Source organism: Motacilla alba, chromosome 1 (assembly GCF_015832195.1).
Source record: "Motacilla alba alba isolate MOTALB_02 chromosome 1, Motacilla_alba_V1.0_pri, whole genome shotgun sequence".
Lineage (NCBI taxonomy): Eukaryota > Metazoa > Chordata > Aves > Passeriformes > Motacillidae > Motacilla > Motacilla alba.
In genome coordinates, this window is record NC_052016.1 from 54,344,265 (window position 1) to 54,581,357 (window position 237,093).

A 237,093-nucleotide genomic window follows, 5' to 3' on the forward strand; every position below is an offset into this window, starting at 1 on the left:
ACACACACACACACACACACACACACACACACACACACACACACACACGTCTCTTCTTTGAAATCAGAGCCTAAATACCTAATAGTGGCAGTAGGTGAGTTCTCAGCTCCAACCACTGGATAAGTTCTGACTGCAGTGAACTAAACAGACTTAGAATTAACAAAAAAAGTGTGCTAACATTTTATACAGTTTCACCATATTCTCACAATTACGTATCCTCTAGATAGAGTAACTAGATTTTGTAAAGCATTTAGAAACACATTTGTTTGTATAAGGAGTATTTGCGTGTTTTCCTTACAAACTACATGGTGTGCTGTTTCTCACTGCTGAGTTTTTAATTTCTCGTTTGATTCTGGAACATGAAAAGGCCCGAGTCCTTGCCTCTGTTACCAAGCACAGACCATTATGCAGCCTTTGGAAAAAATCCTAAACAACAACAACAAAAAAAATATCTAAGACAAGCAGTGCTATTTCTGTGCAAACTAAAAGGTCCATCTGATAGATCAGCTCTCAAGGAACTTAAAAGCTGAAAGTACAGAATGATCTACAGGATTTACCCTGACTGCCCAAGCATGAAATAAAAGGCACAAATGAGCTCACCCTGGCCAGATGAATCACAGGGTCCTCAGAGAGCCTATTGATTGCTACATCCTACTCCAACATTTGCTTAGGGTATGTTTTTATCTCATCCAGTCTATCTCACTAAGTGCTCAAACTGTGCTTTTCACTTTAATGTTGGAGCACTCAGCACACATCCCACCACAGCAGCCACTGCCTTGGGAGGCAGGAACTCCCAGCTGTGAGATGAACCAAGAAATGTAAGGATGTTGAAAAGAGGGGTAAAGAATTAACAAACCAACTATTGTGCCAGCAGTTGAACTTGTCAAAATATTTCTGATTAAAAGATTTCAGCAAAGTATGTTACTTTGTTAAAGCTGGTGTGTCACAGCAAAAAACAATCTTTGACACAGCCCGGAGCAGGAAGGACACAGGCACACCTTTCAGATGTGGCCCTCTGCCCTGTCAGAGTAATGAGACACAAAAAACTTCCCTGAATCTGAGAAGTTGAATCCCCAGCTTGTTGCCCATTGCTCTGTCAAGCAGACAGGTAAGCCTGTTCACACATATGTGCAGAACGTGCCTTTTGGGTGAACCCATTTAAATGGATTTGCTTTCATTCCAAAGAAAACAAAACTAAATCCTCCTTCTCTGCACTGCAGTACTTAAGTCACCATCCTCTGTTGGCAGGAGCTTTATTAGCACAGAAGCTGCACCTGCATGTATTGCAAGGGATACTGTGTGAACCCTCTGCCAGGACAAGGTAAAGCACAGTAATCACAGGCTGAGACAGCAACAAGGACGGGCTTTGCCTGAACAATGCAGAGTTCAACACCAGAACCAGGCTTAGGCGTTGTTAAAATGAACTTGTGCTGGGAAGTACTGAAGCTGTTACTGGGAAAACAATCTTTTTCTTTAAAATACTAGAAGAAATATGACAGTTGATACATTTTTGCATCATGAAGGAAATTTTGTAGACAACAAAAAAACCCACATAATTTTAAAACTGCAGACAAAGTTTTATAAGACACAGATGAGGAACTTCAGCTTTGTATATTATTTAATTCAACCATGTACAATAAGAGAAAAATAATAGGAATGTAAGTTTGTACTTATTTCCAGAAAATAGATTCATTTGACAAACAACATTCAAAGAGTAAATAAACCTTGCAATGCAGTTACTCCAGAAGAAATGCACATCAAGCTACTGCTGTCCTATACATTGTACTTTAGCTGTCAACAGCCAATTTCTCTGCTCTGCAGCCAGACACTTCATTTAAAACCCGTGTAACAGCACACACACAGGGTGAGATGCACAAAGCAATGTATGGAAGATATAATGTTACAAAACAATTACCAAAATAAAAAATATATGCAAGTTATCCCTAGTATTTACAACAAAGAGTTTTAAATTAGAGATCGTTTAGAAGGCATCTGCTGCATACAAATGCCACACATATAGAAAAAAAGGCAGTCAGAGAAAGGTACTGTGTTAGTTATGGCTAAAGACCTTTGGCTCCAAAATTGTGATATAATTATTTCCAAAAGACAACTAAAATGTGGAACATTTGAGAAGTCTGTCTTTGAACTCAGTTCTTACGCTGACCACTAAAATTCAATGTGAAATTTAGCATGGCAAGAGCCACTTGTAAAACAATCTTATTATTTTATACATCAAATGCTCTGAGTTGGATGCAATTATGGTTTGGCATTTCCTAACTCAGTGGGAACACATTTGAGGACAATTATATTTACTGCATCTCATGCAAAAAGTCTGAGGTTATCTGCTCAGCAGGCCATCAGGAAGGCTCCGGCTGGGCTTTATCAAAATGAGGCACAAATGTTCTTAGTTGTTGCCCTAGAATTTTTTATAGTACCTTAAAGCATGCAAGTGGAAAAGAACAGATGTTGCCATCACAGCTTTCTGATGATCTATATATAAGTTTGGTCACTAGAAGGAGAATCAGGGCAAGAGTTGCTAGAGTTCAAACTTCTACATTTAAGTTGCAACTCCTTCCCACAGACTCTGAAGTGAGGCTAACTCCCAAGTAAATATTTGTCTTAATTGTTGAATAATATAATTGTGTGTTTTCATTTCACTATAATTTGTTTAAAAGACTATGGCATAGTATAAATTTGGCCTGTCTTACTGTATTCCATCTTAAATCTGTTGCAAGGTCATATTGCAAAGAAAGAGAGAGCATTACAAAACAACCATGTCTACGTGAAGGGTACTACATGTAAAACTGTCCTGAGTAATCTGCACCATGAAATACTTTCTTTTTATATCTTTAAAATTCACTTCTTGAGAAAAAAACCTATTGCATCCAAAACCATATGCAAACATTTCTGTTCATTTTTAGGGCTAAGGCACCAGCGCTAATACATGGGAAGAGCCTTCATGGGCACTGACATGTCAGAAGAAAAATCCCCAAACCTTTTTTTCCAGTACCCCACAGAACCGAGCGCTGGAAGGAAGCAGGTTTCAGCCAAGACACATATGTAATTGTGGATCTCATAATGTCTTCAGGTCCAGCTAGCAAAGTTTCTGGGTGAGCACTGCAATCCAACTTCAGCCTTTTTTTTGCACTTAGAACAAGTCTTTCAAAATGTGATTATGAAAAACATCATCTTCACTCGCACTGTACATGCATCTCATTGGTTTACAGGCCTGAAAGAGGCAAGTACCCAAAAAAATGGGTATGTAAGAAATGCAAAAGGCTTAACTCATTTGAGGGGAAGGGTGTGCATCCATGCCTGCATTTGGAAGTCTGCTCCTTGTGTTTAAATCGAGCATTTAGAATTACCTATTTTTAAAAATCTGAGCAGCAATGGCTGGCTTAAGCATCAAGAGAAATATACCATCAGCTTTTTCCACTGACTTCCCTGTGCATTTTCTTTCAGCTGGATCACTACAAATGTCAGTGTGTACTTCCAGTTCTTAACTAGTTTACATCATCTCCCATTGCTATGGGAAAGCACAAGCAATGAAATTTACTATGCAGGGCACAATTTGGCTGAGCATACCAGACTTTGCCTTATTGCTGAGCTATATACACAAGGCATTTGAAATGTACAGTTGTCAAAAAGAAGTAATTTAAAATCAAAACCACAAACCCGGGCTTTGCAGAAGTGGCCACAAAGTTAGGAAATCACAAAACCTAGTTAATAGTGGGCTTCACAACACTGATGATAAATAAAAATATGGAGGTAACAATAGTAGCAGGAACAAATGCATCTTTAAAATAAGGCTTTTTTACATTGTTGTTAAAATGCCTGGTGTTTAGCCCCTTGTTTGTTTTTCATATATTACAGATCCATGACAAAGCTGATTGTGCCCACTGTCAAAGAATACCCTTGGATCTATCCTAATCATCAGGTAATGCCCCTAATCAGCAGCATAGGATAAAGTGTTGTAAAGACATTCATAGCAAATCACTTCTGAGTCATACTGAGTCTTTACTTCCTTTCATATTCCCAGCAGTCTTGTCATCCTTGATAAGAGCAAGCAAGCAGAAACTATCAGTGCTACAAATATCAGGATCCTCTTTCTTCCTGGTGGCTTTTTAAAAGTTGTTCTCCCAGATCAACTTCGCGCCACAGAGGAATTGAAGCAATGCAAATCATGGATTGCATATGCTGGCCAGAACTGACCTTATCAAGTCAGGTTCTTCCTCTTCCAATGGGGACTGATGACACCGTGACAAAAGTCCATCTCTGGTCCACACGATTTCTCTGTCCCTTCCAGTAAGGATTTCTCTTTCTTCTTGAAGAAGTTATTGGTCAAAACCCATTGTCAATTGAATGTGTACAAGAAGCATGGATCCGCTTCAATATATTTTTATATTTACATTACAATTTATTCATTTTCTAAGTCCAGCTATATGAATAAAAAGCATGAGATATATGCAACATAGCCAGCAGTCACCATGTAATGTCTCAACTCTGATTTTGTACATTCACATTATCTCTGTGAGAAAATAAAAATGTATTTTTTACACAGAGAAATAAACATATTGGAAATACAAAAAAGAGTCTCCCAGGTGAAGAAATGAGTGAAAAAGCGATGTGAATGCTCTGCACTGAAGAGCATACATGCATGCATCTGCTCTGACTGAAATGAATCAATCTGAGATGCCCTGGGCTCCTTGTGTTTCCACTTGTGTGCAATAAATGCACACATTTTTACAGTCCATTTCATACTCTGTTCGTGTTTCTATAAGACAGAATAAAATTTCCCTGTTCCAATCTGGAATATGGTAAGGCCTTGCGGGATGTTCTCCTGCTATTTGGCAATGTAATAGAAAAATACAGGAAGGATTAGGGTCCACTAAATTCTGCAATAGCTGGTTAATCACATGGGATATTTCCACCTGATTTTAATGGGTGACCTATGCTCAGTGCTCCAGAAGAAAGGAGAAAATTCTCCTAAGACTCCTTGCTGATACATCCCAATAGAAAAATTCCTCCCTATCCAAAATTTGGCCATGAATATAAGGTTAAGAAAAATGAAATGTTACAATGACCTGCACGGTTCCATCACTACTTCAACATAACTAAGAAACAGAGATCAAATACTGCTGTTTCTGAGTAACAGCAAGTTGTCTTTGTCAGAAGAGAGACTGCTCTTCATCAGCAATGCTGACACTTGGCAACATGGACCTCAGAGCAGCCCTGACAAACTTCTTTCTTAACAAAGGCTGCATTCCTGGCTCAAGGGAACCCATGGTTCTGCCTCTGAAACGGGAGATTCGCTGAGCTCAAGTAAGCTTGACCGTGTCTCCAAGGTCCTCCTCTGGAGTGAGTCTCCCCCTCTGTGCTGACGTCCTTCCAGGTCCTTGGCCTCTCACTTTTTAAAGGGAGTGAGTTTGTTGAAGGTATGCCAGAAGAGGGATGGCTTCCGCTTGGGTTCTGCCAGGGCAAAGACCTGCTGCTGTGGGACGCTGGTAGGCACGGTGATGTGTCGCTGGTGAAGGGGATGAAGGGTTTGGTGTGGAGGAGGCACAGGACACCCATTATAGCTCACACCTGCAGAAGAACAGTTGGAGAAAACACCTGAGTCAGCCAGGGAAATTTAAGCACAGAGCCAGGGGACAAGATGAATTTTGCCATGATCTTCAATGGCACAACTACTAAGAGTCACCTTTTCTGATGTTTGACTTTTTAATTGCTGCATTGATTTGGCTTAAGAAGACAACAGTACCAGTAAAATAATATAACAGAATGACCAAAAACAAGCAGCAGTTTCACACAGCTGGACTATATTGTTTGCACAAATAAATCTTGGTATTTCAAAGGAATGACTTCAAACAGCAGATACTAGTACTTCAGTCCGCTCTCAGAGTAAGGCTGGGTAAAATACTGCTACCAACAAGAATGTTGTTTCTTCCATCTGAAATATATTTTTCTGGGTTAATGTTCTTAAGACTTTGAGCTTTGTGCATTCTGAACAGAATCTCCTAATCACAAACTTTATCCGCTCCCCTGAAAACCCAGACAGGTTCCAGAGATGTCTATTGACTGATTAAGAGAAAATGCTTTAAGAACATTAATCCCAGTGAACAGAAGACAACCTAATATGAACTCCTTCATTCCTAAACTCAGACTTAAATCTTATTCCACTTTCAGCACACTAAAGATTTAGCTGAGTTTGACTTTAAGATGGAAAAGGACAAAATCCTTTGTGATTTGTTTCTGTTGTGATTATTTTCTGAGAGAGGAAATGAATAAAAAAGCCATTTCTTGACCAACAAGCTTCTGGTCCATCCTTCCTTCTAGAGGAATGCCAGAAGAAGGCATTTTGACTGTTATTGTAAATAATACAACAATGTGGCTTGCAAAAAGAACTTTAGGACATTTTAAACAAGACAAGAATTGGTAAAGAAGAACAAGCTCTTTAAGTAAAAGCAAAGGAAGGAATTGTAACACTAATTTTTAATTTAGCCTGTGCATCCAATTCCTCACAACATTAAAAATAAACAGCTTGCCTTATCTCTTGAGTTTCTTCTCTAATATACAGAATACTGACTTGTCTGTTTGAAGAAGCTTGGGGAGCTGATTTAGTAGACAGTTTACAGAGATATTGGAATTTAATATTAAAATACAGGTTAATGGCAATTATTTGGCTCCATGTAAGCCACAAAAAATGTTTTTAAAAGTAGAAAATAGCCAGACTGTGCTATTTCCTAATGAAAAGATCAGTGGAACACAGTAAGAAGGTAACACAATTCTGAGCACCCACCTTTAATTTTTCCTTGCCTTGACTTACGGGCATTCTGCATGGCTTGTTTCTTCTGGTTTTCTGAGATTTCCATACCTACACATTAAAGTGTAAATTAGGGCACTAGTACATAATTACTGTATCTAATTCTTTATTGCATGAAATTAAAACAAATAAGTAAACTGTATCTTAAACAATTCTTAGTAAATCTCAGTAGCAATACACCTGAAGTTTTTAGAAGTATGCTTTATATTGTCATATGAACTTAAAGAGGGTTTTCCACTGGGATAACAACAGATAAGTCCAGATAACAAGAGATTTAAAAAGAAAAAAAAAAAGGGACATTAAAATTTCTGAGATCTACAAGTCACCAAGTAATAGATCACAAATCCAGAATCCTTTTGTTTTTCACTCACTCTGAGCTAACCTTGGTAACAGATTGGAGTCACTGCTAGTACAAATTTGGGTATCTTTCCCTTCACTCAAAGGAGAGTACCACAAAATCTGGCAGATGCTGAAGCAGGCTGTGATGTGCTTTTGGCTGCATCATTCTGGGGCTGGATCCCTCACTTGGGTTTCTCATACATACTTGTGTAACTTACATGAACCCTATGCTATTTACTATCATGTGACAGGTGGATGGCTGAGCTGTGGTGAGTACAGAGATGACAGACATCTGCTAGAAGGTGGCATCAGAGACCAGTGCTGTCTGGAGCCCAGGTAGAGGCACTCCAGTTTCCTCTCCCTGTGCAAAACACAGCTGAGATACATGGAAATGTCACATTTGCACAAGGTGACAACAGGGTGCACATGCTGTTTCATTTCATACTGTGCATAAGGCTGCACTCATTTCACACATATGAACAGAAAGAGCACAGAAGCTGTGGTTCAAAGCCAGAATGAAGTGTCTGCTTCAGTTCCATTTTGCATCTTCCCTCATTTCTCTACACTTTTGAAACTCCCTTTACTTTTTATCCTGAACTTTTGAAGAAGTTATTACAAATCAGCCTATGAACTTAAAACATCCATAATTTTTGGGTAGCAGTAGTTTACTTTATTTTATTCTGCAGGGTTTTTGGCTTTTTTTTTTCCTTTACAGAAACAAGGAAACAGATTTTTAAAAATGAAAGCAATTTCATCAAGAGAGATCAGACCATCTTCTTAGGGCTACTATTAGTGGTTTGGAGAAGGATTTTCTGGCTGTGGTCTTTTCTCTCATATATTCACAAAAGCTAAGAAAAGCTAGATATGGTTAGGGAGACAATGACTCACACCAAAGTATCTTTGAAAATAGAAGTAAAATGCCATTTGCAGTTCTGAATTGAAAGACTATTATTTGTTCTCTGAGTGGTCAGATTAGAGGCTTTGTGTTTAGTCCAGCAAGATAGCTTACCAAATCAACACGACAAATTTAAACCTGAGGTTGAGAATAGTGGCATTTTTCCATTGGTTTTGGCTGAAGGAAATGTTTAATTATGCCAAAAAAAGAAGAAATTTTAGAAAAGAAAGAGTCTTCTGGTTAATGGAGAAACCATCCAAGCCACTGTGGCTCACAAGACAAGATGGACATTACAACTCAACTATCTTCCCTCTGGTTCATCATACCTGTCCCAAAACAGGAACATCAGAAAATAGTGAGTTGCAACACTTGAAAAGCAACTTTATGGAAAACTGGATGTTATATGGGCCGAGAAGACTGCATGTACCTATGTGCCATTATCAAACATACAGTTTCTCTTCTAACTGTTGTTTTTCTTTCCCCACTATACTGCACTGTGCCTGAAGAGCATCAAGCACAATGGACCCTCCTTGTGCAGTTCTCACATTCAGCAACCACAGGAATTTGTGACCCAGCCCCAAACAAGGGTTAGTGCTTTTATGACAAATCTCACTGCCAGTGCCACCACCACTGTTGGATGGTTACTCTTCTGAATATCATATGTTGATTTTCATCAGGTCCCAGCAGAATAAATAGTTTAGAGCTGTAGCTGCGACACTTTTGCAGTTTTCTCACGCTCGGGGATTTCTGCAGCAGTGTCACTTAGAAGGAATGGTAACACCAAGACAGACCTGTGGCTGCCCAGGGCAGAGCCTCAGGAGCTTCCTGACAGACAGCATCTAACTTGCTCAACAAACTCTCCCAGCGCTCCTTAAAGTAACCACCCAGGAAGCACTGCAGAGCTCTAGAATGCTTCTTCTTAGAAAGGATGGAAAGAGAAGTGTTCACTTTTTATCTTCTTTACCTCAGTCTTGCTCACAAAAGTGCAGCAGCTGTGTTTTACTCAGTAGCATCCTTCCATGTGACTGTATTATGGTTCTCACTGTATAGTGGAGTGGAGTCGTTCTGTAACTTTGTTGTAAGAGGGACTGTGAGGACAATTATGATCAGATCCTCAGCATTGCTCTATTACCCTCTGATCACCTTCAGCCTTTGCAATGTTCACTGTTTTGGAGTTCTGTTTAGGTGAATTAGGGAAGGCAGCTACCTCCCATCCCCATGAGTACAAGGTGACAGAGCAAGTTCCACATAGAGAAGGCACAAAAGTCATCAGCATTGTGCCCACCAACACTGACTGTAATGTCACTCTGTGACATTCAGCACTGGAAAAGACTCAGGTTTGCAAAGTCTGAGGTGAGTTTGGCTGTGGCTCCTTCACTGTTTACTCTAGACTCAAGATGACTGGGATTAATTGCAACAGTTGGTGCAATGTGGAAGGGTTAAAACTGATTTTAAATCAAGAAAGAATTGGCAAACTTTTAAGTATTTTTTTCTGTTTATGGACTATCTAAAATACATATGGAAGAGGCCTTATTTTCATCATACAACAGTATCAAACAAGAGAAAGCAACTAAGATCAAAAGGGTTACATTTGTAATGTAAGGGTTATTCCAATCTTCCTATTATTCTGACCACGTGTTTTACATAATCATGGAATATAAGATTTGGCATCTTGTCTGTTTTAATAATTTCTGAATTGTATCATCCACTTCACTTCACTTCCAATGTTAACCTGATGTCAATCCAAAGTGTTAGCCTCAAGAATGTTACTGAAAAGGGTAGTTCCCATGCAGCTGACATTCACAGATGCTCTAACATGACTTTTTAGAAACACTAAAAAGAGTTGTTTTTTTTTTTTAATTAGTGTTGCTGCTTTCTTTGTATATGTTTTGCCAATGAAATTTTGCTGGAGCTTTTGTCATTGATCTTAAAGGACGCATGAAATGATGCAAAACTGGAAAAGCAATCCTAACTGTACATTGACACAGAAGACACACTGTCCTTGGAGTGTCCTACAGGCTGCAGGTCTAAAACTGGTCCTAGGATTTACTATCTTTTTTCCTGCTCACTCATTTCTCTGTGCCAGTACCAGAGCACTCACTGCCCCGTGGTGCTATTGCTGGGTCTGTAGTTAATGACACCACACATAAGCATGGGCCTCCTGGACACAGGAGGTACCACTATATGACAAAGACAGTATAAATCTACAGTTATTGCCACTTGGCTTTGTAAAAAAGCATCCTTTATGGACAGATATTTTTGACCAATCGTTCATACAGAAGTGCTAGGATATTAGATGGATTTTTATTATTGATGGTTTTTGTGACTTGCATCTTGTCATTTCTCATCTCTCATTCTGCTCTACCAAGCACCAAAATCATATGGATGACGCTACCTGCCCTGGACCTTTGGCCCACAGTGACAGGGCTAACACACCTGAACAGGCTTCACTTACACAGCTAAACATCATGACAGGTAAGAAACAGACACCAGCTCAAGAAGACAGAGTGCACATCTGTACAAAACAAAAGAACTGCAAAAGCAAGTTTGTTTTCACCACTGTTTAGAAATTGTTTCACTCACCCATTTCCTTGTCTTCTTGAACTCTTCTCCTTTCATTTTCACACGCCTCCATCCATCTCTTTTTATCCTCCTGTTTTTTTGCACAGAACAAATGAACCTCTTCTGTTGTTCTGTTTATTATCTTAAAAGCATTCTTGACATTGATGTTAAAATCTTTGTCTCTGCCATCTTCAGCGTCCACAATTTCTGTCTCGTCCATGTCAATACGATCCTTGTAATACAAGATGTCCCTTCTCAGCAAGTCCTTCTTACAGAACACAAGCTGATGGTCAAAAAGGAAGAAAGTCCTCTGCTGGCTTTTGCCTTGTTTTGATATTTTGGTCAGTTCTCCTGAGTGGATCAGTTCTGAGCTTCTGGCTAACACATCTGGTCCCTAGGAAGACAGGTATATAGAGATACAGAGACTTGTAGTAAGTAAATAATATTTTAAGATCTCATGGTGTGTCTAACCAGTCTGACTATATAATCAACTCTTAAGTTCACTCACTTTTCTTGTATTTTTATTATTAGATTTGAAAATGTCACACAATGGAAATAATATCATAGGGGTAAGTAAATTCAATCAATATTGTTCTGCTCTACTTTATTGCTGCATAAACAGAGGGAAACATTTAAGTCAGTGAAAGAGGTTCCGGTTCTGACAGAACTACCAAATGAGATTCAACATTTTTAAAAGCTCCATTTTGTCATCTCATCTCAAAGGCAAGCGTCCATGTTACATACTGCTCTTCCTGAACTATAAACAAGGTTAATCAGTAACAGAAACATTGTAAATGAAGCAACTGGACTTTTAACGGAGCAATGACCACTTGAAAAGTAGACACCATAAACAACCACCTACGCAGAAAGACTCCTGCAGGGGACATCAAGTATTGTACACAGTACCTTTGCTCAGGAAAAGCACAGGCTGACACTCACCTCCCAGTCTACGATAGAGACTTGCCAATGGGCAATCTTGTCTATGCTTTCTAGTCTCCGTTTTCGCTCATTGATCAGGCATGCCACGTTCTTCATGGCCTCATATGCAGCTTTTATGTTGCTATAATCACTGGGAAATGTAAGCACATTTCAAGGATCACTTATACAATGGACATGATGCAATCACAAACCATGGAAATGATGCAACCACAGTGCCTGCAGTATTAGCCCACATTATCCACTTATTCCTCTACTCAGGTACTTAAAAAAGAGGAACCTGATTCCCACTATCCCAAACCCCACACAGCAGCCTGTACAATTCAGTGCTGATCACTGAGCTTGTCTAGGAGTAAATTATTAGATTGGTGGAAGGAGGCAGAAGAGATTGATTAATGAACTGCAACACTGTCTCTACTGCAAACAATGGCAGAACTCCCACTGAGCTCAGTGATGGCTGTATTTCACCAAAGGACTGTGTTTTTAAGCAAGACTTTAGTCAGATTTTTTTGGGAAGGGCATTCTTTTAATCATGTTTAACAACTGTATTTTCTGCTTCTTGTTCCCAATGACTGGGTCAATGAACACAAATGGGGAATGCTAGGTGGACAGGAAAAAACCAAAAAACAATCCCACACAGGGTGAGAGGAGCCCAAGAACAGGGGTACCAGAGAGAGGAATTAAAGGAGACAATACGAAGAAAGCATCCCGTTTCTACAGCACAAATGTGTGAGAGCCATAATGGTCACCTGCCTCTTCCTGCTACAGGACTAATGCAATTAACTCAGGCCAATCCTCCTGTCCTTCTTGCAATGCTCTGCTCCCCTCCATCTCTCCTAAGCTCCTAACATGCCTATGAATCTCCCCAAGCTCGCAGGCAGGCTTTTTTTCTCCTCTGAATAGCATCCTTCTCTCCTTCACCTTCATCAAATGGAGTCTCTCAGAAGAGAGAAGGGAAGAGACTTATTTCTTGCTTAAGGAGTCCCAGCAGAGCAGCTGCTTTTCCTCTTTTATCAGAATGCCTCTTGCAGAAAAGGGAGCCAGAGGCAGAAAACAGCACGAACCAGAAATAAATCCTGCCAAGGCGTTAGCCTTGCTGTCCTTTTTATCTGCTTCTGTCTCAGTTCCAGTTTTCATTGGCTGCTGCTGATGGATCTGCTTCCCTTCTGAATGTGTGCATTCTCTCCTCTCTTTATTTACATCTGTGGGAACTCTATTCTGCCACACTGAATACAGAAAGTGAGATTGACAACACCAGGATCCTACTAACATCAGGGAGATGTCCCACAGGGTGACCACATGATATCCATACTGCTACACTGCCCATCCTTATCTCAGTTCCTTTTTTCTTTTGTTGGTATTTATTCCACACATGCTACACAACTTGTGGCCTTCACAGCAGGCTGTGCATATTGGAACTTCAATTTTTTTTTTATGAAAACAAAATTTTTTATGAAAACAAACAAAAAAATTATGAAAACAAAACCAAATTTTTTATGAAAACAAAATTTTTATGCTCCCAAAACCCCTAGCTGGCTGGAGCTTTCCCAAGGCTCCATGTGGGTGTAGATCTGCCTGTTTGTGAGCATCTCTGCCATCTCTGCACAGTGAGTGCCTCTGCTTGAAGGCATCTCTGGATGCTATGCCACACAAAAGGAAAATAGGTACTATGGGAGGAAGGTGGTGAGACCTCACTGTCACTTTATCTGCAGGTCTAATAGCTTACAGAATAACCTTTCTAAAATTAGTAGCAGTGAAAGAGAAACTCTAGTTAGTAATTCTTATTGCAGCACTTCCCAGGTGGTCACAGAACTGAATAGAAGCATTTCACATCTAAATGTCAGTGCTTCACAGACCCCCTATTTTGCCCCTGGCAAAAATCCAGCGTTCTCCAAGAGGAGTTTTCTCAAGGTTAAAGTACTGACTTTGGTCAGGAAGCATTGCCTCAGGCTTCATTTGGACTTTGAGCACAGGGGTCACAATGGAATACTTTCTTGCAATTATACAAGATAAAAAGACACTTACAGATAAAATCTTAATTTAGTCTAAGATTGAATCAGTGGAGGGGTATACCAGAAAGGCTATCTGCAACTTCAATTTTTATTTATGCCAGCTGAAAATCTAGTATCTGGACTTTACTGCAAACTAAGGTAATGTTTATTACTACTAAGTTTCTAAAACAAATTACCTCCAAACTTATTCAGGTTGTGGTTATTTTCTAGGCACTCTTCACTATTCCTTACATCCACAACTTTTATGAGTCTTCCCCTCTTCCTCTTTGGATTTCTTTCTCCTTGATTTCTTTTGACACACTGGCCTTTTTTTTTCACTCTGAATTACACATCCCTCCCTGCATCCTGTTTACACACCATCTTCTTCTCCTTCTCCCTCTTTGACTTATTCCTCATTGTATCATGCATCCTCTCAGTCCCTGATGCTGCACTTTCAGATACTGCTTTGGTGACTGACTGTGATGGTTCCAAGAAGCCCTGTTTATCACAGTCCATGGCAGTTTTGTTCCAGATCTCAAAACCTTCAGTATTGTGTCACCCAGAAAACTTAAGTAATTAGGTGTTACTACTATTACAGAATTTGTAATATTAGTTCTCTCACCTGTGCTCCTGAGAGGTGTATTTGAGCAATTCTGCAAGCTGCAGAGGGTATTTGCAGATTTTCTGAACAGGCGTGAGAAGAAAACCATCAATGGCAATGTCAATCATCTGCTGGAGCAAGCGACAGGCCTCAAAGAAGTGGCGGTATTTGCCCTGCTTCATCAGTCTGGAGAGTTCAATGCAGGCACTGGGATGGTTGTTACAATACTCTGAATAAATAGCAAAGCCTTCTTGCTATTAAAAAAAAAAGGTAAAACTTTACTAAAGTATTTGTCTATCTATTTTTGTAATATCTATTATATATAATTACATTAAGTAATCCATTTTCTATATTGCTTCCAGGCTGATCAGCCTTAAAAGTATGCAGAAATCTACTTTGTAGCTGTCAAAACCATGTACCCTTCTTTGTCAGAACACAGAAATACAAGCGTCTTCTTGAGTCAGGATAATCAAACTCACTTTAAGAAGTATTTTTCTTTGGGGAAGACAGCTATATGTTTAGCAAGTCTCTATCAAGAACTCACAGCCTATCTCCCCACTACCTACCTTCCTTAATGTCTGCATGAAGTTTCTGCATGCTGAATATGAGATCACTGCAAACAATCCAGCTCATCTGTGTTCATTAGAGTTTCGACAAAGAAACTTAAAACTGTTTACAAAATTACATGATTACTAAAGATGAGGAGAAATCTAAAACAAATATTTAATTAATTGCAAGTTACTTTACATTCTAAAATGCTGCCAGTTTATTATTTAAGTAGCACTTGTAAGTAAAATCCCCTCCTAATATGGCAACTTGGCTTTTCATTATCATATTTTGTTAATTTTATAAATAAAATCAACTTTTTCAACCTACATGTTGAAGAAAACATGACCCTATTTCACTTAGATGAGGTTCCTCTTTGTTGTACTGTTTCTCAAGATCCTTCAGAAACTTCCTTTGGAACTTGTAAATATCTTCAATATTTCCAAAAATGGTGCTTAACTGAGCTGTGGTGAACATTCCTGTATGTTTGCGACACTGCCGAATGTAACCCTGAAATGAAATAAAAAACACTCCTTAGTCTGAGGATGTGAGACAGGTCCTACCCTGAACAAAATCATTAGAGCTGCCAAGACCCCCGTGGTCTCCAGGCAAGGGAGTGGTTTTCTAGACACACACACACACAGAAGCAGAAGTTCAGATTTGCATCTGAGATGTTCACATGTGGATTCTTGGGGTCCAGCCCCTGTCTCAGGGTACCCCAAGTGAACCGGGGAACCTCCTGAGTGTAAAGCCCACCCGCATCTCCCTGTTGCGAATGCACTGCAGGGGACTGAACCTCCAGGAACAGCTGCTGTGCTCACAGTGTCACAGCAGTTACAGCACCAGGGCTCAGGGAGTGCAAAGGTTAACTGATGTGATAGGGGCTATCCGCCAGGCTCCTCCATTTGGCTGCTGGCAGGCAGGCCTCCCGCAAACAGCTCTGGGAGCAGACAGCTGAAATTGCCTCACAGTTGCCCTGCTGAGGTTTACCAGGAAGTAAAACTGACTGTTGCTGGCACTGCTAGGAATATTCCTGTCTCCTCCACAGCCATCTGCTCTGAGAGCTGTGCAGTGGCTACGCTGCAAGCCAGCTACCGCATTTCCTGCTGCACCAACAAGGAAAGCTAATTCCTGTGCGGCTCCTGTAATGTGGACTGCAGGCACTTCTTGAATGTAAAACATGTTTTATGGGTATACTCAAGCTTCATGATCCTGGCTACAACTAGCCTGAGTGATTCATTTGAGGGCTGAGCTTGCAAATTTGGGTTACTATCTGTGTAGCTTTTCTGGCTTAGGTCTTACTTGAGTGTATTTTCAGCCTTATGTCCTACTTGCACCACCCTACGGATTCACGCTGAGGACAGCAGACTATCTCTAGCCCACATGTTGAGAATGGCCCATTGCTTCTCTTCTTGTAAAATGTGTGCTTGCTGTCTTGTACTAAACTCGGAGGCTTGCCAGATACTAAAAACCCTGTATAGGATATACATATTAGAAAAAATTAATTAATTAATTAATATAAGCCTAAGTCTTAACAGGTCAGTAAAATATGAGAGTCATGTCCTAGAACTCAACTAGTTATGGCAGCAGCCCAGCAGAGCGTACAAATTCTTCCCTAATCTTTCATGCACACAATCAATCTTACTAACTTAAGTAATGAATATAAATTACAAAATTTACATTTAATGTTTTAAAATTAGCCAGTTAGTAACCGATTTTTGCCCTTTCTCTCCCTTTTTTCTCTCTTCAAGAAAAAGGCCTGATCTAAAAATGGGAAAAAAAAAACCAACCCCAAAAAAACCAAAACAAATAAAAACCTACTGCTGCCTTGTCTACTTTGCTGTGAATTCAATAATCTAATGGTAAGTGGTGGACTAAAGAATGACAGTATGACAAATACAAGGACAGACCTAGCAAACTAAGGCTGTAAAGAATATTTTTGTAGGTTGCTTAGCACCATTCCAGATGCAAACCACAAAGACAAGTCAAATACAGGTCAAATGAATCGTAACTCATGTCAGAATAGGCAAACTTCAGTGAAAAGTATTAAAAAGCTTCTTGTCCAAGTGTGAGCCTCCAACAAATATTGAGAAAAAAAGCAGAAAACCACCCCCATTTTATGGTTCAAACAAGCAAGGTAGATCTAAAACACACTTCATTTCTTCATAACTCCTAAGCATTCAGTAAAAATCTCCTCACTTGAGAAAACAGGGAGAAAAATCATTTAGCAAATACTCTTTCCAAGTTATTTCCAAGAAGTTTTGTAACTGAACTGCAAATTATTTTACTGCAGTTACCCAAAGTTTTCTATACAGTGGCAAAAACCTCTAAATAGACTGGACTTCCTTCTCTCATTTATTATGTAAATAGCAGTCAGAGAGGCACTTTTTCACTGTCAAAAATGGAAGTTTTTTTAAAAGAAAGGAAGCAATGGCTCATGGCAGTCATCAGAGAGGAAAGCCATAAGAGGAAACGAAGAATCTGATCAACAGCGTCAGAAGCACAACTGGGAGTATTTTGATATAAGAAACCACTGTGGTTTCAACTGATATGGAACTGATTTGTTCTCATTAGGTCAGCAGAACATCCTCAGGTTAAAGCATGTACCTCACAGATGTCCTTGAGATGCTTGATATAAACTCGTTCTGTTTTCATAATTTCCTGTATAACGTTGGTTCTCATCTGATCCCTGTTTTCAGCTATTTTCTGGCGATGCTTGCTAATATCTGAATCTTGTTCTTCGTCCTGGATATTACAACAATTTTCTGGCACTTCTTCCTGATTAACTCGCAGCTGCAGCCAGAACAAACAAAGCAATTAGAGTGAAGCAGAAAGTTTTACAATATGTGGTAAAACTGTTATAAACTTCTTACACCTAAGAGGAGAGTGGATACAGACATGTTCTCATGCTTATCTTACAGATGGGGCTTCACAACAGGATTTATCTCATTGTACTTGCTGCATATTCAAATAAAGTGTTGAGATTTCTGTCTGGTTAAATACATGACTTCCACTCACAGTATTTGAGAGAGACCATGTTGTGCTGTCCATGTACTTTTCAGAGTTAAGCTTATTTCTGACCCTTACTAATAGTTAATGTGTTTGGCCAAGTTAGCACAGGGGTAAAAATTACAAAAGCAGACACTCAACCACTTTTAAATAGTTTCCCTGTGCCCCATCTGTATGATGTAGACAGCAGCACCTCCTTTTCTGACTTCTGTCTGATTGCCCAGGTTGCCCAGAGATCTAGGAAGGGGAAAGGGAGGAACCACCTGCTGCACTTTGTGTATGTAGTACTTCATGCAGTGTGGTCCAAGTTTCACTGCAGGTTCTCAAAAGGCAGTTCAGATTATTTTCTAAAACATATTTCAATTTTCTACCATCTGAGAGTTATACTGTCATTAATCTGGGTGAGTTCTGACTGCGGAGTTCAGACTGTGAACCAGATTTCTACACAATGTCCTTGATAACAAACTAAGCCCTATTTTACCAAGAAATCCCTGCAGCATACCTCTCCCCTGCCCTTATGAGAACTGTTGTGTCATCTCTGTATACATTGATGACTTTCTGGTTGAGCTTCCTGCTCTTGTTCTCTCTGTTCGAGAAACTCCTTGGGTTACAAAGGGACCAAATAAAGAAGACAGAGTAAAAGCTGTCAGAGGAGCAAAGGGTGTGATTCTCTACTGCTTTTTTCCTTGTGAACTACTTAGGAGTTACCACTGAGGTTCAGCTATAAACATGCTGAGGATCAGGTATGAAATGTAATGCTAGAACAACTGTTGCACTCTGCTAGGAATCTTGCAATAGTGCATAAGCAAGAAGCAAAAGAGTTACTCACCCTGACAAAGCTAGCTGGAAACCAGGCCTCCTTGTCCTCATTTCTTCCCCACCACCAGTCTTTGTTGGAAGCTTCTAGAACTCTAATGACATCTCCAGCTTTGAAGCCCAGCTCTTGATCATCCATAGTGACATGGTCCCAGAGAGCCTCTGCATAGACGACGGTGCCATCGCTTATCAGCTAAGATAGGAAGAAAATGAGATTGGAAAGGACGGGAGATAAACTATGAAGTTATAAACTACTAAGATATCAATATAGGTCACTAGATTGCCTACTATTACTCCTGTTACTATTACTCCTGTTTATCCTGTTTAGGATAAAACTAAAATTTCAAATTTTCAGAAATCTATGCATATTCTCATTAGTGAAAACAATTAGAATCCTGCTCCAGAGCAGTTCCATAGGTTAACAGTTACAGTCTGTGATGGTTTAAAACCCAGAGGGAAAATTAAACCCACTCAAACTATCCCCTTTCCCCCACTCCCTTCCTGGAAACACTAGGAGGGGTTATAGAAGGAATCACAATTTACTGAAAAACTGCAATAATCACAATAATGCTAGTAAAAGAGTGTACAAAACAAAGTTTTACCCACAAAAAGTATTCACCACTGAGAAACAAAAATCCCTCACAAAGAAACTAGCTATTGCCATTGAATTTTTTATGACTATGAAATCTCAGACTGTGGAAAACATCCCTCCACATCCCCCACCCCTGTCGCTGCCCTCCCTGTGCCATCATTCCAGCAATGCAAAGCCGTGGACATTACCTCATTAATTGCTAGCTGTTCCCCTCCGGGCTGCAGGTACCTGGGAGCAGCTTGGCAGAGCTCCTCGTAGCTGTAATCTTCCTCACTGCCATTGTCATCCACTAAGGCTGAAGATTCAGTCCCACCATCTGCAGCAACTAAAACAAAAGTGCAACAGCTGTTTGCTTCATCATTTTTATGATTCAAAGAAAGACAACAATGCAAGAGGAATTGCTGAGAAACTGCCTTTGTTGTCACGAATAAAACAGTCACAGCAGGAGTGGAGGGTAGCAGAGCTCTCAGGAAAACCACCTTTCCGTCATTAAATGCATTTTACTCATTTTTAGAATTTCTCATTTAGCAGCTGATAAAACTTTCGTACACAAAAAACCCAGAACTACAACGATTCCTTACTTATTTGTTATCAGAGGAAACCTTAAATGACCTGCATCAGAAGGAAAGCCCCAATGTCATTTCCCAGACAGCAGATGTGAGAGCCCTAGCAGTCCCCAGCAGTCAGTGGGGACACAGTCAGCCCCAGGCCAGGTGCTCCCACACCGTCACATCCCCTGCAAGGACATAAGGACCCAATGGTTCTGTGCCCACCCACTCGTGAGAGGGGAGGGCAGCCCGTGTGCAGCCCCAGCTCTGCGCTGGCTGCTGCCGCCTCTCCCATGAACTGGGGAGGTTCTGCCAGCAGCAAGGCTCAAGGGGACATGGAGCCCAGATTGGGCATGGTGGAATGGCCCTACAAAAACCTGTTCTAATTTTCCCAAATCACAACAGTTTCTTGGTTTGACAGTTGTACATTTTCTGGCCAAGGAGGCAGCTTTGTATAAAGAGAGAGGTCAGGGCTAAATTGGGTTTCATCTTATTACACAAGCACATAAGAAACACTGTTACTCTATAACACTATAAAACCCCTTTGGGGTACACCACTGGGTGACAGATCCTTTTGGCGATCACCACTGGCAGAGGAAGACAACTGGAGGCTGACCTCAGGAACCAGTCTGACTGTCTGACACCCACACTGCTCAGTGCTGGACTCTGTCCAAGTGGGTCTGCCTCTGAAAGCCGCCTGTAATGTTCAAAGCACTCAGGATCAAGAAGCATTCATGACTAGCGGCTCCGTGCTTGAGTGCACTCTCTGGTCCTTGTTAATTTATTCTTAAAGATTTATTCTTATGGCAAGCCCAAGCTGTGAACTAGATTCTGAAGATCATACAATGCTCAAAAATGCATTAAAAAGTAAAAAGTGAAATTCAGAATAGGTTGCTAGCCCTGAACTTCTTTGCTAAAGGTTAGTGAGTCCCAGGTAAGGTGCCACAGAGTCAACAGAGCAACTCGTACTCCTGAGTGGCTGAAAAGGGACATTTAAGCAGAATTATTGAACCTGCCAATTCCAACAAGCAGCAAGGCCGAGCAGCAGGATCCTGACACTGCCTTTTCTCTACTCTGCTTCAGTCCTGGGCAGTGCCTGTCTGCTGAGCTTTGGGCTCTGGATGGGTAAGAGTCGCAAGCAGACAACTCCTGGCTTTACTCCACACACCTACTACCACCAGGCACTCTGCTGCCATCTGCTATTTACCTTATAGGGAGAAATACTGCAACCCCCTCCTTAGGGCACACATACCATCACCAGCATCTTCACTCATCTGAGCATTAATTTGCCAGAGAGATCAAAGCAGATCACCATGCAGATTCAATAAAAAACTTGCAAAATTTTTCTTTCCATTAAAAATGGAAAAATATGGCATAGTCTTGATACAACAGAACATGGCTATTCTGTTCTACTCCCCAGCATTTTAAATAGACATTCACATTAACAGTATAATCTGCTTAAGCAAGAAGGATGCAGAACACCTATTTAAAAAATCAAGACTTTTTTTCCCCGCAAACTCATTAATCTGAGCACTGATAAACTTTTAAAATACATCTTGTGAAACTTACTGAAAATGCTTTATTAAAAAATGTGCAAATAAATATTTCATTGAATCATTTTTTATCTTATAAAACAACATCCAAAAAATTAATCCCAGCAGTGATCCTTTATACATTTCCACTGCACTATCCGTACTGCCTGTGGGGCTGTTCCAGTAATAATGGCATATCAAAATAACCTAATTCATTTGACTCCAGACAAAAAAGAACTACAATTTTGGGACAGAAAGCTGATTGTTACTCTGTACCAAATCAACAAGCTTACATTGACTTTGTTGGGTAGAATCAAGTGAAATCTTGCATTCTGCATCTTTTCCTGTACTGTATACAGACAGAAATACCAGAGGGAGGGGTGTGTTTTTCCAGTTGCACCAACGGGATGCGAAAAACTTAAGACAGCCTGGAATTGATGCTGATCTTCTAACAGCTTTTCACCAGTACTGTAGGTTTCCATTGATGATACAGAGTAAGTGTCATCAGAATCAGGTCCCCTGACTGCCACTATTTACCAGTTCAATCAAAAAACATCATGAAAAAAGCAAGAGCGAGCATGTTCTACTCACACGTACCCATCTGAAGGCTTTCCAGACTCCAAAAACGTGCCATTGCCCCCCTGGCAACCATGCTGCCGTCAGACCTCTAACAGGTGATGATGCTCAGTCCTACAGGGCTGGTGGAGGATCACAAGAGGCTCTGAGCTACGCGCAGCTCAGAGGAACAGGCTGTCAGCTGCCTTCAGCTCCCGGCGGTGCCTCTGAGGCCGAGCCTGGCTGGGAACTGCCAGCAGCGCACTCAGCCGCTCAGCCTGCCTGCCGCGAGCTCCCGGCTCTCTGACATCATGGGGTGCCCTTAGGGAGGAAGTTCCAGAAAAGAAACAAAAACCTGGCTGCCTGGCCCTGGCCGCGCTGCGCCTGCAGCCGCCCAGACCGCTCCCACAGAGCCTGAACATCACAAACACAGCAAGCCAGGGAGTGCATTTGTTTTCCATTAAAGCAGCTACGCGATTTCAATCTATATTCAAATGACTGCAATCCAGAGGGAGAGACTATTTGGATGGGAGTTGGGAGTTCCTTGAGTTACAACACTGTTCAGAGTATCGGTCTATCTTTGTCATAATATGCCAGTTAAAATTCCAGAAGAAGTATACAATTAAGGTATTTTTTGCACAATTTCTCTGGCTTCACAGGCACATGCTGTATCATTTCTTAGGGCACAAGCAGCACAAGTGTTAAGGCTGCGGCAGACTGCTCCCAGGAAAATAGAGAGGAGGGAGACATTTTCTCACTGAAACTACAAACATAATTCAGCTGCTCTATGAAATAGGGAATGAAGCAGGAAAGGACTCAAGCCATCCATCTTTCTCTGGGTCTGACCCAGCCAGAGAACAACCTCATTCATTCACCCAACACAACCAGCATTCACCCTTGCATCTGTGTCCTCCCGCCGTGAAGCTGGATCAGGCCATGCACTCGAAGCAAAGGCAGGAGCTGTTCCCGTCAGGAGAGTGCAAAGCCTGCTGCAACCTATGTCTGCACACAGTGCTACACCTACAGTTTGGAAAGCCCCAAAAACTTACTGGCTTCTTTTTTAGCTGAAAACTGTTGCTCAGCTGAGCCTGTCCTGTAACTGGGGACTGCCTCCTGCAGGGATGTGCTCACAAAACCCTGGAGGCATTTCTGCATACAGCAACTTCTCAACACCCACTAAAATCACATGGTTTTCCCCAGCACTGCCTCAGACATAGAAGGCCAAACATCACCCTGAAATATTAATGTTGTCTTTCTGCAAAAATCCTACTTGTGCTGCACTCCACGGGAGACTGACAGAAATCATCTTCTGAATATCTCAAACTTCCCTATTATTTCTTGCTGCAAGGACTCTAGTTGGATAGCACAATAAAAAAAAAGCTACTACATAAGATCTTCACACACAGCATTTTTCTTGGCATAAACCATTAAAAAAAGCAAGCTGGTAAACAAAAGCAACAGTGGTGACACTGAAATGCTGATGATTCTAGGACTTGCAAATGAAAATTTCACACTTTTTTAATCAGCCAGATCACAAGATCTTTGCCATGTCAAACCCCTACCCATCGGGGAAAAACAGTTCAACTGCCAAAGGAAAACCAGATCAAACCCCACACAGCTCTTTTACAAGACACTTTAAAAAAACAACCTCTGAAAAACAACTCGAAACCCTTTTGGTCTGATTTTTGCAGAAAGGACCAGACTGTGTGCTTTTGCCCAATGACTAACCTATTGCCACCGTGGGATGCTGCTCGGATGGAGGGGGGTTTGCGCTGCCTCCTTTGACGGGCACATCTGGCAAACTGAACCACCGCAAAAGTGCTCATTGGGGGTGAGGTGGTGGTGGTTTCATTTCCTTGTAGATCAGCCAGGGACAGGAGGAGTCACAGGCTGTCCTTTGTAGTGGCAGTCCACAGTGACCTTGTCCAAATGCATGCTGAGCTGGCTTAGCCATTGTGCAGGGCACTCTAAAAAGGCTGTGGGTAGCACTTACTAAAATACTAAAAGCTAGTTTATCCACCTCAAGAAAATTCAGTTCTAGAAACACCCTGGTATCATAGAACCCTCCATCCTGAGGCAGACCACAGGTCACCCCCAACCACTTCTCTGACAGCAGCCAGGAAAGAACATAAAAATAGATGAGGCGTGTGATGGCATTTTTCTGATGTACTTTTCTAAATTCCAGTTATCTTCCAGATCAGTCAGATCCCTCCTGGGGCAGAAATTATATCTTTGTGTTTAATGAACTGGATTTTTCAAACCACTTTCTGAGTTTTTTAAACTGTTGGGATGTGAAATACCATGTGTAGCAATTAGTTTTATAGTTTAATTTTACAGACTGTGAAAACTATCTTTTATTTTGAGCTTGCTCTCTGGTGATTTCATTTGGTGCCCTTTAGTTCTTAAATTATTGGAAACAATAACTATTATCTGTTCATTTTTCCTATGCCAAACAGACTTTTATTCTCCTATTGTCCTTTTTTTCCATGTTCCAGAGCCCAAGCCACATTAATCACTCCTCCCAGAGACACACACTGAGTCGATTTTCTTGTCCTTCTACTTTTCTCTATATTGTCCCCTGTAAAAAATGCCTTTTGGGATGGAAAGGAATGGGGAGATGGCCCCCACACACACGAGTGGCACAATTGGGCCTTCTGTTTTGTTCTCTATTCATTTCCTACAAACTCCTGCCCTTTTATTTACTGTTTTGACTGTTACTATGCACTGCACTGACTCTGTAAATGTCTGTTAAGATTGCAAGATCTTTTCCTGAATGGCAATATCCAGCTCAAAGTCCGTCCTTCTGTAAGCACATCAGGCTCTTTTCCTCCTCCACATGCATTACCTTGGCTTTACCAACACCTGACGCCAGTGCAGTGCCTCATGTCTCACTTTTACTACCGTGAATAATTCAGCACACCAGCAAGAATTACCATTTCATTTTATACCTCCCTTCCCACATCATTCGTGCAGACACTGAACATCTGATTCCACTCTCTTTAAGAAAACCAACCACTCTCCTGAGTCATTCCTAAGCTGTGCTCCACACAGGCCAAATTCTAGTCCCACACAGAAATATGCAAAAAAAGATGGGTTAGTTTTTCAGATGCTTACAAAAATTGCACTGCAGTGACAAATAGACAGCCTGTTTAATGCAATTTAAAACTTGTAACCCTTCAAGCATAAGAGTGGCAATGTAAGTCTCAAGGGCAGTTTCTTGTGTGCTGTGTGATTCTTACTCTCTTTCCTACAGATGATGATTTGTTGTCTCGTAACACCCGTTTTTCTAAAAATTTGCATCTCCACTTTTATCTGCCATTGCTAGAAGAAGAAAGCATATAATATATTAGGCTTTAGCAAGTAACTAAAATAAGATATCATTGGTTTTCAGTGCTTGGGTTTAGAATTACTTTCTATAATAAAGGGCTTTTGTGCTATCAAATTTCACTGTGCATGAGCAAACAAAAAACTCTCACATGTTCAAAGACAAGGAAGTGCCTTGTGATTTAAGAGAAAAAAGAAAAGAGATCAGAATTTGTGACACTAGCCACTTTAGTATTTTTTTTTTTTTTGGAGCTACCAAACAGATCTTTGCAACTGCTTTCAAACTGTGAAGTCTATGATCTTCCTCACTTGCCTTCAGAGTTTTGACTTCAGAAACTTTTCTTGCTCCACTTCTGTGTTTATTGTAAGGTCTCATAAAAGTCACATCTAACATAATCAAGGTTGCTTTGGCTTCACTGTCCTGAAAAGTGTCAGAAATCTTGGTTTGTGTATTTGTCATCCTGATGTTTAAGTTTAGGAGATCAGTAATTCAAAACCTAAATACCTGCAGAGATACTGCTCTCAGGCAGTTGTCTAGGTAACTAATACTATTTCATGTGGTTTCCAAACATCAACTGGAAAGGATAACCAAAAATAATCCCTACCCTGTGATAACAAAAGAGCCTCTTTTTTTCACGAATTACATCATGGAAGACCTGTGAGTGATCCCTCTGGAATCAGGGACTGAGACACCACATAATCTCAAGCAAGACTCACCGCATTCAATATCTAATTTACCTCAGTGCCTGATCTGGATCATTAAGTGTACTAAGAAGCATACAGCAGAACACACTCCAGATATAGGTTTTAAAGTAGTTCCCAATATTCTACTACAATATAAATTAAAAGAAAAATACAAATAAAGTATATATAATTGCCCTGGTTAAAGAGAAGAGGGGATAGAGCTTTTAGCACTGTTTATTCCATACCACCCACATTCATCGCTGGGGGCGTAGTTTTGGCAGGAGTAGGCAGGCAATGGAAACCAAAGTTTGCCATCTTGCTGGATCTCTCCAGGGAGAAGGTATTGGGATTGGCCAAGCAGATCCAGCCCCTCTCCGCCACTGTCAGTCCCTTTCCCATCCCTTCAGGTCTCAGCTTTAAGACACGGTGCTGAAGGACAACAACGATGAGTCTGAGATGCCACTCCAAGGGAACAAAAAGCAACAGAGAGAGGCAGCGGCACAGAGCTGAGCCCAGCTGAGCTACACAGAGCCCAAGCTCCAGAAGAGCCCAAGTGGAGCAGCACCGGTGCTGGAGGCAGCCATGTGGGACTGAGCCAAGCTGGGTAGAGCAGCATCAGTGCCAGAGGCAGCTGTGCAGAATCAAACCAGCAAAGCGGAGTGGTCTGAGGCAGCGCTGTGGCACAACACGATGATTGCTTCCAAGGGGTTTGCTTGCCCTACTCCTTTGTTGTTGTCTGACTGAGGTGAGGGAGAACACTCTCCTTGACATATTGCCTTTGTGTCTCAAATACCACGTGGCCCAGATACAGGAACAGTAATTATATTGCTTTTGTGTGGAGACCACAGCAGGCACTGTCTTCAGGAAGACCTGGATTTTTTTTTCACAGTGGTAAATGCTGTTTTTTGTGGGTAGGGCACCTTCTTTTTGCATAATTTTTGTTATTAACACTGCTGATGTCATTGCAATTTTAGTAAATTGTTATCTTGTAATTTCTCCTTAATGTCCCTCCATGACTGAAAGGAGCAGGGGGAAAGAGAGTGGCTTATTTGGAGTTTAGTTCCCTAAACCAGCTGTCTAAACCAGCACAATAATGTATCTCAGAATCACAGACTATTCTGAGTTGGAAGGGACCCCCCAAGATCATCAAGTCCAACCCTTAAGTGAATGGCCCATATGGGGATCAAACCCACATCCTAGGCATTATCAATACCATGCTCCAACCAACTGAGCTCATCTCAGTGGATAAGTCCCTCTTACAGCCATAGTTAGAAATTCTCAAGTCAGCTTCTTGAAGAGCACCTCCTGAAAAAAACTGACACATTCTATTCAAAACAGAAGAATTCAGTTTTAACACGTTCTTACATAAACTAATTTGCAGCTGAAGTATTTTTGGCAGATTTTGGATATCACTGTAGCTAAAACTTAGCTAAGAACCATAGAAGCCAAGTATTGACTTGTAAACATACACGTAATTTTAATAAACATCGAAAATGCTATTTGTTAAGTTTCCTACTTCAGCCATGGGAAGCCTTGATTCCATGATTCGGGGTGAAGGTTCCCAACAGTGCTTTGCTCACTATTAACAGTGAAAGATACAAAGTGAGAATTTTGCTTTTATTTCCAAATCTTGCCACCATCTGAAGGAACACAAATGATGTTAACCCAGGTTCTCCTGGACCCACCTGTGGAGAAATGTTCCACTACATCTAGACGAGTTAATAGACTACTTCTATTAACTCCAGAGAGCATTGCATGCTAAGAGTAAGCAATTACAACAAAATTACACAGGACGCATCAGTGAGCCTGTTAGAGCGCAGTGCTTCCAAAAAAGGCAATTTTTACCAAGAACCTGTCCCTCATGTACCAGAGTTCTGGCTGGACTACACTCACCAGCAAGCCACTTAATTATTTAAGGCTTGCCTATCTATGTAAAGCTGAATGCACTGCAAACAGAAAATTAAAAATACAGGTGTGGTGTGGGTAGCGTTCAGGTACGAACTCAAGCATATCAGAACTTACTTCCTTCATAATCTATTGACTTTAGGCAAGTATATGACTAAGAGAGTGAAGAATACAGGCATGTAAGTGGTACAGAACAATAAACCATAGTAATGTCAAAGAGTAGACGCGAAAAAAAGGTTTTACATGAGAACAGCAGCTACTAGTAAGAAACTCACAAAACAAAGCAACTTATCTGGGAATTACTTTGTCACTGAGTTGGTTTGCACTCTTTTCTCCTCCATATTATATTCTAACTCTTGCTTAGTCTGGAGTGTGGCTTTCTGATCTACAAAGTTAAAAATACTCATCTTACCATTAGATGTTCTCATCTGCCGCCTCCGTCCCACCCGGTCCAGGCCGATGGGGGTGCTTTGTGAGAAGGTGAGTGGCCGGAACCGGGCTGAAACAGCCTTGTACGGGGGCACCTTGTGTGCTGGAACAGGTGGCCGTGCCACAGGCTACCGAGGAAACAGGAAAATCCAGTATTAGAAAAGCTACAGGCAAGTCCAACTGAGAAATGCTCAGGTATGAAGTAAGGTTTCTCCAGATAGTCCAGGTAATTACCTGGGCAGTAATATCTCCTGTGTTGAAGTGACATTGCTTAAACACTGCATACCATGTCCACCAGCATCACAGAACAAGTTTTATTACATTACAGTTCTTTGTTACATTGAAAACTCCTTAGCCTTCTGTTGTGGTCAGACATGCTCTGTAATTTTCATCTTGTAATACTCTTTTTGAAGACAATCAGAAGGCGGGAGCACCTCTCCTATGAAGACTGGGCTGAGAGAGCTGGGGTTGTTCAGCCTGGAGAAGACAAGGCTCCAGGGAGACCTCGCTATGGCCTTTCAGTACCCAAGGAGGTCTACAAGAAAGATGAAGGGTGACTTTTTACAGTGGCATGTAGTGAGAGGACAAGGGAGAATAGCTTTCAACTGAAGGAAGGTCAATTTAGATTCATTAAAAGGCTTTCTAGGATGAGGATTGTAAAACACTAGAACAGGTTTTCTGCAGAGGTGGTAAATTTCTGCTTTCATTAGTTAAATGTATTGCTTGCCAGTAAAATAAACAAGACAATAATAATTGTCTAAATGATGCTCTGTTTTGAGTTCCCAGGAGTCTTGTAAGAAAGATGTAATACTAAGTTTATTATTAACATTATCTCAAAGCCATTTTCTTTGGATAAATCATTCATTTCTTAAATTATGATTAGAAAACCTACCCCTTTTTATTTGCAAATTGAGTCTGATTTTACGTTGTCCATGAACAACGCCACAATAGCCAGGCTGAATGATCTTGCATAAGCATTCAACATTAAATAGCCAGGCTTCAGCACATGAACTTCAGAGAAACTCATCTTTACAGCTTCTCTTATTGTTCAGCTGTTACTGTTCTTCTATCAAGTAATCTGAAACATCAGGGATGGTTTTTAATGAACGATCTCTTGACACTCTGTTACGAAACCCATGACAGTATTGTTTGAAAATGTTTTCTCACACCTAAGCTGTCAGACCAAAACAAAACACAATGTAGAGGAATTAGCTTTGTACTTTTCAAATATTCCCAAGGGTTTTCAAAGCTTAAAAAAAAAAAATCACCAGTGTGAGGAGCAGTCTTTGAGAGCCCCACATAAAATACTCTTAGTGCATATATGCCTGCTTGATGAGCCCTTTTTCACATTCCAGCTAAAAGTTTACTTTTATTATGACTGCCAAAAACCTCAATGTGTACAGAATATGATTCATCTACAAACTCATCTTTAAACCTCATTTCCTAAGTGCCTTATCAGTATACCAGGATCCTTCACCACAAAAAGTCTGATTTGTTGTATCAAATAGCTAATAAAAGTGATGGCAACTACTGTATGCAAATAACTGGCTGTGTAAGCAAAAAAAGCTATTTGTTTCTGTGCAACTAAAATTTTCTTATAAGGCTTCAGTTCAAATCCTTCCCCCAGACAGACATGGATGTGTGACTATCCTGGGAAATTGGCCTGGGAAGGCCATAATTTAGTTTAATAACATTAGGAATGCTCCATCGTTTTGGTCTTGACCACAGTGATCCAGCAACGTGCTCCAAGCAAGCTCTTATGGCAGCACCAGAGCATGGAAAGAGTCAATTCAAATAGCTGCCTTGATGCATGTTCCTTCACTATTAAACTGATGTGAACAAGGTTAGAAAAGAGATCAATATGTGTCAGCACTAAATGAAGGCCCTGGAGAGTGTTTAATCCCTTACACATTACAGTAAGTTGCCCATACTTACTATCTCTTGAAATCCATCTATTATTCTTGAGTAAGATGGCCTGGAATTTACAACAATAATTTTCCTTCTTTTTTTTTTTTTTGTTTTCCCCTTCCAAGGTAAGAGATAGAATTAATTTTAATATATATTAATTATATATGATTTAAAACAAAGGTGTTTGCCTGGGTAAAAGGTTCATTGGCTTCAGCTGGAGTTTTGCATTAAGATGTATTTTTTCATCAGGGACTAATAAAGAAAAAATATGTAATACACAATAACAGCGTTCATGTTACAAAATGTTTTTCACAGGAAACTGGAAGTCCTGACATTGTTTCAGCACTATCAGTAAACTTCCCAGCAGGAGATGAAGTGGCTTGAGAAAGACTAACAGGACTCAAATTTCATTAATGACCACCAGAATCAAATTTTTTGAGGATGCAAATACCAATTCTTTTTTCTGTTGCTTTATCAGCTTGACAATTGCTTTAGGCAGAAGTCCTCCAGCTTCCAGAGAAAGTAGAAAACACCTGATGAGTGCAGTCTTACAAAAGCTGAAGCTCTGCAATCAAGTGCAAGGTGGGGCCATGACCACTAACAGAACAGTAAGTTCCTCTACTCATTGTAGTTGCTCAGCACTATCTCCAGGGAGAAAGGAGCAATTTCACCTTTCATAAGTTTTTAATTTCTCACTCTTTTACTTAAGCCAACAGAGACGGCAAATATAGGTACTACTCAAATACACACTGCTTGCTTATAGGTTTCCTACCTTTGTTTCATCTGATCAATTTAGTAGTACATGGACAGACATTGTATTCATGTTGTCAGTTTTCTTAAATTCTTAATTTCATTAATTTTTCAATTGATCACAAATTTTCTCAAGCACTGTCTTAATTAGTTTTAAGTATCTTTGCTATGCCAAAACCAAGATTCTGAACACCACTTTTAATGCCACAGTTTTTGAACAGGCTTGCTTTTGGAAAATTTGAAATGACCAATAAATAATGTGTTATTATTCTGTTTGATTGTACTATTCTGTTCCTCAGGCCCTCTATAAGGAGACTAAACACACATCTGTCTTACACACAAATAAGCCCTTATAGACCAACATAAAACATAATGACCATGCCAAGAAATCAGATTAATTTGCAATACAGAAAAGATTATCCCAAAGTCAGTATCAGGTTTGTTCCATGCTGTATTTTTAGCAAGAAGACAAAGTAATTAGTGACCAGGAAAGCAGTAGTCTAAGTACATGATGTCAGCTTGACAAAAGGGAAGGAAGAGAAGGAAGCATCCATTCTATTTTCTAGGCTGAAGATAGAGACAAGGAAGTGAAAGGGTCTTTGGCAGTTTGCAGAGCACATCTGTTTATCTTACTTGTGTCAGCAGATTTTCTGTCTCTTCTACTTGATCATCTCCATAGAAATTGACCCCACCTATAACAGAGATGGGTCTTCTTTTCCTCCCTCTGTGGTAGCCTACAGTATTGCTTTGGACCACAGACCCAACGGATGCCAGTCCCAGCTGATTTTCTCCATCTGTGCAGTCTGTGTTCTGAGACTCCACTGCAACTGCATCTTCTGGTATAGAGAAACTTCGGATCGACATTTGGCCATAGTCTGAGAGAGGTCTGGGCCGGGATCTTTTTCCAGAGCCCCATTTCCTGGGTGTGACCTTTTGTGAGTCTGCCTTTTCTTCCTCCTGGGATGTGGACCTCTTCCAGTGGTCATCAGAAACAACCTTTTCAAATGTGAACAAGTCAAATAAGCCACAGAATTTTCTGACAGTTAATCATTTGTGAGTTTGTCGTGTGTCAGATCAACTTAATGTGTCTAAAACAGAAGGAGTTACCATAAATACAATGAATGCAATCAACAATTCAGGAAGAGATAACTTTGCAAAGCAGAGACATCATGATGCTTGTGCTGAGTAAGGTAAACACCCAACAATCAGTACCTCTTTGTCAAACCAGACTAATAACACTAAAAACTCACCTATTACCTCAGCAGTACAGGTAGGTCCTATCCTAACACTGAACTCATGGAATAGTATCTTAGAAAGATAGCTCTGTGCTCACAGGACTTGTTTCTATGCACAAGTTGGATATTACAGGTAACACCAGTAAAAAGAGCTCAACTGTGTTTTTGGACTTTTTACCAAGGCTTGTAGAAACAGAACAAGGGGCAACAATTTTAAATTAAAAGAAGGTGGGTTTAGATTACATATTGTGAAGACTTTCTTGACCATGAGGTGGTGAGGCACCAGAAGAGGTTGCCCAGGGAAGCTGCGCCTGCTCCAACCCTGGTATTGTCCAAGGCCAGGCTGGATGGGGCTCTGGGCAACATGGTCTAGTGAAAGGTGTCCCTGTCCATGGCTGGTGAGCTCGAACTGGATGATCTTTAAGGTCCCTTCCAAGCCAACCCATTCTATAATATTTCTCTGTTTCACCTCTGTTGAAAACAGATGAAAACAAAGAGCAAGGCTGCATTTTGACTGCTTGCAGATCCATGTAACTGTAAGCTGATGCCAGACTGGGCAGTCACACTCCCTCCTACCACTCATCACTCCCACAATGCCACTTGGTCAGATGAGAGATTCTGCAGCCAGGAGTGAATTAGGTGAGCAAGCTTGTCCAGTTTGGAAGGGAGAAGCTTGCTTCCCATAGCTCTGGGAGGTTCAAGTCATGCAGATTATATTGGAGATATATTATAGCACAAACACAGGAAAAAATGATGGGCTGAGATAGGAAGCTCAGAAAATGAGCATATTTTTCCTATTTAACACCACATCTGGCTCACAGAGGTTAATGCCTTCAAGTATCACAACTGCAGTGGTATTACAAGTTTGGAAATAAAATAACCTCCGCTGAAATACTTGGAAGAGGGAACATTTTTAAGCACTTCAATGCATTTGAAGTAATACTGTTGTAATTTTTTTCTAGCAAAATCCTTGCAAATTTTCAGAAAAAAAATCTGCACACAAAAATTTATGCTCACTTTTCCCTCAAATTTCTGATTTCTTGGTGTTTCTTGGCTTTTCCCAGTTCTTTCATAAAAACAGAAAAGAGAGAAAGCTAGTAAGTATTCCAAAAAAGAAAAGCATCATTTTGTCTCTCTCTAACTATATTTTGTTCATTTCTTCCAGACTAGATGAAGGCATTCCAGATATTGCATAACCAAAGCAAACATGCAGCCCAGAAGCAGCCTTTTGCAATGATGTCGGTGCCAGAGGATTTCTCTCCTGTCACCTTCTTGTCCACCTGTCATTTTCAGCCAGGCCACTAGAAATTCAATGATTCTTTTTTAAGCCTCACGAAACAGCTTTTTGTTTGAAAGACAGTTTAAGATTAATTCCATGGTATGAAAGCACTTCAGCCAGTAAGCAGTTACTAAACAGTCAATATTTTAACATGATTACTGCAATTATGAAAATTGTACTTTTCAAATATTCCTAAGTATATTGCTCTACATTCAATTATTTCACTTACAGCATGAAATTTATTCTAAATAGAGTACTTTAAAAAAAATTGTTTCTATACCTGTCATTCCAGCAAGAACTTCAGGTTCTCTACAGATTTGTGTTCAGGATCAGTTCTAACAGTACATTTAATGAAGCAGAGAGTCACTGCCCAGCTGGTGCATTAACACAGCTTCAGCAAAGCTGCCCCTTAAGCACAGCCCCTCCAAGACTGAGCAGCAAAGTCACAGGTTAAATAAGGTTCTTACCTCAGAATCAGACACAGGTAAAGGGTCTCCACATATGCAGTGACTGAGAAAGGAGCTCATGAGAGTCATTTTATGTTTTTGTTTCGCAAAGTCTCGTCCATAAGAGCTACAAATGTGAGCACACTCTCTGCATAACCAGTCAGGCAAAGTTCATACCATGATCCTGTACTTTTAGACTGAGGAAGGACACGTCACACGTCATCTCATAATCTGCTGCTTACACCCTTATCTTGAGCAATAACATTTGCAGAGGACTGCTTGCATTCTGCAGGACTCCACCTTAAGTAGTGATCCAAATGACAGCCAGATTAATCTCTGCTTACAACAAATAATGCTGAAGGATGTGTGGTTTTAGTCTTAGATGTATAAACTGCACTGAAAAATACTAAAAGAGAAAACATAATCCTGTCACTGCAAAAACCAGGGGAAACCAGGCTGATAATCTCACGTTCCTCTAAGTGGCCTGCTCAAGCAGGACCTGATCAAGTGACCACTTAGTAGCAGGAATAAAAATACCCAGTACACAACTCATAGGCTCCAGTATTGCAGTCACTTAAGCGTAAGTGTGATTCTTGACATCAAGGAAAAAATTCTGAGGAAACAATTGTACTCCACCTATGACTGGCTTTATACTGGTGCACCACTGCTGACCTCAAATTACCTTCTCCTAATGAATCTTTTATAAGTGAAAGCAGGTTGATGTTGTGCAATTATTACTGGGAACATCTACACATGTCTAGAGATACACATGGCACTCCATATAGGATGAAAATCAAAACCTCATGCACTGGCTCATGCATTTTAAGTGCTGGTCAAAAATTTCGAGGCTGGTCAAAAATCTCAAATTTTGAGATTTCTGAGAAGTTAAGGTCTAAGATTAATCCACACTGTATTTTCTGAAAGTCATACCTGCTAGTCTAGCAACAGCACAGGCTCACCAATACTAGCAATCAAGATTATTAATCTTGCCTTTTAGGCTGTATCCTCAGTAAGGTATCTTCTGAGACTCTAAATGCAAACAGCTCTGCTTGTTTGTGCTGATGCAAATGAATTCATTTTATCTGGATAACTAAATTCCTAAAACAGCAAACTAGTTAAATCATTGTATTTCAATTGCTTTCCTTATTCCTGACAGCACTGTATCTACAAATACATCCATTTAAAATGAACATTTACTTCAATCCAGGTTACACTTATATTTGCTATTGCTCCCTTTCAATATGTCACTCTTAGCTGCAGATTCCTGCATTTAAATTTCAATTCTGCAAAGGAGCTGTCTGTTCATTAACTAGATAATAAAGCTGTCACCATAGCCAGGAGAAATCTAGAATGAAATTTTGTTGCCTGAACATAAGCACCCAGTGGCATTTCAAATGCCCAAAGGAATCTCCACATGCCACGCATCATGCAAGTATGGCATAGGACCTATGGGAGGCTTGGGCCATCCAGAAGCAGCCCCTGGGGTGAAAGGGAAGCCTGTCATGACATCTCCAGCAGTGCAGGATCTTTTATATTCCAGGAATCAAGTTGAGCCCCTAAACAAGAGTATCAGCCAAGCCTACTGCGTGACCAGCCAGGCAGCACTACAGGCAGGAACCAGGTGTCAAACTGGATTGCAGGTGGGTTTAGATGGAGCTACAACTATGTTCCCCAGTGCTGTGGACAACCCTGCTTGGTCCCTAGCTCCTGCTCCAGAAATGTGCAGCTTCACCATGAGGTTTTTCCACCGGTGTGCAGCTGTCTTTGATAGCTGCCCCTCACTTCATTTGACAGCTATTTTTAGTTGGGCTCAACTCCAGGTGCCACGTTCAGGTGTGCTGTTAATGCTGTGTTCTCCAGGACCCCCTGACCACACCCAACAGGCTACAGTGGGAGCTCTCCCAGGCTGCTCCCACATAAACAATGACACCACAGAGTCTGTGCCCAGCCAGACCAAACCCCTCCCATGCCTGGGCCCAGACTGATTTCCCAATCCAGCGACAACAACTTCAAGGACTCGATCATGATCTCACTCAGCTCAGCTTGGCACTGGTACAACTCCGTTCCATTTAATGGCACATGACTGCTATTGGCCTTCCCTGTACTCATTAATAACCAAGGTAAGCAACATCAGCATCAGGTGTTTAATCACTGAAATCTTAGTTTAGTCTCCAGAGCCCGGTTCTCCAGCTATTACTCAGACCACAGTGTACTTTTGATAAATTCAGCACTCAGAACTGATTTCAGAGGAAGTGCTACTCAAGGAGCACAAGATCTGAATTGCACAGCACTGATAAAATGTTGCTTATGTGGATGCAACTTTCATCAGTGATATGGCAAAGAAATTGCCAGTACCTGAAATTGCATGGCAGGACTTTTGCTGGTGCAGTTACACCAACCATGAAAAATCCTTCATCCTCTATACCCCATTCTCTGACCTCTGCACCCCCTCTGACCCCATTCTCTGCTGCAGAGAAAGCCCAAACTACAAGTCTGACCCAAAAGAAACTGCTGCTGGTCATCCTCCTGCTGTTGGGACACTTTTGAGGGCCATGATAGCAAAGGAAAAACAAGCTCTGAGTGATTTTTTTTGTCAATGTTTTTAGCCAATAAACTCCCTAATTAAAATCCCCACTTTATAAAGGTCTTGATGACTGTGTACATTGCTGAGGTTCCCTGACCACTAATCTGCATTTCAACCCCTACTGTTACCTATTTGGATGTTCGAAATTTAACCTTTAAGTTCCAAATGCAATGATGTTCCATAACATGCACATACAGACAAGTACCAAAGTATAAGGGGACACTTCTCTCCTGAAAAGTTTTCCCTACATGGCAATCTTCTGGGAAGTCACAAGTAGGTGCCTCTTAGACAAAGATCCCCAGCATTCCTCTTCCCCAGGGAAAAGAGCATCCTGACTATGCTTCTGCTTTTTTTCTTTTTTTTTCCTCTTTTTTTTGGGAAGGGGGGGCGGAGATTTGTTTGTTTTCCTTAGCTACACAGTTAAGTTGCAATACTTCTTCTGTTACCTCTTTATGCTTGCGCTGCTTGGCTGAAATATAATTTTGCTAACTACTACTGCCTTTTTCTAACCCAGAGAAAACAGATAATCAAAATCTAATAATGTCTTTACAAAAATGCACATTAATTTCCAAATGCAACTTATTGAAAGGTGTGATAAATTAAACAGATGATGATTCTGACTGAGAATAAGTTACAAGGAAAACCTGAGTAGGCTGAGAAGTTTCAGAACACAATTTCTACATCTTCTCAGTGAAAAGTTTTGATGGGTAATCAGTCGTGCTCTTCTGCAAATGACAAGGCTTGAAACTATCACAATACTTGTGCTAGGTCATGTAGGTATCTTTTTGTTTCAATCAAGAATATACATTTCTGCATACATTTAGGGGTCTATATAAAAATGTACAAATTTCTTTCACTAGCAATGACAGCTACATAACATATTATAATTGGTGACTATTAAACAGCTATTATTTCTGTATAAGACAGTAACTGCCAAATCTTAGGAACTCAGCAGTAATATTAGAAGTGGCTTTTCAGTTTATACAAGCCACCAAACATAAAAAGGGCCAAGGGATTGTGACCTAGTCGCTATAAATTATTTTACTACCTTGACCTAACAGAGTAAAAGCCTGGACATGTCTCCACCTAGGTACATGATAAAAAGTAACCACTGCACTTTTTCTTGTTGATAAATAGCAGCTGGGAGAGCATTAATAAAGTTCATTTATCACCAATACTAAATAAGGTTAAAAGCTTGTTTTATGTTTCATGGACATGATCAATACTTCAGGGTTTTTTGCAAACTGTTGCAACAGGCACAAAGATTATGAAACACTGGATAAATAAAGTATCCCAGAGAAAATTTATTTATTGCTTTCTTTCTAGGTTTTATAAAAAGATTCTGAAGTTTCAAGAGAGCCCAGTGATCCCCTATTGATCCAACAGTGACAATTTCTAACAGTGATACCACAGCAATAGCTACCATGGAAATGACTGCTTTTACTGAAGAAGAAAGCACACTTTCAGTAATTGCACCTTCAATCACAAACAAACAGGAATTATTAAACCAGTCCAATTCAAGATAATTTCCATCTATTCCTTTGTAATTAAATGCAAATTGCACTATATTATTTTTCTTTACATCCCTCTGCCTCCTCTGCCACTAACATCTTTTCTTTTTAATTAGCCTTTGAGAAAACCCCACATAAATGCATTGATTATCTATCCCTAGAATACCAAGGGCAATTCGACCAGGGGCCAGCAAGTGAGCAAAGTACAATCTATGAAACAACTGCAAAAAAAACCTGCTTAAATTACACTTATATACACAAGCAAAGCAGAAGCAATCAGTGCAATACAACCATGGCCAACATTTACATAAGTTTTAGCTGCTTGGAGGATAACCTCCCTTTTCTTTTCCCCTTCTTTCCCTCCAAAAAAAAGTGTGTGGAGCCACAGTTGAAAAATTTGCAAAGCACTGCTTCTGAGGGGGACTACCTAAAGGAATACCACTGCACTACACCAGTATAAGCTCACAAAATAGATGCAGGAAACACTGTGCATTTTAGTAAAGAAAAATGATATTACTGTGCCCTGTGACATAGCAAAAGCAACCCCCATTAGCAACACAAACTGCTGTGGCAAAACACTAATTTTAGAAGTTTTAAAAATTGGGAAAAAGATTTATATAATTTCCCCCTTGGGATCTGTGGACACCAAAGCAATTGTGGTGTTCTAACTACCAAATACACCTATAAAAGCACATTAAGAGATCAGGCTGTATAGATACAAAGAAAATTTAGCCATCTATTTTCTAAGGCCTTTATTGCAGGTTTGCTTCATTTAACCTGATCCTTGAAAGCCTGCTTATCACAATCAATGATAAAGCATAAAGCTTTCCCTCTCAGCAATATGCCTCACCAAGATTAGCGAGTTCACCTTGGTAATATCCACATTTCACAGATAAGGAACAGACACAAAGCACTTAAGTCATGTAGAAGCATAGGGCAGGACTGGAAATGACAAGCGGATGTCACGATTCTCAAATCTGTTCCTCAGCCTCAAGGATTTCCTTCGTTCTCTCCTCTAATTCATTTCCACGTCCAAATCAGCTAACATATTTCTGAATGGCAGAGGGGAGGAGTTTGCAGGGAAATGTACTTCCTTTGCAGAAATAATCTTATCACTCATATAAAAATGCAAACATGCTAAAACCAGAAAATTGCTAGTTTTTTGGTGACTTGATACTTGGGGATGGCTGGATGATGCTCTTACACTGTCCCTTCTTTCCTTCACTATCTGAACTGGAACTGCAAACATGTAGTGTATAGTGAAGGAGTATTCATATTCTCTGCTTCTTTTAGATGTATAGATATTAATAAGTCCTAAATAAATCCCTACGTATTTTCTGAATTAACTCAGAACACCCCAGAACAAGTAACAGGTCTAAAAAAAAAAAATTTAAATTTCCCTTTATTTGGCAAAATGAGGGACTTTTTTCTACTTTCAGGATATCTTTGTAATACCCACTGGCAGATCACAAAAGCCAGATAATAACCACAGGTCGGAAGTGGAACTTCATGTTAACAAAGCAAAACATAAAAAGCCATAAGCCTCTGCCTCTCTTCAGAGTCTCTCCAAAATGAGGTCCTCTGGTTCCTCACTCTCTCCACCCTTGCAGAGCAAATCCTCATCATCCCTGCCCAAGCCCAAGCCCTCAGCAAGTCCCAGTAGCAGTCACAAACCCTAGCCTGGGAGGGGTGGAGCTGCCTTGGGCAACTCTGCCAAATACTACTTCCTAAAGAACGGGGTGGGGGCAAGGCTGCTGGGCTCGCTTTCCCCCAGCACTCAGCTGGTCTCCCAGCCTGCCACAGCTTCCTGCCACCACAAGCAACATGGCAGCCTCCAGATGTCCCAAAGGGAAAATGCAGGTGGCTCAGGGGAAACTGCAGCTGCCTCTGCTCGCTTTGGAAATCTCAGCCACCTAGCACTGAGATGGATTCTCAGTGCCAACAACTCAATGCTGCACTTGGTGTAAGAAACCAAACCACATGGGTACAGTGCTGCTCCACTTTCTGGGGCACTATTTACTACTCCTGATCCCAGGGTGAGCAACACCTGGGTATTACTGAGGTGCCACTGCTACAGCTACAGCAGAGTGAAATATGAGATGCTCTGGAAAAGCAGAGTGCACATAATGCAATGAAAAAAGGGCGCAGCTTGCCCCATGCTAACCGCAGTGAAGCCCATCTGAGCTCTCCCTGTCACCATCCAAAATATTTCTGAGGGGATGACAGTAACTCCTATGTTATCCTACAGTTTTCAGGAATGGCCAATTTTATCAAGAACTGCAGTTACTTGGTCTAAAATTCAACTCAATCCAGAATTCAGATTACTGTCACGACTGCCTTGTTTTTCTTCTTCCTAGTAGCGGATATAGCAACAATGATTATGGGCCACACCAAATGGATGACAGCTCTGCTGCTGAGAGTTGAAGGAGGTTTTGTTACAATAACAAGATACTCCTGTCATTTGAAGGCTCCCTGCTGCATTATTGCAGCAATGGATTCTGCAATCTAGGTTTGTAGCAATGAGCAGTGGTTTCTAGTCCAGCTCTGGGCAAATGTGTCTGGAAGTCACTCACTGAGTGACTGTGGGAACATTGTGTGAATGCATCCTGACTTGTGCAGAGCAGCTCAGAGTTCAGTGCAAATCCAGTGTTGTGTGGTCTAACTGAAACCTCAGTTTTCTGTCAGATGCTGTTCAGAGCCTGTGATGGGTTCTGCTGCTCTGTCCCCAGGCCCTGTAGTCAGCAAGACCAGAGTGCCACTGGAGTGGTGAGCCCTCACTCCAAATTACAAGTCCCTTAGGAGTAAACCCAGTTTAAGAAATTTCCCCCACTACTTCACCTAATTATCCTTCACAGTTTATCACATTTACAGTTATATACATTAGAATGATTAAGCTACATTCTAAATTGCATGTGGATGAACCAGAGGTGAATAAATCGAAAAGGAAGAGTTCAGAGAGCTGAAAGCAGCTAGGTCCCAGCAAGTGTTCTCATGCCCAGCCCCACAGCACTCAGGAACTTAAAGCATGTACTACAGATGGTCATCCTCAGATCCTGGCTGCTGCTTGCTCCTTGCAGGCATTGAACATGACCACATCCAGCTACCACCCATTGGTCCTTCACTGTGAGGACACTTTTTGAAGCTAGAAATAGTGAGGACAAACAGTGAGGACATATCTAAGTCCTCTGTATCCCACCCCTAAAGGTCTTCTTTATAAGCTGTCTTTATAAGCTTCATCTTTATAAGCTGTCCTCCAAGTTAAACCCTGTGTGCTCAATATTCAGAGCCCAGAGACCTGTCCATGACAAAGCAGCTCAACTCTGCCAACAGCTGAGCACTGGGCACTTTATGATGTGGACTAGCTGGGACCACTGACTTCTATATGGCATGGGCATAAATGAGTTGACAGACAGGTCTTAGAACATTTAAAATATTGTCTGCAAATAAACTGTGACTCAATCATAATTACAGCAGAGTTACCTCTTCACTGTAATTTATCATGCACTTATGGTCATGCAGATAAGGTACTCAAGTAATAAAAAGTCTGGTGTACTGTGAAGCCAGATGCCAGCAAGGCAACCTAAATACCAGATGATCTAAAGAGTTTGTGAAGGAGTAGGTGAAATGTCAAGTGACTTGACTTTTACTTTTTTATAAAAAATTCGGAACAGTGTTTTGTTCAGGCAGCCTTAGTGGCTGACACACGCCAATGCGAAATAGACTAAGTTTTCATTATTCCAGTGACATGGGGCTCTTCCTTCATGAGTGCAAAGACTATGTGAAACACTCCAAACAAGTACAAGCTTGTACTTAATCATCTCTTCATGCTATTTAAAAGCAAAATATTCAATATAAATGACAGTAGCATGAAGTAGACAGTGGCAAAGCATGGGATGTCACAGGTGAGCTTTGGTGACTCACACCTCTATAGCTTCAGAAGTGCTGAGGCACAGATCCAGGCTGCACTTAATTAGCTTTTCCCTGGGAAACAACCTCAGTCAGGACCAAAAACCAAGAAATCTCCCCTGCTTCATTCCAAACTTTGCGTTTTAGTGAAACCAACAAAGTGAAGTGACAGGATCTCAAGACTCAGTCACATAAGAAAAAAAAAAAACAAAACAAACAAACCCAAAACATCAGCTCTGATGAACAAATAGATGTCCTTGTAAGAATACTGCAAAACCAGCTTTACACTGGTGGGGAAACACAAGGTAGAAATATTTCGTTTCCATATTTGGGAAAATATGGCCCAAATTCCACAGATTTCATTTGCTGACTAATCTATTAGATGAGTGAGTAAGGAAATCAACTACACTTTCTTCCAGCTACAGCAGCCAGTCCTGAAAAGAGAACTTATTTGAGCCTGACTGGTTAGGACCTTCTAAGCTCAGTACTGAAACATGTCTTCAAGCTTTAGCAGCTGTACTGGAATATATACTGGCTTATATATGAAATCTGGACAGAAAGGCAGGTCCATGAAACATGGAAACAGTGCAGAGTTGTCCATCAATACAGTGTATTTAAGGTTCAGACAAAATTTTTCAAAGGGGTGATGTCCATGGCTCCACACTCATTGTTGAGAGCAAACCAAGCACTCAGCCATCACAGAACAACTTGCTGGGCAGGTACAGTTCTGCGGAGGTGTAAGGTAAAAATGAATTGTAGTCAAAAGTTCAAACCCCAGTGACCTCATTGTGCAAGTACGTGGCATTCATAAAAGTGCCTACAGGCTGAATAAACTCCAATTAAAAAATAACCTGGCATAAGTATCTCTGGTGCCAAGCTAGCTCCACGCTGAGGGAAGCATGCTGTAAAGCAGGAAATTAAATCCTCCAAAGAAACAGTAGGAAGAAATCATACCACTCTACCTGTTTTGCAGTCACTCTGAGTGCCACAGCTTTAGGGTTGTGTATGAGATGAGAAACAGGCATGGAAAAAAGAAATAACAGACTTTATACCCCCTGTATAATAAGATAAAAGCAGACCCTCTCCTGCACAGCTCCTGCTTCCAACCCACACCTACCACCTCCAAAAATTTTGTTTTTTTCCATCAGAAGAGAGGTCTGTCTGGATGCAGCTATGCCACAGCTGTTTTTACGAAGCACAGGGGCTCCAGGCAGTGCTCACAGCAGAGTGAGGGCTTACAGCCAAGGAGCCTGTTCCCTGGCCACCATTCCTCCATCTTTTGCTGGGATCCATCCCATATTGTCTGCCTGCCCATTACACAACCCCAGAGCTGCCACCAGTGCACACTCTGTATTTTAGACAACTGAAGCAAGCACTAAAGGACACTCACAATTACCCTAAAAAATGTTATAATATAAAGAGAAAACTTAAATTGCATGTTAGATAATAACAGAATGTGGTGTTAAAACTAAAAACTGCAGTAACTTTTATCCAACCAATGTACACACATTCATGTAAAAACTGTACTGGTTTGTTGGGAGCTAAGGAGAAGGACCTGATTAATTTCTTCTGGGTCATGATGGCAGCTCACCACTAGATGGTAGATGAGTAGCATTAATTCCACCTCTCCTTTTACTCCTGAGAAATACAACTGGCATCTCTCCACACTAGGACTCTCGCCTCTTCTGGCAGTGTGAAAGCTTCTCCTTGCACATAAGTGAGAGTTTTGGAAAATATGGATGGTTGGAGCAATTCTATGGCTCCAGAAGAGGAATAACCTCTGAGCCCAGACATTTATACACACTGAGTTTACTTTTTCAATCTTACCATTGCTGCAAACACAACAGCAAACAAAATTGCTTTTCTCCAGCAGAAGGACAATACTGATAAGCTCTGTAACCATTTACAGTTAGTTTGCAAAAACTGTGCCAAGCCTTTAAAGTAGGACAGCTTCGCAGACATTTTAAAACTTCACAGCAGGAAAGGCTGAAGCTTGTGCAGCTGCACCATTGCCTTGCCTATCTCCTACCTAAGGTCTAAGATACTTTAGTCAAACTGAGGTGGCTTAAAAGATATGTAAGCTTTATTCTGTGAATGACTTGCATATTTATACAGATCCAGATGGATATTTGCCACAGTGAGCTGGGGCTGAGCTAAGCCTCACTGCTTCAGACAGGAGCAGGATATGTCTGACAGCTCTTCACCAAGGCTGCCAAATCATTGCAACTTCTCTGGTGCCAACTCACACCATTTTTTAGGTGGGGGCACAGCGCTATCATGTGAATTTACCTCACAGGTGCTGCAATATATCCATCTACCCATTCACTGAGAGTATGAAATCATTCATCAGGTGCAGCGAGAACAGTAGCAAAGCACTCAGTCCAGTGTCTAAAGTACTGCTGCCTGCAGTTGGCAAGCAAAAGAATAAGCAAGCAGTTTACCCTCGGTATGGTCATCACTGCACAGGGAAAACATTGGATACAACTGAATGCTTAAACCTCTGTACTGTGTCTTTCACGCCACACTGCTCTACAAATATTACCATGTTCTGCAAGGTTTCCACAGGCAAAGTGCTTTACAGTAAGTCAACACTACTTCAGAATACACGGACTCTTTAAAATTAAAAAGACCTTTCAGTTGTGAAGAAAATACAGCCAGACCCTGCTCAGGCTGGTAAAGTCTGACAAGGCCACATGACAAGGTGGTGATTCTTCAGGGTGCAACGAGCTGCCCTTGAAAACATACACAAATACCTTTGCTGCCAAAACTTCCTTTGATATTAATGTGCAAAGAAAAAATAATTGTACATTAGCATCCAAAGAGAATATTTAAAGGAAATAATTGCTGTCAGCATATTTTAGCAATAACAAGCTGCAGCAGCCATTACTTTGCATTGTTTTGCATTAATAGACAAAACCCAATAGGGCAAATACATCACTTCTGAAGAGTTTTGCTTTCTTTCTTACCTCTTCCTTTTTCTCTTCAGTACCACAGGCTAAATTGAGGCTCAGCTGAGAGTGGCTGCTTATGCCACTGTCTTCATTTCCATCATCATAATACACAGTTTGCACTGAGTCCTGGAAGCAAACAGGATTCTTGCCCAGCTTCAGCCCTGGTACCTCAACTCTCTCCTCGCTCTCCGATGAGCTCAGTGACAATGTGCTGTGATGGTTTGAACACTGGAAATTCATACTGCACTTGACCTTCCCTGCAGTTGGACTTTGAGGCTTTGGAGTAGTTGGCCTGACTGGAATGTGAAGGTTTTCAGCTTCATCTGTACACTGCTGACTAGCTTTTGGTTCATCTGAGTCTGAATAAAAGACTTCATTGGGAAATGGACTCATGTCATCCAGAGTAGGTGAAAAGCTATCAGAGTCCGGGATACCTGATGACATCCTGGAGCTTTTATCCTCAGTGACACCTACATTCATTTCAGCCTTTTTATCCTGAGCAATCACAGGGCTTTGCAGGCAAGGTGTTCCTGGCAAGGAAGAGTCTGGACTGGATACTGAGGAGGTGCATCTCTTCCTGTCATGATCCGTGCTGCTGGAAACCCTGCGGGAGTAGTCATCGTGCAGCCTGCTGTTTGACCTTGTTCTCTGGGACAGCTCACTGGAAGAAGGGGCTATGTTCTTGGGGCCATCCTTCTTCCTTGCAACATCTGTAACATTACTGACGAGTTTCAAGACTCGGTCAAAATCCTTTGCTCTGATAGGGCTCCTCCATCGCTTGGATCGCCTCTCCGGGTTTCCACCACTTTTGTCGGAGTCAGCAGAAGGAACACTCACAGTCCTGGCTGGCATCTGTTTTTCATTTGAAACCTTCAGATCAGCAAGGTTGGAGGTGGACTTCCGTTTGAATGAGCTTTTCTTCAGAAAGTTCAAATTATCTGAACTTTTGCTTCTCCAATAAATGATCCTGTTGTTTTCGGAGTCTTTCACCAAAATTTCACAGATCTTTGGCTCTGCAATGACAGGTGATGTTGGCCTAACACAGTTGTGGCGACTCTGAACTTTATCTGTGTCTAACAAGTTTATGCGGCCAGCACCGTAAGCCCGCCTGATGCTGCGTGAGCGATGAGTGTTCCTCAGGAAGGACTCATCGCTCTCCTCCACATCAGAGCAGTCAGAAGCTAAACCATCCACTGCATTCTGGAAATCATGAAGAGGCCCCGAATAGGAATACCTGTTATTCTGAACTCGCACCACTGCTCCGTTTGAACCATGTTTGCCTATGCTGTTGTCATTTACAATGTCTGAGCACTCCCTTGTTTGAGGTCCTTGCTGAACTGAAGATTTCAACTTCTTGAAAGATCCCATCTTTCTGATAGAAGAAAAGGCATTCCACGTAGATGAGTTGCCCATCAAAACCAGAGAACGAGGCCTGTCAGAGCTAGAATTAGCCCGTTTCCGAGGGGTGGTGAAAAAGCGCATGATTTTTGAAGGGCTGAGCTTGTCCTCTTGAAATTCCTCCTCAAGACTGTTGCTGGTGCTGTGTCCCCCATTATAACTGGCACAGGTAGTCTGGTTTTGGGGCTCTTTATTATCCATAACTACACAAGTAACAGTGGTGCCATTTCCACAGCCATTCGGAAATGTTGTCATGCTCTCGATGCTGTAGGCATGGAGGTGGAGGCTGGGGTAGCTCAAAGCAACACTGCTGTCTCCCCCAGCTGACCTTGCTGCCTCCCCTTCATCTGCTGCACCTTGGTTTGCCTTGTCTTCACATCGACTGGATGAGCTGAGCTCCTCAGGCGGTGCTGCCTGCATCAAGAAAACAAAAGCCAACATTACAAAATTTTCTTACAAAGTCCCCTGCTAAAAGAAGTTTCAGCTACCTTTTAGAAAATAAAGGCACACACAAAATGAAGGAGTTCCTCTGTGGTGGACAAAGGTGTGTTGCAGGGGTGCAGAGAAGGCATTTGTCACTCCCTCAAAGTATAATTGCATTTGTCAGCAATTTAAGAGACCAGAATAATTTCAATAGGTACTTGTTTCTCTAATGCTAATCAGCTAATAAATTCAATATGACTAGCACACCTACCTTACAATAGTAAATACAATCCTCATATACACGTAAAAGAAAGAAATTCCCAGTAACACCAACCCAGTCTTCCTCCTCGTGTGCTCAGCACTGAGCTCCGAGACACATGGGAGGTTTTCATCTAAAACACATTCATCAAGGGACACCTAACTTTCAAACAGGAGGCAAGGAAGAGGAAAACAGGCATAATTTTTCCTAGACTTGCTTCTGTTGGAAGGCTGAGTGACACTTGACTGACTTGTCTGTCCCCTGGCACATAAAATTCTAAGAAATTACATCAAGTGCACAGCAAAGTCTTTTTCCCTACAAAAGAAAACAAGAATTAAAAGCAGAAGCCACCCTATGCTATGGTGACAACAAAATGAAAACTTAAACCTGAAAGTGACTAGAGCATTTGGGACATGCTGTAAAGGATCTCCTCCTCAGCTGAGCCTGGGAGATCCAGCAGACCAGATCACACTCCAGTGCCTGGGAAAGCTGTGGAGGGGACCACCGGCCATGTGTCTCCTGCCCCAGCCAGGGGTCTTAGCTAGGCAGGAGTTTTCCCCACGATGGTAAACAATGCCCTGAAAACCACTGAGATGCTCAGTCTGAAGTTGGCTCCACCTTAAAAACGCAGCTCATGGCACGGTTCTTTCAGCAAGGGGCAGTGGGAGCTTCGAAAACCTGCCACTGTCGGCGGGGTCATGGGGGCGGCGGGGGGGGGGGGGGGGGGGGGGGGGGCGGGGGGGGGGGGTTTCCCCCTGACCCGAAACAAGGAGACAACGCGTACAGCTGTGCTTTGGGGAAGGCGGCAGCCCCGGACCCTTCTTTGTCTCTTTCCCAAGGCAAGGGTCGCGGGGGCTCGGAGAGCAGCGGGACGGGGGGTTTGGCCGAGGCGGAGGCGCAGCGGCAGGTGGTGCAGGAGCCCGCCGAGGGTTCCATCGCGGGGACACCGCCGGGCGCCCGGCGGGACCCGCACAGCCACTCCCCACCTCCACGTGAAACGCGGCAGCTGCGGAGCCCGTGCCCGCTGCCTTTCGGGCTGCTCCCTCCCGAGCGCACTTGGAAAGTTTTGCCAGCCTCCGCTCCTCCGCGGATAAAAGGATTTGCTCGCGCTTCAGCAAGACGCCTGGAATATCCCCCGCTGCAGCTGTTAATCCCCGCTGCTGCCGGGGTCGCGGCGGAGCCTGCCGGGCAGCAGGGCAGCGCAGAGCCGGGCCGAGCCCCGCCGCCGCAGCACCCCGGCCGGACAAAAGCCCGCCGGGCACCCAACCCTCGGCCGACCCTTGAGCCCTGGTACCGCTCGCAACTTTCCACGCGGAAAGAAAACGTCGAACGATAAACGAGCCCAAGACGCTGCTCTCGGCAGAGAAGTTCCCCAGAGAAAGCGGCTCTGGGAGAAACTGCACCTGAGCGGGCAGAAGGGGCGCGGGGGGGGGCAGGCGAGAGAACACAACGAGATGAGATAAAAAAACCCAGCTCGTAGCGTGGAGCCTGCAACAGCAACCCCGGAGCAGCACCCTTACCTGGGGAGGCCCGGGGCTCCCTCGCCGCCGCCGCGCGTCCCGGCCGCTGCCCGCTCCCGCATCGCTATGGCAGCGGCGCCCGGCGGGGCGGGGCGGGGCGGGGCGGGGCGCGCACCCCCGGCCGCTCCCGCCGCCCCCGCGCCCGGCAGGGTCCGCTCCGCCCGCCCCGCTGCCTCCCGCCGGGGGCTGCGGCGCTGCCGCTCGCTGGAAGGAGCCGGCCTTCCTTCCCAGCGGCGGAGGAACAAACGGCCGCGCAGCGATGGTCACGTTTAGGAGCTTAAAAATTTTCTCGATGGTGCCCCTCCCCGCCTAGGTCTGTATGCCCTGCTCACGAGTGCAGTTTGCACGGCTCATTGACCAAACTCAAGCTTGGTTCCCAGGCTCCATTTCTGTCCAAAACTTGGGCAACTTTTTGGCTTGCTGCTATTCCTCAAACCTAACAGCAGAAACAACATTTTATGCACAATCTGAAAAGAGTTTGTATACTACAAGGAAAATTTTGTAAGACAGTGTCTTAAAGCCCTGTGTCATGACTCCGGGCAAAGACCTGTACAAACTGGTAGCCCTGGCTCAGAAAGTTTATTGTTCAAAAAATATTTCTATGCTTGTACTGGAACTGTAGATATAATTCCAACAGTTTTATTGAAGCTCAGGTAAGATACCAAGAGAAATTGAGGCAAGACAGACTGCATGGCAGAGCAGACGCCCTAAAGAATGAGCGAAGGCCATCAGCCCCCCTGCCTCTCCTCCGAGACTGGTGTGACTGCACATGCAGTGTAATTAAATATCTGGAGAGCAGTACAGACACACTCTCAAAGGCAAGGTGTAGTTACGGGATGAGGCAAACAAATGGGCTTAAGGGATGCAGGTCAAATGAGGTTGCAAATAACTGGGAGTGACCACAGAAGTCTCCAGCAGTCAGCAGCAGCAGGCACAGCCTGCCACCAGCCCTGCTCTTGCAGCCACAGCTTTCTGGTACATCCCATGGAAGGAATGAGTTTGGAATAATCACTCAAATGAGGGGGCAAGGTGGTTGCTTTACAGTGCTGGGCATTGGAAGCAAAGGATAAATAAATGCAGATTAAGACTGGAAATGCTGACATTATATTGAGAGGGTCCATATGGACCACAGCTGGTGATCTGTGTTAGCTTGGGACAGCCTGGGGAAGTTCTAGTGTCAGTGCAGACAATAAGTACCTGCTTCAGACCTTGGGAAAAGGATGTTTCTGAAGGCAAACTCAGTGAAGTTGGTTAAACAGGCAAGAGAAGGACCTCAGCGGCAACATTATGAGGAAAATTTCGTTTATATGAGACAAGACGTGTGTCAGAAGTTAAGTTAAAAGCCACTTTCAACAGGTCTTATAAACTAGTATCACAGCCTCCCTGGTATCTGTAAGGATTTGTGCTGGTCACTTAAAAACTTCTAACAGCGTTACTCAACCCTGAGTTTCAGTGTGTTTGTGTTCCTATGTTCCTTTAAGTTTCTTTCCAGAGATATCCCAGGTATATGCATCACACTCCTTCTGAGTATACTTTTAAATCCACAACCTCTGCCTGCTCAGAGAAAGGAACCTTCAGTTCCTCAGGTGTCCTCTGCTGACCAGCTAGACAAAAAGACCAAGCAGAAAAAACTGTTGAGCTGAATTGAGCCACTAATTTGGGTCTTTCCTTTATCCAGCCAACAGTGTTTCGGAAACTTAAGAAATCCTGGTAACTGAGATCTGAAACCATCTTTTAAATGCAGTTGAAGTTCATCAACAGATTAAACAGGCTCGAAGAGCTAGAAATTATCAAAGAAGGTATTGACAGATTAATAAACTGCTTACAAAAACTTGATTTCCTTAGAAAGCCACACGAAAACTCACTTTAGATAATAAGAATTTATATTGCATGTTGTATTTTTTAAATGTCACTACATTTAAGGAAGAAAATACCTAGAAAAATGCAGTTGCAGATATAACTGTATCTAGTCAATTAGACGTTTGTCAAGTTTCTGAAAGTAAATAGTTTTAATCTTCCAGACTTGTTCATCGTAGCTTTTCTGCTGGTAGTGTGGTAAAACCCTCTTCTAAATCTTGCAGGTTCACTGATTGAGTCAGCCCTTCCACATGTGCGTACTATTCAGAGAAGCTTGGATGCAGTACACTAAAGAGTGTGTCTGAGAACAGGATTAACTTCCTGTACTGGAGACCAATAATTAACAAAATCTTTTCCTAATCTGAATTTTTTTTTTGAAGGCTGATAAATTGTATATAGTGTTCAGGTGCCGTCACACCAAGGTCTAGTAAACTGATGCAAAACAGAATTTATCAACTGAACTGCCATGAGAAAAAAGGCAAACACCTTTTCCAGCTATAAACTTAAACCCTTTCAGTTTCATACAAGCCATAGTGTTTCCTCAAAGTTACAAACCAAAGTTTCAGGAGATTAGTCCTTCCTATATTAAGGTTTTTCTACAATCCTCAAAAAGCAAAATGAGGGTACTATTACCACTTGCCATTGAGAAGCCTTGCTAATGCAAACAAATCCATAACACTTGCATGGGTATTTCTGGAAGACTGAGCTATATACTCTATTATTTACAGGCTAATGTTTTGCCTCCAGATGAACAACAAAAGCTGCAGTGAACAGAGGAGCAGTGCCAGCAGTACATGTTATGGTTGACCAAGTACAGCAATTTACGAAGGAAGGAACTTCCACAAGAAATACCAGATTGGTATATGCATGAGATTTCTAATAGTGATTTGACATCACACTTAGCACAACAAAAATGAAATGCTTGTTTTAGAAGCTCTAAGTCTGTTCTTTAAAAGAGGTTTAATGCACATGTGACAAGGAGTGAGAAGGATTATTCGAAGTGTAATACAGGTGGGAAAGGATTACAAAAAATGTGACATGGGAGAATGAATATAGAGTTTTAAAGATGAAGGAACAACCTTCCCCCGGCTTTTAGTTGGTAGTGATACATCTCTTAGATTTTTCAGAATAGCAAAAGGCACATTTATATAATGAAGTCACACACATAAATCTGAAAAGTCTGAATAAGAATGCTTCTATCTACTTAGTTTAGAAGTCCTCTCTTCCACTCCTGCAACAGTTATTTCTTTCATGTTTCTTTTATAAATACTTTTGAAAAGTCCATTTCAAAGTAGTAATTTATTTTTTTTTTAAAAAAGGACTCTTGAAAGAGAGTACAAACAAACAAACAAACAAACAAAAAAAGCCAAAAGGAATAATTTCAGTAAAACATAAAAGCACTTGTCCTACTTCCACAGCTGCTGGGCAAGATGGCAAAGGAAGTGACTCTCTAAGATATACTCTAAATTAAAGAATAGCCAAATTTAATCATTAAGACGCAGAATTGCTGAAAAAAGAGATCCCTTTGCTTTAAATGATAGTGTCTTTTCCAGGCTGCAGTACAGAACTAAAGCTCCAGTTGTGCAATTTGCACCTTCCTTTTAGATCCCAGGCAAATCTCTTCTCAAGCAATTAACCCCCAAGGAATCTTAACTTACTGACAGGTCCCACAGGGGGAATTGAGCTGAATCATATATCTACTGAAGTTTAAGGCAACTCCCCCAACAACTTCACTGGGAGGAGGAACATGATCTCAATTTTTTTAGTTAGAAATGAGTGAAGAGTAGTATGTTTGTGTATGCAAGCTCAAATTAACATAGGCAGCTAATTATTTTCATCTGGGTTTTTTTATATAAACGATGTGAAATTAGGGTAGGATTTTTATATATCTGCAAGCAAATTAATAGTAATAAATGGAAACGGACTTTTCAAAACCAAGACCTCTGTCTTCTTGGCACTGAAAACATCCAAGATGACAAAATGAATCACACTGCTGAGAAAAACACTGAAAGGACAGCCTGAGCTAAATTGCTGCATCAACTTCCTGATTTGGCCAGTGAAAGTCCCCATTGCCCACATGCATGAGGCTGGTGTGCAGCTTCCTAAAGGCCCTTCCGCTTGCATTTACTTTGCTGCTGATAAAAGCAATTACTGACCCAGGTGAGAAAAGTTTATCACAGTTTGGTATAAATCACAATACACAACAAACTGTTTTCCCCTCTAATCTTCTTTTAAATGTGCTTTGCAAGGCTGAGCTTGCTTAGCTCTCTTAAACACAGGGACCTAATTTAGGGAGAGCACAATAGCCCAACAGAGTGACGCCATCAATGAAAAATGACCCTTGTGTACCAGGTTACCATTATCCCATCTCTGAGTTGCTCTTACTCACCCACCTACACTACTACAGCTGCATGCAACTTAATGATGGCTTCAGCCTTTCAGGCTGCTAGAATGCTATTTATAACCCCACGGGGTCTGACTGCGATGCTATTCTTCTTCCCCATCCTCAAGAGGCATTATTCAGACAGCATGACATGGAGAGATGGCTGTTACTACAGAAGAGCAGTTTCCAATAAACAGATCATTGTGTTTTAACATAAAGAAGACTTCCAGTTACCAATTAGGAAGGCTGAATTCCACCTTTATTTTGTGTCTCTCAAAGTATAAGGAGTAGGAAGAGAAAGGACTGTGGAGATGAAAAGTTGACAGAAATACGAAGGAAAAGAGATTAGTCAAGAATTTCTTTCTTTTCTTTTTCTTTTTTTCCCCCTTCACTATATATTTTTCTTTTTTTTTTAATATATTGAAAAATGTTAGATTTTCTGTTAGATGGGTGTACATTAAAGTGATATGGACTATTTGGGGAGAACGGGCAAGATTTCAGATTTGGAGCTGTCCCACTGTGAAGCCTTTTGCTTTCTCTTCCTCTTTCTCTGCTCTGGCTGCCATCCTTTCCTATGTCACATTCACTGCAGAGTCTGATGGCCCTGCAGCCATTCTGTATTTATTTTTCTTGCTCGAAATAATAGCATGTAAAAGTGACTATTAGCAGCTCTTTATCAACCTTCTTCCTCAGCCACTTAATTACCCTGCCATCCCTTCTTCCCTATTCAAAACTGTTCTTCCAAAATTACCTGAGGATATGAAGGCACTTTGTTATGCAACAAGGAGGGGAAAAAAAAGATGGAAAAATAAATACATAGAGAAAGGGTCTTGAGGAGTTTGAGGGCTGAGGACCATCTGCAGTGGGTGAATGAATGATTCAGACCAGGGGCTGGAGTGAAAGCGAGGAGCGTTTTTGTGTGTGAGCCACAGCAAGGGGCCGTGCGTGGGTTTATTTGATTTTGATTTTGGAAGGATGATGCTTCTCCCTGGGCTCAGGGAAGAATCACAAACAGCACTCAGTGCTCACTTAAATCACTGAGCTGTGCTGTAGGGAGGACAGATACAGCAATGCTGCAGAGGCACAGTGTCCATCAGATACTAGGAAAGTGAAGCAGGTAGTGGACTGTGTTAGGAATGATGCCTCATCACTAGAAATTATGCAAAGATACATTAGATCATCTTGCTTCTTGTGCTTATTATAACAAAATAACAGGCCAACAGAATAATTAGCCAGCGTGACACTACAGAAATTCCCACCTGGTTACAGTGTGGCTGCAGACCTTAGGTACCTTTGTGCTGGCCAGAGCAAAAACCCCTGAACAATTACAGCTTTTGATACGCTCCTGAGAGCAGAACGGGTACTATTTCAGTAAGATTGGGAAAAAAAACAAACAGGTTGCACTTGGTGGGAAGGATTGGGGCATCCTGTTGTGAGGAGGTTCCTAGGTGGTATTGATTCATGGCCTTCAAGAACCGCACAGTTTCTTGGGATTTATTTCTCAATTAGTACCAATACTTTTCTTTCTTTAGTCTCTCTCCAAAATGACAAATTTGCTATCTTTGTTACAGTCTGAAGTAAATTAACATTCATGGCTGTATTTCTTGTGCCAGATGATTGAATTACCATCTCCACCATGTTTCTATTTCAGACAAAAAAATCATCTTTCTAATTCTACCTTGAGTTTGTCAATTTCTACTTTTTGTTTGAATTTACTCTATCAAGAATGCCTTGAATCAGAAAAGCTAGGAAAGAATAATCTGAGCAAATCAGGAGACAAGGACTACAACAACATTTATGTGCTAGGTCTTTTCAATAATATTTGTTCTCTGAATTTAGCCTGTCAGAAAATTTCAAAGCAATTACAAACCTCCATCTAATAGTCATCATTCAATTTTTCTGCTGTTGTAGTAACTAATTTTTTTCATTAGTAGTACTAAATTCAAAAATATTTTTTAAAGCATGGATGATCACATTAAGCAAACTGTCTATTCATTGTGTCCAGAAAAGTTACCTAGTTTTAAAGATGCAGAAAACACACAATGCCACTCACTTGAGAATTTTTCTGGACAGAGAGCCAGACAAAAGTTTATAAATTTTGGACTAGCTTACTTAAAGCTGTTTTAAAGAGACCCATACATATTAAATTAGAACTTTTATCTGCAGTATACCCAAAGAAATCTCTTGCAGTCTTATGCTTTTTGTAATATTTCAGTTGTTTCTAGGAGTCAATACAAATAAGATAAATTGACTGCCTCTGTAAGATATGGCAGCTGCACAAGTTAGTCACATTTTGATAGGAAATCAGATTATTTTTGAAATCAGAACACTGTAGTCATGCAACTGCCTTCCTATTAGAACAGCAAGGAAGAAATTGTAGCTTTAGTAGCCTGAGATGGAGTTAGTTGTGTCTATATCTACGGTACCAAATTACATAACTGCCTGAAGTGGGGGAACTGGAACTACTGCACCAAGTTTTATGGCCATTAGCTCAGACACCCATATTCCTGTAACTAGTGGTAAAACAACTCTGTATTCTTCTAACACCAAAAGTAATGGTAAATGATCTGAAAAAAAGGAAACACCCATTTCAGGCAGGAGAGATGTCTTTATGACATCTTCCCTGGGGCTGGAGAGGACAGATTCTGGATTTTGTTTCTCTCTGACCTTGGCAGTTCAGCATACTTTTCTCAGCTTAAGTGCCATATGTGTAAAATATGTGATGATAGGAGTAGTGCCTTATAACCTATGGGTCTGCAAGGACCAATCCATCAATGCTCCTCTGGCACTTTGATGCTTACAATGATGACAGCTATAAAAAGTGTACAAATAGGCAAAATAATCCATTATCTACCCGTGCAGAGGACAACCCCTAAATTCCATTTTTTTGAAAGGAGTTCAGATTCAATTGGCTCAATTGACTATTTGGATGATGGTCCATTAATCTTCTAAACTGGCGTTTGCAGATTTGGCTAATAATTTATGTCTTGTAAGAGCACAGGATAACTCTGAACCTGAAAGATTACACATAGCCTTACTAAAAAAGTTAATTTATGTTGGTGAGCTGCCTTTGCTTTTGTTCCTGTCAGTGACACTGTCATTTTTAAAAAGACCTTATGCTTCAGGTTCAGAAAATCAGTTGAGGAAAACCTTACCAGCCATTCCCTCAACATTCTGGAGTATATAATTAAACTACTAAGCTGGAGATATGAGCCATATTTCTAGTTCCAGTACGAAGGGAGTCTGCACAAATTCTGTCGTAGGGTCTGTCTTTTGTCTAAGCAATACTGGATATCTGAGCCAGATCTCTTCCCACCCCTTGCCTTTCATTACATAGTTCAGCAAACTTCATTTCTGTGCCAGGAGAGCTGTGCCTGCCTTTTTGTCTTGTTACCACACACTGACCCAGAGATGCTGTTGCTCCCCATAGATCACTTGATCCTGTTCACATCATCTCCTTTGATCTACTTGGTCTCTAAGGATGAGGGCAGAATTGGTGGTTCCTGCCAATCTAAGAGCATGCTACCACCTAAAGGGAGAGATGCTGGACATGCCTTCTGCTTTTTCCTGCCAGGCTGTGAGCTGAAGCAGCTCCCCTGGCTGCACCCGAGCTGTTGCTGGGCAGGAGGTGGAAGTAAGCATCCAAGGGCAGGGAGGGGAGCGCGGGAATGAGAGTGGAAATGCTTTCCACAAGCTACAGGACTTCTGAAATGGGTCCAGACTTGAATTTTTTCTCAGGAACTGCTCAAGAGTGCTGTGAATTGGGAAGGGCTGGGGAAACATGCAGTTGCCCTCAGCAATTCCCCATGTGCTGTGTTTCTGTCACAGGGTGCCAGAATGTGTGGGTGGGAGGTGGGTGTGTGAGTGGTGGAGCTGGGTGGGTGCCTGCAGCAGGTTCATACAAGAGACACAAAATATCTCCAAATTCTGGGGCAACATCACAAACAGGAAATATTTTTCACTGTGTTCTCTGGAAAAGCAGGGAAATACTTACTCCAGAAAACAGTTAATATAATTTTTTATGATGCATCATTGTGTCAGAGATTACGATCAATCATTACAGTAAATAGAGATTTTAAAGTGCTTTGTATTCAATCTCTGATTCAGTTTCAATTCCAGCCTCACCACAAAAAAGTACAAATATAATCACAATGCACAGCAGTCAGGATTGCTGTGTGCCTCAACCATTTGTAAAATAACTCAGTAAAGATGCTGCCTAACTCTTTTATGTTGCAGCAAAAATCTTGGCAGGCCAGTCTATACTCAAGTAGTATATTCAGGCTGATTGGTAGGATGAACACTGCATAGAGGCTAACATTTAGTATTGTGCTGGAATCAGTTGGTCTAAAGCCTGTTTTCACCAGTCTCTGCAGCAGCAGGGAACAGGGCCTCCCTGTCTGTGCCTGCAGCCAAACCATATGCAGCATATGTTCAGCTGAGGCACTGCTGACACCCCCTGTCAGCATCTGGTAATTTTCCTAGCAGCGACAAGACTTACATGAAAGTTTTAACTCTGAAAGTCCTGAAGAGCCACAGACAGTGCATTCCAGAATAATTGTTTTAACCAAAGAGCCAGAGGTGCATCTTTGTAACCAGCCAATTTCAGCAGGCTGCAGTATCATCTTTATACTTCACTGTACCAGGCCAAGAGAAGATGCTTCATTTGTAAGAAATCCTGCTACTCAGCTCATAAGCAGCTCTTATTCAGTGTTCAGTCCTCAGAGTCACAGATACTGATGCCTGAGAAACACTGAAATAACAATCATCCTGCTCCATGCACAATATTCTATGGCTTGATTTTCCCACACTTAATCAAAATACATCATACAAATAAAAACTTGGAAATTATTCAAAATTGACTATTACATCTTTCACTGTTCCAAATGCTAGGATACCCTTCCTAAGGTTTACAGTAAGGCACCATGACTTCTACAAAATCATTCAGCATCCCAGTGAAGCATATTCTCTTTTCTCTCTTCCGAGTCTTGCTCCTCTCATTGCCTAGAGCACAAAAGCTACAGCACTGTTACTAGTAGAAACCAACAAGCAATTTTTAGCCAAATCTCATTTTACTGGAACCTCTAAGCTTTTGAGAGCTTATTAGTTCAGATTTAGCCTGGTATTAAATGAGAGAGAATGAAATCCAGGCTTTATAGCAAGTATTAAACAGCTTTGCTAACACATAGTAATGAAAAGCAATTAGCATACAACCAAGTCCAGGCTCATTTCACATAAACCAGGAACTGTTTTCCCAGGGAGGCTACTGAGTACTTGGGACTACTTTCTGCTGCAGTATTCTTACTTGGAATCATGTGATGCTTTCATCCTATGCTGAGAGTTTTGGAAAATACTTCACTGGCATCAGCAACCCACTTTTGTTCTCATAAACTTCTACCTATTTCCTGACTTCCCTTAATGGGTAAACAGCTCGTAACTTTTAAGTTGTTAGCTTAGCTAATTGTGCTTTAAGTTACAGAGAAACCTCTCTAATTTACCAAAGACTCCTAAAAGCTCAGTTTTGTTTGGGTTTTTTGCTTATTCCCTAGGAAAGCACAACAGCCAACTTGACAGCCATTACTCCAAGAAAACTGGCCTTCAGCAAGTTGCTTAATCCTCAATTTACTTGCTGATTTCATACTGGAAGTTCAGTTAGAGTGCATTCCTAGAGCTGTGATCTTGCAGATGGTTTAAGTAGATGATTCTCTGCTCTTGCATGCTTAAAATCACACTGATCTCAAGAGATGATCACAATAAATGTGTGTGCACCTAATAGTTAAACTGGAGGAGTAAGGGCAAAGGCCAAGAGTGTAATTGTTTATTTTAAAAAGATACGTTTATTAACATACAGGTGTATTTGAATTAAAGTGAGACTGCTCCAACAGTTCTTAGAGCAGAACTGTGCCTTTGGCTTTGGCCAACCTTAAGTATAAGCCTGAAAGCAAAATTCAGGTTTCATTTGTATTTCTGAATTTCTGTTTGCAGGTGAAATCAAACAGTATCTCCTTCTCTGCCTAGGAGGAAAGGTAGGAACTGCTATTTTGGAAGTAATTTTCCTTGTTTGTAGATGGAATTAAACCACATTACTTAAAGTTTTCAGGTCCTGTCTTTTTCCTTGCAAACAATGGGAGATTATTGTTTCCATCTGCATACAAAACAGTGAGAACAGCTTTTTAGAAACAGTATGTTACAACACTTTTTCAATGCCAAATACATTACAACACAGACAATAGTACCCTCTTCTCCTGAAAAAAAGTGTCATAGAAAGAGTAATAATTAATACTGTAGTTTGCACAGGCCACACCGTAGTATGATCACATTAAGATACATTTGGTCACTCCATATTTCTCCTTGCTTCCCAAAATGTAAGCAACAGATCAGCTCAGTAGCCTTTGACAAAGTCTGTCTTTCAAAATTTTGGAGTGACAGTGGAGGACAGCCCTCCAGCCCAGTGCCATCAATGATGACACACCGGTACACGCAGCCACGAACGGCTCAGCTCTATGGCTGGATGGGCTTCTGCCCAAGGAAGGTGGGTCCAGGAAGCTGGGGTCATACCAGGGAATTTTCCCCCCAATGCCACTGCCAGTGGGATCCCCTTGAAGTCACAGAGTACAAGCAGCTGGTTGCACAGTGTGTGATCTCCACAGAATAATGCCCAAACAGCTTTGCTAGATGAACTGCACAGATTATCTGCAACTCTGAAAACCACATACACATTAACAGAAGGACAAACCACACTGCAGCCAACACACAAAACTTTAGATATTTTGATATTAGTCTCAGTCATGGTTTTGCACTTAACTGGAAAAACTAATAAAACCATAATTATAAAATGAAATTAATTACCACCATATATACCTAAATGGTTATGCCTTCCAGCAGCCACTAACTACAACATCGGCTCTTCTGGATAATATTTAATCTGCATGTATGAAAATCCATTGCACAAAATATTGTCCAGTTACAGTACAAACCTTGTTCCAGAAAAACTGCTGGGTTTTTTGAAAGAGCCTGTTGTTGCCTGGATTCTGGGCTCAGTTCTGTTGAGCCCCCTGTAAGCCCTTAAACACCTCTAGGAGGAAAAGGGGCTCAGCATGGTCCACAGTCAGTACCTTGTGGGATTGAGCCTTAAGTTAATGTATAACAAACGGCGGCACAGCAGTGTGTGAAATCAGCAAGTTAAACATACACTTGGAATAACAGTAACACAGAAGGAAGAATATTTACAGGACCATTTCCTTAAAATCTTTGTCTTGAACAGTCTTGTATGCAGCATGCCTATATATTTTCAAATCAAAAGGTAAGGTTTGGGAGTGTGCTAGTGAAAGTAAAATTAAGTAGCCAAGGCAGAAATAATGTAAAGTTGCAACCAAAGGCTTCTAGTTAAATATGGTGCAGACTGTGATCTGGTTATTATCAGCTGGAATCTACCCTGAGCAAGCTGCACCTGACAGCTAGGACAAAATGGATGACCCAGAATGGTACGCACTGAGTACATATCCGTGAAAGTGAAAATAACAAGAAACCTCAAAACTTTATCACCCAGCTCTAGTACTGGCAGGTGTCAGCAGCAGAACCAAACGCCAAAATCATACCTGGTGATACTGAAGCAGATGAAAAAGGCAGAACTCAAAGGTACAATTATGTCTTCAAGAGCTGTGAAGTGGCACAGGAAGGACACGGGGTGTGCAGCAGACACTGCTGGGAGTTATCCCAGTGGCAGAACAGTGTGGAACACCAGAGAGATGCCTGCCAGAAATGCGCCAGGGACATGTACCTCCCTGCTTTTCCTGCCTGGTGTTCAGCGGGGGTGCAGCTACACTTTCCCAGAGACTCAGGTGAATCCCAAGAACCTGGCATCACATATAGAAATATGGAGTGCCCCGGCTTTATGCTCTCCAGTCAGAAGAACCTGTACAGCTCTCTCCTGTACACCCCTGTATAGAAGACACAGTTCTATATTTCAGAAGATCTGCTGGAATGTGATTCAATCTCCCCTTTTTCTCCACGGAAGATATAATCGACTTTCAATTGCATTTTTTTCTAAGTTAGAAGATGTGAAGAATAACTGCAATTGTGAATGCAAGAGAACATTAATTCAAAGAGAAATTAATTTCTGTCTTGCAGTTCTTATAGTTATTCCACAAATAATTAAAATGAGAATCTTTAATGACAATACCATATTAATTTCTTAAAAGTGGAAATGCCAGCAGATTTCCTTAATAATAGGTTTACATAGCCAAGATAATTTTCAAAACCTAATTAATAATTTATAATGAAGTACAAGGCTTTATATTATTTTTCATGCAATAATCTGAAACTCATACATTATGGAATTTCCTATTTCTGGTTTAAATTCATTTCAGCTGAATGCTCTGCTGGGATCCCAGTACCAAGAAAGTTAACTGTATGGGAGGATAAAGACAGAACTACAACTCCACAATGTGCTCAACACCTTCACTAAAAAGGAGGAAGCAAACTCCTCAGAGCCAGGTTCTTCTCATGCAAGACTGGGCTTTTACAACATTAAGCTTTCTGAGTCAGACACAAGGTCCACAAAAGTTGAGGGGACTTTCCTCTGCTTCTATAAATCTGTAAGGAAAGATTATAAAGAAAGCTAAGTCCAAGCAATTTTCTTGGTCTCAGGTGATTCACCAGGGTGCACCTCTAGAGTATTGCCATGTAAATATTGATTTTGATTATGGTGCTGAGAGGGGAGAAAATGAAGAAAATACTAAATATATCTTTGTTGTTTGAAATTTTAGGAGAAACTGAAATGCAAATAATACTACAATGCACAAATGGATCTCCAGTCAATCTGCAACTCACAGAACAGCAGGTTGAGTTGAAGTTGGAAGATACCTCTGGATACCATCCAGTCCAGCCCCCCTCACTGAAGGGTGGAGGTTGGAAGACATCTGTGGAGGTCACCTGGTCTAGCTCCCCTGCTCAAAGGAGGGTCAGCTAGAGCAGGCAAGCAGAGCTGTGTCCTGTCAAGTTTTAAATAATTTTTTGAAGGCTACAAGGATGGAAATTCCAGAACATGTGTGGGCAGCCTGTTCAAGTATTTCAGCAATTTTGGAAATTTCAGAAATTTCCTGTATTTCAGTTTGTGCAGATTGTCTCTTGCCCTTTTACTGGACACCAGTGAGAAGAGTCTGGCTCTGTTCTCATTATCCTCTTTACTGCTTCAGTTCCATCAGGTATTTATGCACATTAATAAGATCCCCTCAGCATCCTCTTCCCCAGGATGAATGATCCCAGCTGTCTCAGCCTCTCATCATATGTCAGATGCTCTAGTTGCTGTAACAGGTAGTTTTATATCCCCTGCAAATGTGCTGAGGGTGCTCTGTCCCATCAAGAGTGTTAGCCAGTACGGGCCACAGCATTGGTGTCTGAGATACAGGACTAGTGCCTGGCTTCCAGATGGATTTCATGCCATTGATCACACATCTTAGAACCCAGTGGTTCACCCAGTTTTACATCCCCTGACTGTCCACTTCCTAGTCCAGGCTTCTTCAGTTCGCCTGGAATCATGTTATCAGAAAAAGTGTCAAAAGTTTTGCTAAGACTCACTGCTCTCCCCTTGTCCTTGGAGCTGGTCATTTTGTTGTTGGGTGGCTATCAGCTTGACCAGGCATGATTTCCCTTTTGCAAATCCATGTTGACTACTCCAAACCACATTCTTGTTCTTCATACACTTGGAAATGGCTTCTATGAAGATTTGATCCACCTCCTTCCTGGGGACCGAGCTGAGACTGATTAACCTATACTTTCCCAGCTCTTCATTCCTATTCACAAAGACCACCCTGTAATCCCCACAGACCAAACCCTGCCATGTAAACCCACTACACTCTTGAATTCTTCCATTTGATGTTTAAGTTATCAGGAGCTCCTTGTTCATCCATGCAGGCTTCCTGCCATCCTTGCTTGATTTCCTGCTTGTAGGACTGGAGCATTCAAGAGGTGATTCTTGCCAGGCAACTATGTATCCTCACTCCAAGATGTTATACCACAGAAATTTTCCAAGGATATTCCTGAAGAAGCCAAAGCCCGCTCTTTTGATCCCATGGCTTGATCCTGCTATTTGTCCTGTTCCTCCTCTAAGAATCTTGTACTCCATCACTATGGGTCACTGCAGCCAAAGCTGCTCCCAGCCTTCACATGCTCAGCTGTGTATTCTTGTGTGTAAGCTCAGGGAGGTCCAGCAGAGTGCTGTTTCCCATTGGCCCCTCAGTTGCCAGGGTTGGGAAGTTATCCTCAATGCACCCCAGAAACCTCCCGGATTGCTTGTGCCCTGCAGTGTTGTCTTTCTGATGAACATGGGAATGGTTTAAGTTGCCCCTGACAACCAGGATTTCCATCATGAGATGGTTTAACATCTGGTAATATTCATGCAGCTGCAGAATTTCTGTCTTTGATTGCTCCTGGTTGAAAATCTGTTACATTTTCAGAGGACCATTTCCTCTCTGGAAACTTCTCTTGCATTTTACAACCACTGCCAGCAGTCTCAACCAAAGCTAAGAAGTTTTAAGAAGGCTTGGACACTAAACACACAGTAGTATTTTCATACTGGTGACCTGAGTTTGGACATGTTAACAAAACAACATATCTTTCCCATGCTGTATATGCTCCACAAGTACAAGAGCTGTCTTCCAGGCCTTTCTTCCACTACCTTTTGCTATCTCAAAGCTCAGTTGAAAAATGTGGAAACATGGACTACACAGTTCACCTACCAACAGTTCATGCCAAATCTTCTACTATGGTCAGAACACAGCAAAACAGCAATAAAATAAATTGGGGGGAAAAAAAAGAAAAGAAAAGAAGGGAAAAGTAAGCATGTCTGCATGTTGCTGTATCAGTTACGTTAAGGCTTCTCAGTCTTTACAGCCCCACACAATACAATACAAAGCAGGCTCTGAAAGAAGGGCAATTTCCCCTGCAAATATTTAGGTTAGCAACTGCAAAGTAATCCAGGCACAGCACTATTCATAAGGCCAATTCATCACCAGGTCATACCAGGCAATTAGGCCTGGACACTAGATGCAGAGGGGAGCAGATTAACAACCACCAAGATGTTTTAAGTGATCCTGGTTTATTTTTAACAATATTTTAAAGCCTCTGAGAAGATTAATTCCTCAGCCCAAGCCTCAGCATTCCCTTGCTGCTGCCAAGGTAAAATGATGTACTAATTGAGTTCTCAGCACAGGAATTTTCTTTTTAGGACTTGGGAGTTACTGTTTTGATGCTAATGTCAGTGCCCAAAACCACCGCTTTCCTCCACCCTAGAAGTTTGATTTCTTTGCAACATGATGAAAAGGTTCCGACAATTTTCTCTCTTCCTTATTCTCTTTTTCATGCCCTCATGCAGAAAAGACACAGTAGATTACATCCATAAAAGCAAAACCTGCTAATGTGTGTTCTTCAATCATGAGACTCTGTTTCATAGGGGAGATTGTAGAACCTTCAACAAGTACCTTATATACAAATACAGTATTAACGGGATGAATGAGACAGCTTCTTACACTGAAGATAAAATGCAGCTGATAGAATAAAATACAATAAATATATATATTGTGAAACATAGCAGATAAGATGTTAATATTTAAAACTAAAATAAAAAGGCACACTGGAAATAAATAGTGAAACATCCAGGACAAAATCTTTAGCCATATTTCTGAATCTTGTTCTCAAGAGAAAATTGTTAGGAAGACCTGCTGCCCAAGTAAATTGGACAAAAGGCCATCTAACTATCCAAGTGGCTTAAGGAGGAACAAGAAACAAGATGAACACAGAAAAAATTCCCTTTGTTTTACTCTCCCATTTTCTGGGAGTCTACAATTTAGAGTCTTCCTAAATCACAGGCTGCATTCAGAATACACTTTTTTCTAATCCTCTTGGGACAGTTTTCCACAAATTTTCCTGCTTCCTCTGTTTGCATTAATTCTTTGGATTCTATATCCTCATATTTCACTGGATTTCCCATAATTATTTCCCACAGTTAACAGGTACCCCAAGTGAAATATATTCCTTTGGTTTGATTTTAATCTCCTGCCCAGATGATGCCATATCTATTTGAAAACCTAGTTGTGCCAGAGTGCTGAGAGCTGGGTGCCTCCAGCCTCCCGGTATGGCTGTTAAACAAACAAGAAGGATGGATTGCCAGGAGAAAATGAGAAAAGGGAGCACAGCTGGCAAGAAAACATATATGCAGACAGGCAAGTTAGGTTTCTGGACTATTGCCTAAATATTTAAATGATGGTCATACTTGCTTCTTGTACCATTAGGAGGGGATTCCTGGTTTTTAAAATCTCAGTGATTGCAATACATAAATGATAAATAAATAATTAATTCCTTAGAAGCATGATGTTCTCAATCTTTTATTTTCTAGCTTCTCTACATGCTTCTTGTATTTTATGTCATTCAGGTTTTAAAGTAACATATTTAACTCCATTTTCTTACAAGATGAAAAGTCAAAGCCCTGCTGATGAATGCCACCAGTTCCCCAAAATTCACTTGCTCTCTCTCAGCAGCCAGTGCACCAGGAAGTATAAATTCCATGTTAACCTTTTCTCCAGTGTGTTCCACAAGTGTGTGACAGTGAGGTATTTAGCAAACTTGGCTATTTTCTTCCTGGATAGCTAAGCTGTTCCATCAGCAACATAAAAATGCTTAAACAACACAGCAACAAACCATGCAGTATGCCAAGTTCATTGTTGGAAGGTTACTTTTAATTACAAGGTCCTGATTAACACACTGGAACAAGGCAATAGCTTACTTCAAACAGCTCCAAATCATTGTACTTAAAAATGCTGACCTTTGTCATAAGCAAGGACAAGTGATGAAAACAAAAGAAAACTGTTTTTGCTCTGAATGAATTCCAAGTTCCACGACAGAAATTTGCAGAAACCCAGTAATCTATAAAAGCCAGCTTTCAAACATTAATTTTTTGTAGTACCACAAACAGCCAAACTCTTCCCATTAGTAGCCCAAATCTCATACTGATGGTATCATTTGGAAACTTATTTTTAAACAAAGTTTCTGTACAGTATTTTTCTTTTTAAATTTTGCATTAATTATTTTTAGTTGGTGCAACCTAGCATAACTTCCTCCTCTTTCTCCTCTTTCTCCTCCTCCTTATTATTATCATTATCATTATTATTTAAATCCAGTTTATTTAGTCTGTTAACTGACTGAAGCATTTTACTCACACATTTTGCCCAGAGGCAGCATTATCTGTTTCTGAGAAAAAGCATTCTGGTTGTAATTCAGTCTCTGCAATCCATCTCTGCAATTGTATTAATACAGGGACAGATCCTGGCTTTATTTGAAGCTCTTAGCTGCAGTTCTTCCACATGGAAGTAAAACATGAAATTACCATAATTAGGACCTAGTTGAAAATACAAGAGAATAAGGAAGTACACTCCTCATTACAGCAATGTTAAGCATGGTGAAAATGAATCCAGAAGCTTTTGTAGAGAAGTTTCCTTCCTTAGAAAGAAGGAAACAACTGACAAAATGTGGGCTAAGCTGAGCAGCTTCTGTACTGCTGCCTCAAGAGGGTACCTGGGTGAGTTGCTGAACATCTGAACTTTGAACATTACAACAGACTCTTACTTTCTATTGCCACACGTGCATGAAAGCCTCCTTTATTTTCTCATCCCAGGAAACGGAAGCCATATGAAAGAGAACACCTTCAGAATACGTAAGCAGTGCTGGCAAGTTTGATCTAGAGCCATAGTATACAAATAAAATAGAAACCACTGGGATGATTAATTTGTGAAAATCTCTACTCCTTAATTTAATCAGAAAACAAATGATAAATGTAACCAAGATAAATGATCAATTACTTATTAAAGCTAACAGGGTGCAGGTGATAGGGCCTAGTAGATAAGTCAAAGTCACTTTTAGCTGGAGTTCGATAGGTGAGGGTGAATGAGACATGAGTTGGCTTTAAATAAGACAGGTGGTTCTTCCACACCAATTAACTCTTAGTTGATGCTACCTGTGCAGTGGGAAGTTGGCCTCCCAATAGCAGTGCTGGTAGCCAGGAGTGTATGTAAGGTAAGCCCTGTGTTGGAAAGCCAGGTTACAGCGTAGTTGAACTGCTCTTGAATTTGTTTAATGAAATAAGCCAAATCCAGTGTGTTTTCAGAGACCACAAAGCATGTCCATAACACAAAATAAAAATATGTGAAAAAAGTACAGAAATGCCTAACATGGCATTCTGACTGGGTAACAAAAATGCCAGGTGAGATCAATGAGCCTTGCCTTGAAGCCAAGCAATGGTCCCACAGACTGCACTGTAACTGCAGGTCAGGCACTTTCCAGCTGAGTCAGGTAGAGAGGACAGATGTGACACAGAGACAAACATCTCAGACATAAGTGATACTGTCCAAGTGTTAATCTCTCTCACCTCCCCTTGCACGAGCCAACACACAGCTTGGAGGAAGTTGTGTGTATTAGCAGGAATTGAATTTGCTCCTGGTTGGACCCAGGATAAATGAGCTGCTGACACAGTAGATACCAGCCTTTCTCTGCAGTTCTTGTGTGCTGAGTACCCCTCAGCTCTCCTGTTGAACCTCAGGCTCTATGGAACTCTTAGATCAAAGAACTAATCAAACCAAGCTCTTCATTACTGTTGTATCCATTTATGGTCAACCTACTTAAGACTCAAAATACTCTCATAAAACATGCACAAAATTTAGTCAAATTCAAAATCAAAGGTTGCTATGGAACATGTGGTAAGGGCAGCACTGAGAAAATTGGCTGTTTCAAGGATTAAGTGTCCTGAACAGAGATCTTAGAACAAAGATGGATTTTGAAAAAAAATTTTGGTGCTTTTCATTAGCAAGAGGCATAACATTCTTCTTCTCTTCCATTTCGCCTCCAGGAAGACAAAGAAGGGAAAGAGACAGAGGAATATTAAATGATGTAATACCTCAGACATATAATTCATCGTAATGATATAGGTGCTTTCTTTGTTAACTGGGCACTCTGTGCCAAGAGTGTAAGTACACAGAGATTTAGGAGGCTCTGTCTGTTCAACAGATGGCTGCTGCAATTTGCACTGCACTTGGAGCTCGATTAAAACTGTGTGACAAGTAACTCTTCTTATCACAATAATGTGTTTTATAATCTGTTGTCATGGCTTCAAGTAATGACACTTTGAGTAGCAAAAGTAAGCCATGTTTTGTGTTCCTATTGAATCACCATTGTATTTGACTAATATGAATTGGGGAGTTCAGACCCATGAACAATTTTCCTTCTGTTTAAAATAATCCAGCTAATACAAGTGAAACAACTCCTCCAGAACTGCATACCTACATGCAATGTTAATACTTTGAGAACAACAGCAAAATCAAATTCTCGAAAGACCAAATAATTCTGTTCTCTCCCAGAACAGAACATAACCAAAAAAAGACATTTCATGTGCATTAGCAAGGATGGTTAAATACAGACTGATAACCATATCACTGCAGAACAGAAAATGTTATGCTTGTATTTGTAAAGGAGGAGGTTTGCCTGGGAAATTAACTGACTCTTTAGTCTGAATCTGAACTTCACAAGATTTTGCAGTCAAATCTGAAGGCAGGATTGGCTGAGATGTGGGGAGCTCTGTTCCAAGTGAAGAGGAATCATGTATCGTAAAGAAATTGGTAACAGTAGAGAGGAGTGGTAGCTGTGCACAGTGAAAAGAAGAAGGTTAGGCAATTTCACGATCAATCAGGGAATCAGGAGGAGGAAAAAGTGATGTGATGGTCCTTAAGAATGTGGCAGTCAGGGCAAACACCAAGGCCCAAAGAGATCACTCAATGAGCCTGTAATTAGCAGGCCTTTGCCTCTACAGGGATGCAGGGTTGTCGTTCCCTGATCAAGAATGACCCCTTCTCCCTGTCTTGAAGTTTAACAGGTCTGTTCTGTATGGACCTACAGACCAGGAATCAGTGACAGAAAACACAGCTATTGCAGAGTGACATGTTTTTATAGAGAAATAAACCTTGTACAGATAATGCATTCTGCATAATTTTTGGTTTTAGGGGGAGAGCAAAAAGTATTTGGGTTTTTTTTCCTCATGGCTTCTTTTACAGAAGGTCAGTATGGCTCAGTTGATGGCTCAAAGAATCAATTTGGCTTGCTTTTTTCCCCAAAATTCATGGGCAAAGCATACAAATACAGCTGCAAAGCTCTTCCACAGAGCCCTTCAAATGGGCAGTCTTAAAACCCTGAGATCCAAGGTCACACCTCTCCTCATGCACATAGGGTTTAACACGTAGGATCTATTAAAACTCTTCCAAGAAGGTCAAAGGGAAGACCTACAACCAATATAACATAATACCTTTCATGGTCTCATTACCTACCTATCACAAACTGGTGTTTTGTCATGAAGATCATATGTGTGTGTTTGTCCTTGTGTGTATACAGGAATCCATCAGAGCATTCTTAGATTAGTACAGTGTAAGACCATGACATGAGCCAGGTTCACTCCCTGACTACATGCTTGTCTCAGCATTTCACAATTCTACAATATGCTAAGGAAGATATATTTCATACAGGAAAAAAAAATTCTTTTCTTTTAACAAGTGGTGCCAGCCACTAAATCTCTTCATAGAGTGGTAAACTTGTCACAACTAGAAATAAAATCTCTTCATCACCAGATTCAAACTTGTGCAATTTTTCTTTTTGCTTCACTTTACTAATTGGTCAGTTGTGCCAGATAATTAGCTTAAGTCTAAAACAGACCAGAAAGCCTTAAAATAACATTTCAATGGTTAGGCTGTGCAATTTGAGTTGCTAGTTTTACATGGTGGGGATTTACATTGTCTTGGCTAGTCTTTGAATATATTGGCTCATAAAACGAAAGGTCTCTCCATGAGCAAATGATCTGTCTGCTGCCCTAGCAGTACAAAATAGCCACTGATTTCCTTGAAGATGGGTTTGCTTTTGACAGGTGCTGAAAAGGGTCTTGAGCCTGCCCCCTACTAAATCAATTCATTACACAACTGCCATTCAAAAGCTGTCCACGCTTCATGAAGCATATGAGGATTGCTGCTGCTGCTGCTGCTCTGTACTGCCACAGGAGCTCAGCCACAGCTGTAGCTCTCATCTGGTTGGGAAGCTTGTTAAAATGCTCTAATTAAAACCCTCCATGGCCTTATTCAAGTCCTTCTTGCAGCCCTTGACCTTTTCCCCTCAGCTAGGACACATACAGGTATGGCAGTCTGCTATATCACAGCAGGCAGGAAAAGCATTATGGTGTCCAGCTCTTAGATTTTCCCATAAATACTTATGTCTTTCACACTTGGAATAGACAAGAATACTGCATCTTCATTTGCTCATAATAATAATTTTTCAAGCATCAAAAGCAAGAAATATTTCTGATACAGTCACATTAAAAGGTTAAAATTATCATGAATAATTTCTTTTTATCCCCTTCCCTTTAAGTATTGCATACAAAAAGCATTCATGCAACTCATTAAGGGGCACCAGCTTTTTTCTGAGTAACAGCCTTAGATTATCAGACCTACTTCATAAATTCTTGGAAATGAGTTCTGCTTATGCACTTCTAGGACTCTGAAAACAGAATATGCAGAGAGAGTGGCATCAAGGACTGGCAAACCACTCTGTTCCTTGCGTATTGGAATCTAAAGGACAGTTATATTTAGAAGACAAAAACTGCAGGAGAAACAGGGACTGAAACAGATACAGTAAATAGACAATGTTCTTTTCAAACCTCATGGGACAACATGTTGGTGTTCTGTGAGAGGAAAAACAAAAACTTTTAATTAAATATGTGATTCTCTGTGAAGATTTGTGGCCCCTCTGAGAACAGATGACATGTAATGCCACTATCAGGAATGACATTGCAAATCGGAAGAAAGGCAACAAGTAACAATTAGCCACTCACAACCTTGGCATATTTGATATTCATTCGAGATTTGCTTGCTGATTGTACTAATCAACAAAAAGGAAAAAGCCTTTGGAAAGGATTTATAATGTCTGCAAGGAAATCCTCATTTCACTGAGAAGTGTATTTTTGGTGCTCCATGTTTTCAGGAATTATGCCCATCAATTTGTTTCACCTAAGGGCATGAAAGAAGAGGGCAAGGAAAAAACAGCTTGGTTTTACATTCCCTTATGAGCCTTACCTGCTCAAACAATACCTTTTTCCCTCCAGAAATCTAGTCTTATTAGAAAAGAAGGAATTAGACCACTTGCCAAGGATTTCTTCTAACTCATGACTGAGCCTACCAGAGGCTACAGTGAGCCACTGAGACCCTCAGGCATGCTGCTGCCATGCATGTGCGCATCCTGCACACGGGATGTGGGGCATAGTCCATCATGTCCATGAGACAAAATCCCAGTCCATAGGCAGAAGCACATGGGTCTCCTAGAGCTTCAAGGGATTCCTGCATCTCCAACAAGGAATTTAGTTCAGAGTGTGACAAGTGTCTACACCACATAGTGCAGTCACGATTTTATGTCTACCACATCATTCGCCTGGAGAAACTGGCTGTTCATGGCATGGACAGGTACACTGTTTACTGGGTAAAGGCTCTGGGGCCAGAGTGTGCTGGTGAATGCACATCCATCTGGCAGATGGTCAACAGTGGTGTTTCCAAGGGCTCACTGTTGGGGCCAGCCCTGTTTAATATCCTTATTGGCTATCTGGATGAAGGGATACTTAGGGTCTTCCTTAGAAGAACTAATTTCAGGCAGAATCAAAGCACTCGATCCTGGAGCTCTTATCTATGATACTAGCTACAGTGAGGCAGAGTGGAAGCTCGCCAAGGTGAATGGGAATTCAGAGAGCTTTGGATGAGATCCCATAAGAGCAAAAGACTGCAGAAGTGAGACTCAAAGCAGACCACTGGCCATTACAGTGAAGTCAGCCAGGCTCACTCTACTACTAATACTGTTGTAGTGATATAACACACTGGTGTACATCTTTGCTGCACTGCAGGCTTCCATGTGATGATTTAGGGGCAGGAAACAGTTGGGGGAGGAAATGGCAGGAGGGACTGACTTCCCTGGCACACAGTATGGAGCAAGCATCGCATCTGGTGGGAATATAGTGTCTCACTCACTCTTTCCAATCCCCTTGCAAATCCCTACAAGGTGAATTGAAGAGCTTTAAGTTACTGCCATTATTCTACGGTTAAGTTTTCACATGTATTCAAACCCCTACACAACCCAAATTATTCTAACTTTAGGACTTACCTTTATAACCATTTAGAAAACTTAATTTGTCTCTCAATCACACCTCAAGGCCCAAGCTCAGGGGCATACAGCTGTCAAAAGTCTTCAAGAGGAAATGTGAAGGGGAAGCAAAGAAAAGCAGCCCTTCTGTTAAGCTCTGTACAGGCAGGGGAAGCACTGGCTACTTCTACAGCCACTTGCATGGAGTAAATATATTCAGAGTTCTGCATGAATTCCGCACACTGTGCCTGGCAGCAATCTAGAATCCCAAGCAGCTCTTCCTCCTTTGCAGGACATCATTGTGGAACCTGCGGCATTCCTTAGGAAACTAGTTGTGATAGGGTGCTCTCAGGTAAGGATTGGGGAAAACAACAGTCCCCAAAGTGGTGACAGAGCTGACCAATGAGCGTGAAAGCAGCAGCAGGATCCAGGTAGAAGAGCAGGAGTGGACTGGGCTGGAGGAGATGTGAAAGTAATGAGGAAGGACCATCACATCCTGAGTGGCTGAGGAGAGCAAGGGGTGGGGAGGAGAGATCTGCGAAGATGACAGAGGGGCCTCCAAGTAGTGACCTGGAGAGGCAAGAGAGAGCCATCAAGGAGAAGCTGGGCCTTCCCAAATGATTCTTCTCTCTTGGCAATGAAGGGAAACTTGGGGAAATATGCAGATTAAACAAAGGAGTCAAGAGCCACAGTAACAAAGAGCTACAGTAATGTGAAAAGGCAGGTAGAAAAAAGAAAATTTCACTGGAACAGGTTATCACTTTTTTTTTAAGAGTGAAAAAAACCAAAGCAGCCCCAGACACTTTCAGCTCACAGCCAGCACATACACAGCTCACCTGAGGTCTGTAGCCTTGGCAGCATTGTGAGTGTTTTATTTTCACTGACATAAACCATTCATGAACCATTTCTCCAATGCATTAAGCATAAACAAGCTTTCATTTCACACAGGTATTTCTTCCTGCCACTGTGATTTCATCTCCTACACCAAATATTTTTATGCATGGAACCACTGAAAGAAAACAAGTCTGAGACTTCCCACTAATTACTGCATTTCCCAGGAGTTCTCCTGCAGTGTCTGGAGCCAGGGTCTCCTGCCACAATTCTATTTTGTGCAGTCTTTCCATTTTACGACTTCTGAAGCAACTGGTGGTGTTTATTGATCTTTCCACACAGCTGTTCTTTTCCTACAGAAGCACTGAGATGGTTATTCTTTGGTCTGATACATGAGGCCCCATTTTCTGTTTCAGAGAGTTGAGGAGGCAGAAGCTTTTTAAGACTCTGAGTTTGTGGGTGTAAAGAAAGCAGAAAATGCTACACACTGGCTTCACTTTCACGGTAAAAAATGTGCTTGTGCGATGAATTTCAAAATCCCGTGAGCGAATTATCAAAATCCAAATGAGACTAGCTGTGATACATAAGGATAAGGTGGAGGAATTGCCAGAGATCTGTGCTGGAAAAAGACGTATGAGCCATACAGGAGAAGGACATGGAGCATCTGCACAAAACAACTCCAGCTACACATGTGCGGATTCCAGCATATCTCCTGATGTCCCAGGCAACACTTGAATCCCCTCAGCAACTTATAGTATTCCTCAGGCGTTCTAACTTAATTTCTGATATTGAGAGATCAGACATGAACAGGAATGACCACATGCACATACAAGACCTGACGCATGCAATAACAAAAAGCACAAGCGCTCATGACCCCCAAATAACCCCAAACTGGGAATAGCATCACTCGTGCGTGGATTACGTTTCAGACTTCTGCGCGGGCCGCAGTCCCACGGGACCCCGGAGCCGCACAGCCCCGCGGCTGCGGCGGGGGCTCTGCCGCGAGGGGGGCGCCTGGCAGCCCGCAGAGCCCCCGCTCCCCCCTGGGTATCCCCAGAGCCGTCCCCAGAGCCATGCCCGGGACACGGCAGCTCCGTGGGGCGCGCCTGGCAGCCCGCAGAGCCCCCGCTCCCCCCTGGGTGTCCCCAGAGCCCCCCCAGGAGCCGGCAGCGGCGGTCACGCTCGGAGGACCGGGATGCTGGTGGGCGCTCGTAACTTGACAAGAGAGCCGGGAAAGTGCAGCAAGGGAAACTCGTGAGAGAAATACCTGCCTTACCGCTCTGCCGACGCAGACGCTTGCATGCACAAAGCTTTCCCAAAAATCACGTCAGGATCTCCTCTCAGCAGGAAGAAAAGCAGGGGCGCTCTCGTCCTCCCCCAACCCCCCCTGCTTTCGAGCAGCCGGGTTTCCCTCCGTGAGGATTCCCAGCCCTCCAAGCGCCCGGGGGTCCCCGAAGGCGCCGCCGCCCCCGGAGCCGTTCCCCTGCCTGCTCCGCTCGGGGGGAGGAACTGCTGGGAGGGTGTCAGCACAACGCGCTCCATAAATTCTCCCCCAGTCTTCTGCAGACGTTAAGTCCTTGAGAAAAATGCCGAAATCCCGTCGTTTGTTGGCATAGGAACCACATTTAAGTTTTTGCCCCCTTCAGAAGCCCTCTGCATAAAACAATTAATTATGTAAAAGATTTATCCGGCGTGCAGCGTGCTGGTTTGTGTGGTTTTATTTGTCCAAGGAAGACGAGACTGGACGTTTATACACTAGACTTCCCACCCAGACCAAGGGGTTGCTTCATTACAGCAGATAACATTAGGGATTTCCACGAGTCTTTGAAGGAAATGTAACACCAAGTAAAAGGGGGAAAATCATTACTCAGATAAACAGCCCATTTCTAACACCTAAGTGAAGTAAAATTTTAGAATTTTTCAGGAGGTCACAAAATGTTTTGTATTTTACCTCTAAGTTATTCACATATATTTATCCGATTTCTTCAAAGATGATTAGAACATTTTAAGAGTTCCCAACTGAATTTGTAAATCTACAGCAGATACTGTGAGAAAGAGCAGAGGGTCAGGATCAAGTAAAGCCTGTGGAAGACTTTGCTTTCCCAATTCTATGGCGATGAGCCCTATGGAGATGAGCTCTTTAGTCTCCGGGCAGTGGAGAGAAGAAAGATAAAAGAGAATTGTGCTGCAGGGATCACGTGGGGTTTAATGGGTTTTAATGCATCCCCTCATCCAAACTGCTGCCACCCTACACAGACCTACGTGCAGATTTCTAGCCCTTTTACTGGTAATTTAGGCTATGGGAGCAGCCTGGCAGGCTTGTGCAAACCATGCTACCCTGCAGGGCTTTTTTGACCCCAGTTGCAAAAGAATGGGGGTGGGGGGTAAAATAACAAAACCCGAACCTTGGTATTTCGAGTTGAAAAGAGTCTTACAAGCAACGTTTCAGTGTTTTAACTCAACGTTGCCTTAAAAACTACTTGATTTACAAATGTCTTTCAGGGTCTAATTGTGTATTATTTACTACAAACAATTTTCTCTCTGATCAGGATTAAATGTGTGTTTAAGCTCGGAAGCAGCAGAGCACATAGAGAGAGAGATCTAACATTTTCCTCCAGCCTTGAAATTCATTACAATTGACCATAACCTTCCCCTCAACACCCAGGCAGCTTCATTTTCTTCACATCATGTTCATTCTCTTTTCCCCCCCTTCCCCTCCAAAACCAAACCAAAACAAACAAAACATAAACGAAACGAAAAAAAAAAAAATCAGGTAAGTTCTTAATCCACATCTTTTTACGGGGCTATAGCTGAAAATCATTTCCAGAGCTGTCATTTAAATGAGAAAAGAGAAGAGAGAAAGAAGGAGAAGCTTAAATGTGCATTCACAGCTTTGGAAGTCACATGCTTTGATGACGTTTCATTACATTTTTTAAGGATAGATTCTCAAATATAGTCCCAGTATCAGTACGTATCTCTCAAATTATCACCGCTCATATCCTGATTCCATACCAACTATATAGGTGCTATTTTAAATGTTTTATATGTTTTCAGAAACTAGTAGGTATTATGAAGTTTGTAAAGCTTTGTTGTAAAGCTCTGGCTCTGATGTGTATTCCACTGTGCATATGAAGACAAAATATTTTCAGCAGACAAGGCTTGAATGTATTTCAAAGCAGGTCTAAAAGGTTGGACCACTAGCCCTGCACTCTGGCTCCATTCAGTGAAACCCATGGAACTATGGAAGTGTTTGTAGCTCTGGTGGCTCCAAGGTAGTGTGAGGGAGCTTCTGGCCAGATCTTCTTTGGGCTTGCTGTTGAGCTCAGTTTGACCCTGCACCTGAGCAGCTGGTGACCATGAGCTGCAAGGCTCAAGGTGAGTGTCACCCTCATCTTTCCCTTGCATCCCTTGCCCCAGTCTGTGTTTGCCTTGCACTGCAGCTGTTCTGGGGCAACTGAGGCAGTCGTTTCAGCAGGCTAATCCAGTTGAAAACCAATGAACCTAAAAGCTATTATTTTCCATTTCATCAGCTTGCTAAGCTGACCACAGTTGTGCAAATGCTGGATGCAGTCCAGGCAGATGGGTGGGCAGTGCAGTGGGACAGCAGAACAGCAGTTCTAGGTTATTTGTATTATTAAATTTCCATCTAAGCTTGTTTGTGCCTAAGCTCTCCCAGCCAAATGGGATGACACTCTTTCCTTGTCCTACAGATTGTAAACCTCTGGGTATAGAAAATCAGAGTTTTCACCAACTCAAAAACTCAACTTCGAATAATGTATCATCATCTAGCAAAAAATGTTAAAATATACAAGAAGTTAAACTGATTTATTTCTGTACATTGTGCATACCAAACAAATATTCCAATGTTAGCAAAATTGTAAGTACTAAAGTCACTCTTCTTATTGTAAATTGAGCCCAGATCCATGAAATAAGCTATTAACTGGGGGTAAGAGTGGGGTGTGAAGTCGCATATGTTCTATATTATTTTGCAATATCGTTTGTGCTAAGTCTGTTTAGCTTTGTTTTTCTGAAAACTTTTAACCAAAATGTGAAAATAACCAGCTTGCACTGTTTACTTTACAATTATATAATAATTGGATTGTCTTACCGCACATAGATAACTAAGAATTGTAGTAATTTGACAACATCATCCACGGGATTTCATAAGATAACAGAAAGTTGCACAAGTACAGTTACTAGACCTGCTATTGAAGATGAACCTCTACACTGATGAGATGGCGGAAAAGTCCTACGGCCTTTAGGAACTGTGTTTCAGAAAGCCAAGGAGTGAATGAACTCAAGAAATGGGCTCTGGCCCAGAGCCATTAGCAGCTGCTTAGTGCTATGTTTGTAAATGCTCTGGTTCCTGTAGAAACACCTAATCCTTCCCGAATTCTGGCCAGCATTTATGGTTAAGTGCAGACAGTAAAAGGCTGTTCTCATTACCTCCTTCTTATCTGCATGCTCCGTTTTGTGTGACAATGGATTTTCAGCTAGAATTTTAAAGCTTAATTATTCTTGCCACGTATTCGGCATCTATTTACATTGCAATGTGTGCCTAAGACCTATTTGCTGGGGGATGCACGGTGGGGTGGGAGTTTTGGGTACTGCTTTAGCCATAGGGAACAAAACAATACGAGGAGGAAAGCACAGGAAACCACAAAGCCCTTAATGCAAATCATAAACTTTCTATAGGCATTCTTGAACTCTCCTATAGAATGTGATACTGATTTATGTCCAGCAATGGAAGTCTCAAATATCCTTTCAACAGTGTCTGGAGGGATTAGCAGATTGTCAGAGCTGGGGCTGAGAACCCTTTCCCATTTTAGGATTGACCTCCTAGGTGCTCCGACCATAAATAGAGTTTCACAGAATTATTTCTTTGGGGTCTTACTCAGTCCAGCAAGACACAGCTCACAAAAAGCCACAAAATACTGAGGCAATCTGAAAAGGAAAAACCCAGAATAAAAACATGCGGGAAACAAACAAGGTTTGTGGTCCACTCTTAAAAAAGCTAAAGCTGCAATTCCTGGTTTTTGAAGGGATGCCCCTTACCCAAAGCAGACCAATGAGCTGAGCTCATTTTGTGGGGCTGTTTCACTTGCTCAAATTTTCTAAACTTTGTGCACATACCCCGGTTCAGTATGGTGTTCTGGAAAGTATCTCATCATTATCTTATTTTTGACCTTTATTGATTGTGGGCCCTAAATACAACAGTTGTGGATATATCAGCTACAGCAAATAGACCATGACTGATGAGGTAAGCATCCTATATTCGAATGGGTGTGCAAGTGCTATGTGTTTGCTGCCTACAGCTCTTGATAATGATGCTGTGCCACTCACAGCAGCAGCTGGTGATGAAACAGCTGTCCTCTTTATGCTGGAGCTGGAGTTGGTCTGACTTTACCATTACCTGATCTATTCCACTCAGTGACCAGAAAAAAAACTTCATTTTCTTCCTCTGGGATTGTTTTGCCCTGTATTAACTCCTTTACCAGCTCGCCACAGATTCAAGACGAGCATCAGTGATGCTCCAAGGGAAACAGCAGGAGTGCACTCAAGTGGAAAGAGAAGAGGGGCTGCCTGGCACTTTTTGGCAGCAGTTATCTTTTAGCTCAGTTCAGATATACTGCCTGACTGTACCCTTGGGACACAACTAGAGATGTTGTCCAGGCCACAGATTAACGGGGTTAAGAGGTTATTTCTTTATCCCTCTCACACTTCCATGAAGATTACTGCCTCCTCAGACCTGCCAACAGGGTGGCACCTTTTGTATCCCCACAGTCTCAAAATGATCTGGAAAACAAAAATCTCCTGTGAAAATCCCTGAGGCTAGTACAGATCATTTTCACAGAACTGTGCCAGGGAATGACGAAATAAGCAATTATATCACTGCATCAGAGGGTAAGGTTTCACCAGGTGCATGCCTTAGTTAATGCCTTATTACCACTGAAACAGGGCAGAGTCTCCTCTCCCTCCTGGACAGTTGTCTTTGCCCCCACCTCATGCCAACTCCACTGTTCCTCTGACAATTGGATGAACCAGTTCAGCTCACTTAACTGACAGAAAGCGCTTTTATTTTCCGTTTTTTATAGCCTGTGAGATGAACCAGCTCACACAGGAGTGACAGAGCATTCAGAACATGCAGTCAGGAACCCAGACCGTGCATGGGCTGGAGTGCATTGTGATGGGAAAGAAGGGGAAGAAGGGCTCAGTGTACAATAGCATCTTAACATGGGTCAGCTGCAGCCTCCCCTGAACAATAGCTGTTATTGCTAGTTCCTAGCTGAGCCTGAGATCTGTCCCAGCACATACTTTACAAGCCGTGGTGAGCATAGATGGATGGTTTGCTCAGTGCTGGAGACCTTTCATCTCCTCTCAAGGAAGAGCTCTTTCTTGACATAGACAGGAACAAGTCCCAGGAAAGTGTTAATTTGTTTAAAGCTGCTGTGCAGCTCCTTTGCCCTGCAGGGACCTGGGAGCGTTGAATCACCAGGGCATCCATTCAGATGATGCAATACTTGTACCTGGATACGCTGCCAGAGGACAGTAGGGGAAAAATCAGGAAAACCAGTGGAAGATTAATTACTCTCTTTCCATCGGGCCTTGTTACATTCATTTGAGTTCCTGCCTTCTGATTTACCAAGTTACCTTGGTGATTCTTGACTGCTTTGCTTGCAAGCCTACACCAGCTCCACTCCAGCCCAGGTACAGATGCTGACATCATCTTCCTCTTCCCGCTGGCACTTGCCTGCTAATGAAATACAACTGCACAGAGGAGGAAGGAAATTCAGGGAGTGTCAAATGCCAGCCTGAGTGCCAGCATACCATAGCAAGCTGGTGCAGTCACCCCTGGCTTTACTTCAGAAGGATTTGGGGAATGTCACTTCTTTTTGTATTATATTTTGTAGCAAGTACTTGTAGGGTGACATTCTGCCTTCTCCCTGCTGGCTTTTGTGTTGTGCAGGTTGCTGTAGCTGGTCATGTTTCAAACAGGGCTCGAACACTTGTGGGAGTGATTTCTTTTTAGTGATTACTTTTTAAATGTCTGCTTACAGGAAGGCATGACATTTTGAAGAGGCAGTTTGCCTTCTAAAAAGGAAAATCCTTTCAAAGGTCTCCCAACATTAGTTCTCAAACCTCTTGCTCCACTGAAATAGCAAGTTGAAAGACCTGCATCCTGCCGTGACTGACAGTTTTGGATTTCCTCTTCTAGCCATGAATCTTCTGGATAAGAAGTGCTCATAGAGGCAGGACTCGGAAGCAGTATGCTTTCCCAAGCACAGCCTTCTTGTGACACAGCATCAATCAATCAATCAATCAATACTGGAACATTGTTTTTTAAATGGGTAGTATATCTGCATGTAGCCCAAGCTCTGATACCAACTCCACCAGTAACCTCTGACCACTGAATGAAGCTAAAATCTGGCTGCCACAGAAAGAAGGCCTTTACTATCCTTCTCACCAATTTCCCTTTCCCTCCATCCCTGTTTCCACATTCCTCCCTCTCCCTATTTACTTGTCCTGACTTAATTCTCTGCCATTCTTGTGAGTTGAATTGGCTTATTCTGTCATTGGAGCAGTGCCAGAGCTGGCAACAAGGCAAGCAGCAAAGATACATGGTGAAGAGAAGTGAGAGGAGGAATGGGTGAAGAAGCTGGATTTCACTCTTGCCCGAAATCAATCTAATCAAGAGCCAGGAGGCAGGGCACGAATGTTCTAAAAGCCAGCGTTCCAGTGAAGGTAGCAAATCGTACTGTGCCTGTGTCTGCAGAGGATGCTGTAGTCTGAGGTGCTCTCAGAGAGTCGCTGCTTTCCCAGAGAGCAAAGAGCTGACCATCATCCACTTCCATGTTCTAGAACAGGAGGAAAGGGTGGTGTGTGGCTGTGGAAAACATATCCAATTTGTCCATTTAAGTCCCTTTAAATAAGTCTTCTGTTCTACAAAGCAAATCTCACTCTTGGGCAAAGCACATGGATAAGCCTGGCTTCTCAGGCCCCTGGGAATACTAGTCAGGACAGCAAACCCTCGCAGAACCTGCAGCTCCTGTGGACCTCAGCTGATGGCTACTGCCATGCTTCCCAGGACTTGCCACATCACCTGCCTTACTTGGGATCTTCAGTTGGCTGGACTATCTCATACTGGAGGGCAGATTAACTCATCTTCTTGCTACATCCTAAAAGAATGGTCCCATCCTAAAAGAATGACTGAGGAAAATGACTCCCAAGCACAGAGAGCTGGCCTTTTCCCAGCTGCCATGTGGGAATATACAGAAAGCCTTTGAGGAGCCAGCTCAAAAGACCTCATGGTATCTGTGCTGAGGTCCTGACAAGATGACTTCATATTTCCTGCCCCAAGGCTTTTTGAGCAATATGTATGTAAAAGCTGAAGCTGAGCATATTTTAAAACTCATCACTCCTATACGTAATCAGTGCCTTATTAGATTTCCAGCAATGCAAAGGGACTAATAGTTAATTTGGAAGCTACCTGGAAGCAGTTTTTTCTTTTATGTTCACCAGTGTTTTTCCATGTTGCCTCATGTAACTAAATTAAGTGTTCTGATAACAGTGCTAAGAGCAGTGGAAAAGCCAACATATTAAATAAACTTGGCCACCTGTCATATTTTACATGCCATCTCTTGCTCACAGCCTGTGGGTGGAAATGTCTGGCAGCTGAAGCTATGGCACAGAGTGGAGAGTCCTTGGAATTCACTCTTGCTTCATCTGAATCTGAATTTGTTGACCTTTACTCTTATCTGTTCACCAGGGCAAGAAACACAGAGCTTTTTGCACAGCTGATCTGCAGCCCAGATGGTTGGGAGCTTATTGGGACCAAAGGAGAAGAGTTGTTTAGAACTACCCAGAGATATCTTTGAACCTCAGGACTGCAGGAAGACTTCAGTACAACAGCAGGGTACAGCCACCATCCAATCCAGCCACTACAATGCCAGGATGCCAAGAAAATCTGAAGAATTTTTAGGTTATTGTGGGTTTGGGTGTTTCTTTGGTTTTTGGTTTGGTTTTTTTTTTTTTTTTTTTTTTTTTTTTTTGATTGCCAAGACAATATTATTCTGAACATAATCTTGTTCACTGATAGCTGTTATGGAGTTATAGCCATGTTTTCTTTTCCAGCCCCAGCTTTTAGTTGGAGGTCGGGAGGTTGGGCGTCCCAAGCTGTCTGCTCCTGGAGACTGGCAAGGCAAGGCAACGTCTGTGACCAGATAGCCCAGAATAGGGCCACAACTCATCTGCTGGCCCTTGAGGGCAGGAGCAGGTATGGGGAACAAAGTGTTTCCTTGTTCAGAACAGAAATGTGTTTACTCTGACATGGGTGACACACTGTGGGTGTTGTATTTACCATTTGCACCTGTACTGACATCCCACTGCATGAGTGTATTCAGCAAGTCCAAAATCAAATTAAATTGACTGTGTTATTTAGAAGACATTTACTCCTATGTGGAGGTACTTAATTACTTTGTTGACAAGTGCTGTGGAAATGTTAGTCTATTAAGGAAGGTGAAGCAGAACCACTTACCGATCATAAAAGTTTAGAAGAGGGGTTGACCCCTGCAAAATTTGGTGACATCACCAGTGTGAAGACACTGTTGCTGTCCTTCTGGTCCTCTGGAAATTCACCCTCTGTAACTCCTTAAGGTCAGCAAAGCCACTGTGATCTGTGGAGCATATCCCATCAGGGTTTTATTTTCTGCCCCTCTGAGTGGCTGGCACTGCCTGCTTATCCCTGCTCACAAAAATACGGCTCAGCCTAGCCTTCACAAAGCTCACTCCAGACTTTTGCTGGAATAGTTCTCTGAGCTGCAGGGGCCCCAGTGATGTTTGCACCATGTTTTGCTAAGTAGCAGTCATGACTCCTACAGTCGGTCACACTGGGCCACAAGTTTAGCTGTCAGTGAGTCAAATACAGTGGCTGTTGGATTATAATTGCACTGGTGCTACAACCAGCAGCCAAATGTCACTTGACACAAGACTTCAGCCTCCTACAAATATGATTTTCTCTATTTGTAGAAGGGCAAAGAGCTCAGCATGTACTGTTTATAAAGTCACAGGAAGCTACACAGAAAACAGTGGTTTTATAGAGAAGCATGTTACTGTCAGAGGAAGAACATCATCTTTTATTTTTGAAAGAAGATTTTTTAAAACCCTTGACTTAGTGCCATTTACTTTGGCTTTCTTGGCACATCCTGGCGTGTTTACCAGTGGGGACAAAAATTTACACTGTTCAGATGCCTCAGAGAAGTGCTGCACTAATCAAACCACTCAAAGTGTGATTACGGCAATGGCTTCCCCAGAGACTTGTCTTTTGGTTTTAAGTAAACAAATAGCCATCCAAGTAGGAGGAGGATGACTCAGATAAAATCACACAGATCTGTTATATATAGCAAACATTAAATATGCTTAGGATTCCTCTGATACTTTAAAAGGGATAGTTCAAATTATAACCCTCTGAAATTCCATGGGATCTAATTTAATAACTACAATAAAAATAATTTATTTTTTAAATAAATATACTTCTGCCTCATTTGAACTAGGCCAAATGGCCCATTACAAAATATTATTTTATAACTTGGGACACAAATAGCCTGAATGTCTTGCTAATATTTGCTGATTTCAGAAAACATAGCATTTGCTTATACCTAGAAAATAAAAAGATGCAGAGTTTGCCAGCCAAAATCCTTCCTGTTTGTACAAACTCCAGTCCTCTGAGCTGTACTGGACCTTTAGGCTTTTCTGTGGGATGAAGGATTTCTGACAATGCCTACCTTTCTGATCCATGCAAACTATTCTTCAGGTACAGAGTAACCCGTTCTTGAAATTGCTTTTTCCTCACCCACCCTTACTCACAGGGCAGTGTAGTTGGTCTTAGCAGACAACAGCTCAAAGAAAGGACAGTCATGGAGTAATTTCCTTTTGTAAATAATTTCATATAAGACTCTTTCCCACTATTTTACATCAGTGCACAGATGTGTGTTTCAGTTCTGGTATGTACAACAACAAATGACAGAAACACAATGATGTACATTGGAATACACTTTTGCAGTCGCAGCTACATTTCTGGAAAACTGAACTTCAGCAGCAGTTCCCTAGGAAAAGCACACTGAAACTTGTTCCTACTACCTATCCTAACTTGCTTCATGTTATCCTTAGTGTGTTCCCTCTGCCGTGTCGCAGGTGGATGGAGGGACGCTTGCAGGGAGCAGAAGTCACACTTCTTCCCCCTGCCTCCACCAGTGCTGCAGGCACCATTTGCACAGTGAGCCAGGGAGTGCTTGGGGCTCAGAGGACAGCTGTGTTTGCCCTCTTTCCCTTCCTTATGCATGCATATAGTCACCCTATGCAAAAAGCATCCTCAAAGTCTTCAGGAGCACACAGTCAACTAAGCTGGAGAGAAAGTAAGAGGGAAGAACAACAAGGCTTGCCTCAGACAGGCACAAACACCAGTGCCACCCTCAGCCACAGGGAGATGTCAATTCCCAAACGCAGGTTTCCTTCCCCAAATGCTGGGAGAGGGCCCCTGGACAAATGAGGTCAAGCCTGGGTCAGTGAAAGGAGGATATAGGTCTTTTAATGTGTAATGAGGCAGAACCTAAAAATCTACTGAAGACAGAGGAAAAGCAGCCAGGTCAATAGGAAGTGTCAGATGCAGCCCTGAATCTGTAGATGCTATGAAAGGGACGAAGCACGTTCAAGACCCGGACATAACAGGGACTCCATTAGCTGAATCCCAGTTTTCCTTTGCAATTTAGCAGAATTCCAAACCACAGCACACTGAGCCACTCTGGCCATAGGGTCAGGAGAAACACCTCACTTGTCTTTGGGTCTCTGGTTTTGTACTATGGTCCTGGAGGTAGAAGACCTATTCAAAACAGCCTTGGACATGAGGGAAGGCTTTGGGCTTCCTCATGAACTCTTGGATCACACCCATTCCTGCCTGGTGTCACTTGTGCCCTCAGTCCTGACTGGGACTGCAGCAAGAAGAGGGCAGAGGGCAGGGTGAATAAGGATTAACAACTCCTTGGCTTTTCTGATAAATCCAGGCCTGCCTAATTATGCAGCAAGAGATTAAAGGTGACAAACCTGCATCTACATGGCGACACGCTGAAAGACCATGACTGACTCAGGAGAGGGCTTTGAGCTGGAAATCACCTGGGAGATCAGAATCAAAATCCACAGTTGCCTTGTAGCCTTCTTCAGAGTCTGGAGCTAGGCAGAAACTAACTTTAGCACTACTAAAATAAGTGTAGATAGTTATTTACTGCTTCATTGGCAATTCAGGTATGATTTTCTCATCCCAAAGAAGTTAATAGAGCTGAAGCAAATGTGCCACTATAGCATCTTCCTGCCTAATAGTTACTAATGGCATGGTTCTTTGGCATCCCATTATAAATACCAACAGTTCATGTTATAAATAGAAATGGTGAGTGACAACAGTCCTTTCATCTTTGCTTCACAGCATCTTTTAATCCTCACTAACAAAAGCTTGCTTTCCATTTTGTCATATTTCTTATAGAATCAATAAAGACAGGAGTCAGAATTCATCAAAATGCTGGGCACAAAGCCAGCTTTTCACAAATAATAAGCAACCGCAATAAATAATGATTGAATGTAGCACTTGTGAGAGGTATCACACTTAACAGTGCCACAAAATCAAATTCTTTATCTTAGAAAGCAAAGATAATACCAGTAGTGGCAGCTCAAGTATACCCTGATGCCTCAGAGTAGCAGCCAGGCTTGGAAAGGCCCCTTCTAAGCTCAGTGACACTGAGCGGACATGCTGGTATGGTCATTGGCCTGTGGACATCTTTCTGCAGTGACCCACTACTCACATTTCCACCTCATCTGCTGAAGTGCAACCAGCCATTGCACACTGCAAACCTACACCCCAGGGACGTGACACTCACCTTGTGTCACCTTGAGCAAACACTCCAAGAAATCCAGCAACAACTGGAAAAATATTAAAGAAAGGACTGAAAGGCATTCCCTTGTCTTTTCCTTTGCCCTGGAGCCAGGTGAAGGTATGAAAAGGGTTGTTGCTCAGACTGCTGTGGCTTAAGCCAGCCAGTCCCATAGCACTGAGTTATTTTAATTATCCAGTTCTTTGTAGATTGTTTTTGATTTTACAGTCTTATTACTCCCATTGATGTAGGAGATTCTGAGGAAAGGGTGAAGGCATTCTCTGTAATCAGTCTCTCTTATTCTCAGCCCCTGGAGCCACAAATTTTGGGGAACACCTGCAACATCTCAGGCAGAACAAGCTGTCCCAGAAGTGAACTGGGAGCTGCCAGAGGGGACTGAGAGCCCCAGCTGAGTAAACCAGGCAGAAAACATTCATATGGGGAACAGCCCTTCCTGGGCCAGGATAGATACAAACCACACACGTCCTCTTCCTAATAGCCAAGAGCCAAAAATACTTCCATACTTCCATTCCTCACATCTACTGGCAAATCATGATCCAACTTAATATTGACACCTAATGATAATGTACCACAGCTATTTGTGACACTCCAAAACCACATTGGCTCTCAGACACTGCTTCAGTCTGGAACTGCAGCATCTGTTAGATGTGAAGATATATGAGGAAACATAAATATACCTTCTTCTTCTCCTTAAAATAGTTTTTGTTACATCCCACATTTCCAGAGGGAATGTGGCTACAGAAAAATACAACATCAAAGTCGTACAGGGATTGTAGAAAGCTAACATATGGAGAGCTGGCTTTCTTACTCTCAATTGAAGATGACTTAAATTAAGTAATCAATTAAAGATATTTTGGTTAGACATAGTGGCTCAGATATCAAAAGTAACAAAGATTTTCTTGCCTCTGCTCAGGGAGGATGATATTCTAAATGTCTAATTCCAAATTGAGTGAAGTTACCTTATTATACACAGCGTAGCAGCAGACTTCTGGGCAAATCATTACAACTGCCTGCAAGGTATGTTGTGGAATGAGAACAAACTGTTCAGACATCCACAGGTCAGACAGCTTTTCATCTGGTCTTGATTACAGAGGAGCAGATTCCCCCCTTGCATGCTTAGCATTAGGTAATAGACAATAATGACAGCTTTGCACCCCTGTGCCCTAGCCCTCCTCAGAACAAGCTGGGCAGGATGAGAGATTAGCATCCTGCAAAAAGCTTGCCTTTTTGTAGCAGGCTTGGGTAGCAATATGGTTGGCCTTTTGTTTCAGGAGATAGTCTATTACACATGCAGGAATAACTCAAATCCAGACAGCTCTGCAGTTCAGGTCTTCTGAGCTACCTTCTGAGACTGCAGTGTAACATGGACTACATAATTACTATAATTACAAGTGAAAACAAAATGTAAAACTTGTATCTTATTCTTGCTGAGCCTCACCAGTGCAGTTTGTCTTTCCATGTTTCTCAAGTGAGTGGAAAAAAAAAAATAATGAAGGCCTAAGAAAGTCAGAACACAGCAGTATTAGCTCCCTGCTAAAGCTGTGAAGGTGGGAGCATGGGAGGCTGGTCACAGAGCAGCCTGGAGCCTGTGGCTTGTCTTCAAGTTGCAGCCCATTAACCATGGCATCTGGCTCTGGGGCAGATCTAGAGTGTGGCAGAGCTCAGCAGCTTCTCTGCTGCTTGCTGTCTCTTACCCAAGAGGGAGTAGGTTGCTGGACCACAGATCATCTGCATCTTGCATACAGGAGCAGAGGATAGGAGAGACTGCAGTGGAGCTACGAATGCATGGATTCAGCAGCGGGAAACCAAAGACAATTACGTGAGCCTCACAGTTAGCACATTATATTCAGCAAATCCTCTGAGGTGGTTTATAGTCCTGTAAGTCCACTATAAGAGGGACAATAGAAAAAATGTGATGTAAAATGTGTTATGCAAACTGTTTGATGTAAAACATACCAAGAGATTTGGACTGCTACCCCAAAGGATGCCTGCTTAACCAGAAGTGGGATTATATAGGTGTGGAAGGGAAACCTCCCTGTACACCAGTGCAAAGAGCAAGTTCAGTCTGGCCCACTGTGAAAAACACAAACCCATAGTGCAGAAGTGAAGGAGAAAGAGTTAAATGTCCTGATGTGAGGGTCTCTGAAGGACCACTATCTTTGCTGCTAAACTCTGTATCTTGAGTGAATCTTCTCTGTCCCTTCAGTGAATCTTTATTTCTGAAATTACCTGACTTTTATTGAGACATCTTATGGTTGTGGGATGCAGACTTCAAAGCTTACAGTGAACTGTCAAAGGCTTGGAGAAGAAAAAAATATTAAATCCAGCATTGTTAAATCAGCTATTCTAAAAACAACCAACATATTAAGTAGGAAAAGTTGGTTTTTTCAAGGCTATATATATATTTAGTTCATGAAGTTTGATTTCTCCAGGCTGACTTAATGCACTTACAATTTTTTTTGAGACCCCTAAACATTAGTTCCCCTAAACGTTAGACAGTACAGAATCAGCAGCTGAGATCTTTCTTTGGGATTCTAGGAATTTAAATGATATGGACTCTGCATGACAAACAGCTGTGTGAGATTTAGCATTGGGATATTTGAAGAACTCAGAGGACCAGCTTTAAAGCAACCATGATGCTCTCCAGGGCTAACTAGGGGCTACTGCAGCCCTGGTGAAGCTCAGTTCTTCCTCTTCTGCAGGGATGGAAGATTGGACAGTGCTGCCCCTTTACACCTGCGGCACAGACTTTTACTACCTTAAATCTTGCCTGTCGACTACATTTATTTAGGATCAACCATCAGCTTCTTACCTTGTGCCTTCAGAACAGTTTTCTGGTTTATTGAGTTGTTGAATCTGTATCAGGGGTTAAGTACTGAGCTCTGTGCTCCTAGTGTTTGTTTCACAGGCATTAATTTAAAATACAGTGCACTGACAGGTGTTTTTAAATTCCCTCCTTGGGTAAGATTTAAATGGTAGTTTGGGAAAGGTGTATGCCTCCAGGCAGCTCAAAGCAATTGTTATTTTTGTATATTGAAGCAAAACATCCTATCACCTTAAGTCATGTGTGCATTAAACAAGGAGTCATTTAATGATATCTCTGGGTGAACCAGGTATCCCTGTCTGAAGTCTACCTGGCTGGAGATACAATTGTTGTAAAGGGAGAAATTCCCCCTCCTGCCAGCGCTACAGCACCCAAATGTGGGATGCAACATCTAAAAGTAGAGACGCCTCCTTGTCCTTTTCACACAGAAGGCAAGTTGTTATCAAAACACAGTGGATGGAAAAAACCTGATACCAGGTATCTGATGGAGTCACAGGTGCTAGACAGGTGCATAATGTAGCAGCTTGTGGAGACAGCAAGGAAAAGAAATGGACACAGGCAAAGGTGTCACCACATGGCCAAGAAGTATGCAGGGAGAGAGGCCCACTGGGGGACACTGGAATCTGGGGTTTTGCCCTCCAGACATGCTCACAGCCTGCTGGGAAGATTTGTCTTCAGACAGGAAGCAGTCAAAGATCCCAAAGCAGAAATGTCTGAACAGCCAGGGAGCTCTGTACATCTTTCATAGACCAGCGAGTCCCTTTCTGCCTCTCCTCTCTCTTCACATCATCATAGCCTCTCTCTCATTACATCTCCTAGAGCTGCTCTCTCCCCTGTACTGGCCCCCTCCATGTTATTCCTTCTTCACTTACCTCTCTAGCTGTTTGATTTCCCCTAAGTAAGGCAACATGGGTGATTTTTTTGCTGCAAATTCATTGTGATCTGCACCCTCTAGTACTGCATCCCTTACTCATGGCATGGGCTTCATTTCAGGTAGCATCTGATACTCCCTGTCACTAGGGAGAAAAAGACATTTCCAGGAGGAAATTATTTTTTATGATGTCTAGCAGACATCTAGCTGCCTTTGGTTTCCTAAACCCATGAGGCTGAGCAGGGCTGTCTGCCATTCTCAGTTTGTATGCCTTGAGCAGAGGAATCCTTCACGTTTACTGTTTCATCAGTCTAATGACAAACATGCTTAATAACACACTTCTGTTACACAGCGGTCTGTGAAACATTAACTAGATTTCCTTTTTTCCAAAGCACTTTTGCAAACACTTCAACCCACTAGTCCTTATGATGGTTGCTACCTCTCCCCCTAGCAGGGCCATTGCAGAGAGATGAAGTGATAGAAAGATTCATGCGAGAGCAAAAGGAAAAGAGAGAGAGCAAAAGAAAGAAGTCTGACTGCACATCTTGATGACTCTACAGCTTCCAAGCCTCTGCTCCCTGTACCACTGATACACTTTTACTCAATGATTTTTCCATGCAAAATTCGTAAATGGAAAAGAATCCCAGAGCCAGGTTCCCCACATTTTCTTCCTTTTCTCAGGGTTTCTGAAGTCTTCAGTCTTTTCTGCACAATGCCAGAACTGGGCAGAAGTTCTGAAGAGGTTCTGTTTCTATTTTGTGAGGTACAGCTACAAAGGATAACTAGTACTGTCTTCAACTACCTATGGGAGACTGAAGAGAAGACAGAGCCAGATTATTCTCAAATGTGCACAGCAGAAGCAATAGAAATGGATACAACGTGTAACATAAGAAATTCTGACTCAATATAGAGAAAAAAGGGTTTTTTATGAGGATTTGGGTTGCACAGAGGTGGCAGAATCTCCATGTTTGAAGACTTTCAAAAGCTGACAGGATAAGGCACCGAATAACCTGCTTTCATGGGAGGTACTTCAAGCAGGAGGCTGGGTTATGGACCTCCAGATGTTCTAGAGGTCCCTTCCAGCTTTTCTGGTTCTTTAGAAATACTCCCATTCATATAGTCTCTACAGGAGGAAAGCTTCCTAGAAGACTCTGAAGGAGAAGTTCCAGAGGTTGTGGGAGTACCCATGTTATGCAGACAGCGTAGGACAGATGCCTTCACATTAAGTGCTCAGAAGCCACACCAGATACTAGCAACCATTTAATTGTGTGACTGCAACACAGGCTAATTTGCATTGCTTCTTTTTCAAAGCTGTAGTTGAGCTGGGGCCTCTTTTTTCCCTTCTGGCAGCAAGCACAAACTATACCAGTACAGAGTGGTTTACAATGTGAAGTCAACTACTTTAAAATGACCATGCATTATTGATAAAAGGCTTAGAGGTAAATGTAGAACTTGTAGGCCAGTCAATTTAAGCTCTCCCGCTTTTTGAAAAGGTGCTGTATTTATGACAGGACTGAAACCAGTTGTTTCTTGCCTCAGAGACAACATCAGTTCTTTGTAGATTTTGAATTAGCTGAAAAATGTCTATGATCATTGTTAGAAGCCCTTTTCATTCCACCTCCTCTGCTGAGTTTGCCACCCCTGGCCTCAAGCAAGGCTACCTGAGAATCACAGGAGCTCACTGCTTTGAAGAAGTCATTAGAGAGATTTCTCTATGAGTTTATCACTGCCAGGTGTCAAACAGCCAGTTAAGACTATTTTACAGCTCTAACAGTGCTTGCATTTCTTTACTGCCAAGTGTCAAACTAAAAGTTAGAGAGGGAAGCAATAACAAATTAGTCTATATAGGGATCTTTCTAGTTCTCACTGTTTAAGTGTGGTTTCTTCAAATCACAATCACAGTCAGATTTTTGAGGATAATCCATGCTGGCCTGGCTTATTTAAATTGATCAGAAGAGAAATATTGCCATTACCTTCAATGGAAGGTAAAACTAAATAGCCTTGAAAATCCCACCTTTGGCTGAAACCGACACAGGAGATTTGTTAGTTTATTACTGAACTCAAAACAGAGGGGCAGGACTGGGCCAGAGCAGAAGTGAGAGAAGAGTTTCTGTGTATAGTTGCTGGGCTGAGATGTCAAAAAATGTATTTGTACTAATTAGATTTACTCAATTATATTTTTGTACTTAGGAAGGTTTTTATGTCAGAAAATTATGTATGTAGCTGAAACTGGACATTATTTATTTCTTTTTGCTATGACTTTTACATTGTCTAGGTATTAGGTATCAGACAGAAATCTTCATGTCATTTGTGTGATATTTACTGTCGGGTTTTCCTCAGTTGAGAGAAGTTTGTTGCATCCTGGAGCACTACAGGGAAGTTCAAGAGTAAACAATGAAATATTTATAAATATTCTAGGTGGACTAATTTCAGGATTGTATTAATTTGATGAAGGTTGGACAACTGCAGGCAGACAAAATAGCTAGGTTGATATTCTGTGAACATTGCAATTTTTCTTACACTTGTAGACTATGACAGGAGGTTTGAATCTATTACTGATTACCAGATTCATAATTATTACTGAATCTATTACTGAATACCAGATTAGTTTCATTAATTAGTACTGAATTCATCCAATATACTACTGAAATGAGAACATTCACAAGTCTGGAAGCAATACTGTTTGGTATTTTTTAACTAGTAACTGAGAGATAAATTTCATTGTATATGTTATAGATACTCAACTAATTCCATGAACAAACTTGCAGAACTGAATCATCTCCACAGGGAAGCTATCACCAGTGCATCTGATATAGTTCAGAATTACCTTCTTTTGTGAAGAAACCTGCAACAAAAGTCCCTCCTGCAAAGCCTTTGTGAAAAGTTATGTAAAAAATGCAATTATGTAGGCCCTCTCCCTTCACCATGAGCTTCACCCTATTCATTTTATAATATGCATCCTGATAAAAGTTTCAGCAAGGCTTGTGATTGTCTCTCTGCACTGTGTATTTGTGTGCTTCCTATTGGATCTGTATCTAAATTTTGTTTCAAGTAATTTAAGGGTATTTAATTTTCCCCCCAAAATTCATATAACAAACTGCTAAAAAATGTCTTCAGAAACGTTGAGATATAAGATTTAATCTTGTTTGAACTATTTTCTGTCAAGGAAAATTTTCATTGTTTCTTACCCTCCAAGTTGTATTCTTGAAAGAATTTCTAAGGATTTATCTATGGATTACGAAAGTGGATTCAATCCTGTGCAGAAAACTGAATTACAAAAAGTATCTCTCAATCCCTATCCCTATCCTTGCTAAATGTGAAAACTCTCCACATGTCAATTTAGCTCAAGAAGTATTAAAAGAACCATTTCCTACCTTATGGATTCCCTAAAAACTGTCAGTATTTGTTCTGAAAGTAATGCACTTCCATGTGTCAGAATGTCATTGTCATCTTTTCACACATAATGGGGTTACAAATAGGATCAGCAAGTTCATCAGTGCTGTAAATGCATCAGTGCTGTTTTGATAAGAAATCAGTCATGGGACATAGAGTATTTGCTTTCTATGCATTAAACACTGCTGTGCACAGCCCCTCGTTGGTTCAGCCCAGAGCATAAAGGGATTCACATTTTTCATTGCACAACAAGAAGTTATAAAAAAGGCAGCTAAGAATGAAAAAAACCTGTTAGCCTGAGCTCACTCACAGTCAGTCAGATATGTAAGACAACAAGTGTGACAATGTTGAAGCTTTGTGAGGAAATATTGTATTTACAAATTTGCAGGCTGTTTTGGGTTCCATCTGGGTGGCATTTGGCAGCATAACTCAGATCAGTCAGTACATCGCCAATATATTGCCAAAACCTATTTACAGAGTAAAATGGTTATCACAAGCAATTATCAGCTTCTTAAACCCTTGAAATGAGAGTTCCAGCCACCAGTTTGAAGATCTTTCCATGTAATTAAAGACTTTTGCATATTCTTTCAGTACAGGCTGTAATTAATATCCCAAATTAAGCAGTGTTTAGATATGTATTACATGCAAGCGAGCTAGCTGATAATCCGATTAGTTAAGCAGTGGTTTTCCTCTGTGGTTTATAGATCCCTGAGGAGCAAGGATCTACTTCTAAAGAATTTGGAAAGGCCAGCTGTGGGAGCATCTCATATTACACCAAACCAATACAATTCCAAAGCAATTAATGCAATGAGCTTCCTGACTGTCCCCTCTGTGAGCTCTGCTGCCTTTCAGGTGCCAGAGGAGACAAGCAACTGGGGAGCTGTAGGGAAAGTCAGCTCAGCTCCCTTTCCCACCTGGAAAGAAAATTAACTTTCCAAAGGAAACAACTTCTAGATATGACTACAAAAAACACAACAAACCCCCCCAAAAAACCAACAAACCCCCCCCAAAACAACAAAAACCCCCCAAAAACCCAAACAAAAAAAACCCCAACCAACCAAAAAAAACCAAAAACAAACCAACAACCCAAAAAACCCCAAAACCACACAAACAGTAGGAAACAGAGCTAAAGAAAAGTAGGATTTGGTTAGACTCTTAAGAAAAAGTCTGTACTTACTGCAGGTTAGATGTAATCAATGTGAAATTATACCTATGCTACTCTCAACAGGCATATGTGTTCCCTAAAGAAGACTTTGCTCTGCTCTGTGGAAAATATTGAGACAAAACAGCTACAAACCACTTTATATCAAGCCTTCTCCTGTCTGAGTAGCAATTAAAAAAATCAGAAAATTAAGAGAACTAGAATTACTTGTATGCTATTACTATAGTAATTTTACTACAGAAATGCTTTGCAAAAATGCAAAATGTGCCTTTGACTGCCACAAAAATACATTTTGTCTCATCATCTCCTTGGAGGTGTACCTCTGCTTTGCAAGATTGGATGCTCAGCTCTGAGCAACAATATCGTCCAAAGTAATCTAGCACTGCAGAAACTGAAAGCACACCAGAGATTCATCAGACTACAAGAGCAATCATTCTGCCAAATAAATCCTATCCCAGGTCAGCAAACTGCACGTATCACAGTGTACCCAGCAAAGAACACACGATGATATCATAGGCCTGAATACAACCTTTCCACCCTTCACAAAATTTATGGTAAGCAGTCAGAGAGGAAATATAGACCAAAAGACCAGTTCCAAGGCTTTGCGAGGCCTTAGTTTAAGTGTTAGAAATCTGCATCTAGTGACACACTGGATAAAATGTTAAATTGTTATTTCATCATGACACTGGTGAAAGCCCACTTGTCCTAACACAGAGTAAATTATGAATACTTGAAATGGGAGTCTTAAACATCAATGGAGTCTTACACAACAATGAGAGTTTCAAACATCTGTTCGAGATTCAAACTCTTAAACCTCGGACATTTGTTCACATGCTTTGGAGAGATGGGTGGAAACGTTCACCCACCTACATACAAAATTTTTGGAGATTATCCCTTTGGATAGGGTGTAGTTTTACATTCAATAAGAGCTTTTCATTTCCAGAAAATTTCAGATTCTTGGGCCTCCTTTTGTACCCATAGGAAAACAGCTTTTGTTTGGGTGGAAACTAAAAATCTTGTTTGCTGCTCAAGTGACCTCCAGGCTAGATTAAGTTGTGGGTGTTTGAGCTGCATCCTGTTCTTCATATAGTCAAAGAAGTTTGTAATGGAAATGGTCATCCTTTCCTTTGAATCCTCCTTTTTATGCTGAATTTGGGCCACTGTAATGCTACATGATAGAAAAGTTCTGAATAAGTGACATGTTTGTTAATAACCTTGCCACAGATTCAAATTTGCACAGGGAGAAAGGATCAAACATGGGAAAGTTAGGGTTACAGTGCAAATGCACAGATGAGAAGGCCAGTGTCCCTCGCTTTTCCTCCCACACATGAGAAATCTCACTTTGTTCTCCATGCACTGACTGACCCCTCCACTTCTTGCTCTTTAACATGTTCCCTCTTCTCTGAAGTTTTCATTTGTTCTTTCATTTCAAACTATATTCTTCTTACACAATGTGGTAGTGTCATATCTCATGGAAGTCCTGGCATTTATGCACTTGAAAACACACAAGGCTTTAGCTGTCATTAACAGGAAGAATTTTTTGCACCATAACTTATTCCAGCTTCCAGACTGCCTTTCATCGACATTAAAGCTGCTTAAAGACTCTTACACCGCCAAAGTCATGTAAAAAGTCTTTTCTATAAATAATTATTAGCTCTTCTATTTCCTTGCTGTCTCTCCATCCAATTCTAAATGACATCTCTCTAAATGACATCAATTCTAAATGACAAACTCAGTTCCTGGAGAAGATTGGTCTATATAATCATTAAACATAAGGAATATAAATTACTTATATTAAAACAAAAGCTTACATTCTGGAAAACACCACAGACATGCTGGTATGTACTAAAAACACAAAATTACTTATGTGGATAAGCCCTTATATATTCCTGGAACTGATACCTTGCTGCTGCCATTCCTTGAGGGTCATAGGTTTAATACAACACAATAGAAACAGTTGTACCTGTTTGCTTTGAAATGGCACCTGTGTTCAGACTAAGTCCTTCTACTTGATCATTACTATATCCATAAAAACTCATTTACTTATGACCAGAAAGTTTATATAGAAAACAACTATTGAATGCAGTATTTCTGAGAGGGTAAATATAACTATTTTTTGCCTTTGGGTACTCTGTGAGCTGTTATAATACAGGTTACAGCTCCTTTTTTCCCTTAGATGTCTTTGCTCTCCCTTCCCCCATATATATTTTGAGCTGAGGTTGGTGAGCACTTCACTGACATTGTGATGTCATAATGATGTAAACCCTTGTTATCCTTGTTCTCTTCCATCCTTGTTGGGACATACCCAGATTTATGATGCCTACAAAACCAAGTCAGCTGGGAATCATTCAAACAGCCTATGGCAATACTCCTGTCACTGCACTGCTGCGCAGAAGATGGCTTTTAAAGGCAGGAATGTCGATATGAAAAATTGGTTATTGCTGTAATGCTGGCAGAAGTGAAAGTCCTAACCAAAATGGCATTCCCCATCACCTGGGAATTCTCTTAGTAGCAAAACACCTCAGTAATGCACAGGTTATACACCAAAGAATCCAGTATACCTTCACCCTCTATAAACATCTCTTTATAGACACTGTTAGTCCTTATGCACCATAAATATTCAAGGACTACTGTTTTACTGAATTCATGTCTTGAAATGCAGTGCCAGGAAGTTTGATACCAAAGTATGATATTGCTTACTTCCAGAAATTATTTGCTGATAATATTTTATCACATACATTTAAAATAAATCACTTTTAAAAATTTAATTTCTATGAAAACCACTAAATGCTGAATTAGTTTGAGTTAATGGAGGAGTTTTTTCCATGGATTCCAGCTTTACATCACCCCCATTATCTAAATTTTCTAGATCAGTCTACATAGTCTTCTAGTAGGCAAATTCATGCAGTGCCCAAGTACTGGAGTGAGATGAGCACTTCCTGGCTCCACAGTAAGAAGAGGGAAGAAAGATAGTGGAGAATAGGATGGGAGAGATACTTTGATGTTCCTACATATCTTAAAAACAGCAGCAGCAGCTGTCTCAGGAAAATGGACCAAGGGATTTAGCCACAGAAAATCAAAATTTATAAAAATCCCTAAAATCCAAACACACTGAGTGTGAATTGCCAGCTACAAAAATTTGGCAAGTAATTTGGAGTAAAAAAAAAAGGTTGCTCCGTTGTTTCCTAGAAACAGTTCCTGGCTTTGTGCACAGGATTTGTGTATGACCTTGAAGATCAGCAGGCTTTGGGACTGCAAGGAACATGGCCAAGACCAGACTGTATAAATGTTACCCAGAACCTAAAGTACAGGAAGAGCTATAAAAGAATCAGATGTATTGGAGAATTCCAGTCTTCTAAAGAGTTGCTCAGAAATCCATCTAGGGGGTATTCAGATGAACTTATCTCAGAGTACCTCCTCAACATCCTCAGAAGACAGGCAGGTTCAAATGAAACATGACCCAAGAAGAAATGCTCAGCATTTAAATATGAAAAATCAACAGTTATTTCCTTCCTTCCAGTTTGTCAGACTGAAAGATTTTGTCTGGTCCCCTTGGAAAGGAGCCTGCAAAATCTCCAAAAAGAATGTTCTTGATAATAATCCATATTTAATGAAACTGTACAGTGGTTATATAACCAGTGCTGATTTCATAAAGAACCTAATTTAGACTTCATAAAGCACAGAGTGCTTGTGTTGGAAAAGCTTGAACATGTTTTACTAGGTCTGAACCAATAGTCTTATTGGCAAGAGATAAATGCTTCAGACAATTTGGTACTAGTATTTCAAGTCTCTACAGAAAAAGAAAAGCAAATGTACCAAGAGAAATACTGAACAAAATTAATCTTGGATGTAATTCTACTTCTTCAGATAGTTCTGAACAGTAAATTAATTTACTATTTTAATCATTCAACTCTGTACATTTGTTTCAGACAGTAAATCAGCCAATATTGATCACTAGTGGACTCATTTTTTAAAAAGACAAAGAGTACTGGATAAGCAACAAAAATAAGCCTTTTACTGTATATAATTCATGTTCTACAAAGGTGGGCTAAATCCTCATCAACCAAGGAGACAGATAACTGGAGGAAAATAGTAAAAGGAAACACCACTACAGAACCACAAATATTTCACAGTACATTACATAGAAAAGTTATTGTTGGCTGTGAGCCAGCACTCCACAGAGGATGTATGGAGGTTGCTTTGTCACTATATGTTGGAAATCAATTTTTCTTGTTCCAGATGGCTGGCTATCTTGCAGAGCTGGTTTTTAGATGCTCGCTGCTTGCATGAATATCTGAGATAGAGCCAGAATTTATCTTTTTTGAGGCTAGCTGTAAATAATGTAAATAAAGGTCACACTGTGTGTAGTCAGGCGTGTGGGCAAATGAAATATGGACTATGTCTAGGGAAGACCTATATGAACACAGAATCAGGTGCTGACATCAGCCTAGCATAATTTATACCAGTCAGTAACTCTAAAAGTGTCTGGTTTGGATTTTCAGCACATAAACACTGCCAGTTTAAAGTGCCTTGATTTAGTGGGACACTAAGAGGTACAAACCTGAATTAGGTCTCAAACATTATACCAAACCCCAATGAGTTAGAGATTCCAGTATGTGTCCTCCTCACCTGGCAAAAACATAGCTATGATTTAACAGGGAGACAACAAAGCAGGGTCTGACATGGATATGGACATGTGTGGCTTTTATCTGATTTCAGGATAACACACAGAAAACAATCTGTCATTATGAAACCATGTTGTGGTGGCATCAGGGAAGTGCCCTGGCAGGCGCTGCAGCACATCATTGGCAGGCTGCAGAGAAGGCACTTCCTTATCTCTGGCATTTTATCAGCAAGGAAGTTACATAGATTACATGTACACAATGTAAGTCACACTTCCAGCGAGTTAAAGCTCAGCAGAACAAGAACAGAAGTGCTGCTGGCAGGTGGGGAAGCATAAGCAGACCCAGTGAAGTCCCCTTTCATTGAAGATATGCACTCAAAATCAGCAAGTCAGCCTGCAAGCCTGATCTCCTGGAGAGGATTTTTGCAGAAGCTATATTCTCCCAAAGCCTCTCCCACCACCCCAGGGGTAGGGAAATTTCTGTGGCAGCTGAATAGGCACCTCCAGTTCTACTAACAGCAATATATCTCAAGACTTTGCTAAGCCCCAGCGTATCATCTTGAAACACAGAAGACCAAGAGGGCATGATAAAAATATCAGCATTGTTTAGGTAGTGAGAAAGACTGAGAAACTGAAAGACCTGACCACTTTGTGTAATAACTTTAGTGGAAGAAAATACCAAGAAGTAGTGAAAAGAGTAAAAGTAACCTGTGCATTTCCTGAATGCATAAGGGTGAGAACAAACGATTTTGCTTTGGGGTTTTGCAGCTGGAATGCCAGGATACTGTCAGCATCTTTCAGAAATGAGATCTTGTCTGTGTTGTAAGGCTTTGTCCTATGCTTTGAGTTTTTATCCAAATGCAGACATTTGCCTGTAAATACATGGATCACTAGATTGAGCAGATACCTATGTAAGGTCATGATGATGTAATTTTTCATTTTAAATAAAAAAGACTGTGAAAAGTGCTTTGGTTTTACCAAGAACAAACAGCAACATATAAAATGCTAATTTCCACACAGCTTTAATCCTATGGGCATATGTATCATTTTGACTAACTGTACGAAGTTGCCATACTCAAAAGTGTCTCCCAAAAATACATTTAAAAACAGCTTCCAGGCAACACCTGAAAAATCACAATGCATTTGAACTGCATGTACTGTTGTGTCTTCTGGTGTCAGATCCTCCCTGTGAAGCAAAGATGTTTTCAGACTGTTATTTTGCTTCTGGTTTGCTCATATGTACTGAAGTATGGGGACAAAAAGACTTTGCATATGTTTAATAGGAAAACATTCTGGATTCAGACTAGTGCCTTGTCTGTCACAGTTACAAGTTGCTCCAGGGGTGCACTGGATTTTTGTTGCATTTTTAATGAACAACAAAATAATTTACAAATGTCCTGAGAAGACTTAGGATGAAAATTATACTGAATTGGAAAAGCCACAAAAAAGAAGCCTCAAAAGCATTGGAGAAAATGCCCTGCAGTAAGTGACTTAAAGGGATCAAATTATTTAGTTTATCAGAAAGGAGTTACACAAGAACTAGGGGAGCTTTTAATTTAGCTGCAGAAGCATAAGAATCAATGTCTCAAAGCTGAGACTAGGCAAATGCAAAATAAGGCCCATTTTGATGTCTAAAATGGGATGTAAGCAAATTTTAAGTATATAAGGCAAAAAAGAGAGAAGTTTCTGCATCTTCTTTAGCATTTCTACACTAAGCTTCCTGCTCAACCTAAAAGTTTTCCAGATGCCAATGATGGGCCATCTGTGGCTGCTGGAGTTGCCAGAAATGAAAATGTGGGATTTAGCTGTAAGCCTAATAAACTGGCCCACTGTTGCTGAAAGGGAAGGTCTCACCCACTTTCCAGATTAAAGTGGTCCTTTCCACCCCTTCAATTTCTCAGACTTATCTGCCAGACAATTTAATTAATTTATAACAGCAAGAATTCATTTGGGGTGTCTCATCTCATCATCTCATGTATTAACGACTTTATGGGTTTACAGTCTGCCCAATAACTGGTGGGTTTGGCATAAAGTCAGTAATGGAAGCAAGTGGTCTTCTGCCTCTCAGTGATATTCATCTGTTGGACCAGGTAACCTGTTTCCTGAAACCATTCCCACCTTAATTGTTTAAGACAGCTAATTGCATCCCTTGGCCAAGTAGAATCCACAATCGTATCTTTTATCTCCTGCACAATCCTCATTACCATTACCAACACATGCACCAGCCTTCATCACCAGAAGGCTTCAGAAGAGAGAGATGAGAGGATCCTCCTAATGTGGCTGGGCTGCTGTTCCAGGACCTCAGGAGCTGTGGGATGTGAGGGGAGCAGGCCTGGGGGTGTATAATTGCCTGATGCCAGAAGCTTAGTTCTCTCACTTGAGATGGGCTATGAGTTACTTTGGATGCTTGAAATGTAAAACCACAAATAATCTTGAGGGTAGAGAAGGGAACCCCTTCCTGAGGTAAGTGCTGTAGCTACTGGACTGCCAAGACATGCTCCTTCATGCTGGCTTTCCTTCTGCCCCGGGTCTCAGGTACATGCAGAGGCTTTGGTATCAGGATTTCCTATCAGAAGGAAATTTCAGGCCTGTAAAACTAAGGGACTGCATGCCTCAGCTTAGCACTGGTAACAGTGCAGTTGCACTGCCTATAGAGCTGCTCAGACATGTCTAAGCCAGCTGAAAATGTGCTCACATGGGTGCTGGTACAGCCCTGCTGCCAGCACAGTGCTCAGGGCGTGCTCATTTGCCTGGCTGAGACACAGTCTCTGCTGTGCTCCTGAGGCACACTCCTTGCACACAGTAGATGTTTCTTGCATTCCTCCAGGACCCTTCTGTGCCAACCTTGCATTCCTCCAAGTAGCTTTCTCTGCTGGGAGAACAGGCAGAGACACAGTGGGCAAGAAATGGGCTTGTTACACTAGTACATGGTGCTCCTTACTTCTCTGATTTCTGTACACCCACAAATATGGGTGAAGTTGTGACTATTAAAGAAATTGAAATTGTGCTTCCAGTTTTTAGCAGTTCTTTTTTTCTACTTTTCTTGAAAAGCAGGGGTACTGTGCACTTCACTGCCTAACACTCACCCTCAAATGCTAGATTAACCAGGCACTGCAAGCGTTAGACATGTTACAAACAAGGCAGGTAGATGAAAAATGCCCCCCAGGAGGGCTCTGCAGCTTCACTGGGTTTGGCTGGAGAGTTTCTCTCTGCTACACTGAGCAGGAAGAGTAGAGGCTTTGCTTGTCAGCATGGATCTGAAAAGGCTGTTTGGGCTCTGGGAAGAATCTCACCACAGTCATTGCTCCTGCTCTGCTACAGTGCTAACAGGATCAGAGGACCCAAATCTGGAATCTTGGAATCTGGATTCTGATTCTGCTCCTGCTCTGCTACAGTGCTAACAGGATCAGAGGACCCAAATCTGGAATCTTGGAATCTGGATTCTGATTCTTTCTCTCCTGTCAGCAGAGACTATTGTCCTGCTCTTACTCCTATAGAGCTGATCTCAGCTGTGACACTGGATTCCCATTGTCACTTTCTCTTTTTAGAATTGAATCTTATAAACAGAAATGTTTTATATTGAATAGAATATTTTATTTTACATTGAAATAATTTTAAAACTGAAGGGTGCACCACTTTGGCAGATATACTTTTATTCTGAGGAAAACAAAAATTTGGACCTGAGAATATTGGCAGGATTGATTCAGCTTTTTATTTTCCTATTTTCTATTAATCTTGTCTTTAATCTTTTGTTAAATCTGCTAACGTGCACTGAAGGCTGTTTGCACAGAAGCCTTCTCCTTGAAAGTCATGCCTATCTTAGAGTTTTTATTGGAGGCCAAGATAGTAAAAACAAGACACAAAAATGCTGAGGGAGAATATTCTCAAAGTGGGAGGCAAGCATATTTCCTTGGCATTTTCCAAAATGTTCCAACATATGAGACTATTTATGACAAAGAAAACAAAAAAGCCAATCTTCCTTGTGAAGAATGCAGAATCATCCTTAATTAATTAAACTCCTACAGTGAGCTCATAAAAGTCAGGATGTTGAATTGCTGTATGTTAATAGAGACTGATTGTTTTTTATTATTTTTTCCAGGGGAGTAAAGTAAGGTTTCTGAAATTCACAGCAGCAGCAAGTTATCAAACATGGTGGGAAAAAATCATATCAAGCATGAAGCAAGACAGTCCCTCTGAACTCAGTGGATGTGATAGACCTGACAAAGCCTTGCTTTGCCAGGACACACAGCTATGAAGGAAGAAAGGGACACTGAGGGCTCAGAGTTGGGTCCTCATGCCTCCTCATGTGGCTATGATGGGAAGGGCTATCATCCTGTTCTACATCACAAAGCCATGGCTGTCCATAGGATGCTGCCCTGCAAGAGTTGTCTGGGACATGGGTCCAGCCCATGACCAAGCAGAAGAACGCTTCACCCAAAGCCAGGGCAAGCTTTCCTCAAAAGAGTGAGGGAGCAGGCAGGTTTACGGGACAAACACGTGCACACCCAAACAAAACTGAGGAATTCAGTTTATGCTGATACATGTGCTGGGATACCATAAGGCTTACCCTAGTGGCCTGGTAGCCCTGAAAAGTTCTCAGGTTCCTAAGGAGCAGAAAGACAATACTGAGACACAATGATTTCCTACCTTTTCAGCTGTAGGGAAGACATTTGCAATTTCAGCTGGCACATCTTCTAGTGGGGAACACAGCTGGAAGCTAGAGAGGCTCAGTTCTCAGGAAATAAGTAGAAGCAGTTTTAATTATACTTATTGCCTATTCCCTGAACCACAGATCTATAGGAAGAAACTAGTCTTGGCAAAACCCCTGGAGGAATACGTTAGGCCACCGTAGGAGATGTGTCTGAAGGAGCGTGTGTGAAACAAGTCCCATCCCTGCCCTGCCAGAACCAGCCCCGCTGGCACATTGCCACCTGTGCCCCTGCAGGGTAGAAGGCAGCAGGCTCACCACACCTTCAAGGATCGCTGCAGGACTCCCAGTGGTTATGCTGTAAGGGAGGAAAGCCAAAGCCTGGCTCCTTCCTCCTGTGCAGCTTAATTGCCCTTGAATAAATGTGAGGGAAGTTACCCTTGTTTAACCAGTGTGGCAAGCACTTGTTCATGGAGCACACTGGTACCATCTGCAGGTATCAGCATTGTGAGTGTCTCTGTGTCCATGAACAGTGTTTGCAGGGGCGTGTAGTCAGGAGATGGTTCCCCATGTCCCCTCCCCCACATTATGACCCTGTTGCACAGAGCTGTAAGAGGGGCCAGTGGCTGTGCTTTGATATTAGCCCTTCTATAATGTCAAGATTCAATTATCAAAGTTCCAAGAGCTCCTGTAGAAATTATTTTATCTACTGCACTTGACAAGCTGAGTCAAATACGATTACGCAATGTAATTCACCCAGTTCACCAAAGCTGTTCCCAAATAGCTTTTTGGACAATATAATTTTACCTGGAGTGTTTCATCAGTTCACTCCAATGTAAGGCCAAAGAAACTTGTGCTAGCTCAGTGGCTGGACAGCCCTGGAGCAGAAATGAGCAGCCAGGAAGGCAGGAAGAGCAAATTTCTTTCATCTGACGGCGACAGGTTTCAGTAGCTCAAAGCTCTCTTGACAACCACACAAAGCCCAAAGAGCCAGCACTGCATAGAATCTGTACATAAATTCCTTGATGGTAGTGGTGCTGTGAGAACAGTGCGGCACATGAATGCTGAGTCACTCACACACATCTGAGTACAGCCTCATCCAATACAACAATAAACTAAAGCTCAGCTGACACCAGCTAAATCTTTATGATACTACTTTTGAGGCTCATTCCTTATGGAATCTTATGTTGACTTATTTTGCAAACAGAACTGACTGACACCATGCAATTTTCAAACACATCATCAGGGTACTTTTTGTAACACTACTGTATCATTTTAACTACAAAGCAGAACTGGCATATAGCCTACAAAATTCCCACAAAAGTAAAACCAAAACTCCTAAAAATATCAAAAAGTTGTGTAACTGCAAAATTCCCAAAAAACCCCAATCAAACCTCCTAAAAAGGAACAAAAAAGCTTACATAACTAGAACTCAATTATCACCTTAGAAATTGACTGTCAATCTAAAAAAGTGAGAACTTAAACAAAGAACTGTAAACTTAGAAATGCTGTAGGTGAGCAGTATCATTTCTCTTTCAAGAGAAGATGATTAAGGCTGCATGAAAGATGAAGTTTGAAAAATGCATTGGAATGCCTGTTAAAAGAGGCTGTCAGAAAGTGTGGTGTGTCTTGGATTATGTTCACTCAAGAACTGTCAAGGGCAAGAACTTTAACGGCATAAAAGCACTTAGAAAAAAACCCTGGAGTTCTGAGCTTTGAGAGCAAAATACTCCACCAGGGTGTCTATTAGCAACAGGCAGGCCTCAAAGGGCTTGTCTCATCCCTCCAAATATGACTGCATAAAGAAGCACAGCTTAATTGCTGAATATTCTTCTGCAACATATTTTAAAATACCGTTTACACTCCCAATGTTTTTCTATTGTTGATTACTATCCAGATATGCAAATTTTTAAAATTAGAATTATTAAAATGCACATGATTAATGATTGAACTATAGCTTGCTGCTGGATGAAACCTTCACCATACATGAGCAAAAAGCAAGGCTCAAAACAATTCTCCCAGAGTTCAGATAGTCTGATACTTTTTGAGTGGAAGTGAGTTACTTGTATTTTCCTGCACTGTTGCTATAACAGGCAGAAAGATACTCTCACCTGTACCATAATCATATTTTAGTGCCCCAGCTGTAACTATGAGGAAGTTGCTTACAAGTATAATATGTGAGAAAGTATCATCTCCCGCAAGTCCTCAAATGGCCTTTCAACCCTTTTTCTAAATTGAAGAAACCCTTCTGATTTTATGAGTCATTAATACAGAAAAAACTAGCTAACTATGTTAAAACTAATTTTATTTCAAGTATTTTGCTTTCCAAAATCTTCTTTTCTCATATATTTTAATATTTTCCATGTATTTTTTCCATGGAAATTTACTCAGTAAAAAAAATATTAACTATATCCTAAGATTACAACTGAGTTCACTTCCTGGTGGAAGTTTCTATATCACATTTGTGGAATATTAACTTGAAAGAGGCAGGAACACAAAATGTGAAGTTTATTTTCCTACAACGTACAGCCAATGTATGTAAATGGCCATTATTTTACTTTTGCACTTAAGCAAGCCATAATAACAATACTCAATACTCAATGCAAGTGTATCATCTTGGGCACGTGTTTTCAGTTATCTGCAGAAAGAGCACATAGACATTCATCTCTTGATCCTGCAGCTATGCTAGCCCTTTTCCATTAAAACTTTCCAGAGTTCCTGCCAAAAGCAATTGTGCAGGTAAAGCTGCTCAGAGTTTATCAATTTTACTTGGGCAAATAGAAATTTTATCCATTTTTCACAGCCTGGGAAACAAAACCTGTGAGTTTATCTACCTTTTTCTGCACTGCTAATATACCAGTTTTCCAGTATATCCTCAACAGCCTCAGCAATAGTGAAAAGCTGAAGTGGACCACGTACCTTTTTAGCAATTGTCTTTGTGAATACTGTGTTTCCTGACCTGCCTCAGTATACACCAGTAATTAAAGTGCCAGCGGACCATTTATAATATCTACAACATTTAATAAGGAAACAGTCCAAGGTGGATAGAAGATACCTTACCAAATTTTGAGTTCCTTTCATAGTGATGGAGGACATATTTTTCCAACTCTTGAGTCAAAATTTAACACATTATTTTGTCTGCAATCCAGGTATCCCTGTGGGAAACTTACACACAGATTTTCTCCTGCTCCTCAAACCCATGAGAAGTGCAATTCTAACATATCAATTGTATGGAAAGTCAAACTTTGCAGGATTGCTGTTTCTCCTTGGGCCAGTGCCACCAGGCTACCTCTTGCTCTGGGAGCGTCTCCTCCACGGCGCTGTTTGGTACCACCCTCAGCCCACCTTCCGCCCAAGCCTGGATGTCGTAATATAAAAAAGCCTTACCACCAAATGAAGAGCAGGAGGGCTTCTCGCGCGCTTAATCCAGAGAGGTTTATTGAGGGAGGAAATGGAGAGGAGCAGGGACACAGCCTTCCCTAAAGGGGAGCAAAGCCAAAAAGGCCCCAACCCTGGCAGAGGTCCGGGTATATATACTCAGGGAGGTGGGCAGGGTTTGGGGCGGAGCTAGGGCGGGGTAACACAACACGAACCAATAGGAAAAGGAGGTAGGAGTGGTTCCAACCTAGGGGCCAATGGGGAACAGGGAACCAAGGAACCTTCTAGAACAGGGGAGTGGGGAGTGGGTGACTGACACAGTGATTGACACGGTGATTGACATGGGAGCTTGCATAACACACATGTTGTCTCCCAAGGCATTCCCAAACTTTCTTCTTTCAGGCCGCCTCCCACAAAACTTTGTCATGGAAAAGGGGAGAAATTTTGTAGTTCTGTTATGAATGATCCTTGACTGTTCAGGTTTAGTTTTGAGACAGACTGAGGAGCTGCTTCACAGTGGGGTCCTGTTGTGCCAGCTTTCCTCCAGGGATCCTGCCCATCCACCGTGCTTGCCCCTCCTGTCGTGTGAGGCAGCAAGACCCACAAGGCCCATAGCAAATACTCTTCAGTAATGCTCTGGAAAGTAAGGAAGGTGGACCTTCAGGATACAAGTTTCATTTTCTTTAGGGGGAGCATAACAGCCAAATTAATTGGTTTGTTCACTGATTTATACTGTGTCACCCAGAAATTGGTAACACTCGCTCATCTTGTAATATTGATGCTCCAAACTATTTCCCACAGTATTTCAAAGATTCAGTGGTTTCCATGGGATTTATATGTGTCCATTCGCAATTAAGTGAAGAAAAAAATGCCTTGATGAGGAATCCAATCGCATCACTAATGAGTGTTTCTTCTGAAAACTTGTGAACCTCCTCAGGCAAGGCTGCCTTTGGAAGAGTGATTGATATCCTTTGATGGACTAAGATCTTGAAAAGTTGGTGTCATTCAAATTTGGTAATCTGGAACTGTGTTTTTCTGGGGTAGACATTAACATATGTTCTTCTTGAAAATGTTCCTCTCATTTCACTTTGTTGTTTTCGGTACATTATAAAATAACTTTTACATTCTGGATTAAATATAGAGTAATTTAACTGCTCTTCAGTCTGAAATTTATGTGTTTGGTTCTTTAGGACTGTCTGAACTATGAAAGAAAACTTGCATGGGATGTGTATGATATGTATTGGTAAATTCATGCTTTGTGAACTGGGTGCATGTTAACACTTCTGGGTATTAAAGAGCTGTCTTCTACAAATAAAAAAAGAATAGATGAAACCAAAGTTTGGAGCTTTCAAACAAGATGGAGTTTCCTGAAACAAGTTAAAGTTCCCCTACTGTATTTTGTGTGACAATTCCATTAAAAGAACAGCAATGACAGTGGTTTTACCACCACTGACTGATTATCAGATAAAAGAATGAAAGAAAAAGAAAACATATATGAAATATGTCAGCCATGTCAAAGACTGACTAAGAGATATGCAAATTCTATCTTTTCTGTAGGAAGCACTGAAAATTTTATAAAATAGAACAAAATTATAGTTAAGACATTCTTCTTAGTACCAAATAATTTATTTTAAATCATTGTCATTTTTATCCTATGATGCGCTATGCAAAATTGCCTTCTCTTCTTCTGTATTACCAGTTCCTAGAAATATCTTGTCAATTGTAGTATCCATTTCTCCCTTATTTTAATTCCCTTCTTAAACATTCATGCAGCCATTGTCCCATAATCTTTTTACTTAGAAGACTCCTGTATGCCTGCCTGTTGATATCAAAAGGAAACAACACTGGGATATGAAATTTTTCTAGCTCCTTCAGAAGTTCTCTCTATAATTTTAATTTCTTATAGTCTTTTGGTGTCTATTTTTACATGCATGGGTGGAAATGTACCATAGTAAAGCTGACAGGTTACTATCAACACACTGTGTTACAAGCAAATCTTGTTCATCACCTTATCCAAGTGATCTGATATTAATCTGAGAAAAGGAGTGAGTAAAATAAAATAGTGATGAACAGTATGAAAGTACTAAATAATAAAAGCAACCAACATCGTTAAAAACTGCCTTAGACGTTAGGATTGGGCTGGGATTCCAAATCTGTTCAGAACAGAATCTTTCTTAGTGTCAGAGCTTGTTTTCCAGCTCCTCACATTAATAGTTGTGAGAGACTATATGACCCACTCACAATATTTCTCCCTGTATTGGCCATTTAACAGAGCAATAAGCTCATTCACCCAGGAAGAGGATTAAAACAAAGCTGATGGCTCACTCTTTCTGCAGAGAAGTAATTAAAAAATGTTCAGACTCTTCCTGATTTTATGCAGCCAGAGCAGCTATTAGAGATCTTCCAAAGTACCTGGAAATAACCTTACTTCCTCTGGGGCTACAGGCTCAATCCAAAGCATGTATCAATTTGGCTTTTGAGACTGTATGGCAACAAACATAACTGGCATTGAAGAGAAATGTGTTTCAAACACTAAGCAACTGAGATGCTAAAATATTGAGCCAGGTCTTTCATTGCTCTCAAGAATCTAATTTTCTTGTTTGTTACTCAGATGAGCAATTCTAGGCTCTACTTCAGGAAGTGGCTTTCTTACAGGTTTATTTTGCATTTACTTTATATAACCCCCTAATCTTAATGGTATTTTTTTCAGCATGTGACACTGGTACAGATTTAACATGTTAGAGGAAGGCAATTAATAAGACCTACAAGTGGCTCTACAAGTGTACTTATGCCTGTAATAAGAACATTTAGTTACATTTTTTTTTATTTATTGAAAAGCATTAATGAATATGACTCAATATGACATTTTCAGGAAAAGTGGAACAGAACAAAAAAAGGTCCATTCTCTGTAAAAAGGCATTAGCTCATAAGTAGTTTCAGCAAAGAGAACAGTTTTTTCCATTCTTGTCCTGAGAAGTGGGTCAGAATCATCACTGGTAAACTAAACCCCACAGCCCAACTACCTTGCATCACAAAATGTATCTGAAAGTTTCACTAGATCCAAGTTGCCTGATTTCTCTCTATATTGGAGCTGGAAAATCAACAGGGGAAGCCACATTCAGGGAACTAGCTGGGGCTTCTGGGTGTCATAAAGCCCATATGCAGGAAGGAATGAGAACAAAGGGCAGGACAGTTTCAAAAAGCTCCAGAGAGCTCAGAAAAAAAAAATCACATTTGAAAAATGTACCCAAGTAGAGCATAATTTCAATTACTCAGGATAGGCAGAGTTATGAAAACTGACGCAAACACCTAACCTATCTGTGGACACACTCACACCTAACCTATCTGTGAACACAGAACTTCATGGATCTTGTGGGTTTTGCAGCTTCCTTTTATACAGCACTAGCCTCTAAGGATATATTTTTTGAGTACAGCAAAGTGGCAGAGTTTGGTCTCTTGCCATGAAGTCAAGTGGCATGCTTTGACCACATCCATGCCATTATCCTTTCCTACCTTCCGATAAGGGGCTCCATGCATACTGTCTGGGTGCAGAGCAAGTGCTGGCTTGTCTGCCCCTGACCCACACAGGGGAACATCCTAACAGGCTGGCACAACTGGGACTCTGTGTGTAAGCCCATGACTTTTCCCTGCTTGACACAGCTTGTGTGTAAGTTTACTCTGAGGTACTTTACTGTTGTATATATTTCCATTTACTTCACTGGAATTACCCATGCAAATAAACTCATATCATGCCATAAAAGTTTTTAGAATTATGACCTATATGTATCTTATAAACAGATGGTAGATTATTAGCAGTTATCTTCCAGTGCCTCACAGTGTGGGGAAGACATTGTGCACTTTGGTTTTGTCAGTCCTCTTGCAGCTTGCCAGAGTCTTCAAATCTAGCATTTTTTTATTTGTCATTTAAACTTTGGAATGAATTAAAAGGGGAGGAAAGAATTCTTTGCTGAAGAAAATATAAGTGGAAAAACTCATATAAAAAGAAATAGATAAAGGATATCTAAATAGAAATGTAAGAGAAGAGAAAAACCATCTGGGAGGCTGACTAATCAGGGACTTCACATTAAACAGTCAGGCAATCAATCACACTGGATAAAATTCATGAGGTTGGTAATCCTTTCCTCTATAACCACCAAACGGCATAATTCATGAATGCAGTCTAAGTACCATCCCCAGATATTAACTAATTCACTCCATAGTCTAGTTGAAATGTAATACCTGAGTTCAGCTTGCACAAACCCTGCAAAAAGCTATGCAGCAATTTTTACTTACACATAAACAGGCTAGAACTGTGTTTTCTTGTTATGTTCTGTTCCTACAGCTCTTGTAGCAATTGCTGTGACCACTACTCTAATACTTGTGCTACGGTTGCCCTTAGAAATTCCTGTTCAGATTTGGCTCAGTGGTATTCGTAAGCAGACAGAAGGCAAGAGACAATCCCCAAACCATAAAAACTTTATAAGCCAAGGAGATATGCCAGGCAAAGGCAAGAAGCAAGGAAGCACTATATTCTTTTCAAAATGAATGCCTAACTTTCAAAAAGAAGAAATTACATCCCTACCAGTCAAAACCAAAATAAATTCAAATGTTGAGGTACATATGCAGCCATGGAATTAGTGCAAACAATTATATTGACAAATATAATGGATTTGTGCCAAGAACACATTTCAGACTGCGCTTTATAGGAAACCAGATTTTAAGAGTTATGATCAGAAAGTCGGGAAAAAAATAAAATAAACCTGAGCAGCAAAAATCATTTGTGTGCTGTGTTTTCCCCACATTTCAGCTCTGGCATGTTAACAGTGCTCTTACAGCAGCAGCAGGAGAGGGAGAGGTACTCTAAACCACTCTAATCCAGAATGTACCCCTTATTCCCTCGGTGCCTCCGTACACAGGCACCCTGGATCGTCAGCACAGAGCACCGGGTGAAAGCTGGACTCTGGAAGGGCGAAGGAGGGAGCCGGAGCCATGCACTGCCTCCCCCTGCACCCGAGGCTGGGAAGCACAGAGGCCCCTGCGCTGCTGGCAGACTCCCTTCAGGTAATAGCAAAGGGGCAGAAAGTGACACAAGACAGCAAAAAGAGCTGCTGCCAGATGGTTTATGGTACAAACCTCCCCCTTCTTTCATCTCCCAGACTTCCAGAGTCTGCTGGGAATGGAGGGGGCAGGGAAGAAGATGAGACTGTGGGTGGGAGGCTCACTCAGAAGAGTCTGGGAGCCACTGATGCAATGAATTCTTCTGAGTAACAAAGCATAAAAAGAAAGGTCATCTTCAAAAATCACTAAGTAAATAAATTTTAAATTGAGAATAAATATAATAAATCTACAGACAATTCAACAGTAAGTGGAAAGCATTTGTCAATTTTTTTTGCTCATCAATAATTTTTCTGGATTTGTTCAATACAGATACTTCTGAAAAACATTATCTTTAGGCAGCAAGATAAATCACACAACCTTTGTCTTTTTCTACGATTGGCTCTGCAAATTCCTCTAATTTGCAAGTATTTGAAGAAATCTTATTTTTTTTTTTATTAAAGCAAGTCAAAGGTACTGTACTATACTTTTTAGACTATGTGGGCTGATCCTTTCTGTCAGAGAAATAATTTAAGTAAAAAATATATACGTCCTGCTGTTGTTTTTACATTTCATTTGACAACAGAAATGAGAAATGTGAGTGTGCCCCTTTGAAATCTCTCCTAAAAAAATTCAGGTTACAGAGGAAGTGAGGATCTCTGCATTAAATTATACTTTCTTATCCTTTTAAAGTAGGACTTTCAACCCCCTAAATTAAGAAATGGGCTGCTTTCCAGCCTAGATAGGGATGGATGTGTAGTTGTGCATGCAGAAACACACACTGTCTCAATGTTGTTCATTTTCCAAGAGGAACTACAGCAGCACAGGCTCCCTCTCCCTGTGCTCTGCATCAGTGTGTTCTGCCCCAGTGTAAAGGAGCCCCTGCTGCTTCTCCCTTCAGCCACATTCAGTTTGAAGCCTGAAATCCTTCCTGCAATAGCAGAGCAATATTATTAAGATTTTTCTCATGAAAAATGCATTGTGCAAAAAACCCGAAAAGCTTCATAATTGCTTCAGTTAAAGCCCGAAACAGGAAGATTTTCAAATCCCAGACAGGAGCTCTGGTGCAAAGAATCCAGGTTGCTTAGTGGCAGATCCAGTCTGGTCCAGATCCCTGACATTGAGCAAGGCTGGAGGAGACATCACAACCCACTCACCAGGCAAGTGAACTCACAGAGCTCCTCAGCTCTGCTTGTCTGTATCCCAAGAGCTGAGGGAAGCTCTTATACCCATTCCCTGTCACTGGAGTCATCATTTTGGAAAACTGGACAAAACACTTGTTGAGGCAGATGAACCGGCTGTCACATGCTGCGTTTCCTCACAGTTTGTCATCCAAGCAGTTATGGAGTGGTTTGTTTGTGGGTTAAAATTAGGAGCCATATACTCAAGTGCCAGGGCTTTTTTAAACACTGTTCCTGTTTCCAGGGAAGTAAACAAGAAATGCCCTCTTCAGTACCTCAGCTTGTTGGAACTGGTGTAAGTGACATGCAACAAAAGCCTGGGCTAGCACATGGCAAATACAGAAATATCTTTTTAGATTTTTCCAAAAGAGTCCAAATGTTTACAGCTCTTTTATGAGGATAAATACCAAAATCAAGAAGCTGATCAATCATTCTGAAGGAAGCGTTCAATGTTCCTGAAAGTGCCATAGTTAAGTGTGTTTCAGAGTAATTTTTCTTCTATTCAAGTGGTTTATTTATTAAAAGGCACCACAGCTACACCAATCACGTATTTACAAGTTCATGCATTGACCAAGCTCCTTTGTTGAGTTGCACTTCATCCTTTCAGCACTGGTAATAGACCTCAGTATGTTTTTGCTGTACTTGTCCATAGAAAACATCCCAGTTAAGTCCTCACTTTTCATAAACACTACTTGGAACATGCTTGTTTAACCAGCTTCCCAGGCACAGGTTGGCAGATACTGCAAGGCTATTTTGTGTATTGCTAAAAATGTTGAAAAATCTGTAACATAGACATTGTGGGCAGTCCTCTGAAATAATGAAGGTTTATATATTTTTATATACATATATATGTAATGTATATACATTTATTTACATATAAGTGTTAAAGGCTCCTGCAAACCTTAGGCTGTAGCAGGATGGCTGACATTTCAACAAGCACTGAACTTTCTGACAGGCTCTCAACTGTGAAACTTTTGGACATCTGGGCGACTGTTCTGGAAAGTATCTATGCTACCTTTCTCTGATCCTCCTCTCCTCCCTGGGACCCTCTAGAAGAGGGACCTTCTAGAAGAAGAGTGGTAATCCAGGTGAATCCTCACAAATGGTGAACATACAGCACACACACATGTGAGTGAGACAGAAGCTAGCAGAGCTCTCCTGTGGCCTCTTACAGCCTCTTTTACCCATTCTCACCAGCACATCTGCCTGTGCCAATTTCTTTCTACCAATTTCTTTCTTTTTTCTTCAAGACTGCAGGGATGGCAGTCTTAAATCTGTGTCCTTAGGCAGCCAAGTGCTTTCACAAATTCCAGCCCAAATTATTTCTACAGCACATGCACAAACATTGCAGCAGAGTAGAGAAATAAACCACTTTTTCCTTGACCCAGAGATCTCCAGAGACTCTTGCACATCCTTCCATGCTCAGAACTATGCCTCAAATTTTGGTGAATGGTCGGTCCCTTCTAAAATTTCATGTATGCCTGCTATACTTACAATCATCTTGAAGTGAGATAATTTCCTATTTAATGGACAATCCCCTAGGTTCCTCTGGGATCAAAAAATGAAACACAGAGAAGGAATGCAGCTCCCTACAGCATGCAACAGCATCAGGAAAGCGTTAACTCCAAAGCACATTTGTCTGCTCAGCACTCAGTGTCCCCTGGCCCAGCATTATTGGAGCAAAGGCCTTTCAGACAGGCTCGGTACAGAGCTCTGCCCTGCTTCACTGGGGCTGGTAGGAACACACCTAAGGCACAGTTCCTTGGATCCTCTTACCCATAGATAACTGGTGCTGTTTCAGAGCTCAGGACTGGCTACAAAGCCCCCCCTGAGCAGAAGGCAGCTTCCTGCTGAGCACTTTGCTAGTGCAGCAGCCCAAAGAGCAGCAATGGAGGTCACTCTTTTTTGGAGTCAGAGCCACTTACACAAGCTATAGTCACAGCAGCCACTGCAATGTAAATGTGCATTTTGGGGTTAGCACTGCCCAAAGTCAGTGTGTGCTATTCCTCTCTTCCATACATCTTTGGGGGGAGGGTTACAAGTCATCCCTTTCAAGAGGTGCAATTCATTTTTGCTCACTGACTCATCCCTTCCTTGGATGATTCAGACTCAGAGCAGGGGAAATAAAATATATCCATTAAAATGGCGTTTTGTTTTTTTTTTTTAAGGATAAAATGGAGACTCCAGTCCCACAAAAACAGACTGATTTTTTTTTCCCCTTGAACTATTCATGAATGCTCAAAGGCAGGATCAGACTGAATGCCCTGTAATTCTTTTTCTGTATAAAATGAGCTGCTGCATGACAGTAAAATGGGTTTCAGTAATCAAGTGATAGCTTGCAACTAAATAGGACCTGATTAGATATAGAATCTGGTACAGATGAAGCTGGGAGCACCTCTATTGTTTTATTCCTGTCATTCCTACAAGCAGACATTGGATCACTGATTCTGTATTCTGATGCAAAGATGTTGAAAAAAGATAGTTTGTAAAGTGTCAGTTGCAGAGGACAATTGTTCATCTTGATATTACGGGCTGATTTTCAGCAATGATTTGAAAGGGATAACATATGCACATGGGATACCACAGATAAGGGAGTCTCTAAGTACTGAACTATTTTCCAGAGAAACAATTCCAGAAATGATCTGACTCACCCACCCTGTTTGGCATTATGGAAATATTTTTAAGGTTTAGTGATGCAGCACAGCCCAGTTGATAGGAAATTGTCTATTGCTTCACATGAAGGTGTGAATCTTCTAGCACTGAAGTTAGGTCAGTTTGAATAAAAATCTCGGGGTCAATGTCTGCCAGCCACCTTGCTCACATTCCCTACTCACTGGGAAGGGAGCAGATTGGGGTGAGTTAATGTGACAAAATCATACCCTAAGTTACAACTTCTAATGTACTAAAATGTTCCAATGTGAACAAAAGTCTTCAGGGATTCCGACGAGAGCTACATAGAGACTATTCATAAATGCAATAATCACTAGTAGAGATATGTAGTTTGGTATTTTTCAAAACTGGTACTTGAATTGGTCTCCAAAGCTTGTGTAGCTGGAAGTTCAGGCCTGCTTCAAAGGAAAACAACTTTTTAATCACCCTGTGTAGGGTTGTTTACAATCCTTTTCCTTGCCTCCCACATGATATATTCCTTCACACTATGCGCAGATCCTATGTGGGTGGAGAAAATAAAAGCAAGCAAACCATGAAATCTTGTTGAGTTCACAAACATCTTTCCAGTATTGTCCTGAACCTTATGAGACATCATCACAGAGCTGCTGCTCTAACACTGCAGGTATATACCTCTGGAGTAAAAGACTGAAAACACCTCTCCTGTGTTTCTTGAGTGCCACATAGATTTCACACTTCCTCCCAAATCAGAATATGTGAGTCAAATTCTGTCTTCGTATGCAATGCTGCAATTGAAGGAGTCATGGCAAAACAAGTAAGCAGCTTTTCCAATGAATTCTAAAGTGGACATTATTTATTAGAAAAATTAAAATAGTAATTCAGTAATCAAAAGCTACGTCAGCTTCTGCCATTCATGTAAAGGAATGAAGACCTTACACAGTCTTAGCCATACTGGCATAAGTATCTGATTCTTCATGATGAAAATCTGCCTTTTACATGAGTGTGATTTTGCCAGAAGACCTAATGATGCTCCAACCTTCCTAACAGCATTGCCTGGGACAGCACTTCAAGTCTCATGCCATGCCCACCTAGCTGTGCTGTCCCATTCCCTCCTTCCCCATGTGTGCTCCACACTGAGGCTTCAATGCTTTTAGTTAATTCAGGTTAGGGAAGAATTGCTGTACTGGGACAAGAAATTTTATTTAGTTCAACAACTGGCTCTAGCCAAAAGTGAATGTTTAGCAAAATTTGCAAAAACTCCAGCAAACACATGGTGGTAATTCATCAGAATACTTCCCAGCCTTCACAGGCTTCATTGGACAGAAGGGGTGTGTCATATGTAATAGCTCTTCATGGGCTTCTCTTAAATTTTTTGAATTATTTTTTGGAAACTTGAAATATCTAGAACATCCTGTGACAGAACTACTACACAGGTTAAACTCATATTTGTTCACCCTTTATTCTAAAACTATCAGATTAGTTTATCATAGTCAATGCTAGTAAAACCTAGAATTTATTAGTTTATAGATTTCTATTGTATTTTCCCTTTGTTTGCTTGGGGTTTTTGTGGATTGAGGAATCCTAACTTATTTGGTCCTTGCATGGGAGCCACTGCATAATTTTGAACATTCCTGTGACTAGCCTCTGGATCATTTCCAAGGGCATTGTGTATTTTTGAGCTGGGAAGAGCAGACTTCTACACAGTTGTCATGGTTTGACATGGGAGGCATGGAATTCTTTTATACAATGGCATCACGATATTTTGTTCTTTTCTCCTTTCCCAGAAATTATTAATGTTTTATTTGGGGAGTTTGGTTGGTTGGTTGGTTGGTTGGTTCTTTGATTAGTACTGAGCATCAAGCTGACCTTTTCACACAACTATATACTACAACCCCAAGAACTTCTACAAAAGGCTATTTTAATGACAATATGGTAATGACCATAGTAAGATGCTGGAGGTGTAGGGTTTCTGTGGGTCTATCAAGTACAAATTAGTGGTTTCCACTCAGCAATGACATAGACTATAGTAGATGTGGGATGCTACATAAAGTAGAAAAGAATCTGAAAAGACACATATTTGTCTCACTTTTTATCTGAAAATCATGTCACATATATCTACTGTATATGCAGCTTGTACATACATTCCTCTTCTTCAAGCAAAAAAAAAATAGTGTGAGACATTTTGTACTTTTTCCAAGTTCTACAGACAATCCAGATATCTGGATTTGGATGCAAACATTTTTACTCCTGTCAAATGTGTTCTTATGTAACAAATTCAAATACGCTATCTGAAACAGATTTTTAAGGCAAGAAAATTATTGGATTATAAAATACCACACTTCTCTTTTACTTCCCTTAGAAGAAGAAAACCACTCTTTAAAGTAGCCAGGCAAACATTCTTTTTAAAAGTAACTGCATGCAGCTATAATATATACAGCAATGCATTTATTCCTAATGGATTGAATAGCCCCTGTGGTTGTCCATTACCTGGCATTACTGAACACTTAAAATCAAGCAGCAGTCTAAGATTTTAAATGGATCTATAAACTCTTCCAACAGAAGCACCTGAACACACCAAATAATTACTTATCTGATTATTATATTACAGAGGAGGAGATAGGACACAAGTTATCAAACACTGAAGTGCTTTTATACACAATGCAGTTAGCAGGTCATTCCAATAAATGATTGTCTCACTACAATATTTCAAAATAGAGGACACAGTCTTCTGGTTTTGTGAATCACAGGCCCTCTTTGATGTCCCACAGCTATTCTTGCAGGGCAGCTCCGAAATTGTTCCTTTTTAATCCATTCTGATTAATGCCACCAAATGAGTTTTCCTGACACTGGTAATTTTGCTCTGCTGGGGAATGATTGAAGAGGATGGGCTTTCATCCCAGCACAGCAAATCACTGGCAGCCCAGTGCAACAAAGAGTCAACCACCTTCTTCAGCAAATGAGATGAAACTGTAACTTGTTTTCTTTTAATTAACTCCTCACTGGATTGCTCCGGGCCGTCCTGGCACCCCTCAGCTCCAAGACAATAGCAGGGCTCCCAGCTAGAGTAAGATTTTGGAGCACTCAAGTTTCCTGGGAGTAGCCAGGCTCTGCATGAGTCAGGTCACGCTTTTCTCACGCTGTCTGAGAAGGCTTTTGGAGGGGCTGATTGCAGCACAAAGCAAGTTGAGTGTATCAGCAGCCTTTTAGACAGACTCAGCACGCTGATGAGCCAGGTTGGCTGGCAAAGATAACATATCAGCAACCCATGGCCTTCTCTGCTGCTCATAATGAATTCCTTCCTCTGGGTTTTGCTTTCTGCTGATGACTTTCTTGGATTATGAGTTTAGCGTTACTGCCTCAGGGCTCTGGATTCTGTTCGTTTGTGTCCCTGGGTGGCCTTGGTTGCTCTTTTCCACACAGTGTACTCCTAGACCGTGGTGCAAACTGCAGGGCTCATGAATGAGCCTTTAATGCACAAGGCTGCCCTGTTCATATCTCCAGGCACAACCACAGGAGCATTGCAGTGGTGCCAGAGTTGGGTCCAGACAGTCCTGTGGACAAGACTTCAGCACAGGCTGCTGCTTAGGGGGCCTTGTACATGTGGGATCACTGTGCACATCCAAAGCCTTCTGTACACAGTATAGAGGAGGTTAATGCAGACAGGGAACTGCTTCCTGGGGACAGACACAAGCCCACATTGAACAAAAATGCTTAAGGGACTTTCAGGAAGGAAGTGAAGCTAGACACCGGAGTACGATATGTGTGCCCCAAGAAAATTTACAAAAAGAATACAAAATATGCTTATATGGATTTAAACTTATGGAAGGTCTTTTAAAGAGCCATTACCTTTCATCAGCAGTTAAAGTATGCTGATACTTAATGTTGGGCTGGACCTGCAATTCAGTGCAGAGAAGGGATTGAGCAGGCAGTCTCTTGGGACATGCACCATCACAGATGAATAAATCGGATTTTGGACAAAGTTTTAATCATTGGTTTGTAGTGGTGCAAACTCATCTCCCTCTCTCTGAGGTGAAACTGTTAAAGATTAAAAACAAAAACAGACGCCTAAATTAAAGGGTAATGTAGATCTTGTTCAGATAAGACAATGTACAGATTGTTTTACATAAGGAGAATACATAAGGAGAATATGTTCAGCAAGTGTGCTGAATTCTTCCCACAAATATAGATTCAGGTGTCTATCTGCTTCTGGAGGTGCATTTCTTCTCATATTGATGAGAAGGAGAACCCAGAAAATCAGCTTATGTTAATTCATTTTAGTGTCTAATTAATTTCAGATATTTAGGTGAGATCCTTTCCACAGAATATAATACAAAGTCCAGTTAAATTAACGTTCATTTTCCCTGGGCTTCAGAACATCAAATAGAAACCATTGTAGCAGCTAAAATCTTATTGTCACATGTAAAGCATGGACTTCCAGGGAATCAATGTGCAATTATCAGAACAGCACAAAAATTTTAGAGCAACACATTCTTGGTAACTGGTACAAAACACATTGTCTACAGAGACATGTCACCCTTGTATTCAGGTGACAGAGTGGTTCATTCTCAAAACACCCACTAAAATCACACCTGCAAATTAGTCTAAGTATTATTCTAAATAGAATACAGGATGATGTGACAAGTGATGAAGACTATAATCTTGATATCAGTGTCAATATCAAGATTATATTAAAATGTAATAGTTCTTACATTCAGGTTGCTCACACACAATAGGAAAAAATAATAATTATACTCTCTTTGGAATGCCAACACATGAATATGAGTTTCTTAGTTTTAACAACAGCTGAGGCAGCAGTTAGAAAAGGATCAGAGAAGAACATCAGTCTTTTCTAAAGGCAGTGAAAAGCAAGGCAGGAACATGGTGCTTATGCACATCCAGTGGCCCTCCACACAAGTTAGTGTCTTTCCTGGAATCCCAGTGCATTTGCCTCACTCCAGATTGAGATGTGTCCTGTCAGTCAAATAGGCTTGTCACATCACATCTGTACCACAAAATGTCTGTTTAGTAGACTGAAAAAAGAAATTTAACCTACACAAATACAGCAAAACACATCAGTGAACATGTGCATGGAGAACATTTTTTCAAATCATCTACTGAGATGATCTCATGCCCAGCTTTACAAAGGAAGTGGTATAGTTGGGGTGGTCAAGTGCTGGTTGAGGAAGGCATTTTGAAGTTTAAAGATTTAAATCAAAGTTAGGACAAAAAAGGGGTTTTTTGGTCATTTAACATCTGTGTTTCTGTAGAACAGATGGCTTTAAAAAATAAGGCAATTTATCATAGTGAAATGAAACTTTAATTAGATAATCAAGTTCTACATTCCCAGTATTAATTTGTAAGAACTTGAATATGCACAGATACATGAGTTGCTTGAATAAGACTGCAGGATACAAAAGGTGGAATCAGTCCACCACTTTGAAATCTGACAGACTGAAGGACTAGTTTTATTTTGGATTATTTGCCCTTCTCCATTATGAAGAATTATGAATTATGAATTATGAATTATGAATTATGTACTGTCTTTTAAGTTCCTGTTTAACAGATCATCAGGGACAAAATAGGAAAAGACTCTGAGGTTAGGTATGTAATGTATCAGCACAGAATCATAGGAAAACTTTAATTTGGAAGGCAGCTATGGAGAGCTCTCTTCCAGCTTCTTACTCAAAGCTGAACTAACTCCATACTCAACTAGTTTCCTTGGGGTTTGGTACAGTCACATTCTGAAAAGCTCTGAGGAAGAAAATTCTGAAGTCTCTCTTAGTAACCTATTACAATACTTTAATTATCTCTCTCTTGAAAGAGTGTACACATTTTTTCCTGCATATCTAGGTAAAATTTACCTAGCTACAGCTTTCTGCCATGGCATCTTGTCCCTTCATTGTGTACCTCTAGGAGAAGAACATCTATGTCTTCTCTATACCTTCCCTCAAGCTGGGTCTTGTCCTGCTTAAAGCCAACTCTAACTCAGGATGACTTTCTGAAGATGGAAGATCATCTTTAGCAGAACAGGAAGATTATGTTCAGCAGAACAAACAACACTCTTCTTTCTTTATGGTGTTTTTTATATGGCTCATTGTGAAGCTAAAACCTTTAGAACATCTTCATTCTGGAAGTGTGTAACTACTGCTGAGCATACCAGACTCAAAGGATAACTCTGTGCTACAGACCTAACTAGATCAAAAAATAGAGAGGTCCCAATAGGCATCTTGTTCAGGTAAAGCATGAAATCACGAAGACTATAAAATTAATCATCAGCCATTGCTGTGCAGCCCTGCAAAACCCACAAAGAGCTTGCTGCTGCTGAAACCTATGGCCCCAGGGTTCAGCCATCTATTATCCCAAGTATAGCTTGACGGAGCCAGGCTGCATCACCTCAGTTTAATTTTATTGGTAAAATAGTTGTTACGGTATTACAAAGCTTAAAAACAAAACCCAAAAAAACCCAAGATGAAAACACAGAAATGTAAATATTGAATAATAATGGGTAAGAGTTAACAACTGAAGCATGTGAGAGAAAAAATAGTGAACCAACACAAAACCCTAAGGAAAGAAAGCAGAGCACTTGCAGATGGCAACTGAGCAAGACATAGTTCCAAAGTGCAAGCTAAATTCTCCACTGCACTGATGATTGATTGGCCAATAAATAATTAGTTAAAACTCATTAGCAATCTTCTGCTTGCAAAATATCTTTGTGCATGGTAGAAATACCTGTACAATCCCGCAATCACAGTAAGAGGGGTTGCATGGATAGTTTGACTGATATTAAGAAACTCCAGAAGTGTTTTCATTCACCAAAAATATATTTTAAAAAAATTTAAAATCATCACAAGCTCAAGTGTTTACTTTTCATCTGGGCTAACAGCAAAAATAAATGGGTGCAAATAATGCCAATGTCCACAGAATCTTCACAGACAATTTCAAAGGATTTTATTTTGTTTTGTTTAAGGTTTAATGGGTTGTTGGGAGTTTGGGGTTATTTCTCACTATCTTCTTCTACTGTTCACCTTTTCCTGAGTTCCAGGAAAATTCTCCTAAATTTGGTAGGTGACCAAAGAAGTGTGGTGGATGCTACACAACATGAATGCACAAGGGTGTGGAAGAGCAATGCCTTGCTATGATACACATAGAGCTACTCTGCAGTAAGAAAGTGGCCTAAACCAGGCCTCCTGCCCAGCCAGCACTGGGAGATCTGGGCACAGGGTTGCTGCCATCTCCTTCTGGAACCCTAATCCTTCCTTGCAGCCAAGAGTTGAGACAACTTATCTCTGTTAATGGAACAGAGTTCATGCCTAAGCAACAACAAAAATTTTTTTACAGCAAATTCAACGTCATCTCAAAGATGTCTTGCTGTTCTGACCTTTCCTTGTAGAAACAAGATGCCATGGGAAGTTATGACCACCTAAGCACTTCCTCAGGGAGTCTAATTTTGCTGATGATAGGTGTTTCTGCTTCATACATTCTTCATCATTGGAGGAATCAATTGGAAAGAAGAGGATTTTCTTTTAACCATGTGAATACTAACTAGCAAACTGTCACCATTCAGCAATGAGTTTTGGAATTTTTTTATGATAGCTTAATGTGATCAATTTTCCTACTTTAAAATGTTGCAAATTTCTAAGCTGTTTTGGAGTCTTACCTCAAAAACATCTGTATCTCTTTGGGAATGGATCAACCTCACATTTTTCATATCAGTTTAGCTCTATAATGGGCTATGTACAAAACTATTAATAAAGACATGTATTAAGAGTACTACTGACTCAGTGAAATGCAACATTTTCTTGAGTGAAACAAGACATACTTGCAGTAGCATTAGAGAAAAATTTTTAGCAATATATTTATCTTCCCAAAATAAAAAAAGCAGGAATGTAAGCCGGCATTTTGCCATGTCATGACTAATAATCATTACTCTTATTCCAAGTACTGCAAGTGCTTTAATAAGCATAAGTTGCCATTCACTTGATTTTCATGCAGTTCCCTCATCATAAACTTATTTTTCCATCCATGGAGAGTTTGCTGCCTCATGTATAACTCTTCTACATGTGAAACAGAAGATTTCCCCAATAAACATGTTTGTTACATCAGTCACAGTGCCTCCAGCACAATGTTTGTTGCTTTATTGATTCCTGTCCAAAGCTGCAGCATTTTTCTGACAGATATCTGGTGTGTTCCCACTTCCCAAAAAAGAGGCAGCAAGACCAGAGCTGATATGTACTTAGCTACAGTCAGTCTCTGTGATGTAGAAACCTCTGGTTTCGGTGCTCCTTGCCCACACTGCCTTCTGGATGGCTTTGAGGACAAGTTCACAAGGCAGAGTTTATGCCTCCCGTAAACATGGACTGAGCAAGAGAGCACAATAAAATTTGTTAATAGCAAGACTAAATGAAACAGCAGAGCACTGTGGAGCTTCTTAATGTCCAAAACAGCAGTGTGAGAGTGCCTAGCTGACTACTCTTGAAAATAAAGTCAATCATAAGCAGCTTCCCCTTTGCTTACCAAGAAATGTGTTTACAGGGCCTGTGTTTCCCTTTCTCCAGCTGTTGGCAAAACAGATAGTCTTCTGGCAGGTGACACACTAAATGTCAAAATCTTTCACCTGGTTGAGGACAAACTGGAGTGACTTTCATCAGTCTACTTAGCAGCCCCAGTTCCAGGTGGGAATGGTGCCAGGGGGCAGCACACTGTCCCTGGTCACTCAACAATAGGCCAGCTCCCAGCTGACTCAGTACTCTGCCCCACACATTGTCCTGTTCTCTGACTGATCTCTGCACATGGTGTTTGGTCAAAACCTAAGGAAACTAAGTAAATCAGTAGAGAGACATTACAGGAGACAGTTGAGAAAACAGACAGTGCCCAAGGAGATTCAGTTTCCTTTTTTGTTTATCGATGAGCAAAGGCACTAAACCAGAAAGATGGGTGAAACAGCTGTACAAGAAGCAGCATTTTCAGTTCTTTGAAGTCTGAATAAACAGATTTCATGTTTTGGCTTCACAATTGTATGAGACCTTTGAGTTTTGGCTTCACAATGGTATGAGACCTTTGAGTTTCACTTTGACATCACCACTCAAAGCAAGCCAGGAGCTCAGAATTAATCTCAGCTGGAATCAATGTCTCTTTTCTGAGCTTCTCAACACACTTGGTATTACTCAACACATAACTTAATTGAGCAATCTTTCTTCAGAGAAGGAAGAGACATTTTATCCAGCATTTCTTTTCAAACAACATTTCGGGCCATGTTCTCATTCAATGGTACCAATCAAATTTTCATTGAAATCTTAAATAAATTCAGGTTTTGATTTCCACCAGGCTGTATTCCAATCCTTGAAACTAAAACATCACTAGAAAACCAAGGGCAAAAAATAATCTAATACTGGAGACCTGAGTTTTCAACAATATTATATGAATTAGTTCTATACTTTTTAACACCTTCTTCATTATAGAGTGCTTCTCCCCTTGATATTTTATATATTTTGTGTCTCATAATTTGCAACTCGCTCCTTGAATGTATATATTTAGGAGAGAGAGATGTGTATGCTGTTTCTTCTTAATGGTAGTGAAAGGACAATTAAACTAGTTGAAATATTAAATGTGGGAATTTTTGTAATATAAAAGGACATTGGGCTATAGATATTTTGTGAAGGTTCGTACCCACAATACCAAAATACAACAGTACAAACAGATAATTCAGTAAATGAAAGAGCTAACAAAACTGTACATATCCTAGACATACTACGTTTTTGTGCCTAACTTTGAAATTGCTTATTGTGTTCTCGTTTCAGGTTTTTTTTCAGGATACAAAACCACATTTGGGGATTCTTGGATTTTTAACCAGTTTAATGTAGGCAATCAGTAAAGATGATATATTTACGCAAGCCCAGTTTGTCATTTTATCTAGGTTTTAATATACTACAGAGGCCTTGGAACTCATTGTAGCACTTACATGTTATAAGAGAAAGAGACTAATATAAAAATTAAAATGACTTTATTTAAAATTGGATCAAGCAAACAGAAAAGGAACCGAAGAGAAGATAACCCTTCAAGTACTAGGTTAATTCAAACCCTCTCACAATGGTCCCTTCAGGCACTTTCTCAAGCATCCTGCCTTTGTACACCCCTTACCCAGGTTGCATACTCTACAATTGTTCAAGCTATCTTGCAATATGCCTTGAAGACCTGCAGACCTGATTTAGTGGATGATGTCCCTGCCCATGCAGGGAGTTTGGAACTAGATGATCTCTAAGGTCCCTTTCAACCCGAAACAGCTCTGATTTTTGATCAGGACTCACAGAGAGGATTTGATTCTGCAGCCAAACAGACAATGAAAGACATCAATATCTCTGTAATATCCTCTTTAAAATAACATGGTTGTTCAAGCAAAAAATTCACTAGTGTGGTCTCTGGTATTGAAATTTTTCAAGCCCTCGCTGGAATTATTGTTCAAATTAAACCAAACATATCCATAATATCTACCTCCAAGGTAGGTAGAACAAGATGAGATACACTTTTAAAAATATTTGCATCCCAAATATTTTCCTAATTTTCTTACTGCTGCAGCATTCCATGCAGCAGTGCTCTGTGCTTATCATTAAAACTGTTCTGAACACAGATCACAGAAGACCAGAAATTGCATTAATTCTTTCCTTTCAGTATTGAATCGCAGTGGGAATGGTTATACCAGTTTGCTGATAGCTGAACCTTTGACAAAACCCCTTGCTGAGTTGAGTAGAAAACCTCTTAAGAGCAGAGTAGAAGAGAAACAATCTAAAATTTCTTTTTCATGCACACTGTAAATCATTCCTTTCTTCTTTAATATATTATTCCCATATTCCCCCAAAGGGCTTACTAGTTATTCATATCATCATCAATAACACTGAGCATCTGGTTACAAATTATCATGCTTTGGGAATACAAATCTTATGTAAGAAAATTTGCTCAGGAAACCTTGCCTGTGCTATTAAAAATTAATTCATAATGTTGACATATTGCTAATCATTTATGATTAGTGATTTTTTGTTTACCTCATTAGGTTCTGCAGTACATTACACACATTTACTTGTGTGCTTTTTCTGAAATAAGCTGTTGCTTCTAGCCAGCAATTGGCTATTTAAATTAAATATGCAAATTAAGTTTGCTAATTGTATTGGATTTACCTTAGATAAGGAAAACTGACTTGGCTTTGTTCTTTGTGGTACCTCTAGTATAACCATTGATTTCAGTAAATAGCACATGTTTCAATTCCAGATCTTAGCAATCTTCACCTCAAATGCATGGTAATATTGATCCTTCTTTGAGGTTGGTTTGCCCATTGCTTTCTGTCACGATCTCTAGTCATGTCACTGAAGGTAATTTTCAGAACCATTTACCTAATGAGACAAATTCAGTGAAGTCATCTGACAATTCAAAGACTATTTGAAAGGACAGGTTTTCAGAGCAGGAAAATGCCACTGCAAATGTGAAGGCCACTGAGTGTCATTTAGGGGCTGTTTGAAGTGCTCAGCTCTCTAAATCTAAGCCTTGAATGTATTGGTAGAGCGACGTGGAGATGAGTCTCATTCCTCCACATGGAAAGCCAGAGGAGCTTGCAGTCTGCAGCATCACGGAACATAAACAGAAACTAAAAACTGTACTGGGTCAGAAACTGGCCAACAAAGGAGTCTGATTAAACAGCTTCACTTTGATCTTATAGATTTTTTTATATCTCTAAATTGTATTTTATGCAATTACTGAACAAAAAAACTTCCCCATCCTTGACAAATTAATTGCTGAGCTCTAAAATGACAATAACACTGTTACTAATTATAGGCGACTGTAAGTTACAGCTCTTGTTTGTTCCTCAGATCTTTCCTGTGGGTGTTTTGAGAGCTGATATGCAAAGACCCTGGCAAAGAATCTGATCAGAGGAAACTGGTGTTTAGCCCTACTAAGTTTGCAGCTGTCTGCATGCCAGCATCAAAGTACTGCTTTAACAAGGGAAAAAAGGACAACAGGTCTGAGTCGCAGGGTGTACTCTTCCCAGCCCTGCGAGCAGAGAGCCTGCAATGAAAAGCGCTATTATGGGGCACTTTCAAGCCAGCATTTATAACGTGAGACTCACTGCTAAGTGAGTCATGTCCTCCATTCAAATACAGAAGAACATTTTAAAAGCAACCTTACCCAAAATGCCAAAAACTTGTAGTCTGTTTACTGTTCTGCCTATTGGTTTCTAATGAAGCCAAGGGGCACAGACACATTTCCTAACTACCGAAGCTGGCATGTCCTGTGAGTCACTTACACAAAGTGCAACTTTTGCTGAGAATGTCAGGGTGAAAGGCCACAGTCCCATCTAACCATGTGCTGTGCTGGAAAAATGCATCATCTTTTTTCTTTCCAATAATGAATATTGCTCTGGCACTACTGCTGTGTGGTCAGATACAGTGTGTCCTCACAAACCTGTTCTGCACCTCCTGGGGGAAATTTGGTCACTCAGTCTGAATGGTTCAACACAGCAGCACTTTACTAATACTTTGTCTGTCAGCTTGGCTACTTGGGCAAAGTCTTTAATTAGTAAACTTTGTGCCACAGGCAGAGACTCTTTGCTAAGTTTTATCTCGGAGAGGCAGGGCCTGGTTTATTACATTTTGTTCAAACAACAGCAGGCAAATAGCCCTATCCCCCCCTCATCCAAAACCAGGGGCCCAGAAGGAAGCACTGCTGTCGGTAGTATGGTAAGGATGGGGTCAGTTGGGTGAACCAGAGGGTTTGCTGTGTGCAGTACTGGTAAAACTTCTGTTCCTTCGCTACCTGCAAGGAAACACCTTCTTGTGTGGACCACACAGTCTCCAAAATACCTCCATCTGATTTCTAAGAAATGCCAAAATCAGTTCCTCTGTAGCCTAGGACATCTATATAATATCTCAGACAATTTATAGGACTATTAGGTAACACAGATTTGATAAAATTGTTTGTACCTTTACGTAAGAATCATTTCTGATCGGCTTCTAAGGTTATGCATAATCTTTGTGAAAGCAATAAAACATGAACTTAAGCAATGCACAAAACATGTTTTCTCATCCTCCAGCTCAAGCAAATATATGGACACTGCTTACCACAGACCTTGCTTACCACAGACCAGACCTGAATATCGATTTGAAATCTCTCTCCTAGAAATGTCTGCTCTCTTGAATCAATTTACCAAGCATTCCTCAAGTTTCCTTTTGCTGGCCCATTCACTGGGTTGTCCCCATGTGCAGAGATCTGAAGCTCTGTGGCATGCTTGGAGGGCTGCTGTGATAAGGAGCTGTGGAAATCCAGCAGAATCAGAGCTGCAGTATGTGACTGAAAACACGGAGTGGAGATAGTGGCGGGAGATAACTGGCTACCCAAGTGAAGGAACAGCATATTCACGCTGCAACACTACACAGAATTATTTTGCTTGTGTTATTTTGGAATAAAAGTATGTGTCACTATGATGATCTTCACAAATGGACTTTACTACTTCAATATCTTAGGTTAGTGCTTTAATATCCTTTTCACTCATCAGACATAGAGCTGGAACTTAGTGGCATAGCAGTGCTAAGAAACAGCTTCTAGCCTAGAGATAACATTAACCCTTATTTGGTGCATCTAGAAAGAGCTACAGATTCACACACATACTAATACTTTTGCACATCAAATTCAAAACTAAACTACTCTGTGCAGGTGTTTCTTCTCTATTAAGCAGAATAATATTATTTTCCCACAATAACAAATGCATCCTTATCGGTAAGTTCTTCTGAAATTCTCTGACTTAAGCTACTAAAAGCAAAAAAAACCAAAACACCTCTTAAACCATTTGATGTAAGAATTTTTAGAAGTCCAGTATAACATTCTATTTCCTGAAAAAAGATTCACCCTGAATTTAAAGGGTGAAGTTTACATACATCTTGACTATGTATGTTAAGAGCTGCATTCAACGTAGATTTAATAATTGCTATATTGCAAATAACCAATTTTCTGAACAGAAAAATGAAAACTTTCAAAAAATATGTGTTAAGCTGAAAGTATTTTTTAGAGGTGATGGGATGGAAAACATGTTATGGCATGGCTGCTGGACATAATAGATTTCCTTAATTTTTCCATACACATATAATTTATAAGCATATGTAAGAAAAATTAATATTTCCAAGCACTCCATCTTCATTTTATTCCACAAATACATTAATTCTTTTCTAGCAGGACATTCAAACAATACCTTACTGTGGCTAAAATATTAAATAACACAAGTGTGATGAGGCCTGCACTCACTAATCATGAGAAGACAAATTATTATCTCCTCTACACTTCATAGACAGAACTTTTACTTGAAATAATTATCTACAAGAACATGATAATTTTGTGTTGTGATCAACTAAGTTCATTGTGCTTTGTTATTATTATATTAAATTTGGGATAACAAATTTTAAGGTACACATAGAACTTTTATCAAAAAACTGACAAAATGTATTCTCAGTATCAATATATACTCAATTACAGGAATTTTTCTCAATGGAGCTTGTAGTTGAACTGAAGGCAAAGTCTAATCAAAAGATTGTAATTAATGTGATAATGTACCTGGGGCCCTGTTAAGCATGGCAGAATCTCTTCAATGATCTTTGGAGAGCCTAGTGAATTTAATTTAAAGTAAACTCATAAAGGGTACAGAGGCAGAAAATGTCTTTCTCCTGTAGATGCACATCAAGAAGTTACAAGCACTATGAAATAAACCAGACTGTGGCTGCCAATTTCTGATCAACATAAAATCATCATATTACTCCAGGTTTTTACAGTAAACTTTTAAAATGAAAGGTCCCCTACTTCCCCACTGTAAGATATCATAACTAAGATTAAAATCTACACATGCACAGAAGGACACTCTTCTTCCTCTATGTGGCTGAGGTTACAGGGCCTCCAGTACCATCTCCTGTCCAGGGAGAGGACACAAACAGAGAAGATCCTTCTTCCCAATGTACTACATGGTTCCCTATACTTCACCATCTTCCAGAAACCGTTCCTTTCCCCTCACTTCCTGTAACAATTTGCACCTACTTCTGGCCATTTTTCTTCACCAAAAAACTCTCTCCATTTCAAATTACCTCCTCATTCTTCTCTCTCTTCAATTGTATTCTCACATAACACCTCTAGCTCTCTGCTTTCTAATCCTTGGACCCTCCCTAGCTCCTCACAGTTCCTTTCTCCCCAGTCTCCCTGTATTCCATTAAACCTCTCCCCAGGCTTCCTCTTGCCCCACTCCCACTCCTCTGTACTGCTGATATGGTCCATTTGCATCTACAGAAATACCTATCCAGTCACTTGAGCATTGAGGCAGGCAGGTAGGCAGGCAAGCAGACTCCACCCTTTTAATGGAAGGGAGGGAGAGAGGCACCTCTTTTAGTATGCACATTGCTATATAACAAGGGCAGGAGAAGTCAGTACCACACTGTGTCCAGAACTATTTGATAGTTTATATCAGATTTATCAGTTTATTCTGATCAAATATTCATTTCCTCTGATATTCTGGCAGCAGATGACAAAATAACTGAGAGATTTTAATGGGAGAGAAAAGTAGTACAGAGCAATTTAAACCCTGAACACAAGGAAGAATAAGATAAATGAGCTAAACTCTGCATTAGACTCATGAAATCATCCAGCCACCAAAGGCTGAGGAACAAGGAACATCCAGCCATCCAGATGCTTCATGAAATGCAGAGCTCTAGGTTATCAAAACAAATCTCTTTAACTGAGGAAGAATTATGGTGACTTGACATGATTCAGTGTCATTCTTCAGTTGTTCTTGCAGGAACGTTGGCATAAAGTGGAAGTTTGCCAACATAAAGATGGATGACAGCAAGAGTTACTGTGGGCAGTAGGTCATGTCCAAAGTAGAGTCCAGCATAGTGCAGGAAATTGGTGCAGATACTGAGAAAGAGAGTCCAGCAGAACTTGGGAAACTGCACTAGGGCTGTTTTAAAAGTAGGTCACAAGTTTCACATCTCAGGGGAGACAGCTCATGCACATAATAGGATACATACATTTTTAATCAGAACATGATCCATGGAAATGTTTTGAGAAACAGAGACCTCTGTAGTTCCCCACATTTGAAAAACATTAATAGGAGGCCTGTCAAAGCCAATTTTTGAGATCCACATCTAAAACTGTCTGTGGAAACTGTGTGGACAAGAAATAGAAAACTGATAGCTGGTGAAGTTCTTAAAAATGAAATTTTTTTTAAGTATTGCTGCTGGCATTTTCTCCAAGTCAGTGTGCAAAACAAAGCATTGGACCACCAAAATGTATGTCTTATATCTACTGCTAATAACACCAAAGCTTCAGCACACAGGTATCCACTAGTTTGTGACAGGAAGGATTGAAAACCCTGAGAGATATAGTAAGATAAAATTGCCCTGAGCAAAAAATACCCTCTAGAGTATTCAAGACCTTTCATGACTAATTTGTCTGCAAAAGTATCGGGTAGATTTCACGGAGAACTTGGGCGTGGTTCCCATCCAAGTCCCAGACAAAAACTGCCTGTGTTCAGATCAGAGAGTGTGCAGCAAGCCTTTCTCATAAAAGTAATAAAAACATAATCACAGGGAATGGAATGAGATAACATTTAATGTTTTCAAAACCTAATTCAACTGAACCTCTGAATGACCATCTGGAAATGGGAAGGAGAGGCAATTTCACAAGGTCCTTTGAGGACAGGAAATCATTGATCAAAAGAAACATGTTGCATCTGTTCACCATCGCTCTGGATTAGGGTGAAAGAAGAACAAATAATGCAGACAGTGTAGTTACCCTGGCTTTGAATTTGAAACATCACCTCGACAAGGACTGTTAGTATATCCAACTGAAAATTACACATGGAGCCTACTGTCAGCATTAGTAGAAGTTAGTTTTTTCAAATGTAGTCAGAGGTTTGATGGAAAATGTAAGGCTCAGACTACTGTTGCCTTAAGAGGCTGTCTAAAAACAACTGAAGTAAAAACTCTGAAGGGGAATCACATAAAATAAATAAAGTCCTTTAATTGCAGGGGAAAATTGCAAAGAGAAGAAGAAATGTCATTCAGTTGATTTACTGATAAGCTAAATAATTTCAGAATGCTTTTAAAATGTACTACTACTTCTAAAGCAAATTATACAGATTTATCACTTCTTAATATGTGCTAAATGAAGGGATCAGAAACAGATCTTCAGGACTTCAGAGAGTACCAAAATCCTGACCTTTATAAACACAAAAACCTCATCTCCTGGCAATGCACAAATTAAAAGTTGTTCTACATTATAGCGCAGGATGGGCAGAACATTTGTTCCATTTGTCCTTGTTCTTCAGGGTTTTGTGTTGATTCTTAGGCTGAAGTCTTTTGTGCTGGTAAATAGATTCAGAGAAAGGATTCAACAAAGGCATTTAGCTTTTGAAAGAACCTTTCACTAGGTTATTTCTGAAAACAAAGAGAAGATAATGATACCGCTGGTGTTCACAGGATACCATGCTACTCTTTTCCTTCTGTCTTCCTATTGTTTCAACTTAACTTTGCAACATGTGGCATCAAGGAAAAAGTAAAACCTGTGACCAGTACAATTATCCAATACCAGAAGTATTTGAACGAATGGGATTCATATTTCATATTCTTCCAAAAGCACGAGGGGAAATGTTGTTATTGTTCTGACATTTTCTAATGTTGAAGAAGCATTATTCCGGGAATGCTTCAGTGACTCAATGTGACTCATTGACTCTTCTTTTAGAAGCTAAACAAGAGAAGAACTCCATGAAGAATTCATACTATTAATGTCAGAAAGACCAAAAAAAAAAAAAAAAAAAGCCTGCTTCCAAGGTTCTGAAACAAGCCCACGTTTCACACATAAGGCACACAGCTCTAATCGGAGGCCGAGGGCAGCAGGAGAAGCCGGGGGCGCTTTGGCCGTGCCGGCTCGGAGCGCTTCCCCCGCTCGCCCTCCAGCGGTGCTCCCGCTCCCTGCAGCCGAGGGAGCTCGCCCGGGGCACAGCTCGCTCCTGCCGGGAATTCAGGGCTCCCACGTGCAGCGCGGGGCGAGTAAACAACTTCACCTGCACTAGATTAAGGATTAAATGGGTATTTGACTGGAGAGTGCGATGCAGCCTGGTACAAAGCGAAAGGTCATTCACAAACCCTTCATCAGATGAGTTTTCAACTCCCACACGATGACCAGGGTCATTGTGATCTGTGCGTTTGATTTGTGCCGATCCCCGCTCCGGGGAAGATGACAGTTTAATAGGGTTGAGAGAGCAGGTTTGAATTAATCTGTCTGAAAGGACCATTTGTAACTTGATTTGAAACTGGTATTTTTACGATGTGGCAAAAGAGAAAGGTTTATATACTCAGTCTGTTTAATTTTCAGTATCCTCCACACTTTCTAGCTTTATTAAAGAGCAAATGCAGAAGCATCAAAATACCTCAAAAAGAAAATATGTGTTTATTCTTTGGTGTAACACTGGAAACAAAACTCCTGCAGAGCACCTGTTCACAAAAAAGCATCCAAACATTTCCTGAGGGGAAATATTCCAAAGACACAACACTGTCACATGTTTAAGGATTCTGCTGCACCATGGGGCTGCAGCAACTCCCAACCCAGCGAGTTCAAATCACCAACTGTACAGCGATAGTTCCAGTTCACCAGTACTGATCCAACATATCACAATCCCACTGCATTAAGGACAGATGAAAGCAGAGCTGGCTTAGCTTTGTATGCCAAATTGTATTTCTGTGACAGGAGCTGAGCCATCCCCAGTTTGGGGGAAAATTTGCATGTCATAAATTCATAGAACTGTACCTCTACTGTAATGGGCCCTAAGTCTTGTTAAAGGAAATCTCTGCTTCAGGAGTTCATAAAACATAATGTTAGGTCATTACAAAGCAAGCAATATTCAGTAAGCTCTCAAAGTACATTTGCAAAGAGTATGAGCACATCTGGTAGCAAAATGTCTTCTTACTGGAAGTCAAGTAAGTAGTCCCTTGATCATTGCTAATGTTTTCCACACTTTTCTAGACAATCTACACTGCAATTGAATAATTTAGGTGTCAGCTAGTTCTAAAGATCACAGAAGGAAAAAAACCCTAGCAGTATATTCTTTACAAAGATAAGGATCAACTCATGAGCAGCTGGTACCCATTTTAATAGTTTCAGGGGTCAATAATAAAATCTGTTCAAAAATCTATTTTTTCAAGTAGTTTGTTTGAAAATAAACTGCAGAAAAAGGTGTTTTAGGATTTCACATTCAGGTGGTTTTGGGTATAGGCATAATGATAAAGCTCAGTAAAGGAAAACTTACATCAAATAGCAAAAAGAATTTCCTAAAAACCAAGACCATGGGATTTAAAAGAAAAGAAAAAAAATCCCTGACACTGAGACCATTTTAAACCACTCACAGAACAATTTCCCACTCCCCACCATAGGCAAGATCTTTCTTGGCTCTAAACTAAATGAATTTGCTGCTGTCTTGGATAACAAGGGCGAAACACGATGCTGCAGTCTGGCTTCCACAAGAGTTCCCTTTGTGATCTAGAGGAGCTCTGCTAACAGGAACACAAGCACCAGCCTGCCAAGCTCCTGAACTTCCAGCAGCAGGTGAAATAAACCTTGGTCACTGGGAAATAAACATATTGAACAGCTATCAGACAAGCTGGTCAGTAGTTTGTTTGAGCTCAGGAAACTCGTTTCCCAGCATTTCTGAAAATATAGAAGTCACTACAGAATATAAGCAGGAAACAGACTTACAAAGGCTTTGCTTACTAACTTCTGTTTAAACTGAATTAGAATTATTGGTTTACAAATCCTTTAGGGCAGAAACTCTTCACATCTACATAGATAACATCTAACAGATTGCAGCTCCATTATGAACATATTTTGTGAACATAAAACACTGCCATGATATGTAAATATTGAAACACCCCTATGCATAGATTTGGCAGAATGCACCAAATGCCATAAAGGTCAGCATTTTTGCCCACATGTGTTTGCCCCCGATACTGTTTCTTCTGTGGTTCATCACAATTCAGTCTGCAACTCTGAAGCAAGAGGTGAGTGCAGTGGTGACTCTGTCCCTCTCCCTGCACAAGCATACAACTCCTGCCCAATTTGATCAGTTTATTTCATTGCAATATTGTAACATGCAAGAAATAGCTTCTTTAGCCTTCAAATCAAGTAATGATGTAAGTAGAGGAGGTGAGTTCCCTTTTGCTTTCTTCTTCCCTATTCAATGGGCAATTGTTGTAAGTTTAAAATACAAAATGTGTTTTAAAACCAGGAAGTTTTAGGATAGGAAATTACCCAGTACCCTATACCAAAACAGCCTCATTCTTGCGTTCTTGTGGTGCTAGCAAACCTCTCATAGACATGGATTTTACCTAGGGGCAAAACAGGACTTCCAATGCTGCAAACTGCTCTTGTAGGTTAGTAGATTAACAACAGCACCAGGGAACGGTTCAGTAACCTCAAGGAGTTGCACTGACACAGCTACATTATAAAAAGCAAAGGTCTTCAGTGCAGATGGCACTGTAGATTTCTACATCTCCTGTCCCATTACTAGCTCTGTAATTTCTGCTTCTTTATTAAGGTCTGATTTCACAGATTTCTGAATGTCCTATGACAGTCAGATTTAGAAGCACAAATGGTCCAACCTGGGCATCCTGAAGCTGAAGACCATCCCTTTATCTGGAAGAAGAGAATGGCCAAGAGATAAATTTCTTATCCCTTATGAAGTCTTGTAAACATATATGCTAAAATCAGCTTCAGAGCCAAGGATTTTAAACTGCACTGCAGTTATATAGAACTTAAGAGGCTGGATCTATGCTTCTTGTCTGACCATGCTGTCAGTAAATCAAGGAATACATTCATAAAATTTTTAACATACTGTGGTCATAATAATCTTAAGAGGATGTATCTGCATACCCATTCTGATTCTTTGAACATTAAACATTATCTCAAGGCTTCTGAAATAAATCTTCTCCCTTTTTTGCTTGCCTAAAAAAATACAGAAGCTCCTTTGTTATCTGTCTATACCAGTGGTTTTGTTTAGGAAATGGATCCAGCTTGACTTGATATTGAATTAGATAATCAGAAGAGTGATCCAAAGCCTGGAAAGCTTCTCCTTCAATTTATAAGGCTTTATATCAAATCACAAATGTCCAGAGCACAGTATCCTTTCACCAGCTGAGATATTCAACCCTGTGCCCATCAGAGGCCATATAAGCTAATGTCAGAGGATTCCCTTCCCAGGTTAATTATCTGCTTCAGAATTAATCTTTCAGTTTACAATACCTTGCCAATGCATCTCACTAATACAACTGTTGAGATAAAAATCATCTTTCAGGATATATGAGAAAACAGAGCCACACTTCTGAGCTTTTTGAAAGCCACATTAATGGTGACCACATGCTGTGCAGTGAATATTGGACCAGCAGACAACTTTAAACACTTTTTGTGTTTGCAAGAACTCTAATTGCCTTGGCGAAAACCTAATGAGTAGCCTGTTATGTTCTCCAAAGTTTTCTTTTAGTGTAATATTTGCATTGCTTTAGGCAGAAGGAAATAATATCTCCATAAGGATGAGTTTTCATGTGTCTAGATAGACTTTTAAGTTAACTTCTTTAACAATATTTGAAACTACTTCTTTCCGCCTAGACCATTGAAGAGTATGAGAACAGCAGTACTGGGAAACCATGAAACAAACTTTGGAAAAGGTCAGGCTTTCACAGCAAATTTCCATAATTCATTATAGACTCACTACACAGGGACAGGCTGCAGTAAATTGTTCTGCTGACAAAACTACAAAGCATAATGAGTGGAACAATCGGACCTGCTCACAGCACAAGCTATGAGATCTCTAAATGGGGAAAATAAATTCATCAGAAAAGTTCAGTCTGCAATCTTGGATTCTTAGTTTGACAGCTGAAATTCCAAGTGATTCAGGTAATGTTACTGAAGTATACATGATGCTTTATGTCTGAATTTTTCTAAATTATGGATGTTATAAATGGTCCCTTCCATTTAAGGCAAGAGTTATCTTGCAGGGTATACAATGCAACTGAGGGGAGGAGACCAGCTGAATATTTTTCTGTAGCCTGGCTAGAGCCAGGCTTTTGTCTTATTACTTTAATTCTTTCACTCCATTATTTCCTTACTTGAGAGTAGCGTAAAGGATTCCCTCTTGCTGGTGAGCTTTGAATGTAGAACTAGGCAGAGTCTCAAAGTCTGGAGATCATTTACTGAATCTACATCTTTTCAGACTGGCTAAACATTGGCACAAACAAGAACATTAGTCACCCTCATGACTAATGTTCCTTAGTAGCATTTTTAGGTTCAGGAACACAGTAGCTGAGATTATCCATCATTTGAGACAACCAGTCCTTCAGTTTCTGGACAAAAGAATGGTGCCTTGCTTACAGGTAGAAATGTCATTCTTCTGCTTTATAAATCTGATATTTGATGATAACTAACCTGGAATCTGGGAATCTTTCCCACTCTTGCATCAAGGTCCATTCTCTGTATGCCTAGTGAATATTTGTTGAGATAAGACTCTAATGTACACATATCATTGCCCCTCCAGGCCCTGAACTATCACACGGCTTTCACTGGTAAAATATGATTAGGTGGGATCCACTGCCTCCCAATGAAGAAGGGGTTTGGGGCTGCCTGCAGAGCATGCCAGGCCATAGTTTAGAAACACCAAGGACTCTGTCTAGTAAGAGAAGGCTAAGCACAAACACAGACCTTTGCAGCCTTCCTCCAGAAGTGAAAATACTGTCTCCTAATTCAGACAGTTGGTCCTTATGGATCTTCTTTAATGAGACTCTTCAGCCATTAAAGCCTGTAATTAGTGCCCACTTACCCACTTTCCTGAAAAACACTGAGAGAAAATTGCAAAGACCTTTTATTTCTTACAAAAAAATCAGTGGATATTTCAAGGACTCAGTAACTAAAGAGAAAGCTGCATTATTAGTTTCCAGATGGTTAATGTTTTCTGTAATTCAGGGACAAACCCGGGTCCAAAATCCTTTGAGTAATGGGCACTGGACCCACTGAGTGCTCTAGTTTCTTCAGAATACAGAGATTCATTGTGTTGAAGAGTTACTAGTTAATGGTTATAATAGTGTGCAATAATAGAGTGTTACTGGAACAGATAATCTGAGTTCGTAGAAGGCAAACAACTCCTGCAAAGAGCTGAGCTGGCTGCTGCTTTCTAATACAGTGATAAAGGTCAAAATGGCAGCTTTAAATAGTGAAGAAATGCTTGGTTTAATGTTGAGCCAAAGAAAGTATCAAACTCTATATACCTTAATACTCTTTAACAAAGCTAAACTTGCAGACTACACACAGACACATTATCAATCTTCCAAAACACAGCTTCAGAGCTCTGGGAGAGGGAAGCAGCAGCTATAGTGCTAAATGCCAATGCAATGCCTTCACTTTCAGAGAGAAGTAAAATTTTGGCACTCAAATGAAAGAGAACTTTTCTGTAAAGGACAGTTTATGTAACTTTTGCACTACGTAAATCTCCTGTTAATGCATTAGGATCCTAAAGAGGTTTAAATGGCGAAAGCCTCTCAGCTTATCTTTGAGCTTACCTGGAGTTACAGTGTTCTTCCAGAGCTTGGTGATATTATTGCCCAAAGGGCAGCAAGACAGAGAAGAGGTCACAAGAAGTCTGTCACACTACATACTCTACACCCTGAGTTATACACAGCTCACTGTTTCATTCATTTTATCAAGCAATTTGTCAACTTCAAATGGAAAACTTTCTGCTCACTCGAGTTCCATCTTTCAAGCACACCTTTTTTCTTCCCAGAAGCATTTTACTGAAAGATGTGTCATGTGAACAGGGCCAGCACAACCCCTCCCTGCTACAGGGCCGACACAGCACTAGTGGAAGGTGTACAGCCCCCTTTAGTTTAGTTCAACCTGGAAATGAGACAACAGATAATGACAGAGAGGTGAAATGTCCCAACTTTGGACTGGGAAATAAGAAAAACAAGCAGAATGAGTTTTTAGTGAAGAATGTTTGCTAAAAAATTTCACCTCATTTGTGCATAGGTTCAGCACTGCCTGCAATCCCCTTCTACCACCTGGTTGTGAGAGACAGAGCCTGCAAAGCTGGCACAAGCCAAGCCTGAGGCTGGCCAGTGGAGGCTAGTGTGCTGCTGGATATTCAGAGCCACTAACAAATTAAATTCCATATAGAGCTAAACAATGGGACTTTGAGAGCATTTTGACAAATGTGTTGGACCCCTGCATTGGTTAGTTTCATCATTCAGCTTGGGTGCTGGAAACCAAAGGAGCCAAAGGAGATGTAGTGACTACCAGGGTGATCCAATCTAATACCCTTACAGAGCTGGTTGCTGATCACTGTACGATGTAAATCTCTCTTCATTAACATTAAGTGAATACCCACTGCCGCCATCAATACAACTCTCTGATATCATCCCTTGGAAAGTGCTAGGTGTTAGGATGTTGATTTGATCACATCTAAATCAGAGACAAACAAGACTGCCTGGTCAAAAAGAACAGAGGGAGGGATGCATAAAGGCATGAAAGGAAGCAAATGGCATGGTTCTTCCAAGAGAGTTAGATGTGCCTGACCGTCACCTCGGTCCCTGAACCCAAAGTGCCTGTCTAAGGAAGTTCCACCCCTCCTCTCTGATTACAAAGAAACCCCATGGCCAGTAAGAAGGACCCATTCTCGTCTTGGGAATGAGGAAATCCATGCAGTATGCTGTATTTCCTAACCCTCAGGAGCAGTAACAGCAGTGGAACCAGCACAGTATGATCCACAGTCACACGGATAATCTGGCCAGTTTCCTTGGAAAGCAGATGAATATTGCACTGCGGAACCTTAGTAACTGCCAGAAGCTCACTAAGGCGAAGGATTACTTTTCCCCAGCTGTAAATAAAGATTTTCAAGCTACAGTTTTCTGTCTGGTTCTCAGAGAGGAGATGTTGCCAGGAAATACTTTTCATGAGAAGTGCTGTTATCGTCAATGTAGCAGTAAGACACCACTAAACATTCCCTGCTGTTGAGACCAGCTCTGCAAAGACCACTGGGGCTTTTACTAGTCTGATTAGAATTTGATGGCCTTATAAGCAACTTTAACAGAGTAAGCTCAGGAAATATCTCTACTGCATTTTATGGCCATATTGGGAGCTAAAGGATGTATGCAATATATGTTTTCTCAACTTCCCACCCCCAAGCACTTGGAGGTGCCTGTCCCTGCTGCAGGGGTTGCTGAAGTTCTTCTAAAGCAGCAGGTAAATCACTCTGATTTACAGAATGGCATATTAAGATAAATTGATACATATTTCTTTAATGCCCCAAGTTGTGATGTGACTCACAAGAGCTCTTATCAAAGGTAAAAAATGAAGCTGTCATCAGTCAGAACTCTTGCAGTGCCAGTTAATGTCATACAACAATTGCTTCTGAAAAAAGTTATGCTAACTTCAAAAAGGAGAGGGGAATGGAAACAATTTAATGCTTGGATTATATAAACAAACATCACACAAGAGTGCTCTCTTTAGAGGAACTCTGGGTCTCATTCATCCCTCATTTCTCACATGTCTTCTGTCATGTCTGAACTAAAGCAGAAAGCACTTTAGGCCAGGACCATGTATTTTTTATATTTTGTAAAGCACTTAGGATGCTTTTAATTGCGCTAAGACAATGGATATTATATAAAGAGGAATGAATTACCCCTGTGGAAGAAGATTTCTACAGGCTGCAGTAAGTTTGCAACTTCTCATTTTGTAACAGTAATAGTGAGAAGACTTCACATACTGTTAAATAAGACACAAACTGGCTAAGTGAATTATAACACCCCAGCACTACTATGACTACCAAGAGCTAAACATCTGCACTGGAACAGAAACCGAATCCCATGGGCAGAACACATAGCTACTCTATCATTTTATAATATATTCTCATCAAATCAGCATTTCATATAGAGTTTATTCTTTTTGGTCAGAATCCAAAACTTCTACAAGATAAATCCCAAACTTCCCCTGTACACATGCCTCTTTGTTTTGGTGCTGCGTCATCATATTTTCCAGTCTCCATAGAGCTCTAAGCAACCTTTCTTCATGTTCAAAAAGAACCTTGAAATTCCCACTCGCAGTTTACTGGGTTTCTAGTCATCCTCTACAGTGACAAATTTCAGTTCAGATTTGTTCTTTCCCTCCTTTTTCTTATCCAGATTCATCTTACAATACCTCCTTTCCTAATATGTCATAAGGCCAGTAAAGGATGACTAAAGGTAGTGCTGATGTTAACTGGTAAATACAGACATTTTCAGTGAAATATTTTTAAAAGTGCACATCCATCTTTATGTGTATCGGGAATGCAAATGTGGTCAAGCAGAGATGTGACTTCACAGTTTTGTCACCAGCTTCCTGTATGGCTGCATTTAGGCTGTGGTTCCGTGATGGTGTATCTAAGCACCACCAACAGTATAAAATGGATTTGATCAGAGTTGAGAAGGTGACTGCAGTTCAGACAGATTAAATGCACTACACAGAAGAGAGTTTAAGCTCTGTAATGGTTTCATCCTCCTATGGAGGCTTTATGATGGCTGTGGGAAGCAGATGTTCCTTGATCTAAGCATAAGAATGGAAATATACAGACAGATTGTACCTGATTTGCCATAAAACATGACAGTACAAAATAGATCTATCAGTGGTTTTGAACAAATTTGAATGAGCAGTGAGTTTATGTTAAATCAAAGCTTGGCTTCAGATGGCCATGGCATTTCTGATCAAACATGAGGGTCCCTGAAGGCAGATTTACCATACTGCCAAACCATGACATTCAAATACTGTAATGTGCACTCTTCCAGTTCTACCTCTGTCAAATTAGGTTGTGAGGTTGACTGATGCCCAGGCCTCTCTCAGCAAATCTCCTTGCAAGGGATATGGGCAAAAACTCCACAGCAGAATTTTGGGTTGTCCCTGAACTGATTGATCATCACCTCTGTCAAGAGCACAGCTCTGGGAGACAAATGTTGTCACACTGGGAGGACTTTGTACCCTGCACATGCAGTTCAACACAGTGTAACACCACTGACTCCTGCCAATGGAGATAAAAGGACTCATGCCAGTTACACCTGCCAAAGGCACAGAAGTATTCAGGTATTTCTGGTTGTTGCAAGAAAATAGGAGGATTTAAGGCCAAAGGAGAATCCTGACAGCTTCAGCTGAAACCCTCAAGTATGGGGCATAACACTGACAAAGTTATAGCCAGTCCCATTTGTGTTCTGTGATCTTTCCAGATCAAGTCATCCTGTGAAAGGAGCAGCACAACACTGGTAACTGATATCCTGCCTTTCTCTTTCTATTCTAAAAGTTTAACCAATAAAAGTTTTCTGACCCAGGATATGGTAAGCATTGGAGAAGGAATAATTTTTATACCCATAAAAAGCCATTGTCTTTTTTAAAATTATATTTAAATGGGTTTTTTTCATTTCCAGTAAATAAACATAGAAATCAATTTCAGTATGCAGTCAGGCAAGTCTTATGATTTTCGTCATCAAACATGTATTGATGGAGACATGAGAGCAAAGGAAATGCTTCCCAGAAACTGCTTATGGAATTAAACAGTGTTTGAATGAAGAAGCCAAAGAATTCAAATCTTTAGGTAGATAGTTGAAAGTAGAGGTGGTGCAATTGAAAACAGTATAGGCAAAAAATAGCCAATGATTTGCCACAAATAGTTTTCCCAGATCTATACTGTACTGACTTATAAGTGAAAAGACATTTCCATATGGGAATTACACCACAGTTTAGCACTTTGTGCTTTATCCTGTCCCTCTCTCCCTTCTATGTCTCTCATTTCAGTTGTTGTCATTCTAGCTGTTGTTGGGAAAAAGAAGCTGGGATTTTGCTGCCATAACAAGCCATTTGAATGAGAAGTGTACAGAACAGAGAAAGTAGTAATTAGCAGCCCATACCAAATATAAAAGAACTAGACTGATATATCTCAGAATAAAACCACATAAATGGCTAGAAACTGCCTTTAGTAAGGCAGTTGTCTTCAGTACAAAAGGTCAACCTACACGGGCAGAGCTGACCCAGAGCAGTTTCAATTTTATCGTGACTCCCTGAATGTCGTTCATTTGCTACATTGCAAATAATGGTTCCTTTTTGTCACTACGAGAATAACAGTGACACCAAAATGCTTCTCATGCCATTCAGTGCAAGTCACTGCAGTGAATTTGTTCCGACCTCTACTTAGTACTTCTGTCCCGAATGCAGCAATATTTCCATGGTTTCCGTGGTTATCCTCCTTGTTCCGAGTTGCACAACTACTTTGTTTACAGCTTATTTCTTCTAGCTGCAAACAAATTACTCCGATGAGGCACCCCGGCCCTTTCTCGTTCACTGAAACCCAGGCAAAGCTCGCAAGGAAGGCGATGTTTGCTACCATCTGCTGGTGAATTAGAGTTGGGGACCAAAAGAGCATCACGGACTTGATTTTATGCATTGCTTGAACCCTAACAAGAACCTGCTGATCCATTTGAGTAATATTCATGTAAGGGTTTGGTAGGGGGTTAAAAAAATACTGATATTTTTGTTGAGGAGCAAAGGCCACCAAAGGAGGATGTGCTATGTGAAATGAAAAATAGAGAGAGGGAGAAAGGGATTTAAGCTCTCTTAAGATGTGCAAATCTATGCTAGCAAGAACTTTGAGGAGATAGAATTCTCAGAAATATAATGACAGGAAGAAAATCTTGATCTATCATCAGGGCTCAAGGAAAAAAAAAAGCTCTGAGACTGTCCCTGGAAATAATAGTAAGTCATCACTTCAAAAAGAACTTGCTTCTATGGCAGTAGCTCTCAAATTAGGCATCATAATCCCAGAGGTGGCTGTGTTACTGTGTTCAGCATTACTGAGACAAGTATTTAGGGCCATAGATTGTTACAGGACTCTGAACATTGTATAGTGGGAAGGGACTTCATTAAACTCCTTTGAGGTGCATCCAGAAGTAACAAATATACAAAATAGGGAAATTACAATCAGGGAAAACAAAGACACATGTCACACATGCTTGTGAACCTTGAACAAAGTTCATAGAAGCTGATATGCAGGTATCTGGTGTAGATATTAGAATACTCTTTAAAATCAAACTAAAAAAAATAATTAAAATTAAAACTGAGAGCAATAGAAGTTTCTGAATGTTTTTTTGTTTTTTTTTTCAAGGAAGTTAGATCTGGAAGCATTTAGCAGCTCTATATTTAACAGTTAGAAACAGTGGTTATTGTTTAAGGAGAAATGTACTGTTCTACAAGCTGAAAACAAGACCCAAGTAAAGAACAAGTTGAAATTTTTCTCCAAAAGTTCTGAGCCTCCTCATCTCCACTGCGTCCAAAGATTTAATAGGATCTGGGAAGCAAACTAGCTCCTTGGACCAATGCAAGACCTTACAGTGAATTCAACCCCAAATAATCCATTACAGTATGTGCCACATTTATGCTGTCCTCCTGTTGCACTGCTCTTTCAGGTGCCATCACATGAGGATGATATTTGACACCACTTTACTGTCCTTTCTGCTCATGGTCTGGTCCCTTGTTTTCATGCACTAAATCCACAGATCAGCCTGTTTCTGCTTGTACTGTATTTACTGTGGTGGTTTTTGGTGCTGGGGGTGTATTTAGGAACTATGACAACAAAATAGTAACAGACAGTTCAGTAATGTGCACTTACTCTTGCTGAAGAGAGCAGACAACTGTAGCTCTGTGCAAGTCTAACTGAGGTTTCCAAAGCAGCAACAGGGAAGGTTAATATGAGCCAGAAAAGCTGTGTGCTGCTGCCCACTTCCCACGCCTCCCACCCCACCTCCCCACCAGTCCTTTTCTTGCTGACGCACTGTGTTCAACTTGCTGCAGAGAGAAAATGAGCACTAAGCCCCCGATTTTTCTGCTTTCCTTATCACAGATATTGCCCACTTCATATGATTTGAACACTGTTCCCACATCCTTAGGGAGGGGTTTACATCATTATTTCTTAACAGCCTTCCAGGCGACAGGTCCCTGCCCCAACGGCTGTAACTGCCAGGGAGACAGGGCCATTGTGCAGCTTTCCAAAGTTGGCAACAATGCGCGTTTGGGTCGGGCTCCAACTGACTGCAAAGCCACCCCCAGCTCATTTATCTGTCCGTGTCAGGGAGATAAAGTGCAGCATCATTTGGCATGAAAGCCCCTGGTAAGGTTGATCCCCATCAAGTGAACTTCCTGGCCTTGAATAGAAAGCCACAAACCAGCAGTTTTTGCTGCTTTCTCCCATACAGTTCAGACAGGATTCAACAAAGCCGAACCACCAACAGTAAGAGAAAATCAATAGGATTCAAGCATAGCTAAGCCTCCATGAGCAAATACATTCTGTAACTAAATCTGCTGGTACCCACTGAATTGCATTTATCTAAGCAGCATGTTGTCTGTTCACGGGTTAGGAAATGAGAGGTAGGAGTTGGTAGGTATATCAATAGCTGCATGATCTTGTTATCTGCTCTTAAAACCAGATATAGGACACAAAAAGACACCATACAAGACTCCCCAAACCTTAGCAGCAACTGATTGAAAATGCAACAGTAATTCAAGTGAGCAAAACCTGAAAAGCCCTTTGAAGAGGGATTCTGGCCAAGCTGATAGCGGCTGCAGCCTGATTTTTGTAGCCCACGCACATCTCAGATTACTCAGCCCTTTGCTCTGCTGGCCAGCTGCACACCTGTCAACAGATCGAGAAGTACCAGTAGCCTGTTCTCTGAGGAGCAGGGAAATGAGTGGAGGCAGAGTGACACAGAGAGGTGAGAAAGAACAGCCCAGTCCCCTCCTTCAGGCTTTATAATAAAGATGCTCCCAGTTTATAGTAGTGATTCTTCTTGCTTTGGCCTTCAGGCATTGGTGCCTGTGTGAACAGCCACATTCAACTCTGAGCCTTTTTTGCTTGTCAACTTGAGCCCTTTTCAGCTGTCACTTCCCTATAGTTGTCCCATGTCCATACCCTTCCCCACTTTTAATTAAACTAGTTTTTCAAAACAATGTATTGCAAAAGCAGTGGTGTTTATGCCCCACAGATTGAAACATCTGGAGCAGGAATACTGTGGCTTTTTTCATTAAAATATCATAGAAATTAATATTTTCCAGATAATTTAAATAGGGTGAAATATTTTTCACTAATACTTCTAATCAGAAATTAATTTCTAAGGGAAACGAACACTGCCACTGCATAGCATAGGGTAGAAAGGTAACAATTTGGGACAGAACCTGCTCTGTTCCTCCCAGCCCCAAGACACCTGCTACAGACACCCAGCATCCTCTTCCCAGCACACCATGCCAGACTCATCTGCTGGTCATGCTGTGCTATATGGAACAGCAGAACATGTCAGCATTATCTGCGGACTGGGTCACTTACTCTAGAAGAAAAAGACTTCGCAATCTGAAAAGAGACAACTCCATCCTCCCTCCTCCAGTAGTGATGTGACCTCTTTCAGTTTTAAAAGATTCAAATTAACTTGCAATACCAGTGCTCTTCTGGCTGACACAAGGACATAAGCAAAGTGAGGTTGTGGGGAAACAGTCTTTCATTAGCCTCCAACTATCAAAATAGAAGCCTTGTGCACCCGAAACCATGTCAGATTTTTTACAGCTGTAATAGCTGGCCAATAAAACACACTTACTCCTTCCACAAAGCTTTCCCTAAATTAACTTTGCATTATGTAAGCTCTACTGCAAAGCCATCTCTTCTGCTGGCCTGGCATCCCATCTTGTCTTGTTCATATAATTGTGCCTACTTTCTTACCTATTTTTTATTTAGTTCATCAATAAATGTACTACATTTTACAAAGTTATACTGCACTACAGGGGTTTTTAGCTTTTATTTTTAAGCATTTACTTATGTTTGCATATTGCACATATCAAATAATTCAATATATTCAAATAAGAGAAGAGCTGGAGAAAAGAAAAGGTGTGCTAGGGTGCACTTTTCAGCACTTGCCAGTTTCTTCCAGAGACATTTACTACAATGTACTCATGTCTAACATAAATGATCACTGAAATGCAACATGCAGCTGGGTTGTATCTGCATCCCTATTTGCTGCTCCAAGATCCAGGTAAGATCCAGGATCCTTTTCCATTTTAATTCTCTCTTTTAAGTGCCCTGCAATCTAAAGGCAGAGAGTTCTAAGTCCTGATATAAAGGAAGAAAAATCTTTAACACACAATTAGCAAGCATAAGTAAAGCCATATTACATTGTGTTGAAATGATCTTTTCATTGCTAGCTAATAAATACACATTTGGGAAACTAAGTTTTCCTAATAAACAGAGAAACTGAAGCACTATTTACCATAAACCTTTCCCCAGAGAGAAAGCACCTGGTTAAATTCATTTCACATGAATTTTACTCCAAGCACACTTTGCACTGCTTGACAGGTTTTTATTTAGTGCATGGTGCTACATATAGCACAGGTCTGGCTGGGGCCACACTGTACCAGCCCCTTTAAAGACCTTCTAATAACAGCTTCTGGGCAGTGTCTACCTCACAAGTCAAGAGAAAAGACAGGGCCAAGACTGAGAAAATTATACAGCAAAGATATATGACAACTACTTACACCACGTAATGAATCATGGACAGCTAAAGCAAGAGGAATTACTCTGGCACTGTATCTAGATATTCATAATTGTCTCACATCTGAAAGGCTTAATCACAGACAGAGATGAGGTTCTTACAGTAACTGCTCTGTAAGTAACAAATTATAGAAGGAAGCTTTTAAAGCAACCCTTCAGAAGATAGTATCTGTCTTAGCTGCATTACAGTGAAAGCACACACTCCCAGAAGAGAAAGGAAAGGCAACGAACCTGTTCCCATCTCATCCCAACCATGCCACTCTCTTCAAGACAAGGTGGGAATCTGTGTCTCAAGGTGAAGATGTGAACTGAATTGATGGATGGGAGAAGGAGCTGATGTGCAAAGTATTTCTGACTTCTGCCAAATTCTATCACAACCACAACCCAAGTATTATCATGCATCTAAGGGTTTTTTTTCTTTTAGTCCCTTATTATAGAGGTGCATTGTGCTCTAATTGATCATATCATGGTACACATTTCACAAATGCTTAGAACCCCTAAATTATCCAGGAAGCTTGAAAGCTCTCCTAAAACAGTGTTCCTTCCTTACAGAAATGAGTAGCTTATGTCTATATATCTCTCTAGATTTGCTGTTAATATAAATATGTGGCATTTCCAGACCAAAATAAGGAGAATGACTAGGAATATGGCTATTGTAAAAATCAAATGAGAGCAACTTTAAAATGCAACAAGTAGGCTTTTCTCTAGAACCAGATCCACTTAGTCTAATTCCAACCAGTTGTGCATATGCTGCATTGCAGTGCAATTCCCTTAAAACATTATTGCTCCCCTTAAAACATCTCAAACATGGCCTAAGGTTGGGAAAAATGATTAGAAGCACATTTTATGCTGCCATCAACCCTTTTACTTTATGCATATCTGAGCTTACCTTCCATGTGGCGGAGGGGCAGGCTGCCAAGGTGAAGGTTACTTTCTCTGTCACTACATTGAAGGTGACACGAAACATGGTTTATATTCCAGTGGCCTCAGACCCAGGGCAGAAATCTTCAGTGACGGTCACACTGCTCACTTGTGTGCATGCTGCAGGCTTCTGTCACACTGCACTATACATTCAGCTACCCCATAACGCTATGATCGAAGCTGAAGCCTGAAACAGCTGTAAGGGTCCAGCTTTTCCCAGCAGCCCTGCTTCTGTGTGTCAGGACTAATCAGATTAGCAGGTCTTACTTGTCTGAGTTGGGACTAACAGGTTAGCAGAACAGTTTGAGTGGGGGAAGGGAGCAAAAAATAAATCAAATTAGGGCATTTAAGCAGCTGAGATTTCCTTCCTGCTTGCCTTTGTCTCTTTACAGGACTCACACAGAGCCAGGACAATGCACCACAAAAATGCAGCTTTGTTTTAGAGTAGCTCTTTGTATAGGAGAATTTCTCTAACTTTGCCTTGATTTGATTCGTTTTTGATTGCAAGCAATCACGAAGAGGAGAGCTCTCCCAGAGTGGCCTGGATGTCATGCAGATAAACAAGTCTCGGACAGAAAAGGCATGTATTGTGCTTTTTTCATCCCACACAACCCACCAAGGCAACACACTGGCTGTGCCAGGAGATCAGTCACACACACTGTTCTGCACAGTGCTAGATAACAGGATTCACAGATGGTCTAATCTGAAGACTAGGGCAAAAGGGTGAAAGGGATGGGACAGGACAGGACAGGACAGAAAAGGTATGACCTTAGGATCCTCAGCCTGCTTCAGAGTACTTTTTCTATGTCTTTTACTGAGACAGATTTACCCTCATGGAAAGGAAAATTCAAAAGAAGAAAGGAAAAAGAGAAACTATGCATGATATCCACAATTAATAGTGTTTGACTGCATGGATAGACTGTGCTACAGGATGTGGGAGATGATACACAAGGGAGACACTTCCCCCATGGGCACAGCAGATGCAGTCATCTCTCACTGACACCATCACATCATAGTGCCAACATGTAAAGAGACTTAGTTTGGTAACTTGTCTCTTACCTACATTCATCTTTTCAAAAATAAGTCTCTTGTTCATTAGTCACCTAATTTTCTCCCCTGCCAATAGAGAAACATAGCTGTGATCAACTGTCTGAAACTACCTCTTTCTCAGCATTACTGGAAGGAGGGAGTGGATGTACTGACATTTCAGAATGCTGATGTAACCTGAGATTAATATTGAAAACTTTTAGTGAGTGTTGAGACCAAGTTCAAAGACACATTGACTTTCTCCTACTTGCTCTGTGAATCTGGTCTGTGACTCCAGACAGATGTTCGCTCCTGAATGAGGAGGCCATCAAAATGTCCTGAATATGTTCCTTCTACTAGTCAGTAACTGTACCATGAGTAACCATTTTGCAATATTAGAAAGAGGCCAGACTTTAAATCCTTTACTCTTGCCAACAAATACCTACTCATACAAAAAGTTGCACTGGCACTGGACAGATCAGACTCACCAAGGGGAGTCATAAGTCCTGTGGCCAGAAAAAGCCAAGCACCATGCAAGAGGCAAGGAATGCTCCAAACCTGTAGATGACAGCATATGGCTGGATTCCTGTACATTAGTGCCTGCACTGGCAAAAATTAAGCCCACAGAGTTTATAGGGTACAAAAGCCACACCACAAAACCATTATTAGAATTCCTAACAAAGGAACCCCATAGCTCAACTCCCAGTACCAGGATCTTTTCCAAGAAGTTCAACAAACCAAACAGCCAGTGTCCAATTATCCTCAACCTGAATATGATAGAAAAGTAGTATTTCATAGGGGCATGCATAGGCATACACATCTGATGCACATTTTTAAAGGACAGAACAATATATGCTGTCACTTCAGCCAGGTTTAACTGGACAGAGAGAAGTCATCTGTTTCCTGTGATTAAGCCATAAGGGAGCTTTGTTATTTTCATTTAGATAAAATAAGATTAATCTCCCTGTAAATAATATACTGATAGTAACATATTTGTGTGTTTCTAAAGAGACTCACACACAGTGAAAGGTCTTTCTTTCAGTCAGTTTACAACTGACTTCTTACTGTCTGCTTTTATTTACTTGTCTATTTAGGTTCTTTTAGGACTATTAAAACACCAGTAGAAGAGAGGCAAAATAACATGAAGTATCTTCTTTCTATCTTTCTAATTTAGTAAAAGCTATTTTTCTTTTCTTTAAGGTGTATGTTTATGGAGAATCTAATCAAGAAAGTTTCCTTTGTGAGAAAAGATAGAGTTTCCAAGACTGGAAACTGTTTTCTGTGTGCTAATGATGCTGTTGTTCCTATGCGATATAGTTGTTGCAGTAAGTCAGGCTCAGGTTCAGACAGGTCCTCTGGTAGTTTGTGCCATAATGACAGAGCTCTGGGGATGAAAATCCATAGCATAATGACATGCGGTTTTTTTGGCTGATATGGTCTTAGTGCCCTCTGTGCTGCTGAACACAGATTGGTGGTCGTTTCTGATTTTAATCAAAGCAACAGCCCCATAACTCCAGAAAATTGTCAATAGTCAGGGTATAAGGTTGTTACAGATGCATAGCCACATCTAACTAGTTCCCACTTCCCAAGAAAAAGAACACAAGGCATGTTGAACTGGTTTTTGGAAGAAAAAATCTTTGTGATATACTGTTTCAAAGAAAAAGCAAAAGTATTTATAAATTTATAAAGAGTTTTTGACATGTAACTCATTGCCTATAATACCTATTTTTGTAAGCATTTTCCAACCATGTTTTCCTATATCTCAATCACACAGATAAATCTCAGACAGGAACCACCTTCAATTTCCACCTTAGCACAGCAAAATATCTAGCCCAAGATCATCACTCCAGATAAGGGCCACTGAACATTATCATGGTACAAAAAACAAAGAGCAAGCCCAAAATATGAGACCTGCAAAATATATATGTCCAGTCAATAGACCTTTTCTTCCTTTCCACACCACTATCCTTCAGTTCCTCCCTGCTCCTTGCCCTCCTGTTACTTTATTATATATATTTTTCAGGTCTAGTTACTATTTGCCCTATAAGCTTCCCAGAGCAATGATTTATTATACACACACCCCCCAAACTAATGCCTGAGTCCTTACCAGAGTGTCATGAGAACAAGTACATTATAAAGTAAGAAAGTCAACATAAAGACAAACCAATGCTGAGATCAACTGCCTGAAGGTATTTAGAAAAAGTTATTCTTCAGACACATGTTCACCGAGTGTCAATCCAAAGACATGCATAATACATGTGTTTAAAACAAGTATTCTTTTGATATGCTGGAAACACTGACTTAGCAAATTGTATAGTACATTCCAATTTGAAACTTCATGACAAATACTATTTTATTAATTAAGAATTAGTTAAACATTAATTTAAACACTCATTCAAAGCTACTCACACGCTCACACAGAATGCAGCACCTTCAAACAATCATCACAGATTTTCAGGCTGCTGTCAGACAAAAAAAGGTGTAAATGGAAGATCGGCCAAAGCAAAATCATAAAATCATACTTTTTCTGTTAGTGTATGGGGTTTTGGTCAAATATGAACAGCAAACTCATACAAGGTAGGCTATAAATGTCATGCCTCATTTTATGAATCTGATCATGACACAGTAAATAATTGCACATCTTCATATCACCTCGGAAAACACTCAACACATGGTCAATGCATTTTGATTGCCAGTCAGTATGGGTAAGATAAACTTCAGCTTTCATTTATCCTTATGGACATTACCATTAGCTCTCAAGTATTTCACAGGTCTGTTAGCCTAATGTTTCGGAGCTGTGACCTAATGGAAAACGACAGATTCTACACTCTCTGCGGAAAAATGTATGGGTAAACCTGCCTCAATAGATTTTCCATCTCTTTGGATCTTAAACCCTGTAAAATCAGTTTTGAGTCTACAACACAGTGAATCAGAAAAAGACAAAGATGTTAAATGAGAATCTGCTTCTTAGCTTGTCTTCCAGGGAAAACTGTGTGTTTGCTCTATTATTCTACTTATTGCACTGCTGTACTAGGAGTTCCTGCTTTGAAGGAAAGGTTTTTTGAATTCAATAGCTCCTTCTGGTGGTCTGAATGAAAATGCTTTGTTACAGTCAGCTCACAGTAATGCAGGATCAATGCACCATTCATTGAGTAAATCACATGTACCAGCAACAGCTAGAAGTTATGCCATGAGTAAAACAAATACTGAATTTATGATTCAAGAAATATGTCATGCCAAGTATATTCTTCACAACTGTTGTAAAGGAGACAAGGTTTCTAGGAAATCCTCCTTCCCTCCCATTCCACCACAATATTGCTGCAAATTTTCTTCCCTATGGTAACTAAGGAAACATGAAGAAAGATGATTGAATGCAAAGTGGCAGAAGTCACAATTCTGGGCTACTGGCTCAGCAAGTTTAAGAGAAGTCCCTAATGAAACATTTGGCAAGGCACATCTCAGAGCCAGTCGTTCTGATTTTGAATCAATAATCAACTTTAAAGAGAGGTATTTGATCCAAACCTTGCTTGAGCAATAGGAATGTGCATGGGCTCAGGCTCAAGGACACCACCTTCAAGAGGGAAAAATGCATTGAAAAGTCTCTGATCAACAGACTTTGAGATGCTCAAGAGCTTTTCATTGTTTTCTTTTCCCCTTCAGAATGTCCAGTGTTAAGATAGGTACTATCTTCTTCTAGGCTCACCTCTTAAAGAGTAACAGCCAGAGAGCATTTGCAAGGAATGCTTTCTGTCCTAGGCAGTCTCAGTAACATTGCATCATTCCCCAGCTGTACAAACAAAACATTGTCTTGGGCGTTAAAAGCAGCACTCCCAGCCTTGGGTCTAAACGATGCATTGTTCTTAATTAACAAAATTCACTGGCAGGGTGCTACAATGTATTTCTTATCTGATGCTCCTTTTAAGACTTATCTGGGGAGACATTCATGGTTGCTGTCAGAGAAGATCTTTCACATCCTACATCCAGCAGGGTACTCTGGATAACTCCACTCAGGTAGACCCCTGTTTCCTTTGAGTCTGTTTAAGTGAAGCACCAAGCAGAGCTTCAAGTTAAACCAACGTTATTCAGAAATATAACTGAGTTACCATCTGCCCACTCTTTCACCAAATTGGACACTTGGCAAAATCCAAGATTTTACAAAAATAATAAGACAGGTGTTTAAATGAGCTTTAAAACCACAACACATATCTTTCTAATACAATTTCATGTGAAATATTTATAATCCAGATTTTATTCAAAGCCAACACAGTAGAAACTAAAGTGAAACCAACCTATTTTTGCCCAAATATATGTATACGTAGTAAAAATGGTACTAATGGCAAAAAGAAAATCCAAAAATCAGAATCTAAACAATAAAATCAATATTTCTAATCTATATATCTTTCTAGTCAACCACCCTTATTGATGTCAGGGTGAATTTTAGAAAATGGCCTAATTGGTACCATCACTGAGTTACCAGAGGAAACCTAACCTCACACATTAAAAAGGGGATTATTTTTTAGCTTCATATTTGGTCTAGAGCCTACTCAGAATGCTGGGGGGAAATTGGTTTGGAGTTGGCTGCTGATGCTCTACTACCAAGTGATTCAAACTCTCCTGAATGTTTCAGCATTAACTGGTATTCAGTACAAAGGGCGCTTCACACTATACCATCAGCAGGGATGCTCCTGAACTGGGGCACTAGAAAGAAAAAGACAGAGAAGCCATCTCTGGGAGAGCCAGGGAATGGTTCTGTGCCAGGACGTATCTTCTCCCTTCTTCAATGGACCTTGTGAGGTTTGTATCTCTGGGACACTGGAAGACACGTGAGGGAGGTTTTGAACAAAAAATCTTGCAGGCAGAGTGCCTTGTGCTAGTTAGGACTTACTTTGTGGACACTGAAGAACTGTGCAGCTCTAAGTGAGAGCTTTGTGAAAGTGGAAGAGTTAGAGGAAGGAAAAAGTGTGTCAGCATTCCATGTAAATAACTGCAGAGCTTTAGCTGAGGGATGAGCATGTCAAACTAGATTCTCTGTTTACTGTGCACATTTTCAATTGACTCTTACCTAACTTTTAATTACAATGTGTATGAAAGTAGCACATGATGCACTGGGGAACAATTAGGGACCCATCCCTCTCCATTAGAGACTGTACATCCACAGAGTAAGAGAAATCTCTGTCTCCAGCAGCTTTCAGTGAATAAACACATAAAACCAAAACCAATCAGAATACCAAAGGCCTGAGTCAGCAGTAACTGTAAGAACACAGAGACGCTGGAGGTCAAACCAAAGATCTGTCTTTTAGCCTTTAGATTTTTAGGACAGCTTTTGCTGGGCACTTTGGAAAAAGTAAAGATGTGGGCATGTTTACCATAATTTTTTCACACATTCCAAAGCCAAAGCGTCTTTGTATCTGGCAATATTGGATGGACCTTCTGACTTTGTCTATTTCGTAAAGCCATTGACATTTGTAGGTGCTACAGTGGCTGTGTAGTAACAAGTTCTGTAACTGAATTATGGGTCTGTATAATAAAGTACTCAGCCTTGATTATTTTCTTGTCTGCATACCTGATAATTTCATTGGACACTAAACCACATTTGTCTATTTCACCTCCACATGACATTCGTAACTCCATACATTACTGTCACTCCCTCACTCTGTTTATTCATTTCCAGCCTAAAGAGAAAAAGGGGTTGAGCTCTTTTTTCTCATAGAGACACTTCTCCATCCTAAAGCACATCTAATGACCCAGAGGTCTGGAGCTAAAGGGCCATTCAGTAGGCCATTTCTTCAGTAAGGTGAGAGGTTATTTGTTCTCTTCTGATTATCCCAAGCTGTTCCAAGAACCGTGACCTAGCCTGAGACCACTGGGTTTTGTTACCCCCACTGGGACACCCTACTCCTTTTAATTTGTCATTGAAAGATGTTTAATTTGTGTCACTGACATAATTGCTGTCTGATCCATCAGGTAATAAATCTAGATTATAATTACCTCTTTATCATGAAAATTGACCATTTGCTCATAACTCTTTGATTCCTTAATCAGTTATTTAACCACTTCGGTCCTTAAAGAGCTTCTGGTAAGACAAGAAAATATCAAGTGACTTTTGGAAAAGTGTGTTTAACTAATCAAATAATTCTTTTTCATGCAGTCATTGACTCCAGTACCATGCTATATTTATGAAGTCTGATTTCCCACTATAAATCCACCACAGCACTTTTCTCCTATACTGAATTTACTTGTCTGTCCACCAAAGGCACACTAGAGTACAGGGGCAAAAAGTAAAATTCTATTTAAGAAGATCATACAAAACCAGTCATCTAGATAAAAAACAAACATGTATGACAATTCAAATGAGAGGGAGCAAGCCATACATTAACTGGGAAGCTGTTAGAGTGAGCTCAGTAACAACACGCATCACAGACTAGGGTTTTGTTCCTTTCCCTACTGCTGACCTGGTAGAGGAGCTAAAATAAGCCACTTTGTAACTTTGTGTTTCCCCCCCATTTCTTTCTGAATCCTTTTTAGAGGTCAGGATTCTTTCTTGTACACTGCCTTTCTGCTGTCATGCTATGATGTTTAACTCAAAGCCATGAGCTTCAACAGACTGAGCAGAAAGTCTCCTGTTCATGTATATCCAAAATTCAACCCATGAGCTATGCTGTCATGTTGCTGAATGGAGAGAGACCCAGTGGGAAAAAAGGATTTGGTGAGGTGTAGACTTGTGCTTTTTGACAGAATGACTTGCCTGTGGGCATAGAGGAAGTTTGTAGCAGCTATAGAGGGGAACCCAGACACCTTCCACTGCTGAATTCCTTGCCTGCAAGGCGTTATTCCTTCCCTCACAGCATGTGCAAGAGGGAACCTGTGTGTCAAAACAGCTCTATTCTGAAACCAGACATCTGGTGTAATGTTCTTAGAAGGTTAATAATGCCACTAGCAGCTGAATTAAGTAAATGACAGTATATATGTTAGAAAGATGACTGTGATCCTATGGAGAATTAATATGTCAAAGCACAATTATTTCGTATCACATGAACTATAATCAACAGAACTGTTAACTCTTATTTGAACAAGTTATTTCTATAACTTTGGAAAAGGTTTTTATCCTGTTTGTTTTATCACTTTTTCCACTGTCAGTGGTAGAAAAGGGTCTCGAAAAATTTTTCAGTCAAAAAACCATTAAGAATTCTAAACCCTTTCAAAAAGAAATAACAAAAAAAAATTATGTCATTTCCTAAAACCTGATAACATTTTAAATGTATTAAGTATTCTCAGGCACTGGCCCCTGGAATATGACTATGGTTTGTTCCAGCTCAAGGACTAAGTCTGGGATATACAATTGTTTATTACAAGAGCATTAAAGAAGTCACTAGGCACAAGAAGCTTGTATATAGAATTGCCAAAACTGTTCAACTGAATGGCTTGGGACTGTCAACTGATAAGCAGATAGGCAATGGACTAATGATCAAGATGTCTGCAGGCCATCAAAGAACTACCAGAAGTTTACACAAGATACCTTTAGTGTGGCTTATCTCATCCATTAAAGTGTAAGTATGATAAGGGCAACAGACTAGAAAACATATTAGAGTTCGGGTGCATAGTCAGTACATGGATAAAAATGTACCACTAAAAATGTACAACAAACATATGTGATCAGGTAAATGATGATCTGCCTAAATATTTACAGAGAAGAAATCTGTCTCATGGTTTTCCAGATGTCCCTGGGAACAATTTGCTCAGCAAAAGAAAGTTGTCCTTGCTACTTACAGGCTGAATAAAAGAACTTGTGGTTGCATCAGTCCCCAGACTACTACAAATTTTGAGATAGGGATGCAAGTACAAAATATTCTGGTAGCAAGTTATTGCCCATCCCTAGTGTAGAACCCCTTTGCTGGAAATGCTGAAGTGCCTGGAGTAGCTTGAACTACCCCCAAAACTACAAAGACTGGGAATAAAAATGCAGTCATTATAGTTTCAACTTTACTGTCCTTACCAGATAATTGATATGAGGAAATGGAGAATTGAGGTGCAAGAGCTGCTGTGGCTTTTGGTCAAAGGTGTGCACAGTATCCTCCGTGTTACCTACAGGAAACATGTAGGTGGGATAGCATTTATTGCTGTGTAATAAGGGAGTGACTGCTGTGGAAGAGTTCAGTGCTCAGATATTCACATAAACAGAGCAACACGCAAACCATGTTAAATCTTATTTCTAATTTCCTACTCATTTCTCAGCCCAGTCAACCCCAAATTTCTTCTATCCTGCTTCACCTTTCCCATGCCGTTCTTTGCTAATGTACACTGGGCCATCTCTCCAGGCCTCATTTATACCCCCAGCTAATTTGCCTTGTGTCTCATCCTTCTCCCTGTTTTTCTGTCTGTTTCTTCCAACTTCTCATTTTTCTTTCCTGCGCACATTTTTCAGCATCAGCGTGATGCTGGAAGGATCTCATCTTCACTTTTCTTATAAGCCAGAAAAAACTCCTCTCTGCCCGCTCAACTCACTTTTTATTCTCATCAGAAACATTTCCTGTCTTGTGCCTCTTGCCATTCTTGCAGTGGTTGCATAACTACTCTTAATAGATACAAGACAGGTTTTGACTTAAAGATGATGTCCTAAATACAGCTGCACCAAACGTGGATACATGTGCTATTTTCATCCCCGCTGTGCAGCTCAGCTGGCAGTGACAGTCTCACAAGGCAAAAACATAAATACACTCTCAGCATTAAAGATCCTCTGATACTCTCTGCTGCTGTTATATTTGCTCTCACCAACTGTGCATAGCAGTCATCTCTAGATCTCTCTCCTGTACTGTGTAATTCCACATACATCAGTACCTTTCCTAGCAACACTCCAGGGCACAAAATCTCACATGTACCACTGCTGTGATGAAGTAAAATCACATGCTGGTACTTTAGAAGTTTCAGGCAGGGCAAGACACAATAAAGACAAAACTCATGTGGCTTACAGTTTGGCCAAATTAGTTTTGGAAGACCTTACTCTGCAGTCTTACACAAAGAAAGTCACTGAGCTGGTGAAAGAATTCCTGTCACAGAACCTAACTCTGTGAAGACATTCCTGGTACAAGACAGTGAAACTATTTAGTACATCTGCTGGATGTGAGACATCCCCTTCTTCCCTCCACCAGTTGATGTTTTGTACTGTTGTTTCCCAGAGCTTGTTTAAGTCATCATTACAGACATATGTCTGTTGTTCTACCAACCACTGTGTTCTTTGTCTTCATTACAAGAGGCAGGCTTAAGAAAGAAATGTGGCAGAAAGGTTTATTATAATCCTACAGAATTCCCAAACCTGCTTGAGCCATTCCCTGTATGATTTAAATCGGACTGTTTTATTTTGTTCTTGGTTTTGTAATTCTTCAAAGACCATGGCAAGAATGCTGAGAGCATTTTGGCAGTCTGTAGCCTGCTCTGAATCAGGCCTGGAATTTTTTCTGCTGTTGCCCACTATTGTAACTTTCCCAGAAATTTTCTCACCTCTATTTCTTTGCAAAGGCAAACCAGCTGCACTACAACTCTCAACTCTGCCATCAGCTGGTAAGAATAACCTGTTTGTCTTTATGTCACTATACAGTTCTTGAAACCTCCTTGTCATGATAATAAAGCAATATATTCAAGACCAACAAGTCAGCCTTGAAAACTTGCAAGCAAGGCTGTGAGTTTGGCGTGTGAACTGGTCTGGGAGAATGCTGAACTGCCTCAGCAAGAGCCAGCCCTGCAGCATCATGGCTCCTGCTGCTTCCACCTGCAGGACAGACAAAGAATCCTTCAGACACTCCTATTGCTGTAAAGACACGACATCCTCAGTTTCTTGAACCCCACTGTAGGACAGAAATACAAAGACCTCTGCTGAGTGATTTTTGTGCTTTTTGGAGGAATGGAACACAGCACCACATCTCTCAACTCATTTACTCTTCTATCAGACCATATTTTCCCTTCAAGTGAACTCCAAAAAATTACTCTTTCAAATTAAATGATCTGAACATATTTAATCTAACTAAAAAATGAAGTTTCTTTAACTGAAGAGTTATTACTTGCTCAGGAAATATCCCTTGCACTTACATAGAAATATATTTACTTATAACCCTACAGCTTAAAAAGCAAACACTAGCTGCAGGATTTTGAGGTATTGGTTAGGTTGTCAATTTGTTTATATGAGAATGTATTGATTCAAAAATCCTGTAATCTGAAAAAGCCTAAAAACACTTGGATTACCCCGTAGCTTCCCAGTAATTTAGATCGCTGTGTAATGCTGTAAATTTGCAGTGTGAGGAACACTGTTTCAGTTTCTAACTGATCTGCATTGAATTAATTTTTAAAGTTGTTGAATTATGCTAACAAGATCACAATAATTAAAAGAGCTTCAGGGGGAAGTGGATAGAGTTGGGAGTTAGTTCTGCCATTCCTGTGAGAGAAAAAATTTGTGCTTCCTCTTGAATTACTCTAAGCTAGCAATACAAATCCTCAGAGCTCACATTAATGCAAGCCTGACTGACAACCTACCATTCAAAGCAACCATCTCAGATTTCTGCAATTAGCATGTGCTCTAAAATTTCTGATTCTTTAGGCTTGGTCTCTAATTTACATTTTGAAAAGGCTCTTAAGAATGAAGATGCCAAGACTGAACAAATTCACTGCTCTTGAGACACATTCTGCATATCTGCAAGCTCAGTAAAAGTGTGTTTCTGTTAAAATCAATAGGATAAGTATCACATGGGAAAAAAATTATTCTTCTTACCAAGCTGGGAGTACTGAAGGCTTTCATGGAGAAACTCTGGAAAGAGACAAAAGAAACTAGTCAATGTACTGCAATAGGGACAGTGTATTAAATAATGCAGAAAGTTGCAAGCAGCACTTGCTAATCCCTGAAAATCTCTTCATGGCCTTAATAGCAGCTTTTTATATGGAAAACTGTATATTCAAGAGGTCTACATACAACTTAATCGCAGAAAAAAAGAGAAAGCAGGGATATATTAGACATATCATTCTATCTGCTGCTAGCGACTGATTTTTCTCTTTGTCAAGGATTGCTTTAGAAGACCCAAAAAATCAGATTATTTATTACTTATCCAGAGAGATTATTTCACATTTTAAGAACGTTTTCCTGAAGGATATGAGGCTTGAAAATCAATGAGATACAATCCATAAGCATCAGTGCCTGAACAGGTCCCATATTGGAATGCTGAAGTCAGCACACAATGGGTAAAACAATATTGCTGAGATCAGTTACTGCCATTTTCATCATGGATTAGACAAATGTCACACACTTGAAGTTTCAGCAATTGTGCTCTAGTTTGCCTAGATCTAAGATAAAATTTGTGTTAGGTCAGGTTCTCAACAAATAAAGACATATTTTCTAGGCCATTTATAATAATATCTTAATTGTGTGAGTTTAGGTCATTAATTCAACTGTATTAAACTGTCCATTTATGCTGAATGACTTGGGGTTTTGGGTGTTTTTTGGAAAATGAATGAAAAATGAAAAAAGGCCCATTTAAGTGGATTTTTGCAAAACAATGACATCACCTATTCTCTTACTTCCAACTCAAAAAGCCGTCAAGAATTTAACTATGTATGAGTGAAAAACATTTGATAGTGTGTAGCTGTTCACTACACCAACATTTGTTTCACTGTATCTGATAATAAATTAAAATGCTGGCATTTATTATTAGACTAGATGAATGTATCAACAGAATAGCATTTTCCTCATTCTGAAAATAATCTAAAATATTTACTTTTATTGCTTTCTTCTTCCTACTCTTCTCTGCAAGAAGCTCATATTTTAACTCTCTGATTAAAACACCTTCCAAACTACACTGGCATGCACAGCACCAGCAAGTTAAGGGGCCCGATTTTGGTCTAGGCCAGCTCCCACTTTCAGCACACCAAGTGGAGACAGCCAGAGGAATAATGCCTGATAAGCACTGTGGGTGAAGATGTCCAGGCTTGGGAGGGGGGCTGGAGAGCTTAGTTGCAGGAATGCAAGCTGAGTCTCACTAGCGGCCCTGCAGACAGAGCCTTATCCCATTCCATTCACGGGCATAGATGTTGCCATCAGACCAATAAACCCTGAGTTATGAACCACACCTCTCAGCTTTACACTTCTGCTAACTGAAGAACCACAGCAGGATTTTTATCTCCAGGCTTTAACTCAGCGCTATGCAAATTAACGTTGACTTTTATCCCACATGCTGAAAATTAAGAAAATAACCTAGGAATACTGAATGTACCTTGGAGCTCTAATGAAGAAGGCATGAAAATCATCTGATACATCTAAATACAGCTTCTGCAGTTCAGGAAAAGTCTCGCTGAGTACAGTACAGGATCTTAGTAGTCTGACACTTTATTTTTGCAGTTTTAATAATTTTGACATTAACACCAATTACTTTACCATTAAGGACTAGACAAACCTTACATAAAGTTTAGAATTATAGATACAGAAGATCTCAATCTCAAATTATAGTTTCACTGTAATAGCTGAATCTTCTTTAAATTATAGCTATCACATAGATCACTGAACGTTAGAACTGATGAATAGTTTTTATTCTTTTGTATCACTATAGTTAATTTCTAGTAAAGGGACAATAGCAGAGCTGTTCCTCACTCCCTATCTATGGCTCCCTGCCTGTGATCCAGCAGCCCAGTTTATCTGTACCAGTCACAGACAGACTGGACTGAAACAGACACCAATAAACAATGGAACCAGCAAGCCAGGGGAGAGCAGAAGGAGGAAGAGAGAAGGCAATGATTAGTTTTTGTTAAGCCACTCATGAGTTTGAATAATTAAGGCTAATTCACCACAAGCCAGACTTGATGCTCTCTGTACAGCAACCTCCCAGCTGCCATATCAGGTCTACATACAAGCTACTTTCTGGTGTTTAAGAAAAAATAAAGCTACTGAAACAAGACTCAGAGAGCAAAAGTGTGATCTCAGTAATTTCAGTTGGCATGCACTATTTTTTTGAACCAATGATGCTTTGTATTTGTAATGCAATCTTCTTGTAGTTTGCAATGGTCCAAGGATATAAACAAGACTGTGTATAAATGCAACTAATTGCCAGAGCTGAAAAAACTTAGAGAACTCTCAAGCACATAAGCCTTTTGTCAGTTCGAAATCTCCAAGCAAAACCAAGACCATGAATCATTGCACTGACTTTAGTGTAATTGAATTAGTACTTTTCAAGGAAAAGGACAGTTGGTAGCAAGGGAACTGAAGAGAACTTTAGCAGAAACATAGTGATAATATTTTATGCTCTGTGGGAACATAAATCAGTAATTACTGCTTACAGAACAGCAAGCTCTCAGAGGAGGATATTGAATGGAGGAAACAAAACCTATTAGTTTTTCTACTGGCTCCATGAGTTTTGCTATACACTAAGGTTGTGAATTTTAGTTCCCCTGCTAATTTCTCAAGGCACTTTTCATACCTCACTTGAGAGATCAAACTGTCTTTTCTTATATATATTTCCATACATTTCACTGAAGATTTCTGGGGCTTTTTTATCACTAAGCTATGTGAATTAATTCTGCTGCTTATTTCTTGTTTCATTTAATTTCTACAATCTTAATTTGTAACTTTGGATAAGGTATATCATCATGTGCTGGGACAGAAGATCCATACATCCAGGGATGGAAAGAGAGCTGATGGGAAGCTCTGTTGCAAGGTGCAGTCTTGTTCCAAGGGAGTGTTGGCTTACAGTAAGATGGGATGTCAGCCTGTACATAATATTATCTAATGATGCTGGGTTCAGACCTCTTATAGCAGTGAGGAGGTAATTTTTTTTTATACACACCATACCTAACAACCTACGAATGAGCTGAAAGAATTCGAGTTACTGTAGCAGTGCTAATCTATTTCCACAGCAATGCTGAAGCTGATCTGACAGGCACTAGAACCAAGCAAGCATGCACTTACTTTATTAGCCTTTAAAGAAGTTGAATTTAACGCTCTTGTAAGCTTTTCTGATATGAAAAGTATGAAAAGTCACAAGAAGTGAGATTGAAAAGTGCCAACAAGTTTAAAGGATGTAATTTAAAATTTACCAACTTGTATTTGTCTGTGGTGTACAAGGTGCATGGGCTGTGGAAAGAGCACCACCACCCTTCTTAGCACATTCTTTTTTATAAAATCAAAATTTCTAGAGGCAAGTGAGTGTGACGCTCCACATTATGTCCTATGGGCTTCTTCACTGACAACAGGTGTGGTGCAAGGTCTAGGTAATGCTGCATGCTCCCATTCCTGCAATGGATTTTTCTTTTGCAAGCATGATCTGTTTTGCCATGTTCCAGAGTGGGCAGAGAGGGGGCAGCAACAAATGAACTCCAGTCACATCCACTCACATCAAACTGCTCGCATGACCTTGATTGACCCTGATGGGCTCTGCATGCAAGAGAACACTTATGTAACCAGCTGAGCAGGCAGTCCACCACCAATAATGTGTTAAATAAATCACCAAGTGCTTTGCAGCACTAGGCATATTTTCCAAGCTAACATATAGCTAGATCCAGCTTTTAAAAGACAGGCAGTTTTCCTGAATGTCCTATGACATGGCATGCCCAGCTCCTCTCTGGAGAAGGATGAGGAATGTGCTGCCTTTTCCCCAAGCCTCCCAGCCTGGATATCTGTCAGGTCCCTTCCTGAGGTCAGGGTTAAGAAAGATGCAGCTCCCAGCTTTGAAGGAGTGGGGTCAGCAGGCAGTTGGGCCTCTGCTCCCACCCCTATCACCCTGACCCTGTGTGCCAGTGGTGTGCTAGCTCTGGAGATGAGCTCAACACCCCTGTGCCTGTGAGAAGCGTGAAATTGAGCAGAAAGTGTGCCAAAATAGTTTGTATAAAGTTTTTAGAAACCAAAAGCTTTGAATAAGGTATGTCTTAATCTAAACTGATTTTGTTCAGCCAATTGTAAATTGGCGTATCTGAAGCCCGTTATTGCATGCCAATTTTGTATTTCAAATTAGCCAGGATGCTAGAGACTGGAAGAGAAACTTCTAGTGCTGGAGCTCACCTCTGTGGTATGCAAGATAGCAGCTGTAGGTGATGCAAAACCTCCATTCAGGGCAACACCCGTGGATTATACAAAAACTAAGTGCATTAATGCAATCCAGAAGTGTGTGCAGGAATTAGCACCACTCAGTGGGGCTCATGACACTGAAAATTCTTCTGGGGCAGCATGGGGGCAAAATGTGTTTAACTGCTCAGATATAAATGTGATGGTTTGGAGATGATTAGTGCATGTGTCTTTGTTTTCTTTCACAAGAGAGTAATAGGTTCTATCAGCACACATTACTCTGTGTTAGGTGTTTAAAACCCTTGAGGAAAGGACAATCAGATTTTAGTCAGGTAAGAATGAACATTATTTCTCTGAATTTCCCTACTTTTTGCCCCTTTAAAAGGTACTTTTAATTAAGATTACTTATAAATCTGCTTCTATACTTGTAAATCTGCTTCTATCTCTGTAATAAACTGATAAAATATCTTTCAGTTACTTGTTATTGAAACTTCAGCACTAAAACAGTACAACTTTTCTCCCTGACTTTTCAATACAGATTCAAATGGTAAAAACTACAGCTGAACACACAATCTGAAAATTGTTTATGATCTGCCCCAAAGGTTTAAATCTTCCTATCTATATAAACAGTTGAGAGCAAAGGAGTTGTCTCGAGGCAAATTAAAATAATAATTTGTTTTTCAAGTGTATTTATGGGGGAAAAAATCTTCCATTTGTCTCTAGTTAGTGTGCTGTGTAGTCACAACCCATGATAAACCAGGAGAATTCAAAGAAAATTATCCCAATTTTATTTGCAAGAAAAATCTCCAGTGCAGTTGTTTTTGTCCACTTGGCAATTTCTAAATTACTTTTATATCATGCATAAAAATGGAAGAAAAAAAACCATCTTAGACTCTAAGACAATGAGTAAAAATATCACCTGACTTTCACCCTCTCTGCAATCAAAAGAAAAAAGCCACCCTTAAGTTTCTCCTCCTGCTTTGAAATTCAGGAAAGACAGCAACATCAACCTCACAAATGCCAAGATATGTAATAGTTACACAGAAGAACTTGTCATGGCACCTGAAGGGAAATTGAAAGTGAAGTTTTCATTGCCTTATCAAATAATTACTGCAAAATATAATTTTCAAGCCAGACTAAAAGAGGTAGAAGGCAGTAAATACTCATGATTATTCTCTGGATTTTCAGAAATCAGTAGCAAAACTTCCATTGATTCAAGCACTCATGATTTCACTAGAAAAGAAAGGAATGTAGAGTTGGAGGAGGAGCTTTTGCCTTTTGAATTTTTGCTAGATAATTAGTTATGCTTCAACAATTTTCAATACAGGTCATAATTGCTTCAAAGTGCTACACTCACATGATCAGTGTCTTTTGTAGATAGTGTAGCACCACAGGGAATAGCCAACATAATTATGTGGCACAGTTTGGATCGAATTAATAGTTCTGAGAGTTCAGGTTAAGAGAGATTAGATTTCCAAATTGTCTAGATCAGGTGCCTAGAAATGCCTCTTTTTGTCTTGGCCTTTTGTAAAACAAAATAATGACCCATAAAATTATTTTTGCTCATAGAGGGCTGCACACTTCCCAGCACTGCTCAGAGTCAAGTGTTCTCTGACTAACACTGCTCTGAGACATTTCAATTTGAGTAGCAAAGGCCAGAGGAGCTCTCACATGAACATCTCTTACCCTACAGAAGTTTCCTCCACTTGGCTGCACCCGCTGGAGTGGCACAAACAACACTTTTACCACAGGCAAGAGCAACGAAGCTGGCAGCTAGAACTGATGTCTGTGATACTGCCTATCCTGGGAGGCTGTTTCCAGGGCTTCAGTGTTTGCCAGCTGGTCAGCTGCTGAGGCAGAGAGCTCCCACACAAGAGGCCTGTCTTCAGCTGAAATTTTTGGGGAGAGGTTTTAATCAAAACAGTCCTTTTTTTTTTTTTTTTTTTCTTTTTTTTTCTTTTTTTTTTTTTTTTTTTTTTCCAAACTGAGACCTTGGAAAATGTTACAGTCTTCCCAAGAGCTCTCATTAAGAATCTCTAGCCGCTCCTTTTTTGGGACATAGATTTGAATTTTAGTGTTAGAGTATTGTCTGGGCCTAGGCGTAGGATTTTGTCATTGTACAGAAGTGAGGACACCCTCTCCTGTATTCTTACAACTCATTTTTATTGATCAACTGGGAAAAGCTGGATTTGAGCACAGAGTGATGAGAAAAGCAAGGAGTTACAGGAACAGGATAAAATAACTAGGTGAAGGTGGCAGAGGGAGTCAAACACCCAGAGAATAAAAGGACCTATTTGCCCAAAAGAAGGGCAGGGGAGGGGGGGGGGAAGGGGGGGAAGGAGAAAAGACCAAGATGAAAGATGAAAACATCTGTAACAACCAGAAAGCTCCAAATTATAGAACTTGGAGCTGATACTAGATTTGCCTCCCAGTAGTACAACAGTTTGAGACATTAATAACCATCCCATGTTTTAAAAGCTGTTCAACAAAAGGTAGCAACCTACTACCAGTATCGTTTACTCCATAAACTCTGCATATGGAGGTCTGTGCACATGTTATCAGAGTCAAAGTTTAAACCACAAAGAAAACTCAATAGAATTTCAATACACCTCTGAAGGATAAACTAACAAAAAAAAAAAAAAAAGAAAGAAAAGGAAAAAATATATCAATGCACCCCCTCTAGATGTGTGAGTTCCTGTTTTAAAGAGCAGGAATATAGCAAAGAGGTAATTTTTTAAAGTTGAGAAATGAGGAATCAAATAGTAACCATGCAACCTTGTTATGGCACAGTAGACTCCTGAATTGTATTGCTGACACAGAGGAAGGGAAGCTTAAGCACAACCTCTGGACTGATTCCTTTCTACCACACTAACATCACTGACACAACCCCTCAGTCTTCTTTCCCTGAATTGAAGACTTTTACCTGTGAATTTTACCACAGAAACTAGGGAACTTTCTCTAAGGCTTTCTTTTCTTTCTTTTCTTCCTATTATGTATTTAAGGCTATTAGTTTAAATTTTAAATATCACTTAAATTCTCAAAGCCATTTCCTCTCAGATATTACCCATTCCCATCTGCCCTTTGAATTACCTTGTTTTCCCAGCAGCCTACATTTTTATTGATAAAATCACCATGTCACTGGCACATCTGCTGACAAATATATACCATATGCTTCTCTTTCTCTCCAAGCAAAACAGTTACCTGAGTTTAAGCTGTGAAGTTACATAGTGCAGTATAATTTCATGAGTCTTTTGCATCAGGAAAATGTTGTTTATAACTGCTTTCCTTACAGAATCTAGTAATTATCCTAATAGGCCTTTTTCTATCAGCAAATTTAGTCCATCAAAAACATACAGTACATGCATGACTAGAGAGCTCTTAATTAATTTTCAGATCATTAAACCCCTTTCAGCTGACGATTAACCCAATTTTGGGATTCATATGGACAGTGTAACAAAATATGCCAGAAGGTACCAAAAACATTATGAATATTCATTCTTAAATTGTTCACCACAGATCACTACAGAGGCCAGCAGACATCCCACACTGTCAGTCTTCCATGGGGACTTGTATTATCAAGCTTGATGAAAAGATACCTTTTAGACAATACTAAAAAAATAGCCTTTTATAGGGGAAAAACAATTTTGGTACTATTCATACCAGTTTCTAGTTTCTTATACTGAAGCTTTTCTTATTTTAAATGTGTACTTTTTTCCCTAAGTTTATTAAATCTAATTTGGTTCTGATGCCATCCCCCACCCAACCAGCACAGTGTAATTAGTGAGTATAATTTTTATATACAGACATTGTAACAGATGGTACACTCAGGATCTCTACTTTGAACTAGCAGAAACTATTTAATTAAAGTGTGATTTCATTCAAAACAACCCAGCCCTGGCATAATAAATCTTATTCTTGAATGGGAAGCTGATGAATGGGACACATTTACATCACCAATAGTATTTCAATATCTTTACAGCAATTTGTCTTAAAATCTTATATCTGAAGTAAACTGAAACTGAGTATTTCACCAAGATACACATCTTCTCCATAAGATAAGAAAAACATGAAAATATATTCAGTTCTATTCAGGATCCACAATACAGGCTAATGAAATTCAGTGCTATAATAGGGTTACTAATGCAAGCAACCTCCTCTCCTGCAGCCTCTGTGTCTACTCAATGCACAGTTCTGTCATCCCTGAATAAGGCACATAAGTAGAATAGAGAAAATATGAGAATAAGACTGATAAAGTCAGGTTTCAGTTGCCTCTGAAACAATTTTTACAATTCACACTGTGCCTTTTAATTTATTTTTTTAATTAACAGCACTGAAACAAAGAAGCACTAAAATCATTGAAGTTCTCATGGAGTTCTCCACCTAAGGAGGGATACATTTGATACAATCTGATAGACTGAAAGCATCACCCCACACCTAAACTAATTTCATATTAGTGAGCAAGTTACTACTGTTACCAGGGAAAAACAACCAGGCACAAGCTCTCTACAGCACAACAAAGTTACTGTAAGAGGCAGCAAAAGCAGAACTCAAGTGCAGATCTTGCAGTTCTATTGAAACAAGGTATACCAACATTATCCCCCCAAAAATAGAGCAGTTTGGTTAATTAGTAATAGGAAAACTCTGCTAATGTATAAAGGGTATTGCTTTTCACAAGAAGCCTTGTCTAAGTACCAGGTAGCTAAGAAGCTGGATGTACAAGATTTTCCTTTTCCCTTTCCTTTCCATTGTTTCCAGAAACAATGTATTTGACATATGAGATCTTCCTAGGGGATGTCCATGTGATTTTAACTTCCCTACCTTCTCTAAATGAAAGGAAAAAACCACCAAAAAACCCCATCAAAAACACTCTCAAAAGGAACTCCAGGCTATTATTAGTGCCATGTTTAATTGCTGTCTTAGCAATATTTCAGCAACTGTTGAGTAGCAGCATACAACCAACTGTAATTTGGCAATTACAGAGACACGGTTATCCAAGAGTTAATCAGCTATCCTTATGTGGCTATGCTGTTCTTTTCCACAGAGTGCTCCTTCCCAGCACATTGCCAGGTAGTGTGGGAAACCTCCCTCTTTGTTTCCATCAAACTCTCTTCTTCTGACGAGTGGAGGACAGTTCCAGAATTTCTAATTTGAGCACAGAATTGTCTTCACCTTATTTGAACCTGATTTTGTTTTTGTTTCGATATTATTTTCACTGCTCACTTCATCTGAGGATCAGTTTGACTAGAAAGATTCATTTGTCCATATGCCAGGGTTTAACAGCTAAATGGAGTGAGAAAATCTTCAATTAGCTGAAAGTGATTTCAGCTGGGCAGGCTGAGAAATGTCTACTGACCAAAAAGATGCACAAGCTAATGTATCAGTCATTATATTTTGTAATTATTAAATTTGAGCTGAACATCAAATACTTGTACCATTACTTGAAAAAGAAAACCAAACCAAAAAACCAAAACAACCGACCAAAAAAACAAACCCCAGCAAAACCAAGAGTAATAAAGCCAATTATTCAAATATTGAAATTGTTCTGGATAAGAGATACCCCAGTCTTGTAAAGACAGTGTTAATGAATCACTGCACTAAATCATACAAACTGTCTAGCTTCCAGCATCAAATAACTGCTTGCATTTTGGTTGTATTTAAATAAATACTCTTATTCTCAGTGATCACTTACAAGCAGTTTCACAAGCAGCCTTTGCAAACTTACCTTGGCACTATTAGAAGAATGACAAAGAACAGAGAAGGGAATTTTAAATACATTTAGATGAACAATTAACTGATAGCCTTTTCCAAAACACAAATAATCCTCCTCAGTATGGTTTATCATTATTTCTACTGCAGTAGTGTTTAGAGATTTAGTCATGGCACAGATTCCCTTTGTGCTAGATGCTGTACAGGAACAAAAAGAGAATGCTTGTCTTGAAGAACTTACATGCAAGCATGTGACTATTTGCTAGACAATGCATTTTAGACCATAATTGCCTCATTTGTTTCAACCCTGATCATCTCTCATCTTTCTTAATGGAATCAAGGTATTGACATCACAGTTGCTGGGTAGAGCATGGATTTATATGTGACCATATGCACAGTTATAATGAGAGGGCTGCAGTTATTGTTGAATTCCTTATTGAGAAAGCATATTATTTCTTTGTCTTTGATATACTAAGCAGTAGCTGCTTTTCTCTGAAAATATTTAATAGACAAAGCTAATTCAGCTTTGCTGGCCATGAGCTTCTGTGCATTAAGGCATCTGTTTTTAAATGGGAATGGGAGAGAAAAGAAAGCAGGTCAGTTGTTAGAAGATAGAATTTAAATAAAACTCAGTTTGATTAAGTAGAATGTCAAAATATAAGTTAATTGAGACAAAAGTAAATTAAAATCATTACCTACTGTCACTTCTGAAACATTATGGCTTATCATTTATGCACACCATATCTGTGCAAGAGCACCCTCAATCCCTGCCTGCAATAGCTGCACATTGTAATTTTTATTATTGCCTCAGGGGTTTGCTAAAACTCGTCCTTGGCAAAGCAGCAGAATTTCAACAAAATTACGTCTAATCGCATTTCTTAACCTCAGTCAGAGATTAATTTGTCCTGTTCTATTTATCATTGCAGAAGATTTTATCTCTTAATTGTGCTTTCTTTTGTTCTCTCTACTGATTCCAGAAGCAAATGACATTCTTTTCTTAAACAGATTTTAAATCCTTTGTTTCCATTATAGTCAAGTTGTTCAGTCATTTTCACAGAAGTCAAAATTTTCTCTCGAGCTTCAAATATGACCAGTTTGTGGTTAATTCTTTAAATTTTCTCTAAATCAATTTATTCTTTTTTTTCCTCATTTATCTAAATTCTTTACAGTCAAAGACAAATTGTGTTTCAACCAATCTTAGTTACAGAGAGCACATATTATTCACAAGCTCAAGTCATCTCTCAGGACATTTTTACTTCACCAAGGAAATTCTCCCTTTTGTCAGTACAGAAAATACTACTCACCACTGCCCATCTTCTGCTTTACTCTATTCTTCATCAAATTATACACTCAAATGGGAGTTCTGGCACCCTCCTGAGTAATCCTTCATCTCTTGTCCTTAAAAATCTCTACTCTTGCATTTAACTGTGAAGGAGAATAAGGTTGCAGTAACTTAGGTTTTACGTGATAACAGTTCAAAAACAGAGAAAAGAACAGCAAAACCCACAACAACAGTCTACATTGCTAGACTTCTAAGTCAGTTTCTGTAAGAAAAAAAAATCTGCTCTTTTATTGGCTTTGCAAAGGAATTAGCATGCAATTGAACGTCATCTTTGCCAAGCAAATAGCTGCAGATATATATTAAACACTCCTAAGTCTCTTCAATCCCATTTAGCCTCCACCTGTCTCTCAAACCGAGCATCCCATTCAGGCAGAAGCAGAAATACCATACTGAGTACAGAGAGAATACAAATCCGTGTATTTCAAACACACAACTTCTTGCCTGGCTGTTCTCACTCTTTGCATGAAAAGTACAAAGAGAGTCAAGAGATGGCAAAACAGACACCAGCCAAACACAACTGTATTTAGCTTAAGAAATAAATGGTATTCACATGTTTTCCACAAGTTGTCTTGCATTTATAGCCTCAGCCATATCAACAAAGCAGAGGTTGGTTTGTTATGAATACAAGTAATTATATGTATTCTTGTGCATATTTCACTGTATATACATATATATGCTGCTGCATGCCAGACAACTTTAAAAGCAGAAAAACACAACGTTCAGCACCCAATGTGGTGTTGATCTTTTGAATCAGAACTAGGTTTTGAATTTGTCACTCATCATAGATATATTCTCAAACATATGTGATGCATTTTCTGCTTGTACAAGAAATATTCTGTCTGACAACAGACATCAGAATAACAGCAGTGGGATTGTTCATAAAAAAAGCTCATTATTTTACAGAAATTTTACCCTGCAACTCATACCATCTTTTTCACATATTTTCATAGTGCAAAATACATCTGAACACCTAGCTGCTAGAAAGTTCTTCCTGAAGCATGTTACTCAGAGCTGTTTAAAGTCATGAAAATCAACACTGCAGGAAGCAGCCAAAGACCATGGTTTCTCTCCTGTTCCCTGGGCTTTGCAGACAGACCCAACCATACTGCCAAGTCATCATTTCCAGGCCTCCATCCCTGTGCCAGCCTCACCAGGACAATGGGGTGCCAGCCATTCCCCTTCTCCTTCTTCCCAGTGACACACAGCACTATTTTTCCAGTGTTGAAAGCAATAGACCTAATTAATGGAGAGCCCCATCACCAACACTCCTTCTGCCTTTGTTTTTTGCCTAACCAATGGACAGTACACCTTCAACAACACCCCGCTTTGAAAAATCCATGATTTTAAAAAAGAAGCATGCTATAAAATAAAAACTACTTACCAAACACCAACAAAACCTGCTGCTCTTTGTGGCCAATTGCTTCCTTTATGCTGAGGTTATGCTAAAGTGACAGGGAACCTGTGGGCACCAACAGGCCCTGCGGGACCCCCACAGCCACTTCCCACCCACCCGGGTGCCCGGGGCCATGAGTCCATTCCCTCAGAGGTGTCTGGGGCTGTGGGAGAGCTGCCAGGCCCCACCAGGACCCCCATGGCCGCTTCTCACCCACCCACATTCCCAGGGCCATGAGTCCATTCCCTCAGAGGTGTCTGGGGCTGTGGGAGAGCTGCCAGGCTCACTAGGATGCCCATGGCCACTTCCCACCCACCCACATTCCCAGGGCCATGAGTCCATTCCCCTCAGAGGTGTCCAGTGCTGTGGGAGAGCTGCCAGCCTCACCAGGACACCCATGGCCACTTCCCACCCACATTCCCAGGGCCATGCCTTCATTCCCCTCGGAGGAACTCTGGCCTGGAGCTCTGGCCTGGCACAGAAGAGCTGCCAGGCCTTGCTCTGCCACCCTGGAGAGCCCTGGCCCCCACCATGCCCCGAAGGTTTCCTGCAGTTATAACTTTTAGGAAAACATGAGCCATATGTCTCAGAGTTGTAACTTTGCCATGCCTTCAGAATTTTTCTTTCCATTAGTTAATTCCTTTGTCAGTTTGCTGCTATGCTGCCCCAGTGACGGCTGTCATGAGGTCTTGGAAACTGAAGTACCTAGAGGAACTCCTTGTTCCTCAAAGTCTGAAGCCAAAGAAGGCATCTCCCAGCAGTAACTATGGCTTCCCACAGAAACCTCCACTCCAGCATGCACATCAATCATCTGAGCAAGGAACCCGTCAACATTTTTGCCTCATGATCGGGATTTAAAAAAAGAAGCACCTTGCACATACCAATCCATATCAATAAAATCTATCACAAAATGTACACATTTAGGACAACATCTCTGGCAGGAACTTTCTTTCTTTTAATCTGAGATACCTGAGATCAACGAAGGAATATTTCTTGACACCTTTTACCCACACTGTAAAAGTGATAGCTAATTTTAGTGTTACTTTGCATTTCCCTTTTATCCCTCAGATCACACTGCTTCCTATCAGCAAAGAGGTGAGGATAAAAGAAAACAAAATATCTTTGGCCAGTTATTTTTACGTCTAAACTGCAGAGCATTTAGTTAGTTTCAAAATTGTTTTACCATAATCAGATGGTTCCTCAGCAGTTTTCAAAACATAAGCATCTCAAGAAGTACAGGTGAACTATTTCAGGTATCGAGGTTTCTATGTTTTTTTGATAAAGAATTACATAAAATGAATTACACATATTTTCTGTCAGAGTGATGACAGGTCTTTACCCCATATTTTCTGTCAAGCAATCTTTTAAATAGCCACGTTTCTCAGAAATAGAGATTGTTATTATCATTACTGCTGGGTTTGGCACATCTCTTCCTACTACAGCAGTATTTATTGATAGTTTACATGGTATTTTTCCAAATTTTGTAGCATCTCTTACGGGCATTAGAGTAAATGCATTTGCTGCATTTGACAACATTGCATAAATTATATTTTGACTATTATAGTCAAATTTTTATATATTACTGCAATAAAATTAAAATTTAATCAGAACGTCAAGATTTAAAACAACTCTGGCAAGAACTTGTTCTACAGAAGTCTCATTAATAAGCAACAGAATACCATACCTTTGACAATTACAGGGGCTCTGGGGGTTTTTTTGCTTTTAAAAAAGACAACTCTAGTTCATTATTTTTAAAAGCCTTTGTTGTGGCAAGTAATGAAAATTATATTGTTCCTTTGACGTGTCTTGTGGATGGAGGTGTCTTTGATCATATAAGTATCATGAATTCCCATGTCAATATTTTCCCTTTCCTATCTATGATCCCAAAGTACAAACAGTTGCTATAGGGGATTAAGAGTGACATTTTAGCTTAAGGAGATCATTAGATACTGGTCCTTAAGGGCAGTTTCCTTTAAAAAAGAATGCAGGGAAAAAATTAAATATCTGTGACATGAGTTATAGTGAAACCACTTGTACAAAGGAAAGACAATCACTTTGTAAATTATATGCCTCTCAGCAAAAGGACTTTCTACTCTCCCAGGGGCAAGACAATACTTAGGAACACACTGATTTTGTAAAAACTGAAGACTCTGCTTCAGTTAGAAGTAAAACTCCAGTAGTTCATTAAAGCCAAAAGTAAGCTTCCAATGCAAGACTGGAAAGAAATACCTCAGCTTTATGTCTCTGCTCACTCTTCTCAAAACAGAAAGATATCCCTGATTTCCTAGACAATGTATGGTGGGATTCACCCAACTTGACCTTGAGATTTCTAAATGTTACTTCCTAAACCTAGGTTAGTCATGTAGAGTTATAGAGTCCTTGAAACATAAAATATTTCAGGTTGAAAGGGACCCATAAAGATCATCAAGTCCAACACTCTGCTCCTTGCAGGACTACCTGAAATGAACTCACATCACTAAGAGAGTCATCCAGACACTCCTGGTACTCTGACAGGATTGGTGCCATGCCCATTCCCCTGGAAAGCCTGTTCCAGTGACTGATAGCCCTCCCAGCGACTCCTCTGATAGTTAATGGAGAAAAACAGACAGAAGGTGAATCACAACATGTATTATTTAGTTTGCTCAACTTCCTCATTTACATGACTAATTACAGCTAGCCATCTTTATCAACAGGACAGGCATCTGAAGCATCTAAAAAGAGAAAAACTCAAGAAAGGCACTAATCCTTTCTTTTTCACTAAAAGTACAGCAGATCCCTTCTGAGCAGCTAAATTTAGGAAAGATGACATTCATTCCTTATGTCCGTCTCCTGACTTTTACTTTTGAATGTAATATGAGGATGTTTCATCCCAAACTTTCATAGCCTCATCCTCTTTAAAAGAGAGAATTCAGAACCCAGTCTGTTATGTGATGACAAACAAACTGAAGGACCAAAGGATCCTAAATGCAGAAGGAAAGAAATATGTATAAAAAGCAATATGGCTTATTTTTTGTTGTTTGTTTTTTGGTTTGTTCTTTTTTTTAATGTAATAAATAGAGATATGTGTAATAAGGTGAAAAGCTTTATGTAGGGCACCTAGTGTCCATTTCCTGCTCTTTAAATTACTTATTTCAGGAAAAAACCACCTCATTATTCATTGTATATGATGTTCTAAGCAATAGTCAAAAGCTGCAGGGATTATGGACAAAAATCTGAAACTGCTGATTGGGAAGTGCTACAGGAGGTTATACCAGACTAGTCAGAATTGATGAAGAGTATCAGAGGAAGAGCTTTAGCATTCAAAAATACTCTTAGAAGTAGACTCTTCATTTTAAATATCTATTAAATTAAGAACTACTCACATCTCCAGTAAGATGATGAATGTACAAAGCCAAGTCAGTGCTTAGAAAAAAATGAAAGGATTTTTGCAAATCAGTCACATTAATATTTATACCCACAAGAGACAATCATTTTCCAATTACCATGTAGGTAGAACAGCAGTTCGTATCGAATTTCAGAATGAAAATGCACACCATGCAATTTCTCTAGCTCCTCTTTCTATATGGCTAATAGAAAACCAGGTGGAAAATTGTTCATTGAAGCTAATTAGCCTTTAGTTATCACCAGTTACATTTCCAGCTGTTCTATTTCATCCTAGACTTCTTAATTTATTCCTCTGGCATATTCATATCTGTTTCCTCCATATGCTATGTTCATAACAAGAAGGAGGAAGAAATCCTGTTTCTGGGGAATTAGTCCCTCATCTGTCAGATTCCTAATTGCAACTTCATCAGCAGTTGAGTGCCTGTAAGCATGCATTTGATAGGAAATATATTGCTTGCTGTTTATGGATTTATAGTTCATAGAACTCATGAAAATAAATCTGTATCACTTGGGAAACCTAAGGTATACATTCTTACTGTTTCTTATACAATGAAGGTCAGGTAAACTAAGATACACTCCAAGGCTGTAAAATTAAGTTCTTAAGCAAAAGACTAAAAGCTCACTGGTAAAAGCTCACCATAAGCGTATTAATTAAGAGAATACTGCTCACAGCCCTTTGCAACTAAAGAAAAGAAAAAATAAAGCTTGGGTTTTTTTTTTTTTATATAGCATTTAATTATATACCCTGTCTTTAAAAAAAATCAGAAGAGAAAATTAAGTAGTCCTCTTATGTTATAAAATATACCCAAATAATATTAATTTTCTCAAATACAGAAATTGTTTTAAGTTGCTCTGTGGATATGATTTTAACTTTTTCTTTATTGATCTTGAACACTGAAAATTCGAATAATATTTTTCCAAGCAATTAATTACATAAACCACTTGGTTTTTTCTGTTTCTTAATTGGATGCCAATTTAATCATCCATTTAAGTGCAAATTCAGCATAAAGGCTTATGAAACACTACTTATTTGCATGATTAATCTTAACTTTCTGTGAATGTTTGTGTAAAGAAAACTCCATGGCTCAGATGTCAAACAAAAATGAACATAAGAACAGCACAATATGAGGAATCATATGTAAATTATATGAACACTACTGCATTTGTCAGTAGTTGCACCCACTGCCCCAAGGGAAACCCCACACAGCCCTTCTTCCTTCATGCTGCATGCACAGCATGATTGCCAGAGCCTCTGGCATTACTTTTTTTACTTTTTACTGAAAGAAGAGGGAGGTCAGCCTGTTACACCACTTCATTCCCACAGCTCCTCCTGGGCAAACTGGCAAGAAACAGACTGGATGGGTGGTCTGCCAGCTGGGTAGGAAATTGGCTCCCCGAGCACTTGGAGGGCAGTGATCAATGTTTCTTACTTAGGCTGGCAGGCTGTCACATGTGGAATTGATCCCCCAGTGGCTGCTACAAGGCCACACACAATGCCCAACATCTTGCTTGAGAACTCCCACCCGGCAGCCTTAGCTGTGCTTTGTTGAGTTGATTTGAAAGAATCGCTAATAAGTTTTTGCAAGCATTATTTAGAATTTTCATGTTGAAGAACTTAAACATATATCTGTAGATATGCAGTATTGTCAAACATATATTTTCCAATTCTAAACACGCAATACTTGACTAACCTGTAAGTGGTAATTACATTTCTAAAATATGGTGCCTAAGTCTTTCTTCCCCATTAGCTGAATGTACAGAATTTAACAGGTAGTCCAATTTTCAGCATTGTTATTGTGCTAATAATCAGAAGGGGCTTTCTGGGGTCTGCACCAGTCATGCTGGGTGACATCTTGGTGCCTCTCCTGCCACCTAGGACTGTTACAAACTGCCTGCCATCTGGTTTGTGGGAACTCCTCTTGGATTTTGTGTCCCCCGTGACTTCTGCCCCCTTTTCTCAGTATCATTGCTTTGCAAAGGATGAAGAAGCTGCAACAAACTTACGTGGCCAAGTCTCCAAAGAGTTCTAGAGGAGGACAGGTAGCTGCGCCACAAAGGTAGAGGAAGGGAAGTAACAGACCAACACCTACCCCTCTTTCCAAAAGAAATGTAAAGTAATGAAGGTGAAAAGTCAGAATACAGCCCAGCTTTGCCTTCTGCTGTATGAGACTTCCTCTTGGTCCACCTCAGATGTTTCAGAAGAGAAATGAGAGGTGTATTTATAATTTCTGTCTATGTGAGGAAGGTGGGGCAGATAGATTTTTTCCTCCATCTGCCTTCATACCCCATGAGAGATGGAGTCTTGCAGATGTCTCTCTGAAGATAAGGAGAATGATGGAGAAGGACACTGTTACATTCCCAAAGGAAAGACAACATCTGCATAATACAAAACGTGTGACTTTGCTTAAATATATGAAGTTATTACATTAAGGAAGAGTTGCAAAAGGTAGCCAGAATAAGAAAGGGCAGTGTATGTGATTAAGTTACTTGAGGGCATCCACAAGCTTGATCCTAAATATTAGTGGATATCAAAATTGCTGGAAGTGAGCTAGATCAAAATCTTCTAGTTCTACCCATGGATGGATTAGACACATCAAAGGCAGCAATCCTTAAGTCCAGAATGAATAACTAAATAATTGAGTAACACAGTACCAGTCAGTGATTTTTAGATGTGTCTGGTATGAGTAGCAGCCATATAAATCTAAGAAAAGGTTACATGTATTTTATGTTAATATGTTTGAAATTTATTCAGTTGTCTTTGAATTGCTTCACACTAAAGAGATCACATCGCACTAACATTGCCATATTAAGATATGGAGTAAAAAGAGTGTGTTGTAATGAGGAATAAGGGACTGAAAATCATTACCAGTTTTACATAAAACACATGAACAGAAAGCCAAATAATTGTGCCTGTTAGTGAAGCAGAGATGTCTCATAATGATATGTATTCATACATTCAAACCTATGTTAATATATTCCAAGGTAAAAGGATTATAGACATCTCATCAGAGAACTCTGTCATTCAGACTTATGAATACTATTCACACCTGACTTAAAGAATTTAGAATTCATAACAAAAACTGTGTGAACATTTACTTGTCTAATTAAAATTAAATATGTGAGTCTGTGCTCAAAGCTACCTTATATGAACATCATAAAACTGAAAAAAAGAAAATTAATTTTTTAAGCTAACAGCAACTGACCTGGTTGTTGTAGGTCAGATTCTGATCCCATTGGCTGAATACCTCTTCTGTCATCTCTGCAGATGATAGAGAGATCAATGAAAATGTTAATTAATATTTTTTTTTAAAAAATGCTGAATATCAAGAAATAAGCATATCACATTAAAAGTACATTCCATTTTTCTTGAAAAATTATATGCTAAATATGTCATATTAAAACACTGCATTATATTGACTAAAATATATTAATTTTATATGTGTATTTTAAACTGACATGTGTTTTATTTATAGCTTATGTATTTAACAAAAAGGATGTTAATCAAATTTGTACCAACTGAGCAGCTACATAGACGACAATAAAATTATTACTGTCCTGACAGACACAACACCTTAACTGCCTTCTTTAATAGGTAGTTGGCTTAAGTAGATATGAACAAAGAAGAAGCCTCTAAAACTACAGTAAGATTATAAAATTCTTTGCATTCCTAAACACAGGCTTTCCGATATGATCTGAAATTTTCTTCCTTAAAAGTATAGATGCCAAAGAGTCCCTGTTGTTTGAAGAAAAACAGGGAGGTTTTCCACTAGCTAAAAAGTACCAAAAGCTGCATCTGCTCAACCCTCTTTGGCTGAGCAGTGGTCCTGCCACCCCATGCAATGGTTAGAACAGTTCAGCTGGGAAATGGACTCCAGGTGCTCTAGCATGACACTATGAAGAGCCAGAACTGTTTGTCTACTTGTACTTGCCACAATTGCATGAGAAAATCTGATTTTTACAAAGGCATTATTCTATCATCATTTCTCTGTCTTCTGCAGTATTTGCAAATGTAAATTTATTTTTCACTACATATACTAAATGTGCAGATTCACCCTGAACCTTTACATCAACTATTATGCAAATTGTTTGATAAGAAATCAACTGTCAATACACAGAAGCCCCTTTCTCCACATCATGCAGTTTGCAGAAAAATTAAAATGCATTGGAAGCCCCAGTTCTGTCAAAGGACATTTTTTTCTTTAGTAACTTGTTTGATTTAGAATTCTCTTTAATGCCAGGCTTAGGTGATGAGAGATTCATGGAAGTGATTTAGAATGAAATAAAATACAGCTTCTATTAAATGACAATTAGAATGATGCCCCTGTGATGCCAGCCTATCAAAAAGGCCAACGAGATAACGTTCTCAGAAAATGGCAACAGAAAGCTTTGTTTAAGAGAATTCCTGTGATTGCTTTCAAGTTTATTTTTAATATAACTGCCTCTGGCATCCATCCCATGTTAATTAAGTATTTGTTACTCCTGAAAGCTATCACGCTTTAATTCAGAGGGAAACTTCCACTTCCAAACCTCCCTGTAGATTCAATTCCTCCTCAGAAAGCTGTTTTAATCAGCTGAAAAAGATACTTCTGGTTTTATTCCGGAAAACAACCTACTGAGCACCTCTAGCATTACAGTTCTTTTTTCCAAGAACTAATAACCAATAAGGAGTTGTTTTATTGCGTGCCTGACAAATGTTGTAAATTCTAATAGATCACGATATTTCTTGCAGTAATCTGCAAAAGCCTCTACTCTTGGGTTTATCAACATGTACATTACAATTACATTTAAAAAACAGTAATCGCTCATTAATCTTTTATTCAAAGCCTTGGTATAAATTGCAAGCATGGAAGACATACTTCTATCCAAGTCAATTAAGAAACTTGCAAAAGCTTAAATTAAACAGGTAAGTGGCAGGAGGGCCCCATCATTCCAAAAGCCAGAGGTTCTCTCCAGACAGTGACAGATCAGAAAACTGTTTTTGGGTCACAGAATGTGCTAATGGCTTAAGAGAGTGCAAAAAACCCCACCCCAAGTTGACTTCCTCCTTGATTACTTGAACCCCAGTCCACACGCCTTAGTGCTTTGTACACCTGAGATCTAATAATGAAGATCCTTCTTCAATCATTCATGGTGAGAATGAAAGTTCACCTGAATTCAGTAACCCTTCTCAGTCAGTGTTGAACAAATTTCTGTCCCTTCCTTTGCAGTATAAGGGATGTTACAGTGATGTTACTCCCCTGCACTAATGCTGAATTCTCAAGGGTCAGTGCTGTACTGTGTGATGGTGGAAGCCAAGGTAAATCCTTGAATTTAGTGCTGACAACTGGATTTAATGCTGTGTGCCTACGACTTCTCTCCTTTTTGCCAAGTGCGTGCTGAGGGCACACTAACTCTTCCATAATTTGCCTTTAGTATTTTTAAATCTTTTAAAATCAGTGGGGAAATTCCTGCTCATTTCTGTAGCAGTACAATTAGGACCTATAGGTCACCTAGTAGGAAACCTATAGGAAAAATAAGACAATTACATAATTAGACATGTTTCTCCAGGGGAAAACACTCCTCACATAATAGTATGTGCAGCTGTGACACCATGCTCCTGCATGAAAAGGTTAAAGTCAGTCCAGACAGTGCTTATTATGATGTTTCCATCTTAAAACTTCAATCAGGTATTTTTCAAGTAACTTCAGACACAAAGAATGCTGAAGAGAAAGATTTGAACTGAAGCCATACCGTTATTGAGGAATTGGAATAGGTACAATGTACCAGGAATCTACAGACCTGCACATAATGAGATTTTAATTTCATTACTTATCTGATGGATCACCTGAGGCTGGGTCATCTCATTTCAATTCTCTGTGTCTGCTTTATCCTCTGCACTTTACCTGCACAGATCTGTAGGTCTTAGAAACAGGGACCAGCTACAACCTGTTTCCCATGCAGTACCTTTGAGCACAAGAAGACACTAACAGTTCAGTCTTTCCTGTGGTCTTTAAAAGCCACAACACAAATATGTAATAATGACATGGTTCATGAAAGAAATGCAGAATATCAGTTTACTTAAAAAAAACAGGTGGATGCTTTTAATTATACTAAACTAAGGTTATTTTAGCATGTTTTCAGTAGTGGGAAAAGGTTGATTTGGTTGGGATCTGGTCTTGGTTAGCCAAATGCTGAATTGAATCTCTAGATTTGACATACCCTTTCCTGGTGTAGGAATAAAAAGTGATGGCAAGATTTATTTTTGATCACTGAAACTCACACGAATTGTGCAGAGTGAAACTACCAGTTCTGCTCCATTTGGGGAAAAAAGGGGCTAAAATAGAATAGCATCAAACAAGGAAATAAAAATAACTATATTCTGAAATTGTTATCCTCAAGAAAAAAAAAAGAAAAAAAGAATAAAAGACTGGAATAGAGTAGAACTCATATTAATGGTGGTATTTAAAGAGGTAGAGATCTGGATTTATATCCAGTCCTTAATATGTCATTCATAATAAATGCTGAGGAGTTTGGAAGAGTGTGTTTATATAAGAGACAATCTCTTATTTTAAGGATTCTACTGCCCACTTGAGAAAAGGGGTGACCTTCACCCTTGTCAGAGAGGTGGCCGGCATCCTTTGGTTTTCTAGCAGATGTTTCAACATCTCACAGACTGCAGAGTTACAACTTCTTGTATTACACTTAATTCCTTAAAATCCAGGTTTATGCTTTACTCTTTATAATGAATAGCATAGCCTCAAAAATCCTTTTGATTTCAAAGTTGTTTTTTAAGATTGGGAAAATGAAGGCAAATTAGTTCCACTTTGTCAAGCTTGAGTTATTCTACGGCAGTTTAACAAGTTTCTTGAAGGAGAAGAAATATCCCAGTTTCACAGAGCATGGCAGTTTTTCCCTGGGTCTTTTGGTGCTTAGGGACCTGCCTGTTAACTATTAATATCTATTGCAGGACATCCAGTCTGTGCCAGAGTAACACCAGCCAAGAGAAGCCCTTCCTCCTCCTTTAGGGTTTAGTCCTTTAGTGTTTCCTCATTAGCATCCTGGAAAGGAGTCGGACATTTTAAACCCAAGGTCAAAGAAAACTCTGTTAACTCAGAAAGTCACTCGGCTGCTTCGGGGCATTTCCTCAGGCCGATCAAGCCATGCAGCAAGAGGGCAGCCTGGGGCTCCTGGCAGGCCTGGGGCTCTCCTTCCCACTGCTGCACCCCGGTAACCCCAGCAGCTCACTGGTGGCCCCGCTGACGGGGTAGGGTTTCTGGCTTTCAGGCTGGCAGCGCTGCTGAAGAGTTTCCATGGCCACCCGCTCCACCGGCGGGCTCCTGGCAGAGCCTCTGTGCTGCAGCACTGAGCAAGGGCAGGGCAGCCCCTCCTGTACACCTGCCACCCACCACCTTGTGATGGGCTCCCTCGCCACCTGTGGCCCATAACGTCTGACCCTGCATGCACACAGGTACCTATTTCTCCGCCTTCTTTTTATTTTTTTTTTCCTTTTCCACAGGTTTTAAAAAATTCTGCTTAAGAAAAGAAACGAAGATCTTATCTTACCCAGCATTTCCAGGCTGCAAGGCTGGCTCCTGGAGCAGCCACAAAGAGTTAAAAAATTACCACCCCCAAGCAAGGGAACAAACCAAATAACAAAAGGCACTGTCTTGTGCCTGAACTAAACCGTTTGGAGTTTTGTGAACATTTCCCTGTGGACGGGTGGAACTCCAGCCCTTGCAGTCATGGTGAGAGGACAAGGACAGATACAGAGTGTACTGTCCCCACAGCTTTCCCCTCTAAGCACCAGCATCCCCAGACTGCCAGCCTCTGCTGGAAGTGAGCACACAGGAAGGGTGTTCCACCATGGGCAGCTGCCACATGCCTGTAGTCAAGGGGACTCACCAAGAACAACTGAGAGGCAGGTTAAAAGCCTGATCTTTCACCCTCTCCCTACTGCCAGGGCTGATGTGAAATGCCCTGAAATGTGGAGCCAGGCCTCATCCCTATTAATCCCTTAGGGATGGGAAATCAGAGATTATTTTTGAATTGGAAATGGTGTCAACAGTCATTTGAGGAGTCAATCTATTCTGAGCAAACACATAGGAAGGGAACATTTTTTTCTGTCCTGCCAAGGGCCTACTTTAAAGGAGATTTCATTCTAGCTGTCCTTCACTTACAAAATTGCAGTTTTCAGTGGAATATATTATTTCAAAATATATATATATGTCAAAAAAAAGCCATATTTGTTTTGTATGTTTCCCTTTCATACAAAGGAGAACTAGCTCCATGTAATTTCTCCAGCTAGCAGTACTTTTTCAATACTACTTACTATTTAAGTTGTGCTAAGACCCACGAAAAATGACCAATTTATTCCAAATTTTGTCAAAACCTGTTCCCTCATTTCTAAGTATATATGGTCCCAGACTTGCAAACCACTCTTTCTGCATAAGAGATCTGTGCAAAGCAGCTCGCAGGTTCACAGCTCTAACTGGACATCTGCTGCCACAAGGTGAATTGAATTATAAGACTGACAGACTTTAAAGTGTATTTTTCATTGTCAGTGCTCTTATTATTGAATAATGCTCACACTGAGCACCATTTTACAAATAAGCAGTAATGCCTGCCGTGGGGAATTTAAACTTCAGCCTTTGTCTGTGTAGCAGCTTTCATTCAGGGAACTCACTCATTTAAACATTCACAAATTTCGTCTTGCACTCACAAATGCACAGATAAGGAATTTGACCCATGGAGAACTGAAACGTCTTCCACAAACTCTGTTCTGAAAGACTGCCTTTAGAAAGCTTGGTACACAGATGCTGCTACTGCTCAGGAATAACAGAGGTGTTATGTTAAAGGTGCACATCACAACACTACATCGCAGCCATGGAGAAGAGATCAGGGTCCTGGTCAATGGCGACCTGAACAAGAGTCAGCAGTGCCCTGGCAGCCAGGAGGGCCACCTGTGTCCTGGGGAGCATCAGGCACAGCATTGGCAACTGGGCAAGGGAGGGAATTGTCCTGCTCTGCTCTGCTCTGCTCTGGGGAGGCTTCACCTTGAGTGCTGGGAGCAGTTCTGGGTGCCACAGCATAAAGAGATAAAAAGCTATTAGAGAGTACCCAAAGGAGAGCTGCAAGAACAACAAAAGGTCTGGAGAGGAAGCCATTCATGGAGGGGCTGAGGTAATTTGGCTTGTTTAGCCTGGAGAAGATGAGACTGAGAGAAGACCTCATTGCAGTCTACAATTGCCTCAAAAAGGGAAGCAGAGGGGCTGATTTCTCCTCTCTGGTGACAGGACCCTAGGAAATGGCATGAAGCCGAGTCAGGGGAGGTTTAGTTTGGATATCAGGAAAAGGTATTTCACCCAGGGAGTGGTCAGCCACGGGAACAGGATCCCCAGGGAAGTGAGCACAGCACCAGACTGACAGAGTTCAAGGAGCATTTGGACACTGCTCTCAGACACATGGTGTGACTTTTGGGGATAGTGCTGTTCCGGAGCTGGACTTCATTGATCCTTGTGGATCCCTTCCAAATCAGGATATTCTGTGATTCTATCAGTGTGCTGAGATCCCAGGGTGTGGGACAGCAAACAGTGCCTTTGAAACACTGTTTAGGCTGGGGAGTCACACAATTTTGTATGGCACTTCCTCCCTGCCACACTCAGAGGATCTGCAGATCCTGCTCATCTTGGCAGCCCTTGGACAATTCTAGTGTCCAGAATCCTTCTGTAAGCAGTGCAAAAAGTCACACTTTTTTGAGAACAATCTTTATCATGTTCAGATTTTGTACATTTGAAATACATCCCTGGGCAGTTTTTATTTTATGTAAGTGGCAAGGTTTTAGTATCAAGAAAGCCACAGGGATGGCTTCTGTGATAAGAGAAGACCAAAAGCTGTCCCCATGATGGATAGAACTAGATGGACCCACTGCTGGCAAAAGCTGAGTCCAAAGCAACACTTTGATAATATATTTAAGAAAAAGTAAAAAATGCTGCGTAGGAGCTGTGAGAGAGAGATGTGAGAAAAATGTGAGAAAAACAAGCTTGTAGACACTTAAATCAGTGAAGAAGGAGGAGGTGCATCAGGCACCAAAGCAGATTCCTCTGCAGGCTGTGGAGAAGACCATGGTGAAACAGGCTGTACCCCTGCAGCCCATGGAAAACCATAATGATGAAGACACTCACACTGCAGTCCCCAGAGAGCCCATGGTGCAAGAGGCTCCTGGCAGGACCTGTGGCTCCACAGTGGGACCCACGCTGGACACGCTGGAGCAGGCCATTCCTGAAGGCCTGTGCCCTTTGAAAAGGACACATGCTAAAGCAGTCTTGAAGAGCTGCTTTTTCCAAAAGTGTTCCCATGCTGCTTCCTTATCATACAATGCAAAAGGAATAACAAGCACTATATACATAAATCTATCTGCACTGTAGCTTCTGAACTGTGAAAAAATTTGTGGGTGGAGTGTGAGGGTGTTCCTGAAGGAAAACCTTTCCATACAATGCACTCAGTATCACAGGGCAAGCCAAGCATTTTTAAAGCATCAAAAGTGGAAGATTTTTATTTGATTCTTGAGAGAGGCACAAAAGCCTTTGCTATCCTCCCATGGGCGTTTCCACACCTACACAAAGCCAGGAGCATAGGTCACTGTGATGGGCACTAACTCAGTATTGAGTTACTTTCTCCATTTCCAAAGCTGCCTCTATGCACCAGACACTCTTTTTAGTCTGTCTGGGACAGAAACATATCAATTCTTATAACAGGCTGGAATCTACAACTCCCTGGATCTACGTTATGTTAAAACTGCCCCTTTCTAAGGTGGTCTTACATTTCCCATGAAATCTCCTTACTTTACCACCTCAGCAAACAAGCAAGATCTGGGAACTTTCATCTGGTAGCCTTGCTCCACAAAGAAGTTGCTATCAAAGCTCTCTGAACAAATTTCACAAGTTTAAGCTATTTATAACATTTCTCACTGTGATCTTAACAAGTAAAAAGAAGGAACATCTATAAACTTTCCCTGAAAGGAGGCACAGTGTATCTCTGCAAGATGTTCTTGAAGAGAACAGCATGCAGCAACTTCTGACTGCAGCCTTGTGAGAAGACAAATGTGAAGGTCATGGGCACCAGTCATTCAGATTAATAAACTCACAGGCATCATGCAATGACTGCATAGATTTGTTCTGCATTTGCACAACACAGGCTTAAAGGGAACTGCTGAGACCATGTCCAGTTCTCAATTGTCACAGGAAACCATGACAGTGTGGGATGTTTTAATGAAGTTTAGTCTTAGAACTTGAGTTTTTGCCCTCATGACTTTTAGAAGAAGGCTCCTCCAGAGTCAGACTGCTCTGGCAGATAAAAATCATAATTTCCTGCAGTTAATACTCTCATAGGTTTTTGCCAACACTCCCTCAGGTCAGATAGCTCTCCTCTCTCCTGTCTGTTTTATGGAAAACAATTATATCTTGCTGCAGTTCAAGAGGAAGCTGCTTCTCTGCCCCGCACCTTCTCCTGCTCCTCCTCTAGCAGTGAATGTAGATTAGAGACAAAAAAAAACAGTCAAGGCCACACCAATCATCCCATCTTCTTTCCTCTCACAGATTTATCACGAACAGTTGGCACATACAGTAGGCAGAAGCTTACAGTACACACAGACCTACCAGCTTCCCTGAGGGAATGACAGCCATGCTAGGGTCAGCTGAATATTGCCACATTGAGCAGATATTTGCTAGCAAAATATGGAATAAGGGCCAACAACTGACAACTAAATGGTATGGAAAGTCACAGAGCTCAAGCCAGTTTCCAGGCCCTGTTGAATTTGCTAATCCAGACAGCTCCTGGGATCAAGAGGAAGCCCATGCCTTAAAACTAATCATCTTTCTTGGGATGTGGTTCTTTATCAACAGAAATGTGTTCTTATAAAAATTGCGAAGGGAAAATTTCCTGCATCATGTCTATTCAGTCTCTCACTACCTTTCCAGAGCAATGGAGGCATCCACTGCTTACTGCTGATCATAGCAAAAGATCTCTTTGAATGAGGGAGAGAAGGCTCTGCTTGCAGATCGGAGCGATGGATGGATGGATGGATTGGATGGATGGATGGATGGATGGATGGATGGATGGATGGATGGATGGATGGATGTGTGGGACTGCAGCAGTGTGTGTCAGGCACCATCTACATAGAAGCATCAAAGACTCCTAAGAGAAAGCTGCAGCATCTGACTCCCTGCTCTTTGGCTTGAAAAAATGAGCCCATGACCAGGATTGTACCCATTGATGGGTACATTAATTATTTTAATTAATAGTGGAAGCTGCTACAGCTCATGTGAGCAGGTTGATATTTTGTGCCTAACAGGTGAAAAAAATTGTTTTAAATATTGTTAATTTTTTTAATATTGAATAAAAAAAGTTACGTTTATGGTATTTTAGCATGTCTGATGCTTTTTCTTTTATTACTTTTGCTTCTAAGACAATTTAGTGCTTATAAAAGAGAGAGGTTGACAACCAAGGAAGGATATCTATTCTCATCATTTGCAGACCAGGTACATTGGGAGCCTCTGGCTTTTGAAGATGACTATCCACTTTGAACTTTATCTTTTCTGTCAATGAATCTAGCAGTTTTTCACTTCTGTCAGTGAAAACCATGAGGTACTTTGAAGTTTTCTTCTTCTGATATTTTAGCAGCATTTTAAAGCTGTATATTATAAAATACATTTTTTTACAAAAAAAAAAATTCTTGTGATTCTCTAAGAGAATATTCAGTTTGGATGCTTATTTTATTTTTTTTTTCAGAGTAAGGTCCATTAAAACATGGTCTGAAAGATAGATGCCCAAAAAGCAGTTTTGAGTTTTACCCATTGGAATGCAAATATCCCTTTAAATCTATGTAGGAGCCAAATAAAGAAATTAATAATAATATCTACAAAACTTAGCAAGGAAATAAAAGAAACATAAACTAATATTAAAATTATGAGTAAATAGAACATCTTACCATGTGTTTTTAAACACAACATGTCATGATAATTGAGAGAATGGTGTTGTAGGAGTGCATGAATATAAATTAGAGAAAGCAGAGAGTCATATCTATGGCTAAACCTCAGATATCATGGCAGAAATGAATTTGACTACGGTATATCAGATTACTCCCATGTATTCAAATTTAACGGGGATTTCTTGAGGACAGGAAAACAGGTATTTATCTTGGCTTCTAGTGATATTTAGAAGATTGTCAAAATTAATGTTAACTAAGTCAAAGGGAAAGACACTTGTCTAGGAAAAATAGTTCATGTAAGAGATGAGAGATTGAGAATGCAGGAAATTTCATTTAAACATGCAAAATCTACTTTTTTTTAGTGTAGAGTAGCTAAACACTACAATGGGTTGCCCAGAGAAGTCTCCATTCTTGGAGGTACTCAAAACCCTGGATAATGGTGTATCTAACAGCATACACTGATACTAAAAAGGTCTGGACTATTTCTTTCTTGGCACATCTAACCAAAGAGTTGAGAACCATGGCCCTACTTTGTGGGAAAATCCATACTGCAGGAGTAAATTAGAAGCATTGCATGGTGGACTATAGATAGATGGTATTTAGGCTATGGATTATAGGTAGATTATAGGTAGAAGTCTTTGTATCTTTAAAACAGCAACCCTCTGAGGCTGCTGCAGGCTGAGAGCGTGTCTGGCTACACGTGTGATCACATTACACTGTGCTCCATTTCAAAGCTCTGACTGCTATTACCAGATCACATTTGCTTTGTGTTATGACTTACACACAAAAGCAGCCCAAGGATATTACAGGGTGTTGATCTGTCTGTGGAGGAGAAAAATGGGATGACCAGTTATTCCAAGACATGAATAAAAACGGAAGGAGTAGTTCGGTGCATAGGTACCCAAATTTAATGGCATATCAGGGTCACTGAAATTCTCTAGATAAGATCGGAGCAGGAAATGAATGCAAGGCTTGTGCCTGTACAAAGAGGCCATTCTTTGCAAAGATACAAGTATTACTCAAAGTGAGTGGGCAAAGTTTTTCTCCCACATTTCTTTCATTACTCATACCTAACACCTGCTAGTTAACTAATAGTCATTTTTCATACTGGGCTGCTCCAGTTCCACTGAACATTAATGTCAGTAAAACAATCTCTCACTTCATGTTACCCAGCACAGATAAAAGTGGTAGTGCTGCCAAAGTCATGCAACCTGAATTTAGAGGTACTTATCAAGTTTTGAAGAAGGATATACCCTGTTCTCAACCCCTGATGGGATAACAGTGCACAGAAAGCAAACAAACATTCAAATAAGCAGAGCAGCAAGTTTCCAGTTTGGGATCTAAGTAGAACAACAGATTTCATTAGCATTACACTTCCTCATAGAACAATTATGATAAATGCAAAACCAGTTTTGTGTCTTGCCTGGAAAACATACACCTAAGCACACCTCAGCACTGAAATGACCCTTGATAGATCAGTAACTCAGAGGGACTGTTGTCTGGTTAATTATCACCACCAGTATCTAGAGGAGAAGAGTATTATCAAAATCACCTGCACAATTATTGCATCAGCTTGCAATACCTTGGCAGATTGCAGCATGGCCACATGTGGCTTTGGTCTGGAGACCTAACACTCTAAATCAACTTTACCCTGATGATTTCAGGTAGCCTGCAGTCATTTACATTGCCTGAGAGTATAAAAACATCAATCTAGAGAGACAGAAAATAGACTGATTGCTATATATTCTCTTTTATGTTATGGCATCAGGTACTATACATCAGAAAGGAAATTGCTGATGAGGAATAGAAAAGGATTCTATACATATCTGCATCTGCTGAATAGAAAAAACTGGAGGATACCCTCATAACCTTTGCTTTCTAGTGTGGCCAAACAAAACGTGGTAAGACACATTTATTCTGTAGTCTCTAACCATGCTGACAAGACTCTGATGAATGAGAATTGCCTCAAGCACAATATTCTCTTTTTTTCATTGTCAGTGACTCTCCACATAAGCTGTCTTTCATGCCCTAATTCTTTATGCTGGCCTGTGTGCATTCTGGGCTGTGGTGCTTTGACATGCTAATGAATTTTGCTCTGCTGTTAATAACTCAAAGCTACAGGACACCCAATGATATCATCATTACCAGCCTGTGTATGGTTGTTTTGTCTTCTTGCCAAATTTTAGTCTAGCATTTTCATCTGGGAAAAAATAACATGCCTATCTGAGAGGACAGGTAAGGGATATTTGGCATGATCCCTACATTATCCTGACCTACATTGCTTCTGAAAACTAAGGTCCCTGACCTGCTTGTTGGGAGCCCAAGTTTAGCAAGGGCATTCTCTTCCAGAGAAGGGATTTCCTTTTAACTATTTTCTATTGCTTTCCAAATGAACTTTGTTCTGTGTAAAAGGGAGTAGAAAAACATGTGTTTGCCAAATGTGAGTAGTGCAGGCACATTTAATACAAGGATTTCCAGGTAGCAGCTTCACCAGCCTGCCCCATACCTGGCAGAGCCAAAGGAATAGGGCAGCTTTTTTGGCAGCCTTTATCTTTCCTTCAGAAACTGCTAATGACGTCTGGGCAAATTTTTATTGTTCCCCTCCAGCAGTGAGACTGAGAGCATGATTTCATTTCACGTGTACCCAGACCCCTATATCAGCACTTTAATGGCAAGCCTGAACTCTCAAAACAGTGAGTAATCATTAACATCATACCCTACACCTACTCACTGAGATGGTATTACCACTGTTTTCTATGAGGAAGGACATGCAAGAGAGTCTGCCCAGTGCCACACAGTGACTTTGGCAGTTACACCTCTCAGACTTACCCTTAATGTATTAATTTTATGGCTGACTCTGACACTGGAATAATGCAAAATACATTTAGCACAAAGGCCCTGAGAAAACTCAATTAAATGCTTTGCTTTTCTTTGATTATTATGATTCCCAAATAGCCTTCTGATGGAGGTAGACACTTTTCTGTTCATTACAGGATAGGTAAAAAGAAGCACTTGAAGGGGAAGGCCACATGAGTGGCCACAAGGAGTGCATCTGGGTCTCATGGGTCCCATTCAGTTCACTTTCCCAGGTCTCATGTTGCTTTGTACTAGCAGCCTCACTAGCTTCCCTCAGCACTGCAAGACCTTGACACAATGAGGTGCCTCCTAAGATCCACCACCCCAGAAAATTTGTGATATTCAGCATCATGCAAAATTAAGCTGTTAGTTGTAGTTTCAGAGTTTGGTCTGCATTTGCTGCTTGGGTTACTGTGTAAAGAGTTTGAAAGACTCTCCCTGTATTTCCTACAGTGCAAAGAGCCAGTCCAGGGTTCTTTAGTTGCACAGCCAAAAATGACTTTTTTTCTGCGCAAAGTACTAGAGCAAAATAACTCCTGATATTTCCTTCCTCTTGTCATATCTCTCCATTTTCCAAAAGTACAAGATTCCAATGATTCTCACTTCCTGAGATACAGTCACCTATCACCCCCAGGCATCCCAGCCTTATGCCATCTCACACCAGTTCCCATTAGAAGCCTCATCCCTTCCCTCATTTGTAAGTGGTCCCTACTTCTCTTCCAGCATTACTGTCACATGAGTGAAGAGGAGCAAAGGAAGAAACCCAAGTTCAGGCCAGATCTTATTCTTGTTTCTGATATTATGCCATCAGAGAATGAAAAGCCAGAACTGAGTTGCAGTGGAGGGATGGTGTCTGCTCCTCCTATTGTCTTGGAGGATGCTCAAGACACCATCATTGTGCATATTGCTCCTAACCATCATAATACCCTCCTTTTACACCTCCTTCTTCTCCTCCAGAGATGACAGCCACACAGTATGAAGAGGGATGTGGATGCCTGACTCAGTTCCTCAGCCACCACACAATCCCAGGCAGCTCATTGGGACCTTTTCCAGTGCAGGCAGTAGGAAGCTGGCTGGTGCCAGCCACCGGACAGCTCAGGCGGCAGCCGGAGTTATGGCTGGCCTTTACTGGGACAAATACTGAAGCCTTCATTCCTTGCATTGTTCTCTGTCCTTACACTCCTTTTTGTATGGCATATTAGTAGGAGACCAGACATATCAAGTAGACACTATTTGTAGAACCCATGCTCTTAGCTTACTCAAAGTTCTTGAATAAAATCCATGAAGAAAAATAAAAATCTTATGTGGTTTTATACTTATTCTCTATCCTCCACAAACATGTTTTGCTGGTTTTCATTAACTGTATTATCTCACCACTGCTGATTATTTAAAATACAAGAATTCATACTAGTTGAGACAAATAAGTAGTGAGGACACAACAATATGAAAGCATTCACCTTTCTTAATGCTATGACTTTAAAAAGCCCCTGATTTTGACTATCGTAAAAAGCCAGTGGTTTACTCTTGTAAACCTGAAGAGTGCCAAAACAGAGGGCAAATTAATGCTTCTGCTTATCAGTTACCTAGCAGGCATCTGTGGCATTTAGGTGCCAGAACCTGGATTTGGCCGGCCAGCCAGCTGCTGCTGTGGTCTCTATCTGCTCAGTATTTCCTATAACAGGAGACAATTTCTTCTGATTTCCAATGGGTTTGCAGCTGTAAAGGTCACACTGCTGGCTATGTCCCTTTTGTTTTCTTTTTTCTTTTATGACTTACAGCATTTGTCTGAGGAGGAGCCGAGCTTTTGTGAACTCAAGATAACTTTCAGATGTTATTTTTCTTGGTAAAATACAGTATTACTTGTAGGCTGTATAAAGTCTCTGCCCCAAAATATGCACACAATAAGATCCAGTGGTTGAAGGCTCTGGATGACAGCAACCTAAGGAGTCACAGCCATTGTCATGCCTTGTCCTGGCATCACAGCTGAAAGGTGTTGCAAATATGATGAGATGTTTTCTTAGCTACATATTTTAGATGCTTCTAGAATCTGTGTTGATTTTCCTTTCTAATAGGAAAATTGATATTTACAGATCAAAAAAAAAAAGGAAAACATTTCAACTTACAAATTTAAAAACAAACTAATTAAGGAATAATCTGAAAAGCTGGAGAAAAATAACTGTACTACTGATTCAAGGCCTTGCCTGTAATACCAGCTGTTCTGGGCTCTATATTACTTTTCAGTTTCAGGCAAAGAGGCCTTTGAGTTTTTTTACATTAGTGAAAACAGCATGTATTCAAAAATAAATAATTCTATTGATGCAAGGTATTGTTTTATCATTTTCATTATAATAAGGATAGAAACAGTAAAATTTTATTTACACCATTGAAACATACTGGTAAGTCTACTGGCTCCCAATAAAGATGCAACTAGCTCATAGAAGTTAGTGTTTAAGGAGCTGTCAGAGGTTTTATCTTCTATAGACTCATGGAGAGAACTTATCATTCAGCATCCTAAGTACTCTATAGCATATGTTCCACTGTTTGGCTGTGGACTATATGGAAAGTACATCTTTTTAACTTCTTGGAATTGAGCAGTGTTGGATGTAACAAGTTCATTTTGTATGTATGATTTTTGAATTATGAGAAATGGTGAACAACATTCCATGCTTAATTTCTTATTGTCACTCAGACTTTGTAGATCCATATGACAGCACCCCCACCTCAAGCTGTTTCACTTCTACTTTGAAGACACTTGGATGGTATACTCATTCCTAATAGAGGTGCCATTCCTTTGATCTTTTCTGCTTCTATTCTTTGACTCTTCTGTAGCCTTGTTTTGATAGAGTGGTTTGAAGAGACGACAGTGTTGAAGGTGTAGGTCCATTACTAATTCTTTTGGTAATGTAATGATGCTTTTTGTGTTGATTTCTATCTCTTTTCCAAGAATCCCTAGTTTAAAATAGTTTATTTGCTTCCTGTAAAAGGAAAAATGGCTGCATTACAGGAGTCTCCAAGAAGTCTGCCACGGTAAACACTGACACAAATAATCCATTACAATAGTACTGTCTCGATGGATGATGGGATGATGCGCTGTCTGAACTAATGATTAGAAGAGCTGCATTTCCCAGTTTAATGAGACACAATGATGTAAGCAGATCTGACAGTTGTTTCCTGAGAGGCTGCCTGCCCCTTGTTGAAAGGCTTCCTTGCCTAATGCTTTAGAAGAGAGAGACGTCATTTACGTGGGTGTTTTCTTGCTCTGCAGGCAGCCAATTATTGCCCATCACGTCTCACACAGCTGCTATTTTGCACACACAAACCCAGGCGGATGTCATATCCTATTTTCACAGCTCCAGCTAATGAATTGAGGCAAATGTGGAAAATGCAATATTCCAGGCCTTGCAGGTGGGGTCTGCATTGTCACCAATTACAGGATTCTCCCCTGTGTTATGGAAAAGCCTAACCATTAACCTAAGCATGTGGCTAATGTCCTACTGAGCAACTAGGTAAGGATTACATGTGCAAATTCTCATCACTTTGAAGCTCTAGCCATACGTGGAGAAATTGGGTTTATTTCCAAATACTGAGTGTAGAAATTGGCTCAGAAGAATATTTTAAATTATTCACAGAGCTTAAAATGTACTGACTAAGGTTTTTGATCTGGGAGTACCTTGGTTTGTAATCACCTCACTGTGTTCTGTAATCAGGTGCCTACAACAGATACTTTCTTAAGGCCTGGATTATATGTCAGCTGCTCTCCAGCTTTGACTATGGGTGGTGAAGTTCTTCCCATGTGTGCAATGCCAATAAATAACACTTCTGCAACAGTATCTCTCAGTATGAAAGATCATTTTCACAAATTGTACAGAAATAGCGAGCCAGGCACACTACTGACAGTCTACAATAATTGTCTGATAATTGACATGGATCTCAAATGCTTTTCTTTTCCAGAGTCAGTAGCTCAACCTGAAAAAAATACCAAAAGCTCAGCTTTTAGTTCCAGACTTCCTAAGCTAAACTTTGAGGGTTTTTCTAGTTCAGCATTTTTGTGGCTGAGAGCTGATCCCACAAAGACAGTCCCTGCCTCAAGGTTGCACAAAGGTTTGCAGGTATTTCCGTGCATAGCATCACATTTAGAATGGGCAGTGACATGTTCGGTGGTACAGAAGGAATTGGGGATATCAACATAGCAGCCTCCTGCTTGCATCCTGTCCCCCACAGTCAGACTGGGAACAGGCTGACTCAAGCACAGCACTGGCAGATGCAGTGGCTCAGAACCCAAAGGGAGCTAGAGGGATCAAGGCCTTACAGGTTGAATGTGCACACCTTGAGAAGCCAATTTGTCCACAGATTTGAACTTCTGATCCTTCCACAGGGAAAATTAGAAATAAGGGTGGTTTAAGCTGTTGTAATACACCCCAGCTTGTACTGAATAAAGTACTGTCTCTGGAGGGCACTGGGATGCATCTGATATGGGAATATCTGCCCCGCCTCAGACAGAGTAGTTAAAAAATTTTCTATTTTGAACCTCAATGGAAGTACAACCACCTGTAGTGAAGAAAACTACTTTCTTATTAGATGCATAGGAAAAGTCCATTAATATACTTCTTTAGAGTCATGAGTGACTGAGGGTTTTGCCAGGCAATACTAAATATGTTTCTATCAAAGTTTTTAGAGACATTTTTATAGATAATCTTCACATATTCTGATTTAATCAGGAAATGAAAGTTGGCACAATGATGGATTTTTAGGCACTATCAAGATAGCATGAGTGTGCAGGGATTTTATTTCATTTTTTTCAAAAATATATTCCTCTGTGCAGGGCTTTTGCCAAGTAGCACCAATGATTCCCATTGCAAAATTAAATTAAAAGGGAGACAGATTATTTTATTGTCTGGCCCCACTGACTGAGTGATATGGAGAAAGCATTAGTTCAATTTTTATTACTGATAACAATCTTGTATTACATAAAAGCTCTCTCTACTGAGAGAATGTGATTCAAATCTTGTTTTTAAATACAGCAAAACAGGGAAGATCACTCCATCTTACCTGTGGACATTTGCAGAGCCAATGTATCTAAGGAAGATGTGTGACTGAATGGTATTTGTGGTACTGCCTACTCTGATTTCATAAATTGTCTAGTCAGTTGTCATAAACTCCATTCTCCCCAGTTCTAAGAGAATATGTCCATTCATTACCTTTGGATGTTTTTGTTCTATGAAAATTTTTAGTACCAGATTAAAACAGGTTTGGGTTTAGGTTTAGGTTTGGTTTAGGTTTAGGTTTAGGTTTAGGCTTATTTTACAAACCCTGTAAAAATACAGTCTCCACATTTTTGACCTAACATGTCTTTTTCATTACAAACCTTTTCTTTCTTAAATACTAGGTCAGGGTACCTCTAAAAATCAGTTGGAAATCAAATTACTGCTCAGGATTTAGGACGGTACCAGCTTTTGAACAGCCTTTTCCCTCTCTCTTGCATGGCCAATATATTTGTCAAACCACACTGGTAATTTTATATCTTATGTCATCATGACCCATTGCATCTTTATTAAAGCAAGTAAAAAGCAGAGCTTTGTAAAACTAGTTGAATCATATTGTCTGAACTCTGGAGCAATTCAGCAATGGATCAGGTTACACATCTGTGTTACCCAGGAGGAATAAATGCACAGCAGGGACTTGTAGCCACCCTCTGAAGCACCTGTGTGCCGTGGGAAGCTGCAGCTCTCATCATTAGGAGCTCCAAGTCTGAGACAGGCAGAAGAATCACAGCTATTCTTCTCCCTTTCTGACAACTGATGCACACTTCCCAGATTATTATTTTGACTAGATTACTTAGGTCTTACATGGATTACTAGAGGCATACAGGGTAAGACCATATTAGCTGTGGTTATTGCATAATTAATCACATGGGATTTGATCTTCCACTAATGTCAGCCCACTCAGGCTCGTTGAGGAAGTTAAAAAATGCTCACTGGTAGCAGCTGAGCAGCAGAAGTGTGCTGCCCAAGGGAAATAACTTCTTGTAGAAAATACTGTGGGAATATCCCAAGCTATTTCCATGCCCCAGCCATGAATATAGTCAGAAGAAATCAATGTTACAAAATAAAGGCAACACTGGCATGTTGTGTATTACGTATATATTTTATATCCAGTGAAAACCAGAAATTACTTGCACTCCTGACCCTGTTAACTAAAGACATATTAATCCTGTCTGTCAGACTAAAGCTTATAGCTTAGCCCAGGGAGAAGAGACTGTGCAAAATCCATCATTCTCAAGGGAAGGACACACTGCAATGACACTTGAGGAGCTCTGCCTAGAAAAAGGCACCTGGTTCTTCAGTAGCTACAGAAAGTTGTCCCTGGGGAAGTCATCCTCGCTGAAGTGAAGAGTGTGAGGTACACGGCTGATGGGGAATACACTGTCATCTATGAACATATTGCACTGGTTTTATAACACAGACAGTATCACACACTGTCAAAACCAGCATCTGGTTTGCTTCACATGGGAGTGCTCCCAGAACTGTCCCCTTAAAGCGACAGAAAAAGAGTAGATAGAATTGCTTCAAATCTCTCTGAAGTGAGAATGAAATGCAATGACATTTGCAAGGATCCAGCAAAGTAAGGCAAGGATCCAGCAAAGTAAGGTCAGAACTTGAAGAAGGGCAGGCCTTGTCATGCCAAGGCTCAGCAAGCAGATTGACAGCCATGTCAGAGAGTAAACCTTGAGAATACGCTCCAGTAACCATATTAAGTTATTGTTGCAGAAGGGGACACACACTCAGTGACAGTGCCTCATTTCTTGGCTTTTCTGAATGTGATAACAACCTCAATCAAACACACTGTCTCTTGGCATCACTGCGTCCTTTGATAGCTGACAACCTGCTAAGCTATGGGTAAAGCTGACAGACTCACAGCCAAAGCCACTGCAGACACTTTCTGCTTTTCCTGAGCTTTAAAGAAATGGAAGAAATGCTTGCAATATGAATAGGGTTTTTTCAATTAAAAAAAAAAAAAAAGAAAAATCCTTTAATTTCAGTAAATGCTCACTCTATCACATAATTATATGTATATGAACATTTACAGAAATACAAGGGGGAGTTTGGCTAGGATGAAACGTTATTTTTCTGATGATATTAGAGCAACATGATTTTTATAAAGGCTCTTACATTAGGTAAGGTATATTCTGCTCTTGATGCTGGTTTCCATCACAATGAAAGGCAGTCTTGGATTCTCCTCTATTGGAAGGACGCCTGTCATACTTGATGGCACTGTTAAAAACGACATCTTTTTAAAAAATCTGCCATTTTTGGAACAAAAACATGTTTTGAAACAAAGGCCTGGAGACGAAAAAGGACATAATCATGCTTTACTGCTGCCATCTTCTGACTTGCAGGCTAAATTGCAGGGGTTTGAAAGAAATTAGCTCAGACTGTTTTTTCCTGATGTGCTTTCCAGTAAATGTCATTACATCGGCGATAAAAGAGAATAGGATTTCAAATACACGACTTTGGCTTACAAAAGGACCATAGCTGCACAAAGTACACTCGTATGCTCCAGATACTCCAAGACAGGAAAGGCAGAACTTGGATTCCATTCTGAATCTTGTTGGTTAGAGGTACTCCGATAGGAGCATGAAGCTGCAAGGAAAGAGGGAGTCTTATGTCCTCTTTTACAATTGTTTTCATTAATTATTATGATCTAAAGTTATCTTCTTGGTCACATTTCTTAAGGAAACTCTACATTCTGGTTGCTAATCATCTATCCCCAAAACCTTGTTCTCTCTTAGGAGCATAACTACACAGAAAAAAACAGCTCATCAAACAGAGAAGGATTTAAAAGAAAAGAAAACACTGAAAAACTGAAGCCCTTATACCACAAGGAGAGGAAAAATCTGTGGACTAACTACACCTATGTACTAGAGTTCCAAGTAGTATCAGCTGTGGGTTGATATAGAGGGTTCCCATACCATCATAAGAGATGATATGAAATCTTGAGATGGGAATAGTTGGTATGAAATTCAGATGAGTGGCATTACTTTGAAGTGTCTGTCACATTGAGATAATGCAGTGACACAGATGGAGGCTTTCACAGTATCCACTTCCCATACCCTACTCAGACATTTGGACTCCTAATACTTAGACTCTAAGAAGATGTCAGGTGATGAATTCAGCAAAAATCTGGGCCAGAGGCTGTGGCCAGATTAGTCTCACCTCAGAATATTCATTCTCCTCTTCAAGCAATGCTTGACTTGCAGCCACTTTGTATATGCCTGCCTTGCAGCGAGCTCCATTAATGCCCAGTTCAATGCAGTCTGCACTAATACTTTCCTTTGAATCATTTGTGCTGGAGCCTTGGAAGAAAGAGTGGCTTGGGATTAATCTGTGCTTCTTAGCAAAGCAAAGCCTAAGGCACATTCCACCATAGCTGTGACCAAAAACCTATATAGAGAAGATGGTTTCCTAAATAACCTCTAAAACATAATGTTTGCCTTGAAGATAAGAGAGGATAGTTTCATTTTCATTTTTAAAATAATTACTTCAGATATATTGTCAATAAAGTTGTACCAGCCTCAGTAATGAGCCAAGGCAGCACATCAGACACCCAGCAGACTCCAGTCAGAGAGAGACAGTACTGGTCCATTTCTAATTGCTCTCCAGCCCTGCTCTCCATGGCAAAATCCAGTCTTCCCACTGATTCAATGATGTTGGGTATCAGTATTTGTTTACTTTTGTTTTGCACAAATTTATTTCTCAGAGGATGTTGTTAAACATCTGTTGTCATATTGCACCAGCTACAAGCTGTGGCTGGTTTCTGGCAAGTGGTCCAGACTGAAGCCTCCCAGGGAATGTGGTTATAGGAGGATGCTTCATCTGGACACCTGACTACAGCAACCACTGTTTCTGCATCATTCATCATACCCATCACCCAGGTTATTTTAAGGACTGTTCTGACACTTCTGCTCTGCTGTGTTTCTAAGGCTGTCTTTTATATCCTATTTTTTTAACACGTGTTCCTTCCTCCTCACCTCTTCCACCTTTCTACTCTAACATGCCAAATGCCTGCTCTTCTTTGTGTTCAGGTTCAACATCTGTATAAATGGAAAAAGAAATTTTGTAGATAAGAAATTTATTCATGTTTGATGATGAATTTCCTATCCTTTGTATGTCATCCTATACGCATGTCATGGAGAAAAATAAACCCTTATGGAATGGTGCAGCTCTTGACAGCCCTCTGTTTGGAAACAGTGAATTTAGATCTTCATACATTGTTAATTTCACTTTAAGAACTGTATAGAGATTTTGAAGGATTAGGGCTTAAGTTTTGCTGGAGATTCCTCTTAACTCCTTTGTTTAGCAGAAATCGGTTTCTACTTTCTTTCTGCACCAGTAAAATCTCTAGTGATAGAGTAATAATCCCACGTGATTTACTGGTACTTTGGACTGATGCCAGCTTTGTTTTAATCCCAGCTGCTGTTTTATCTTCTGGGTATTTCAGTTCATAGCAAAGTGCACAACACAGTCCCCAGAATCTCTTGTGAGCACAGATGTATTATTTTATGCAGTCCCTTTGCTTTGTCCCTCATGGCAGAGCTCTGCTGGTCCTCAAACTTGACCAATTTGATTACATTTAAACTATCTTTAAACAGATGCATCCCCTGGGTGAAACTTCTTCCCTGATTAGTCTGGATGGAAAGCATCTGTTTTCCCTCTGGTAAAGAGAGTTCTGAAATCAAAGCACAAAGACAGGCACTGGTCATGTCTCGTGGCATTGGCTAAAGTCCAGCAGGCATGTGGTGTAGCAGCAAAACTTGAATTTGGGCAGGTTGACCCAAAGACAATAGCACAACCATCCTAAAAATGAAAAAAAACCCAGGGGTAACACACCTACACAGTAATCTCAAGCTGCTGCAATGCTTTTGACCTTGGTGATGGTGTGTGCATTGACACTGTAGTAAATGTCACAATCCAAAGCACACAAAATGTCTAAACCCAGAAGTATTATCAGTTGAGAGCTACTGCCACTGTATGTACAGCAGTCCTGTGCTCCCTTCTATCCCCTTCCCTGCCTGGGGCCTGGGGCAGGCCCCACTCCCTTCCCTTCTAGTGCCGAAATGTGCCACAGTGGGAATGGGTAGGGGATGCAGCCGGGTCCCACTCCTCTCTTCCTGCGCACGCTGTGTCCCGCAGGACTCCCTTGCATTCCTCCAAGGAAAGGCCAGAGCAAAGCAGAGGTGACTTGTGACCGGGAGCTATGGGAGAAGTGGGAAGGGGAGACTTGGGGATGTTCTGCCTTCCAAGAGGGGAACAGAAGATCCTGATGCACAGTAGAGCCCTGTGCTAGGTTTGCCACCACAAGGTGATATTGCCCAGGGGCAGGTCTTCTGAGGGAAATGGGTGAGTCCAGCCAACCCTTGGGGTGGGTTTCACCTTGGAGGAAACCAGCTGGCTTACTCTGGAGATGCATCTGGAATTACAATCCCATATGTCTCATGTGAACCCTCTGTCATGGGGCTGTGCAGACATACCCTAAACCTGCACAATCCATTGAAGAGAGCACTGAGCTGCAAACACTGCTTCTGACTCCAACCGGTCTTTTCAAAATCACTTTTCCTCTTCACCTCTGGAAATAGGTCAGCATCTCTCTTTGCAGTGACTTTGTGACCCACAAAACTGGCTGTTTGCTCTTCAAATTCTCCTGCTGTCAGGAGTGCATCCTCTCCCTGACAACTACCCCAAAATCAGCCCAGTTAGCTGATTTGCTGGTGTGTTGCAAGCTGGTGGACACAGGGAGTGATGGAGGGGAGGTGGCCCTGCTGCTGTGCACCTGAAGCTGTGTTGCTTATGGAGCACATGAGATCATCAGTCCATTAGCAGATTGACATCTTGATGGTCCAGTGACCTCCTAAGGACACGGACCCATGTGGCCTCATGTGCATGGTGGAAGCATCATGAGGGAGGCTCTGGAGGGGCCAGAGATACAGTTCCCTCTCACCAAGAAAAATTCAAGCAATTATGGATAATGAAGTCTTGCAACCTACAGGCTTGATTACAAACCAAATCCCTTGCTGGTTCTAGTAGCTAGGAAACTGTGAGCTGGGAATTCTGCAGAGCACATGGCTCCAAGGGCTGATTTCTCCCAGGAGAGATAGGCACTGGGAGAAGAACCCACACATGCAGATGAAATTTCACCTTCTTTTAATTTTTCTTAATAGCAAGGTGTGTTTTGTATTTGTTACTTCATGCAGATCTACTCCCATTTTTGTGTGATCCCTCAGAGGCCTTTTTCACTTGCAAACTATTATTGCCAGGTGTTTGTCTCCTATGCTAGATCTTTTGGTCTCCTTTGCATCCATTTCCCTTCAGCACTAAAACAGTGAAGAGACAAGGTTAGTACACACCTCAGTGAGGTGCAAATTTGGGAACCGAGCAGTAATACCTGCTCTGGTAGGAGAATGAGCTGCAAGGAAATTTTAAACACAACGTGGTCATGTCAACATCAGAACCATTCCAGAGTGCCTCCAGAGCAAAGACTTCAAAACTCTTTCAGTGAGGTAGCATCACACTCACTTGAGAGAGAAAGTCTGTGAGCAATGAGGCGAGATGTTAATACTCATTTGCTGCAGAGCTTGGCCTCAGGATCCTCCCTATCCTCTCAAAACATGAAACTGTGAAAATTCTAGGTGGGGTGGAAACACACTGTGGTGGAGACAAACAATTTTTGGAAAAGAAACATGTTTTGTCCTTGCTGAAAGAAAGAGTTTTAAAGCAGCAGCCGCAACTGCAAAAAAAAAATGATAAAGGGAAGCAAAAATAGTTTCAGTCAACTTATAAGTGAACACATCCTCTTTCTTTTTGTCTGGATTGCTTTTTACAGAGTACCCTTGTGGGCTACATATTAGCAGGGAAAGCCTTACCATTGTCTAGCAGGCATAATTTTGCTGGGCAACTCTGTGCATATTTTCCTAATTTCCAACATCCTGGAAGCTTTGATGTTTTGCTACTTGTCCTCAGCCTTATGTCCCCTTATAACTCTTCCCACCTGAATGTAAACATCCAAAAATCAAAAATCTTTAGATTAGAAAAAAATAATCCAGCAGCATCAGGCTCTGAGGAACATGGGGAGAGTTTCCAAAGTGCAAACTCATCCCTGGACACATATACTCTAAGTGTCTGATTAAATGCCTGCCACAATTAACCCAGAGCCAGATGTTGTTGGGGTGGTGACAGGACATGTCAGGTGCTCTCGACCATTTGGATCAGTTACCACATGGATCTTTGTACATTCCATAAATCAAGATCATTTGGGAGAAAAACGTGACAAAGTGTACATAAAAAAGGCTACATCACAAAGATGGGTTTGTCCAGTATTTGAAGTCTGATGGGGAAATATGAGTGCAAAGTCAGACCTGTGAACCAGAGCAGGCCAGCTGCCAGTGTTCCTATGACAGGTAACAGAGGGCTGGATCCAGGAAGTCTGGAGCTGTGTTAGACCTGATGTGCTCAGACCCCTCTGCACAGCATCCCAACAAGCAGGACAGTCTCCCTTGAGGGTTTTCCTGTCTGAGCTGATGGCTGCCTCTTGTTTAGCTGTTGCTGAAGTCCTCAGGATGGAGAGGCCTAGAAGACTGAGGATTGGCACCCCTGTGCCAGAGCCTACTCCACGCTCAGAGGCAAAGAGGCACTGCCTGTGATTTCTGACCACACCAAGGAACTACCACACTGCTTCAGATGAGATCCTGGGATGAGCCAAGCACCTGTAATTCCATTTACTGATATCCATCATGTCTCAGAAATAGGCGCCACGGCTGAGAAGATGTACATTAAAGAGACACCCATTACATGACTCATACACAGAATCACATTAATTTAATCAGATGCTAAGAAAAAAAGCCAGAAATTATGCAAGGTTATTGTCCGTGCCTTTCAGAGCAGCTCACTGATCCCATGCTCCCTGGCACCTGGGGCTCTCAGATTGGGGGACAGATGGATTATGTAGATGAGAACAAATCACATGCTGTGTAGCTGCAGGAAGACACAGATAGAATTTTCCCTGGAGCTGCTAGAATTAATAGACCACTGACAACCATCATGGAAAACACACCCAGCAAGATTTTGAGCTGAGAGATTCCAAAATGTTTGGGGAAAACAGCATAGGACTGCAGGCATATGACCTGTTACTGGGATACAGCCCCTGAGTTTGAAATTATCGTGGTTCTTTAAAATCAGCTTCCCTTTCATGGCTCTGAAATATTATTCAGACACTGAATACATGATGACTTGTGGAAACCCCTCTGCAAGTACATGCTTACGTATGTATTTACCTTCATGTGAGGATGAATCACTAAAGTGTGAATATCTTCTGAAATGTTAGTCAAAGCTGCTGCCCTGGATCAGGAGCTAGGAAAGAAGAGGCAGCAGTGCTTATATGAAAGGGAGTGTGGATCACCATGACACTCTGGGAGGAATGAATGTTTACATGTAATCTTTGACAGATGGGGATGTTAATGCTTTCATTTTATGGATAAAGAAGAGAGATATTAGATGATTGCTGCATATTACAGAGTAGCAAAAGCTCTGTGATGAGGATAAAATTCTGGTCCTTCAGGGAGGAAATCTCTTTTCTCGAATTCAAGAGCAGAGCCTTTGTGAAGTGGATGATTTGCAGAGGGGAGGCAATAGCAACACTGGCAGCACTCACTTTTGAGGAATAACTCAGGAGTGAAATACAGGAATAATATACAAAAATACAGAGAGAGCAGGTCACAGAATATTGATATTCTATGATCTACTCTCTCTGTATTTCTGATTTAATGAGATTCACAATTTTAAAAAAACCCAAAACCCGGGGTTGAGAGACAAGGGTTAGCAAGAGCAATAAAACTTCATATGCATCCCAAAACTACTTGACATTGCTTTCTGTGGTGCAACAAAATCCTGGAACACATCCACATAAGCACATGTTGTTAAATTAATCACTGTAATGATCTATGCCTTGATCATCCATCCTTCTTCCTCCTTCACCATCATTCCTCACTTCCTATCTGAATACAGCTTGTTTCATGTTGAAATTACAAACTCTGAAAAAAATAGTTATAGAAATGTCAGGGCATTTTACAGCCAGGATGTTTATGACTGTTATTTGCCTATTGATACCCTCTCTCCTGGAGTAACTGATCCTGCAAAAATGACTGACAACAAGTGGGTCTGGAGCCCTACTATGGGGGAAATAGGGCAAATTTGCAGTGTCTGTAGCAAAAAAGGAAGCCAGTTCCAAGGGCTTTCTAAAGAGCATCAATTCCCCTTGAAATAACAGGCAGAAATGTGCAGAAGAGGAAACTAACACCAGGGAAGGTCTATGCTGTAGGGACTAAAGGTGCCCATGGGTGTTGGAAAGAAGAAATTTAAGAAAATGCAAAGAGGGAAAGAGAAGGAGAAAAGGTGTTTCTGGAGGTCACTGCTCACGTAAAGCAATTGCTAATGCCATGGCCAACACACCAGCAATGTCAGGAAGTTTATAGGATTTGATGCTGCTGTTCCAGAGTAATAAAATACTCTTGAAAGCAGAGCCGGTGGCTGATGAGTTTGCTGGTGCTTCTCCTGCCCCTGTGGCAATCCCAGCTGAGATAACCAAAGGCAAACCAGCCCCTGAAATCAGCTTTGTCAACCTGGTTTTATTTGGGTGCTTTGAAAAGATTCCAAATCAGGTCAGGATTCAGTAGCAGTTGCTGGGATTAAAAAAAAAAAAATGCTCTGTTAGCAGTGACCTACCAAGGAAAACAAACAAACAAAAAAATTGGCTTGTGCTCTTGCTCGTGCTTTTATTTCTGTATAAAAACAAGGCATAAGAGGATTTGGACTGCTTCTTATAGCTCTAAAAGAAAAATATATTTAAAATATCAACTTTGGCTTTCACTATTTTTGCTGAAGAATTGGCAGGATGTCTCACAGAGTGCTTGCCCATCTCTTAGCTGGGCAAGATGGCAGAATTATCCAATCATTTGACATTAATATGTTTTCTCCTACATATTTGAAGGTATTTCAATGAAACAGAATAAAAGTCCCCAAAGGACATGAATAGTCTTAATGAAAAACTGTTACTCCTCTCAGCAAAGCAGATTTCATACGTATCTGTACTATGCCAGTTATCCAGCAAGTCTATTAGGACAAGCCCTGGAGTTATTATAAGAGGAAAGCAAGGGGATATTATTGGATAAAGAGAGAGAAACCTCTTAGGCCTGCTCCATGCAGCATAAACAAGGGAAGAAAGCAAACATAATTCTTGTTTCCCCTTGACAGGACACCCTTAGATGGAGCTCAAGACATTTACTAAAGATGAGATATAGGGGAAAAAAGTGGGTCAGAGCCTGAGAAGGAAAGAAAAAAGAGGATAATTTCCATTATGGTCTGAATTTAGACCTCTGTTGTCTTCACTTTTTAAACATGACTGACAAAAACGATCCTATGGCCTATTGCAGCTATTGTTGAAACACGACAGGAGCCATAGCTGATGCACTGAGGTTGCCCAGAGTGAAATTCAACAGGATGTTGATCTTGCTGACAAACGGCAAGTAAAGCTGAATATTAAATGAAACGTTCATTTAAAAACTCCCAAAGCAAACAATAAATGCTCTATACATCTTGGCTGAATGTGATCAGAGCATGACAGCTGAAAGGCCACTGCACAAAAGATAGGCTGTAAAATAGTGTGTATCAACTGACTAACAAAAGCTCAAAAATGCAGAAGGCACAAAAGAAGAGAATTCAGAGGAAATCATCGATTTTAGTGTAAAATCTCTGTTCATGCATTTTAATGCTGAGAATTACATTTCAAAACATGAAATTAATGCACTTACCCTGATGGAATTACTTCCACAGCTTTCCTGCATCTCCTGTGCCAGGACACAGAGGGCCAAATTCTGCCTGTGGGTACAGGACTAGGTTACATCACTGAAATACTGCCTGGTCTATGGTGCTCCTTTATAATGGAAATCAACAGATAATGGCCAGGCTACCCTCATTTCTCCAGTTTGTTGTTTTTCAGGCAAGTTTACAGCCTCTGAGCACAGCACAGGGCAGCCTGTCTGCAGCAGGCTCTCACTGCAGCAGGATCACTGCAGCACTCCACAGCTCTAAAACCAGATAACCCAGCACCTGAGGGGCAAAAGAAAAATCCCAGACGAGCTCAGCACTTCCTGGAAGACTGTCGAGATTATAGGGGAAAGAAAAATAAGTGGTCTGAGGAATAATCAGACAAGAATGACCTAAACTGAGAGAAGAATTTGGCCAGCATGGATATTAAGTAAAATCCATGCTCCTGAGAGCTAAGAAAGGCCTGACAGTGCCTGGGGTGCCACCAGAGAGCTGCATTCTTCTGGATTTGCATTACAATTGATTTCTAAGCATGACCCACTGATTCAAGCAGAGTCTTCTTGGAGAGTCACTTGCAGACCAACTAGCAGTGGAGAGGTAAATAGTTTTATTTCCTCCACTCAATGGCCTTCCTTTGCATCCTCCTCCCTGGCACTCCTGCAGTGCACCCTTGGCAATCCAGTGGCTTGGCAGGGCAGTTTCCTTCCAGCAAGTTGGGGGGAAGCCACTGCAGAGCAACCAGGCAGAGCAGTTGTCACATCGGTGCCCACCACTCGGCCTCCCCTGCAAGCCACCTCAGCAAAGCCTCTCCCACTCATGAGGTGCTCTTGTCAGGGGGCCAGCATGGGATGGGAGCTGCCCCCAGGAAGGGGTTTGGCCCCTTCTGTGCACCTTGGCTGCCCGTTCCTCTGCGTGGCTTCCAAAGCACAAACAGCCAGGCGGGATCGTGGCTGCAAGGGACAACTGGAGAGTGTCGTGATTCATTCCAGACTCTTCCTCAACAGCTGCTGGAAGACAATGACAAGACCTGCACTAACTGAAAAAACAAGTGGGAAGATTCAGCTTGAAAGACTCAGCCTCTTCCCAGCCCCGTGTTCAATACTGAGCCTAAACACAAAACACACTGCACGGGACTGTGACCTGTACACAAACTGCAGCAGTGAGAATTTAGCCACAAGCAGGCGGAAGAGCCCCCAAAATAAGAAGGGTTTAACCAGATGAGCAATTTTTTTCCACATTCAGAAACCCTTTTTCCCCATTGCAAAATCCATTATTAATTCCCCACCTCCCTCTGCAGCCTCTGCCCCACAAGCCTTTGAACTGCTCCCCACCCTCGGAAGATTCCTTCTCTGCCGCTCCCCTGGGGGCTGTGCGGGAGCGGGCGCTGGCTCCGCGCACAGCGCAGGGCTCTGGCAGCAGCAGCAGAAGGCAGCAGCACGGCCGGGCCCTCGGGAGGAGCAGGGAGCCAGGGAGTGACCGCCTTAGCGAGGCAGGAGCCGGCAGCTTGAGCACAGAGCCGGTCTGCCCTGTCTGCCATCCCTCCTGCCGTGCCAGCTGCCCAGAGCCAGCTCCCAGGGTCTGGCTCCTGGCTGCGGGCGAGGAAGGAAACGCTGCCAAAACCTTTCCCTGACACTTCCTGCTGGGCTGTGGGTGCTGCCTGCGCTCTGCGGGGACGCATATTAATAAGTATTCAGTGCTTGAAAGTGTTTAGCAAATCAGCTACAAGTCAAAATAGTTTTATACGGAAGGATGTTTTCCTGCCTTTGACAAGAAGACATTGAGGCATGTGCGCTCTTCCTGCTCCGCTCAGAAACAGCAGCAGGAGCAGAGCTGGCGCTGGCAGCATGGCAGGGCGGCGTGGCAGGGCAGCAGTGTATTTCATTAACATTGCATTGATCAATTCTGTGTGAAATTCTCTCAGAAGTGCGCTTGAAATGCATCAAAGCTTAAAAAGAGACTGGACAACCAGCAGACAGTTGTGGGGACAAAGACATATTAGGATGTAGGACAAACTGGGGTTGTGTAGGTGCCAGTCTAAGGCACCTGCCACTCCTAGCTCTTACACAGAGCACAGCTATGCCAGGAGCTACTGAGTCACCTCCCTCAGGTTCTCTGGGTGGAAGCTCCTATGGCCACAGGTCACCTCCAGCCAGATTTCTAATGCTGGCAAAGTTACTTTGTCATACAACAGAGTCCTACTACCTGAGTTTCTGTAGTGTTTACATCTAATGCAGTTGTTCTTCCATGGCTTACAAGCTGAGTGAATACAGGCTCTAAAAAAATCCAGTTTTGTTTGGTGGAAATGAGAAATTGAAGTCATGGCTGGCAAGTCAAACAGTGAATACCACAATTCCATGGCTCTCTGGTGGAGCATTTTTGCATCAACTTTTTTGTCTCAGGGCAAGTAAATTTTCCCCAAAGATACTTTCCTCATCTCCCACATGTTTTCTGGAGGATTTCTGCGGTGTTCAGGAGAATTAAGACCTGTTGTAGAAATAAGTGTGATGTCTCAGGTGACATTTGTGGTTTGCATTACAGGTGATCAGTCACCAGATGAGAGAAAAAAGTTTAGACTGAGTCCTACTATGGTCCTTGTCTGGCTACTGGCAGCTGCATTGCAACAGGCAGCCTGTGCGCTGGGAGCTGCTCAGACAGACAGTGCCACCTGTAAAACCAGCAGTGAAGCCCTTAGGTCAAGCTGCTTTACACCAGCCATAGCCCTGAATAGAAAATGAGTTTGTACGAAGGCCAAACTGATGTGGCAGGAGGGTATTGAGAACACCTCTGACCTGGCTGAGTAGTAACTTCTATGGTGAGAGGGGTGCCAAAGGCCCCTATCAGAGAAGAACACTTCCCAAACCAGTGCACTGGTTCCTCTTCAGCCCTCTTACAGAGTGATGGCAGAGCTCCCAGGCACAGGGGAATGGCTCACATCTCTCAAACTGCTTCTAGTCTCAAACTTTAATTTGCAACAGCAGCAGAAGCTGTTCAGGTTTCCCTCATTTGTGAGGCTTATAGCTGCGACTGTCATTAAAGTATTATGTCCCAGCACATATTTACCCAAACCACCTGTGAGGGATGAGAGCAAAGTGAGACATCAGAGGAGATGCTGAGGTCAGCGTGGGATGCCCAGATGCTTCCTTATGGATGAGTTGACCCATGACAGCGGCACGAGCTGACAGGAGAGCACAGCACTGGAGATTAATTGCTTCTAATGAGAACCACTGCAGCCCACAGAGATGGATTAACACAGGACTGCCTCAGAAACTAAAGCACTTTAACCCTCTGTGGTGTGAGACCCCACATCAGAGCTTTTTGGGCACCACATAGACAGCCTGAAAGGGAGAGAGGGTTTCTGCATGGTCTGTTGCCCACAGCAAGTAAAAGGGAGGGATGCCAGCTCAGCTTGCTTAGCCACAGCACTGTACAAAACACTGGTCCCACCACAAGCTTCTAAACCCAGCATGAATTTGTTTAAATCTCCCCTTTCAGTAGAGACTTATTTTCTACTTTTAATCGTGCTGCAATGTCCCTGTTTCCTCATCATTTGTCCTGCTCTACTGCAGCAGCTCTGCCAGCTAGGACTGCTCGCACTCCAGGGTAAGTTAAGGGTAACTCCATGGAATTTCAGAAGTGCACACTGTATTTACACCTCTGAGAAGGAGCCTGGGCTTGGATATCTGTCATCTATCTGGAAGAGCTCTGTGAAGTTATTCTCTCTCTCTCTCTCTCTCTCTCTCTCTCCCCCCACATCCCCCCCCACCCCCCGCCCTGCTTTTTTGCTTCTCCCTTTCTGTAGCGCTTTCTTTGTCAAGACATCTTTTAATAAAAAATTAAAAAAACAAAACCCAAAAATAGAGCATTCCCGCCTTCAGGCAGCTATCTGGGGCAGCCATGAAAATAGCAGCAACCACTGGGTAGCTCAGGGTTTAGATCAGGTCAGCAGCACAAGGTCAGCTACCAGTTCTCTTTTAGGCAATTTCTGCAGGGTTTATCAAGTTTGCCATTGGGTCTGTCCGGGTTCATCGGGTCAGTGCACAGAAACACACAAACTATTCCTGTTGCCACCATCCCATTGAAAAATCTCCTCAAAACTTCCAGTGGAAGCAGGGAGAGGAGACAGCATGGCTTCATACACACAGGAGGAAAACTGTCAGTCAGCAGATATCAGATCCATTTGCAGTGCCCATGCCCTGGCACGTGTTTCCAGGCTGGGCTTGGCTGCCCAGGAGCTGGCACCCTGCTGCCGTATTGAGTGGAGCAGGGGAAGAGCCCTGCTGGAACAAAGGTGCCTGGGCTGGGAGGACCAGCCCGCTCAGTGGCTGTCCATCCACACTGGCAGGAAATAGAGGGTGATAAGCAAATGGGCTGTAGGTGTCCCCAAAATTAGTATTTTCAGCTTCAGGGGGCAGAGGGAAAAATAAGCAACTTGATCATTTGATCAGTCTTAGCTGGAAAAAGAAATTGTGGAAGAAAAAAATCGGTCATTGACTCGTGACAGTCTGGTGGAAAATCACTAAGGCTTTTGCAGGCTGTTTTCATGTCAGAACTGACCTAGTTTTTAAAATGCTAAAGAGGTGGGGGCATACTGAGCTACAGAAGAACCAAACTATCCCAGGCCAAGCAGAACCATAAGTTGGGGGAGTTTTTCTTAAGTCTGTCCAGACTGAATTTGTTGGAAAGCTGTAGCTGGTGGATCTTGCTTTGTCTTTGGGGACATGTGCAGAAGATCTTTTCTGGAGAGCAGGAATGGGTGATGATGAGGAGCCCTAGGGAGAGAGAGGCTGGGCACTGCATGAGCCACCCGACAGCTGGTTGTGGGCAGATATAGGTCACTTAGAGGCTGGTGAAAACAGAGCCCACTAATTAGGGCACCAAATCACTCACCAACCACAGAAAAGAGATCAATCTGCTTGGTGACATGAAAAAACTTGAAGGCTTGTGCTGTTCTGTTTATTTGGGCACATTCACTGTCTCTATGATCAAAGACATAAAGCTAAGAAATGCTTTTCTAGAAATCCTCAAGTTACAAGTGTTTCAAACAACTTTGCACAATTCAACAATTGCTCCATAAATCTTTCCTAAGGATTTCTTGGGTGAGAGACTTGGTATTGTTATTAATGTTTTTCTGGAAACAGGAGAGGGTGCTTTATTCCACCTGGCTGCTTCTGTACTCTGAGACCATGTTTCATAGAATGACAGGAACTATGGTTTAGCTATTCTTTAAGGGCTTCTACTGAACATACCCTAAACCATGTAAGCTGAAAAAGTATTCCATTTGAAACATTTATTTTTAGAATAATTTAAATTGCATTTAAATAATGAAACAAGCAAAATTAAATATTTTACTTATTTTATATAGTTTATATATATTTTACTTATTTTATATAGTTTTTTTACAAATATAGGAATCATGTTCACACATGTATAGGAACAATAGTTTAATCAATTTCAATGCTTTAGTGTTGAAGTAATTCAACTCCAGGCTGTAATATATGTTTTAATAAGTAATATAATATAAAATTATTTTTAGTCAAATAAAATTATGTATAAAACTAGTATTTTAAAAGAGTTGAAGTCCTTCCTCCAGTGATAAAACCGCATATTTTTAGGTCAGTTTACAGGGTGTTGTCCTTTCTTGCAAGAAACTGCTGCTCTAGAGCATCCAAAGCTCATCTTTATTGTAGAAGGTGGTAGTAAAAACAAAGCATACTATTGCATACCATATATTTAATTTTAAAATCTATCTTGTTATACAGTTTCCAAGGGAAAAAAAGGCACATGAAAATGTTACTTGTGGGAGGAGCTGTGTAACTGAGCTTGTTTTGGTTTGTTGGGGTTTTTTTCCCATGTATAAAGGATGTGCTTTTAAGAAGTTACCCGGTTAACGTGTGGACACAGGAAAATGTCCTCCTACAATAAACGAGAATTCTCTCATTAGCAAACTGCTTGAGTGCTACTATAAGGCCTTAGTGCAGCTGGCACAGTTCCTAAGAATAGAATTACTCATTGCCATGGTTACCCGTGCTGGAAATATTACCCTTTGCAATCATTGTAAACAAAGATCCTTTCACCACAGTGTAAAAATTAGAGCGCTTCAAGAAATTAAAGGAAATTATAAATTGTACAGCGGTTGAAGTTATGCCTTGTAAGCACTGTAGCTTTTCTAACACATGAGGGGTTCAAAAACCCTCTGCAGAGATCTGATCCTCTCCTAGCCTGAGCAACATGTGAAGATCTCACCCATCACCTCCAAGAGCAGGGTCAGAGCCAGAGAGTCTGTGTAGCACATGAACCCTTCTGCATGTCACAGATCCTCACTGGAAGTGTGCTGTAAAAGCCACTCAAAAGGGGATGGTCAGGGGAAGGCAACAGGCGGGAACTTATCATACATGTCACCCACAGAGCTCTCCAGATGAAAGGTATCATGGAGCTAACTTGCGTCAAACCTTCGAGTCACGGAGGAGAGCAATCCCTGGAGTTGGCACAAGCTTGGACAGAAACAGCAGCCCCAAACTGGGCTAATCTGTTTCACCACACTTGAACAGCCAGCTGGAGCAGAAGATATTCCAGCTAATGACACTCGCACTGTGCAAATGCCCAGCAAGGAGGTGCGTTGGTTCACACGCAAGCAGGCAGCAGGGGAGTGGGAGAAGCAGGACTAAAACTCAGGCATTCTTTGGTCCTGCAAGTGCCTTTTCCACCTGGACACATTTCCTCAGGGTGGGCTCAGTTTCTCCAGATGCCCATGCCTTCTTTCTGTCTAGTCTTTTGGCACTCTAAGGCTGTGGCTCCAGCACACACAACCCGGAGAGGCTCTCATCCCAATGTCAGGTCAGAGCAGAGTACAAAAACATCCTAAATAAAACACTTGCAGTAGTGCAAAATTTGAAGAATCTGGCCATGTGAAACCTTTCCCCTGGAAGGCTGGCAATCCCCATTTAGAGGTGGAAAAAGCAAAGGGGTATGGTTCTGCACTGAAGGTCACAGGAGGACATCTGTGAAAGGATATCACAGCATGACTCCAATTCTCTGCCCTTTTCTGCAGCCATTCTCCTTCCTGAGCCATGTTGAACAGCCCCACAGCAGTGCTGGAGAGCCTGGAGAAGCCCTGAGGAAAAGCCCTAGAGAGGAAAGAGTATGTTCAGCGATGCAGAACAAGACAAGGAAACGAGCAGCCTACAAACCTCAGCTAAGTGGTCCTTGCCTCTGCTGGGCAGCTGGGGCACAGCAGAGCATTGGTGATCCGCGCTGCGTTGGGCACGTTTCCGCAGCAGGGAGGTCTGACAGGCCACGGGAGCTGCAGGTTGGTAACCTCTGGAGGAAGCTCCTGCACATCATCCAACTGGAAAAAAACAGATGTGACAAGATAACACTGAAATGGAATCCCAAGGGGAAAAGAGAAATTGGGGAGCTTGTTAAGAACCCTGCTGCCATCTGGAAGGCAGGAAGAGGCAGGCATCTGTGAGAAAGTGGCGTCTCGGGGGGAAGCCTGGGTGCTCGCAGCTGGCACTGCGTGATGGAGGGATGGGGAGTAGCTGATGGGCCTGCCCTGCCCTGGAAATCGGATCTGAGGGTGAAAAGAAGGGTGGTTTTCATTCTCCCAAGACCTCAGGGTATGTAGCAGAATCTAAAATAATCACCTCGTGCTGATTGTTGTCCTTGGCAGGAACAGTAATTTTGTGGCCCAAAGGGTTTAATTGAAGATACAAGGGGGGAAATGGGAACACATTGGGCTCTTGATTTGCTAATAGGAGCCTTTTGTGCTATTTATTGGTTCAGAGCCATCTCCTAGGTCTTAACCCTTTACTCCTCAGTTGCCATGAAAACATGTAGTCTTCCTCAACTATGCTTTTTTTTTTTTTTTTCCAGAGGTAAGAGCCGTTCTTTTGGAGCTTTCTCTAAGCTCCCATCATTGGTACTAAATCTGGGGCATGGAGAGAGAAGAGAAGGCCTATGCCATGGTAACAGATGCCTTTGAATTAGTAACTGGTTTTCTAGTAACTGATATTTTCTGTAATTCAGCCCAATAAACACCAGCTTAACACTGGCCTTCTCTTATGGAAATGAAGGACAAAAGGCTTTTGCTTTGGGTTAGCCATGTAAATCCTCCGATGAAGCCTATTCTACCAGAAGGGTAGTAAAAGGCTGTGCTATAAATAGTGCTGTGTGTTTGCCGGCGCTGAGGCAGAAATGTAAGGTTTCATAGCTCGGACTGAGGACCTCAGTCATTTCAGAGCCAGGGGCTGACATTTGCCTTTCTGCTTGTACTCCAAGCATTTATTTCAAATGGGTCTGAATGCATTACATCTTGAGACAGAATTAAGATCTGGCACAGACAAGTTAACTTATCTCTGTAATCTCGTCCCACTGTTTTTCCATAAAGCATGTGGATTTATGGTGTTTTCTATCAGACCCAAGGAAAAAAAACACAGGGAAATTTAACAACATGTAGTGATGATAGACATAAATATGTTAAGCCCCTGAGAAGGCAGCGATAGGCAGCTCAGCAAGGGATACAAGCACCATTTCTGCAGTTGCTGCATAGAAGCATTTCTTACTGATTTGAATGAAGCTGTTCAGATGCAGCAGCTGCGTAATCAGACACTAAATCTGGTACGATAATGACTGGATGTGGTCTAATCGGGAGGATCAAAAACTTAATTAGTTAACGGGAAAAAGTCATCTCTAAGAAACTGAGTAGCAAGGGTGATTTCTTCACTATAAGTGCTGCATTTTTGTGTAATTTGTTATCTGTCAGTAAACAAAATCTATTAATGCAGAATGTGAAAGGCAGAAAGTCACAGAAAGACACATGTAGATTCAATATCTCCCAACTGTAAAGATAGACCAAACCTAGCTAAATCCTTATCTGTCTCTATTTTTCCTTAGAGTAGGAAAGGAACAATCAGAACAATCCTTTTGATTGTTTTCAGTGTTTTTCTGATCCTCTGCATTACTTTGATAGAGCAGACTATTTTTTTCACGTCCCCTTTAGATTGTGATCAGCATCTTCACCACCACAGTCTAAAGGAGGTTTTTCCCTACTCATATTTACTAAGACATATTTGCCTTTATTTATTCAAATGTATTTGCTTGCAAAATTAGGCTGTGTTTTTCTCTTTACAGGTGAACAAATGAAGCTGGGGCAGGAATTAAATACATTTGCTTTACATGACATACATAATTTCTGTCCCTAAAAAACTGTTTGGTCATGAGATTTCTGCTTTCTTTGCATCCCTCATGTTACCCTGCATGTTCCCAGCTCCGTGCAAGGAGCTCAGCACCATTTGTTCCCACACTAGCCTACAATTGAATATGATCTTGAAGCACGTTGAGCCACATTGGTGCCCTGGAGGCAACCACCTCCCTGTGAAGCAAAAGAGGACACTGCTGCCTGCGAGGCTTCTGGCTGCACCAGGTTTACTGCCTCAACCTCTCCCATCACCTCCATTATTCTACCCAGGCAACCTCTGCTCATGCAATACCCCAGAGAATCTTTATTCAAGTCTTAGGGACTTAGAAGTTTCAAGTGACACCAGCAGAAGGCTGATGAGGCCAGAGGAAGAGCCTATCTGTGACTTCTGGGAGAGCAGACCCAGCCATGCAATGCTTTCGAGCCTACCCAGCGCAAGCAGTTAAGTGATAGTGAAATTTGGTCATAAAACTTCAGACCAGGGTTCTGAGCAGCAACACCACGGAGTGCAGCTGATTTTGTGGATGCTGCTTTAAAATGTTGCACCTGCAGACTTCTGTGAGTTGGGAAAGGAAGCAGTGGAAGAAGGACTCAGACCTTCCTGGTCCAGGACAGTGCTCTATCACAAGCCTTCCCTCTCCTCCCTGGTGGCACCCTTTGCTCAAGGTCACCTTTCCCCTGACATTCACCTGGGAATGCTGCACACAGGCGCTTTGTGGGGACTTTGCATAAGGTGGAGCATCAAGATGGGTCATTTGTTAGTCTTTTCAGTAGCTGCAGGGAGTTGTAATTAAGAAACTCATTGCATTTAAGCTGGAAAATAAGCTGGAAAACATACACTTAATGATCAAGGACAAGTCCCCTTCATTAGTCAGAACAGGAGATCTCCTGTTCCCAAGGCCTAAGTGAATACCTGATCCAAGTGCTAAGGGTCTTTGCAGAGCATAAACTCTGATGTCATTAGAGATGAAGCAGTTTCTTGGTCCTCAGCTGCCATAGGAGCATCCATAGCTGCTGAAATAATCCTTTGAAGAACTTCGGAGCCTCCTCCTCAGCCCCCTCAGGGCACTGTGGAATGGTTTTAATTGGAAGCAGACGTGCAATGTGGTAGGTAGGAGCAGGCGTCTGCTCAATGTGAGCTCCTAGTAAACAACTCCTGTACAATGAATTTGAAAGGGAAAAATACCATGATTCAAGGGAAAGATTTTAAAATCAGACTAGTACTTACTCATGGTCAGTTGACTGGTCCATTAGACTTGGCAACACTCCTTACCAATTATTCAGAGTCAAGAATATTATCTTATCCTTGTTGCTTGGTAGATTTTGGATGGAGCATTCACCTTCAATGTATGGGTCACAGAGAGATTTCCAGGTCATCACTCCCATTGCAAACACATTTCCAGTAAGATGGCCTTGAAAGTCATAGAGATGTATTGTTGGGAATGATTGATTTTGGTTTGAATCAGGAAGGGACTTTTAGCTCAATATTGGAAACTTCATCTTGATTAGAATAAAAAAAAATAAAAATCTGGGCAAAGTCTTGTATCAGAAGATTTTTCAATTTTTTTCTATCACAGTGGATCTGCCAGGTTACTGTCATCTGGGTTTGTGGTAGGTGGCAACAGCTGCATCACACAGATCTACAGTTATCAATGTCCATGAGGTTGCTGTACATTTGCCCTGCACTTCATTGAAACCCCTTTGTCCCCCAATATCCCAGTAGCTATACTTGGACAAAAGCAAGGTAATCACTGGGCAATCTGTGTGGCAGCAAATTTAAACCACAACTCTTCTGCTTTCAGATGCAGAGGATAAAAGACAGGAACCTGCAAGAGGGGACACAGACTGAGAAGGCATGCATGTAAAACTGTTTGTGCAGTAAATCACCAGGAAAACATTTCTTCAGCCTCGTTCCAGCTACTGGAAAGAGGAGTTATGCTTTTGTGAGCACAGGATCAATTGTGTCACTCTGTCCTGCTCCTTACTAGCATTAACGAGCTTTTCACGCCTTTTGCTTTATTGTTCCTCAAAAACTGTTGAGCAGATTTTATTCCAGCTCTTACTCTGGCTGGCTCAGTATATTCCATGGGAGAGCCTTGAGCAAAGCAGTGCTACTTAGCTAGGCAAAGTAAATAAACCTAAGGATTAAAACTTGACTGATGCAATCACTTTATGCATGTTCAAAATGCAAGAAATGTAGAGAAGGTTGCAAACCAGAGGTTCTTAATTTAATAGTCACAGGAAGGAAGGGACATTTTAAAGGTGGGAAATGTAGCTTACTGCAGACTGAATTTTCTAACTGCCACACCAAAACTGCAACTCCAAAGTCAATTTGTGCCAAAAGAACAAACTTCCCCACTTGCTTCTCAACCAGGAGAATCAGAAAACAAAGCTGATTTGAAAAACAAAATAAAAACTCAGTCCATTTCATTGTGTAAGTGGTTTAAAGGGAAAAAAAATTCCAAAACCAAACAAAACCCACATGCTGATGAAGCAGAAGACCAGAAGACCAAAACTCTCATTTCTGAAAGTCCTCCTTTAAGTAACAATTCAGTTTAGCTATTCTATGATGTTATTAGTAAAACTGCTAAAGGCATTTCATAAAAATGAAATTGCATAGATGCCCAAGTATTCTCTTTTATGCTATTTTAGTGACATAACTCCCCAATGCCTTGCTTTGAAAAGCCTAGTATTTTCCGGGGCACTCAATAGATTGGCTCTGACTTGAACATCAAAAAGTAACCTTCATATTCATCAATGAAAAGTGACAACTGATTTTATTGACTGTTTTCATTATAACACATGACAGTGGGAATATTTTTCACTGTTAAGATTTTGAATGGAAGAAAAGTGCAGTTAGTCTGAGTTCCTTACATTCATTAGAAGCAAGACTATTGAAACCATCAACATTTACAATGACACATAAGCAAACACCAGAATCAGTGCCAATAAATACACAGAGTACCAAAATAAATATTTACAGAATTAAAAATATAACAAACACTGATTAGTATATCCTTGTGAACTGCCAGGGAAGAGAGACACCTATTGCTATCAGTTAGGTTGTAAATACATTAAGAATACAGTGATTCGAGGAGACACGCACTCATCAAAGTTTGTAGAGGTGGAAAGGAGCAGAGTGTGTCTAACAGTCTGTTATAAAAACAGCCCCCCAGAATGTTGTGAGCTTTCTTTAGGAAAAAGTTGGTGCACACAGGCCCACCAGATCATTACCAAACCTTTCAGATGAGAAGAGTGGGGAGTTCTGGCTTTACTCACTCATTATCTCAAGTAGGTCGTACGCTACCTTACAGGAGAGGCTGACACAAAAAATACAAGGAAATAGTGTAATTAACAGTGATCTGTCAGCTATATCACCTCTTACAGAAACAGGCTGAGTGACCTCTAACAGGACACACATGTCCCCTTCAGCACGCAGGAAACACCGGGAGCACTGGCCTGTCTGATGCAGTCCCTGCTACCCTTTTCTCAGGCACACCATGATGTTTAAGCACAGTTGGGCTGTCATAAAAGACCAAAGACATGTTGTTTTTTTCTGGGTTTATTGTATTTTCCATCACCCACATTCATTCTCATCTCCCATTTCAACAGGAGCTCAACACCAGGCTTCAACACCAGAACTTTGCTGAGACAGAGTCTATTAACAAACAGAGCAGGGAAAATTCAGATGGAGCCAAGTTATGGGATCTTCACTCAATAAAGTACTTACAGATCCACTACTATCAGATACTGGTGGAACGAGGTATTGTCTAGCTGTTAAAATTTCACCCATGGTAGAGGATTTATTTTAACTTCACGAAAAAGCAACAGCTTAAGTCTTGCTCCCCCTTCAGAAAAGCAAGATAATGTTGCTTAGTACTTGGTGGTGCTGCACAGTGTGTCTTACACTTCCTCCCCACTTGTCCTTGGGCTGCAAAGGTGCAGCCAGAGCTCACCACTCTGCCTAGGGCTTGGGTCTTTGCATCTTCCTGGCAAAATGAGGGTGGAAGAGCAGTGAGATGCCATAGGCCAGTCCTGGGCTACAGGGGGTTTGTGGATGTTTCTAAACTGCCTTTAGAAAGTAAGATGCTGGGCACTGCTCAGGTGTTGATGAGAGCAGTCACACAGCAGTGCACCTGCAGGAGCACTGGCTTCAGCACACCCGAGCTCACACTGGCTCCTCACCCAGTGTAACACATGAACCCGAGCATCAGTGCAAGAAAGGATACAGGGTTTTTTTAGGCATATGTGTAGTTCATTTTCCACAAGGACAAGGGGTCCAGGCCATGCTTTCAGCCCATCTCCCAGATGCTCTATCAGCCCTCCCACCCCAGCACCACCACCCTGCCTTTTCCTGCTGCTGTCCAGGGCCGACACCTCCACATGGCAACACCTGGCACCCCTCTGCTGGCACCACATGGTGAGGTCACACAGCAAATTCTGCTGGTGACTTGGGGTGCCTTGCTCCCCCCGTCCACAGGTTGCAGGTGAGTTGGGACACACCTTCCCCTCTGCTGCCATTAACCAAGAATGATGTTTTAAGGTCAGCCTTAATTCAAAGCAGATACAACCAATTTTCTTTTACAAGCATATTCTGTTGAAAGCTTCTAATGCATCTGCATAAAAAGCCCATGGAAACAACCTGACACTGATTTAGCAACTGTCTTGATGCAACATCTTCCAAAATAATAAAAATCTGTTAAAGATCTTACCGTTTAGTCCCCACATACCTTCTCCCTAATGACACATTAAAATGTGGCTGTGCAATAATTAAAGGGAGGCTTCATTAGTTACCATATTGAAAACACAAACAATGACAAAACAAGCAGGGGGTTTAGAGCTCTGGAAAGAAGCTGGTCCTGTTTTTGCCATCAAGAGTTAAATTAAGGAAGGCAGTGATTGTGTTAGCTGTAATTTAAACATGCTGAGCACTAGAGTTATGTGCAGGAGTGCAGCTTGTTAAGATGAAAAACAATGGAAAGACATGTTTTGCATTCAGATCAGTGAAAACACTACCACAGGAATATAAAAGACTGCACAAACACCTGAATAATGTTAATCTTAAAAAAAAAAAAAGGAAGACTTGTTTAAGAAACACTTTTTATTTCCTTAGGATTAAGAGATTAAGGACCTCTGCCCATTCTCACTGGAGTCGGTGGAAGCTTTGCCACAGCAGAACTGGATCCTGGCAGGAGACTGCCCTGTTGGCAAATGCCAGTTTCCTAACTTTGTGGCCATAGCTGGATTAGCTTTTATTGCAGAGCATTCCTTGGATGTGATGTCAAAATAGGCAAAGCAATCTTTTAGCCATTGCTACAAGAAGCCTTTCAGCCTGGCAGTTTAAATTCCTTGCCCTGTGAGGTGCTTAACCTTTTCCTCTCTGTACTACAACTTTGGCTCTATTTATTTAAGTACGTGCAAAAAGGAAAAAGGAAAGCAAAGATAAAATCTGGGCACAGTCTGCATAACAAACAGCTACCCTGGACTTTCCCTCAAGAGTGACCTGCTTCCTTGCTACATTTACTAAATTGCTCACAACAGGAAAGTGGAGGAATGTATTCCATGCTATGCAAAATATCACTTAACATCCTCACCCATGTGTATGAGATGACACAGCAGATATCTCCATTTTAAATATCTTTGCCACTTATTCTGAGGGGGTTAATTTTTTTCAAGACCAAGAAGTAGAAGCAAAGACCTCCTGAAGAGGAGGCAGAGTGGCAGCAGCTCATCTTTTCTGGTGCTGGAAGGATAGATCAAAAATCTGTTTCCCAAGCAACTGCAGTATGGCTGAGATAGAATGAGAGACATACAGGAAAAAACCCCAAAACATCCTAGGCAATAGTACTCACTGTTTTGGATGGAGAAGCCTTCTAAGGCAAGAAGAGTTTTTACAACCTGCTTTTGCAGGAATCAAGGCCCCATGATGTGGCTGAAGTGATTATAGCTATTATTCCTTTGCATATGACAAGTTCTTCCATTTCTCTCTACATGAAATGGACCTAAGAAACACCAAATCAGTGCTGAATGTTCCTACCCGAGATACTCACAAGGAAGACAAGGTATGAACTAATGATGAATAAAAAGTTCCTGTGAACTAAATTAAAAATAAATTGTCTCCTGAAAACAAACAGCAAGACAGACTGATACCTCCTGCTCATAGTAAACAGCATGTGGACTATCATCCCATCCCTCCCATCCCTCAGTGAAAGGGAGGGATGCTCAGCAGGAACCCATCCCAGGCCACTGGGGACAACTGACAGTGTATTCGTAGCACTGAACCTCAGAAGAGCCATTTGTTGTGCAGTTCTGCTTGGACACGTGCGGTTATGTCACCATAATAAAAAACATAAACAAAGTGGGGGGGGGGGAGGGGGAAGAAAAGACAAAATGAAAACCAAAATCAAACCCTGCAGAAGCTGTCATGTGTGGACTCTGCCAAGACTCATTTCTGCATTGTCTTTGAGTTGGTGTCAACTTGTTTTTCCAAGACAGAAGCCCCAGCCTTTCATATCAGTAACTACGAAAATACATTTTCAGGCCACCTTGCCTAGAATCCCCCGTTGTGGCTGTTGGATAACCATCTGCCTTGTAAGTGGCTATTGTTACTGTGATCTGTCCCTTTCGTACCATTATCTTCCTGAAAAGCCTTTTCTGAAAGTAGTCCATTAGAGCAGAGAAAGAAAAACCTCAGTGCATGGCCATGCAGCAGAATCAATGGCTCCCTTTGATCTACAAGCTCAGTCATACTACAAATTTAAGAAACAACAAGGTTTTGCTTTGCTAAGCAAAGCCTGTTAATTTGGCTCATCTGCACTCATAGCATCTTACTGAAAATGCCATCTGTATCAGATGTTTTAAGACTTTGGTGCAATACTCGCTTAGATAAATAATTTTGTAAGATTCATTAAAAAATAATCAGAGAATTAATTTTCATAGTGTACATCTATGCACGTAATTTTAAAAATTCAATCCTCTACTACCCTGAATGGTGGTGAGGATATTCACAGTGGATGAAGAAAATGCTGGTTACTGATGGAATAAGACTGAACATCATTTTTTTCTTATTCTAGTCATGGAATTTCCTCTGAAATTTACTACAAATGTTTGAGTCCTATTACTGGCAAGAGCAAAATGCATATGCACTACATGGAAAATAAAACATTTTATGTCTGTTGCAGGCCATACATTTAGTACTGAAAACTTAGCTACTATCATGACAAAACAAGTCCACAAAAACATAATTCCATGCTACTGAAAGGAAATCTTTTGTGCTGATATAAAGGATAGGAGTGTATACCACTGAAATCACTGTAGATAGCTATAAAACACTATGCAATATACAGAAAAACTCTAAGAACATACAAAATTTACCAGTAGGGACCTGAAAGTGCAAAGAGTACACGTAACTAAATACCAAGTCCTGATCTATAAAATCCTTTATGAATGACATACAGCTGATAATTACAAAGCATCACTCAGACCACCAAATAACAAATGAAACAAATAAAGAAAAATATACTTTAAGGAAATCAAAACAATGACACCATTGGGAATGTTATCTTTGGGACTCAGAACACCATTTCTACCTCAATACCTACCAAAGCCAAGGAAAATATATGCTTGAACAGGGTAACACAAATAAGAATGCAAGCTACCACAAAATGCCTCAGGACTGTTACCTCTTTATGTCTCAGCCTTTAAATCCAGCAAGCCATTAACTGTTTGTTCTTAGGCATCTCACAGTATTTTACAGGGATCTTTCAGGAATTATATATAGGTCTAAAGAAAGCCTTTGTACCTCCTTTCAATGATTGTTTTAGGCATTGTGTGGAGTTATACAAATATATTTGTATGAAAATTGAAAGCCCTGGTAAATATTAGATCTTCTATTACCATTCAAAATAAAAAACATAGACAGCTTAAAGACAAAAGTGAATTTTGGAAGTACAAAGGTAATTTGAACATTAAATTGTATCTTTACTCTCACAGCCATTACCCTGAATCAACGTCAGCATGTCGCAATGATTCGAAACACTGACGCCCTACTACCAGCTACTTTCCCATTTTCCTTTTAAGGATATGATTGTCCTTAAAATATGTACATAGCAAGCAGCCAAACAAACTGCGAGAGATTTGCAATATGTGCTTAGAGTGGGTATGGGACAGAAAGCTTGAGGGACTGCCTATGGAGCACCTTGGCCTGGGCAGCTGCCCTCCCACCCACGCTCCACACCAGCCCAGGGCTCCTTGCTGCCAGGGTTAGCACCGAGGAGGAGGCTGCCCCATGCAGAGGATGGAGGAAAAAACGTGGCAGAAAACAAAGGAGAGAGAGAAGAATGAAGGGAAGCCAAAGATTTTAATGATGATTCGTGTTAGCGGTTACGTGAGAGGGAGTTAGTCTAGTGTCATTCTATTGGTTTCTCAATACAGACGTGCGACAGTGCAAACAAAACACATATGATGAATAATTTGACACACACAAGTCCGGTAGAGATGGCAGCTGGTGTCTCCTAATGGGTTTAAAGATGCACCACTCCTACTACCTGTACTCAGTGCTTCCAGTTTTTATGGTACTACCACCACATCCTCCCTCCCTCTCAACTTCCAGTACCCTATAGAATCTCTCAGCACAATTTTTCCATAGAACAAAATGGGGAATAATGATTTTTAATGCGGAGTTGTCATGCAAGGAAAGATGCATCCCTCACAGTCAAACAAAAACAAAAGAACGGGAAAAGGAAATGTCATGTTTAGGGCTGAGGAGCAGGCTAATATTCCGTGTTCTGTACGTACATCCTTTAGAGGGTGTTTCAGCTTTGACTTTCTCAAATGCATGAGTGGAGGCAGACCAAATGCAAATCCCTTTCTCAGGCAAAGGAAACCATGGCCAGCGTGTTTGGAGGCAGATGTGGAGCACAGCCCCCAGGCTGTGCGTGTGAGTGAGTGTGCTCGGGGAGCGCCTCGGCCGGCACAGGGACCCAGCCAGGGGCCGTGCGCTCGCTGCACATGCATATGTACAACACGTCCCTGCGAGCGGGCACACGGGGAACCACACACCTACACGTCAGGAAGAAAACATAAAATAATCCTCTTTGAAGTGTATTAAGGTTCTTAAACCATGAAAACAGGGGCTGGTCAGGGAAGCTAACACTTTCACTGGGATGCTGCAACTCGGTATTAAATTCTGCAGCAATTTCAAAACTGGATGTCAATTTCACCTTCATGACTCTAAGGTCATTTCCCCAGTGAACCACGAATCATGCATATACATATATACAATTCTTATTATGGTATTTCCTGGCTTTTTATGGTTTGCCTACAACCTTAATATCCTTCAAATGTATATTCTGTATATTTATTTTCCTTTTTTTTTCCTTTTGATTTAAGAGACAATAAAACCAACTGCTATGTAAGATCAGACCCATTAGTTTCAATGATGTGAATTTAGGATTCTCTGCATAATATAGAAAGGTATATTTTTAAAATGTATATTATTTTTAGATACGTTGGAGCATATATTTTATATTAACTGTGGTCTGATGATTAAATACTTATATCAAAATATTTTGTAAATACATAACATTTACCTTTAGACTTCAGTGATTTTTAGAGCTTTCTCAGTGTATCATAAAAATATGTCCTCAGGCACATTAAAACCCTATTATATTTCTTTGAAATGTTGCCAATACCCATGTACAGTAGCCACTACTCAAAAATGTCATGGCCATTAATACATTTTTCCTAAGATCCAAGCTTATCAGACCATTTTATGTACCACTAGCTTACCATATTTTTTCTCTCTTAACATAAAATTATTCTGACATTATTGAGAATGAAAATAAAAAGCAATGAGAACCCAAACTTTTTTTTAAATAGTCAAAAACTAATTTTATATATTTTTAAAAATAATACTTAAAAAACAAGTTTCTTTGCTGGGTTTCTTCTCAGTAAGGTTTAAGCCCAGAGCAACTTTTGTCTAAACCCCTGAAAATAGAGGTTTGCAGTGGCAGTGCTGTCAGAACATCAGCTCTGAGCCATGGAATGTGCCACTGGAATAAAATCAGCACTTCAGACTGACTTATCTGGGGATGCATGAGCCCATACAAACCAGAGTTTTTCTCTAATTTAAGGTACTTACACAAAGTTCTACCCTTTTAGAACTGTAAAATTATCTACCTATAAAAACTAACTCTTGCTTAAACTCTAGATAATAAGGACAGGTGATTTTTTTAATAAAAAATCTGCTAAAACACATATATATTTACACATGGCGAGCAAGTTATTGTATAAATGTGGACAGTGTGTATATATTGGCATTTAGTAAAATGTTTCCCTGAACCTGATTGTATGCATTATCGGACAAGTATTGATGTAAACATCTGAGCCTACGTCAGGTGTCTCTGTTACCCATTTACATTAGACCAGATCAAAACCAACCAGACAGACAGACAAACGAAAATATGTTTTCCTGTTAGACGAGTCCACCTAACCTCCTTAGTTTTATCTCCTGCACACAAGTCAATCAAGTCTGCTGCTGAGCAGTGTTCTCGTTCCTACAGCAGGTAAAATACCTGTTAGGTGGGTTGATTTCTGCTTGGCATTTTTTCCAACATCTTGTGGAGCAAACATCATTTCCAAAGCCAGCCAGGCACCCAGCCTCTACTCCTCCCCGAGAAACGATTAAAAGATAAAGGTATAGGAGGAGAACCTCTCATGTCGCTCCTTTTGTAGCTGTGCTCCCTTGAAGAACTCATGACACTGCTTTGCACGAGGAAGGATGGTCATAATCCAAGTCCTGCTTCCAGAAAGGCATGTAAAAATGAACCTCCCCAGTGTTTAGTGTTGCAGAAAAAAGATACAAATGTAAAAAAAGTGCTCAAAAAGAAGTTGACTTTTTGTATTCAGCCATACAGTCTAGTAAGAAGAGACTCAGAAGTGCAGGCCCACAGAGTACAGTGAAGGAAGCCTTTTGGGTGACTTTCTTCAGGTGATGCAAAATTAATTCATTATCTGTGGTCTCCTATGCAGATGTTCCCACATGGACTTCGTTCTCTGCCTTTGCCTCCACCTCTTACCCAACTACTTTTTGGCACTGTCCTGGTACGTGGCAGTTTTCACTGATGTCCCCGTTACTGACCCGGCTGCGCCCCTGTTACTGACTCGGCGTACCAGGACTTTGGAGACGGGGATTTTTGTTCTGTGCATCTCACTTTTGGCCAGGTGATGGTGTGCGACGTGATGGCTGTTACTGGCATCTGCTCCATGGCTGGCGGAATGCGAGGAAAGGTGTTTAATGCTGATGGGTATCTTGGAGTCCTTCGCGGCACTGGAGGGTGTTTTCAGTGAGCTCACGGTCGTTATCGGAGACACAGGCTTGGAGCGTGGCACACTGGGGACTTCCTCGTTTGTGGGCCCCGCTGGTGGGTTCTCGTCCGGCTCAGCATAAAGGTCGTAGAGAGCATCCCCACTGTAGCTATCCCTGGGAAGGGTTTCCTTCTGGATGCTTGTGGAACTATCTTCCTCGGGACCAGGGGTGGTGGAATCCCAGTAGCCCTCGTCGCTGTTTGGGACACCCTCGTGCTGCTCCTTTTCCCTGCTCTTCTGCTCCTCTTTGTGGTTCAGGTGAATGGCAATCTGGTGGAGGCCGCCGCGTTTCACCACCACCCTATTCTGGGCCCCCTCGGTACCTCGGGTTTCTTTCAGCCCCTCGGGCTTCTTTGTCCCTCCTCCGCTTCCTCCTCCGTGCGTCTGAGTCTCGTCTGTCTGTGACAGCATATCCCAGAACTCCTGCAGGCAGGTGTCATCCACCTGGTCGGGGCTGGCCATCTCCTCCCCTCCTCCCTGGTAGGCCACCATGGTGGGGTGCTTCTTGGTGGCACCCAGCTTGCTGGGCCCGGGGGTGCTCTTCTCGCAGACGCCACTCCCGCCGCCCACATCCTCCTCATGGTCCGCAATAATATCTCCGCAGCCTGTAAGAGAGTCAAAGCTTTTCAGTGAAGTCACGTCAGCAAACATCAAACAAATACGATCAATCGATTGCTCTGAGGGTGGATCAACAGAGGAAGGGTCAGGGGCGGCTGCCGTCTCTTGACCGCTATCACAGTGAGGTTCAACAGGGGGGATAGTCGTTATTGGAATGTCACCTGTTATCGCCGCATCCTTCGCCGTCCCAGCCTCTCCGGCGGCCGGCTCCGGTCGCTCGCGGCTGAGCTCCTCGGGTGGCCGCGCGGCGGCGGGCGGCTCCTCCCGGGCCGGGGGGCTGCTGGCCCGCGGCTCCGCGCCGCCCGCCTGGGGCTCCTCGGCCGCGGCGGGCGCCTCGCCGCTGCGCTTCTCCCGCGGCGGCTCCGGCCCGGCGTCTCCCGCGCCGCTCGGGCTCTCAGACAAAGGTTTCGGCGTCTCCTCCTTGATGCACTCCAGGCTGGCGGTCAGAGACCCCGGCATGATAAGGCCGGACGGGATGTCCGAGGTTTCCCCCCTCTCCTCCTTGCCGATTTTGTCCTTTTTGTGCCACCGCATGCTGCTGAAGATCCCCTTCAGCCCCTTCTTTTGTCTGCCGCCGGCCCGCGGCTCCGCGCCCTCCGCCTGCCTGCCGTTCTTCCTCAGCAGCGAGAAGAAGCTGTGCGACTTGGCCACCGCGCTGCCGGCGGGGCCGCCGAGGCTGCCGGCCGGCCGCTCCTGCGCCTCGCGGCTCGGCGCCTCGCCGCCGCCCGGTTCCTCCTTCTTGCTGCTCTCCAGCACGGCGTCGGCCAAGCCGTCGTGCGTCCGGCTCCGCACCATGCCCGGCTTGCCGGCGCCCTTACCCTCCCCTCCTCTGCTCCGCACCCCGAAGATGCTCGGCATGGTTCCCCCGGACTTCCTCCTCCTGAAAAGCTTGAAAGCGGTTTTGTTAATCCTCCCCGACGGCTGCTCGGCGGCCGGGGGCTCGACACAGTCGCAGTGCGAGTCCATTTCTGCCTCTGCCGCTGCTGCCGCGGCCGCCGCGGCTTCCCCTCCGCCGCGGAGCGCGGTGCGATCCCTCAGTGACAGCCCCGCCGCCGCCGCCCGCCCGTCTCCATGGCAACCCGGCGGAGGGAGGGAACGAGGGGGATAAGCCGCTTTCCCCCGCCGCCCGCCAGGCCGCCGCCGCCCGTTCCGAGCCGCCCCGCGCCGCCGCAGCGCCGCCCGCCCCGCGGCCCTTACATAACGCGGCCCCTGCCCGCCGCCCGCCGCCCCGCGCCGCCTCTGCCACGCACAGCCGGGCTCTCGGGTGCCGCGGGAGGGTGCCGCGCCCGGGCGGGAAGAGCTCGGCTTTTATGTTTGACGGCGTTTGGCATCGCCGCCGTGTCCCGGCTGCACGGTCGCATCGCGCTCTGGACCGCGGGCATTGCGTGACTGAAGCCGTGGGCTGGGGGATGCAGCGAAGCGCTCGCAGCGCCGACAGAAAGCGGGGGCCGGGGTCGCTGGGGGTTGGTGGCGGTCTGCAGGTGCCAGTGCACCACACGGCAGGGACAGAAGGGTGGGAAAATGGGGCACACAGACAGAACCCGGTACGTAAATACTGCCGGGGACAGAGGAAAAGGATGCTAAGTTCGCCCTACTCCCCTTGCTTTCCCATCTCCCACCTCATCAGGACGACCCCCACCGTCCCCCTGTCCCTCTTTCTCCACAGTGCCCGGGGCCACATGTGTCCACTGCCGACAACCAGAGGGGAGCAGTGGTACAAGCTGGGGCACAGCTCAGCCTTCTCCCCAGTCACCTCCCCTGCCATGGAGGGGAAGCACGGTGGCAGCCCCCACGGAAACCTTCTCCCAGCCCCTGCAGCCACTGTGCACAGTCATGGCACCCAAGTCATGCCCATGTCGAAGTTACATCAACGTGGCTGGTGTCACCCTAACCGCAAAACTCTTAACTGGCTGCAAATCTATCCCAGGTGCGAATAGAACAGACTAGAGCAGAGCAGTTGGGAGAAACGTTCACAACGTACACAACGGTGATCCAGCCCAACTGCCTGACCTGAAGGCCTAAAGCACCTATTGTCCAAATGCCTCCTAAACACTGACAGACTTGGGGCATCAACCACCTCTTCAGAAAGCCTGTTTGAGTGTTCACCACCCTCTCAGTAAAGAAATGCATCCTAATGTCCAGTGTGAACCTCCCCTGATGCAGCTTTAAATCATTCCCATGCATCCTGTCACTGGATACCACGGAAAAGAGCTCCACACCTCTCTCTCCACTTGCCCTTCTCAGGATGCTGTGGAGACCAGAGAGGTCACCTCTCAGTGTCATTTTCTCTTATCTAGACAATCCCAGCCAAAATAACCAGCCCTGGGCTCCAGACTCGTTGAACTCTCAGCTGGGTTATTTCGGCTGGGGGCAGTTCTCTGCACCAGAGCTGCAGAGCAGACCTGCTCTCACCCAGAGCTGTAATAGTGCCTGTGCCCTGGCAGCCCAGCTGTGCCATACAACACTAGTCTGGGCTCCTCAAAACAGAAACACTTGTCGGGGTTTCAGCTCTTAATGCAAGTGAGAACCACTGAAGAGAAGTCGTGTTTGGCATGGAGCTCCCTTTGAAGTCAGTAAAGGCTTTGCCATTGACTTCACTGGCTGCAAGAATTAGTTGTAGGTTTGGGTGTTTTTTTAACATCATCAGACATTCATTGCACTCTCCCATGAGAGCAGGTTGAATTATCAGCCGTTGTGAATAATTTATCCAGTGAATTTAGTCCTGTTCATGTATAAAAGTGCCATTTGCATTCAGAATTAGAAGTGTTCAATAAGAGCAATATGAGCGAGCACATCATTCAACTTACAGGTCTCTTCTGCCTTCTGCCAGAGACAGAGGAAAGGACAGATGAGGCAGAAGCCAAGATATTGGCTGGAGGAGGAGGAGTGAGTTACATTTTACAGAGTACAGCTTGTAAACGTGCCCAGCACTCAGAAGCCACAGAGACAGGAGACAGACCAGAACCTTGACCCAGAGAGACAGGAGACAGACCAGAACCTTGGCCCAGAGGTGCAAGTTCGTCACCTTGACTGTGCCTCCATCAGTGGTACCATGTCATGAGTTTCCCCATTACTTGGTCGTGTTTCTGCTCTTTACACAAATTAAGGAAACTTGATAAAAGAGAGAGAATACCGAATGCTCTTGAGAAAATTCAAATACAAAGAGCCAGACACACTTTCAAAATTTGAAAGAACAAACCTTGATCATGTATCTTGGGGGAAAAAATGGAAAGCAAATAAGGTTTGGCCACCTGTCTGAAATTCTCTGTTTTTCCACTTTCATTTCACCAATCCTTTGTATTTCTCCAGTTCTTCTTACAATCGTTGGGTCCAATGGAAGGAGACTCAGAGATACAAAAGGCAGAGGGGAGGTGACTTAATGCTTTACAGCTGTATGGAACAGACAGCTTATTGTGCCTTCTTTCTTTTTGTGTCAATATTTGTGGCTATGACAGAAAGAGCGGACTTTCAGCTTGTTTTTCAGCTTAAAATCCAACTGTTAGTGGAGGAAAGTGACTTGAAGTCAGCCTGAAATTACTACTTGGGAAATGTTTTGACAAACTGATTTTTTTCTATACATTTGGTTTCAATACTTTTTGCACTTAAAAATTCATTATTTAATAATCTTGAAGTACCTCTGGAAATGGATAGTCATTCCAAAAAGGAAATGGTAAAGCACTGAACTTTGAAAGTGACTAATGAAATATTCCCATTTTTTCTTTTATCCTTTTGTTTTGACCTGAAGACATCTACAGATTCATCATGAACTTATGACATGCTTTTCAGTCCCCTGAATGATGGCAGGGAATTCTTTATGGCTTCCCTTAATCTCTGTAGGTCTGAAATGGAAGTCTGCTTCTGACAGTGAAAAATGTCATAACTCTGCATGCTTATGCTTAGCAAGGGGGAAGAACGACTGACAGACACCTTGCAAAGTGAAAACAATTTAAAACAACTAATTTAAAAGCACAGAGAGACTCGGAGCCAGCAGGGAGCTCCTGATGACATGCAGAAGAGGGGCAGCTGAGCCGCTGTTGACGGGAGAGCTGTTCCTGGTGCATTCCCCCCGACCTGGCTTAGCCTGAGGGGTATCTGATGTGGTGGAAGAGCTGCCATGCTGAGCTGCATGGCACGGCTACACCAGCAGGTTTTATTCTACCTGAAGGGGATATCAAAAAGGGTCTGTTCTCCAAGGCAGATTTTTTTTTAATGTTTAGATTGAGTATGAATGAAGAAAACCAGACAAGAAATACAATATTAAAAGAATTATTCAAAAAAGGGTAATATAAAAATGTAGCATTTATGGGTATACATTTTTTAATAGCAATTAAGGATTTTCTCATGAAGGCTCGTTTCCTGGACATACCCTACAGCTCTTTTGAGCTGCCTATTAAAGGTCACTGTCACAGACTGCTGGTCCAGCTCTCATCCTTGGCTCCACCACTGCCCTGTGCTGTGATCCTCAGGAAGTCAGGGCTTTGCTCGTTTCCGACCACGGTGCCTTCTCCGGTGACCCACGGGCGCCACCGTCCTGTCCCAACCTCGATCCCTGCGGAGCCACAGGGCCACCCCCGCCGCTGCAGCCGTCAGGGGGAACAGCAGGATCGGCGCTAATCACAAACCAGCTGCAGAGCCTCACCCGGCCTTCTCCCCGGCCATTGCACCAGCAAGAGGCTCTCAGCTGCCCCCAACACTACAGGCTGTGGCACAGAATGAATACTGCATCCTAGGTTTTTCAGGTATGAATTAGTGATGGGAGTGACAGGTTGCAAACCATCTTGTACCTGATTTTGGCAGAAGCCCTGGTTTTTGGTGTTTCAAGGCTGTCTTGTGTGCTGAATGGGAGCACTGGGCACAGGGTGAGAGGACAAAGGTGTTTGAACATCTCTGCAGGAGTTTTTCACTTCATGCTTCATTCCTGTGAAGGCTCAGTGACTCCAGAAAGTCAGGATCAGCTCTCACAACATAAGCAGAATATGCTCAGTTTTAAGCCAGAAAACTAACACAAAACTGCTCTTTTTTACCTTTTTTTTTTTTTTTTTTTTTTTTTAGCATTCTCTATGGTTGTATTTCACCAACCACATATACTATAGGCTCATAGAATTGTTCAGGTCAGAAAAGACCTTTAAGACCATTGAGTACCACTGCTAATTGTACATATGCATATATAATTAATGGGGCTCAAAGATGCTGCATCAGTTTAAAACTTGTAGGTCTTCCTAATGATAAGCAGTGAATGTGAATTGCAAGACTTTGGCTGGCACAGTGCCTGCATCTAGGCCCCAGCTGGTAATGGGAGAAAGTCAGCAGGCTTTTAGAAAGCAATAGATAATTACCTTGCCAGGGTCTAGAATTTAAGGATGAGTGCAGGGATACCCAGAGCAATAATGTGTCCATAGGGAAAACAGGCCCACTACCTGAAAAGTTACTTTGAACACAGCATTTTGTTTTTACATGATTAGATGTGCTACTGCACTGTTAAACTCTTCAGTGCATTACAGTACCAGGAAATAGGAGAGATGCTCTTTGCTGGATTACTAAATCAATGGGCTCATTAAGAGAGACATAAGTAGTGTCAGATCTCTACTGATACCTTAAAATCTGCTTAGAGAGCCATTGGGACTAGAAAAAGAGAACAGTTAAAACCAGCAAAAAAAAATTCAGAAAAAGAAATGGGGAATTGAAGAATCTCTCTTATTTTTCATGTGAGCGTTCTTGCTGTAACATGTATCAGTGGCAAGCAGCTGCTCATACCGGTAAAAAGTGTCTGAATTTCTAACATTTGCCACTTGTTTGCATTTGTCTCCCAATGGATCAATACCCTCTAATACCACATATTTCCTTCCTCCCTCTCCAGCCCATTCAGCCGCAGCTAACAAGTGGTGTTAGGACATTTGCTGTGTTACTCCTACCTCCATTTTCCCAGGCCAGACCATTTTCCATATCCTTTCCTCCAACCAAACTTTCCTCAGTTGCAGAGACATAAAGACCAGAGGTGTGCAGTTCAGCACGACCAGAGCCTGGCTGACTCTTTCTCATGGGCAGCTCAAATCTGGGGATGTGTCAGGGAAAAAGTTCCTAAGGGAATCTAAAAAATGCAATGTATGGAAGGAGGACCTAAAGAGTGGCACGTAGAAGATGAGGGATAAAGTAAGGAAACTCTATCAGACTGTCATCTCCACACAGGCTCAGAAAATGCCTGAATAACACATGGAAAACTGTCACCCGCAAATTCTGGTATCAGTGCAATGTACAGATAGCAAAGTTCATCGTGACTAGGAGATGTGCATGTCCCTGCACAGTATATCTCCAGTCTCCAGGGAGATAATAAACTGTCATTACTGTGTTTTATTGGCTGAAGAGCTGCAGTACTGGGAAGTGTTCAGTGAGCAGAACAAGACCTGTTTCTCAAAATAGAGACCCGGACTCTATTTTCAGAAAATTACGTCTAAACTCCGCAAATTTATAGAACTTGAAAGTGCCCGCTGCAAAGCTGTGTATTTCCAGTAAACCAGAACATCCTCTAAATCTCCAAGAAACCACACCAAGGAAGAGCCAGGGTACAGAATCTTGAACAGGTAACAATCATGCCCTTCCACAGCATAAATGTGGAGGAAAGAAGAAAACAGACACTAACTTTTCACATGGTTAAATACTGGCCCAGTCTAGCCAAAATAGAAAGTCTCATTTCATGAGCCTGGCAGACTGTGTGACAGACCTGAGACCTCCTAGTAAGGACTTAATGAGAAGGAATACTTGTCCTCACTGGGAACATCCTTGCAGCAAAGGCAAACAACTTCTCTGCACGTGAAAGGAATCCTGTGGCCACTGTGGGGTTGTCTTTTATTACTGTCCCTCAGCCCCAACATCCCTTCTGGGTGCAGCTTCAGAGAGGAAAAAAGGTCAGCAAGAAATGCATGTGCAGGTTGAACAAAACAATCACGGGGTTTCTGAAATCAAGTAAACCATCTGAACTGAGAATGGATGAAAATACAGTAGCTCATCCAAGATTTTTTAGAGTTCTTGTTGTCGAAAAAACATTTCTCTATAAAATGTTTATATTTTGCTGTTTATAAGAGCAAGATAGGAAAATAATAGTAACCCACCCAAAATGAAGCAAAACACGATTAGACTCCAAAAAAAATTATTTAATGTTTCCAATTCAGTCAACAGATTGAAAAAAATCAATTCTCTGCATACTATCTCTGTGTAATCCAACTGTTCTTCCCAATGCAAAAACAAAAGGATTACAGCGAAATAAGGAAACAACTGAGAAACTGAAAGAGGGGAAATATCCATCATTTGTCGTAAAGCTAAATACAAATTAAAAATGAAGGCAGTGGATGTAGTCCCCCAAGGGACAGATTTACTTCTAATTAATAATATGTTAGTGCCCTAGCCCTCTGCATTAAAAACCCAAAACCTTTTAATCCTGCTGGAACAGTATAGCTAGAACCTCTAAGAATTAACCCAGTCCAATCCCAGATTTACTTGCACTGTAATT

The 237,093-nt window shown here is 41.2% G+C and overlaps 2 protein-coding genes across 8 annotated transcripts; both read right to left on the reverse strand.

Annotated features, from left to right (window-relative positions):
* Nucleotides 1–1,600: 1,600 nt before the first annotated feature.
* On the reverse strand, nt 1,601–149,068 carry SPATA13 (spermatogenesis associated 13). Of its 7 annotated transcripts, none has more exons than XM_038127683.1 (13): nt 148,809–149,067; nt 44,673–46,469; nt 31,379–31,741; nt 28,071–28,215; nt 19,299–19,435; nt 18,532–18,711; nt 17,301–17,486; nt 15,024–15,203; nt 14,169–14,401; nt 11,559–11,688; nt 10,641–11,013; nt 6,800–6,874; nt 1,601–5,586 (listed from the first exon to the last, which is right to left on the reverse strand). In XM_038127683.1, exons 1-13 carry the CDS (start codon nt 148,884–148,886, stop codon nt 5,405–5,407), a joined length of 4,059 nt encoding a protein of 1,352 aa, XP_037983611.1. In that variant the 5' UTR covers nt 148,887–149,067; the 3' UTR covers nt 1,601–5,404. The 7 variants fall into 7 exon arrangements, with proteins under 7 accessions (XP_037983611.1, XP_037983639.1, XP_037983630.1 ...); XM_038127711.1 differs by lacking the exon at nt 148,809–149,067 and adding an exon at nt 73,805–74,254; XM_038127702.1 differs by lacking the exon at nt 148,809–149,067 and adding an exon at nt 59,472–59,652.
* A 71,290-nt stretch (nt 149,069–220,358) lies between these two features.
* On the reverse strand, nt 220,359–230,692 carry AMER2 (APC membrane recruitment protein 2). The gene is made up of 2 exons (XM_038150740.1): nt 229,751–230,692; nt 220,359–229,576 (listed from the first exon to the last, which is right to left on the reverse strand). The coding sequence occupies exons 1-2, from the start codon at nt 230,553–230,555 to the stop codon at nt 228,687–228,689; spliced, it is 1,695 nt and encodes a 564-aa protein (XP_038006668.1). The 5' UTR covers nt 230,556–230,692; the 3' UTR covers nt 220,359–228,686.
* Nucleotides 230,693–237,093: the final 6,401 nt, after the last annotated feature.

Coding starts and splice junctions, on each gene's coding strand:
- SPATA13 (XM_038127683.1), bottom strand. CDS start 148,886: ATGTTTCGTGTCACCTTCAATGTAGTGACAGAGAAAGTAACCTTCACC. Junction 18,712..19,298: donor AACAGCTAGCAATTAATGAG/GTAATGTCCACG, acceptor TTCCTATCTTAG/CTGATAAGCGATGGCACCGT. Junction 5,587..6,799: donor AAGGCAAGGAAAAATTAAAG/GTGGGTGCTCAG, acceptor GTTCTTCTGCAG/GTGTGAGCTATAATGGGTGT.
- AMER2 (XM_038150740.1), bottom strand. CDS start 230,555: ATGGACTCGCACTGCGACTGTGTCGAGCCCCCGGCCGCCGAGCAGCCG. Junction 229,577..229,750: donor GAAGGATGCGGCGATAACAG/GTGACATTCCAA, acceptor ACTCTCTTACAG/GCTGCGGAGATATTATTGCG.